Source organism: Camponotus floridanus, unplaced genomic scaffold, assembly GCF_003227725.1.
Source record: "Camponotus floridanus strain SB8 unplaced genomic scaffold, Cflo_v7.5 scaffold48, whole genome shotgun sequence".
Classification (NCBI taxonomy): Eukaryota; Metazoa; Arthropoda; class Insecta; order Hymenoptera; family Formicidae; genus Camponotus; species Camponotus floridanus.
In genome coordinates, this window is record NW_020229636.1 from 760,621 (window position 1) to 1,031,069 (window position 270,449).

At 30.7% G+C, this 270,449-nt stretch overlaps 18 protein-coding genes, 2 long non-coding RNA genes, 6 other non-coding genes and 1 pseudogene across 51 annotated transcripts; 17 read left to right on the forward strand and 10 right to left on the reverse strand.

The window, feature by feature from the left end:
- The first annotated feature begins 4,501 nt into the window (after nucleotides 1-4,501).
- Nucleotides 4,502-28,419, forward strand: LOC105257511 (multiple C2 and transmembrane domain-containing protein). Of its 12 annotated transcripts, none has more exons than XM_025412113.1 (15): nucleotides 4,522-4,612; nucleotides 4,861-4,924; nucleotides 9,616-9,860; nucleotides 13,253-13,660; nucleotides 16,070-16,351; nucleotides 16,706-16,848; nucleotides 17,264-17,455; nucleotides 22,297-22,445; nucleotides 22,770-23,175; nucleotides 23,654-23,796; nucleotides 23,957-24,316; nucleotides 24,509-24,638; nucleotides 25,733-25,906; nucleotides 26,760-27,085; nucleotides 27,814-28,419. In XM_025412113.1, exons 3-15 carry the CDS (start codon nucleotides 9,803-9,805, stop codon nucleotides 27,911-27,913), a joined length of 2,871 nt encoding a protein of 956 aa, XP_025267898.1. In that variant the 5' UTR covers nucleotides 4,522-4,612; nucleotides 4,861-4,924; nucleotides 9,616-9,802; the 3' UTR covers nucleotides 27,914-28,419. The 12 variants fall into 12 exon arrangements, with proteins under 12 accessions (XP_025267899.1, XP_011266485.1, XP_011266482.1 ...); XM_025412112.1 differs by having other exon boundaries at nucleotides 4,540-4,612; nucleotides 9,583-9,860; XM_025412114.1 differs by having other exon boundaries at nucleotides 4,502-4,924; nucleotides 25,778-25,906.
- An 18,751-nt stretch (nucleotides 28,420-47,170) lies between these two features.
- Nucleotides 47,171-67,940, forward strand: LOC105257512. The gene is given in 12 exon segments (XM_011268187.3): nucleotides 47,171-47,531; nucleotides 57,851-58,195; nucleotides 58,585-58,974; nucleotides 59,618-61,467; nucleotides 61,847-62,099; nucleotides 62,206-62,934; nucleotides 63,282-63,758; nucleotides 64,525-64,971; nucleotides 65,233-65,847; nucleotides 66,253-66,914; nucleotides 66,916-67,110; nucleotides 67,112-67,940. Coding segments are annotated over 12 exon segments (6,582 nt in total). The 5' UTR covers nucleotides 47,171-47,528; the 3' UTR covers nucleotides 67,728-67,940.
- Nucleotides 67,941-69,290: 1,350 nt separating this feature from the next.
- Nucleotides 69,291-88,662, forward strand: LOC105257513 (anoctamin-8). Of its 5 annotated transcripts, none has more exons than XM_025412139.1 (16): nucleotides 69,291-69,683; nucleotides 76,052-76,137; nucleotides 79,906-80,066; nucleotides 80,147-80,423; nucleotides 80,559-80,747; nucleotides 81,027-81,212; nucleotides 81,440-81,592; nucleotides 82,008-82,143; nucleotides 82,573-82,628; nucleotides 83,770-83,844; nucleotides 83,912-84,229; nucleotides 85,474-85,671; nucleotides 86,238-86,529; nucleotides 86,815-87,132; nucleotides 87,287-87,554; nucleotides 87,750-88,281. In XM_025412139.1, exons 1-16 carry the CDS (start codon nucleotides 69,455-69,457, stop codon nucleotides 88,279-88,281), a joined length of 3,474 nt encoding a protein of 1,157 aa, XP_025267924.1. In that variant the 5' UTR covers nucleotides 69,291-69,454. The 5 variants fall into 5 exon arrangements, with proteins under 5 accessions (XP_025267924.1, XP_025267928.1, XP_025267926.1 ...); XM_025412143.1 differs by having other exon boundaries at nucleotides 69,292-69,683; nucleotides 83,912-84,184; XM_025412141.1 differs by having other exon boundaries at nucleotides 69,455-69,683; nucleotides 86,836-87,132; nucleotides 87,750-88,662.
- Nucleotides 88,663-95,898: 7,236 nt separating this feature from the next.
- Nucleotides 95,899-97,242, forward strand: LOC105257514 (NADH-quinone oxidoreductase subunit B 2). Its single transcript, XM_011268192.3, has 3 exons — nucleotides 95,899-95,966; nucleotides 96,386-96,937; nucleotides 97,044-97,242. The coding sequence occupies exons 1-3, from the start codon at nucleotides 95,948-95,950 to the stop codon at nucleotides 97,139-97,141; spliced, it is 669 nt and encodes a 222-aa protein (XP_011266494.1). The 5' UTR covers nucleotides 95,899-95,947; the 3' UTR covers nucleotides 97,142-97,242.
- A 1,772-nt stretch (nucleotides 97,243-99,014) lies between these two features.
- Nucleotides 99,015-102,476, reverse strand: LOC105257515 (MAU2 chromatid cohesion factor homolog). The gene is made up of 8 exons (XM_011268193.3): nucleotides 102,252-102,476; nucleotides 101,809-101,988; nucleotides 101,443-101,721; nucleotides 101,107-101,353; nucleotides 100,775-101,022; nucleotides 100,376-100,581; nucleotides 99,983-100,185; nucleotides 99,015-99,887 (listed from the first exon to the last, which is right to left on the reverse strand). The coding sequence occupies exons 1-8, from the start codon at nucleotides 102,474-102,476 to the stop codon at nucleotides 99,691-99,693; spliced, it is 1,785 nt and encodes a 594-aa protein (XP_011266495.1). The 3' UTR covers nucleotides 99,015-99,690.
- A 652-nt stretch (nucleotides 102,477-103,128) lies between these two features.
- LOC105257516 (proline-rich nuclear receptor coactivator 2 B) lies at nucleotides 103,129-109,490 on the forward strand. Its single transcript, XM_011268196.3, has 2 exons — nucleotides 103,129-103,956; nucleotides 106,679-109,490. The coding sequence occupies exon 2, from the start codon at nucleotides 106,751-106,753 to the stop codon at nucleotides 107,204-107,206; it is 456 nt and encodes a 151-aa protein (XP_011266498.1). The 5' UTR covers nucleotides 103,129-103,956; nucleotides 106,679-106,750; the 3' UTR covers nucleotides 107,207-109,490.
- Nucleotides 109,491-120,814: 11,324 nt separating this feature from the next.
- On the reverse strand, nucleotides 120,815-124,469 carry LOC105257518 (WD repeat-containing protein 34). Its single transcript, XM_011268197.3, has 9 exons — nucleotides 124,251-124,469; nucleotides 124,056-124,140; nucleotides 123,525-123,740; nucleotides 123,218-123,452; nucleotides 122,924-123,125; nucleotides 122,640-122,839; nucleotides 122,434-122,576; nucleotides 121,623-121,825; nucleotides 120,815-120,995 (listed from the first exon to the last, which is right to left on the reverse strand). The coding sequence occupies exons 1-9, from the start codon at nucleotides 124,307-124,309 to the stop codon at nucleotides 120,926-120,928; spliced, it is 1,413 nt and encodes a 470-aa protein (XP_011266499.1). The 5' UTR covers nucleotides 124,310-124,469; the 3' UTR covers nucleotides 120,815-120,925.
- On the forward strand, nucleotides 120,924-122,800 carry LOC105257517. Of its 2 annotated transcripts, none has more exons than XR_003123310.1 (3): nucleotides 120,924-121,004; nucleotides 122,369-122,515; nucleotides 122,632-122,800. It is a non-coding gene; the product is annotated as an uncharacterized LOC105257517 (long non-coding RNA). The 2 variants fall into 2 exon arrangements; XR_889677.2 differs by lacking the exon at nucleotides 120,924-121,004 and adding an exon at nucleotides 121,775-121,849.
- Nucleotides 124,470-124,975: 506 nt separating the features above from the next.
- On the forward strand, nucleotides 124,976-135,137 carry LOC105257530 (aminopeptidase N). Its single transcript, XM_025412172.1, has 12 exons — nucleotides 124,976-125,081; nucleotides 126,324-126,807; nucleotides 126,925-127,389; nucleotides 127,576-127,753; nucleotides 128,471-128,621; nucleotides 128,787-128,868; nucleotides 129,926-130,284; nucleotides 130,790-131,067; nucleotides 132,235-132,410; nucleotides 132,584-132,910; nucleotides 132,994-133,063; nucleotides 134,931-135,137. Exons 2-12 carry the CDS (start codon nucleotides 126,344-126,346, stop codon nucleotides 135,054-135,056), a joined length of 2,676 nt encoding a protein of 891 aa, XP_025267957.1. The 5' UTR covers nucleotides 124,976-125,081; nucleotides 126,324-126,343; the 3' UTR covers nucleotides 135,057-135,137.
- Nucleotides 135,138-138,487: 3,350 nt separating this feature from the next.
- LOC105257519 (astakine-like) lies at nucleotides 138,488-140,201 on the reverse strand. The gene is made up of 3 exons (XM_011268198.3): nucleotides 140,140-140,201; nucleotides 139,112-139,252; nucleotides 138,488-138,875 (listed from the first exon to the last, which is right to left on the reverse strand). Exons 2-3 carry the CDS (start codon nucleotides 139,236-139,238, stop codon nucleotides 138,685-138,687), a joined length of 318 nt encoding a protein of 105 aa, XP_011266500.1. The 5' UTR covers nucleotides 139,239-139,252; nucleotides 140,140-140,201; the 3' UTR covers nucleotides 138,488-138,684.
- A 2,722-nt stretch (nucleotides 140,202-142,923) lies between these two features.
- On the forward strand, nucleotides 142,924-146,370 carry LOC105257520 (transmembrane protein 161B). The gene is made up of 11 exons (XM_025412157.1): nucleotides 142,924-143,195; nucleotides 143,358-143,461; nucleotides 143,554-143,809; nucleotides 143,960-144,039; nucleotides 144,172-144,387; nucleotides 144,672-144,788; nucleotides 144,861-145,001; nucleotides 145,070-145,244; nucleotides 145,406-145,502; nucleotides 145,641-145,804; nucleotides 146,022-146,370. Exons 1-11 carry the CDS (start codon nucleotides 143,193-143,195, stop codon nucleotides 146,139-146,141), a joined length of 1,473 nt encoding a protein of 490 aa, XP_025267942.1. The 5' UTR covers nucleotides 142,924-143,192; the 3' UTR covers nucleotides 146,142-146,370.
- Nucleotides 146,371-146,761: 391 nt separating this feature from the next.
- Nucleotides 146,762-148,711, forward strand: LOC105257521. The gene is made up of 4 exons (XM_011268200.3): nucleotides 146,762-146,995; nucleotides 147,444-147,705; nucleotides 147,857-148,122; nucleotides 148,394-148,711. The coding sequence occupies exons 1-4, from the start codon at nucleotides 146,990-146,992 to the stop codon at nucleotides 148,532-148,534; spliced, it is 675 nt and encodes a 224-aa protein (XP_011266502.1). The 5' UTR covers nucleotides 146,762-146,989; the 3' UTR covers nucleotides 148,535-148,711.
- A 225-nt stretch (nucleotides 148,712-148,936) lies between these two features.
- On the reverse strand, nucleotides 148,937-149,010 carry Trnat-agu. Its single transcript has one exon. It is a non-coding gene; the product is annotated as a tRNA-Thr (tRNA).
- Nucleotides 149,011-149,380: 370 nt separating this feature from the next.
- On the reverse strand, nucleotides 149,381-149,452 carry Trnad-guc. The gene has a single exon. It is a non-coding gene; the product is annotated as a tRNA-Asp (tRNA).
- Nucleotides 149,453-149,773: 321 nt separating this feature from the next.
- Nucleotides 149,774-149,855, reverse strand: Trnas-aga. The gene has a single exon. It is a non-coding gene; the product is annotated as a tRNA-Ser (tRNA).
- A 1,836-nt stretch (nucleotides 149,856-151,691) lies between these two features.
- On the forward strand, nucleotides 151,692-155,051 carry LOC112639137 (annotated as a pseudogene).
- Nucleotides 153,098-153,169, reverse strand: Trnaw-cca. The gene has a single exon. It is a non-coding gene; the product is annotated as a tRNA-Trp (tRNA).
- Nucleotides 154,821-154,902, reverse strand: Trnal-aag. The gene has a single exon. It is a non-coding gene; the product is annotated as a tRNA-Leu (tRNA).
- A 374-nt stretch (nucleotides 155,052-155,425) lies between the features above and the next one.
- Nucleotides 155,426-180,599, forward strand: LOC105257523 (muscle-specific protein 20-like). The gene is made up of 5 exons (XM_011268203.3): nucleotides 155,426-155,552; nucleotides 166,256-166,337; nucleotides 177,060-177,189; nucleotides 179,630-179,750; nucleotides 180,018-180,599. The coding sequence occupies exons 1-5, from the start codon at nucleotides 155,529-155,531 to the stop codon at nucleotides 180,207-180,209; spliced, it is 549 nt and encodes a 182-aa protein (XP_011266505.1). The 5' UTR covers nucleotides 155,426-155,528; the 3' UTR covers nucleotides 180,210-180,599.
- LOC105257522 (muscle-specific protein 20) lies at nucleotides 159,295-163,182 on the reverse strand. The gene is made up of 4 exons (XM_011268202.2): nucleotides 163,041-163,182; nucleotides 160,153-160,352; nucleotides 159,852-159,972; nucleotides 159,295-159,495 (listed from the first exon to the last, which is right to left on the reverse strand). Exons 1-4 carry the CDS (start codon nucleotides 163,044-163,046, stop codon nucleotides 159,316-159,318), a joined length of 507 nt encoding a protein of 168 aa, XP_011266504.1. The 5' UTR covers nucleotides 163,047-163,182; the 3' UTR covers nucleotides 159,295-159,315.
- Nucleotides 165,589-165,729, forward strand: LOC112639141. The gene has a single exon (XR_003123312.1). It is a non-coding gene; the product is annotated as a U4 spliceosomal RNA (small nuclear RNA).
- Nucleotides 180,600-185,049: 4,450 nt separating the features above from the next.
- On the forward strand, nucleotides 185,050-197,552 carry LOC105257525 (mitogen-activated protein kinase kinase kinase 15). 10 transcript variants are annotated; one of them, XM_025412124.1, is made up of 24 exons: nucleotides 185,050-185,373; nucleotides 185,448-185,695; nucleotides 185,788-186,008; nucleotides 186,318-186,512; nucleotides 188,594-188,766; nucleotides 188,997-189,165; nucleotides 189,255-189,554; nucleotides 189,640-189,893; nucleotides 190,076-190,235; nucleotides 190,477-190,830; nucleotides 190,917-191,178; nucleotides 191,252-191,389; nucleotides 191,488-191,654; nucleotides 191,753-191,848; nucleotides 191,950-192,089; nucleotides 192,165-192,320; nucleotides 192,837-192,932; nucleotides 193,974-194,086; nucleotides 194,338-194,504; nucleotides 194,578-194,842; nucleotides 195,333-195,657; nucleotides 196,704-196,851; nucleotides 196,956-197,032; nucleotides 197,137-197,552. In XM_025412124.1, exons 2-24 carry the CDS (start codon nucleotides 185,659-185,661, stop codon nucleotides 197,186-197,188), a joined length of 4,065 nt encoding a protein of 1,354 aa, XP_025267909.1. In that variant the 5' UTR covers nucleotides 185,050-185,373; nucleotides 185,448-185,658; the 3' UTR covers nucleotides 197,189-197,552. The 10 variants fall into 10 exon arrangements, with proteins under 10 accessions (XP_025267909.1, XP_025267910.1, XP_025267913.1 ...); XM_025412125.1 differs by having other exon boundaries at nucleotides 185,483-185,695; XM_025412128.1 differs by having other exon boundaries at nucleotides 185,550-185,695.
- Nucleotides 197,553-216,385: 18,833 nt separating this feature from the next.
- On the forward strand, nucleotides 216,386-219,383 carry LOC109610440 (dynein beta chain, ciliary-like). Its single transcript, XM_025412119.1, has 7 exons — nucleotides 216,386-216,623; nucleotides 216,872-217,104; nucleotides 217,192-217,457; nucleotides 217,615-218,021; nucleotides 218,401-218,828; nucleotides 218,902-219,147; nucleotides 219,360-219,383. Exons 1-7 carry the CDS (start codon nucleotides 216,386-216,388, stop codon nucleotides 219,381-219,383), a joined length of 1,842 nt encoding a protein of 613 aa, XP_025267904.1.
- Nucleotides 219,384-219,577: 194 nt separating this feature from the next.
- Nucleotides 219,578-236,527, forward strand: LOC105257532 (dynein beta chain, ciliary). The gene is made up of 29 exons (XM_020029448.2): nucleotides 219,578-219,627; nucleotides 219,755-220,298; nucleotides 220,448-220,765; nucleotides 221,235-221,589; nucleotides 221,784-222,055; nucleotides 222,275-222,655; nucleotides 223,018-223,166; nucleotides 224,194-224,439; nucleotides 224,650-225,178; nucleotides 225,261-225,825; nucleotides 225,930-228,323; nucleotides 228,470-228,831; nucleotides 229,041-229,517; nucleotides 229,687-229,951; nucleotides 230,062-230,411; nucleotides 230,521-230,783; nucleotides 230,890-231,186; nucleotides 231,333-231,502; nucleotides 231,568-231,871; nucleotides 231,931-232,400; nucleotides 232,834-233,388; nucleotides 233,457-233,757; nucleotides 234,003-234,284; nucleotides 234,400-234,701; nucleotides 234,890-235,017; nucleotides 235,096-235,310; nucleotides 235,392-235,748; nucleotides 235,834-235,982; nucleotides 236,123-236,527. The coding sequence occupies exons 1-29, from the start codon at nucleotides 219,592-219,594 to the stop codon at nucleotides 236,415-236,417; spliced, it is 11,331 nt and encodes a 3,776-aa protein (XP_019885007.2). The 5' UTR covers nucleotides 219,578-219,591; the 3' UTR covers nucleotides 236,418-236,527.
- A 16,263-nt stretch (nucleotides 236,528-252,790) lies between these two features.
- LOC105257526 (alpha-tectorin) lies at nucleotides 252,791-256,852 on the forward strand. Its single transcript, XM_025412121.1, has 7 exons — nucleotides 252,791-252,910; nucleotides 253,107-253,210; nucleotides 253,373-253,451; nucleotides 254,874-254,882; nucleotides 255,367-255,488; nucleotides 255,889-255,975; nucleotides 256,666-256,852. The coding sequence occupies exons 1-7, from the start codon at nucleotides 252,862-252,864 to the stop codon at nucleotides 256,687-256,689; spliced, it is 474 nt and encodes a 157-aa protein (XP_025267906.1). The 5' UTR covers nucleotides 252,791-252,861; the 3' UTR covers nucleotides 256,690-256,852.
- Nucleotides 256,853-259,107: 2,255 nt separating this feature from the next.
- LOC105257527 (chymotrypsin inhibitor-like) lies at nucleotides 259,108-260,599 on the forward strand. Its single transcript, XM_011268207.3, has 3 exons — nucleotides 259,108-259,278; nucleotides 260,135-260,232; nucleotides 260,487-260,599. Exons 1-3 carry the CDS (start codon nucleotides 259,230-259,232, stop codon nucleotides 260,565-260,567), a joined length of 228 nt encoding a protein of 75 aa, XP_011266509.1. The 5' UTR covers nucleotides 259,108-259,229; the 3' UTR covers nucleotides 260,568-260,599.
- A 360-nt stretch (nucleotides 260,600-260,959) lies between these two features.
- On the reverse strand, nucleotides 260,960-262,732 carry LOC105257528. Its single transcript, XR_889679.3, has 3 exons — nucleotides 262,615-262,732; nucleotides 262,171-262,283; nucleotides 260,960-261,377 (listed from the first exon to the last, which is right to left on the reverse strand). It is a non-coding gene; the product is annotated as an uncharacterized LOC105257528 (long non-coding RNA).
- Between the last annotated feature and the right edge of the window lie 7,717 nt (nucleotides 262,733-270,449).

A 270,449-nucleotide genomic window follows, 5' to 3' on the forward strand; every position in this document is an offset into this window, starting at 1 on the left:
TGTGCGAAGAGGTCGATGATGCGTTGATGACCTCTTTACAAATCATGTTCTCCTAATAACGCAAGCGTGAAAATTTTCGAAAATTCGTTTCTTATTATTTTATATTATCAGGAGAATATATTTTGCGAGGAGGTCGAACATGCGTTGATGACCTCTTTACAAATCATGTTCTCCTAATAACGCAAGCGCGAAAATTTTCGAAAATTCGTTTCTTATAATTTATATGATCAGGAGAATATATTGTGCGAAGAGGTCGATGATGCGTTGATGACCTCTTTACAAATCATGTTCTCCTAATAACGCAAGCGTGAAAATTTTCGAAAATTCGTTTCTTATTATTTGATATTATCAGGAGAATATATTTTGCGAGGAGGTCGATGATGCGTTGATGACCTCTTTACAAATCATGTTCTCCTAATAACGCAAGCGTGAAAATTTTCGAAAATTCGTTTCTTATTATTTTATATTATCAGGAGAATATATTTTGCGAGGAGGTCGAAGATGCGTTGATGACCTCTTTACAAATCATGTTCTCCTAATAACGTAAGCGTGAAAATTTTCGAAAATTCGTTTCTTATTATTTTATATTATCAGGAGAATATATTTTGCGAGGAGGTCGAAGATGCGTTGATGACCTCTTTACAAATCATGTTCTCCTAATAACGCATTTAAAAAAAAAAAAAAAAAAAATTTCGCGAACAATTAATGTTCGAAATAATTTACGCATTGTCATCCGCGTTTTGTGGGCTCTTAATGCTCTTTACTTAATTATCATGTTATATATAGAGATAAATATATAGAGCCGTATTATTTACCAATTTATTTTGAAAAATATTTATTTCATCTTTGAATATTACAGTATCTGTCGCGATTGAATAATTTATTTATTATCAATTTACACACATAAGTATTTAATTGTTATATAGCACTGGTGCTACCGGCATTTCGTGCACATAGCACGGAACAAAACCAGAAATTGTGCAATTATATATTACCCTCTGAGAACATTCATGGACATTGACTTTGTAGTTCATGTCCATGTTTTGAATGTCCATAGAGGGAGTATCACTTTTGGGGTCACTCCATAGCTTGGACATGAACCATAGCTCAGACACGAACCATGTATTATTATCGACTGTAATGGATTTAGTTGACGTCCACTTTGTCAGGGAGTGCATTAGGACAATATACCCGTTAAAGCGAGGTGGCCGCTCTCAGGTTTCTCTCTGGTCGTATCAGGTCGACCAATTCAATGGTCGTATCTAGAAATGTAGCAGTAGCATTCTCAATTTGAAAATTAAGAATTTTTAATATACATAGTATGCCTTAGAGAATTAATATTTTGTTAACATATAATCACGCACACAGTATAACACGAATTCGGCTAATTTATTAAAATTATTATTATTAAATATTAAATTGTCCTTCCTCAATACGACATTGTAGGCTTGTAAACATGGTTTTACAGATTACTCGTAATCAGTTAATTTTTATTGTGTTTATAGGAAATGCATATAAAAGAATCTTTGCCTATTACTTATTGTCAGAAAAGTGGAAGAGAATTGGATCTGTTCTTTTTAGCTGCACTGCTACACTAGTGCAATAAATTAGAAAGAGACAAACATACTTTCTTTCACTCTAACTAATTGCACTAGTGCAGCAGTGTAGCTAAAAAGAATAGGTCCATTCTTAAAGAAAATGGCAGAAAATAAAAGTACATCCTGTCGATAAATTTTCTAATGCCAATAATAGTGATATTTACATTATCGATCAAGTAGGATAATGTAGAAAATGTCGGATATAAATTTAAATAAATAATGAATTTTATAACAGAATTTATATAGAATATACAGAATTTTATATATAATAAATTATATTGTATATGTAAGGAAATGATATGTCAAATACTTGCTTTCGTGAATGATCGTATTCGTATTCAAATGTTACATTCTCATTTTCCACTCGATTAAATATATACTCCTAAAAAAAAATTTAAGCGAAAAAATTAATTCTTGAAACTATAAACTATAAACTATAAAACTATAAACTATAAACTATAAACTATAAACTATAAAAAAAATTTAAGCGAAAAAATTAATTCTTGAAACTATAAACTGTATCAGGAAAATGTAATTATATTGTATATAAAAGATATATAAGCTACAATTCTAAGAGAATTATGTTTTAAAAAATTTCTAGAATTCTCTAATACTTTAGCTCATCGCGAATATATAAGAGGCATATTTATACTGCTTCTTCATACATGCTTTGTGGCATAATTGCAAATCTTTTTAAGTAATTCATTTTAATATTTTATTCTATTTGTTGAATTTATATGCCTTTCGAAACTGCATCATTGATAATAGGTTAACAACTGTTATCCAGAACAACGGATGTTCACGTAAGCACAAGGTTGCAGTATTATTATACGTTGATAAGATATCAAAATATATGCTATCAAGGTGTGCGGTTTTATATAAGAAACTTATCAAAAAAAAATATTTTAAGGAATAATTAACGAATTTGGTTTAAAATTAAATTTGAAGTTTCTCTTAATTAAAATATTAAAGCAATTTAATACTTACATTATATATTAACAACATATGTAAATGCTATATAATATATTTTTTTAAACATCTAAAATAAGTACATTTAAATATTTATTTACATTGTATGTAAATGCTAAATTGTTCCGTTTCATGAAACAGTTAAGATCGGAAGAAAGAATATACATATAATTAAATTTAAAATTTAATAAATGATTAATAATACTTCTTGTATATTTTACGTCGTTAATTTATCTATTATAGTTTTTTTATAGAGAAATGTTGCAAAAAAATAATTAATTAATTAATTCGGTAAGGTCTAGAATTACTGGTGCGCAAAAGCAAATGAATGTAGGAGTTACACGTTATCCCTGTTATTAGACTTATCATCTACATACATATTTTATATATACATATATATATATACATATATATATATATATATATATATATATATACATATATGTGCCCTTTAAACTTGAGAATATTTTTCTTGGTGAAAAATAAAATTTTTATTCTTATTAAAAAAAACAACATGAAGGATAAATGTGCATGCAATTATGTATTAATTGAAAGTAGTACACTAACAAGTTTAAAAATCGGAAAACTTGAGAAAAATTAAAATTTCATAAAATAAATATTTTTGTTATAAAATTCTCGAGTATTTCGTTGTGATGTAATTTTATAATCTTATTTACAAATGTTATTGCAGAAGAGGAAGGAAATGGAATCTACCACAAAATCGGGTCGGTTTGTAATCTTGAAAATAGAGTCTCGCGAGTTTTTACGTTAGGCGTGGTTTTTACCAGCAATTATTTTAATGTATTCCTCATTAATTAAAATATGTCACCCATCCGTATCACGACATATATCAAGAACATCACGTATACTACTTTGAATAGGTTCCTAATAGTTATGTTTAGCTTCGTAATATTATTTGCAATGCTTTATATTTATAAACTATTTATAACACGACACACAATTTAATTTAGCCTGAGGTAAAATTAAAATTATATTACAACTGATGATTTTATCATAATATGACGTATAAAATCTGTATAAAAAGTATTAGAAAACAATTATTTTATCTTGATAATTGCGCTTTATCGCAGAAGAGATAATGTAAGATATTTTAGCTTGACAGATTCGGAATCGACTTTTTTTCAACAAGAACATCGAGAAAAATGGTTAAATAAAAAATTAGGAGTCAAAAATAGAAAGAAGCAAAACTTCAGGAACAACTCTGACAAGCTAAACTTTAGAAATGATATCTCCAAGAAAATTCACTTTGTTGAAATTAATATTATATAAATGTGAATCATTTTAGAAAGTATTGTATTATATCACATATTACTTTCTAAAATTGTTATTTTCAAAAAATAAAAAGGAACATTTATTAATATTAATATGATTATATAAAGATTATTTTAGATGGTATATTATACCATTCTATAATTGCTTCTTTTGAAATGAAAATTTTTCTTTACATAAAGCACAATTCAATTACTCTTCAAAACAATTTTAAATAACTACTGCATGAAAATTTTTCTTTACATAAAGCACAATTCAATTACTCTTCAAAACAATTTTAAATAACTTCTGCAGCAATAAAATTCTTGAGCCTTTTGAAACTTTACATTTACGTCAAAATATATCAAAAATTTGTGTAACTAAAATGAAGTTCTTCAGCAACTTTCCCTTCTCATAGGTTCTCCATTGTTTGTCACTTCAAATAAAAATCTCAATTTTCCGAAGTCACCGGGTTCTCTCCTCTTAACCGGCCCTGTCGCGGGTCGATAAAGCCTCTCACTCTCTCCTGCCTCCACATCGTGCACCCTCTCCGTGCCACGACCTCCTTCCTGACACTCCGAAATGAGAAAGAGGGAGTGAGCGAGAGAGAGAGTACGGCGGGGACGGACGAGTGACAGCCGAGCAGGACGGAAAATCTCGGAGTTCTGTCAGTGGCCTCTCGAACACGGAAGCGTCGAAAGTGGAGAACGTCTGCGAGAACGCTTCTCCTCGTCCTGACATCCCGAGGCACCGCCGCGTGCGCGAAGATCCGCACGGTAAATTGATCATTGTGAACGCGGATCGCGGATATTGATGTGCGCGAAAAAAGCGATGATGGTGAAAACGCATCCGGTCCCAGCCACACCAACGTTCCGCGACATCATACATACGCGTTTACATACAGACACCACGAAACGTCAAATCGAATATTCGATCGGTTTTCTTTGTTAAAATACGCTCCTTCTTGAACGAGGAAAACAGAGTTTCCGCTTCGCCAGCTTATGGGATGTTTCGCTCCTTCCAGCTTCCTTGAGAAACATCTGCGGAGATGATCGGCGTGTGATGAGATACATGACATGAGTCACGAAGTATCATCTTGGTCACATTTAATGAGAGCATGGCAATTTCTTTTCTGTTTGTCAATGTTAATTAATTTTTCATATCCTTGTTTAGTTCCTTATGTGTTTTCCAACATCCATTAAGTATCTTTCGACGATAATCCGTTGAACGCTTAAGGAAAATATGTTTAAGGCAGTTATGGAATGCTGTGGCGTGGTTCTCTTTAGTTCTCAAGTTTATGATGGTTTACAGCTGTTCTATAAAAGTGTCCTAAATTTCCCGCACAAAATGCGGGAATTTTCTTTCATCTACAGGAATTCTTTGATCAATTTGGAGCTGATTTTTCTTTAACCACTGATTCGAAATATTAATACTTTATGTGAGAAATTTCCATATAACAAAGAAAAAATCGGAATATTTCTAATTTTAGAATTATACAAGTGATTAAAGAGAGATAATTCTTTTCAAATAAAAAGTGCAAGTAGATAAAATAAAAATGAATCAATCCTTCGCTCAGATTTAAATAGATTTATTTTAATAAAGTTAATGAAAATTTAATCTCAACATTTAAAATTTGATTTTGAAATTTTATCTTATTCTTTATTTTTATTTATAAACTAAATGCGCATTATTTCTAAAAAGAAAATTGATTGATTTTTAAACAGTCTTGCATCTTTTTAAATGTAAATAAGATTATTGATTATCTGATACACTTGTTAAAAAATTTTGCTATGAATTAATTTATGAATTTATGGATAAAAGAGAGAGAAAATGTTTGAGAAAATGTTTTGATGGAGAAAATGTCATGTTGGAAAAAATATTTGAATTTTTCAATAGATTTTTCCATTTAGCCAATGATGTATGTATTCGTATATTTCTTCGATTTTTATTATAGTACATGTTTATAAATTCTTTGATTTACTACCAAAGCTTTTGTCTTAAAAAAAAAAATAAGAATGCGCTGCAAGAATCACGATGTAAACCTGCCGCAAAATATAAAATTGTAAAATATTATACTCGAATACTTATCATTAAAAATGTAGGTATATCATTTTTTCATGAGATTGACAGTAATTTTCTGACTAATTCAGTTTTAACTCAGACCACATTTTAAATGATATGAATGACTGTAATAATAATTATAAAATCAAATTAAATATATAGTAAAAATTTCTTTTTTTTTATCTTTAAAAGTTTTGATTGATCTTATTTTAAAGTTTCAACAAAATCAAATTTTATGATATAAAATAAAATTTTTAATTAAATTTATAAAATTTAATTTTTTTACATGAAATCATACATAAAATTATTATTAAATATATTTCAATATTAAGGCTGTGAAAACACATACCAGTGCTTAAAAAGATTAAAATAAAGAAAAGTGTAATGTAGTTAGTTATAACGTGGCAATCCATCTTCTTTCTTTAATTTTAAGGATTGATTCATCTTTTATAAAGAATGCTTCTGCTATTACATCTTCAATCATTATATAGCAATTAGAAAAATTTGACATTAAAAGATGATAGATGTTTAGTATTGTTAGACATTTGAGAAAGTTTTTTAATCAAGACACTAGCGATCCTAGCCAAAAATTTGTTTGCACGTTTCAACTTTTGTATTTGTTGACTTTAGGAAATTTATTAAATCCTTTATATAGCAACCGTTAGTTATACATTGAAGTAAATATATTCGCTTTCACAAAAACTAAATCTATCAAGAAGATTGTGCGCGAAGGACGCGTTTTGGCGTGTTGTAAGTGATAGCTTTAAAACGAGAATACATCTTATCGCCTGCATATAAAGATCATCGTGCATGTTTTGCAAATAATTATGCTATCGCTGAGATAATTTTTTCCAGTACTTACATAAAAGAAGATAAAATTAATTTAAAACTAAGATTAAAAGAAACTTATATAGAGAGTACAGTCAAAATTATGATACAACTGAGAAAGAGTTAATCTTTGTGCAAAAATACATTGAAACATAAATCGTAAAAAAATCTTCTTTGGGACTTTATTTTAAAGAAAATTGCTTTTTATTATTGGAAAAAATTAGTATCTTTCATTTTCTCTTATAAGAAAATTTTTCATAATTTTGTATGTGTGTGATACATTGTTTAAAGAACATATGCACACATACATAATGGATGATAAATTAATAAACTATTTCTGTTTTAAAAAAATTGTCTCATTTGAAAAGAATCTAAAGTTTATTTCAAATAATACCATATTTTTTGGAACATAAAATATTTAAGTATATTTTGATGATTTTATAACATGTACATAAGATAATCAATTTATTTAATTGTTTAAAATAATGCAAATATATTTTCTATTTATAATATATTTTCTATCGAAACACACCACATGTATTCTTGTTATCCAGCTTGGCTAAAATTATACGACCATCAGATGACACAAATGCAATTTATGCAAGCGGTTAAAACGACATTTTCAATCTCTTGAAATAAACACTAATATATAAGTTAGCTTTTTTAGTTATTTTTATTTTAGCACTACAATGAGTATTTTTCAGTCAAAAAGATAAATTCATAGATAAATGGATAATAGATAAATTTATGTATAGAAATCTTCAATTATTTATCAATCATTGTACATCATTACTCATGAGTAAAGAAACTAAAAGGATTTTATTTATCATATATAATAGTATTAAAAAAATCCATATAATAAAATTTTGTTTATTAAGACAATTTAGAAATATAAAAGAGATGAGAATTCTAGAAAAATTTATCTTTTAATTAAATTTTTACATATGCTTTATATGAAATTATTTTTTACTTTACACAATACCAAAAATTATTGCAAATTTCTACTTTACTTTACAAAAAATTTCTACTTTTACTTTACACCTTAAAATTAAAAAATTGTGTATCATATATATATATATATATATATATATATATATATATATATAATGTATTGGGATAACGTAACATGCAATTGCGCGTGGAAAAGCGTAGTTAGTAGTGCGTGTTAACGATCGATGCGATTAGACGGGTATACGATAGTATGGCGTGTTCTCTATCGATGATGGCCATTGCCGTATATATCTATGCGTATAGATCTATGCGTTTCAACCCTCTAACGCACTTTACGGTTTTAGTCCGTCATATTTGGGAAATCTCTGAAAATTCTCGCGTGATAAAAGTAAGGAAAAAAAAAATATATATCTTATTTAAGAAAAGATATATTTAGAAAGATATATTTAGAATCATATTTAGAATATCTCTTAAAATTACATATTATTAAATTTAAAAGTTTGTTTGCTAATTATTTTGCACTAAATAGATATGAATAGAAATTTTTTTAACAAAAATATCATAAACATTGACAGTTCCTAAACGATTTAAAAATAATTTTTGCAAATTAAATTTTAAGAGACTAGATACTCATGTTTTGCAATTAATTTTAAGTTAGTAAAATTTTAACTCTTGTGTGTGTGTGTGTGTGTGTGTGTGTGTGTGTGTGTGTGTGTGTGTGTGTGTGTGTGTATATGATGATTGTGCACAGATGTAATATTAAAAATTCGAAAATCGCGCGATAAATAAACATTCCGATATTTTTATTAAGAAAATATAGATGGTAAATTAAAAAAATGTATTGTTAAAATTACAATAGCGAATTGTAGAGCATTGTCTATTTATTATATTATATTATATTATATTTTTAAGATTTTATTTGTTAAATTTCCACATTATGTGTAGGATATGTCATAGATAATACCCTTCGAAATATTATTCCGCGTATTCAGTCAGCTAATAGGTTTCTTCAAAGTTTGATCTCAAACGCACTAATTAAATTGACTAACAAATATACTGGATATCACGTAAATACTGACTCAACTAATTGTCGTACATTCTGTTTAATTGTAATCGCAAAATATCACTGCAAGCTAAAGATAAACAAATAGCGGCTCGATTACAAATCTGAATTCAGAAAACAATAACATATTTGTTTAATAAATTAAATAATATTTGTTTATTTCAAAACAACAATTTGAAATCGACGTATTTAGAGCGATTATTGCATAAAATGTATAAAATGAAGGGGAATAAAAAATATTTATTTTTTCTCGTATAATTATTTTCTGTCAAAATTTTTGTAGTAAATAAAAAAATATTTTTCATACAGAATGTATAACAACTTGATTTTAATTTTAATGCTGGATCTAAAATTTCGCTATTCATTCATTGTGACATTTAATATAAAATTAGTAAAGAGATTATTTAAATTTAAAAAAAGTACAAAGATATATTTTATTAATTTTTTGATTTTCAAAATTTTTGTAAAAGCGAAATTTCACAAGAGAAGATTTTGCATTTTCCATTTATTTTTACATGTAGCATCATTTCCTCAGTTACACCATTAGTAACGTACAAGACATTTTGTACTTCGTCCAAAACTAATTTACCCGTCGTTTCAAATGGTTTTTACAATTTAAGTCACAATCTCCCAATACTCATTTGTTTTTATTCGTATTTATGTACACACATATCTTTCTTATATGCAACAATGTAACAGTAATTAACCGAAACTCTTAAGATTTATGTCTTAAAAAATGGAAAAGGAAAAGGAAGGATATAAAAAAGGAAAGATTCTAGAATCTTTAACTTTAACATTGTATTAAAACACATGTTATAAAACTGATTTATAATAATTTATAAGAGAAAAGAAAACACTGTGCTTATGGTGCTGCAGAAGTCATCGAGCATTACGTGGACACTGCGAGATCGGAATATGTGCTGGTTGGTCAATGTTGTTGAAATTTATTAATTCATCGACGAAATCATGCTATCGGAATGCGGCGGATTAGTGCACTTCAAGAAGAGACTAAAGCTTTGCAAGCAACGGTCTCGAGAACTAATTCGCGTTTTCGGAGGATAAGATGAGCAAAAGTGTGGAGTTACTCGCTGGATCGGAGGACAGTGAGGCAACATCTGCAGGTGAATAATGTTACAATATATATATATGTAAGTACATGTGTATCTTTAAGTACATGTGAATCTTTTTGTGTTTGTATATATGTGATTGAAAATTATTTCTATATAAATTTTCAATTTTAATAATTAATTATATATAATAATAATTCTTTTTATAAAAAAGAAATTTCTATAGATTCTATGTAAATAGAATAATATATATATAAGAATAGAATAAGAACTTAATAATAAAATATTATACAGTAGATTATATTCTATTATATTCTATTACATGATAGAATAATATAAGAACTTAACGAAATAAATTTTCTCCGCTAGCTTAATAATAATTAATTAGTGAGAAATATATATGCATTTATTCTGTGAAAACTTTTTCAAATAAAATTTGCTTTTCGTGCAACTAATTCTACATATAATATTCAAGCTCTAGAAAAGTCAAATAGAACTCACAGAGTGTTTAAGTTAGATAAAATCATGATGAAAAAGTTGGACTTTATTCACTTTTCTAACTGTATCTTCTCCTTTTTAAATAGTTTATTTTTCGATCTAAAATCTCTTATAGACTTCAAGAGGAATTGTAAATTTTGTAAAACTATGGTTAACATTCTTTCAATTAAACAAAACGTAGATTGAATTTCTGATTTATGTGTCTATATCTATCGACATCCGATGCAATATCCCAATTAGATGACTGAATACCCTGATTGATTTCCGTGATACATTAACGTGTTAAGATAATTTCCGATGAAAGAGAGACAAAATCCAATAAACGTCAAATGCATTTGCTCTTCGCATGTCCGGACATCATCCCCATATCCGGAATGTACGCGTTCACTGATTCCGTCACTTACTGCACACTTTTTTTGGTAAAGGAAAATCGACTTGAAATTCGTTTTGAGAATGTTTCATTAGAATTAAAAGCATGGATAGTTGGATTAAGTACTCGTTATATTAGATTTATTATAATTCCGTTTTTATTATTAAGCAAATTGTATTCACATTGATGCAATTTATTTCTTGTGAGATAATTAAAGATTCTAATTTTTTTAAAATATTTAATTGTTTTTAATACGAGAAATATATCTATCTCAATAGATAAATATTAAACCGATTGTAATAGTCCTATATTAATTGCACGACACGTTTTCTTAGAGTATGCTAACGGAAAGCATGCTAAGTCTTTCAAAGTCAGTATTACACTATGTTTAATAATACAGACGGATCAATATGCTTACATGATATGCGAGCACATACATATAATGTACTTCCCATGTCATTCTTCTAGTGACCTACGTGTATTGTTTTATATCCATTCACTATCCAAGTTCACCCTATTTTTCTGTTACATCGACTTTCAATTCGGGTATCAGATTAAATCGAAATAGATTTATTTTTGTTGTTTCCTTCCATTGTTTTTGATATGTTGCATAGATATTAGATGGAAATTATTAACAATATTATAATAGCATTATTGACTTTTCATTATATTATACATATAAGTTATATAATATATATAGTTAAAAGTATATATTGTTTATAAAAACAACAGTTTTTAATTCTTTTAAAATAAATGGTTAGTGGATAGTTAAATACAAAATAAAAATTAATTCTAAAATATAACTTATTAAAAACTTATTATTATATTATTCATCTATAATATAATAATGTTATGAAATATTAAAATGAAATATTAAAATTATTTTATGTTAACAAGAGATATCGAAAAATCAAATATTAAAATAATTTTAAAATTATCTAATAAAAATGTCATCTTTTTGTACACTTAATTAAAATATCTAATTATTAAAATAATTTAAAGATAACTGTATACGTAAAAAAGTTATAACAATAAATTTTATTATGAAAAATCTGTATAAAATTCCATCTAGTATTGTACCAATATCTGCAACAAATAATTTTATATTACATTTAATATTTCTCTCCTCAGCGAAAAATTATCTTCCGCTATTAGAAATGCTGTTTAAAATTTTTTTTAATACTGCTGATGTTTCACACTTTTAGCTACAAAATTGTCATTTATTTCGTTTATGACCTTGTAGTGTTTAATAACAGTTTACTTTTTAGAAATCCGTGTTTGTTCGTATTTCTTTTTGAAGATATAAATTTTCAAAAAATCTAGATTTAATAATATAAAAGGTAATCGTAGAAAAGAAAATTTTAGTTATTAATAGTGAATTATATTATATTATTAATATTTAGTTATTAATAATTATTATTAGTTAATTATTAGTTAATTTATTAGTTAATGTAGATTTAGATTATTAATTTTATATAAGAGAATAGAGGTCACAAATATATCTTTATTCTCTAAAGATCGATTTCAAACGATTTGAGAAAACTTTTTAATTAAATACAGGCAATTAAATGACTCAGGCGAATCAGACAAATGTAAATGAATTCATTGTTTACTTGTTTGTTATACAACTACACTTATACGTTTCATTTAAGCTTATTAAGAAGAGGTTTAAGTGAATTACCTATGCGCGTTAAATTAAATTACTACATTTGTCATCAAAATATACATATATAAAACTCCTTATTGTCTTTCCGAAATTAATCATGTGTGTTTTTTACTTTACTTATCTAAATGTTAAATAATTAATTGTTGAATTAAATTGTTACTAAAAAATTATATTATATTATGATTATTATAATAGGATATAAAAAATGCATTTTAGGATACACAAATATGATTTTCTATAATATACGAATTTTTTTTATAAAAGCATTTTCAAAGATATATATTGTTATATATTGTTATATATTGTTATATATTGTTATATATTGTTATATATTGTTATATATTGTTCAATTTTGAACATAATATATAAAAAGGATAGGGAAGGTAAAAAGAATACAAATTTGAGTTTTTTTCTTAGAAACTATTTTTTTCCTTTTTTTATATGCATTTTTATCTTTTAACAGCATTAGTCATAACTGTGTGTGATAAAATCTATATGAATAATAACATATTGCTTTAATATTAGTACTGTGTTAATATTGTCTTCTCCGCATGAATTTTTCATAATGTCCATAACGGCATTAATTATTCATGTAATATCCATAACGCATGCGTGCAAGATTAGTATATTGTTAATGGCAGTATTCATGCAACTGTTAAGAACGCGAGCTTAGACTGTTTCTTATTTATCAACAAATTTGTTGTATAAAGGTAATTTTAATATGGATCAAAAAGCGAAAGAAATTTATAAATGAAGAAAATTAGAGATACATCTCACATACTGTAGTAAAATGAAAAATTTTATTCTACATTTTTATGTCTACGGTAGCATAAAATATCCAGTGTCAATAAACTTTTCTATCTATTTGATAAAGCGAGTAACTCGATCGAGATTTTTCGTTTCGATTTGTAGGTAACACTTGCACTCAAGAGAGATCCAGACTGAACCTGAACGGAAGTCGACAACTCTCGAAAAGCGCCACGGAGCTCCGAGATAGCGAGATTGCGAATAGCTCGCCATCGAGGCGAGGTGATGGATCGGGTGAGTCTGGCGTCCACCATCGGCATCATCGGCACCACGGCACGATATCGGTGGCACAGCGCACCCACACTTTCTTCGCGACTTTGAAAAGTCGTTGGGCGCGCAGCAGGAGCAAGGAACGGAAAAAATCGAAGGATGCCAGCAGCGTGCAATCTCAAGATACGAGCCAGCTCAAGAATCCTGGCGTCGAGTCCGATTATGCCGCCGATTACTCTTCCGAGCATAGCAGAAGTTCCTCGGCCACTCAGAGTCCGGCGAGGCATTGCCTCAATCGTCCAGGTAAGCGATATTTTTTTGATCGATTAATTGACTTGTATAGAAATCTGTCTGCGATTTTATTTTAAATATAATTAAAAAAATATAATTTAAAATGAATAGCAATAACTGTTAAAAAATAGTGGGATGCTTATGTATGAGCGCTGATATATATAACCCAGCAAAGTTGCATCTATGTCTATATTTACATATTGCAAATCTATGACTAATTCATGATTTCACTGTCAGATAGAACGCAAGCTTTGAACTGATATACACTTTCATATCAGAATCATAATTAAATTAAGAAATTTAAAAAAATATATTACAAAAATATATTTAAATTTTATTAATAAAATTGTTCCTATTAAATTATAAATATTTTTAAAAAATCGGCAATTAAAATGAATTATTACAAATAAGAATATAATCCAGAATTAAGAAATATCTAGTATTTAAATTTTAAAAAGCTTAAAATGCATGTATAAACTTGTATTATATCATTAGTTACGACAGAAAATTTTTAGAATTTACGAGATATGTGATTTATATATATGAAGGAAAAGTTCGCGGTCGGCATGACATAACAATTGTATACGTGTAATGTTATGACACGCTCGCTATGCATTGAATATATAATGAATTGAATTACTGTTATGCAATGAAGCTCTAACAATAAGTGATGTCTTTACTTCCCGTTTCATCGCTTATAATAGTGCTTTTCAAACTGCATTTGATAAAATATCAGTACTTTAAGAATTCAAATGCTTTAACTAATGTCGCAAGAAGAACTAAATCTTTTTTATACATATATTTACACTTGAAGAAAAATAAATATTTACCTTGTTTTTAATTAATTATTATTAATTTATTTAAATTTTTTAAGCATTCTCAATATTTTAAAAAATTCCGAACATATTTCTAAATTTTTAATAAGAGAAATATGACTCATATTTACGCTGATCGATTCATTTATATTAGTTTGCAAATTACTATCTACGAATCTAGGTTCAAGTACATTTTTATGCAAATTCCTATTTATAATTTTCTTCAAGTGTTATATTGCATAATAAATGTCGAAGCGCACGTGTTTATAGTGCAAATGATTCTATTAAATGATTTCTATTAAAAAGTTAAAAAATTTAACCTTTGCAATTTTGTATATATATGTGTGTGTATATCTAGGTTAAATGGTTGCGATCTGAAGTACTGAAGAATTAATACTTCTTTATTTGAATAAGTGGCTATTCGAAAATGAGTTACTTTAAATTCTTCAGTGAGTTAATTTAAATTTATTGACAAATTACTTGATTTAATAAACTTTCTCACAAAATAGTTATGTTATGAAACTTAACTTTTTAGTGAAACAATAAAATAGGATGATAAATATAACATATGCTTTGGACATATCATTTATCATTGAAAATATATTCGTGAAATACTTAGTATAAATGATAATAATTTCACTTACATATATTTTTTTTGGCCAATAACAACTGTATTGTTGACAAACAAACAATAATTAAACAATTAATATTTTTCGAATAAAGTCTATCATTAATTATATAAGCTTAGCATTAATTATTACATTCGTGGAAATAAAACTATGCATTTTGCATTTAATTTTCAAAGTAATAAAAGTCAATATGTGCGGCACGTTTAGACTTCATTATATCAATTGATCCAAAATGTTTCAGCATGAATGCCTTGCTGGCGTGTCTTGCTATACTTAGACAGATTAATCTGAAGGACTTTATGTACTTGGTTTATAATACAAGCATCAGTACATAACGGTTTTTTGATGTTTAAAGCTTCGCCTACGACAGAGGCCATAGTATAATTATGTTTTTATTTAGTTACATCTTTATTTTTATTACATTTTTATTTACATCTTTTCCCTCAAATTATTTTATATATTTTCTCTCAAACTTTTTATATAATATGTTCAATTTTTTATTCATTCGGCATTAATACAATCTTTAAATTTGATATCTTGCGCTAATAATATAAATTGAAAATATTATGAATTCCAAGAATACAAAATTTATACAATAATAATGCTTACGCCAATACCTGAAGATTGCAAGTAATTAACTTTTTACTCAATCTTGTAATAATGTATAATCTTCATATATGTAATATCTTATATAATAATATGATTTGAAGATATTGTGAATTCTAAGAATATGAAATTCGTATAATAATGCTTACGTCAATGCTTTAAGATTAAAAATAATGCAAGTAATTAATTGACGTTAATTATAGTCAATGATTGAAATTCAAAAAATAATATTATATATTCTTTGAACTTTAAAATATTTCATAAAAATACACTTGCATGAAGTTTATGATTTTCAACCGGAATTTTTTACTTTTGGTTAATCAAATTTATGGCCAAATTGTGGGTATGACACGTGCATTTTATATGCACAGAATCTCCGTTGGCGCGTGGTGGCCGAGAAAAAATCATGACCATGCAAGAGGACAACATCGGAAAATGCGGCGAAGGATTTTCGAAAGGATCCGTAAGTTTCCAAAGTCAAAAAGAAGGACATACAAGCGAAGGGCCTCAGAGTTCTATCAGCCAGGATGGGGGCGAGTTTCTTCAGGACGAGGTGATGCGAAAGAGAGAACTAGCGTTGAGGCAACATGCCTTCTTTCAGCTTCGCTTGCACATAAGGAGAGGCGCAAATCTCGTTGCGATGGACAGAGGCGGTAAGAGAAAAGAAGAGATTTTTTTAACTATTTTTATTATTTTATCGAAGAAAAGATTCATAAAAATATATAGAATATACATATATTTGTATATGTATATGGATTTGTAACAGAATGTGCAAACAATTTCCACAATTATTTTATAAAATAAATAAATCATAAAAAATTGTAATAAAAAAAATTATCTTAAAGCTTGTAAAATCATTTAAAATCATTTGAAGATATTTTTACATGGATACATAAAATATAGCTCGAAATGTTCAAGCTATATTTATGGGAATATAAAGTATCCTTTATATCTATCGACATATCCATAAAATATTGCAATTTATAACTGTTAGTTTCTCGTTTTAGGGGCCAGCGATCCTTATGTAAAGGTAAAATGTTCAGGACGATTATTACATAAATCACGAACTGTTCATCGCGATTTAAATCCAATTTGGGATGAAAGCGTGACCTTGCCCATAGAAGATCCTTTTCAACCACTTACTATTAAGGTATATTTAATGAGTTTTCTATTACATCAATCCAAATTTCAAATATAGATAAAACATCAAAAAATTAATTATAAATATATCACTTTAAGAAAATTCCAATTTTTTATATAAAATTTTTTATCTCTAATTTAAATTAAAATGATTTAATTTATTTAATAAATATTGGGATTATATATAGAGTAAAATATATAAATATTTAAATTTAAATATTTAAATTGGAGTAAAATATATAAATATTTAAAATATATAATTTAAGATATAAAATATTATTGAAGGGTTATCTCTGATAAAAGTAAGTAAAAATATTATTAAAGAATTATCTCTAATAAAAATAAGTAAAAATATTTATTAAGAATTATCTCTAATAAAAGTATTGTAACGAGAAATTATCAAAAAACTTTCTATATATTGACAGGTTTTCGATTATGATTGGGGTCTGCAGGATGACTTTATGGGAGCTGCTCAATTGGATCTTACACAACTTGACCTTGGACATTCTCAGGATATAACATTAGAACTTAAAGATCCGGGCAGGCCGAAGCAACATTTAGGCGAAATCTATTTAACGGCTACATTATGGCCGAAAAATCAACAGGAAAAAGAACAGGTATCATATATTTATCTGCATTATTCATTTTCTTTCGGAAAAATTTTGATTTATTTAAAACTTTTTAATTTATTTATAATTTCACGAGAGAAATGATAGATTATTAAACATACATAATACCAACGAATATTCGAGAATAGAATGTGTATCGAAAATGTATCAACTACGGTTCTATGAAGGATAGAGCAGGGATAATAAACTAACAATAAGCGATCGCGACGTCGATGATTCTCGGTCGCGGTAAAGAGATAGATGTGTTGTGCGTATATTTATAGCGTATATATGAAGAATCTGGAAACTGGGTTGTGAGGGAAATATGCGCCCGTATTACGATATCGACTTGGCGGCTTGTCGTTGAAAGTGGAGTGCAAGGCCTGGCCCTTATCACGGGAGTTCCATTTATATGTTAACTATTATTAAATACTATTCCTCCATGTCGCGATAAATAATTAAATGAAAACTCGGATATTACATGACGCCGGACATTAAATGTGCTTTAGAAATTAATAATTAATTTGCGTAAGAGTTCAGTTCTATAGACATAATAATGCGACATTTAGTTCACACGCGTCGCACTTTGCTCATTTAAACTTTGCGCTACATTTACATTTAAACCTCTCATTTAATTTATGTGTTACTTCTTAGAATCTTAATATTTTAAAACATTTTTGATTTTATTATTAAATTCAATTGAATTTTATTATTAGAAATTTAATTTAATATATTATTATCGAAATATATAATGTGCTGAATAAAAAGTTTAAGAATTAAATTACAATTATAAAATTCGTTCTTGAAATTTGCCCAATATAAGATAATATAAGGTAATTAATGTTTCTGATTAATCTTCTTACTTATATATGTATACTTATATATGTATATAAGTAATATATATGTATATATGTATATAAGTAATTAATGTTTCTGTTATATATATATATATAACAGAAACATTAATTACATATATACATATATAAAATAATATAAAATATGGTATTTATGAAAAATACAATGAAAAAAACAATGGCATTAATATTTAATCTTTAAAATTCTTTCTAAGTTGACTTACGAAAACAAGAAAAATACAGATAATTATTTATATAATTAGATATATTACTTTATTTTTTTTAATTGAGCAAATTTAATATTATTCTGTTTGATGTTTCTTTTTCTCTCTGTAAATTAAAGAACGGCTATTCTAGAATATTGAGAGAAAATTAAATACAAATTTTACATTATGCTAAGTGATGTGTCTCAGTCTCTTTCTTTGTAAATTGAAAAACATTTACGGCAGAATACCGTGCTGTGCGGTTATAACATCAAGAATACTGTCTTAATGTTTACCGACGTAACATCAGTTTCTCGATGCAAATGGAGAGGGAAAGGAAGGCCAATTGGTCAACATGTTACGCCAGTTGTCGACGAAGCATACTTGATAGTCGGATGACTTTTGTCGATTCGACTTGCGAATGATAAGTGTATCGTCGCTTAATGCGACGCAGATAGGATGGGACGATTCGTAAATGAATTTGATTATACAGCAGTAACAGGTTTAGCGTTGCTCGTGATAAGAGACTTCCGTTGGCCACGTGATTGCAAACCGCCTATATTTCTCATTGTGACTCAGCCACGCTAATCGACAATATCGAATACCGTTATCATTGCTAAGTGACTAAAGCCTGATATTTACACTTTATGTGTTTCTCGTAAGTGAATAAAAGTGAGTCAACGCACGTAAGTGTCTCTTTGCGAACAGTTTCTTTCACACTCTTGTGTGTACCAGCTTCAGTTGACATCAGAGTGTCAAGTGAGCTTCAATGTGTCAAACAGCTCTTCAGATTGTTTCGAAAGTTTGCTATAACATGTTTATTTTATATCAAGTATTTGTTGCAAGAGATGTATAAAGATAAGTGATATGACACGTATAAAGAGTGTGTGATTATAATGTTAAAAAAATCATTAAGTTAGAAAAAAATTATATAATAATTATTTCTCAAGGTCACGTGTGCCTACTCATCGCGTTTAAATACTTTTTGTCTACTTCCGCGACATTATGCAATTCTGTTTTGCATGACTTTTTTATGCAAAAACGTATTTTAATGCATTTAAAAACCATGACAAGTTAAATCATGGTATTTTAATGGATGAAAGACGAAGAGCCGAGGAATGATATTGGATATCTGGTTCCATTATGACGTGAGTCCATTAGCAATGAAGGCTGCAAGTCAATCGGACGAAACATGATAATAATGGCTTTGGATTAAAGAATTTTGATGAAAATTAACGAAAATAACACGTTACACGTAGAATTTTTCTCTTGATGCAGAAAAAAAAACGTTTATGATTCGTTTTTTTTTAATTAAAAAATAAAAATTGAAAAACAGCATTACTTTTAAGAAAGTTTCTCACTCAGAAGGAATGCTACATTATTGAATTTGTTGAACTTGGACAGTATATTCGATCTAAAATCAATACACGCAAATTTGATATCGCGTCGAAAAGAATAGTGACAAATTGCGCAAAGTTAATCACGTGGAAGATCAAATCCGATTCAAGTTTTGCGACCGTCACATCCAAGATGAATATTACATCCGAAGATTCCTCATCTAAAGTGAATGCGAGCGGACCTAATATCATTCCCGAGATTAAAGTTACACCGAAAATTGATGTCATGTCCAAAATCACATGTGAAACAGATGCCGTGCCGGAGAAAAACTTTGACGATGACGTGTCTAAAGTCAACGCTGCATCTGAGATTCACGTAACATCCACTACGGATATTGCTTTTAATAAAATAGATGAGACTGTCGATAAATCATTCGATATTGAAAGACCTCCCAGAAGATTGCGCCGGAAACTTCCCATGGACCAACAACAATATCAACCTCTCGCAGAGTTAAATCCAATCATATCGAAACAAAAATTCGAGACAGAAGATACGGATAATACTAATACGGAAAGCGAAGCTGATGAAAATAAAAATGATGTCTTGGCATCAGATAATAATGTTTTCGAAAATATTCCACATGAAGAAAATTCAAGAGAATCGAGCTCTCTTACCGACGAGAAATCGAAAATCCAGGAAGCTTCTGCGGTAAAAGGATTAGTTCCTAAATCAATTTCCGAAACTAAGAAGACGGAATCGAATACTACTGAAAATGAAAAATCCAAGTTGGAACGAGCGTCTGCGATGATAGAAGTTTGGAAGACACGAGTGGTTGAAGCATCCATCGAAAAACGATCTGAAATTAAGAGAAAAAAGGCAAAGCTAAAAAGTTCCATGGAGCGGAAGATGGAATCGATAGAAAGGATATTGGAGGATCACGTGGAGCGGACTTTGGAAGAGAATGTGGAGAAACATTCATGGCTGCAACCGATCGAGACATGGATCGTCGATCGTTGCAAGCCTTCCTCCAGCTACACAGTAACGCATTGTCAACAAGATGTCAATGAAGACGTTGTGTCGGAACCCGTGTATGATTTCAAATTCACGTCAGCGACAACAGCGGATGAGGAACCGAAAATTGAGAGCGGACCGTTGGAGAATCGACGAGCAATGAGGATCGATGAATCGAAAATCGAGAGAAAAGTGATCGATCATTTCCGGAGACTGCGAAACCGGACTGGTTCTCCGAAATCAAGTCGATTCGAGTCCGTGAGTCCAACCGCGCAACTAAAAAAGCAGGAAGTTCCCTCGCATACGGAAAATGGAGAAGAAAATACTAATGTGTTAATCAATCCTGATATTTTGGAAGTAAAGGAAGTCAAACGACACGATCTTTTGGATAGACTAAAGGATAATGTTAAAGAGAAGATGGAAGATATTCATAGGGTATATACATATAAAAAACGAATATCTTTCTTTCTTATCAGTAAAATTTATGACATATTATAATGAAAAAATTATTTCTAATATATTTCATAAAAACGGGTTATAGAAATGTTTTCAGCTTAAAATTTAATATATACATCAATTAAATAATATTTTTCCGATATATCTTGATTTTAATGTATTAGAACATTACAAAATGCGTGCTATGCACGCGCTATTTAGTTCCTTTTACTATGTAATCCAAAAAAATATATGTATAATTATATACATAAATATATATAGTTTATTACATATATTATTATACACATGTTTATACACATTATTATACACATTATATTTTATACACATTATTATACATATATACATATTTATGTATATTTATACATACATATATAGGAGAAAGAGAAGGAGGAGGAGGAAAATGTATTCAAGTTTTACATATAATGCATATATGTATATACATATAATATATGTATATACATATATGCACATATATTATACTGTATATATCCTCCTTCTCTTCCTTCCATTTGTAAAAGTGTATAAGAAAAGTTATTGTTAAACATAAATAGTTAATTTTTTTAAATTAAAAAGTGGTCTCTCTTAAATAGCTTAATTAACTATTTAAAAAATAAACAAATAATTTAACTTCGTATATATTCTTATATTTAAAAGATTTTTAAATAAATTTCCTTCTTGAATATAACTTTCTAATAACAATATATAAATTATAATAGATACATGTGTTAAGCACAGGAATATAAGTAAAAGGTCAAATAATCGATTTTATATGGTATTATTTTTTATGCATTGTTTCTTTTATTATGCTTGTCCTTTGCTTGTCCTTATGCTTTTTAATAAAGAGAGACTTGAACAATTGCAGCATTTCATGTGCGCAATCGTTGATTATATTGTCTCCAATTTCCAATAATTATACATTATATTATATTGCAATATAAGTCTCACAGTAGTGCTAATAGTAGTAGTGAGAATTTATTTAACATTGCAGTATTTCCAGAAGACGAATCGATTGGCGGACGTAAATAGACGATTAAAATCACAAATATGGAGTTCGGTGGTTACAATTGTGCTCGTGGAAGCAAAGAATTTATTGCCGATGGACATAGATGGTTTATCGGATCCTTATGTGAAATTTCGGTATGTAAATTCGTTAATATGGGATTACGTAAATTAAATATTATTATTTATTTTTGTTAAAGAATATTGATATAAATTTAATTTTGCTTTAAAGAAAATAATTTGCTTTAAAGAGAACATACTACATAATGATTAAATGTAAATTCGTCCATTAACTTTGCTATTTTTACTGTAGATTAATGCAAAAATAAATTCTGTTCTCGCGATTTTACTGTAAAATTGACTTGACTAAAGTTTGCAAATATATTAGCAATTCAAACAGCAATAGTTTATACAACTGAAAGTTCGACTATAAAAACCAGAATTTCGCGTAATAATTTGCAGACTCGGCACGGAGAAGTACAAGTCGAAAGTCGTTAACAAGACATTAAATCCAGTTTGGTTGGAACAGTTTGATCTCCATCTGTATGAGGATCCGTATTTGGGACAAGAGTTGGAAGTGACAGTCTGGGATCGAGACAGAAGTCACCAAGACGATTTAATGGGTAGGACGATGATCGATCTGGCGGTTCTCGAACGAGAAACCACGCATCGATTATGGCGTGAACTCGAGGATGGCTCGGGCAATATTTTTTTACTTTTAACAATAAGTGGCACTACGGCCAGCGAGACCATCAGTGATCTGGCCGTGCACGAGGACACGCCGATGGAACGCGTTCAATTAATCCACCGCTATTCAATCTTAAACACTCTGCAGAGGATACGCGACGTAGGTCACCTGACAGTGAAGGTAATTAAAGACTATTAACATCTGTTAACATACCGATATATTCTAGAGTGCTAACTTTCTTAGAACGTCACCTAGGGATGCTAATTAATATACGGAGTTCTGAAATAAATTGTTAAAATCGTTTGGTCATATTAGTTCCTTGATTATATTGAAAAATACTTTTATTCGTGCAATTAAATTTATATTTTAAATTTATCTCTTATCGAATAATTTTTTGACAAGGTTATGCTTTTATTATTTAACATATTATAGTTAGAAGTAATTATTTTGATTTTAATAAAAATTATTTTAAAATTGTGTTGAGCTTTAAGGTTTCAAGTTATTTTTTTACAAATACTTTTGAACAATCTCTCAATCTTAATAAAATTTTTAAAGAATTGCTTTTTTTATAAGACTTTTATAAATCAAAATAAAATAAACGAATTTTTTGACAAATCTCATATTATGAGAATCTGCTTCTAATTCAGTTTTTTTACAGGTATATCGAGCGCAGGGTCTCGCAGCAGCCGATCTCGGCGGTAAGAGTGATCCATTTTGCGTTTTGGAGCTCGTGAATTCCAGATTACAAACGCAGACGGAATATAAAACTCTGGCACCAAATTGGCAGAAAATTTTCACTTTGTAAGTTAATTTAAATTTAATTTGAATGCTGTTAGCATTTTTTATTAGCATTTTTTAACATAAATTATCATATTATTAAATACGAAAATAGCAAAAGTTAGAATATGATCAGACAATCATTTTATTTGAATGTAATCGAAAACAATTTCTGTTACAATAGCAATGTAAAGGATATCAATTCCGTTCTGGAGGTGACAGTGTACGACGAGGATCGAGATCACAAAGTGGAGTTTCTTGGGAAAGTGGCGATACCATTACTAAAAATGCGTAACGGAGAGAAACGGTGGTACGCGTTGAAGGATAAGAAATTGAGGGGCCGCGCGAAGGGTAACTGCCCTCAGATTCTTTTGGAAATGACCATCGTGTGGAATATAATCAGAGCATGCGTCAGAACGCTTAATCCGAAGGAAAAAAAGTATATGGAGCCAGAAATGAAATTTAAGAGACAAGTCTTTCTGCGAAACGTTCTCAGACTCAAGGCTATTATCGTCATATTTATTGACATAGGGAAATATATACAGTGAGTGACCGATTTAGGTGATAATATAATAATATAAAATATATGAATTAATGTTTTATATATATTATTTAGAAAATTATAATTCTAAGATTTCATACTTTTTAACAAAAGTGTCTTGGATGGAATTAAAATAAATTTTCTAAATTTTTAAATTATTACCATTTACTATTTCTCATTTTTCTCTATGATTAGGAGCTGCTGGGAATGGGAAAATAAGATGAGGAGCGTTATTGCTCTAGTGATTTTTATTTTCGGATGTTACTACTTCGAACCATATATGATACCAGGTGTGGCATTATTGATTCTTCTAAAATATTACTTGGTACGTCATTTTTATTATTGATTTTATTCGAGTTTTAATCCCATGCTCTCGCAGGTACTATCTGTATTTCAAAAATTAATATAATTATTAATTCTTGACACTCTTTATACAAATAAAAGATATGATAAATAAATAAAAGATTATAAGGTCACTTTAAAATAGTGATATTAAATTGATTTTTGTATGATATATATATACAATATATTTTTGATGATTCCAGAATCCGCAAAGAAAAAACTGAAAATTTATTAATGCAAGGGATTAATACTTACAATTAATCTATAATGCCAGCATGACATTCTAAATCCATCCAATTTTTAATTTTTATGTTCAAGCGCTTTAAACTTTATACTTTATATTTTAACTAAATGTTTATTTTTGATTCTTTAGTCTTTATTCTTCGATCTTTATTGCCTCTTGCAGATCTATTGACCAAGTATGTACAAAATGTGATAAAAATCATTGATATTATTTCATCCAGTGAACAGAGCATGCATTTTTCTTAAATTTTTGCATTTATTCAATAATTTTATTTTAACATCTTAATATGTGAATGCCTCATATGTTTGCGATTAATTTTGCATAAAAATTCCTTTAATAGACTTTTATAACAAAAGAATAAATAATTGGGATTATATATAATGTTTAATTTTATCATATTCTGTACTCATTTAATTTGAATTTAAATAGCACAATGAGTATTTTAAAATAATTTCAGAAAAATATATCAGTTCCCTTCTTCTTCTACAAAACTATACAAAGTTAAAGATTGATAAATTTATAGAATTAAAAAAAATATTAAAAGCAACATTTTCTTGCAGTTGTGTCTTAAAAATAAAAATGATACAACATTTGATTTGAACGGAATAGTATATATAGAGAATTAATATAAAAAGATTTATAATAAACTATTATCTGAATCATTCGTCAATATCTTGCAAACAAAATCAAATATTTGACATTTTTTGTATTAATTCATATGTCCTGTAATTGTATTTTAAATTGTCTGAACCCATCCTGCATAAGTGCAAGTTATGTCCGCTTTGTTTCTTTATTGGCTATGTTGCATGTCGAATTTCTTTGCTACCTATCAGCTTAGCGGCGAAAGGAGCGGATTCAATCATTGGATTTGCGGACAGGTCGCTGTGGTGACGGGTGCACCTTTGATTTACGCAAGTTCGCAGTTTCAAGATCATTCTGAGATTGGTTCTGACGATTGTCCGGCAACGCCAGGGGACGACGACGATGACGAGGATGACAAGGATAAAGTAAGTCATTGTGTATTTTTAAAAAAATATGGCATTTAATTACGACACAAACAACAAAAAATTGTTTTTTCATGATAACAACATATTATGTTTTGTACGAATTTTTGTTCCATTAATATAACTGTACGTAAAGAGTGATGCAAATCATATTGTTACTTGTTGTACACTATTAGATCTATAAGATATTGTTAGGGGAATCTCATTATAGATAATAATGCGAAGATAATGATAAATATGGTAAATTCTCATTTGCGTACCGTATATCATGCTCTATTTAATAAACTTAACATTATGACCTTCGACCTACGCAAATTAATCAGGTAGATTGCTCTCCCTCGTGTTAGCAATAAGCTGAAGTATTAAGAATTATGCGCCTCCGTAAAGTATTTTATGTCTATCTCATTACGTTCTATGAATAGCAATAATGCCCGGATAAAAATTTTATCTCTTTAATATCTTATTTAAGTAATGTTTAATCATACAAATTTAACTATGTTTGTATAAATATCATGTATAAAATTCATACAGATACAGCTGTAATTTGTTTTATATTAAATATTTAGAAAATATACTCTTTTTCTGAAATATCTAGAAAATATCTACTTTTTCTGAAATATTTAACTTTATTAGACTTTATGTTCGGAAAAAATTTTATTTTCATTTACATCTTAATTTTGCTTGCATCGATCTTTTAATTTTCTAATCGCCTATTTATGGATTTTAATATATTGAATATACATTTCTAAATAACATTTACAGAATTAGAATATCTGAAAAATTAGTATATTTTCTGGATATGTTTAAGCAACATGAAGTTAAAACGTTTCACTCATTAAGATATACGATTTTTCAGGAAGAGAAAAAAAGTCTGAAAGAGCGTTTACAAGCAATTCAAGAGGTGACGCAAACAGTTCAAAACTCGATCGGCTACATAGCTAGTCTTTGCGAGAGAGTGAAAAATCTTTTCAACTTCACGATTCCCTATTTAAGTTACTTGGCGATTATTCTGGTGATCGCTGGAGCAGTTGTGCTCTATTTTATTCCTATCCGGTATCTGATCCTTGTCTGGGGAGTTAATAAATTTGCTAGAAAAATCTTCAGGCCTCACACCGTGCCCAACAACGAGCTCCTCGATCTTATATCTAGGGTGCCTGACGATGAAGAGCTGCTTAATTATAGGTAGGTAATTAACGATAACTTACATTGGCGCGCGTATCATCTCTCATAATTAATTGGATTCTTTCGCTTATAGATGTAAAACATCCGTCAAATCAATGTTTTGGGAAACTCAAGTATAATATGGTTTGATACTGTATCTTTGATTTTATGGCATTAAATATATATAATAAATTCAACTATTATTATATAATTTTACAATCTAATATTTCTGTATCTTTGAGAAGCAGAAAAAAATAAATTTAGAACAGAGAGAGAGTTAACAATTTTTATATTTATCTATATATTATTATAAACAAAAAATAATAGATCCTATATATCACAGAATATAAAGACAATTAGAACAGAAGCTACTAACATATATATGATTATTTAAAGATTAGTAAATTAATTTTAATCGTTTAAAAAGTTTGCTGAAAATTATATAACTTTTATATATTTGCATAGAAATTTGTATTGTCCAAATTATCTATGAAATTCTGTATTTTTCTCGAAAAAGCCTTTTCCGCTGCTCAAAGGAGGTGGGGAGAACGTATACATATACGTAAACTATATTAAATACTAATAAAAATTTGATTTTATTTAATAGCATACAGTGTGGATGTTTTCTTCATAAATTATCATATCAACGAGGCTCCATATCATCTTCACGATACAATTGATTTACGCTTTCGAGTCCGCGAAAGAGCATCGAGGTATGAAGGTATCTTTCAATGCATATCTTTTTACAGAGAACTGAAACCTGTGCCGACAGCAGATTGCGAGAAAGGCTCGGGCAGTCCTAGTTCAAATACGAGAAGAGAGCAAAGAAAGAGGCACAAAGCGGCGTAGCAGAATTACCCGCGGCCGGAAGTCGCGGGTCCAAGGTCGTCCAGTATCCTTAAAACGGTCCTGCTGCGCCGGAAATTGCGACAGCGAAAAGGATCAGCGGAAAATATGGATGTGATCGACATAGACTGAATACACTTTCGTTTTTTACTCCCCTTAAATTATAAAAATCTTACTAAAAGTCTACCGTCAGTCGTTGGCGAAGGTATCGCACGTGATATTGCTTCGGAAGGGGCAAAAAGATGTATAAATTATTGACAATGAAAAATCTTAATGCTGAAAGAAAATAACAAAGAATCGAGATGGATATTTGTTACGTGAATAATGAGAAAGAAATGTTTTTATCACGGAAGATAGAATATTATATACTGCGGTATAAAAACGATTGATCATATGATATATCTTAAAGTATATATATCATGTTAAATATAAGAAAGAATATAAAAAGACACAATATGAATAAAATGTTGCTTGAAATATATGTCGTGAAACTTATATAGAATATAAAATTATATAGAATTACAAAAAATAAGTAACATATAATATATTAATTATTATATTATTTGATAAAAAATGCCAATACTATTTTTTAAAATGTATTATATGATCATATTGTTTTTTTCTGTCCGCAGTCGATAGTAGCTATCTATGGTATTAAATTCATATATTATTATTTTTTTAAATGTACGATGCAAGTGGTCATTGACAATTTTCTTCCAACTAATTGAATAGATCAGAAGAAGTCAATTGAAAATAAAATTTATATGATTATAAAATTATAATTATTTAATTTTTTAGACATAAATCTACGATAATGAATGCTAGAAATTCATATTATATACTGGGTTTCTATGTATGAATGATATGTGTAAAAATATAATCAGTGCAGAAGTTTATACATATTTTAAGATCTAAATTTAAAAATTAAAGAAGGTTGATATTTGAAGATTTAAAAATTTAGAAGATTTAAAAATAATCCGTATGAGAGAATATAAACAAAAATGCAGAAATATAAATTTCGAAAACTGCATAAATAACAAATGATAAAAAGTAAGCAAACATTTCAAAAAAGAATAAAATTATTATTTTAAGATTTTGTAGAAATTTAGATTTTGTGAAAATACCTTATTAGAATATATCTCAGTTTGTTTAGATTTAATGAAATTTAGATTTAATTGAAATTGAGAAATAGTACTTTCTTTCTTCATCATGGTAATTTGATTTATGTAAGAAAAGTGTGTAATGAATTTTTTAAATAATCTTCCGAGAAATAGAAAAAGAAAAAGAGCCAGAGAAAGAGACAGTGACACAAGCAAGGCAATCTTGAAAGTATTATGTTTTTAAAAGGGGAATCACGTTTCGATCATATCAAGGAAAGCAAGAAACGTGTGTTCTAAGAAATTTATTAGTTAACAAATTGACAAATTAATGGAAATAGATATTTAAACAAAGTGCAACGACAGTTCACTTAGAAGAAAACATGTCGACCGTTTCGTCCATCGGTGTCATTAGTTAGCCATTAGATATCGTTACGAGGGATAAAGAGATATAAGAGCAAGTAAATATTTTTCAGAACATAATTCAAGTGTTAGTATTCCCATGAAAAAAATTACACATAACTGGGCTTCGTAAAAAAAATATTATATAATTGATTTTAAATTAAATTTGGATGTTCTGCTGCGTTTTTCTTAAAACTCTTACTCTTCCGAAATCTTCATATGAAATGTTCATCAAAGTTTTTAAAATTAAGGAATTAAGAATTTTATAATATTTATAATTAATAATTTGATGTAGAAAAATAGTTATTTGTTAATATTATTTGTATAAGAAGAACACGGCAAAACTTCATTAATTCAATATATTCGCGCATGCGATTACGCGAAATTATATACGCACGCTTATATAGATTGCGCGTGATGATTTTCTTCTAAAGCGTCTGACGTTATTTAAGTCTTCATTCCAACGCACAGTTTGTTGATTAAATGTTAGAGAGAGAGAAAGTGCGAAATTATTTTATATGGCATTTTTCTCGTATTGTTGCTATGCGAGAAAGCTTTTGCTTTTTCGATTGGAATTATTCAAAGCACGGCGAGTGTATTTTTTACAACGTTGTTTGCATTTGGATTTTCAGTTAGATAATATTAATACCGAAAGTACGTAACACACTTTCTATACAATAACTTTCTTAACGCGTAGGTAATAAGTTCGATGTACTGCTGGTGTTACCAATGACGACTTTATCATGTCTTTTTAATACGGTTATGTAATCATCCGTACCATGATATTTTCTGTCTAACACGTATTCATTTCTTTCTTATGTTAAAAAATTTCATGTTACGTTAAATGTCATATTATAATTGTATAAAAAATCTATAAGCTATACTGAATTTATAGAACCGCTTAAAAATGCTTTTATTATAATACATAATCTTCGAATAAATAACAATTAAAAACAATTAAAAACAAAAAACAAATTGATATCTAAATTTGAAAAGAAGAAAACAATTAAATTATATTTTTCAATTAATTTCAAGTAGAGTTTAATAAAATTTTTATTTGAAACTTAATTGCAAAAGATGTATAATATTGAAAGTTGAAATGTAATGAAAAATAATATCTCCGTCGATGTGTTCATTAAAGGAAAATTGTCTTCGTGATTAATTTGATTGACTATAATTAAAAGGATAATCGATGTGATTCCAAGACGCATATAATATGAGATACCTATACATATAACGCGTAAATCGTTAATAATGTGTTAAGTCATTAATTAATTAGAAAATATGCAGTAGGGTATTATTTTTTTTGCGAAAGAAGGAGAAAATATTATTACAACGACGATTAAAAAATGCAGGCACGTTATATAAAAATGCACTTGCTTGAGAAGGCGAATAGTATATATAAATATTTATTTCTAATTATGATTGTATCAATTCGTGGCCGATAGGAAGAATCGAAGGAAAAGAGAGGGTTTGAGAGAAAGAAATAATATCTCGCTGATCCATTTTTCGCTTTTCTAATTATATACTATAATCGTGATACACTGTGCATACGTCTTTTTGCAATCTTTTATCCTCAATTTACTCATTCTCATCCTATATGTATAAACGTTTCAATGATCCTTCCGGCACAATATTTTAAATAGTCTCTTCTAAAGCACTTACATATGCGAGGCGTATTTATCCAAACATATATAAAGACTTACATTCGCATAACATAACAGATTTCACGATTATTGAATTCTTTTATAGATAATTTTTACAGATTCTTGGATCAATTTGTAATGTTTTCTCTATTAACAAGAATTATTTATGTACATAATTAGAATACATAATTAGTCTTTGAATAATTAGTGGAAGAATCTCTAGTGGATAAAAGTTTAGCATGGAAACTATAAAAATTATAGAAAAAATTACATTTTCAACTTTCTTGAGTCAAATTTCGAGTAAATTTTGATTTAGAGTTTAGCTATAGATATATGTATATAAAATTAAAGCGTATGCAATTTTTCTGGATATTTTTGTTGAAAGAGAGATTTTCAAATGCTTCAAGAAGCTGCAGTTATACATTTAGTTATAGAACATGTACACACACACACACACATTTTTTCATATATAGTGCATTATTTTTTTGTTATTAAAGGCCTAAGAGGCGAGCTAAAATAAATCACATTATACACGCAGATGAATTGTAACAGAGCTTTACATCATCTAGTCAACGAATTTACTTATTGTTAGACATTCGTGATACTTGTGAAATCATTTTTCAATGCGTTTCTGGGACTTTCCAGTTCTCTCTGCATAATTTTTAATATCTGTTTTTAACGAACATATATGCCAAATATTTCAATGTAATATGACATCGAGTCAGTATTCTGCGCTTTTTCATGTTTCTTTATTTATAAAAAGTAATTCAAATATTTATCTGACAATAAGTTTAGTTATTTAGAAATTAAAATTTAATAATTTTTACCGTATTCTTTATTTTAAATAAAGAAGACGATATTATTTCAAGATAAAATCAAATTTGAATGCCGTTAAGTTGATAAATTACCTCTATCACAATCGAAATGCAATAATTTACAAAATATATTTCTCTATACTTATAGAGTGTAATGAAGGGACAATAGCTTGAGAGATTGAATAAGAAACTCAATATCAATTATAAAAAAGTTTTAATTATTCGCTTTCTTAAAAATTCAAGCTATAGCTTCTTAAGTCTTAGCTGTAACTTATATATATAATTTATTAAAGAAATTACAGGTTGTTTAAAAAAATAGTGTTTTATGTTTTAATTGTAAATATATCATTTTGCATATTTTATTTACATATCACAAATATAATATAATAATATATTTTCATACATTAATTTACAATAACTTTATTCAAATATACATTTTATCCAGATTATATACATATATTTATATAATTATTTCACACAATTTTTAAATATCTCATTGAATATTTTTATATTGGAAATTTAAATTTTACTTGCATTTGCAAGTAGCTGTGTTGTCTTTATTCAAATCTATAATTTATGCCAAAATTATAAAGCGATTCTGATTATCGAGACAAGTACCTGCTATTAAAACCAAGCATTAGTATTAACGAATAGAAATGTTGCGAATACATAATAGATATATCAAATTTTAAACTCCTTTTCTAACTACTCCTAGTCCTTTTCTACTTCCAGTTTTGTACTTCAATAAAATTGTGTCTTTCTTCCGCAATCGATACAATTTATACTTTTCTCCCCACTTTATTGTCTTCACTATTTTCGAAAATATCTCAACTTTATACGAACAACGTACATACATATATACACACACACACACACATACAATTTGTCTTAGATTAGTGATAGAGCTCCATTCTTGAAGGAATCAAAAGTTCAAAACTTTCATCTCTAATATAAATATAATCTGTACACTTTTATTGTTATACATTTAATTATACTATTAAATCTCGATGAGGTATATTGATTCTTAAATATTCAAAGAAAAAAAGATTTAAATGCAATTCTGAACTGCTAAATTTTCAACTGTCAATTCCAAATAAAGTCTAAATTGATGAGTTTATTTTTACAAATAGTCTTATATCCATAATTTAAGAAATATAAAAATTTATTATATGTACATATTACACAATAATACTGTGGAAATTTTTGTAATACTGCATAAAATAATAATTTCCATAGTTTTTGTGTAAAATATAATTTTTACAGTTTAAATGAATTTAAGACAATTTGAAAAAATAAATTTTTCAATTCTATTTCCCTCTACAAAAAAATGATTTTCTTATAGCTTCGGAAACTCTTGAGCGATACGCACTAATACGCATCTTTTAGTAGAACAGTCTATAGCGAATACGCCTGTAACACATATACACACGTGCGCACGTTTCGAATTTGCATGCTCCAGTTTCTTCGTGTGTTATTTGGATCTTCATTCGAATGTTTAGTCATTAAGGAAAAAGTGCGAGTATCGCAAATATTTATGAGGGCTGCGTGCGTTATTCTTGATTACATCGGCCGCTGATCTAGATCGCTTAGATCAGTTGAAACGCTCCGCACACATTTGTCTACTTCCTAATTGATAAGAGAAAAAAAGAGAGAAATTTAAGGAATTTAGATAGAGAACGCAAATGTGATTCAATCAATCGTTCGTCGACAAGAGTGAGAAAGGAGTTACGTATCGAAGTGAAAGGTTTGAGTTCATCGGAGAATCTTGATCGATGTACATGAGATTCGCACTACAGGAATTTAACGAAAAAATGCGGATGTCATCAATCGAGCTTCCTCCGGTGTTCTTGATTAACATTCTCGATATTCCGACGATAAGATGTACTTATGACAAAGCGTGATAAGAATCGTTATTATATTCATAATATATGAAAAGGGATGAAATATTGAAAAATAAACGAAGCTTTTAATATCCATCTATTGTTCTCTCATTTCCTGTTTCACATATTTTCTGTTTGCTTCTTCTCATACTTTGATCATTATTTTTTGGAGCCCTATAATACGAAAAAAACTGTGAGATGCTCTGTATATTTAAAAGAATAAATAGAAAAGCTTTTGGAAATTAAATTTTTTAAAATTTAAAGTAAAAAAATTAAAAAAGGATTAGAAATTTGCAAAACCTACCGGGTAAGATAATATAATCACAATGTATCCTGTAATTTTATGCCAATGTCGCTTGATTACAGCTTATGTAGATAATAAAAAAATCAGAAAGCAATTTAACTTTGCACACAACCATTGTTAATTTGCTTTGCGATAAAACGGTTAATTCCTTTTCTGTCTCGAACAAAGAAAATTCTTTCACACGCGAGTTGCGCGGGTGCGAATAATTCGAACTCGCGCTTTTCATCCCGGAATGTGTCTATTATAAACGTATCATGCGCGCATAAACTACGTCATATCCGTATTATGCACCTGCAACACTTGCGGATTTTTCGCAGTTAGTCGAGAAATTACACAAACGCTGGATTATCCTTGACGGCCGTTTACGCTTATTTTGCAATTTCCCTTTATATCCTTTTTGCGACCCCGATGTGTCAAACGCGGTTTACTTTCCATAGTCGACTTGAAGAAAGAAAAGCAAGAAAGGTACACGCGCGCCGCTATTAAAGAATGTCGTCGTCTCGAACGGTGAAAGTAAAACCCCGCCCATCTCGAAACGAAATTGAAAAGCTTTTATCAAGACGCATCAAACTGATGATCTTTTTGTACTTGATGATTCACCGGATACCACCATATGATATGAAAATAATTATATATCTAAAAGAAATATAAGGAGAAGTGTGTAAGAGTTTAAAAAAATATTTTTATAATAAAATGTGTTAAATATTTTCGACACGGTTCATCTTTAGCAAATGATGTATACTTACAGGATATGTTTTTCCCCGTGATTATTTAAGTTTTTATTTATTTACTTTTAAATATAAGAAATTTGAAACATTTTCGAAGTTTATTGAAATTTTTTCGCTAAGAATTGAATTTTCTTAATTAATTATCTGATTTCAAATTAAATTCCTCTTCTTACATTTTTCATATAAAATTATCTCTTTAATGTTTTAAAAAAGAAATATTTTTATCCTGCCAACGAATGAGAAGACTGATAATCATAAGAGACGTCCTAGACCTTGTACGAGGGTGAAAGTCGAGGTCATGTTTGACCGGTCGGATTTGGGTCCTCTCATCGAGAGAACATGGATGACCAAGCATCAGAAGATCAATAAACACGTCGCAACCACTTTCTCGCAAAACCGGCATCGTTTAAAGAATTTAAACGTTCATTGGCCCGACATACATAATCCAATGGGATATTTTTTCTCATGCATTTATCTCTTTTGATTTCACTTCAAATAAATAAATTTTTAAACCAAGTGAAACAACAAAAAAGATTCGATTATCATTTAGAAAACATTTTTCAATAATTTTAATTACCGAATTATGTGAGTTTAAAAACGAAGTCATATTCACAATTATGTGTGTAAATTAAATAATATAATTAATAATCGTCAAACCTGCACGTTAAAAGAAAATGATGATCACTCGTGGAAAGTTTCAAGAACTATTTAGTTTCAGAAAAAATGGAGATAGGTGATTACGGTAAAAAGGTCTGGTTTGTCTCGATACACATACTCGATCTGGATCTGTCGGTTAGAGTCATGGAAACTGGATGGACTGGGATAACCACTGCACACTAACTTTCCAGTGGAATGCCCACGTGAAAATTTAGTTGTTCGGGTCAATGGATCCGGTTTCTGATTATTCTCAATATAAAATATATATTTCAGTCTATACATTTCTTTCTCTTTCTCTCTTCAATTGAATGATAAACCTAAATTCTATTTAAGTATATTTGGTAATTATGCATAAAAGGGCCCCCCCTCTCCGATTTGATTCATTTTTAAATATGTTGTAGGACAGGTCTTCCTGAGTATATATAAGGGTCGGACTCAAACATTTTCCGAGATATGAGGTGAAAAAGAATAAAAATAATTGTTTTGTTTTACATAGTTTTATTTATCTTATAATTTTCTATGTAAGACAAGATATATTCTACATTATATTTTCATACAAAGCGAGGTACATTTTATATCACAGACACAGGTTGGATTAGGTTATATCTTCCGGAAGTGGAGCCCCCCGCAGGGGGGCGGAACATACTGTGTCCACGCATGTATTTTTCAAGATGAAGCAAAGTTCACAATTTTGCTTGAATTTGGGAAATACATGCATGAGTACAGTGTGTTCCGCCTCCCTACGGGGGGCTCCATTTCCGGAAAATATAATCTAACCCAACCCGTGTTCGTGGTATAAAATATACCTTGGTTCGTATGAAAATATATGTATATTATATTCAGAAAGTGTGTGTAAAATTTTTTGAATGTTACTTAAGACAGTGATCTTGACAATATATGTCAAGATTAAGACGATTAGATCTTAGTGTCTTTTACCAAACTATGTAAAAGAAAACATTTATTTTTATTCTTTTTCACCTTATATCTCGGAAAATGTTTGAGTCCAACTCTTATATATATATAAAATTACTCAGGAAGACCTGCCCTACAACATATTTAAAAATGAACCAAATCGGAGGAGGGATCCCTTTTATGCATAATTACCGTATATTTAAATTATTGATGCAAATATTGAAAAATGTAACATGCTAATTTTGAAAAGCTTCGAAATAGAAGCACGATTAACCTACATTTATTGTAATTTGCATAAATTATAAGGAAAGTTAAAAAGAATATAAAAAAGAGAATTAGTAATTATCAATAAAAAAACAATATAGTCTCATTATTTATTCTTTTTAATCTCTTTGAATATTTTTTTTTTAATTCTCTCTTTTATTACTAATCATTACTCGAGTATTAATTAAATCAAATGCGATAAAAAGTTAATATAAAATTTTAAACTCAAAATAATATAAAATAATTAATTAATTAACAATTGAGGTAAAACAATCTATTATTTTTAAAAAAAGAACAACAATTTATCTCATTTGATCTTAGAACTCTTTTTGAGTTTTACTATCGTGTAGGAATATCTCTCGTCTTATTGTTTGTTATAAATAGAAGCATAGTCTCTTAAAGTCAGGAAATTATGGAAAAAAATTGTAAAATGTTCCATGACATTGAAACGGAGATTCTGGACCGGTGCGGTCAGAAATCCAAATGTGAAAGTAAGATATTTCGCTACTCTCTCTTTACTTATTCATATTCATCGTCACGTATATGCATATTTTGTGTACACGCAAGCGGATTGTCTACATCAGCATAATATGATCGAATCTACAACGGACAGTCAAAAATTTCCCATTAAACAATTAGAAGACTTTCTTTTCTGACTGTGACCTAATAAATAAATACATTTGATAATTAAACACGTAAGAAAAAAGTTGTAAAAATAGAAAATCTTAGAATATAATTTCGCCATCGAAAATGTATTCTATTGTGTCATAACACAACAGTTCTTGTAATATTTGAGTGTCTTGTAACATTCGATGCTGATTTGCTGGATCTGAAAGTAGGAATCAATTATGTTCGATTGCTATATTAAATGATTGTCTCTGTTGAATGCGCCCAATGCCATAGAGCGCAATCTTGTGTCGAACGTACGTTGGATACGTACATTTTTCTGAAGAATATATTTTTTTATTAAAAAATATTGTTTTTTTGCATTATTTCTGGTAGATTATGTAGAACAAAAATAAAAAAACATTTATTTTATATAATTCGAACTAAGCTGTCAATTAAGTTTGATAAGAATTCGATCGGTTTTATTGAAATCTCTTGTACTTTCAATTGGCGTAGATAGATACACAGTGCGTTCTCGCTGTTACTGAGCGCGATTATTTGCTGCGCATGACTTGGCAAGATACTATCACTGTCTCTCGATTTTATTGCAAATTCTTTCAAATCGATTCAGCTGATTTAACCGACTTCCAATGCTTAAAATGTTGACGATCGCGAAGCGAAATAAATTGTGCTAGTCACATTGTGACTCAAGAGTTTTTCACAGGGAAGTAATAGTTACATTCTTATAGCTGCACTTCCTTTTTGATGATGCAATGCAAAGCAGCTTTTCTCTGTGTGCAGAAGTTGATGTTACGACCACGCAACATTTGCGCTATATAATCTCTGCGGTATTACATTTAATACTCGTGACCGACGAGAAACATCATATGTTGGCTGAAGCGAATCGACATTTCACGAAACGCTTGTTTTTCCATTTCCATAATACTTGAATAACATTATTCATGAACAATACAATACGCAATTCTATGAAAAATATAAAATAAAATATATAAAAAGTTATGTGTTTTCTCTATATAATTATTTGACAAATTTATATTCAAATAGAGTATCTATTAAACAGCAATTATTTTATTTTTTTATTGTGTTACATACTTGTGCATAATACTTGTTTTGTATGTGATTTATATTATGTAATATATTATATATTATATTTCTCTCTCTCTTTCTTTATATATATATATATATATATATATATATAATATATATATATATATATATATATATTTATATTTATTTGTATTATTTTGAATATATTATATATATTTTTACCGTTCTATTTTTTTATAGTATTTAAAATTTTTTAAAGCCGAATTACAGAAATTAATAAATTTATAAATATATCACATTGCATATTGCCAAAAAATTAAAACGTGATAAAAATTTACATGTCGAGGTAAAAGTATGCCCTGGTTTCGTTAAATGACCCTGATCACGCAGTTGTTACACATGGTAATTAATTTTTAAACTACAGTACTACGTAAATCAAGTAAAAAGTCTATATTATAATCATTACTTTAGATTGTAAGAAAATATGAATAACAAGAAGATTACTGAACTGAACTGACTTAGACAGGAGTTTTTAGTTTCTATCCATATTTCGAAGTTTTATATATAACTTAATTATAAGAGAGATAAAATTGCTGTGAATAGTTAAGAGAGACATAAACAAATATGGAATAGAAACTATGTAATTTTGTTTTTCAATAAAAAATGGATTAAAAACTATATTTTTAATGTTAGTCTTAAATGAATTGCCTGTCAGTAATCTTTTTTCATTAAAATATATAAAATATATATATATAATAAAATATATAATTTACTGAATATCTTACAAGAAGCAAGCACAAGGGAAAGTTCCAATTACAGATGAGATAAAATCGATACCATGACTTTGATTCGTGAGAAAATCCAAGGAAGGAAAAGGCGAATTCCCGATTGATTCTAAAGGTTATTCATGTAACAATGGAGATTCGTATATAATCGGTTCCGTATGTAATCGATTGCTGCTGCACCCTTTTCAATAAAAGTTAAGACGCTGATATATTAAATCAAATACAATCTCAATAGGCGTTGTCCGCGCATCTGAAAATAGGCGGCGAATGGCGAATTTAAACTCGACCTAGAAAAACATCTAATTTGTATACATTGCGACATGAGTTACACGGGTAAGAAATTATTATCATAAGCATATCTATCCTATGTGAATCGGGTACAACGTGGTATTGAAATTTTACCGGAAAGAAACATGAGAGTTTGTGAACCAAAAATAAAATAATAATAGAAATGTTATACATATATTTCGATAATTTTAATAAAGAACGAAATCTTTTATTGAAAATTTATCTAAAATATAATTTTTAAAAATCTATTATTTTTTAAAATAATATATTCCAAATATTATGGTTTCTATATATTATTATTTAAGAAAGAAATTGTCAGAGTGACTGAGAGGATTAAGGAAGATTAACAAGCTCCTCGATAATAGCATTATTGATATTCACTACACGTCAGTTACATGCGGTTACTCGTATTACTGTGACGTGTCTGAAAGTGATTTCATAATGCACAATAGCGAACTAAGTCGCACTTAGAATTCTATCTGCGGTCTACTGTGATTTGGTAATCCTTTAAAAACTTTTTATTTTTCCTCGTGAACATCCTTGCTGTCGCGCATCATTAACTAAACAGAAAACTGTCCTCCGCAAATTCAATCATCACAGAGTTAATTTCTTCGTTTGTTGAAAGAGAGGTTATTGTAGAAGAGAATACGGTATATACAGAAATTACTCCTTCGCGGCGCGATGCTCTCTGCTACCTGTTACAGACTATTACGATTCTAATTCACCTTACGTCGGGAAACGAAAATTGATGTGTAACGTGACTGTGTCAGCCAGTTATGCAAGATTTGCATTAAATCTGTTCCATATAACAAGAAGATTAAATCGTATTACACACTTGCTATCTTTGTAAGATTTCTATGAAATTTTCACACTATCAACGAAATCATATTTAATGTAATTAAGATACTCTAATTAATGAATGTTTATCGATCGTTCTGATTAATTAGTGTAAGTTTTAGAAGTTATATATAATTTTTATACAATTCTCTTTCAATGCAATATTCCATACAAGCATTAATTTAATAATGTTGTTATGATTTAATATGTTCGTATACTATCTATATTTTTTTGTTAGGTATAATAAAAGTATAATAAAGGTATAATAAAGAAAAATGATTCTGTACATGTGTAGATATGTATGATTCAAGCAGTTCTGACACATTGAAAATTATACTACCGAATATATGAAAAAAATAAAAAAATACTTAAAAGAGATAAAAAGCGTTAAAAAATAAATTTAAAGTATTTTTCTCTTTTGATGCAAAATCATTTATACAACTAATTTTAATGTAGTGAAAGAATATCCAGCATATCTATCAACATTCTCTAAATTATTTTAAAATTTTGCAACACAATTTACGAACAATAATCGAGTTCTATAAAGATTTTAAAAGCGTGATTCGTATTTTAGGCATTCGTCTAGAAAAAGCTCAGTTTAATCCTATTAAAAAATCTATAAATATCTGTTTATTTCTTAAATAATCCGTCGTGCTCCAGAAATCACACGGATGATAGTCACCATGCTTGAACAAGGTTCACCCTGACCTACTTCCGGTCAAGTTCATTGCTCATCCGCCATAAGAGTTCTTGCACTCACCGTCCTCACCACTGTCACATGCTCTTAAATGCTTCTTTCATGCAACTCTCTTTTTGTTTCATGTTTTTAATGCGTTATGAATACTTCATGAGAAAGACAATAATTATATAACAATGATATTCAAATTTTATTGAGAATATATCATAAATTATATAGGAAGTTAATATATGGAGAAAAGTATATTTTTGTTATATATAGTTTGTGTTATTAAATAAAATAAGAATTATATAATTCTATTAATTTCTACTAATTTTATTTCGCAAAAAGATTACAAAAAAATAAAGCTTAATTTTATATAAGAAAAAATGATTTTTCTATAGAACAAATATTTTTCTATAGAACATTTTTTTATAGTATCGAAGTTAATAAAACAAATACCAATAAAACATCGATTTTAGTTTATAACATCATGACGATAAATATATCGTCGATATATCAACGATATTGATATTTTTGTCTATTTCCAATTTCCGTATATTATTATTACATCTTGTAGAATTAATAAACGGCTACTATAATACAAAAATAGATTGGTTTCTAATTGAAATTTCAGACAGTCTGTCGATTCTTCATTTTGCAAATGATTAGATTGTTAAGTACAGTGTATAAAATGTGATTGCGTTTTGCCTAGCATCATGGAAAGAACCCAGTTGCTCGTTTAACAGAGAAACGAGTTCTTATAGAATAGTAGTATTACAACGTTGTTGCGCCGTGATTAATCAACTCACAATGCTGCGTCGTCAAAAACAAGCAAATCAATAAAGAGGAGGAGAAAAAGAGAGAAAAAGAGAGGAAAAGAGAGAGAATAAAAAAGAGAAGGAAAAGGGGAAGAATTGAAAGAAGAAATTACAATTAATATTACTCGACCTATATAGACTAATTGCACCGCTTTTGTCATCGTATTATATTTCTAGTTGCAGATTAAAGATTATTGGAAATCGATTATCAAATCGATTTGTAGCAACCGGAAAGACGTTCACTTCTTCGTCCCTGTAATCCTTTTGCAAGAAGCAAATGGAATCAAATCACTGCAAATTGAGCCGCCACAATATCCGTCGTTGCGACCACGAGACAAGGGGAAAGGACGTTTGCGACAGTGGAAAGACGGTGATACAGCGGCGGCGGATTATTAAGATAATTGCATAGGAGAAGCACGAGATGAGGGGGCTGGCCATGAGATAGGAATGCATTTTGCTTTACAGGCGGACCGCTTTCACCTGCGGCGACTCTGAAGGCACGAGACTACGGAATAAAACCTTATTGTTTCTGCTATCAATTAGCGTCGCTCGTGATGACAATCTCAATTTTTCTAGAACTCCCCGCACGTCCTCGGACTAATTTTTGCCAAATGAAACTTTGATCGAACTTTGTTCAAACAATCCTGCTCGAAGAAAAGTTGATTTATTATTATCAATTTATTATTATCAACGATTATATTTATAAGATATTTTTATAAGATTTTAGAACGATTTTTTCAAAAATGATTCTGGCTATTTATAAAATATTGTCAATTTTTTTTATCAAATAAACAGACAAGAGAAACTTTTTGTAAAAGTGTTTGTTCTTAGAAACATCAATTACCGTGAAAATTTTTACGATACAAACATACAATTTCTTTTAGTAATATATATATTTTATAGATTTACTCCCTGTGATATTTCACGAAGATTCTAACCACCCAGCATTTTACGAGGTGGTTAGAAGTTTCATAAAAGACTGTCTTTCGTAAAAAGCCTACGACAAATGCACACGCAGGAAATATTTTATAGATTTACTCTCTATATTTTATAGATTTACTCCCTGTGGTATTTCACGAAGATTCTAACCACCCAGCATTTTACGAGGTGGTTAGAAGCTTCATAAAAGACTGTCTTTCGTAAAAAGCCTACGACAAATGCACACGCAGGAAATTTCGCATAAGTTAGTACTTTTATAAATTGTTACAGTGAAAGGAAAGATGAAGGTCTACAGAAGTGCTTAAAATAGGTATATAGAATATCCACAAAAAGAATATTTTCTTCTTTTATATATTTACTTAAATAAATCTTATAAAGTGATGCGATATTTCTTGAGGTTGTTGTGTAAAACTGCGAGATTGAAATTTAATATATAAATATGTTTTTATTATTCGAGTTTTTACTGCTATCGAATTTTGCCATTATTGAAATTTTGCTTCTATTTCCAATTATTATTTTTCATGTTTATAGATTCTAAAGGATTTTGAAAGTTTCATCTATATAAAAATTTTGTATTATTGATTTCCTACTTTATATTTTTTTAATAAACAGTAAACGAGTAGTTTAAAAGTTAAAAGAAGGAGTTTTCTAAGGCAAAATTATAAATTAAATAGGATGATCTGATTATTTAAATTTAAAGTATCAAACTAGATGTTGGATTGAAATCGAAAATAGGGGAGAAAATGCCTAAAAATTTAAAAACAAAGGCACGAGCACTCTCGAATTTCGCGAATATGACTATTAGCGATGTTAATGCCTTTGTATGGTATTTCCAAAATTAAGACAAATCATTCATGATACAATAAAAATAGACATGCGACATAGGACTGCTGAATTCGAATGCGCTACTTTTTGCACGGTTCTCTAGAATTAATTAAGATGCGAAAGCACGAAAACATTAAAAATTATTTAGATACTTGGTGTTTCCTTCAGAATAAATCCACTAAGTTTTCTTAAACTTCTTTTATCAACGTCAAGCTGTAGAAAAATTTCATATCATGCAAACCAATGCAAAATAAATATGCTCTAAAAGAGCACCAATCGTTACCAATACAATGCAATTACAAAATAATTTCTTGACTAAAAGAAATTAGGAACTATATTATATTATCATGAATTTTGGAGTTAATTAATCATACAAGTTAATAATTGTTTATACAGGACATCGCATGTCAAAGAAAGACATAGAGCGGATCATACCATTACTTACCAGATCGAGTTCATCGCGTAAATACTACTATTACATGCAGAAATAGAAAAACACTAATCAATTTAAAAATTTTTAAATTATAGAATCGAACATATATGCATAAAATTGTTCACATCATTTTTTAAAGAATAAACTCATAAATCTATTTTTATATAAATTGTTTAAATATATTTTCATATGTATATGAAAATGTAATTAATCATGATTATTTATATAGATATCGTACATTCTTTTTCTATATTTATTAAAATTGATATCATTACATTAACTTAGTTATTATTTTAAAATTATTATAATAATATTTGTCATAATATTTGTTTGCGCTCAACTTCTTCTTCTCTCCCTTCCTCTCTCTCTTTTTCTTTTTTCTCCTTTTATTTGTTAATTAATTTTTGATTGTTAAATTTAGCCTCTTCACTAATTCTTTTCTAGTAATGACAAATATACAATAAAATTAATATATTGGTTAGACATATTTTACTTTCACAGCTTTTCCATTTCTCGCGGATATGAATACTTTCTACAGGGAGAAATTATATATTTTTCCAATTAGTACAAACTGCAGTTCGTGTTTCAAGGTTACTCACAACTATACTTATATAAATCGATTAACGATCTCTTAATGGAACAACGACACAATGTAAAGATCTTTAAGTGCTTTTGTTTGGTACATGTTTACGTAGCTCGATAGAACAAACTATGAATTTCTCTCACTTTCACCCTCGGAACCCTCTTGTTATTTATGTGTGTTTATTTTATGCAATTATAATACATTAATCGAGTGAATTTTAATCAGTAAGAAAAGCCGAACGTCCTTGTGAAATTAAATCAAGAAATGTGAAAGGTATTTGTATTATGCGCTCGAGTTTCAATAGTTAAGAAGAGATAAAAATAGAATTCAAAGTTTATTTAAAATAACATTTTTAATAAATTATCAAAATTTATAAAATATATTATACGTTTAATGTAAAAATCAGCTTGTTAGATCAGTAATTTATCGGCTACTGTATTTTTAATCATTCTATGCAGAACAACGTGAAACGTGTCCGGCATTAGGTGGGCCGTGCGAATGTTGAAGGCATGCAATCATCAGCGCCCCGTATATCCGGGCATTCTATTCAACAATTCACCTCGTCCTTCTATCTCTCCTGCTCGTCCCTATTTCACGCCACTTAAAAGGACATTAAAAGGATATGTTTCCAAAGAAACGCTATGTCTTTGCGTTTTCTTTTTTTTTATAAAATTATATGAAAGTACTTTTATGTTAATTCCAGATAAATTCCAAAGACTATACCAGAAATTTCATACAATGAAAAATTCTAAAACTATTTTTATTGCATAAGATATATTTAAATATATATTTCTAATATGCTGTGATTTTTTTTAAGTTATTGCGGTCTGAAATTTTATTTATTGAAATTTTATTTATTGAATTTATTGGAATTACTAAATTCAAATTTATAGATATAAGAGTTAAAGATTATTAGAATATTAAAATCTTTGAAGAAATCTCTGGAAAATTTTTAGATTTGTAAAATTCAAATTTTTAAAATTTGAATCTGCATTCTTAAAATTTAAAATTTTCTCATAAAACCCTCATCAATCTTTTGTATTCCTTTTTCTCTATGTTAATTCTAATAGTTGCACAAAGATGTAATTGAATTCTACAGATAATGTACAAGATAAAAGTATGATAGTAAAAAATTTTGTAAATTTAAAAAGAATTAATTTTTAATAAATAATAATTAATAAATATATTAAACAATGAAGACGCTAAAATTATTATTTCAATAATGTAACATAAAAGAGAACAAAGTTTAATCAATGTATCAAATTAGAAAATTTGAAGAGAGTCAGAATCTATTGCGTACAAAAGTTTGACAGAAACATGACATACAAGATATTTCTAAATCATTACTGTCAATCCGGAATAATGGTTAGGTGATGAATGAATGTGGCATGAATAATGCAACCGTTTTACATTACTTTCCCATTAACCAATTTCAGTTTTATTCGGGCGCCGGAAGACGGAGTAAGAAATCGATGTTCGCGGAGAATTACGAAAGTTACACGGAGTCGTGCTTATTTCCTCCGACCGAACTTCTATTTAAAAACGGCGAAATATTGGCTGCAATATCCTGAGAGCCATAGCGCGCGGATCAGAAGACCTACGATACGTTTTTAGATGCGGCCGATGCGTTTCTTAATCCCGACGTTCGCACGGCGCCCGATTTCCTTCCTGCGGGCGAGAGGATCGTAACAGCGCATATTTCCGTAAAACTCGACGAACTGACCGACTCACGATTCCAATCAGATGTTGCATAAGAACGAGTAACACGCGCACACCTCTCGCGTTCGCCTCTCACTTCTCTTGCTTGCCTTGTAAATTCTAGCTGAAGTAATACGGTTCTCTCATAGAGTCCAGATCTATTCTAAACTATTTATAATTCGCGATAGAATTTGAAATTCTATACATAACTCATATTTTATAAAATATAGGAAATATTTATAAAAATCAAAATTATAAAAAATTAAAAAACATATATTAAACAATATATAGCTTTCTCTATTGTCTAAAATGTATTTAATATATTTTGTACTATTTTTTAAATATTTATTCCCTTTATTGAAATATACTATGTGTTTTGAAAGTTTATATGTAATAAAAAAATAAATATGTAAAATACAAAGAAAAATTGATAAGATAATATTAAATCGATCAGTTTGATCGATCAGTCTAATACATTGCAGTGTCAGTAGTCATCATATGTTTGATGCAAAAAACATGCTTCAAGTTTCAAACACGACACACTGCAATCGGATCACCACGCAAAAAGAAATCAGAACATACATGATAAATGTCGCGGAACGCAATTATGCGCATGTATGTGTGAAAAATTATTGTTTCTAATAAAAAAGATGATGATTTTCTTAATATTTTTATATAAAACAAAGTGTTTTATTTATTAGAATTTTATATCTGTTTTATTTATTAGAATTTTATATCTTGAAGAAGAATTAATCAATAAAATCAAAGTAGCTTTAATAAATTGAACATGAATTCTTTCTAATCCAATTGTGATATGGAACAAAGATGATAATTATCTGAGGTGATTGAAACTTATCTTTTTTAGAGTGATACCTAATGTGCAACGATACCATGGGGCCAACCGAAAGAGAGGCTTTCTCCTGGATCACGGTTCGCCGGTGGTACCCACGAGTTCTCCGTCTGGAGGGGATATCTATATAGCCTGTCCATTCTGGGACAGCCCGTTCAAACTGCTCGTGTTCCTAAGACCGCACGTGTACTATCGCATCAACGAAAAAAAACACGCGTAAGTTGACGTTTTCGCTCCAAGCACGCGGAGAACAAACGGAGACGAATACGAAGTGACGAGAGAGAATCGGCTCCGATTAAGTTCGATAAGATCGGAATACGGTACGGGGAACATGTGCCAGTGGTGCGATGTGAGCAAGTGCAACGGACGCGATCAGTAAACAAAGAGGAAATCGTCTCGAGCTTGTATTGTTGAGAGGGAGAAGAAAGGGCGCGAGAGGAACGGGGAGTAGGTCGTGGGTGGTGCTGCGGTGACCCAGTGCGGAAGTACAGCACACTCTGCACGATGGTGAGTTCGTGGGTTTTGTTGGGGTTGCGGTAGACCGCGCGCGTGAAAGCCTGCGTTCAAAATCTTCGAGTCCTACATTCACGCGAATCGCAACTATTAGCATAGATAATTTATGCTTGATCCTAATCACGCACGCATTCTCGATATAGAGGGGAATAGTGAACGTAAAATATTTTTGAAAATATTACATTGGCATGCGTGCATTGATAGAGCATATTTTATTTTAATCAATAAATTTTATGTAAATATGTTAATAGATAATAATTCGATAGCATTATATTTAAGAGAAATGTCGATTTCAAAGAATTTCATGAAACAGTTTGCGGAAATTTTTCTAAAATATAAAACTGAATACAACATGTTTATATTTTTTTAGTTTAATGATAATTATTATTGTTTATTTCTCGCAGTAAAATAAATCGTTATATCAATATTTAAAAAAAGAATAAAAAAAGATAGGATTGTTAGTTCTGTATAAATTTGAATGGTTCGCATTCCCTCATAATTATCCCTTAATAAAATATGTATATTATAGAATAGAAAATAACATTTCTTATTGATGCCCTAATCTATCTATCTAATAAAACATGCAACTGTAAGAATCTAATATTATTACTATCCATTATAATAAATATATCTATTATACATTTATTTTATACAAGATACATATGATTCATATGATGATATGTATATACTTTGCATGAATTTCAATATTTAAAAAAGTGAAAAAAAAATAATATAAATGACTTTATTTTATAAATTTATATAATTGTGAATAAGTTTATTTAAAAATTATTTCATCACTTTTACTTAAAAAGAAGTTTATGCCATTTTTAAAGGAAATGTTTTAGAGAAAAGAATAATAAATAAAAATATAAATTAAATTATTTATATAAATGGTAGAATAATATAAAATGTTTCATATATTTTTCTGGATTTTTTCCAGACTCATGAATCGTATGATTCCAATTTTCCACATTTTCTGAAATAACAATGTGTAATTTATCTGTAATGTTTATGAATCCATGTAGAATCTCTTTCGAGATATTATACGTAAGTAATTAGAAACATTCAGCATATTTGGTGATTGCAATTCTTTATCTCGATGGTGAGATAATTGTAAAATAGACCAGTATGTCGATGCATCTCCAGCGTTACTACGCTTTCTAATTTGCGTTCTGTATGCTGATACTAAAATTTCACAGTACATAATTTACGACTATTAAACAACTTAAGAAATACTTCATCAAGTATTTAACAGTGCACGATAATGTTCGAGACCTGAAAAGATTTCTTTATATGCGTATCTAATAAATTATTTCTTTACAGATGATATTAATAAAACGCTCCACTTTGTTCAAAATTTATGCATATAAAAATATAAACACTGTTCCGCTTAATCAACTATAATTAGAGTACGTAGTACGCGTGTGTAATTTATGATTCTTTTTCTTGTAGTAATCATGATTGCAGCCTATATTCACGCTTTCACGCTTAAACGCAGAATTTATTTAAAGAGAATGGGAGAATACCGCGCAAAATGAAACGAGCAATCATGTACAATATGGCATAAAAATTACTTGAAAATAAAATTTTAATTAGCGCTTCAAAGCGAACGGTGATCCAATATAAAAGCGTTAAAGATCACCAAACATTACACGAAAAATGGAAAGAGAAAGTAGTGCGACTTCTTACATGAAATACCATTTTGCACGTATCGATAACGATCGACGCCTTTCCTTAGAAAAGCACGTTTCACGAGTATCAGGACCTCGTTCCAGCTCTTGCAAAGATAGTTAGGATAGATTGTATAACTTCGATTAACTATCGTCTATATAAAGGTGAAAAGTTTCAACGCATAAAGAGAGAAAAAGGGAGAGAGAGAAAAAAAGAGAAAAAAGAGAGAGAGAGAGAAAAAGCGAGAACGGGAGAAAAAAAAAAGAAAATTTCCAAGAGAAGTTCATAATTTAATTTATAAAGATTATTATATAGATAAAGATTATTATAGGATTCTAAATGTTCGATATATAATAACTTTTGTAATATTCTCATACTGAAAATATATTCTAATAGAAGATAATTATTTCTTCAAGTCTTCATAGCTTTATATTGAAAAAAATACGCTTGATAAAGCGGGTTCATGATTACTTTTTGTGCGAATAATCGATAAGAATATCTAATTACCGAGCATTAAGAAAAAAATAAAAATGTTCGCACATATTCTTTCATCATCGAGAGAAAAAAAAAAGGTGAGAAGAAAGAACAGCCGGAGACGCGATCGAGAGGATCGAGAGAGGAGGACGGTCGCCGACCTCCTGAATTGCGACATAAGGAGCGAAGAGCTGTTCACATACTGACCCGCATTTCGTGCCCCTCGGCGAACTGAGCCCACGACTTTTGCCTATTATTCGATTTTCCACTGTGAAGATGACTACACGGTTTCTTTCTCCCGACAGGAGTTTTGATATCCATATAAGGTATCCAAATAAAATTATAAATTTGTGTTCAATCTTCTCGATCACATGATTTAAAATTTGAACTGTAAATTCGCGATTCACTTGCATCTGTCGTGCAATATGAGATTTGCTCAATCAAGACAGATAATAGTATCTGTATATGATTGTATAAAAACATTCAAATTCTCTAGAAGATTCTCTTTGCATCTAATAATTAAATAATAATCACAAAATTTATTATTTGATTTGTATTTTTTAAATTAGCATGGAATTTCTTTTATCTATATTTATTTGCGGTTAATTTAAATGGCTTTGCCTATTTAAAGGATTTAGGATTTTGTATCAAATCCATTATGCGTGCATGACACCGTTTAATTTTCAAATTGCGTACGGATGTTTAATTAATAATGACACAAATGCATATGTCGGTTGTTAGGTTAATTAATTAAACAGATTTGATTTTGAGATTTCATTGTCGTATTAAATGTTTTAAAGCGAATATATCTATATAGAATATATCTATATGAGTTTTAGCTTAACAGTTTTAGAAATTGTGATTATTTTTTAATTCGCTAAATATAATATAATATAATAAATATATTAATATATTTATTATATATAAATATATATAATAAATATGTTCAATGTATTTTGCAGATAAGTATTTTTTACATCGTTCCGAGAAATTTTATTTCGTACTTTAAGTCGTGTCAGAGTAATAATTAATTTAATTATAATTCTAAGATGTATTAACAATGTTAAAGTTTTCTAAGCAATTAATGACACATTTTAAAAAATGCTCTAAGAAGAGGAAATACTTTCGCAACTTTCAAAATATTTTTGCAACTTTACAAGCTTTACTTAGACATTACTAATGTCTAAGTAAAACTTGTAAAGTTGCAAAAGTATTTTGAAAGTTTCACAAAACGAGTATGATGTTGGATAGAGAGAAAAGATTCTCCTACGCTGAAAGGTCAGCTGTAGGCGGAAGTCTTTGCTGACAAAAGTCTAAATTAAGTGGCACGTAACTGGGCGAAGAAAAGGAATTCCCGCCTCTGGTTTGTTAATACTTCCATCGCGTGCCGCTCTCGCGAGCTAAATGAAACTAGGAAAAATTTGCGATCTCTACTACTCTAATTGCATTTTGCCGCGATCAAGTTGCACGTCACGCTACGACACCCAGCGAGCAAGTCTCGTTTTTGGTCTCACAAAAAAAAGAAAAATCTTTTCCAGAAGAGTATTCATTGAGAAAAAAAATTTAATTTAATTCTTTATGTAATACATAATATTATATCAAATTATATATGAAAAAATATTTTTATTAACGAGGTATATTGTATATATAAGAAATGTTGACTCTATTTTTACAATAAATTAGATTTATAATTAATTATTTAAATTATAATCATATGCAAATGATTATATTTAATTTATTGCAAAAATAATCAACATGCACATATCAAACATGAAATCAGCATGCATATATAGAAGTGAATTTTTTCAAATGTACGTTTTTTAGACAATCTACGTATATATATCTACGTATATTATCTTAAATCTTCTGCAAACAAACATTGCAAAGATACAGAGAAAACTCATTTGCCGAAGCTAAAGTTGTTACGTCATAATACTTCCCTATGGCTTCTTTCATATGCTACATCAATCATCATCAGATTGTAAAAGCTCATCGCGGCGTGCGAACGATACTCACGCAATCGCGATTCACGTGCGATTAATTCCGCAATCGTCCTCCATGCGAATCTCACGATCGCATCCTGCTCAACGACCTCGCGATGTCATTATTTGAGCACGATACGAAGATCTTGAGAAGAACGACGCAATTTCTTCCAACTAATTAAGAGTCGGATTAATTCAGAATTTTAGATTTGTTCGAATGAAATAAAGAGATCTTTAAAAGAAATGCAGAATATTACTAAATAATCAAGTAAAAGATATTTGTCTTCTTTTAAACTGACAAATCCCACGATATACGACGTTATTCTTCCGTTGGGCGTAACTCGTATTGCCTTCATTTCCGGCAGGGTACTATTTATTTTCTTTTTACGGTAGGAAGTCACACCGAGTGAGCGATCTTCCGCGATAGTCAGACAACAACCGTTGCGAATGAGTCTCGGTGCAACGCTCTCGAGTGGGAGCCAAAAAAGCTTGAAGGCGAAAGTAAAGGTGGAGTATATCGCAAAAGAAAGTCGGCGACAATAAGTGGCACGCCGACAAGGCATTAGCCATTCGATCGGATCGAGTATGTGAAACCTGTCGATGATTCCCCGATGATAGGAACTAGTCAAGAGGATCAATTGCTACTTGAAAAATACATTCTTTTATTCGCGTTAAATAAAACGATAAATCTGTGTTCTTAGAGATATAAATGTGAAAAACTATTCTGTAAAATTTGTGATTGTGATTGTTCAACCGTAGAGAAAATGAGTCCATATACATATCCGGATGTCCAGGTATCGGTTTTCCCAAAGAAGACAATCGCCTTTGCATATTGCATCTGAGTCTTCATCAGATAAACTCGCTGTAGCTGATTACATGCAGAAAGAACAATAGGCTGTAGAAATTATAATAAGATTGAATAATGTCACGATTTGAGATGTATATTTTTAGAGAAAGAGAAAGAAGTACCGTGTCCGTAATAGATATACTTTTCTTAAATAGTTTAATAAGTTTGTATAAAATTTTTTTCTTCTTTAATTCTTTCTACATAAAAATTTAATTTTCATCCACGCTTTAATAAGTGCTCGCGATAAATTATTTAATATAAGAGAAATGAGAAAATACTACAAATTAAATTTCACTACAAAAATTTTTGTATTTTTTTAAATTGATTTATAAAAATTAATTTATTAAACTGTGCTATATACTTTTATTTTTAGGAATTATTTTAAATATCTCAAAGTTAAAAATTATATTGATTTTCTTTACATAATAATTAAACGTAGAACCTAATGCGCTCATATAGTATTTTCACAATGAGATACATATATTTTACGGTAAGTCACGATTGTGAGATACAATCGCGGAATACAATGCTATTTCTGAGTTCGCGTGTGAAGATTATCTAGAAGAAACACTCGATCGAAACTTATCGCTCGCTAGTATATTTCTTTTAGGCACCCTCTCAAAACCTAAGAAACGAAAGTTTGCGAGCAAGTAGAGAATAGTGTAAAAGTATAAGTAGAGCGTGAAATTCCGAAGGCCGCAAATATGGCATTTTTACGGTACATTCAATCCGATTACGCACACACGTTTAAATTACTATATGTCGCTGTCGAGGCTTCTAGAGAGAGGGGACTTCAGTAATACTTAAACAAAAACGCATTCGGATATGAATGAAAAGATTATCAGCCTTTGTAATCTTTTTTTCACAAATATCATTTAATCTAATAAGATTCGATTATTTTTTATTGTAATTATTTTCACTACAAAATTAAAAATTGATACAATATATCTCTTATTCTCGATCGCCTTTTCAAGTATATCACCGAGATTCATTAAAGTATATATTTTTTAAATTTTTTAATTGATATATTAAATTTCCCAAGTGACTATATCAACTGGACTTCTCGTATCAATCGATTACTTAATTTCTCGACGCAACATTAATTACTTTATATCAGGCAATATACTACTTTATATGAGGCAATCTTTTTATGTTACATATTTAAAAGAATTTTTTAAAATAAACATTTAAAAATGCGACAAAGAGTGAAGACTCATGATGTAGTAATGTAATTTGACTTATCGCGAAGCTCTCTCTCATTGTGTTAAAAGCAACGATTATGTTGGTCCAAAGTGACGATACCGAGACCGCACCTTTTTCCGAAGATACGGCTAGCTTCTCCTTACGCCTTGAGAGAAAGGTGTTCGACCTCCTTTTTAACGCCGTCCCCAGATCCGGCATGTAACAAACACAGACGACTGATAATTGCACACATTACCGGCGGAATTGGCTGGGCGATGTTAGCGAGTGAAGTTCAAAAGAGACCGGGGAATATCGCCTTATGCTTTACGCGCTTCTCTGTCGAGAGAAAGTCATTTCTTTCGACGATCATACGGCGATCAGATCGTTTCAGTCGCACCCGGGGCTGGGAGCGCGTGGGATATTGACTAGGATTGAAAACGGAATTGCGATATGTATATATCATAATGCTAGTATCATCACGACATACTTTCAATCGTATATATTTGGAAAAATGCTTTCAAGAAATTTCCACTTTTTCCAGATATGTATTTTTCAATCAACAATTTTATAGTCGAATAAATATCAAGTAATCAAGAATATATTCGTGCTCTCCCCCTCTCTCTCTCTTTCAATATAAAAAATAAAATATTGTACTAATAAAACTTGAAGGATGCACTTACTTATGATGGCAGCAAGCATCGATCGACAAACTTCAATGATTATACTCGATACATTTATATTTATTTTTTTAAAGCAAATTTTTCGTTGCTCTCGTCATCGAGAAATGCAATCGAACTATATATTTCTCTGTCGGAATTTCGTTGCTACGCGCAGTATGCGCGAAACGAACGTTCCTGGAACGGGATCGATTTCTTTTCTTTCTGACGAGGAACCCTGTCTACGCGAAGAGCATCATTATTTTACACTCGATGGATTCGTTTCTAAAACTACCGGTTGGAATGCGCCTGAAGAATCGCGAAGAAAGCAGAAAAATCGCGCGCTGTATCCGACACGCAACTTCCGTAATGAAAATTGCATTGCGCCTCGTATGCATCACGGCTCGTAATCAAAATCATGTTAGTGGCACGCAGAGCTGACGCTCGAAAATTGCCATGATTCAAACGTTTTGCAAATTTTTCAAATCGCTTTGCAGATGATATCATCGTTCTCGATGGCATCATTACATAAACATTAATTGCACCGATAATATCAAAATGAGATAGTATCGATTAAATGCTCTAGCTACTCGAAACATTTTTTCGAGATTGTCGATGATTGTATGTCATATTGAAATATGTATTAAAGTAAAATCGATACACATATAGATGCATCAAATATAGATTTCATTTATCGGATGGTTCCACATAGCATAGATAACATTACTGAATTATTGTACAATTATTTCTAAGTACGTTTTTCTGTTAAATATATATCTTTTTTTAATTTAAAATACGGTTTGCAAACAATTTCTTCGATTATACGATAGCAAATATACGTATTCACTTTTTATACTACTTCTATAATATCCTTAAAATACTTTTAAATCATGTTTACGTAATAAAAAACATTTTAATCTTAATGTAGATAGATTAATATGTTATGAGTTTAAATGATAGATTTTGATTTAATTGATAAATTTGTTCGTTTTTTCGTTATGCGTTTTGCTTTCTACATAACTGCTCGTGTAATTCATCAATTTTTATAAAAGCTTCGCTTCGTAACTTATGATCTCGTAAGATCCGGTAAAGAGTCTTCAAACCACTTATTAGAAATCGTATGCCATTTGATACGATTCACAGTTCGTTAGCTTGGTCATACTCCAGAAGTTTCACGATTCGCAGACAATAACGTTCAATAACGATATTAACTCCGAATATTGATAATTGCAAAGATAACGATAAGAATAATATCTGATAGAAATATTAATAGAATAATTCACCTTAGTATTAATTATTATCATTAATCGTATATTGATTATACCATAAAAGTTCAAGTGATATAAAAGAAAAAGTTGTTCGAATTTTTTTTTCTACATATCTACTTACATGTCGTGACACTCTCATTGATATGCTTGGGGATATAAGTTCAAGATATCGGACCATATGTACATTTTCCGCGTCCGTAACTAGAAGGCCGACTACATTCACTGGAGTATCATGTCACCACTGCCTGCAGACATTTCCTGAAAAATATATTATATGTAATATTAGAAACTAAATTGGAAAAATATAGTTATAATGTTTTACTGTTATATTCTAATTAATATTATAATATTATATTTTAATATCCTTTAAACCCTATTATATTTTAAAGTCACATATGATTGAAGTAAATTAATCTTTATCAGTTTTTCTAATAGAAATCTTCGAATTTATTTATTTTATTTTATTTATTATTTATTTTTTTGTTAATAAAAAACTTGAATTATCTATATCTAATAAATTATATGAAATTACTAACAACTTTCTTTAATATATCAACATTTACAAATCACATGATTATAAATAAAGGTGACAATCTTAGTGAAAGTTGTCTTTATAATTCGAAAGAGACATGCCAGTATGTTTAATGATTCATGTGCTCACAGCACTATTATTTTAATTGCGTACAATTTAATTTCATATTATTAATTTGTATCCACAAATCGATTAAAAACCAACGTGATGAAGCTATCATAAGTATATTATGGGATACGCTCGTCAATTTATTTCTTTGCCTAATGATATTTCTGACAAAAATAGAATAATAAAAAAAATATTAATGTAACGGTAGCAAAGTCGCGTGCGGTGAATTAAATAGAAGTGAAACGGAAAATTGTATCGAAAACAGATATCGAGACAATTGTAAACCGTTGCATATTGTTTCAATGTAACAATACGTGTCACTTGCATCTCTATTGAAGATGAATGATCGTACATGGGACAAGTCAATCGCGAATTGTATCGAAAACATCTCGAGTGAAATTTTCCTACATATATTCTAGAGAAATAAAAATATTTTATCAATTTCTTATAAACAAATATATACAGATATATAAGAATAATACTTAGTTTTTCTTTATTGTTATTTAACTATATACTAATATTTCAAACAGTATTTTAAATTACGCATGCCTATTATCATATATAAAATATTTACATAATATATATATATATATATATATATATATATATATAAATATTTTATATTTATTTTAATTAAATTTATATAATTTTCTAATTAAAAAAGATGTAATTCCGATAATGATTAGATTTTTTCCCAACAATTTAATTTATTAATTTGTATCAATTTTATTGTATAATCTAACTTTATGTGTGACATTAAAAGAAAAAATTAAATAAATTAAATTTATTTGTACTGACATTAAAATGAAATAAAAATAAATTACTCAATAATGATATCTACTGTTACATTATTGGACATAATGATATTTCAATATTCTTATCTTATCATTAAATATCTGTTCGTAAAAAAACGGATGATTTTTCGCAATGAGGAAATAATTTATTCAAAGATTTTTAAACGTCATAAGTTTACGAAATCTTTGATGAGTGTGGACAATAATTTCGAAAGTAATAGCATTGCTTTTTCATATCATGAAACCGCAGATTCCATTAAAAACTATAAAATCGAATCATCATTTCATTGGTTTATAATAAATACTTTACTTAGATTGCGGTTAGTTTCTTATTATTACTGTACAAGGCGCTACCACATTTTGTCTATTTTTCTTTAATGTATTAGTATCCTATTCTTTGATGCATAAAATAATACAATACTCATTCCAAAAGGATTCCTCTATTATCGTTCAAGCAGAACATCTAAAACATCTATTCAGCATCATAAAAATTTTTTAGTTTTTAAGAATTCGTTTTAAACGCTCGAATGTTCTAATATAATTTGCGACAGAATTTAATTTATAATTGTACATGCAATATACAATTTAGCTTGCATTTCAATTACATTTATATTACTCATAACACGAGTGATTATTTTTAAAATATAAATTACATTACACACAAACAAAATGATGTCGATGTTGACCTAGATCCATGAAAAGTCAATCAAAGCAATTTTACGCTGTCAATAGTGTATGTATCGTGCATAGAAATTAATTGCTTAACATTCACGATCAATTAATCGAACATTGATTTTAGATTATGCGGAGGTGTTTCGTATCGACCGCGATGTTCATCGTCCTAATATTGTTAGGCGAATTTGATGGAAGTGCGGCCGAGCGATGGTCACGACAAGTCTCCAATAGCGAATGGATCCCCTTGACTAATCCGAGGGCCGCTCAACTGTCACAGAGCAATGCAGGAAGCAACCTTTTATCAGCTGGCAGCACACATGTACCAAATCCGATTCAATCACTCGCGTTACCGCCTGCTCTTCAGCAGCAATACCAGGAACAATTGATTCAGCTGCAAAAGACACAGGAGAGTATTCAAAAGCTTCTATTGCTGCAACAGCAGCTCAGAGCTCAGCAGCAACTTCTTCAGGTAAAATATCTTACATTAGTTTCGATTATATCAACATCATAGGAAATAACGATATTATTTGATATTATTTACAACTAGTTTCTTTTTTCATGTAAATTGTTCATTTAGTCTATTTTTCTTTTCTAATGTATAAGAAAGAATTTGAGTTATATTTATACATATAATAAAAGATGTATTTAGCAAAAGCTTTTTATATGAGAAATAATTAAAAGATAATAAAGCTAGTAATAAAGGAAGCTAAAAATAAACGCTTATTAAGCGCTTTTTTAGAATTGTTATTTATTAAATTATTTATTAAATTTAATAACAGCTTAAAAATTTGTATAAAGGATATCAGTCGGTTTTCCTTTGCTTAATTTTTTAAATTAATTTTATTTTCGTTTATACAGTCCCAGACGTTTTTACCCGACGCCAAAGACGAAAAACAAGCGCTGCCACCGAGTTCTTTAGGCAATTTGCAAACAGCACCCGAGTCTGTATCGCCGGAAGTTTTAGTCCCGCCACATCCATCCTCGGAAGCGATTCTACCGGTATATCCCGCTCAAAGTTTCCTCCCTCGAAAACCGGGGCAAGTCCATCAGAATCTGAACGATAATCAGGAACTATCGAACTTGCCTGCCCAGGAGCAAATTATATTGCAACACAATGATGACACGCAAGAAGAACTTCATACTTACGTGACGAAACAGGGAAGTCAAAGACCCGACGGAAAACGTTTAAAAGAACGGCCGAATTCAGAATTGTCGCAATCTCCTTTGATCGAAAACGAGGAAGAAGAGGTTTGTAGAAAGATGAATTAAAGCGAATTAAATCCACAATTTGTTCTCTTTTCAAACGTGATTTAATTTCATTTCCAATTTCTATTTCTGCAATATTATCGTCGGATCAAAGATATGATATCAGAATTAGAGCATAGATGGAATATACAATATGTACATATTAACGGAATAAAACAGAACTAAATAAAGAGATAAATCAATCTGATTTTTTATTTAGAGAAAGATTGAATCTAGAATAGTAATTAATTTTAATAAATTCTGAAATTTAATAAAGAAGAAAATAAGTAGATAAAATCTTGACTTCGATTTAAATTGTATGTATTGTTATTCACACGCACCTTGATTTATATAATTGATATCATTTTAATATAATCATTGTGCAACGAAGTAAATATAACGTAATAAAAATTCATTTTAATTAAGATGTTTACGAGATATTATTATGTAATAATACATAATAATATTAATTAATAAATTATACAAAAAGACTAAACTTGTAATTCTTTAAATTCAATATTAATTATTCAATATTAATTATATATCATTATATTATTTTAATATTAAATTCAATAATTATAATTTTATAATCTATAAATCAAAGATTAAACATGTGCATTTTGACAGCGATTGTGATATTTCATAGGTCCAACTGGTGTACGTTCCGGCGGAAACTTTGGCGCAAACAGGCCAACTAAAAAGGGGCCGCGGGAGAAAGCAATATCCCGTTCGCCAACATTATCATCAACGAGAGAACCAAAGAAACGTCGAACAAACCTCGCTCTCTCCCAATCAAGAAATCTACGCGCGGCAGGTGTTGCAGCAGATTCAGAAAGAACAGGAAGAGAAGGCGCAATTCCTAAAGGAAGAACGCGTAAAAGAATTCACCAGATTAAACGAGGAGCAGAAAGCACTCGAGCGAAAGATGCGATTGCAACAGGAGGCTTTTCAGAGGGAACAAGAATTATTGCAGCAAAAGGAAGCCGAGAAAAAACGGAAGGAGCTGGAAAAATTGGAAGAAATAGCGAGGCAACGAGAATTGGAACGAATTCGCGAAGCAAGAGAAAAGCAGAGACAGGAGGAACTCGAACGACGACGACTTGCCGAACTTCGCGCTAAGGAAGAGAAACGCCGTGAGGAAGAAACCAGAGAGCGCGAAGAGAGACAAAAGCTGGAACAGCAGAAAATCTTGGAAGGTACCGGTTTCCAACAAAACCCTCAAGCTCTATTCCGAGAACAAGTGCATCGCCAGCATCTCACGGACAACACCAGGCTCAAGAAGATTCGTGGCAGACAACGTCAACGAGTCAATCAATACCAGGAACAATCGAACCGAGAAATCACGACCACCCCGTCGCCTAATCAACCACCTCTCTCTGTTTACATGGGCAATCTCAGCTCTAGGCTAGATTCCGTTAAAGTCACCGATGTCCTAAAGATCTTGAAAGATGCGAAAACCATCGCCGTTTTGGACAACGTCGGCCCCGGTGCTCCGCAGGTCTTCGTGGGTCCGTCAAACTTGGATCCTCCTTTCGGTTACGCCAAATTCGATCTTCCTTATCTGTCGTCGATTGATCACAACAGAGTAGAACGCAAGGTCGACAAACTACCTTTCTTTGTGGCCCCATTGAGCTTTGATCCGCCACCGGGTTATGCCAAAATCCCGTTCCCTGCACCGCATATCGGTTCCGTTGTGGTTAACACGCTATCGGAAACATCCCCGGAACCGAATGCACAAGTATATGAACAGAATTCTAGTCCGACATCGTTGATCGAACCGAGTTCTTATAACAATGCCGATCAAAGCGAATCCATCGTGAATCCATCCACTACCGTGTCTTACGAATCTTCAACCGCTCAAAACTTTTCCCCAGAATCCAGCAATGCAAAATACGAATCGCCGTCAGGTTCCAGATTTAGGTTCAGACAGTATTACGATAATAAGCCGACCTCCGTAGTCAGCACATCGTATTACGATGAACAATCGATCACGAAGACGAAACCGAAGCAGTCTTATTACGAACAAGAATCCAAATCGATTACTCAATCTCCCAAATTTGACACGACAGATAGCTATAGACAGGAGATATCTTATTCTAACACGCCAAATTTCCAGGACGAGACAATAAGTCCACACGATCCTTCTACGAAGAAACAAGACTTAACAGCTCATCAATTGGCGCTCCTCAATCAGGAACTTGCTCAGCAAATAGAGACGCAAAAGTATAACGCTGCCGAACAATATCGTTCTCAGGCTAATAATCTAGGTGAATCGTACGATACCAATGACGTCAGAGTACCAGTTGGCCCAACGCAATACAACTTACCAGCGGAATTACCGCCAATTTCTCCACATCTACCAGGATTAGTGAACTCTTTGTTGGATAAACAAGAGGAAAATCTTTCTGTTGCTTCGACGCCGCCACCAACGACGACTACATCAACAACGATAACAACTGCTCGTGTAAGCTCCACGACCTACAGACCTCGAGGAAGGTAAGTGTATATTCAGATGTGTATGATATGTCAAATATGTCATTAATTTTATTATAATTTGTAACTTTTGCATAATAATATTTTTAAATTTATTTCGTATGAAATATTTCTTCTCCTTTACTTAAATTATTCAAGTTTTGTTACATACATTTATCGTTTTTATACCTTATACTTAAGATGATGCATATCATAATATATTGGAGATAAAATTTTCTCATATAAAAATTCCACGTAAAACTCTTTTTTATACTATGTTAATATAAGTAGTAATATAAAACATCTAAAATGTCTGTACAGCAGCAATAATAATTTTTCAGTTTTATCATGAATTTCAACATGACATTAATGTGGAAATATATTACATCACAAATATTTGCAGGGGTAGAACCGTACCCACGAGATCCAAAACGACTCAAACACCTAGTAATAAAACCGATAGAACACGAAGACCGTCATACAACAGATCTAAATCCAGATTTTCAACTACTACGGAGGATTATCGTGAAACATCTTATGAGCCTACGAAGGGGAAAATACCGGAGACCACGCAGAAATATAACGCGATAGAACATAGGAGACCAACATCCAGACCGCAAAAATACAGAAATCGAGATAAAGCGAATTCTCAATTGGTATTGATTAATCTTTCATTTCTCTCTTTTACATTTTAAATTTTAGAAATGAGAAATTTAAAGAATATCCGTTAAAATCTAAACATTATCTTTTCGATTTATTCAGATTCAAACTCATCAAACGCTCAATTACGAGAATTATCCAACGCAAAGTGATTCGCAAAACAATGCATCTCCCGACGCGTATTCGCCGACAGGTGAATCTGTCTCTAATCACCAGCAAAAGGAAACTTCTTCGTCGGGAGTGAACGATTATACCCGTGAGAGTTATCCTTCAACCACTCCCGCGCAGACCGAGAATTATCAGCCATTGCGTGAGATACAGCACGGCGCGCCTTTAATGTCCGAAGATTACTCAAAGAGTCAAAATTATCCACAAAATCACCCTCAAGATGCGCGTTATCATCAGGATGCCACTTACGATCAGAACAACGCCTTCGAGCAACCGAAACTCGAACAAGCCCCGGTAAACGGTTTCAATTATCAAGTTGCAAACGAGAATTCACCAGACCAAACGAATATTCCCCAGAGACACAAAGAGTACTCGCGTTATCAGGAAAATGCCAACTACAATCTGGCCATCACGGAAAATCCGCGAGTCAGACCCGGCGAGGAACATCGATATTCTCCGATTTACGAGGTCAACGTAGCGCAAACTCAGCCGGATTATAACATCGGTGGACAGAATTCGTTCCGCAATATTGATGACGCCAAGATAGAGGACGGCGCGATAGAGGCTGATCCGAATGCATCACCGATTTTTGTTCCGCTTCAGCAGAGCAAGCAAGAAGACTACGAGCTGCAGATTCCCTCTACAGAGGCATCAATTATTGAAGTACATATGCTAAATTGATATTATCAATATTGAACGTTTTACGCGCGAATGTTTTAATTAAATGCATTTCTGAAAAGCATTTATTATATGTAAAAAATAAAATTTCATTGAAATTTTGTAAGCTGCAATAAATAATAATTAATTATTAAAATCTTACATTTAACAAAATTTTCAAAATTATCATTGACACAAAAAATAAAACGATACATAAAGATAATATTACTATATTTTATGTGCATTACTAAATAAAATAACATGCACAAATGTTCTTTTTTTCTATATAATATTTATAAAATAATATTTTCTCATGTAATATTTAAATATCATTTTAAATGTTTTCACTTCAGATCACTACAACCAGCACAACCACTCCAGCACCTGTAATAATACGTCAGCGAGTTCGAGGTCGATTGAGTGGTCGCACTCATCAAGATTCCACGATCCAAACGCGACCTCGAGGGTCTCAGGATGAGTATGTTCGTTTTAGTGTCGTGAATCACGATTCTCGCAGCTCGAGTCACAGGAATCGCGATGGATCAAGGACGAAGACACGCACGCGTCCGCAGAACCATGGATCGCAAGTGCAAACCGATAATAACGAATATATAAAAATACACGCCGGTCAGCAGCAGAAGTTGATCGCTACTACTACACCATCGACAACGACAACTACCACCACCACCACCACCACGACTGCCCGCCCTGAGGAGGAAGACATCGATTACGGATTTATAAGGCCGCCGAGTTTCCGTCCTGTACAACCGGTGCATCCGGTGGATACTAGATTCCAAGCACCCGTTACATATAGACCCGCTTTATCTGAAGTACGTTTCGCAAGACATAAAGAAAAAAAAACAGTTTTGAAAACAATTAATAATTAATTTTAATATCTAATCATTTTCAATTAAATCTCGAAGAACTGTCATTTCAAGCAAAACCTGTCCTAATCACGCAGAATATTTGCTTTGCTCATCAACAGTTTTTGAAAGAAAAACAATAGCTTTTTACAAAAAAATTACATAATAATATCATGACAAACTATCTCACGTGTTTCAGAAACTATTTTTTTTATCTTTATGATATAAATCATAATTTCGTAATTTCAAATGAATAAGAACTCGTTTTTTGTAATACACATTTCAATTAGTCGTGGTAAAATTCTTACTTTAAAGGCGAATGTAGTTAATTTTTTCAGATTTCTATTATAAATTATAATAATGTATGATGTGTGTATACACTCAATTAACAAAACACTTTTTTATGATTTTATCTATCATATTTTATTAAAATTTTATTGCATCTGTTAATTATCTGTTTATTTTTTTATTAAAAAATATATAAAGTTTTTTTTTTCTTTTTTAATATTTCTTTTTTAATATTACGTTTCTCTTTTATTTTGAAATGAAACTGTTGTGTAGATAACTCATCAATCTTTTTCTTAATCATCTAAAATTTTTCAATGTTTTCAATATTACATAAAAGTTACTCATCACTAAACATATTATGAGACTTTTGTGCGAGAGAAACACTCCATCAATTTTTCCTTCATCATACTATATCACACAGGAAGCATTAATAAATGCGTTGCAGATACAACACATAATATCCAACGATGAGGCAGCAGTGGAATCGAGTCCGACTCAAATTGTGAAGAATCGTCCGAAATACAATCAGATCCCGACTCGCCATCCGACCACGAAAATATTTACGACAACAACAGAAACTGTACCTGTTGCAACGGTGTTGCCGGATAACACCGTATATACGGTGAGACCAAAAACGAAACCGGACGAATTGAAGCAGACGAGAATACGAGGGAGAATCCGCCGACCGGGAAAAAAACGCACGATGACGAGCACCGAATCCGGTCTCGAGGCAAACAATGAACTGCCGCTAGACGAGAATTATCCTCGAATAACGTCACAACAATTACCAGTGACAAGACAACAACCTCTCTACGATGACAATTTCGACATGTCGCAATTCGTGCCAAATCAGAATCGACAGACGCAATTTTACGAGGAGAATAGCGAAAATGTACGTAAATTCTTTAATCGTAGCTCACTTAAAAAAAGAAATATCATTAATTGCATTCCGAAAAAAATGTATTAAATTTTTCTTTCATTCAAAATTTATGATGTCAAAATTTGCAACACTGTAATATTTAAAATTTTAAATGATAAAATTTTAAATTTTAAATGATTATTTTAAACTTATTCTTTAACATTTTTCTTCTAAAAAATGTAATTTACTTCTTCCTGAACTGCTCAAATGTAACGCACGCGTGTATGTTTCCAGTATCCTCCTCAAGAATTTATTCTAAATTTCGGCAATCTGCCGGAGCAGATGTCACAACGGGAGGAATATGATCAGACCCAACTGGCCAGTATTCCATCAAGCAAATATAGTCATTCAGATCGTGTGAGCGGGCAGTCTAGCGGTGACATTTATGGCTCCGAGAGTCAATGGTCCACGAAGCTATCGAAGACGTCGTTTCAGCCGAGTTTCACCTCGAATCGCATGACCGATGAATCAAAGAAGGAACGAGACAGGATTCGCGATAATCAAGAGAACAGAAACGCGCCTGAAATTATTACGGCCGGACCGGAAGTGCCATCGGGGGTAACGGTAGTCGTTTTCTCCGACTACCAAAAACCGTCGAACGAGACCGGTGGCACAGACGCAATGATGGATGATGCTCTTTTCGGAATGAAGACGAATGTGGAGGATCACATAGAGAAATTGAATGCCACAACGGCTGTAACGACGCTCGTACTTCAGGATCAAACCCGAAGCGATAAGGAAATGTCATTCGAAACACGAGGTTGGATGAGAGATAAGGAAGATAATTCCAAGGAACAAGCAGGTGATGACACAAAGAAAAAAATCACCGACCCTCTTATCGGTAGAAAGGTAAAATATTGTATCTAAAATACTAATTTTTTATGCACTTTATCACTAATAAAATAATATACTTTTACGTGACAAATACATTCTCAATCTATCTATAAGTTTAAAATAATTATATTTTCTCCGGTTTTATATAAATTATATAATAATTTAATATAAATAAAAAAGATTATAAAAATATTTTATATATTTTTATTTATATCTATAATATTTTATATTTTATATAAATGTAAAAAATTTTAATCTTCGATCAGTGATTGTTTCAGTTCTCAGATCACAAAATGTAAATTTTGAAATTTATTGTAATATAATTAAAATCACACATTATAATCTTTTACATGATATTCGTATATCATGTAAAAGAAATAATAAAAAAATAAGTTGAAAATATGTATATTCATCTTTCAGACTCGAAGAAGAAGAGTCCGCGTGAGGGTAAGACCCGTGAGTAATGATGATTTTGTCACTGCCGAATCTCAACACTTTAACTCCGCAGTAAACAACCTGATTCAAGATCAATACAAGTATAACCCGATCCGTGAATCAAAGTTCACCACCGTCCAACCAATAACTGTCATTGCAACCACCACAAATGCTACAGAGACAACGCAGAAATCTCTTCTGCAAGACTTCTTGGAAGAGATGCTGAAAAATGACGAGCTGTCCGAGGTTCCGACGCGCATTACATCAATTACATCAACCACGGAAATACCAGATTGGGCAATATTGACGACAACGACGATACCGTACGTCGCTTCCGATGATGGCGAAGTAACGACTTTGAAGGAAAATTATACACAGACTAGTGCAATACTAACATCTAATATTGAGGAAGAACATGTAACGATGACAAATAAAAGTTTAACCGAATGGAAAAACGATACTAAAGAAACGACATCGTTTGAACAAACTGTTCATTTGTCACAGGAAGAAACTGAAATGCAAAAAGAAGCAGAATCGAAATATTGGGATAAAGATTTTCAAGAAGATAAAAGCGAGCAAAATAATTTAGAGAATGTCGAAATATTCAATGAAAAATATAATCTGGCATCGAATTATCCTGATAAATCATTCAAAGGAAGTCGAGGATACCATAGCAGAAATGATTAATTTTTCAACTGCGGAAAAAGACATACAGAAATTGAGTGCCATCAGTAAAGGGAAGGAACATATAATGACGCTAAAAAAGCATGAAGAAAATATTGAAGAAAATGACGCATACCCGAAGAATCACAGAATTAAATGGACCGAAGTGAAATATCCGTCCCCTCGATAAATCGCAATCTACATTAAAGCTGCAGTTTACAACGCCTATTCCTGGTGTTGTCACACGAAACGAGGGTAATTCGAGCGTAAAAACGCTATCCGATTATGTAAAGGCCATCTTCGACAGCATGAAGAGTGCTGAGAATCAAGAGGAGGTAGAAGAAATCGCGAAAGTAGTCGAAACTAAAAATGAGACTCCTAAAAAAGGAGATCAAATAATCAGTACAACTGATTCTTCGCGAGATATTTTTACGCATGTCAATATCGCAGAGAACGCTACTAATTTCGAAGAAGCACAAAGTATGACAGAGACAACGACGAAAGGAAATACTACAATCTTTGAAACAACCACATTGATCCCAGACATGATCACGGACACAGTGGCATCATCTGAAGAAACCATAATAACAGAGCCTTCCACGACTACATCGCCCACAAAACCAATGACATCGATGGAAGCTACAGACACGGTGATTAGAGCGAATTCTACCCAGACGATGTTAGGCAAGGTCCTTAGAACCTCGACTACCACGAAGGTATCTCACATGACAGAGATTTGTTATAGAGGTCGATGCGTGATGACAAAGCCCAAGATGGATGACGTTATGGAAAGATGAGAAAAATTCGACATAATGCGATGTCAAAAACGCCAATTCGATTAATCATGAAGTCATCTTTAGCACTTTCCTGCTCGGTTATTAAAGCAGATAATAATGCATAAAGATAATTTTAGAAACGGTAATCTATCTCTTTTAAGTGTCTATTCGTTGTTGAAAAATGCAACAAAATAAATTAAATAATGTTTAAAAGAATTTAATATTTCAATATCAATATACACACGTTCAGAAATATATATGTTTATTCTTACATAAATATAAGATTTATAAAAAGTTTTTTTAAATCTCACGTAAAAAAACAAAAAATTATACAACAAAAATTAAAATTTAACCGAACAGAAAAGTGTTAATTGATGCATTTTTCATATTATTTTTTAAAATGTATTAATTGATATACATATATTGTGCTTATAAATCGGATTTTCAAAAGTTATATTTATCAGTTCGCAAAATTATAATTTTGTTTTCACATCCTTTTATATTTTATATTTTCTCTCGTGCAATATAGAAAATTATCATAATTTAATATAAAATTATTCCATTATTTTATAATTACACATTGAAATTGAAAAATGAATATATTGTCATCACAATACATTAATATTTTATTTAAAATGTCAGCCGTCAAATAAGATTCATCGCAATAACAAAACATGTGAATTGATTGTACAACTAAATTACCTTGTATGAAAACATGTAGAGAATGATCAATGTTCTTCAGCTTCATTTAAAAGAAGATATTTTATCGCTGGGAGATAAAACATCGTTCAAGATGTCGCGACAAATTATGTGTGTCGGGGTTAAAGGCGAAATACCAACGTGATATCAGCCGTGAAAAGGGACTTCCCCTTCTGGAAAGCAAATTCCACCTCGCTGGCGGCAAATCGATCGTCCGTCGCGACGTGTACTTATAAAAAGGACGCCGAATGTCCTTCCAGCGAGATCGAAGCGCGAAAGCTCGACTTGGATGAGTATATCGTATCGCTTTAAAAAAAATATAGAGAGTTAAGCCTATTTAATTTAATTACACATATACCGTCGTGTAATATACGTGTAAGTTAAGCGTGTAAGTATTTTAATAAAGATGTGAAAATGCAACAAATTGTTTACTCTTTTTCTTATTCTTCTCGCAGCGAAAAGTCTTTTAGTCCTTTTGAGACTGGACTCTCTTTTATTCGTTCGACAAAAGAATTTTTGCGAAGCTTTCGTAAATCGTTTCCAAATGAATAAAAATATCTCAAAATTTGTTTAGCGAGTGTAAAAATAGAAACTAGTTTTCTCAGATCTGCGCGCTATCGCGTATTCTAGTAACTTTTCCCTCACGTCCAAGTTAACTTTATCCCTTACGTCGACCAAAACCCACCCTTACGACGCCATCGATCGGCAAAGTACAACCTCACTCGTGCAGATGGTGCCACGTCACAGAGGGGTGGCATTTCGGCGCCGGAAGCGCAATAGGGGTCTCACCCGATACGTACGTCGTCATCGTACGAGTGGACGACTATGTTGGCATGAGCCACGTAGGCGACGAAGGGTGAGAAGTGGTGAGACGTAAGGAGGGTAATATATGGCGGGAGCGGGCTGCGAGGAGTAAAAGGCGAGGGTGCGAGAGCGCGGCAAAGAGAGAGAGGGTGGGTGAGAACGACGTGGGCGAGACGAGTCACAGTCCAGTTGAGGCGCAAGAGTCCTCCGGCCAAGGACTACGATCCCTGGCAGTCCGGGACATTATGCCAGGCGGCGAGGGGTCCTCGATCAATCTCCTCGACCACCATCATCATCATCGCGCGTCGACCGCTGCCACCACGTCCACGACGGACGAGTGCGCGAATGGCGATGATGTCAAAACCGGGACGAGCACCGGCGCGACCTTCACCAGCACGATGACGAGCGCCCTAGCGGGCGACGGTCTCCGGCGCAGAAAGGTCATACACGCGGCCCGAGAGACTCTCGACAAGGGTAAGTCAGGCCCCCTTCGTCGCGTACCCCCTTTCGCGGTACCATCGTGTTCCTTGCTTACGAAACCTCGCGCAACCGTTCCTGTCGTCGCGGGTACCAACCCCGAGTGCCCCGTTGATTCTCGACTGCACGAATATCGGGGGATCGATCCTCCTTCCCCAACATGATACTGCCTGCCACCCGATAAGGTGGAACGCTCTTCGATCCGTTCTTGACTTCGTTTAACGAAGTGATCGCGGAGAATCGAACCAACATGCGTTAATGCCGATTCACGAGCCGATTTAGCTATCTCTCTCGATCGTGTATACATTTTACGTTTCTAATATCAGTGTAAATTAGAACTTATAAAATGTTAATTTACTTTTATTATAAATTTTCGTGTATGTTTTAGTTATTATAAATTTTCGTGTATGTTTTAGTTATTATAAATTTTCGTGTATGTTTTAATTGTATTTATCTTGACTTTAATAATAATAATAATTAATTGCATATCTTGATTTCTTGCATGTGTTGATTTAATATTTAATTATTGTTGAATAGTACGTAATAATAGATTCGATGAATTTATGCGATTATTTTCGCGTTATTTAATTATTTACTTTATTATTGATATATTTATTAGTATAGATGATGTATCTACGGACATGTTGTGAGACTCATAAAAAATATATAAACTAAAGTTCAATGAATTTGCTTTGATAAAATGACGAAACGATCATATTCGATTTACAATGATGAATATCCTTGCAAAAAAAACATATTTTATGTCATCTTAATCTCTTTTTACGATCGATGTTTTCAGACCGCCATGTTGCAGCTACATTTTCGAAATGGTTGCTATTATGGCATTTATGTGGATATTGTGTTATTATTTATGTACATTATTAGAATTTTTTTTTAGATCGCCATGTCAAATGCAATTGTTTAGAATTTAATCTCTAGTTGATATTTTTTTTAGTAATATACGCTATTTACTGTGCAATTTAAATTTCCTATTAATCGTTTATCATATACACACACACATACATACATACATATATATATATATATATATATATATATATATATATAGTATATGTATATGTGTATGTGTGTGTGTGTGTGTGTGAATATTACATATGCATAATTGAAAATCAGTGTCGGATTTAAACTCGTGTTTTCTCTCTCTCTCTCTCTCTTTCATTCGAAATTATAACATAAATAAAACAGATTAAAATATTTGACAATGCAAAAATATAGTATAAATTTATGAAATTCATGTTCGCGCTCGCGAATATCATTTTTAACTATAATTAATATTAATGTAATATATTATTAATGAATTATAATGCCCTGAAAGTTCAAAAGCTAAAATAAAATAATAATAAATAAAGCTTTATCTTGTATAAAAAGTCTCGAAAATAACTGCAATCGGCGAAATACTGCAGTTTCATATTGCCGAGTGTCTTGTCGATTCTTCTGCGCTTTGCCAGTTTTAACATCGCCGTATCGCAGAAGTTACGTAAGAATACCTCGCACGTGGACGGAATATATTATCTATAGCCAAAATGGTTCAAGCAAACACTATTCCCTAAATAATTTCTTACGAAATAGTTCGTGTATAATTTTCTTTCCTTAATAATAGTGCTATTAAAAATTCAACGATTGGTAATTTAATTTCATGATAGCACGAATTATGAATCATAATTAGCTCCTAGCAAATATGGAATTTTAATGTTTATTGAAGTTTAGTGTTTCAAACACTTCTTATTAACTAGACGAATTTGATTAGTGCAAGATACACGCGAAGCTAACTTCAAATTTCGAACTTAACTCGATCGAAAACAACGTTAACCTGAATTCGTTTGATGCATAGTAGGGAGACAAAAATATTCTGTCTGATTATATACATTATATTCTACATTTTTTTTATTTCGAAAGTATTTAATTTCAACAAATGAATCTATGATATTAATCTATGATTTATATATCTCAGTTAGCAATTAATTTAAATTAATTACTAAAAGAAAATTTTGCATTAAACAAACTTTGGAATTACTGTCTTTTATAAACATTCAAAGAGAGCAGGTTTAATGATTGTGAAGATGAAAAGGCATGGAAGATCGCCATGCTCTCAGAAATTGCAGTTGTTAAAAGATATAAAGTGAAGAGAAACGCTTAACGTTTGTTAACATCGGTCTCACGATCAGTTGCGCTGCTCGAAAACGGTTACTCGACCTGCTTTTATGTCACATCACAATTGCGCATTGAACTAAATGATGCAGCACATTGTGCATTTCCTACGTTGTATGTTATTCACTGATTGTCAGCAATTCAAAGTAACATTTACATTGACTTTGAAAAGAGTAGAGGATAGTTATCATTGCCGCGATTTTATGTCGCAATTTCTATGCAAATTTTTGTAATTATTGCTGCTGTTTAATACTTTAAATATAATTCAATTTCTAAAATTGAACAAGACAAGCGCCGTTATTTTGTGATGCGTTATTATTTATCTAACTAAAATTGTTATCTAAGAAATTTGATTGTTTGTCAAAAATTTTACTGAGCTTTACATGTATAATACCGGATCTTATTTCTCTCCAATTGAATGCAGCTGTAATATTATAATTTTTTTTATCTCACTTCGGAAGTCTTGATAAAAATATAAACTTCCGACATTTTACGCGATTAAGTTAAACTATATTTGCAAGATATATAAAAAAGCAGATTTATATACTGTGTTAAAGTATATTAGCAACTCCTGCAGTAATTATATCATTATTAAAAAAATATTGCAAAAAAATGTTTCTACAATATTTCTGAACAAGAGTATAATATAATATACCGTAATATAATCGATTTTCGATTAGCAGTTCTGAGAGTTATAATATAAGCATGGTTGTAAAAATATACTTCCATACAGAATAATGTACAGTTTAATAGCGAAGAAGATAATCCTTTAAATCATGTATATCTTTATATATATATTGAATAAAATTTTAATTAACGCTATTATTATTTAGATAAAATCGCGTTATTTTAAAATCACATCAATATTTTATTACAGCAAAAGAAAACTAAATTGAGTTTATCATATTGTAATATTTTTGCATAAAATTTTATCAATATTATATTTTTCACTATAATATATTTTTTAGTGCAACTTGTTTTAACAAAGATTTTTCGCAAGAAAACTTGAAAAACTTTTATAACGATTGCACTTTAAACCATTCGCTGGATGTCATCGGACTGCAAATGTAGACAAAGTTCTCGTGCACTGACCTTATTTCGAGTATACCGAGTCGATGAAGCATTACTGTTGCGTGAAAAATTCTTGTATGCCTCACAGTATATAATTCTTTATATGCATCGTCGATTTCGAAGAACGCGCTGCGAGTCTATAATTGTATGCCTGCGCAAAAATATAAAAGATATTAAAAGTAATGTATATATCAATAAACGAGGAAAATATATTAATAGAAAAAAAAATTAAAAGAAAAATGGCATAAGAGCCAAAGGTTGAACGAAATCTCTAATTATTAATAGATTAAGAATGAAATTTTTTTTTCAAGAATAAAAGATATAAATAAAGTAGAAAATCAATTTATTTTCAAATTATAGAGGCGATAGCTTTCTATTAATATCTTGAGCGCAGATGCTTCGACCATTTCATGTAGTTCTATTCTAGCTAGCAGTAATCATGAGATACGTACCGATGTTTAATGATGATGTTAAATAATCTTCTACGGGAAACACGTGATTTTCTTGTTTGCGAAACAATTGTATCCCGTAATTTCCGTGTTTTCTAATGCATATAGATAGCATGAATCTCGCGTGAGAGAATATATCTGTATATATATAGCGGGCGGCTGTGACGTAAAAGGGATTCTCGCTCCCCCTTTTCATTCTCCCCTCCCTCAAAATGAGATGCGATGGTAGCATTTCAAGAATGGTTTTCGGAAGGGATTCGGAATGAAGACCTACTGAGGTAGCTTAACCACGGCGTATATTCTAAATGTACAGAGGTGCGAATTTCTGACCTGACGATGTTGGCGAATTATTAATTATTCAAATAGCTCCGCGGGAACGCGCGTGATGTACCAGAGTTTAGCATTCGACAGATTAATAAAATTAACAAAAACTTGTTAATCCTTTTTAGCATCAAACCTTTCTCATCATTAGTTTCTGCATACAATGTAATATGCATTGGGAATTGCGATATACTTAAAACATTTTTAAACAAATTAATTTTAAACATAATTAGAAGAATTATTTTTTTGCGTGTATTAATATTTCTATTGCGTGTTACGTATTTAATCTTTTTTTACGTATTTTATCTTTTTTCGTAATCTTAATTTATCAATTATACTGTTCTTTTCTTAATTATAATCATATAAAGAATATATAAGAGAGAAAGAAAAAAATTAAATATTTTATTATTAAAGAAATATAAAAAGAATAAAAAATATTATACAAGAAATTAAATTTGTTTTATACAAAGTGAGACTTTACTTTATTATACATGAAAATCGTAGCTGATACTAATGAAAATCATAATTTTTGTGTCTTTGAACTGACAAATAAAATGGAGAGTAATTTAGTTTATATTAGCAATCTTTTTGTTTCACAACTACTGTTGGAATTCTGCCATTATTTACGTTGTCTCTGTACACTGTTTGGGAAAACTCCAAAAGCCATAATTTTAGTAACCATCGTCAGAACTTATATTTACTGTTATAATATACAATGTTACTATTTTTGTTACAATGTCTCTATGCACAGAAAATTTAATAATTTGAAAAATAATGGTAAAATATCAGCCTTTCATAAATAATTTGCACGATATATAGAATGTTATAACAAAACATCAAAATGATTACATAAATATTTTAGTTGTTTCTATTACATATATACTTAGTAAATTTATTACGTTTCATGATAATGTATCCCAATGAGAATACAAAGTTTTGCAAATGACGAAGATGGACGACTACATGTTTACATCTAGATACTTTTGGGTTCGGAATAATTACATATCCTACTTTATCTTGTCGAGGGATTTTTAATCATTATAAGTATGTTTCGTACATGAGATTAATGATCGCATCCCTTTATACAACAGTATAATGTATCACTTGGTTTTCGTTACATATGTTTGGAGAAACCGATTCTTACAATATCGATCAATTGTAGCTGTAGTTTAATTGCTTCTCCATCCCTTTCTGGAAACTAGAAGCAATCAAACTATATATCTAAAGATCATTGACGTCAACAGAACCAACTTCAACTATCCTAATGAAGTGACATTCTTAGAGATAATTTCATGAACTACATTATCGTAAAAACGTATAAAACTGCAATATGTATACCAAAAATAACAATTTTGCAATTTTTATTTTATTAGATTTTTATTAATTAAAAAATATAGATACTTAAATCTCTCTCTCTTTCTCTCTCTCTCTCTCTCTCTCTCTCTCTGTCTGTCTTTTTCTTATCAATGTAAAAAAATTATTACCTATTCACTATTATATTAGTATTTCATAGTAACACATTAGAAAAGATAAGAAAAGAAAATAAAGAAAAAAATGTCATATAAACTTGTAATAAAAATATAAATTTAGCCGTAAATTTTTCATAATTGATATATACTTCAATTTTCATCACGATGTCCTCTTTTTAAAAATACGCGCATGTTCGTTTATCACTGTAACGATTTGTAAAATTTTTAATGTATTTTACCGAGAAACGTACTTATAGATAGTCTATTTCAGGAATCATCGTTTAATGTTGTAATATGCATTTTCTTGATAAGAAGGTCGCAGTTTGCGATAATTCAAAGAAAGTAATTTTTAAAATAAATATGCATCTAACAATAAATGCTAAATTAAGATTTATATCAATTAATATTATACATGTCATATTATATATAAATTAGAAAAGATAAATTTTAGACGCAGATTAAGAATTTAAATTAATATTATTAATATTTACAGTAGTATACGAAATATCCGGACATTCAGAATTCATAAGCATTTAAGTTCTTTCAAAATAACTATAAATCCACATCCGGATACTCCATAATTCTACATGAAAAAATACAATAATTTAAAATAAAACAATTTAATGTATTATATTTTCAGTGTTTAAAATTATTGTAAATATCTATTGGTAAAAAATACAAATACAGCAACTGATATGAGACATATCTTTTTTGTGTATCTATAGCACCAAACATTTAATTCAGGAAAAAGTGACCTTAAGATTTTCAATCTCCCTAATACAAGCAATATAATATCTATCCATTTAATGTTATATATATATATATATATATATATATATATATATATTTAATATATTTGAGTAGTTACATGTATTTTTCTTTATAGCATCCCGTCTTTTGAGACGAAAAATACCATGTACAGGCCACTTAATGACCCCCCGCCGCCTATGGATACAAAAGGTTCCTACTCAGGTACGTATTTATATATGTTATTTCAAATAAATTATATATATCGTGTATATATATATATATATATATATATATATATATACTTAATTCTTTTGTACATGCAATTATTTACGTAAATCAATATCATATTGAGTTTAAAGAAAATACTTAACTATGAGTTATACTTTACTCCGATCATCCCTTTTTGAATTTTATAAAACCTTTTTTATAAAATGCGAATGTTTTTTATGATAAAAAGTAATACTAGTTTTCTCGATTTGTAATACAATATCATGCGTATAATATTCTTTTTATACTCGATTGTTGCGTATAATATTCTTTTTACACTCGATTGTTACGTTGCACAGAGATAACGGTTTTATGTGCTTCTATTAATGACATATATTCAAAGATCTCTTTTTTCCCCATGTACGTGACTATCATCAATTGTAATATATAATGTGATATAATGATATCATTGTAAATAATTAATTCCAAAAGGAAAAATTTTAACATAAATAATAAGAATACAGGGATTTTCTATATATAAAAATAAATAAATAAATAAATTTATATTCTAAATTGATTCACACCGGATTTATATATTATATAAATAATTATTAAAGAATGTAAGTCTATTGAATAATATTGGCTTTACACACATTAAGCCATTAATGGATATCGAAGAAGTTCGCATGTATTGCGACTTTACTTCGAAGCTATATTGTTGATTTTGTGCTATTCTGTTTGTCTTTTACTATCCCGTCTTGAATTGCGCGATTCGATTCTTGTCGTGTTAGCACAATGTGAGGTGAATTTATCCTAAGTATGTTATTTGACGTAATATAAGATGTTCAACTGCGCATTAAATTATACGTTATTTACAGTAAAAAGTATAAATAGTATCTGAAATAATTACATAATTATTTATATAAAGATGAAAATATTTTAATACTTTAACACTTTAATACTTTAACAAATTCACAAGCTTAATATAAAATAATTTTTTAAAATAAAAGACTTGAATTTAAAAAATAAAATTTTAATTTTATAATAAATTTATTTGTGCATAATTTTCAATTAAGTAATTAACTATGTGCGTTTTTTAATGTTGTAGATTAAACGTTTCGAAATAATCCGAACTTTAAAAATTTTGAAACACAGCGCAAAACATTAACATCACTTTCGAATTTAAGAAGTGTATTCTGAAAAAGAATGTAGTATAAAACATAAACAAGATTATTTCTTCTTCAAATATTATAACGACAGACAAGAAACTAGCGATTAAGAGTCACCGCGGATGGTAGTACGTAAATTTTTCTTAAAGATTAATTATTCGCGAAAATTTAAACGTGCAGAAGGCATATGCATATATTTTACTTGATGCATTTACCAAGATATAGATTCTCATTTTTGAGAATTCTATAAGCCGCTCTTTACCCCCCTGAAGAGATGTAGACGAGAAAAATATCGGAAAAATATATATAATTTACGCACTACCATTCGCGGTGGCTCTTAATCGCTAATTTCTTGTGTGTCGTGTTATTAAATACATAAAGAGCCTCATTCTTTTTCAATTTTCAAATATTATATTTTATTATTTCAAAAATCATTTGATATTAGTTAATTTGTTATAATATCAAAAAACTTTTCTTGGAATTATATAATTATTTAGCGCACACAAAATTTAAGATCTATCATATTTTTTCTTGAAATAATCTTCTCAACAAATTATCAAAGTTCTTGGTACTCATTATAAGTCACATCCTATATATAAGTACTGTATCGTCTCTGCACGATTCCCTCTTATTGTCTTTTCAAGTAGGTCATCGCCGTATAACAATTGTAGTGCATTGAAGCCTCAATGATTATGATGTACAATATTTTATCGCATATCGCCAGGCATACCTACTTATTGCATGTGAAATATAATCATTTGCTTGGTTGCTGCTATTAAGTGCCGGTTTCATGTAACTTTGCTAATATTTTATTAAGCGATCCATTTTCCAAAAGCGTATCTCTTACATATCCAAACAAATGTTGTTGATCTATTACATATCGAAGATTCAGAAATTATATTTTATATTTTGCGACATATTTAAAATTTTTCTAGCTCTCATTACGATATGTTTTTGCTTTCACATAGAAAAAATACTGATTTTTTAAAATTTGATATTTATGCTAACCCTGAGGATTGTTTGATACCATATTTTTAATATCCGTATTATTAAATAATTATATTTTCTTATTATTAAATAATTATATTCCTGCAAAAATAATTAAAAATCTCTCTAAAATCATTTTCTTAATTTTAAAGGGAAAACTATGCAAATGTAATAGATATTATTACACGCAATGTTGACTAAAGAATTTGCATATTATGCATTATTCGCAAGCTAATAATTTTTGTAATGATATCCGTTTTTACCATTTGTAAAAATAAATATTTTTGCATATAAAATCACGAATATTATGCATGTTTACTTTTAAAATACATACTTTTATTATAACACATTTCTTATGAATATTATGTAATGTATCGCGAATTTTCTTTAAATAAAATGTGAGAAATTATTGTGCCATCAGATTGAATACATAAGATTGTCATATTTTATTAATTGTATTAGAAATAGAGATAACACGTTGTTGATAATACTGTTTAAATATTAAGATAACAATTTCTTGTGCAAAGGATTGATTCATTGTACATATATAACTATTTCTTTTTCAAAGTGATGTCAATTTTTTCAGCTAACAATAGTTTCTACACCTAATCTTTGCACTTGAATCAGCATAAATTGGCTAATGTCCAAATAGGTGCATAACGTTTGGTATTGCCAATTCACGTACGATACCCCGATAACACGGCTGACCTAGTAATGTACGTAACTACTTGGCCACGCTAAGCCTTCAAGCCGTTTGTTTTTTCAATCGTTTGAGATCATTAATATTTCACAAAATGACGTAAAAGATCATTGAACTATTCTTAAAAATACGATCTAATCGATCTATAATATATGATGAAATACAATACAAACTCTAATTTTTTTGTGATCCTATATAAATTTAAATTTAAATTTGTTTCTGTGTTCAATAAAATATTTACAACATCAATTCGTTGTTCAGTATATATACATCCAATATAAAGTCAAGTCAAAATTTGAAATTTATCGATTTAAAATTCATCATTTTGAAATTTGTAACTTTTGAAATTTTGAAGTACGTCTTTTTCAATCGTATTACATAACATTTATATGAAAAATTACGTTCAAATTTAATTTCAGGATTTCGAAGATAATAAAAGCGATTGCTATATAAGTTCAATATGGAGCTTCGGAATGAAAAATAAAACATTTAACAATATGAAAAATAAAACACTATAAAATAATTTAAATAAAAATTAAATAAAAATTTCAATACATATATTTTTAAGCAAATACACGCACACATACACATACACACATACATACATACATATATATATATATATATATGTATATATATATATATATATATATATATATATATATATATAATAGAAACAGATATTTTTATTTAGAATATAATATTTTAATTATGTAAAAAATTTTATTGATATGGAAAGATATAGAAATAAAATGTAATTTTTGAGAGAAAAAATATATATGCCTAGTAATAATTTATATAAAATTTCATATTTTTAAATCCTTTTTAATTTATATTCACTTTTTCAATACATGTTCCAAATCCAATTATATAGTTTTTCCCGCGCAAACTATGCACAAAGAAGCTTAATAATTCGACTTCTTCCAGGAATGCGACGTAGTCATGATGTTCCCTAATGGGGCGAATGACGAGACCTTGATGTGGTTTTTAGGACGGCTTCGGGCTGGAACCCCGGGGTTAATAGTTCACGTGCGACATCATGCTTCATCGGACAGTTACGGGTTTTACATTACTGCACCTTTCGGAATGTAAGTATTCGATTGTCAACTCGAACTTTAATGAAAACGAAACAGATTATACAAATAACTTTAACTCTATTGATTCGTAGTCTACTCAAGGCTGCCGAGGAAGTGCATCTACCGAAGGCTCTGCGACAGGAATTTGGTGGTGGATTCAAGGAGTTTGTCGGCTCTGAGGCTAATTGCTTCGAGGGCAGCGATGATGAGAGTCGATTCTTCACTACTCAAGAAAGACAGTCTCTAGTGCTGCACCTGCTTCATACTTTGAGAGCGGGCCCACACGATCTTCACAGTTTATCTGGTCTTAAAATGGTAGAGGGTCAAGCGATCGTTCCAAAATGCATTTCGTCCGGTATTATTTCTCAGGTGCGATATAATCAATCATCTGCCTCATCCGTGTTTTTTTGAATCTCTTTTTTATCAAAAAGCACACTGTCACTAAATTTTATCTCAAATTTTCTCTCAAAAATTACATTTTATTTTCTTTCTTTTTTTCATCAGGTCTTCCCTCTTCATGAATTACCCGCATTAGAAAAATTGCAACGGAATTGGGTTCGCGCGTTTCTTAGCCCACAGCCCTTGGATGATATTTGTAAATACTTCGGAGTGAAAATTACCATGTATTTTGCTTGGCTGGGCCACTATACCACCGCTTTAATCGTTCCAGCTGCAGTGGGTGTCATATACTGGGTATGTATGCGTTTCATATCGATGTAATCTAAATAAGATAAATAATAAAAATAAAAATATACATAGAGCAAGCTCATGTAAAAAATATTAATATTTAATGTAAAAATATTAATATTTTACATGAGCTTGCTCCATGTATATTTTTATCGATATTTAAGATGGGCAAAATTTAATAACAAACAAATTTAAAAGCAGATTATGATTCTCAATCAATAAGATATTTTGAGATTTAAAAATATAAGAAACTTATTATTAATATCATATCCCAATTTTTTTTAGGTCGGCATCATCGGCAGGAACCAAGCGGTAGAGGATGTGGCCTATGTTCTGTTTTCGGTGTTCAACGTGATATGGGCTACCGTATACTTGGAGACATGGAAAAGGAGAGGCGCGGAATTGGCGTACAGGTGGGGCACTTTGGATCAGAGGGACGATTTATTGGTCGAGCCTAGACCTCTGTTTACAGTAAGAATCTTTCGAACATTCTTAAGCACTCCAATATCGGCATGGTAACGCCGTAGTGTGCTAATTCATCTGTACCTGCACAGTGCTATGAGAATAGATATGCTTTTGCTACACTATTTATACCGAGAATATAGCAAATATCACAGAGGCATTTTAAAGAACAAAAATATATTTATAAAATTTGTTTGTAAAGTTTAATATTCACTTATGATTTTAATTCTGTTAAGGGCACTTTGGAGATTTCACCGGTTACAGGAAGACTGGAACCAACATATCCCAGATGGCGTAGAAATATGTTTCGGTATTTCGTGAGCGTGCCTATCATCGCAATATGTTTACTCTTCGTCTTCATCGTTATGATATTAAGTTTTCAGATACAGGTACAGAATTTTACGAAATTACATTGTAAATTACATTAAATATTTATCACTATTTAAAAAATATTTAATGATATATCTTAATGATAATATTATAATTTTAATCATTCTTAATAATCATAATAATATTTCATTAGTATATTAGTAAAATATTATTATGATTATTAAAATCATTCACAAAAATTCCGATTTAAATACAGAAATAAACATAAACAATTATTCTACTTAAAAATTAATAAATTTCTGAAAGATATAAAATAAATATGTAAAATTCAGCAAATAATTTATTTCATATAATTCACTCTGTATTCTTATGAGACACAAAAACTAAAAAAAATGTATGTAAAACTTGTAGTGATAAATCTTTGATTTATTCTTTAATTTAATCTTTGATTTATTCTTTTTGGCAAAATAACAGGATTGGTGGGACGCGCATCTTGAATCTGGAGGTTACGGATTTTGGCTTAGTTACGTGCCAAAGGTTTTGCTCGCAGTGGTCATTGCGCTAATGGATGAGGCGTACTTCAAAGTTGCGGTGTGGTTAAATGATTTGGGTAAGTATGCCAATAATAATCGACTCCTTACACTTCAACACATATCTTTCTCCATCTCTCTCTTTCTCTCTTCTATCTCTTTCTCTTTTGACATAATCGTATCTCCATGCGACTCAAAATACGAACAATCGCCATTTGCCGACTTCTCCGCATCGATTTGTGTATTTTACATACGGTACACTATGCACGTCTAGTTCAAGAGCATAGCATATACTTGCGATAATTTTTCCACAGCTTAGCTTCTTCTAGAAAATAATTGGGAGACTATGTAACAAAAACATTTATATTAAAGATTGTTGTTCTGTTTTTTTTTGTTTTAACTAAACTTATGAGATATAATATATAGATACAGTTTCATTTTCATTTAAATCTTGGAGAGCGTTTATGGTACGGTAGATAGTATTTGTAATTTTTGTGTGTTGGACGCAGAAAACTATCGACTAGACACCGAGTACGAGAATCATCTGATCTACAAAGTGGCACTGGTAATAAGACGAACTCTCCATTCTCAATGAATAGAATGTTAATGTTAGATGTTATATGTATGTTCTTCTCTAATTAAACGCAATGAATAACATTAGATTGATGTCAAAAAACTCTACGTTTTTCTTATTATAAAAATATAATTCATCAGTCCTTTATCAAATTAAAAATTTGTTGTAATCAATTATAATCGACAACATTATACAATATCATAGTGTGCCTGAGACGCTTGACTTAATAATTTAATTAATGTATATTAATATATATTTAATTAAATTAATGCATATTTAATTCTTAATTTATTTTATATATCTTACATATTTTATTATTATAATTTAATACCATCCTTTATTTGTATTTATCACTTCTTTTTGGTTGCATTATGATTACGTTGAATATGACTTATTAAATAATATGCGATATGTGGTAAATATAATTAATTAATAGTAAATATAATTAATTTTAATATGTGATATAATTAATTTTACTCTACTCTCATATTTCATTTTTTTAGTAAATGATAGAGATATCTTTATATATTTGAAATATATTAAAGAGGCGTAATAAACTTTACTCTTTATAAAATATAACTATAAAAAAAGCAATACTTATAATACAAAACAAATTAAAGTTCTATATCACTTATTCAGAAGAAAAGCTTAATGCAGAAATATTAATATAGATATAAATAAAAGTATAAATATAAATATTAATAGAGAAATTGTTGAAATATTTATGAATGGAAACAATTAGGTACGATAATTTTGCTAGTATAGTTTTATAATTTGATTTAACATTTATGCGACTCAGGCAAACGTGCATAGCGTGAATGAAAATGACTTTTGGATATTTCATTAATTTTAGAAATAATACTTTTAAAGTTATATATACTTATATATTTAGAGATGAACATATTAAAAAATACAATATAGATTTTAAGCTTTTTGTTTTAATGCCTGCTCTGGCTGTCTCTGTCGCTGCATGAACATTCTATTCGCAAAAGAACACTTTTTTGCTTAATTATTTTACGTCATAGATCATTCGTATAATTGCTTTTATGTAAATTTGTATACATATGATGTGTGTGTTAAAATATCATATTGCGATCTTCATATAATCTACAACGACTATCCTATATTTCAGTTTCAGTTTGTAAACTCCTTCCTGTCGCTGTTTTACATCGCCTTCTATCTTCAAGATCAAGAGAGACTTAAGGAGGTGATAATTCAATTATTTCTCTCGCGAAGCATTATAATCATATTGAGTATATGAACATCCGTTTCAGCAATTGGCGGCTCTACTCATAGCTCGTCAGGTGATCGGCAATCTAAAGGAATCCGCGGTACCGTATCTAATCGAGCAGCTGCGATTGGCGCGTCTAAGTTTTGAGTTATTCGGAGCCTTGAGTCCTAGCGAAGCGAGGCCGCCCCCGAGTCAAGAAGGCGAAGAGGTACAAGGTGGTAAGGACAACGAGGAGAAGGAAGATCGGCCCGATAGCGGCAAATCGAAGCAACCGCGAAATGTCAGCCAAGCAGAATTGGAGAGTTCCCTCTACAGAGTAGGGCATCCCACTAATTCTCTACTTAGTGACGTTACGTTGAAGGTTTGATCTAGATTTAGCCAATTTAGTTTTTTTTTCTTTTCTGTCGGAGCACTTTGCTACACATGTATATTGACCTTGAAGCACTCGCAAGCGAAACGGAAGGCCATCGATATACTCTTTTATTGAACTATCGATATTATGTTTAATGGGTACTTCAATCATCCTGTCAAGGTTTCTGCTCCTTAAGCAGGTTTCCGTTCTCGATGTTGCGAGTGACATGAACACTTCACATCATAGATTGAATTATCTCGCTCCTAAGATTTTTCCGTTTGTTCTTTCCGCTCAGATTTTGCACTCTGCGCACTCAATTGCATGGTGATAAAGCTGAACTGTATAATAGTAATGTCAAAGTCACGTTGCGTTTGTCGATTTTTCTTTTTTTGCAGAATTTTAATGATTTCTTTCCTGTTTTACATTCATTCCATCGACGACGCACAGGTATCGACTAGAAAGGTAATATCATATTCATCATTAAATCTCAATCTCTTCCGTCACGAACAATCGTCATTTTTGTCTCACATGTATATTGTACTATTTTATCTATTTTTTAAATACACGCTAATAATATAATAATATAACAACCAATATAAAAAATAAATATTACTAAATAATTTTGAATAAAATTTTAAATATGATGATCCTTTTAAAAGAAATTAGAAAGTTAATTTAATTTGGAATAATTAAATATATATATATATATAATGTATCTTTTATTAAATAATATCGTAGAAATCTTTGCAAACACGACAAGTTACGTGACCGAAGGATATAAGACACAAAATTCTCATGGCTTATCATACAGAGCCCGAGTTTATAATTTGTGTTTCGCTAAAGTTTTATTTTCTTTAATGTATGCATGATTTATTTATCAAAACACACACTAAATCACAATAAATTTCTAATGTTTCTAAAGACAATGACTGGATGTGTTTTTTTGTATTTATAGCAGGTATTTATAACTGACAAATTTTTTGTTAGTATTGTATTAATCTATACTTGATATTCTGTAATATCAAGTGTAAATTCTCTTTTATTACTTATTTCATACTGTCAAATATCGTCAAGCTAAGGCCTCTTTAAATAATCTGTAATTTGTAACAAAATTCAAAATAAAATTTTGCTTATAATTATATATATACATATATGTATATATAATTATAAGACATATTTAGAAAAAATATTTATTAAAATTATTATAAGATTGCTCTGTACAAATTTAATAAATAATTGCTTTTAATTTACAGTACGACGGGGCGTTTTCGGAGCACTTGGAAATGCTATCACAATTGGGATATGTCTGTCTCTTCTCTTCAGCTTTTCCATTAGCTGCGATGGCTGCTTTACTTGGAAATTTACTGGAATTACGCGGGGACGCGTTTAAATTATGTTTCGTACTTCAACGACCTTTCGGACGTAGAGTCTCGAATATCGGCACATGGCAAGTAAGTGAAGAACAATCTTCGAAAGTTTATATACGTTGACATATAAATTTAAAAGTGAATTCAACATGCAAAAATAATTTTAAAAAATTATAGTTATTTATTATTATCATACATCTGATCTCTCTCTCTCTCTCTCTCTCTCTCTCTCTCTCTCTCTCTCTCCCTCTCTCTCTCCCCCCTTTTGTTTATAAATTATATTAATTTTTTATTGTGTTAGTTGTGCTCACATTCGTCAAAAAATATTTAAAATAATTTTCTTATGTTTCATAAGGTTTTAAATTATATATATATATATATAATATTGTCAAATCTCTATTGAAAAATTATTATTGCCATTATTGAAACAAAGATAAAACTATAAACTATAACATAATAACTATAAACTATAATAAAATAACTACAATTCAGAAACAAAATTAAAGAAGATAAATTTCCATTATTATTTTTGTGCGCGTTAAATTCACCTGTATAAAGTTAATGCTTACATAACTTAAGTGTCAATTAAGTATAAATTATAAGCGAAATTAATTACAAATAATATAAGTTCAATTTTGTAATTTTGATAGAATGCCATGGAGGCGATGGGTCTGGTCGCCATTTTAGTGAATTGCGCCTTGATTGGATTAAGTGGACAAGTACAACGAATGTTCCCAGAGATGTCGGCAACGCAAACAATCTTATTAATCGTAGCATTAGAGCATATAATGTTCGCTATTCGATTTGTGATTATTTGCGCAATTCCCGACATACCTCATTGGGTCGCTACCGAGATGGCTAAAGTCGAATTTTTACGACGTGAGGCAGTTCGAAGATTATCCTCTACTCCGTCACCAGAACAACAACCAACAACAGTAATAGGTACATAATTCATCTTCATATAATGTTCATGTGATATATGTATATGCAGTGTCTAATACATCTAACTATAATTATTTTATATATATGTATAATTATTTTATGTGACTTTATGAAAATCATATCTTCGTATCCCATTTTTATTTCTCCCGATTTGACAACCATTTTTAACTACCAGCCTATCCAGTGCCAGTTTACGAATGATCCGCTCAGCAAGAAAGTGCTAATCGCTTTACCTGTCGCATTATATCCTCCCTCCTATCAGCTATTAATTTCGCTCGAACTCAGGGAGATTCGTGGTGAGTCCAGCAGACGGAGAGAGTGAAGAGCAGCACTTGCTTTCTGATCGCACCGGTTACGCGACCACGTCCAGTCAAGCGGATACCACGACCTTGGCTTCGACCACTCATACACCCAGTGGACCGACAACGCCTAGTGCCGCGTCAGTGCCGAGGATCGCGGAAACACCACCCACGGCTGAGACACCTGGTAGCGGCGGAAGCAGTAGCGAGACCAGTAGCCCATTCCTACTTGAAAGCAATTCCAGTAATGTCACTCGCGATATTCGCAATACGCCGAGATGTTCCATTCCAGGAGGCGAACGAGGTTTGATTTGAGCAATTAATTAATTTTATGCTTAAAAAATAAATAAATTCCTTAAATCCTTAATTTCTTAAGTTATTTTAATTAAAATCACACAGACCCCTTGTTAGAGTCTGTGTGATTAAATAATTCCGTATATTTACGAGAGATCTTTCAGTAGGGCGACGCTCGAGAGAGTGGTTGACCAACGAGCCAGAAGCATCAGGTGCAAGCGATTACAGCCATCATCTAACTATTGGACCGCACGGCGGTGTCGACTGGGTACGTCGATTAGGTTTGGAGGCTGGTGGCCGGAAGTCGAGCGATTCCGAAATTAGCGGTGCCGGTACAGTAAGCGGACGGGACGAGGAATTAACTTTGCATAGATCAACCGACTGCATTGTTTCCAAAGAGCTCGCTTCTTCCTCAGATAGCGATCTTCTCAGGTACAGAAAGGGGGAATTTCGATATCATAAGGCGATTTTTCTCTAAAAGATGACGTGAGGTGTTTCTTTATCACAAATTAATATTTTTTTTATTTTTCACAACATATAAAAATGTCCTAAAGTCTTATATCTTTTATATTTTTCACTGCTTTTACGTTTGAGCACTAACACGTCAATACATCTTCGTGCTTGAAGGTCGGCACCACCGTGGGCCGTTGCTCACAGGAACCAGAAATTCCGCTTTTCGCCAGAGAAGGAGAAAGAACGGGAGAAGATGGAGAAACAGCAACATCAGCAGCATCATTCGCGAGAAACGACACATGATCGCGAACGTGATCGTGATCGCGAACGTGATCGTGATCGCGATCGCGAGCGGCAATCCTATCTCGCCGAGAAGGAGAAGGATTCGAGTGGTCTATCGGACTCCAGTAAGACCATCTCGAGTCAGGAAGAGGAGAAACCAACAACGAAAGAGGATCGGGAAGCGAAAAAGACACGCGTCAAGCAAAGCCTGATGAAGCGGGCGCGCTCGGTAGCGATCTTTTCATTAAAGTTGAAGGAACGCCGCGCACGGGAGGCCGAGCTTAAGGCTAAGGAAGCGGAAAGGGAGGCTAGGTGGCAACAACCGCAATCCTGCGTCGGCGGCGAACTCTCGTGCATTCCCATAGAAAAGCTTATCTCCGTGGACGACATTGCGGCCATGGAAATACGTCGGATGAATCATTAGCCGCTTAATTTGTCTTTCTCACACATTTTCATTTTCTCGCTACGTAGAGAACTGTTCATGTGCCGGGACACGGAATGCCATTATCTACAGTTCAATGGCAAAATTTAGACGGGAGAAAAAATCGCGACAAATGAGAATATAATTTGGTGGTCGCGAAGCAAAAACGCGCGGAAAAAGAAAAGGCGCACAATTTATGAATCATCGCAGACATAAGATCTTAGACGTTTCATTTAGAGAAACTTCCGTTCTCTAGGCTCAGGGCATTGAACTGCGGCTCGCTTCGGTTCCGAAATGGAGCAGACAGATATGAGGTATTCTTAAAAAAGTTATGATAATGTTTCACAATGTGAAAAAAATAAAATTTGTGCTGCTTTAAAAAATGTTATGAATAAAAAGAAAAAAATATAATAAAAATAAAAATTTCACTAATTTGACAGATTTTGATAGAATTTAAATTAATTTTACTACAGATTAGTTTTTAAAAATGGAAAATTTTAGAATATATTGTTATTTCAATAAAACAATGAGGATATATAGCTTTTGTCAATTTTAAAAGGTTAATATTATTTTACAAAACGAAAAGAGATTATGTATGCATTGTTATTTTTTTCAATAAATAAATGAAAACATAAGTTTTGTTGATTTTAAAGACTTTTTAATCTAATTTTTCGAAGATAGATAATAATTTATCAAAAATAGATTACATTAACGACTTGGTTCACGATATACTTTATGTTTTAAATTCTCTTCGAGACGCAGTTCAGAACGTATCCATCGCAATAATTTTAATTTTGCACCGATTCGATGTCCTATTAAATAACGTATGCTCCTAGTTTAAAACGCAAGACGTCGTAGATGTCGTTAAGCTGTAAAAAAAGAGAAAAAAACGTTCCATTCGTGCCAGCAGTATTTTACGCCGAAATTGAATTATCCTCAACAGCTCCATAATAGAATCCGGATGACATAGTCGCACGCGATCTGATCATTGCGGAAAAAAAGAGAGAGAACCGAGATGCTCTCAACAACCGCGAGATTCTCTTAGAGAAACAGTCGAGAAGAGATTACAATATCCAGTTACTTGCTGAATAGCGAGCATCAGTGCGAAATTCAACGAAAATGGAGGAGGAGGAAACTTTGTTGTTGTTGCGGTATATATAAATATATATGATAAATATATAAATAAGTTGTTAATTAATCTATAAAAAATTCTAGGCATTAATGGGTTAACGAACCTTTTGCTGAATAGATCTCTACGAAGGCATATCATGTTATTGAGACCATCCATGTCACCACCGCCGCCTCTCACATTTCGTATCCTCAATAAGATCGTCCTTTCAAGACCGGACACGTGGATGCACTGCAGATTGCAGGACGAGTTCGCAACGCGCGATACTTATTGGCGATGAGATAGAGCGCAATGGCACACACGAAGCTGTCCTTCGTCCTGTTCGAAAAAGGAAAAAGACAAAGGGAATGATCTAGAGATCGTTTTTGTATATAGCGAAAATGTTACGCAGATTGTAAAATCGGTTTTCATGGCCTAGCCACTCGTCCCCGTCCGCGGCTGAACTTTAGCGCAGAATTGTTGAAAATATATCACACATGTACACACAGACACACATGTACAAGAATAAACGTACATACACATACATATACACAGATATACATATACATATGTCACATTTTATTACATTTACGAATATATTGTTAGCGTTAGATTAACCATTAGATCCATCCACATTGAGCACCGTTGAGCAAACCGATAATCGCATTGTATTTAGCGTATTCGGAAATTTGCGAGACACACGAGTGCATTAGATGCAAAATCGATAGATTAGCTGCTTTCGTAAAGACAGGTCGAAGTAAATTCAGCCGGAAGCATTTGTGTTTGTTAGATGTTTTGTATAAAACAGAGAAATTGAGCCAATAAAAAAACATTCTACAAAAAACATCGTGAGAATTTCTGCACAATTTCCTTCTCGCTGTCCGAAAAAATAATATATATAAAGAAGAAAAGTCTAATTGATTTAAATGTAATAGAAATAATAAAAATGCATCTTTCAAATGCTCGAGAATCGAAGACACTTTCAAATACATTAGGTATAAACTAGAAATTAAAATTTTTATATTTCTTAGTTTATCTCATTGAATGTAATTTTAAAATTAATATAATTTTTGAGCTGAAAGTATATTAATTCCGACGTTTTATTCGAATAACAATTACAATTAGATTTTTTTATGTAACAATAATTAAAAATTATCTGAATTAAATCGTGTTTAATATCATTATAAATGCAAAAATTTAATTAATCTATTTTAATTACTTTTAAAGATATCAAATAAAATATAAAAATTTTAATTTTTATTTATGAATATTTAAAATCGCAAATTATTATAAAAAACGAAAAAAGCTTCTCATGTCGTTCCAAAGTCTCTTACATGAGACTTTATTTGTCTCTATAGACATATATGACATATGCATATTTCGAATATACGAATATGTCATCTTATAGAAAATACATTTCATTCGTTTGAAAGCAATTTTATAAATGACATCAAATGACATAAGTCAAATAAAATTTAATTAAATATATAAATAAAATTTTTAATACCAAACTAATTAAGAATTATTTGATTTATGAATTTGATGTCATTTTAATCACAATAATCTCATTAATTCATTAAAATTATTTTTAAACCCGATAAAACAAAAAATAAAAGTTTCAGTTTTTATTTTATAAGATGTTTATGTTCTCATAAATTGCAAATGGATAAAAAAACGAGGAAACTGATTGTAAGGGACTTCTGATGATAAATCATCTTGTTTATTCTCTATTCATTCTCATTCTCGATTCTCGGGTCCGCTTATCTTTCCGAGCTATTTTTTTAACGCAACTGTTAACCACTTTTCTTTTATTCTCTCGATTATTATATTGTTGCTTCTAATTTATTAAAAAAATATTAATATAGCCAGCAAACACAGAATATTGCAGCAATATTACGGCAATATTACAACATTGCAGCAATGATTTTATCAAAATCCCTCTAATAATCAATATAATAATTAGAGTTTAATCAGATTTATATAATGTAAACAATTGCAATTAATAAAATTATTATTAATTTAGTCATTAATAAAATTATCGATCGTCTTTTGAATAGTAAAAAAAAAATATTTGCATTACTAGTGCAGACTATTAAAAACAATATATTCGATTTATTTAAATATTTAATAATATAAATAATTTGATATTGACAGCATTAACACATTTGGATTTAATATTATTAAACTTAATACGCATGTATTTTTAATTTTTGTAATATATATATAAAATATAACATGATAAAATATAAACATTAATAATTATGCAATTATTTTAATATTCCTGAAAATAATTTTGATAATTTAAATTTCATTTTTAAAACATGTTATAATTGTATTGTATTTTACAATTACAATATCAATATTAGATTATAATTAAAATACAATTATAAATAACTTTTACAATTTACAAGTTTATGCTATCAATATCAAATAAATATATACAATTTATCCAAATGTTTAATAACATAAATAATTTAATATTAACAGCATTAACATTTGGATTTAATATTATTTAACTTAATGCACATATATTTTTAATATATTTTTAAAATAAAATATAATATGTTAAGATATTCCTTATACATTAATAATTATGCAATTTCTTTAATATTCTTGAAAATTTTGATAATTTAAATTTCATTTTTAAAGCATTTTTATTTTTATTTTTAACATGTTATATTTATTTTTACAAGCATTTTTATTTTTATTTTTAACATGTTATATTTATTTTGCAACATTTTTAAAAATAAATTCAATTTAATTTTTTTACCTAATTTTAATTTATCTCTAGGAATATTAAAAAAATTAAAAGAAATAATGATTTTAACAACCCTACTTCTTGAGTCCTAACAACCCTACTTCTTGATTAACTAAAATTATTCTAGATTTGGAGAGCCTATCACTAATCATATATATTTTAATCAATGCCCTAATCGCGTGCGAGCTTTTCTTCAGGCCAGTTGATCCTATCTTTCGTCGATCTTTCTGGCCACTACTTTCTCACTCGATCTCTAATCAGAGATTGAAAAAGGAGATAAATATTCCTTCTTTTGCTAACTAATTACCGGCAAATAAGCGTAAATATTTCACGCTCATCGTAACGATCGTTTGTTTTCACGATCGTTCATTAAATATTGAATATAACTTTATTTTAAGTGAAATAAAGCCAAACTACTACAAATTTTTACAAATTTCTATAAATTATATTTTATAACAAAATATAAAATTAATATGTGTATTTATCATATTGCAAATTATTTAATTAATTAATCATTTGGCTTTATATTAAGTTAAAGTAAAGTTTAAAAATAATATCTACAAACAAATTCTACGATGGATGAGCTATGAGCAATTAGAAGATAAGTGCGTATTATAAAAATAAATTAGCATCAAAAATTAATAAAATTGCTAATTGTTAATGCGTGTCCTTTATTTAATAAATTAGACAAAATCTTTACAAAAAAATCTTTTCTTGCTTTCTTCTTTTTTTAATAAATATTTCAATATATTTTCATAGATGTAAAGCATAAATTCGAAAGAACTTATAAAATTTATTTAATTTAACTTAATTAATTTAATTTAATTTAACTAAAATTTAATTTAATTATTTTATTTAATTTATTTAATTTAATCCATCCTAGATCATCCATTTTAAGGCAACGAATTTATCTACAATCTACAGTCTACACTCTACATTTACATCTACATCTGCAATCTCTACAAATCCGTTACCTTAAAGTTAAATAAAAGCTTTTTTCACTCACCGGCACTGATGCGCAACAGCGAAGTTGTTATCGAAGCTAGTTGTCTGTAACATACAAATATAAAATTCATTTATAATAATATTCACAAAATGCAATTAATATTTTTAAAAAATTTTATCACGCGAAATTTTATATCCGATGTATAAAATAATAAGCAAATAAACACGTATGGAAAAATTTTATAAATTTTTGAAACTGTTTTTCAAATAGAAAATTTTATATGACTTTTATAAAAATCTTTCTCTTTAATTCCTTTAAATTATAAGAACGAATTATTATGCGTACGATTTATAACAATTAATATACAAATAATAAATATTATATATTCACCATCAGGTTGCTTCGCCGATGCAAGATGCCTCTCCCAGGCCTCCTCCTCCTCTCATGTTGTTGGCGCGCGATACTTTGACGACACTCCCGCACTCGCGAGCGATATTTTTATATCGCTATTTTCGTTATTTTACGCGCGATACTGAACGGCACTCTCGCACTATTTCGATGCGATTAAAAATTTTATATTTGATCGCGCGATGTATATACTTAATATGTATATACCTTTAACGGCACTCCCTAATATTTATATACTTAACGCGACGCGTTGACGAAGCGCTTGCCGTCCGCGACACGTTGACGGCACCGACGACGCGAAAGGGTACTTGGCTTCCCATTCAGGCACCTTAAGATTTATCATAAATTGGAAAATTTAAAATAAACCTCAAGGCACCGTCCAGGTACTAAGCCCTCCCACCGCGACAAGGTGTACCCCATGGGAGGGTTATATTATTTTATATATAATATAATATATAATTAATTTTGTAATATACTATATAAATTTTAATTCGCAAATATAAACGATAAATAAAAATATAAAAGATAAGAGATAATCTATTATATAAAGAAATGTTCAAAATAATTGTTAGAGAAAGAATTTGATAATATATGGAACGTCTCACATCACTACCTCACTGTTCGAAGGCCACTGAGGGAATGATCGTAGGTCAGAAACATTATCGCGGTACTGTTTATATCGCCAAGATTGACTATGTAGAGAGAGAATTTGATAATATATTGAAACATTACTACTTTATTGTTCAAGGTAACTGTGCGAATGATCGTAAGTCATAAAATGTCGTTGAAATATTCTATGAATGATTGTCGATTAAGAAAATTTAAAGCATTGGTCGAAATTTATTCAATTTTAATAAGTATCACTAGAGAAATTATTATAATAAGCATCAATAATCGAAAGATCATAATCAAATTAATTTCTTTATCCCCTTTTTTGTTCTCTTTTTCAATTTTTATTCGCAGTAATTAATGATTGCGATTCGATAAAGATATATCGTTGCGATACATTTTCATGATCTTTATTATAAGTTAATTTATTTTTAATATGTTCGGTATCGAAATATTTTACGTACTTTAATATATATATAATAAGCAATATAGCTATTTTGAAAATAATACACATATAAATAATAATAATAAATAAATAATTTTTATAAATTACTCATTAATAATAATAATAATAAATAATTTTTAGAAATTACTCACCGCATATCTCTCTGACTGCTTCAGGCTCTTTCACTGCTCTCTGAGTGTCCGATACTTTTCCAGATGTCCTTCTTTTTTCTTCTTCATCCTTTGCTGTTTCCTCATAGCATTTCATATTCACTCGCGAACAAACAATTAATTATATTTAGTCATATACTATAGAAACGATCGCGAGACTTTTGCACGGCACTCCCGATCGCGGAATAATTACGAGAAACGCACATTAATATATTGTATAAGGGATAAAGAAGTACGATTCGTTCTACAATAGTCGTAGCGAATTATATTTCAATACTAATCGCGATCGCGTTTAGGAAAACAATTCAATAATACGAAGCGTTTTGTATCACTACTTTGCCGTTGAAATGTCGTGTGAATAATACAAGGTCGCCTATTTATAATTTATAATTTTTGCCTCTTTTATTTCAATTTTTATTTGGAATAATGAAGGATCGCGTTTCGATGGACGTATCATCGCCATATAGTTTCATGTTATTTATTAAGAGTTAATTAATTGTTAATTGTAATAGTCGTAGTGTATTATATTAATCGCGATCGCACTGTTAGAAAAAGAATTCAATAATACGAAGTGTTCCGTATCACTACTTTACTACTGGAATGTCGCCGTGCGAATGATACAAGGTCTTCTCGCCTATGAAAACAATACAGCGCTACGTCATCAAGGCCGAACGTCGTGTTATTGACCTCGCTGCCGAAATATTTTACGCGTACTATGACGTACATATACAAAAATTGAATTTATATACAAGTATATTTTTAAAGTCACACACACATGTACACACAGATTAATTATTTATTAAACGATTAATATCATATATAACGTCACATGCCTTTCCATTACGATAATTATTCGATTTTGCCATTCGATCGTTTTACTGCGCGTTCTCAGACGAATTATATATATTTAAATCATCACATAATTATATGATAAAGCATCGGACGAAATATTCTTAATTATAAATATTTAAAAAATCTCTCTTCAGAGAGAGAGAGAGAGAGCGCGCATACAAAACTTATTTATATTAAAAATTTATTTAATATAAAGTATAAAGTATAAAGCATTTTGCATTACACACTTGTGTTATCGACATTTCGTAGCATGGAACACAACCCGAAATTATGCCCATTATGTGTTACCTACTGAAAACATAGATTTTGGCGTTGTAGTTCGACGTCTCTCCTTCTTCTTTCTGTAGCGAATGTTTCTGACGTGAGGTCGAAAATGTTTCGTTCTGTTACACGTGAGTCTTATTTTTATTATAAATTATATTAACAATTATTAAATATCTTTATATTCTATTCTAACGCCTATTAAGTAGTAGTATGTGTATTTTTAATCATATATTAAACATAATGGCACATTGACTTTGATGATGAACGATTGACAATTTTGGCCTAAATGTTAATTCTCAATCACTTTTCGCCTTAATACCATGTTATTGCATAAGATTACATCCTGATATATGTCAAAACTTAATGCGTATTTGTTTATTTGCGTAGTATGATTCCTTTCATCAAAATATTTTCATTATATTTCATAAATATAGCTAACTCATATTTATTATATTTATTATTATATTTATTATACTTATTTATTGTATTTATTATACTCTTATTTATTATGTAAACATATAATGAGCACTAATTTCTTTTTATACAGATAATGTCCCAAAGGGACTGGTGTCTTTAGTGGGTAACAATGTAACGTCATCAAGATATGCTGCTGCTATTACAAAGATTCAGAGTAAAGATATGGCTACAGAGTCATCTGTACAAAAGGCAAAACCTCCATTGCCAGAGAAAGCTAAAGTCGAGCCTTATAGTCCGTTTCGACCCAATAATATGGCAGAATATGCCTTAGCTAGAGTGGACGACCTGTTAAATTGGGGCCGCAAGGGATCAATATGGCCAATGACTTTTGGTTTAGCCTGCTGTGCTGTAGAAATGATGCATATTGCAGCACCTAGATATGACATGGACAGGTTTGGTGTTGTATTCCGTGCTTCTCCTCGACAGTCAGATGTTATTATAGTCGCTGGCACCCTGACGAATAAAATGGCACCTGCCTTGAGAAAAATCTATGATCAAATGCCTGAACCACGATGGGTTATTTCTATGGGAAGTTGCGCGAATGGAGGCGGATATTATCATTATAGTTATTCTGTGGTTAGAGGTTGTGATAGAATTATACCTGTGGACATTTACGTACCTGGTAAACTTATACCCATTTACTTAGTTGTATTAATCAGTTACTATCTATTTTCTTTATTTATTATTTATTTTGTCTACTATATTAAAACTTCAAAAAAATATTGCAGGTTGTCCCCCAACAGCTGAAGCATTGTTATATGGTATCTTACAGTTACAGAAAAAGATAAAGCGTATGCAAAGTATACAAATTTGGTACAGGAATTAATGTATATTTGTGGCATCTATAGTTGTGTGTATAATAAATGTATAAATAATTTAAAAATTGTAAGATAATTGATATATATAATTAATAGAAAAATTATAGATTGTCCAAAAATGTGGTTGATAAAATAAATCACATTTTAATAAAAATATTTCTTATTTTACCAATTCTTCTTTGGAGGACATGTAAATAAAAAGAGGATACATCTAATAATAAATCAAATATATCACAATTTGCTAAATATAAGAGAAACTATATCAAATTGAAGAAAATATATGTTTTTTTCGGCGTTTCAACTAAAATTTTATAAATTTATATAAAATTTGTAAAGAAATATTAAAGATTTTAGAAATTTTTGATTAATATATCTGATATATATTTTTTGTAAGTAATATAAAATGGATATAATATAAAATTAATTATATCCATTTCATTGTACATAATTATATAACGAGCAATCAAAGCGATTTTGATCATTTTAAATATTATATGATGAAAAAGAGACACAACTGTACATATATTAAACCTGTATGCAATGATTAAATTTTATTGTCAAAAAAAGATTTCTATATCATTTTATATCTTTTATTTTTTCTAAAAGAAAGCAATGTTATAACATCAGGGACTCTAATTATATGAATGATCTGAACAGTAGCACTTATACACATTATTAATATAATACTTATTATATAAAAAAAACAAACTACAAAACATGAGATTTGTACTGTCTTTATGTTCCGACAACAGTGAAATATTTAATAAACAAATCTGTATTTTATTACATTCTTTTTTTCATTATTTGCATACGTACTTTTTTACTTTTAAAAATATGTACAAAATAGTTCTGAGTAATTTAAACAAAACAAAGAATTTTAAGCAAAAATTCTTTGCAGTTTAAATTACATTTTTCTAAGGCCTCTTTTTTTTATTTACTGTAACTAGTACTAATAACAATTATATTTTTATTATGTATTCATACAATATATATATAATTTTAATAAAAATACATATATACTGAAATATCCTAGATATATAATAGGTAAAAAATTGCTTTATCAATTAATTTGCAAATTTTTGTACCTATCATCCTTTATCATACCATTTAATGAACATGCTGTCATTCTGTTGTTGTGTCCACAGCCAAATTATTAATGTTTACTTTGGTCATTAAAAAAAGAAAATGTATGATAAAAAAAAAGTAAAATCATTGTAATAATTAATTCAGATAATTTATCAAACCTAAAAAAGTTAATTCAGTTTCATCCTCCTTGTGTGTATGTGTATATAATATATATAAAAGTATTATAATCCAATATATACAAAATTAATATAAATTTTGATACTTGTTCCTCATCGCCTTTACTCAATTTGACAATTTACAAGTTGTTTGTTTCTTCTAAAAGATTTCCTCATTTTTGCGACAATAACATTATATAAATTAAAAAAGAATAAACTATATATATACATGTGTGTGTGTGTCTATATAATATATATATATATCATCATACAAATCATATATATATATATATATCATCATACAAATCATATATATATATATATATATATATATATATATATATATACACAATTTTTTAAATTTATATGAATTATGATTGTAAAAAATGATGAAGTCTTGCTAGAAGAAACACAATCAACTTTTAAATTGTATATATATATATATATATATATATATATATATATATTATATATATATATACGAAAACGAGCAATCAAAGCGAATATATATATATATATAATAAAATATATTAAATTTTTAAACTGAATATATATATATATATATATATATATATATATATATTTCTTCAGTTTAAAAACTTAATATATTAATTTTTATTTACTATAATTCTAATATTAAACACATTAGATTGACATTGTGTAGAGAAAATTTTGCAAGACCATATTAAAGTCTGAAATATGGAATTGATGAAGCTTTTAAACAAAAATAAACGTTTTTATTCTATATTTTTGTGTGATTTATACTTTTTATATGTGCAGTACAAATCTTATTTAAACACATTATGCGGCAGAATAAGCCATATAATTTTAAAAACACATCTGATTTGTATGATGATTCATCACTTGTATTCCTCTTATAAAGAATATAATTCCATTAAAAAAAATGTGTAAAAATTAAATTATACAAACTTGTGTAAACAAAACATACCAATGATCTAAATATAATAATCAGTCCCTGCTATATAATTTTGATGACTCAAATACTATTATAAACATTATCACACAAGCTCCCAAGCTATAACTTACTAGTTGTCACATGTTCTTGCAAAAATCATATTTAAAAAAATGGATATTACATCAAATATCCAATATTTTTTCATTTCTTCATCATTCACAATTAAATCCAATTTTCTCGAAAATATTACCAATTATAATTATCTTAATATCTGGTACTGAATGATGCTGAAACGAATTTCACACTTTACAACCCAATAAATAATACAAATATATACGACTTCAGCAGATAATCTGAACAGTTTAAGTAAATAGACACACTTAAATATCTTTTAATGTTATTAGAGAATTGCTTGAGACGTAGATGGTGGTGGATTGATTGGTAACGCAGGCACTGAACCATCTGTCCAATGAATAAGTGAATGCTCACTCATTTGAGTACTCTGAAAATGGTCTTTCAAAAGGGTTTGGGAAAATGTACAATGCATTTGATACGCTTCATTTTCACGAGTAGGATCACCGCAAATTCTATACAAATCTGTAATATCAATTATATATGTATAACTGTATATATGTATATATATATCAAGAAATATTAAATTATGTTTCAATACGCAAAACATACAAATGTACCTTTAAGAATGGCAGTAGCCCACAATTGTACATGTACATCAGGTATTTTAGATGCTAACTGCATTGCAGGTGTGACCATGTTCATTGATTCTCTACTATTTCCCAATGAAAGAAATATATGTCCCAAAAGCACAAGACTACACGAAGTGAGTCTATTCAAGTCTTCCGAATTTGCCATTTTTAATGTTTCTCTAAGATATCGTCTAAAAATCACATTTACATTGATATATATTTATACTGATATTTATATTGATGTATGGAATTGTTTTACATATTGAGAATCGGATCTTTACTTTGCAAGAAATTAAATTTTTAAATATATCTAAATTTTAAATATATCTCAATTTTAAATATATATAAGATGCATGAAAATAAATTTAGAAAAAATCTTACTTTGCTTCATTATATCTAGCACCAAAGAAAGCTTGAAGTCCTTGTACATAATAGGCAGCTGCCCTCAAAGAATGAGAATTTGATGGTAGAGATTCTGGATTTATCCTTTCTAATAATGCTCCTAATTCGGCGTCTCTTTTTGTTCTGAGATATACTATTGCTAAATTTAAATTCGCGAATGTCCAGAGTTCCCTCTCTTGTGATGTCTAAAATGAGAATAAAATGATCTTACATCTATCCCATTAAATACAGATATGAATACTTTATCAACCTAGCTTAAAATTGTCAAATTTGTGATAGCAAAAAAATATAGTGTCAGTTTTGAATAGAATAACAATTTAAATCATTAAAATTTATATAACTAATTACAGATAGAGGCTAGTCATATAATTTTCTTACTCTAAGTGCAGCATTAAATTGAGCCTCTGCAGCTTCCATACAATTCATAGACATTGCATATAAACCTAATAATGCATGTAATTGTGGTCTATGGCTTTGAAGTAATCTAGGCTGTCGCCTGCAAAGCTGACAAGCCTGAGAAATTTCTGCGAGAGCCACGCTCTTATTTCCCATTACAAGCCGGCACATAACTATATGTTCCAAAAGCATTAATTGAAACACAGACAAGATAGGCTTATTATCACCATCTGTAAGATAATAAGAATTTTTAATTTTTTGAGTCAAATTTTTTAATTTGATACAAGGGAACAAAAGATGCAACGCATATTTACTTTTTAATTTTTCAATTTGAATAAGGGCTTTATCGGTATATTTCTGTGCTTTATCCATATATCCAGCTTGCATAGAATGCATGACAGTTACTAAATAAACCAAGACATATAGATGATCTTTTGGCATCCATATAAACATATCTCCTATATTGGAACCTGTAACTACATCATCAGTTGGCCAACTAGGAGACATTATAGTCTGTATGCTCTGTTGCAATTGTTTCAAACAAGGTTTCACACTTTTCACCTAATTTGAAAACATAAATATATCATTACAAATTAGCGTATTGCATAATATATTTACTACATAAATCATGCTCACATATATATTCTTACCTGACCTGCCATGAGATAGTGACATACTTGGAGAACTAAAAAGTAAACTTTCAGATATTCCTTTTGATACGGACTACCTTGCCAATTTTCCACATGATGTCCCGCTGAATTTAAAAGAGGATTAACCTCTGTGAATTTTTTGTCTATTAAGAGAAGCATACACCGAGACAGAAGAAAGAGAACTCTGGTGTAACTGGCATTGCTTATATGAGAATAATCCACGCCCACTGCAAGCAGACTGCTCGCTGCGACAAAGTCCTTCTCCGAAGCATGAATTTGCTATGTATCATAAATTATCATGTTTCAAAAACACTGCTTTTATATATATTACTTCCAAAAATACAAAATAATCTTTATAAAATTTACCGCAAGTTGAAAGATAAGCCTGCAATGCCAATAAACATTGTGTTGAGACAATTCTATCGCTTTCCTTAATATTGGTTTACTTAGATTTGGCTGTTGTTGTTGTTCGTACAGTTCCGCAACTACACTGGCTGCTTCAAACTTTACATCATCGAATGTATTTATGTTCTGACTCAGTCGCCACTAATAACAACAAACGCAAATCATTAGTCAAGCTCAGATAACAGTTCTAATCAACGCTCATTAATATACAATCGAGCTAATATTCCAAGTCGCTTATATTTATTTATTATTTATATATTTATGTTGTCGAGGAGAGGTTAGAACGAGAGGGAGACAGTTTGCGGGAAACAATTTGAATCGCGAGAGAGGAACAGGAAAGGACAGAGTTAACACCGATGTCTCGACGCGCGAAACAACGCGAGCAAAATGAAATAACGACTAACCGCTTGATCTAAGTGAGATCGCGCCAAATCGATGTTTTTCGTGTGCGTGAGCAGGATGTTGCCGAGCTGAAGGTGAGTGCGCGCCTCGACGCGTGGCGGTGGCTTGAAGTGGAAAACCGCCTGCAGACACTGGATGCACGATTTGACATTTGGCGGTTTTGACGTGCGAAAATTCTCGGCCAAACCAAGCAACGAGAGATACCAAGCGTCTTGAGAAGACGCCATTTTGACATTTCACAGACGGAACCTACTGTAGAAACTCTACAAGCCTGTCTAGCTCTGATCATGCGCACAATATTATATTTTCGCTCGTAATAACATTGCGTATGTATGTATATACGCACCTATCTTCATTTTATAAACACGATACAAGGAATATTTCTCGGTATTATTGTATATGCCATGAATCTATCTACGCGTGTCTCCCATCGATCGCTATAAACGGCATCGATATTAAATAATTTCACAGTACATCGCGTCAGTGAAGAGAAAACATCGATGACGTTTTGTCTCGTTGGATTCAAAATCGTAAAAAAAAACCGTCGATCAACATGAGATCATCATCCGTATGTATGATACTGAATTCACGTAAAAACGCACACATACGCAACTGTATATCATCGATAAAGGCCATCGCACACAAAATTCCATGAGGACATAAGCATAATAAAATCGACCAATCCCAATCGAGTATCGGGTCTCTCTGTAACTTCTCCGTAGCCTAATGCTCGATTGGGATTGGTCGATCCCGTTTATGCGTCTTACGGAATTTTTGTGTGTGCGACGACCTTAAATACGGAACCGTCGAGTCCGTTCATGAAGAGAGACTGACATGCGCAGATCGGCTGGCCGGTAGTGGGGACTCGTGTTTCCGTCTCGAACAAGGGAGATCTATAAAAGCGCAGGCAGCAGAAGGCGAGAGGTAGTGTTAGAGGAGTGTCGTGGAGAGAGGTGTAGATAAATAACGGGAGCACGAGTTTGGTTTTTCCTCGGTTGACTGTTATTGTGCGTGCGATTTTGGAGAGAAGCTTGAACGAGATCGAGGGTGCACGAAGAGAAACGGAAGAGAGTAAACGGGACGAGCACGATCGAGAACATACGGAGAACCCGAAACGTAACAAGCTCGAGTGCACGTCCACGTCGTAACGTAACGAGATAGGACTTCGCTTAGCGAGGTCCATCTCCGGGAGACGATCAGCTCGACGCGGTCGGCGCGTGTATCGCACCCTGGGACCTGGCGCTCGCCAGAGATCCGTGCCTACGGCGAGGTCCCCGAAGCCCAAACAACTCGCGTCCGCCATCTTGCGATAGAGAGAAGTGTCGGCGAGCGAGGGGAACGCGCGTTCTCCGCGTCGGAGAATAGGCCGCGCGAGAGCAACGGGAAGGAGGCAGAAGGAAAGAGACGCTAAGGTGGCGAACGGTCGCCGGATGTGGTCGAATTTGCGAGGAACGCGCACTGGGAGGACCGCGAGAGAAGAGGAACTCGAAGCGAGGTAGCATTGCGCTAACAGGTATTCGGAGTGCCCCGCCGCATATTATTCCTTCGTATCGTCATCACCATCGTCGTCGTCGTCGTCGTCGTCCTCGTCTCCATCATTGCTCTACTCTGGGGACTGTGATTATTGCGCAGTTGGAAAAATTGCCGAGCACTGACGCCGAGGAACGTGGGATATCGCCTCCGAGAGGCAACCCGCGAAAATTACCGGTAAGAGAAACGCACTGCGTCTTCTTTTTATTTATTTATTTATTTTTTCGCTCGAGATGCGTTAGTTTCCTGGAAATGTGTGTCGATAGGCATCCAGGAAATGGATACCTCGGGAGAGGAGAGGGGCCGAGTCGTATTAAAGCGTATAAGTGAGATAAAGAACAAAGAATATATATGTATGTATGTATATATATATATATATATATATATATATATATATATATATATATATATATATATATATATATATATATATGCAAGAACTTACTCAGCCTTGATAAACGTAAACAATGTTTTATTAATACGAATTTAAATTTAGGAATATCTATTTGTGTTCGCGTTTGTTTTAATTACAATAAATTAAAGATTTTGGCTGCTATTGTGAGAGAATATCGTTTCATTAATAATATTGTACTTTATTTTCCTTAATTTTTAATGAACTCGAAAATTAAATTTCATAATCCAATGATTTTTATAGATTTAATTATTTATGCCAATATTTTACATAACATTGAGGTTTATGGAAAATAAAACACAAGCCTAAATAGATACTCATATGTAAAATATTGTTTATCCAAATTCTTGCACATATTCTTCTTTATATTTTATTTTCGCATCTATTATGGTTTGGCATCATTTCTTGGACGCTTGCCCATTTAGTGTGTTTGTAATTCTATTTTATGATAGTTAATAATATATAATAGTTAACAATAAAATTAATGAATATAAAATTGACTTAATTAAATGTCTAATTTGTAGATCATTAAAACGGAAAGTGTCTCAAGAGTTTTTTAAGCGCAATAGAATTTCGAGAAAAATAGTTAAAAACAAATATAAATATTCGAAATTATTATTGCGCACATGACAAATTGTTAGATAGCAATTTTAATTAATATTTTATTATGATTTACAATAGGATTATAATAAAAATGTTATATATATATTTATCTTTGCAGCTTATAACTAAACACTGCGTGTTTATTTTTCGCCGCGATAAAAGGTGGTAGGCAATAATGTTTAGCTGGAAAAAAATGCATAGCTTATCGAGGATCAGATACAGAGAGTGCGCAGTTATCATTGTTATGTAAACACGTAAATCGTTAGCGTACAAATATTTTTACGTTGAAAATATATTCTATATGAGGAATGTCGGAATATGAACGAAGCTGAATAATATAATAGATTATTTCGTTTTACGCGCAAATAATCCAATCGGGTTGTATAAAATATGTAATCAATGACATTTGCGAATGTCTTAAATTTCTATAATAAATTTCAATAAATAATATAAAATCTACTTTCTATACATAAATCTACGTTTTTAATACGTTTCTATTCTATTTCTTTGAACATAAATTCATTTTTAATTTATATTTACATAATGAATCTGAATGCATTGTATAAATCATAAAATTTGAACGGTATTCTACTTTCTCTTTCTTTTTTCTATAGTAAAATATTTTTTAGCATCTAAATTTTTATATAATTCATCATAGTTTGCTTTACAATATAATCTTCTTTGTGCATTTGTGCATGTATTAAAAGTATACTTGTACAATGTTTAAGAATGTTTTCTTTTCGAAAAAAGAAAGTATTTTCTCTTTTTCTGAATAGAATGGCTCTGTGGTATATTGTTATCTTTATAACAGAATGTTTCCGCTTGAAAAAATATGAAAAATCTCATATTTCTTTTTCTCATTCGAAAAAAGACTAAAGTGTTCTTTTCATTCATTTTTTCTTTTTCTTTAATTTTCGAAAAGTAATTTCTTTTTTTATTGAATAAGGAAATTTCTTTTATACCTGGACAATTTTTTATTGAGACTCGGGGGCTCTTTTTTTTTTTTAGTAGTTTTATTCTTATACAAGGTGTTTCAGACCATCCGTACCACCCATTTAAAAACTAGAGAAGTGGTTATTTCAAAAAAGTAAAACCATTTTCATTATAAATCGGGTGTGCTCTATCGAATGGTGATATTTTCAATTTCTGGTTTTGGCTGGAAATAGGCGATTCAGACCAGAAGTGTATTTTTTTTAATGAAACCCCCTATTTTTCATTGCATATTTTTGTAGCTTACCTCGAGAGCTTTCCAAAACACTATAATAAATTATTTTTCCATGAAGTACTTTTCGAGTTATAAGGCTTGAAATCTTTTCTTAATTTTACATAAATCATAAAATATCTTGTAAAATATTCATTTTTCGATTATCTTATCTTAATACTTTTATGCACAAAATAATGAAAGGAATTAATTGATGTAAAAAAAATACATACATAACGTTGTTTCTAAGAAAAAATATGTAATTTACAATTAATAATTCCATATTTTTTCTTAAAAACAACTGTATGTTTTCTTTACACCAATTGATTCCTCTCATTATTTTGTGCATAAAAGTATTAAGATAAGATAATTGAAAAATAAATATTTTACAATGAATATGAAATGCCCTGTATATAAATAGTCAAGAGAGGAAGGGGGGAGTAATCTGACGAAAAGCCAATTAATTATATAATTTTATAAAATATATTATAAATATATATCCTTAGATATATATTTATAAAATATATTTTAAATATTTATATTCGTAATATCTTAACAAAATATTGAAAATGCAGTATGCATTCTTTATATATTATCCTATTATAAATGTAGCAAAAATATCGTCGTAAAAAAAATATAAAAAAATGCTCGTATGTTTCGATAAGCTGTTTTTCCTGTTGTAGACCGACGAATCTGGTCGGTCTCGTGAGTGACGAGGATACGAAGACGGGGAGAGAAAGACAAACATCCGAGCCATGACGAATTCCGCGCCCAAGTTAGACAACGCCAAGGTGGACCGACAGGCCTCGCCGAAGGTCGGGTATCAATCCCAGCACAATCATCACCATCAGCACCATCGTTCCAACAGTAAGTCATCGCCGTTCCTCTACAAGAACGGCCGCCACGCCGCCAGAAACACCAAAGACGGCCGGCAGAGCTGCAGCCCGTATAGTTCGTCATCGAAAAGTCCGAGGAATTCGCCGCAACAACAGCAGCAACGCTATGAGCAGCGCAGTCCAAGCAGCAGCCCGACCAACAACAGCTTCTACGCGGGTGCCAAGTTCTCGGAAACGCCATCGCCCGCGAGCGTACCCAAACCGCCGAGCCGTTGGACGAGCACGGTAACTGGACTGATGGACAGCTGTCACCAATCGAACAGCACGAACGAATACACGAGGCAACTGCGTATAATGCTAAACGTCCAGGCCTGATACCCAAAAACCAACAACACGTCCACCACCATCGTTCGAGAAAGGAAGCGGCCGTCAGCAGCTCCTAGAGAATCAGGTACGATAGGGAATTATCATCGATAAAGTCATCGGCCAAGAAGAGTAATTATAGCGGGAATAATTATAATAACGATGATTACGATGGTTGATAATGGTGACACCGTGTGCAGGCCGTACACACGGGTTTTCGATTTTATCTCGCGAGTGGATATCGTAATCCGTTCTTTACGCTAAGATATACATCCAGCATACAGACTTTAACCGTAGACTATATACACGGCCGATTACGCGGTGCATCGGTACGTTCCGATGTCGCGATCGATGTGTGTGCGCGCGCGCGCGCACGAGAGAGATACATGCATTATATATGTATATTGCGTTCTCTGGAACTCTCATCACGCGCCATTATACGCTGTGACAAAAATGTAAGTAATATACTGTGTATTTTAGATTATCGTATACCGCTAAACTTTCAACAAAAACACAAGGAGAGCCCTACGTACGTACATACATATATTATATATACATCATCGGAACACACAAAAAGAGAAAGTACATCCTGTCTGACGAACTGTACGACAAGCGCGGACGAGCGAAGTTGCGCTTCGCGATTCTGTCACGAGATGTGCTTCAATATCGACGCGTTGATAAACAAGGAAAAAATATCTGATAACTTTTTGCGACAACTCTTTTCAAAGCATCTTTGAAAGCCTGCGTTTCGCATTGCTCTTAAGACACCAGGTATTTCCGTGCGCGTTTTTATCTCGTCAAACTCCAATAGTCCTAGTAATACAATATTGGAGACGTCGCGGCGCGTACAATTTGCTGCTCCGTAGCACGGAAATGCTGGACAAATAATTATTCGTTTAACAACCGCCCGACTAATGATCGTTATCAGTATACTTCTTTACTAACAATTTCTTTATCACTTTGATTACAAATGAATTTCAAGTAGCCCTTTTTAGTTTCAGTTTATTTTTCTTTTTTGTTTTTTTTTGTTGGGGATATTTTTATTTTCTTGCTATTCTGCTATATTGTTCTACGTGAAATAAGTATAAGATATAAGTTTTGAGTTTCATAGTACACGTTAACAGAGTGTGAGTTAAATCAACGACATAGACAGAAGGGATTGGTATAACAGAAGAAATCTGAATGATAGATAAAGACTCATGAATGATTATGAATGAATGCTTCGATTGTATGAATGTGTTTTGGATATAATATAATAATCATTACGACATCGTGCATCAATTTCCAAATTTTGATCACATTTTTCGTACTCGATTCTCGGCATATTTCAATAAAATCATTAATAAATTGCACATAAATTTAAAGTTTATTTTTATCATAGTAAAGAAGAGTGATGGAAACTGAATTTCCATAGAAATGAACAGAGAAAGCGAGATAAGAAATATTGTCAGATTCAATCGTTATATAAACAAAACTTCTTATTCGTAATCAATTTATAACATCTGTTATAAATCGTTCTTAATGTAATACTATTAATGTGATTGTCGTGATCGTTCTATTGCGTTTGAAAAATTTCAATATTAACAAATACTATTTAGATATGAAGGATATAAAAGAAGAGATTTTTAAGGAGAAAGAGAATATTAGTGTCGTCATTATCTAATAACTTTGGTTAACTAACGTTTGATAAAATGATTGTCTGTCTTAAGTCGTAATCATAACTATAACAGAGAAATAGGACTTGATAACAACAGTTAAGAAATAATATTGTGTCCCTATCAACGAGATGGAAATTCACAAATAGATAAAAGCAGGAATGAGGTTTAACGATAACAACAGTTAAGAAATGGATGAATAGCAACAGTTAAGAAGTAGATAAGTTAAGGACTTGATAACAACAATTAAGAAATAATACTATGTTCCTATCAACGAGATGGAAATTCACAAATAGATAAAAGCAGAAGTAAGGTTTAACAATAACCAACATTGACTCAACCCGTCCTTAAAACGTTCTTTGTGCAAGTTTACGGAAAGTTCTATTATGCTAACAGGTTTAGGACGAGTAGGACGATGCACTAAAGCTTTTCGTTGTTCTTAATATTTTATGGGCGCAATTGTCATATCAAACTCGCATCATTTCTATCTATATTAGACAAGTAAATGGATAATACAGTAATGGATAATACAGTAACGATAATAATAATATAAGAATAAATAATTAACAATGATAGTAGTAAGATAAGGCCTTAACGATACAATAGCGTGGAGAATACGATCGAGAGTTAAGTTTTTAAAAAAATTCGTGTTATCTTTTTTTTTTTTCTCCGTAATAAGCAAAATTATTTCAAGCCATAGACTGAGTAGAATTATTTGACGTAGTATTTTAATTAATATTATTCTTTTTTCTTTTCTTTTTTTAAGTTTTCTGATAATTTGCAATAATTTTCTTGCAACAATACATTTATTTTTCTTCTTACGTTAACTTTTTTTTTCGATAAGCAATTAATCTTAGATAAGATAAGTTTATGGAATGGTTGTAAATGTCAAATACGAAATAGCCTCATAAATGAGGAAGAGGAAGATTAATAGAAAGCTAAAGAAATAATATCAAAATATATGCAATTTCGATTTTTCGATTGCTCGTTCTATATATATATTTATAGTTTTGTAAAAAGAAATTTTTTCAAAACCGACGATATCCATAGCAGTTAATCGTCCGTTGAGCTAACGATCGATTTGACTTATGACGTCGGAAATTATTGAAAGGAAGTATATTTCTTTATACAGATAGACAACGGATGCTTGTCAAGTGTAGACTCGATTGTGCGTGAGATTTTTTTTTCGGTATTTGCGTCGTGCTCAATGGCTCGAGAGAGAAAATCGATATCCCGGGATACGCGCGAGGAGAAAGTTTGGAACTTGTTTCCTTTTGCCTTCAGATTTCGATTTATGTGCGCGAAGAATTGTCAGTTCAGAGATTATTTTTATACCTTTAGACGTTTGAAATTTGTTTATCACCAATAATAAATCCAAATATGTATTTCTACATGAGAATTATTTGAAAAAAAATGAAATTATTATGTCGAAATTTAATTACGTGATTTAATTACGAGGAACTAAAAAAATAGCATAATGAAAATGCAAGCGTTTTGGATTATATATTTATATAAATTTTTTGTCTTCTTTCTTATTTTATTTTTCCGCGAATTTTTTCAATAACATTTAGAATAATGCTGAATAATATCTTGGGGCCTCCCTTAAATTTATGCTTTGCTTTTCAACGAAATAAATTGCATCCGGTCAATCTACATCGTAGATGAGTTCCATTAGTCACGATTAATATCGATAAATCTGTGCCGTTTTTTGAAGATATTTAATTTATTGTTTTTTTATGTTAATTTTTACTTTTCGTGAATTTATACATTTCGCGAAGAATAGTAATACCTCTTAGAAGAGCCGGTGAATTAATTTAGCCCGATCGTTTCTGTAAATGTCAAAAAAACCGAAACTGCGTCTCGAAACACATCGTGATATTCAATGGCCCGTAAGAATCTTTGGATGATATGCTTCAAGGCCGATGAATTGTTAAGATCTCAGAAGGCATCTTCGCGGTAGATTCATTAAGCGCGCGAGAAAGAAACGAATTAAACACTGCCGTCCGATGAAAGAGAGAGGAAACGAGGACAAATTAAACGGAGAAACATACGTATTTATTATTATAAAGACGCGCATGCCAATCAGTCTCACGATTCCGAAATAATAATATGTAAATATCAGCTGTGTAAGCGGAAATATTGTAATTTCGATTGTATAAATTATCCTCTGTAAAATTGATGTACATATGCACGCGCGAATCGTCCGGTCGCGATCGATAGTAACACTTTTTGTCTTATTTCTTATCGAGAACGCGAGAATCACAAGTTGAACATTCTTGTGAAAGTACATGTAATCGAGATTTCCAAAAGTCTGTGTGGTTGGCGCCAGGCTCGATTTTACGGCGCAAACGTACAACCGGAAAAAAAATACGCGATAATGAACAAGTTGAATGGAATTGGAAAGAGAAAGAAGCAGAATATAATAGAAAAATCTTCGTTTAACGAGAAGAGTTGATGAGAAATTAGCTGTGATGATGACTCAATAGATACTATTAATTTTTAATTGATAATACTAATCGATACAATACATATGTATTATGTATGTATGTATGTATATGTATGTATATATATATATATATATATATATATATATATATATATATATGCCGCGCATCTATGTATGTATGTATACATATGTATGATATGTATATTGTGTGCACACATGCGTGTGTACGCGCGCGTGTGTGTATGTGTGTGTGTGTGTGTGTGATAGATATAGAAACAAAATATGAAGTAATATTTAAGTATGTTAAGAATGAGAATAATGATGTTAATAGTTGGATAAAAACATAGTGATAAATAAGTGAGCAAGGAGAAAGGGAGAGAGAGAAATAAAAGCATCTTCTCTCTGTCTCTTTCTCTCGCTCTCTTCTATAAGAGAGGGCATAACATCTCTCCGTATTCTTCACGCTTTAATGTTAATTAAACGTAAATTTTTTTGACAGTTCGATAGTACTATCAATACGGACGCGCTCGGAAGCTCGAGAGTGCTTTGGGTGCGATCGAGAGAAAAGAACAAAAAAAAAAAAGAAAGGAGGGACACAATGATCCGAGCGTATCTAGCTCGTGGCTTTAAAACGCGATTCAATTGTCGTGACTATAAGATACACACACAAATGTAGCTGATAAACGTAGTTTATAATTGCAACGTGCCGACTTGCGGTTGGGTCGTCCCGAAAAACGTGATGAAAAGCGATTTTCAAATGAACAATCGTCACCGCTGCGGCAATCCATGACTAAGAAAGCGTGCATCTTGGGAGATACTTCTAGTTTTCACGTGTATCTAGTACACTTGATTCAACTTGTTAAGAAACGTCAAAAGTCCGAATAAAATCACAATTTTTTTTTCATTCGAGAGAAAATGTGCAACCGCGGGACGACCCATTTATCGGTCAACATACAATTGTGATATTGTAATGTACAAAATCGCAATATAGGCTTGGGCTTAGGCGTGTGAAAGGGTCGGTGAATGCGAGGACCGTTTTTAAGATCGTCTTTATGACCACGATAAGTTTACGGACGTTTTGCGTTGCACTTCGCGTTCGAGACGCAGTAATCGATAAGGCTGATCGTATGTCGGGATATTCTATATTGATGCTTTCAATAATTCCTCAAGATTTTTCTAATGATTGATATTGCTGCTCGCTTTCACAAAATGAACTTTTGAGCGAAAGAATTGTGCTAAGTCATTTCGCTGAAGCGGTATAAATTCCTCGATGAATTTGCAATTTTTTTCGTGACAATGTCAATGATAAAATAAGCATCATTTTATTTACAAAGTCAGATTAGATTCCGCCACAAATAACTTAGACTCGAGTTGCATTTAAGTGTTTCAACTTTTAGATTCTCAGTAGTTATGTTTTTCGGTGAACACAAAATACATAATTAATCTCAATTAGTAACAGATTTAAGAATTTCACTTTCGAGAATAGAAGAAAGTTTCGATTGCTTGTATATATCTCGCCTATTCACTTTTATATATCTAAATTATCAATATATCTAGTTATGTTAGGTACACATTTTGCTCTTCGTTTCTATTGGCATATAATTTCAAAAAATAGATGATATTTCAAAGAAATATTTCGTTCGTGCTTTCTCGATCGTAGTAGTAGTAGTAGTAATAGTAGTAATAGAGGTACAAGAAGAGAAGGAAGAAATGCTATTAAAATTTCACGATGCTTTTTACAGATTTTTCCAAAACTTTCTTACAAATACTTCTTAGAAAAGTATGCAATATAAATATAAAGAAAATCACTTTAGAACTTTCACGAAGAATTCTTTGATATAAAGTTGATTGTTTTTAAATTTTAGATTAGATTCCTTCGTGATCTTTCTACGGGACTTGTTTCTTTCTTGAACAGAAATAAAAAGTATGATATAGAAGAACTAGTTCTCGATGAATGTTCGTGAATGGATTAGAAATGCGCATATTTTTTAGTAAATAATAACGTTTTCGCATAAGAAAGAGTATTAGTTTTTTTTAATGCATCTTTTATCTATTCTTATTTAGTGGAATATGGTACGCTTTTTAAGGGAAATTTTGTAGACGAATAATTGATATAGTTTTTCATTTTTTTCACGTAATATAACAGTTAGGCGGTTCCTTTTTTTTATTCATTTCTCATTATTGATAAAAATATAAAAATGTTTTTACACACGAAAGATAAAATGAATGGATTATTCAAACAGCATGCAAACTTTTGTTGATTAACATACTGATACGAAATCTTTTGTTATTATCGAAAATTTTCAGTATGTAAAAATTAACGAAAGAAAGTTGAAAATTAACGAAAGAAACTTTGCGAGTTTTCATCGTCGTAGAGAGCAACGCAGGCTACTTAAATACATAAGCGAAGATATTGAAGCTCATCGAGAAAAAAGCCAACGTGTTCGAACAGATTGCCGAGCTTTCTCACTATTGCCCCTTGAATTTTTCGCTTTTCGTTCAATCGACAAAGAGGAAAATTCCGGGAAGCGTTCTGCGAGAAAAATTTGAAACTTTTTAGTGTCCAAACTCGCATATACGCTCTCGTCTTATTATACCGAGCACTAATCATAACAGGGACACAAACACACAGCCACACGAAACACTATGTCGATTAATTACATAAGCCTTAAATTTAGGATTAAGTTTACAGAGCGAAACGAAGGAGGAGAAAAAAATGAGAGAGGAAAAGAAAGAGAGCGAGAGAAGTATAATTGTTGTACCGAAGCACTTTATGATCCAATGTTACAAATTATTCAAAATCAGTTTTAGAACCGCGACAAGCGGCGCATCATTTTTTTTTTCTTCACGATATCATTTAATTTACTCTTCGACGAAAGAGATACGATACATTCCTTCGATTTTTTCTTCTCTCTTGTATCATTTGCGTTTGACGCTTTTTATCGTGCCTCTTTTCGTATCGCTCACCGTCTTGTCCGATATTAAATTCTCCTTTTTTTTTAATTAAATTTTAAGCTTTATTGTTAAAAATTCTCGAGGCACGAACTTCGATCTCAATTGTTTCATTTCGCCAAATATGATTTATTGGGATCGCATAAGCGCGTGTAGCATAATGCATCTGTATATTTACACTCCGGAAAAGCATCGCACATGCAGAAGAGAAAATTGGACATACGCCAATATGGGTCATTGATTATCGAGCAACATTTCCAATGTATAATACTGATTCTTTTAATTCAGACAAAGCTGCAGGCTGCGTTAGGGAGACAAATAGATCATGCGTTAAAGATGTATCATTGTCCTCCTCTACGCACCTTCGTAAACGTGCGATGCGTTTCCGGTGGAAAGCCACAGTGCTTACACGCACTTATACGTCTAACCCGGTGACGTTTGATTTAAAAGACATTTCGAGGCGCTAGGTAGTTCGTTTACAAGCGTGTGATCGGACGTTTGTCGACGACGGCGGGAGGGAGAAGTTCTTCGCCGCTTTGCAAAGCGCGTTTCGCGCACATCCTCCTCGACGGAGGATCGACGACAATATTTTTTATCCTTCCTTCTGCCGCCGTGTGCGCGGCTACGCGACGCGACGATGCGAGATACGTCGGATAATTTATGCGTATACAAGAGGATGCGATTCTTGGGGAGATATGTCTCGCGAGAGACAAGTTCGTATTTCTCAGAATACGGAAAATGCACGAAGCGTCTGTCTCGTCTCTCGTATCGTGGCGATCGTGTCGCCGACAACGAAGAAAAGATTGTTCGCCGAAAGTGCGGCGAAGAAATGCATTGACTATTTGAGCGAATCGAGAGACCATGTACCTTGATATATATACAATATATATAAATATAGTTTAGCGTATTTCCAGATGACGAACGTGTATGTGTGAAGGGTATGTGAGTAAATACGATAGAATGAGTGCGTGCCAAAATCAGAGAGAGAAAGAATGAAAAAGAGGATTGAGAGTAAAAAGAAAAAATACAAAGTATATATAGAAATATATATCTACAGAGAGAGAGAAAGAGAGAGAGAGAGAAAAGAGAGAAAGAGTATATATGTATGCATGTGAGCAAAAGAGCTTCCTTCTCCAAGAAGGACACATTTTTCCTATTGACTCATCGTCGAATTTTTTAATAAGATATTGATACTAATGATTTAATAAAAGAGAGAAATAAAGGATAATATGCCCTCCTCAGATATGTATACTATGAAAAGTACATTATCAAGTAAACATTAAATGCATTTTTTCCATACCATTACATTTATGCTCGGTATATTAACCTTTATTCTCTTGACAAATATTCAGCTTTGTAGAGAAGCTGGTAACGCAATGGTGAATATTATTAGAAAAATTATTCGAAGAAGGATCACTGGAAAAAATGTGTCGTTTTAGATTAAAATTGTTTTCGCGCGCGCGTGGCGCAAATTTATATTGTAAGACGTTTGATCGTCGTTACAAACGACATATACGAAACATGTATTCTCTTCGGCGCGCGTGTGAAAGCAACTTTCCCATTCGATAAATAAGCATCTATGTAAGGTTCTATTTTTCCTTTTAATTTCTCGACGCACGAAGGGAGGGGGAATATCTGCGTAAAATCTGATTGTTGCTAAAGAGATTTCGCCGCGCGATTGATGGCGTTGCAAATTATTAATGAACAGAAGATTCATTTCGAATTCTTCAAATTTCGATAAAAATATTTCATAAGAATTTAAGCCGATAACGAATCTGTGCTGTCTTATTTTTAAGAAGACAATACCGTCATGTTATGAACATATGGGCAAAGATTATGTTCTTTGTTCTTCTTTTTGTCTTCTTGTCAAACAACCCCTTAGATAAACATGCTCTGGCAAGTTTTTTTAAAGCTATCGTCGATTTATTTTATCGAATGCGCGAGAATAAAATGAATATTATATATATAATACAATATTCTCTTAAAATTTATATTTTTATTTAAATTACTTGAACATTTTTACATTTATTTTAAAAATTTATATATATTTATATATAATATATTTATATTTATATATTTGAATATTAGTGTTAAATTCGCATATATTTTCAGTATTAATCTTATAAAAATAAAAAAATTCGAAAGTATTTAGTGCGAAATATACGTTTATTTGTAATCTAATGTAAATATATTTTTTTAAATTTAAATTTGATGACGCCATCGAAAGTTTTATAAAATTTTTGGAAGACAAAGAGATAATTCTTTACGCGCGCATATTCCTCCTTCATTCGAGCACAGTACCTTATTTCTTCGCGTCTGTCTTCTACACATTTGTTCGTAAGTTTACACTTTATACTTGAGCATCGCTGAATTATTTTCCGAAACTCTGGTCTGCTTTAATGGAACAATGATAGAAATACATATTATCGCGAGAAATAGAGAAAGAAAATGTGTGCTTTGATATTACGCGAGTTGTTTCTCTTAAAAGCGAATGTGAGCGCAATCTCGAAAAACTATAAATATAAATGTGAGACGCGGGAGCAAATTGACTTGTGCAATTTTTAAGGGAATTAAGCACTTTTGAAAGAAACACTTCGCGCATAATATGCAGTACATACATGTTGTATTTGCAAAAATATAAAAACCGATGGTATGATCCAACAGTGTAAGCATGTGCAATCTTAAAGAATAGTAATGTACGAATGATGTTATATGATTATTACAATCATATAATGATTTGAATGTTGCAAGAAACATTTGCATGAATAATGACATTATTTTTTTTGTCGATACAAGATGTATGTCTATATAAGATTGCGAGGAAATAACGGTGTCGACTCCGTTGTTTGAAAAGAGAATGTGAGAAAGAGAGAGAAAGAGAAAGAAAGGAGAAGATAAAGAACTGCGAATCTATTAGAGGAAGTTAATAATAGTTAATAAGAATATCGAGTCGCGATCTCTGTGATGATGATAACAACGTTGACGATGACAATGATAACGACGATGATTTTCCCCCCTTCGTGTTTCTCTGACAATTTCTGTCGTGGGCATGATGAGATGCAATTAACCCTCGAGGTTTCTAGAGTACATAAGATATAGAATCGTAATCTACTATGTAGTAATGTAAAAGAAAAAAACAAAAAGCTAATACTTTTAAGGTTTGACTGGAGCGTAATAGACATCATGTATTATATCGCAATTAAAGATTAAGCTATTTACACACGAGGAGGGATCATCGATCGACGATGATTGAGAAGATAGTAATATAGACGATGATACACATTTAAACAGATGTAAATAAGCGAAATAAAAACGCGAATGAGAGGGTGGATACCCTTGGAAACAGACAGAGAGGGAGATAATTATTTTGCTACGCGAGAAGAAAGGAAGACTTCCGGAAGCTGTGCAAGTGTAGTTTCCAATGGTTCCCGGTTCAAGGTTCAAGTATCATTGCGACCGATTGCAGAGATCGCTCTTAATCTTGCGCAAAATCTGCAAATACGCCAAGATAGAAGAAAAAAAGGAAATGCAAGAGATAGAAGAGGACGAAAAAGACAGGAAATGGAAAGAGGCAACGTGACGAAGGAAGAAAGGAAGAATGGAAAACTCGTCGTTACGCGCAAAGATGAGATCTATCGATCATCAGTCCATCTAATAACGATCCGATATTCGAGGTTTTGCATCCCCGACAATCCGTACCGGACAATTCTTGCGAGAAAGTTACTTCCGCGATACGCCTTCGCGAGGACAATACCGAGAGCTGCAAGAATCGTGGTTTTCAACAAAGAGCGAAAAATTATCTTCGATTTAAAAGTATTCCAGCCATTTATCTAGAACGAATAATTCACAGCCAAGAAACAAAACTTTACCTGTTATCAAGACAGGATGATTCAAGGGAGAAGAGGGGATGTTGAAGTTCGTGGCGATCGTCGTGATTGCGCGAGAGGCGAGGAAGGTCATGTGGATAATCAGCTGACGGTTACCTTTCGACGCGCATCCCATTGTTTTCGCCGCGAAACAACTATCTCGTGCTTGCGCGTTCGACGAGGAGAATGAGGAATTAGCAAGAGAGAGAGAGAGAGAGAGAGAGAGAAAGAAAAAAATAGAGTAAAAGGTTGAGATACTAATTTCGCTGTTGCGTTTTATCGAGTAGCTGTGCATCAGGAATCGTCATAACTTTCTTTGTCTTTATTCTTGACACATATAAGAAAAGATCGGATGGAGATTAAAAGAAGTAGAAGGTCGAGATGATCAAAGACAATCGAAGATGAAGATTGTGACGTTTGCAAGAGAACAATATGTAAGCACAATAAAGTTGGTGGCTTTCCGGAAGTTATTCGCTTAACACGCTCGGCAAGAGAGAAAGAGGAAGTCTTGCTTGTGAGCGTAACTGTTTATATCATATTTTGCTTTGCACGTTTATAATGCCAGTGCGTTTCTCGAGGAAGAAACAAAATGAGAAGTAGCAGAGATTCGACATAGAAGGAGTGACGCAGTGAAATGGAGAAGAAAGTGGAAAAAAGCAGGAGAAAGAGTAAGAAAAGGCAAGTTTTTCGGGTGTGAATGATTATCAAGATATGGAGCAAAGAACGGGGCAGCAAGTATATATGAAAAAAAGCTCTCCGTTCATTAGCAAAGCGATATCTTGAGTCTGAATGAATGAATTGAAGCGAATGTCAAGATTTCCAAGGAGAAAAATGGACCAGAAAATGTCTTTTTAAATACAAAAGGCACCAAAAAAAAATTATAAATGTGAAGGTGAAATCAGAGAGAGAAAGAGTGGGAGAGATTGCGCGTATGAATGCGCGAAAGATGCGGGGAACAAAAGGAAGAGATACGAAAGGGCTCTTTTGACGGAGAGAAGAAGCGGAAAAAATTGAGAGCCAAAGAGCAGTCGAGAAATTGGCGTGCAATAATATCCGGCAAATTGATTCCGGTCGATGATAACCAGAGAAACAAATGTGTTTCGATTCCTCGATCACGCAAAGAAACCCAAACGAAATCTTTATGCAACAGTCGAATAGGCGGAGTAAATTGTAGTGAGTTTTACTAGAACATTCCGTTCCCCGAGAATATATGATGACTTCCAAAGTATATTTCAGCACAGCATGATTATACATCTACTTATATGGGGACGGAGTTCATATATTTCGAAATGTTTATGTGAATCATGTGTAACACACATATTCATATCATTGTTAAACAAAAAGAGAAAAATGAGCGGGACAGAGAAAAGAAGCGCAAGTCAGGAAGATATCGAATGACGAAGATAGGAGAAACAGAGGAGAAGAGGAGACGAGTTGCGGACTCGTCTGACGAGTTTCGCGTAAAAAGGTGCTGTCGCTTTTAGAAGACATAATAAAAGAACCTTTGAAATTTGTACGCGTCGAAGAGAATGGAGCCAACATCTTTCAGTGAGAAGCGAAGAAGAAAATTATCAAGATGGAAAAAATTTTCAATTATCCCTTATTCATTCCTTATTGTTTCCTTCCTTAAAAAAAAAAAGAAAATTATTTTACATCAACAAAAGAAAATCGAGAAAAATCTTAATATGCAACTTTTGGCCATCTTCAAGATATTTCACGAGAGAATCACTTTTATATTTTTGTTTGCCTATCATTTCCCTTGCATTCCATTTTAAGCCGGATTCTCCCGCATAATCCTTTCATTTTTTAGGGTCCCCTTCCGGGGACCCGCAAATGCATCACAACATTGCTGCATTCTCGATTGAAGCAATAAACATACGCACAAATGTGCGATTAAGGCTCGGTTGCACCAACGTTATTTTAGCTTTAAGCGAGACTTAAATATATGCCTATCTTTATCTTTCTTTTTAAATAAATAAAGACAGACATATATTTAAGTTTCGCTTAAAACTAAAATAATGTTGGTGCAACTGGGCCTAAAACAAACTGTCCTTATCAGGACAAACTTCACAAAACTGTCCTTTTAAGGGCAAGGAACATGCAATATATAGAACTGTCCTTTTTAGGGCAAAATCTCATCGTACCTGAAATATAATATTTAATAAAAATATTTTTCCCTTATATATAATTTCCTATTAAATTATTTTTTTTCAGATCGCAGTTATATAATCGTATACATAGAGGTAATAGATTTATTTATATAATATTACATTTTAGTATATTTGTATGATACTATATTTTTCTCTATCAATTTTACAATTTTGCATTTTTTTAATAATCAAGTAGTTCAAATGTGAAGATAGATTATTAAAGTAATTTATATTCATTTCTCAATAAGATTACAAAGTGTATTTGTCAAAGATTATAAAGTGTATTTATTATTAAATTGTTTTAATAACTTATGTGAAATGAATGTGTGTGTCATATATATGTGTAATAATATTTCTCAATTTTTATCTTTGTTTCAGGAATGATCCTTGAATTTGGTGAATATTTTCAATCTAAAATAACGATGTCCTTGATCTGAGATAAACATTTCCAAGAATTATTATGCGTGTATCGTTTTATCTATCGAGGAATAAGAAACGCTAGTGAGGCATAAGCGTTATAAAGAGATAAAAAGTCAATGTTACAAATAGTTTATTTTTGCATTAAAACATGAGTATATATACATGTGCAATATAGAATATATGAAGTAGTGTCAGTCCATTCAGCAAATATTGCAAATAATCGGCATCGAACAAAGTTATGTTCAAAACAAGTGACGTGGAAATTTCCATATTTCAATGTTTGCATGAACATCTCCAACAGCCAAAATATCTCTAAAATAAGTAAAATATTAATTTTTATATTAATTTGTATGATGTATAATTTTTTATCAATATTTTTTAATCTCTCTCATTGGAACTATGAATATACTTGCGTTATATTATTATACAATTACATTTGATATGATAAATCAGAAAAAAAAACATTTTTTATATACAAATATGTACAAAAATAACAGTATAATTATTAACAATTTGTGCATTAAAATGTGAAAATCAATACATACATATTCCAACATAACCAAATAAAATAAAATATTCAAATTTTATTCTAGACCTTTTGGTATATTTTTAATTTATATATATAACTTTTGTACTGCCAATTTTTATAAATTTCAGCTAATCATGATCGATAATATATTTTTAATAAAGAACTAACAAAACATTTCTTTTTATAAAGGATATATATATATATATATATATATATATATATATATATATATATATATATAGTTTTTTAATATAAAAAAATCTAAAAAATATATATATTTTTAAAAAGAAAATTTTTATAAAGAAAAGATATATAAACAAGGTATAAATATTATCATATCTAAAATTAGAAAGAAAGAGAAAAAAGTTTTCGAACGATGAATCATCCGAATTTAATTATCTTGCGCGTACCTCTTAGAATTGACGCATAAGCTGCTGATGCATTGTTTACCAGTAATTTCGAATTTCGCACACGTCATGGGTTTAGCATCCGTGACGTTGTAAAATTTTATATACGCATCCGCTCCGTATGCCGCAAATATGTCTTGATTGCCAATCATCCATGTTAATCCCACAACTGTATTGTCCGCAGAAATGGTGTGCTGACTGACGTGCTACAAGTGCCGAAATTACAAAATGTATCAAATTAAAAAATTGAAATTAATATTAATAGATCTTAATTATATCCGTAAAAATGTATCATTCGTTAATTTTATATTTTTCTCGTATTTATTGTCAAAATATTTTAAAAACTTTTATCTTTGACCTTGAATGATAAATGAATCATTAAATGATTGAACATGTCACGTTTTGCAAACAATTGCACATCCTTACATGAATATTGCATCTACTAATATGTATAGTATATTTGTGTAAAAAAAAGTACATTCATATCACTATTCAAATACTTTTGTGTAAATGTATGTAATATTGGTGGAAAATGATTCATATTTTCAGTAAGAAATTTGGTAGATGTTTTTTTTTTTTTACTTTTTATGTAGAGAGTTATATGAACCGAATTTTTTAATATATACAATACATGACTCATTATTTTAAGCTGAAGTGTTTCCATTATTATCAAATTATTGATTAAAATTTGAAGTATAAATCTCCTTTAAAAAAATGCATGCATAAAGTATTATTCCTTATTTCTATAGGCCCAAGTCGTGATTATTGCTGCGGTGGGATTAAAAAAAAAACTGAAACATGAAGGAGGATTTACCTCGTCAAGATTATATATACGGATTTCTTTATCTGTAGTACTGCTGACAAATAAATTATGTAGCGGCGAGCACTTGATACAGGTAATGCCACCTAGGCATCTTTCATATTCATCGATTACGGGATCTATGAGTGTGGTATCTCCTAAAAGTAATAAAAATATATTTTATTTATAATAAAAATATTTTGTATTTAATAGATACAAACCTTCGATGGAAGTTACACTATCCAAACTACATTTATAGATTCCACCGCATAGCGTTCCAACGATAAATATACTGGGATGCGCTGGAGAAAAATCGAAACTCGTGATACACAATCCTGCTTCTGCAGCGCGCTCGCGAGTACCTCCGGCGCTGCGTGGCCTAGCACTTTCCACTGGATTACGTTCTTTGACTATCTTGAATCTAAAATACAATATACATTTATATAAAAAACTTTGTATCTAATTATATCGCGAAAAAAGAACGACAATAAGCAGTTAATAATACCGTTTATATAATTGGACGGTTGTAAAGTTGGCTGTCAATTTATGAATTAGTATATATCCATCTATACTCGAACTTAATAATAGAGCCACATCGTTCACTGATCTCGGTTTCCAATATACTTGAGATACATAATCACCATGTGTACATACATGTGTAGGTGTAATAGAATCATCATTTCTGAGATTCCAAACCAATACATCCCCTTAAGGAAAAAGATAAAAATTGTGTAAAAATTTATTAAATATAACATTTAAACTTTTGCTTAATTGTTTTCAATTCATTTGAAAAACTTACAATTAAACAATCCAGCTGCGAGAATAGAGGGCTCTGTTGGGTGATAACTTAATGTTAAAATACACCCATTTGTTTCTAATGTTTTGATAGGTGCATCAGTGAAATTATCCTCTATTGTCAAATTATATAATTGAATTGTGGAAAGATGATCACACCATGCTTCATGATAGATATGGCTAAGGCCTACTGCTAATGTACCGCCAACAGTGCTCCATGATAGGTCACTTATTTTGAGCTTGATAAATAAAATACTTTGCATTAAACAATGTATATCTATAATTATTCAATTTTATTAAAAAGGATATACCTGAGTATCTGATTCCTTCAACGCATTTATTTTTTTCAATATTTCTACATTAGCAGAGGAAGCTTCCGCAACATTAGGATTATAATCGTCAAAAGCATTGCTACCATAAGCTTCGTCAAGGACTTCGAGGACTCCTGGCGTAACTTTTTTTAAAAATTTTGCCAATTTGTCATAATCTACTTGTATATCTGTTTTTTGTTCCTTTATTGTTTGAATCTAAAAATGAAAAATAATGTTACATAAATAATTTCACAAAATGCAATAAAATAATATTTATCATGACAAAATTAATTATTTAAAATGAAGAATATTGAAATAATAATAAAAGTTATAATTTAAAAGTTTGATATATAAAATTAAATATATATATATTAGAAATGTCAAGAAACTTTTATAATATTTAACAATATTTTGTTCATGATCTTCATTCACAACATTTGATATCTATAAAGTTTTTTGTATTAAATACAAATAAATTAAATCAAACTCTGAAATTCATTCAAGTGTAGCATTTTTCATAATAAGGGATACCCCAATGCTCCTTGTATCTGTAGTTTGCGTATCATCAGCAGTATAAACTATTTCTGTGGTTTGAACATTTGCGGATGATTCCAATCTGGAAAACAATATATACGATGTGTTCTAATTATCAATTTAAATAAAAAAAGTGTTAAAATAATTTAAGTATATTATACAATTTAATAATACAATTGTAAAATAACATACTTTATTGTGGACAATTCCGAATTGAAACTCACAACGTCAAAGGATTTGGTACTAAACATTTTTCAATAGAATAAATCTTCTAACATTTGTCTTTTATTTTAAAAATTAAATGTATTTTTCACAATATATAAAAAACAAAGATACTTCAGATTACACTTTGCAATTGACTTAACCAGACTTTAACTATTTCAGACGCTGTGCACGAAACTATACAGTATATTTAAACAGATCAGCTGATCAGCTGAATACTGATTATAGATTTCTACAGCTGAATGATAGAGTTAGTCTCGCCATCTATGTATGAAAAATAATAACTATAAGGTACATGAAATTCTATTCTAAAAATGATATTTTTCTTTAGTAGATAACGTAGATTATGAAAAGTCCCGCAAATAATATATTTTTATGTGGCAAATATAATAAAATGTTTTGTTGATGTTTAAAAAAATTTAACTTTTTAAGTATTTATTAATTTTATCATATATATATATATATATATATATATATATATATATATATATATATATATCTTTACTTCTCTCGACCGATGAAAATAAAATATTCATTTGTTATGTATAATTAAGGATATTTACATGACACATATGTATGTACAGTGAGTATGAGACGCGGCTCTCTCACACGCACCAATCAGAAAATCACACATATATGCTGCGCAAAGCGTTTCGCGTTTTCGTTTCGGCATTAATGTATATACATTTATTACAGATAACCGACAGCTCCGTCAGTTTATATATGTATATAGTCTTTTGAAGCAGTAAGATCGCTAATGAATCTATTGGATTTAAACTTATATCTGGTTCAACAAGTACGGTAAGACTTTAAATCTACATAAACTACTGATATATCTCCTTTATTTTGAATGTACGCATACAAAAATGTTAAATAACGGGCACCTATTTTGTTTCTTAAAAGCGACATTTCTCTTTAATTTTCAAGAGACATATTTTTATATTGCAATTATTATTTTTATCTTCTGTAAATAATGTAGTTAAAATAAGAAAATAGAGGTATATTATAATAATTGGTATAATAGTTGGTAACACATATATATTTTATATAGAAAATATATAAAATCTAAGCCAAGTATTTGTAATTATTATATTATTATATGTATGTTTAATTCTACACCATAGCTGTAAAATTATTTCAAAAATATTTAATATTATCTATATTTTGTTTTCAAAATTTTTTTTATAATAAATGCCTAGAATTAATATTCTTCCTCAACATTACGTAAACAGAATATCTTAAATTATATATATAATGCGAATAAGGAACGAGCAAGAGATTGTGTTGATTAATATTTCGTTCGAAAAAATGCATATACTATAAGATGCAGATACTAATATCGTTACTTTTAGCTTTATTTTTACACATTTGGACCGAATTATTACATCAGTTAAGTTATAAATAAATTTGGTAGATGTTTATTATGTTTTGTTCGTTTTTAATACATCTCTCACTTAAGGTCAGGAGGAACATGTAAACTTTGAAAATAGCATAATGGTAAATCTACAAATAAAATCTTTGTTGAGAACATATTCCCTTATTTCTTATACATTTTAATGTTTCTATAAATTTATGTAAGGAAGAGAATAAAATTTTTAAAACTTGTTATATATATATATATATATATATATATATATATATATATAAAATTCCACAATATGAAATACACAGAAATATGTAATTACATTAGAAGAAATCTTAAACGTGGAATTGAATTTGAGATAAATAAATAGAAATTATATTTACTTTGATATATTTTCTTTGTTTGTTTTTTTCCGGAATCTAAATGTTCTATATTTCCATATTCATTTCCAAAAAAATATCTAATATAACGTTTCAATAAGTTTTTAAAGTTATTTTTATTAATGATTTATTTTTCATTTATCAAAAAACTTTTTTTTATTGAAAAACTATATTGTTTTAATCTTTCTTTAGATTAATCATATTTCTTGATGAAAATTAGTAAGTTCTCTTTTCACACAAAAATCGATTAAATTTACTCTTTCTAAATACCTTGTTTTTAATAAAGAAACATTTTTATAGATATCCAAGTGAAATTTAATATGACATTCTTAAAACTATTATTAAGTAGTAATCTGATATGCATTGCCGCAAAGGCAATAGCAATTCCTATTGATAAAATATCAGAAAGAACACGAAGCCATGCATTAATCGATCAATTATCAAATTATGTACTGCCGATACATTATAATGTGAAGTTAGAATTGAACGACGAATACCTCATTGGCGAATATGTAATTACTATTTATATTACTCATGTAACACAACAAATAAATTTCCATATGGATCTAATGAATACAAACAAGAATATGAGATTGATATTATATAACAATGAAGGGAATTATAAAATATCAACAAAGGATATTTTTAAAGATATTGTAATGCTCAAATTCAAGAATGTCTTGTTAATTGGAATGTATTATCTAAAGATAAATATTAAAATTCCAATTAGTATCGTAAGAAACTCTGTCGGATCTTCGTATATAAACAACGATGGAAATAAAGAGTAAATAGAAAAATTTACTGAAATATGAAAAACAAATTATATATTCATTAATTCTATGCTCACAATTTTACGTTTAAAATTAACCATTATTTAAAATATATCCTTAAAATTTTACAGGTGGTTAATCACAATAGGTGTTCATACAAGAAAACAGCAAATATTTCCATTTTGGAACAAGCCAGAATTAAAAACTACTTTTAATATTTCCATAATGCATCATAGAAAATACACAATTTTGTCGAATATACCAAAACAAAAATCTGAATTGATATTTAATGATACGAGAATATATTACGAGAATATTTTGATTTCTATGGATAATATAGCATTTGTAGTGTCGGAATTTCAGCATATCAACTTGACTGATGCTATTAGCATGTGGTGCAAGTCGCAAATGATACCACATGTAAATTTTGCGCTACGTGTTATTAAAAATGTTACTATGTATTTGGAAAATTATTGGCAAAATTCGGAGGGATTTTTTAAGTGGATCCTTGTTTCATCTGAAAAAAAAGTAGATCATGTCATAATTCCGAATTTACAAGATGAAGACAAACAGATTTTGGGATTCGTCTTTCACAGGTAATATAAGAAATATATATATATATATATATATATATATATATATATATATATATTCTCTTTAATAAGTTAATGTATTTAAAAAATTATATTATAAATAAAAAATTATATTATTTTCCGAAATTTTTCATACATTTATATAGAGTACATATTAATAAGAAAAATAATACATATAATGACTTTTAGAGAAGCAGACATCATGTACAATGAAGAAATAGATTCGTCCGAACGCAAAATGATAATTGCACCCTTAATAGCACGTAAGATAATACAAAAATATATTGGCAACCTGCTAGATCCATATAGGTTTCAATGGTTGAACGAAGGCTTTATTATATTTCAACAAGTATATATTATTGATGAGGTAATCGAATCTCTTAATTCTATTTAAATATGCAATCAAAATAATTAATAATACAACATAGTGTTGCATCCTCGCCATCATCCGGTATTGAGCTCGATGTCAATTGACGGGCCGATCGATGATATCGATCGGCCGCTTAGACAAAAGAACATCGCGATGGAAATTTAAAATAAGAAATAATAACAATTGAGATTGAGACTGGAATTTAGACTGTTTGTGCGCGTTGATTAATGTATTGTGTATTCTTGTATATCGTTTTAGTGTTGTGCATAAAGTTATTCTTGTTCTTAAGAAAGTGTCCATTTATTACATGTGCGCGAGTATAAGAGAATTACGGGTACGAAAAATTAATTTTCGATGAATCTGACGCACTATTATATGTATCCCCTCTTATTTGATACAAAATTCAAATTTATGTTATTCGTATTGTGTTACACATACACAGACTTTTAATCCTTAATTGTTAAAATTATTAAGAAAACGTTTTTTACTTACAAACGTATGATAAAATCTTATAAAAATATTTTCTATGTAATTATAACGACATTTAATTTTTTTTAAATATGACACACATTAAATATAGAAACATAGTTTGCTATAGTTTCAAACTTTATAATAAAATAATACAATCATATTGAGCAAGAATTGATTATGAATGTTTATATATGTGTCAACAGCTTTTTTTCTCAATTAATTTTTACTCGAATTAATTTTTAGATTGTGTCAGATTTCCGAATGATGGATTTGTTTATAGTTCAATTTCAACATGAATTACTCGATCTCAATACTTACATCGATATAAACCCTGTTATAAAATGTGATAATTATCCTGAAAATTATATATACAGTTTTCTTTCCCATATCAAAAGTACGTATATTATAATTTGCAAATATCAATATCACATAAGTATCAGAAAAATTAATTATATATAAATTTATTTTCGCAGTTTATTTGTTATTATTTTATTATAATATTTTATTATAATATTTTTAAATATATTATAAATCATTTTCCTTATTTGTATCATTATAGGTTCCATCATATGGCGCATGTTAGAACGAATATTGTCGCCTAATATATTTTCAAAAGGTATCAACATATATTTGAACATTCAGTGAGTATAATATATTGTAATATAATAATATACATCGTAGCAAAAGAGAAAATCGAAGTATATGATAAGTTTGACAATATGTTTTCTTTCCTTTATTGCTTAAAAGACATACATATTTGAAGAGTCTCAGATTTATGCTGTTATTTGTATTTATAAATATTTTTCGAGTGAATTTCAACTTGAGGTTTTCTTAAGAAATAAGATAAAGTGTGATCATTTCTAAATTACAAACTATATTAATCTTTTGCACTGGAGCCATCTCATGGGTTACCTACCAGCAATTATTAACAAAGTCTTTGGGTGCCTTCCGTTTCACGCATCGAGCGCATAGTTCGCAATCAGTGTGATGCGCGCATTAATATTGTTCCGTTTCTATTATAATACGTAAATCTAATCTTGGAAACGGAATGATTTTTGATGCGTTTAATGTGTTCCGCTTCTCAATTTGCTATCAGAGATTGTGTGAGCAAATACTGCTGGTTTCTATCAGCAATCTAACATCAAATTGCATCGCGTAGATCCTATTCGATTTCTGCTGCCAATCTGCTATAATAATTCTGTGCTAATCCTGCTTGGTTTCTGTTAGTGTCCTTCTGTTTGCTATCAAATTATCTCAGCAGATTTTTTAACATTTCTGTAAACATTATGCTGTCTGATATAACCGATTTTTGCATACAATTTGTGGTCTTTCTGCTGACAATAGTTAATAGCAGGCATTTGCAAAATCTGTTAAAATAGATTTGGCTGACTGGTATATATTAAGTTATAAGAATTATTATATATATGTATTAAAATTTTAAAAATTATAAAATGATATAATTTTGATATGTTATGATACGTTATAAAAATTATATATATATATATATATATATATATATATATATATTAAAATTATAAAATATATATTAAAATTTAAAAATTTCTATATATCTCTTTGTGAACTTTACATTATATAACATTAAAATACGTAAATAAGTTATGTAAATTGTGATTTTCCTTTTTGCTGATCAAATGTACATAGTACTCAACATTATTGTCATAATATTAAATCTTATAGATATACTGAGATGGGAAGAACTTCCGATAGTTTATGGATTTCTATCCAAAATGTCATAGATGAATTAGATGCCGAGTATCAGTTTAATGTAAGAAGCGCGGTAGATTCGTGGTCCATGCAGAGTTTTTCCGTATTGAAAGTGATGCGAAATTATTTAAGCAATGTTACAACTATATCGATACAATTTCGCAACAAGTTGGATGAAAAACAATATTACATACCTGTGACTTATACTACGGAATCGAAGCCTAATTTTACCATAACTTGGTCAAATATTCAATGGTTAACATCTTCCAATCCAAAAATTGAAATCCCTCTTAGAGAAGATCAATGGATAATTTTAAATTTACAACAAGCTGGTAAAAATTGAATGATAAACTTATATTTTTATTATCTATTTATGTTATGTGTATAATTTCAACATTATGATTGAATGAATTAAAATTAATTTAAACAAAATTTTTTGCAAATTATAGTTTACAAAATTATTAAAATTTGAGACTTTAATCAAAAATAATAAAAATAATAAAGAAACATATCAAATCTAATATATATGAATATATATGAATATGTATACATATATATATATATATATATATATATATACATATATGTATATACATATATATGTATGTATATACTTCAGCAATTGTAATATAGTTGAAATTTTTATTTCTTATTTCTTATATGCGTTTTTATACTTTTAAACAACAAAGATGAAAAATACACAAATCTGTAAAAATACAATAATATGTTATTTTTGAGATATTTTTAACATTTCGTAATATGTATTTAATTAATTAAATGTTTAATAAACAAAGCAATTAAATGTTTAATAAACAAAAGCAATTCGTTTTATAACAGGATACTATCGCGTCAATTATGACAACGAAAATTGGTTAAAAATTGCGCGATACTTAAATTCTGAAGAATATAGTAATATACATGTTCTCAATCGGGCGCAAATCATCGATGACGCATTCTATTTTGCGATAAAAAAAAGTATTAAATTCTCCTTATTTTGGGAACTCGCTATATATTTGCAAAAAGAAAAAGATTATATAGCATGGTATCCTATGATCAAAGCTTTGGAATTTATGTCGAATGCTTTCGCATTCTCAAAATTTTACTCTCAATTCCAGGTAAATATAATAATAAATTTTATGAAGAAATTTTCTAGTAAGCTAATGCAATATATAATACATACATATCATAATTTCATATATCATACATCATAAAATAATTCCTTAAAAATTAAATTCACTTTAAAAATTATAGTTAATTATAGATAATGGAAAAAATGAACTTAATTATATAGTTTCTTCTTCGTCAAAGCTCAAAAATTTAATTTTAAAAGATATTTATATAACTTTAAATTTAATAATTACATTTTATAGATTTTGGACGTTTGGTATTCTTATTTTTCAATAAAACTAATTATAGATTTCATATTATACATGATATAATTTATATTTAATTTTAAAATTATGGAACACAATAACAATTATTTTCATCATACTAATTTTCTTCCGATATAAAATATTTACGGTGATATTAAAATCTTTATAAAATATTTTGTAAAAATTGACTTGTACTTTTAATTTTGTTACATTGTATACAGCAGATTAATAATTAAGTCATTTGTAAACGTCTTTTATAAATAATGAAAATTTACAAATTTGCAATTTTTAATATTTGTGTGATAGGCATGATTTAAATTAAAATAATGGAAAAAAGAAGATTATATATCAAATTTATCGATTAACACATCAATGAGATACGTATATAGAGCGATATACATATTAATAATGCATGTATTTGGATGATATAAAATATGTATACAATTATTCAAATAAATGATCGGTAAATTTGAAAATCGTTGACGTGTACTTTTAATTTTATTACATTGTATACAGCAGATTAATAATTAAGCCATTTGTAAACATCTGTTTTATTAATAATGAAAATTTACAAATTTGCAATTTTTAATATTTGTGTGATAGACATTATTTAAATTAAAATAATGGAAAAAAGAAGATTATATATCAAATTTATCGATTAACACATCAATGAGATACGTATATAGAGCGATATACATATTAATAATGCATGTATTTGGATGATATAAAATATGTATACAATTATTCAAATAAATGATCGGTAAATTTGAAAATCGTAGTAATTTATGCTATAAAATTTCATATACATATTGAAACAAAATTGTCTAGTAAAAATACACTTGTATGCATTAACCATTCTTGTAAATATAAAAGAATTAAATAAAAAATGCTATCTTTATCAAATTTTAGAAAATAAAAGAGCCACTTAATGCAATAAACTTGTTCGATGAAGATACCAATGATGATCATGTTAATTGTTTAAAACTAGAACTCGCAAAATGGAAATGTATCATAAATGATACGTCGTGCACAACATGGGCCAATCATCAATTACAATGGCATTTGAAAAATCCCGAAGAAAACAAGTAATTATTTTATAATACTTGATTCTTTATTGAGATATATTTTATATTGTGAATATATGTTTGAGAAATTAATTATCATGTTTACGTTCATTATTTATGTAACACTAAAACAATTAGTACAATTTCATTGAAAGATTCTTACTTCTCTTCTGGACTCTTACTGTCTTCTATAGACTTTTGCCTGGATGGAAGAGGTGGACATATTGTAATGGTTTGAAAACGGCAAATCGTGATACATGGGATGAAGCCTTTAAAATTGTAGATGAAACTGATCACATAATTTTAGAATGTCTTGCTTACATTGAAAATAATTCTGAAATCATAATTGATTATTTAGAGAGAATAACAGCTTTATACATTTCTTCTAATTTAACTCATCATCAATCCATTTCAATAAAGCAACCTGAAACTTTAGCTAATATTATTTTTTTGACTCTTGCCAGAAATACTAAGCATATGCTTGAAGACGTATTAAATATTTTGAAAAAAATTATATATAGGTAAAAATTGTTTTACAAAAATATATAGATATGAAAATTTATTGTTCGCATTAATTAGGAATGTACCGTTTTATTTTTTATAGACGTATCAATCAGGTTGCGGCAATAACTGTTATAATTAACAATGTGTATTCTGAAGAACAGTTGAACAAGGTACTTTTAATTAATTAAAGTTATATATTTATTTGTTAAATTTATAATTATGCGCACACATTACGGACGATTTCAATGATCTTGATATATGTTGTCCTGAGTAAGTATCAAAAGGTTTTAAATGTCGTTCATTGTTTATTAAAAAGTTATAAACATAAAAAAAGTTCTACAAATTTTATATTTATAATTTTCGGACACCTTGTATGTTTTACAAAATGAATCCACCAGATTTATATATTTATATGTAGTAAAAATGTATGAATCTGGTGGATTCATTTTGTAAAACGTACACGATGTTCGAAAATTATAAATATAAAATTTATAATAGTATAAATTTATAATTAGTACATATGAAACGCGTCGGCGGGGAGGGGTCTGTTCTTCCCCTACGCGCTGCATCCTAAAAATACTTCTATTTTGTACAATACAAAAACACGATGCAATTTGAGAGTTATATAAGGAATTTCAAAACCCAATTTTAATTGTAAATAAAAAATAGGTTTTGGTTAGATTATATCTTCCAGAAGTGGTGTCATCCCGCAGGGACGGAGGGGGGATGGAACTTACTGCGTTTATGCACGTACTTTGTAAGACGAAGCGAAGTGTGTTCTACATTTAATCATAGCCTTCGCTTCGTCTTGCAAAGTACATGTATGGACACAGTGATTTCCAACCCCCTCCCACTACGATTTCACTCTACTTCGGGAAGCTATAACCTAACCCAAACCTATTTTATATTTACAATTAAAATTTGATTCGGGTTATGTTGAATATTCTTCTTTGAACGTACATGTCGTAAAATTATGTTCTATTCATTAAACTTTTTCGTTAATAACTTTTTATTTGAGCAATGAGCGATTTTTAAAATCTTTTGATACTCAGAATAGTGATCTTACAACGTCAGTGTCATTGAAATCGGTGAAGTCATCTATAATATACACTGAAATTTTTGTTAGAGAATTTATTTTTTATTATACATGTGTATATACGTGTTTCAAGATTGATACAAACTTTTATGATAGAGATTAAATGTGAGCATCTTTAAATAATAAACTTATGTTCATAATTTCAATGCGATCCAAAAATAATTCTTTCGTACAATCTAGAACCTTGATAGAGATGCTAGATCTTTGATGAAATCATTGACAGAATCAAAAACATTGTCCAACGTTGTCGTTCATGTAACAACACATTAATTCATTTTCAGCAACTGTTGTATTATTTTTTAAAATAAAACAAAACAATTAAAATATAATTATGATAAAAGACACCTCTCATGCACTTTCTCTGTCGCTTAATCAATAAGGATAGGAGAAAAAGCTTCGCGAGCTAGTCCATAGCTCTAGTATACATCTACAACACAGTAGTGTTAAGTAGGTTGTCTTCGTCAAAGTTCTAGACTGAAAATATTATTTATTTGTTATCGTATTGAAACTGAATGGATTTGCAAACATAAGTTTATTGTCAAAAAATATTCAATTTTAGCTCCTATATCTAACATAGAAGCTGATAACAGAGATCATAAAACACTTTATGTATATATACATATATATATATATATATATATATATATAATTATATATAATTATATATTATTATATTATATATTATATATATATGTATAATTGTATATTATTATATTATATATATATATATATATATATATATATGTATATTTATATGTAATTTATTTATATATAAATATATATGTATATATAATCTTTCCCGAGTATAAAAGTATTATTCTATAAAGAATATATATTTTATTTTATGTATAATTTTGTTAATAATGAGGTTCTGATTACATAATAATACTACAATTACGAAATTATTTATAGATGACAACTATTAAAATAACTTTTTTTAGATAAAAAAATTCATTATAAAAGAGATTGAAGCACCAGTTTTTTCCAATTTTGAACGCAAGATAAAAACACGCTGGTCACAGATTAAAAAGCAGACAAAATATCTTCAATCTGTATTCCTCGATTAAAAATATAAAAATCTATAATGCGTCCAACTGTTTCAAAATCAAAAACAGCACAAATGTTTGAGACAAGATATATAAATTGACATACGTAATTAATCAATTAATAATTACTTTTATATAATTGTCAATAATTTTTTTAATTGTTTTTAATTAACTTTGTGAGTAATTTTATATTGTAATTATTACATTATTTAATTTAATTTAATATTGTAAGTAATTTTTACATTATACATTGGCTTTCTTTGTAATGCAGATTTAATATTTATAGATATAGTTAATTAAATTTACGTAATACTTATTATATATGCAAGTACATATGTATACACTTATAATACTAATTAATTACTTTTAAATAGACAACTTTTTACTTACACATATATTAAAATTCAACTTTATGTATGTAATTTATATCAAGCGTATTAATTAAATATATCAAGTATGTATTAAACTTAAAATATAGACGAAATATGGACAAAATATAGACGAAATATAAAACTTAATATTTTTATGTATGTCATTATTAATATTTACTATATTAATTTTTTTAATTTAATTCAAGAATAAGAAGTAGACAAATTATGCTTTGCAATTTTCCGATTTTCCGATCTTTAAATCTATAAATTTTAATCTTCAATTAAAATGAATCAAATAAAAACATTTACAACGAATATTCTTTATATCTCTGAAATAAGGAAATTAACAAGAAATGAAGAAGTAAATATTAAGGTTTCTTTAATTTTTTTTATTTGTCTAGAAACACTGCCAAACAAGTACAACGTCAATACATTTTAACAGATCTGTTTTTTGCTTATAAAATTAAAATAAAAAATGACATAAAATAAAAAAAAGGGGTTTATAAAATTCTCAAAAATGAGAATCTATGTCTTGGTAAATGCACCAAGTAAAATATAAATATAATATAAATATAAGTATACCATATGTATATGCCTTGTGCATGTTTAAATTTTCCCGAACAATTAATCTTTAAGAAAAAAATTATTAAAAATGTCAGACTCACGAATATAAAATTAAATATATAAATTAGTACAAATAGCAATATGAGTCTAGTGTCGATATTGTTACACCATTATTTATTATATAAAGAAACAATCATATAAAAACATACATTTTCAATTAATTTTAACTTTTTCTACATTCAGTTCATGTTATTTATTTCAATTTATGCTGTTACTTGACTTAATGTTTTAACTTCTTGACTTTTCAATTTATTCTATTTATTTATCATAAGTTATTTATTTAAGTCATTAGCATAAGTTGATCATAAGTTATTTATTTAAGTCATTATATCAATTTAATTTGTTGTTCGGTTTGATATAACTTATTGAAAGATTCGGACTGATTAAATTGCAGACATCGTCAAAATGACAATGAGATACCGCATCATTCAGCTGCAACGTATTTTTAGTTCTGTACACTTAACTCCAATTACTGTATTATTATTATTTACAATTACTGCATTATTATTATTTATTCCGTTTATATTTGCGCTGAAGATGACCTAAAAATAGGGTCGAAACGTTCACAATCCACTCATATGTATATGTATTTATTAAATGAATGTTTTTATATGATTGTTTCTTTATATAATAAATAACGGTGTAATAATATCGACAGTAGACTCATATTGCCATTTGTACCAATTTATATATTTAATTTTAAGAAAAAAATTTATATACTACCATCCGTGATGGCTCATAATCGCTAGTTCTTGAGTGATGTTAATACATAAAGAGCCTAATTCTTTATCAATTTATAAAATAGAATTAATTTTTTCACATACATTAAAAGCAATTAATTTTTATTCCATACTCCAAATAAGGATTATCTTGTTTTTATAATTTATCAGTGTAATCTCTATAATAAAGAAATATATATAATCAGATGGTTTTGTAATCCGCAATTGAACATCTTGAATTAGAGAAATGGTATTAGACATTGCCGCAAAAAAACATAACGAAGAATGTGTCATTTTTGAGATTGATGAATATATTAATGTATAAGACAAGGATTTCAACTATAACATTAAAATTTTGAATGTCGTTCATTTTTCGAACCTGCAAAAAATATTAATGTACAATCTCAACTTGTTTCTCATGATTTTATGTATGAATGATCTTGGATCCATAATCCATGATAGAATCCAATAAATTAAAATGCTCGGAAACTTTATTCGACGATACCATACACATATCTCCTATTACGATATTTTGTTTTTGTTACTTTTGATATTTGTCAGTTCTCATGATATATTCTTCGTTTTTTAATACAAGATAATAGTAAACTCATTCGTAATATTAATATAATTTTTGTTACTTTTCTCTTATATAGTCAATAAATGATCGTAACACTAGTACAAATTTATTGATGTTTACGAAGGCTATTTTGAAAATTCATAATACATATTTCGGATTCAATACTGAGCAGAAAAATAACAGCAATAAATATACATACTATTACGCCCGCGGCGAGGACTTCGACATATATCTAAGGCGCGCGGTAAGGAAATCGGCCGCTCACGCAATCAACGGGATCCGGACAATGGCAAGGCCGTAACGACTCGGGCGCGCACGTAACAATACATATGCAATTCCAAATACAGTCAAACCTGGTTAAATGAGATGGCAAGGGACAGCTCATTTGATCCCACTTTAAAGAGGTATTTCACTTACCCAATTTCTCAATTATCCAGGTTTGATACGCGTATATCTCACTTATAGAGGTAATTATTAAATAAAAATACGTACATAAATTAAGTATTCAAATAAACTTTATTATGTAAATAAGCATTATGTCATTACACATGTAAAAAAATATACAATGTAATGCATTGTAAAAAAATTTGATTTAAAAAGTATCTGTCATTTTCGATAACGCCATACACAACGTTGCAACGTAAAAACGATAATAATCTTAGTTAGAGAGGTTTTCTATGGGGTTGTCTCAGTTATAGAAGTAATAATTGCTATGAATTGCTAAATATCAGTCTCAATTAAAGAGATTGGGCATTCCTACTTACGGAGATTTTTTTACGCAAAAATGTTGGGATCTCAGAAATAGTCTCAGTAATAGAGGTTTCCCTCTTATCTAGGTCCCATTTAACCAGGTTTAATTGTATATTCTAGATATGTTAAAGTCAAGTAAGTTTTTTATCTCTATTGAATAATATTGTTATTTCATGAAAAATTTTTACATTAATATTATGTCCAAAAAGTTATATTATTTTAGTACATTATGAAAATAGTATTTTCTTTTTCTCTATTCTTAACAATCACATTTTTGTCAAACATTTTTTGCTATAAATATAATATTTTTTTAAATATATATCTTGTGTACAGAAAATATTATTTATATATAATAAATAAATATTAATCATATACAATCTTATTTTAAATTATTAGTCATAATTACACTTGTGTTTAAGAATTAATTTAATCTTATATCTGAATGTTATCTGAATGCTATTGTTATTTAATCTTATATCTGAATGTTATATATCATCAGGTCAAGTGATTAAAAAATGTGAAACTGTTTCGCCACAATGTATTTCTTTCTGAGCAATTCATTTATTGCAATATTTTTGATTATACTTCAATTGATAAAACATTACATATTAATTACAAATACCGCGCTCGCAGAATAATCCGTTTGCGCAAGGACATAAAATGAAATTAGCATTTCTAATTTCTAATTGCAAATTATTCGGGTAAGTAAGATTAGCCGTAATAGTATCAGCATTTACTCGACATTGTTCGCCCTTCTGTTGAAACGGCATACAGGTTGGTATCGCGTACCTCGTAGGCCCTAAAAATACATCAGTAACATTGAATACAATACTATCAAGATCTTGAAGATGTCAATCCTTAAGTATACACACACACATATATATGTATGTATATATATAAGACTTATGAATTTTCAATTATTATAATCTTTTTGGTTAGCTAGTTTATATTGATAGAATGTAGTATAGATTAGCATAAAAAATATTTACAAATGTGAAAAGTTTCTTTTGGTATGGGAAAAAAAGAGACACAAACCTAATAAACAGCAAAGATTTGATGAACATTCCAAATCGGTTTTACAATTTTTAAAAGAATTGAAAGGAAAAGCCGGAACTATCCCTGCTAAGGTGATGAGTAAAAGTACATTTGACATCAGCGACATAATTGCTTGATAAGCTGTAAAAAATGGAAAGTTATAATGAAATAGTCCTTCAAAATAAATTTAGAAAGGAAATACAAGAGAAAGAGAAATGTTTATCAATCATTGTATTATCTATTGCAATATACTATCAATATTTAATAATAAATATAATAGTAAAATATAAAATGTAATAATTTAAATAAGCATTTATAATAAAAATAATAAAATTTCATTGCATTTTTATGTTTTTATATAATGATTACTGCCGTTCCAGAAATAAATATCCGAAAATGTAATGCGCATACAACGCTTAGGTCGAACTTATATCTATTGTATTAATCTGATTTAGATGTTACTCATAGTACGCGTGATCATGAAATTCTACATGTACTTTTCTGTACAGCATTGTCATTTCTGATTAATGACACAGTTATTTACCATTCAATAAACAGATAAAGTATAATACTATATTACAAATAGAAACTTTCTGTTTGCTAATACAAGTAGTTTGTTTTGCAATCAATAATTTTTATGAAATAAAGAAAACTTAAAAATAACTTGAAAACGTTATTTATAAATAAGTTAGATAATAATTTTTATATAAAGATCTCTTTATTAAATTTTGTTATTCACGTATTAAATACACACATATTAGTATTCACATATTAAATGCGAAATTATTATATTACCAAATTAAATTAAATTAAAAGAGATCAGAGAGATTTTTAAAAAATTGGTGACGGTATTAGATAAAAATTCTTTCATAAAATTTTTTCCCACATTTTTATAAAAATCGGTTGTGATTTTTCACTATACGTATTCATGAATTTTCGATTGCACTGTTTGTATTATCGTAAAACAGGAATATTGTCCACCAGTCCTCTCAGATATGAAAATGAATACGAACATATTATATACGAACCTGCTGTTATTTCACGGTCTACACTTGTCGCGCACTGCACGGTATATGATCTCACGAACTGATGAACGCATTGTTTTATACTTCTAGCTCCGCATTCAAATTATTAAGGATGCATTATCGCTGAGACATTAAGTTGATCGCAGTGACTAACTTAAAATTTTTGAAATTTTATTGTTATCGGCGATATACCTTGATAAAATAATATTTATTTTCTAGATAGTTTGTTGTGAAAAAAGAGAGCAAATAACACAAGAAATTAAGCAAATGTGTAAAAAGATGGTAAGCAATAAAATTAGTCATTCTTAAGAAGATAGGTAAGGATCTTTAAAAGTTTTTTACATTATTGTGACGTTTTTTCCTGTTTTTTATCCTCTCTCTCTCTCTCTCTCTCTCTTTCTCTCTGCGATTTTTCTAATAAATTATTATTAATAAAACTGCAATAATTATAATATTTTTGCGTTATATGGAAAAATATATAAAAATATATTAAAAAGAGAAAATTATGCATCCTGTCCACATCTACCGGCACTAATTTAAAGAATGTTTACATTTCAAATTAAAAGTTTGCTTGACAAATTATTGGAAATAAATTAAACAACGTATATTCGCTTTATTTATAACAATTTTTAGAAATTGCTAATATAAAAATAATATCACTATATATATATATATATATATATATATATATATATATATATATGTGGGTGAGTGTGAGATTATATATTTTTTTAATTAAGATAAATTATTTGTCGTTAATTTTTATAAAGCTAAACGCTAAAACGCTAAACGCTAAAAGCTAAAACGTGTATGAGAAACAATTACCAGAAATGAATATATTTTTATACTGATTACAAATATAAATGTATTAACAACTCTTTATTAATTTATGTCATGGCTACAAATGATGACATATTTCTAGAAGGTAAATGATTATTCGATCATCGATTGAGATAATATTTTTTTTCAACAACTGCGTCATTATTAATATAGACATATTTAACAATAGAGTAGTAATTGGACAATTCAAACCTGTTTAAAAACATGCACATACACACACACACACACACACACACACACACACACACACACACACACATACACATTGGAAGATTATACGTTGACTATTACGTAATCAAGGATTCGGAATTTCCTACATGCAAATAAGTTCATTAATGCATAGAAAATGTGTTTCTGGGAAATTACGATCTACTGTGTAAGTAATTTTTGCAACATAAATTAACCAACATTTTATTGTTCAAAATTATTTGTAATTATAATTTGCCCAGTTAGCCAAGTCTATTCTAACAGATTTTACCAAGTATCTGCTACAAATTGTCAGCAGAAGAATTGCAGATTATATGTAAAATCTGTTACATCAGACAACAATGACAAAATGTTTAGCAAAAATGTTACAAAATCTACCGACACAATTTGATATCAGATTGTCGACAAGAATCGAGCAGAATCTGTGCATACAACCTGATAGTGGATTAACGGCAAAAGTGGAATAGAGTTTGCATTATCTGATGCGGCAAATTTACAGCAGAATTTGCATATATTTGATTCGATACTTCTTTCCTCTGCTATACGATCTATTTTCTCGCAATCTAATTTCTGTCAGAAATAAAGTCGCGATTATTAATGCAATAAAAAACATAGTAACTATTTTTATTATTTCAATTTCTGACATCTGATACAATACATATAAGATTCAGAATATTAAACTGATTGAAATCAACAGAATAAATAGAAAATTATTTATTTATTAAAATTTATTAAATATTTGAAGCATTTAATAATAAATACCGCATAAATTGCAAATTGAAGCATAAACAAGAATTAAATAATAAATACCCAAAAATAGGATTGAAACGTTCGCTATTCCTTCGTTTAATTTTATTTTTATTTGTTTTATGCTTTTTTTGTATAATAAATGAATAAATGTGTTATAACATCAACACTCGACTCGTATTGCTATTGAAACTAATTTGTTAATTTTATATTTCGAATCTTATACCTTTATTATTTGTAAATAAATTATATATCTCAAGTTTTATAAATTAAATTTAATTATTTTCATCATTTATTTTACTATCAATTTAATTAAATTGAACTAAATAATATTAGAAGAAAATTGTAAATCAAACCGATAACTTATCAATAGCACTTATTTAGCAATCCGCAAGCAAATGTTAACTGGGTATATATTATTAATTATATTATCGCCATTTGTTTATCATATATAACGTGTTCATATAATATATTCCCAAAGTGTACTATTATTTATTTTTATTAATTAGACATAAAGATATTTCATAATTTTCTTTCTTTTTCTAGACCTGAAAAAAAGTCCATTTTGATTATATACAATAAATCTTTTTCCTCGGACCTGAAAGTTATCAATTGACTAAATATAAACTACGCAATGCATTATTACTATTATTGTTTGTATCTGCATGTATAACAATAAATTGTACAAGACCAAATGCTAAAAAAAATACATCATATTATAAAATATTTATCCCTTGCGTAATTACGTAACAGAATTGTGACAGAATTATTACTATATATTATAAATTAATAAATTATAATTAATAATAAATTGACATGTTTGCATGCATTCAAAAAAATAAAAAAATTTACTCGATTTATATCATGTGCGATCAACACATGGTAATATCCTTTAGTCTTCCTTTAGTATTCTTCTAGATATTCTAGATGACACTATATGTTCTGTTTTTCACGCTGCGCAGGTACAGAATTACAGAACGACAATAACTGGAAATAATCTCATGTCGTATGCGAGACAATTTGATGCATGCGTTCGGTATTATGTGGTCGCCAGGCTATAACTATTTATAAAACTAGCTCGCGAACGAAGTATGCCCTTTAAGATGGTAGAACAAACATTACTCGCGACTAATCGGATATATTTCTTCGTTGTATCATTTAGAATCTGTTAAAATTTTTTTTTAAATATTGTTTCTCCAATGAACCAGTCTCGTTGGTGAGAATTTGGCGACAACTATCCAACAACAAATATCCAATTAAATATGGTAATCTTAACAGATCTAGAATAATCTATCTACAAAAATATGTTCATGTGAAAATATTGTATATTTGTATATATTTCTTAATATGCTCCTTGTCATGTTTGATTTTTTTCCTCCATATATAATAGCAGTGCTACATATGATATATTTGCATATTTCTTTCAGGCTCTTTTAGGAGCGCAATTGGCTATCACTCTTGTAATGGTCAGTGTCATACAAAAGTTAAGTCCACACTTTTCTTTCGCAAGATGGATTTTATGTTCTACTGGGTATGCATATGTGGATACTTACAAAAAGCAATATTACAAATATGATAGTAAAATGATAAAGTGATTTGTCATTTTTTTTTTCATTTGCACAGATTGATACGATATCTGTATCCGACAGATCAACAACTTAGAGCATTGGCTGGTGTACCAAAGGAGAAACCAAAGAGAGGAAAACACAGTGAAAATGGCAAAGTGGGAGATGTTTTTCATGTTCCTAGAAATCTGGACATTCAGCTTGAAAGTGCAAAAGTGACTATGCTTGATGTTGTGCACTTAAAATATTATGCGGAATATCAGTGGCTATTGGATTTCTCTGTATATACTACTATTGTTTATGTGTTGACAGAGGTTAGCATACTCTACAATTATTACTTATTTAATATATAGATAGCTATGTATAAATATCTTTCTCTATATAATTAGTTAATGTTATATTTATAACTCATATGATGTATATTTTGTAATATTATCTAAATTCTTTCTTTTATTGTTTAACAGGCATACAATTATTTGTATCCTCTCAAAGATGAGATTAATCTCAGTGTATTGTGGTGTTTGGTAGTTCTGGGTTTTGCATTGTATCCTTCAAATTAAAATTTCTATTAGATCTCAAATGTTTCATGTTTTTTGGAAGAAAGATAAAAAATTATATTACAAGAGAGAGAGGAAGAAAATATATACAGCTTTGTTTTCCTTACATAATTTTATAGTAAAGTGCTACTTTCCCTTTGGGTACAATATTTCAAGGGAGAAGAAAGTGTAGGTGAAAGATCTACATGTATTGTTACTGGATTTGCGTATCTTCTCATTGCTATGATGGTGCTTATAGTTGATGAAAATAAGTTGGAAATTGGCTTGGAAAAGGCATATACAAGTTTTAATCATAGCGCTTCTCAGTTTTTAGATACTCAAGGACTTTCTTCCACGTGAGTTGATCACATAATTCATCATTATTCTAATTATTCTTAAATCTGTTGCATGCTTTATTAGCTACTTATAAATAGGATATTTTAGTAACCGACTTTTATTTTTCATATAATTAAATATCTATTTTTTAGATAATTAAAAGCTTAATACAATATAAAATAATACATAGCTTAATATAATTTTCTATTTATTAACTTATTTAATAAGAATAAATTGTTTGATTTTTTAAATATAATGTTATATAATAAATATTATATTTAATAAAATATTTATATTTAAATAGGGGGCCAGCTTCAAAAATAGTTTTAAAGTTCTTCCTTGCTATATGGTGTGGTCTGTTAGGATCGTTATTCACTTTCCCAGGATTAAGAGTATCGAAGATGCATTGGGATATATTGAGGTTACACAATAACTTTATTAACTTAATAAATATTAAATGCTGATTATTTATTATATATAAAAATAATTGCAGGTATTATAAAGACAACAAATTATTATTATTGATAGCAAATATCAGCTATGTTTCACCATTGCTACTTGTGAGCCTATGGATTACACCTATTAGCAGAGATTATTTAACTGTTCGAATATTTAGTGGTATGACTAGTCCATTGTAAGTCAACATATATTGTAAGCAAATTAAATAAATATGAAAAAAATAATTAAAAATTTTTATTATAGAATGACAGCTACAAGCTTTGATAGCATGAGATTGATTATTATTATCATTGCTGTTTTATTAAAGATTGTACTCATGCCAATATATTTGCAATCTTACTTAAATCTCGCCATTCAAAGATTAGAAGTTCAGAAAAAAGAGGCTGGTAGAATAACTAATGTTGATTTACAGAAAAAGGTGCGTCATAGTAATTTTATAATAATCATATAATAAAAATAATAATTATATTAACTTAAAATTTTATAATATTATATAATAAAAATAATAATTATATTAACTTAAAAAAGATTTTTCTCTCTTATAAATATTTAATGAAGAATCTTTATTTTATACTACAGATTGCAGCTGTATATTATTATCTATGTGTAGTTGCACTACAATTTGTAATTCCCATAATTATGTGTCTATTTTTTACATTTTTGTACAAAACACTCGGTAAGAAAAAATATTTTTTATAAAATATATAATTTACAATGCTTATTACATCTATATTTAATATCTCTGTATTTATTTATAATTACATCTGTTATCTATAATTATATCTATTTATAATTACATTTCTTGTTAAATCAGGTGGTTTTACTTGGGAAGGTATCTTAAAAGGGACATTAGAGGAAGAATGTCCAGCAGATGAATTACCAAAGTCAGTCTCATCTACAATTAACAATGATAATACTGATAAGACTATTGTACAAACTGCTGAAGAATTTCAACTTGCACTAGGTTCACTGAAACAGGTGATGTGTCACAATATATTTATGAGAAAAATATTAATGAGATAATATGGTTTTTAAAAACACAAATAAAATCTATCGTATTTTATAATGTAAAATCTAATATTTTATAATATAAAATATTAGATATAAAAATCTAATATTTTATAATATAAAATATTTTATAATGTAAAATCTATCGTATTTTATAATGTAAAAAAATATATTCTTTTTATTACAGATCTTTACCATAGATGTTTATAGAGGTATCTTAGGATTGGCAACATGGTGGAGTTGTTTTGCATTATTTGCAACTAGTGCTATGGGCATGTTTTATCAATCATATTTCTCCAACATATGAAGATATGTCTCTATTAAGAGAAGAGCAAGCATCGCACAAATGTCCATTAATTTACAAATCAGTCATTTATTAGAATCATAGCATTGGCCATTAAGATACATATTTTCAGACTACCTATTTTAACATATGCCTATTGTCAAATAATTAGAATGACAGTTATGACATATAATGTAAGATTTTGTAATACATATGGCAATAAATATAACACTGCAGTTGTATTATAAGTGAAGATCATCTTTAAATTTCGGTCGTATTGAAAATATTATTAGTTTACGTTATTCATAGATAAAAGTAATAATGATATTCATGTAATATTATTCATGAATGTTTTTTATAATACAAACAATTAAAGAAATAAAACCGTTAACAGCGAAATACTTACATTTCACAATCGTCTACTCGATTGCAATTAATACTCATCGTACGACTACGTAGTTGTCGCATTAGGCATTCCGAAAGTAGCTTTCTCTCTTATCAGTGATCTTAATCTTAATAAAAATAATTTTTGAACTTAACATTCCTCTTTCCGCTTATAATATAAAAATGATATTCTGTTAATCAAAGTTTTTGTCATTTTATGATTTTTATCTGTCATGTTGTAAGAAAAACTATTATTTATTATCTGATTATGATTCGCGAATTGTTTAATATAGATATCCTGGAGAAAGTGTCCGCTACAATGATATCGATCGGATGCTACTCACGTATTATGCCAATTGCTTCCGTGGTATATAGCTCCCCACAGAATTTCTTGGCGTCGTAATACCATCGTGATTTTCACCGACGATAATACTGTGCTTCTATTATTCGAATATCACATTGGCAAATAATTTGTGTAATTTTCCATAATGTTGGTGAGTAAGAAACAGTAGATTAGAACAGCTAATGTAGAAAATACTTAAGAATATTGATTCGCAACGTGAATTAAATATATTTAAATATTAACTCTGTATTCCATAATTTTTATAACAGACTTTAATAATTTTATAGTCAGTTTTTAATCATTTATAAAATGTTGCTGCTTTTTATCAATTGAATTAATAAAAATAACTAATATATTAAAGTATAATATATATATGTGCAATTTAATTTAATTAAATTGACATTTTCTTAATAATAATTGGTAAGAAAGTCGATGCTTTCTCTCTTTTACACAAGTTACTCTTTCAAGATTTTATAATTGGCCATTACATTCAACATTAAAGAATAATTAAATATCGTATTTATATTCCTATGTCGCAATTATCTCGGTTGAGTTTACATTATTTGATTGATTGATTTACTTTAAATTGTAACTTGCAGAAATACGCTATTGTCGTCAGTGCATTGTGTTACCTCGTCATAGCTGAGCCACCAATTCAAGATGTAAAGCCAAACGTAATAGGAAGTTCCGAACAACATACCTCTTTCAGTTTTATCCGACCGGGATTAACGCAAACATCGTTCGCATTCAACGGACCAAGCTCCCATCAATCTTTCGCATCTAGCATCGGCAATCCTCAGCTGGCGCAAAAAGTTTTGCCAAGTTTAGCACATATCCTTGCCTACAGAAATCCTGGCTTAGGTTCGTGTTTAAGAAATGCTATATTCAATTTTTTTTATTAAAACAACAATATAATTGTATACATGTATAATTTTTACACATTAAATTAAAGATAGAAAAAATTAATTTTTGAATAAATTTGCGACGAGTTGACAGAAATTTTTAATTATAGGATATTATCCACTTGGTTCTATCGCAAATGGAGCGATTCCGCAACAACCGACTTTTGCAGCATCCGCACCATTAGCTTATCAGGCCGTTGCAGATCCCGCTACTGTATTAGCGTATCCGCAACAATTACAACAACCTCAAGCATATTTGCATGCATATCAACCGAATACTGTTTACCAGTCGCAATTAGCGCAATTGCTTGCTCTTAGACAGGCGCAGCTCGCGCAAACTCAACAAGGTCAATTACAAACGGTTCAGCCAGAGCAGGTAAATTTTATATTAGAAAAAAATGAAAACGTATGGAAATTAAAATAAATTCGCATAATTTTAATAATATCGCATTAACTTTTTTCCGTCTATTTAAATTACTAATAAAATTGTTTATTTGTTGCTATTAAACTATTTTGAAAATAATGATAATAATTAATCATTATAATAATAAATTATATTAATAAATATAATAATAATTATATTAATTATAATTATGTATATGTAAGATATGTTAAGTATGACTTTTGTTAATAGTAACTGTACATAGGTGCCTGAACAGATTCAGTTACAACAGCGACAAGAGCAGCAACCGGAACGGCAGCAAAATTTGTTAGGACTCGCTTATTCGTCTGCCCCATCAGTGGCACATGTAAAGGTTTCTGGGAATGGATACAAGTTCAATTTCTAATGCTTCTAATGATATATTTATTGCCACATATTGTATATAATATTCTTGCTATAACAGAAATAATTCTTATATTTATATAATTTCTAAAACATATATAATGCAAAACATATAATCGCACTATTATATTTATTCCAAATAGATATTATAAATAAGAAAACTGATACTTTGCATACTTAATTGTACAGCGATCAAGAATGATATTTAATAATCAATCATTCATTGTAACTATTTCATGGAAATAAAATTGATCAATCTAAAATATGTCGACTTCTTTCTTCATTGTTAACAAGATTCTCAAGTTATAGTCGCGATATGAAATATCTTATAATATATTATCGATTGAAGTGTTCTACAAAAAAAATATATCATTGTTAATTCAAAATGACAAAAATTAACCCCAGAAGGCCCCGGGGGGATTCGAACCCCCGATCTCCTGTTTACTAGACAGGCGCTTTAACCAACTAAGCCACGGCGCCTTTGAATTTTCCTTGAAAATATTAATTTCTTCAGCAGTTGCTCCATATTTAAATTTAATTATGTCAGCTGTCTTTTTATGTTATGTCAAAATCATATTATTAATATGATAAATAATGTAGCTATGAATTAGATTAATTGGATTATTTATGATTAATAATGAGAACATAAGTATAAGGATCATAAAAGATCTTCAAAACGTAAATGGGATTGCAATTATGAAATAATTGTGTTATCAAAGCACATTAAAAATGGCACACAATGCGAATACAACAATACAGTACAAAGCTTAATTTAAACAATAAAATATTTTAGATACAAAATATTAATAAATGAGTAAAGAAATAAGTAACAAAAAATCAAAAAAAAATTCTCCCCGACGGGGAATCGAACCCCGGTCTCCCGCGTGACAGGCGGGGATACTAACCACTATACTATCGAGGAATTTTTAATTCCGTATTAAAAATTTGTAATATATATTTAATTATACTAAATATTTATAATATATAAATATATATTTTAAGGTTTTACATAAATATGCAAAATATTTAAAACTAAATTATAATTACATTTTAATTATGTTATATATTATGATTTTATATATAATTGCATATCATAAAACTGTGTCATAATCCCATGTTCACGAATAAACACAATAAGGGTGAAAACAAAATAACTGTGTTATTTTCTGCCTTTTCTTATATATATAATATTTAAAAAAAATATATATATATATATTTTGACAAAAAAAATTACCACACTTTCCGCAGTCGGTAGGACTCGAACCTACGCTCCCAGAGGGAATCTGATTTCTAGTCAGACGCCTTAACCACTCGGCCACGACTGCTACGTGCACATATTCGTACAAACTAAAGAACCTGCGTACGGATAAACTAATTTTCACATAAATTTTATACTTATAACATGATAATTAATAAACGTGATACGTAAAATATTCTGATACATTAAAGCTTTCAAAGTTTTAAAAAATAGAGAGAACTTTATACATTCGGTATTTTTTTAGCCCTTTGTTCAGGGCAATTTTTATATAAAAGATAATAATCATCAATTTATTTATTGCTCCTCGTTAAATTATTTTAATAATTTGTTATGCACGAGGAAGTGATCTTTATGCGTGAAAAAACTACCTCAGACGGACGCGTTTAGATTAGGCGCGGGTACGAGGGATAGGATATATACGGACGATATGCGTCGCGCACATACACGTTAATCGATTAACCTATTCTTCGCGAAGGTCCCGTATAGCGCAGAAGCGTGGTGAACCCACCGGCGGGCCCGATTGCCGTCGATTGTCACCCCAGTCTGCCCGGCTTGGCTCGGTGACGAGCACGTGGTGCGTGCTCACATCCCGCATGCGAGCACCACGGTATCCGAGCAGCACGTGGCGACAGGAGCCAATACGAGACGGCCCGCTCTCCCTACGTTGAACAGAGTTTCGCGCGGGTTGTCTCGCCGAGCCCCTCCTATTACCAGGAGAGCACGCCGCGCGAGGAGGCTGATCCTCCAGGGCGACCCAGTCGATTGCGATGTTCCGTCATACCTTGACTTTCGCCCGTGAGGAATTTTTTCAACAGGAACGCATGCGGCCGCCCGTAATTTCGTGACGCCACCGATAGAAGCGCTAGTGTCAACAAGCTGCCGGCCGATGTGTGCACGCACGATTATGTATAGGGTGTATCGCGAAGTTACACGAGGACGTGATTCCGCGCACGATGTGTTAGAAGAGCGCGTGTAAGCGCGAAATAATTTGTTACGGCTAACATCGAGACGATTTACGACATGTGACTACGCAACTGTCAAAAAGAAACATCTCTGTTTTTAATATTTATGACAATATGAATATATTATGACAATATGAATATAATAAATTTTTTATAGATAATATATAATTGTTTAAATTTCGACATAAACCGTGAAAGTGTGTAATAGAAGCAAGAGATATGCAACAAGGTTCTTTTTTTCTATAACAAGAGAAAAAGAACTAAAGGGAATTATTAAACCTTAAAATTTAAAAACTTAAGATTTCAACGAACTCTTATTAAATCTAATAATTAATACTTTAATTTATTTTATTCGCGACTCATAGAATTGCACAGATTCATCATCTGCCGCTTCGTTCGCGATTCACGGACATCGTCGCTTGCTCTAACGCCGCGAGTCACCCTGTATATATACATACATACACATCGCCCCTTTTGCAGCTGGCGATCCCCACTTCGGCGCGCAATGGCTTTAATTTTAGGGGAAAACGTAATAACGTTCGATCCACATTTGGGATAACTATCTCGTCCCTGTGGGAGGCGTGATGACACACATACGATATCTATAATAACGATTTAACGCAGCTCCCAAGAAACCGTGGAAGCCAGCGAAGCCAGACGTCGCCGGCGTCGAGGGGGGAGAATCGCCTCGTATTATTAATGCCGATTTTGGGGAAAAACGGTGTCACTGTCCCGCGAAGACGGTCCGTCCTGGCGGCATTCAGGGCGGCTACGATGCAGCCGTGGAACGCGACGTCGCGCGGGAATCTCCGGGACGGGCGGTCGCAGAGGCCGGCGCGAACCGCGTCGTCCGGGCCACGGGCCCGCTAGCCCTGCCGAAATTTCCGTCCACTCCGGAGTCAATGAACCAATAAGCAGTGGAAAGAGATCGCCGTGGACCAATGGGATATGGCTGAGTCGTGGCCGCGCTTAGGGCCCGCGCGGCTCTTCCTCAAAATTGTGTCTTTCCGATCCACGGCGAACAGGAGGAGACGGGAGGTGCGAGCGCGAACGTGGCCGTCGTGTTCGTCGCCACCGGGCGCCTTCTGCGAGCTCCTGCGTTCCTGCTCGTCGCTCGGTTAAATTGTTGATTATGTCCATTCTGCCCGTTGACTGCAGATTACCGTGCGTGCCACGTGTAAATTAGCGTGTGGAGAACAAGCGGGGGAGGAACACGATGCGCCGAGCCAGACGCCTGCTCTTGCCTCAAGCTTGTCTCTCCAATGATTTCGTTATCAAGAGCATTCGAGGGGAGTCGCTTGTACGACGTGGCGCATGTCTGACAATCATTATGATATATATTTATGATATATAATTATATTGCGTAATAGATTGCTATGTCGAATGAGTAGAGATATTATCTAAAATTAATCTTTTCTAATTACCTTGGACATCCGTCGATTGGAGCATTGAAATTAGAAGTACATGGATAGTTGTATCATTTACTATTCCATAAATATGCTAATAAAGAAGTCTTCACCTTCCACTTATTGATTATTTACGTATCTTGATGCAACTATAATTTCAATCTTTAATCTCGAAGAATAATCTCTGCAACATATGTAACAAAATATAATATCGCGCATTCGACAAAGTATGTAAAAGATCCTTACTTTAATTATCAATTGATATCGTGTTATTATCGCCCGCGATATCCACATGCAATCCTGTTGAGCGAAAAGCATTTCGGACGAAAGTAGGTACCATAGGTAATACAAGAACGTCCACAGCTGATCGTGAGAGTTCTTCGCTTCGCGTGCTACCCTGGCACGAGGAGGGGCTAAATGAGACAACCCGCGCGAATGACGCTCAACTGTACGAGAGAGGAGAAAGGACGCCGTTCCTGCTGCCCTGATAATGTACGGCCTATGTGCGGGATGTGAGCACGCACCGCGTTTCATTGCGGTCAAGGAACGGCCGTAAATGTGCCGCGACGACACTTTTCCGTCTCATGCGTGCACAAAAAAAAAAATACCACTTCATCCCTTCAAAACACGTGTTTCCACATGCTTCGGTCTACTTTTTTTCCCCGCCCACGCGACAGATTGCGATAAATTCGTGGTCGCAGCTGTAACAAGAGTAATGTTTCTTATGAAAATTTACGTAACTGTGAATTCATTTTACGATGACGGATGAAAATTATTTCGCTTTGCCCAAGACTTTATTTAAGAGCTATAAAAATTCGCATCCTTCGTGAGCGCGATATTAGCTTATTAAAAAAAAAAAAAATAATGAAATACATGTAGAACGTGAGATGTATCATCTCTCGCTTCTGTATTTCGTCTCGACAAAAGTTTTACCGATCTTTTGACCCCGACGTGATTTGAACACGCAACCTTCTGATCTGGAGTCAGACGCGCTACCGTTGCGCCACGGAGTCTAGTTATATCGGCATCTTTAAATCGATAACTAGTCTTTCCGTCTGATAGACTATCCGATTTTTCATAGCATCTGATAACGAGTTTTGTTTAAAATAATTATACGTTATAAAAAACTTTAAATAAAATTTAAAAAAATTATATAATAATATATAAGAATAAAAAACCTGTTTTCTCTTGTTTTCTCGTTTATAAAAAATAGTAATTAATACAGCATCTATATAAAGTTTATAAGTGTAATAATAAATTTAATAAATTGTCATATATCAATAATAATAATTTATATAATTTTTTTAAATATACATATAGTGAGAAATATTTTTTCAAATGTATCACACGTTATAAATGTGTATATATATATATATATATATATATATATATATATGTATGTATGTATAAATAATTATAAGAAATATGTGTTATTTTATACTCTTGGCATTTTTAATTGACTCATTATTTTAAACAATACTTTACACGAGATGCAATCTAAAGTATATGTAATAATTATATGTGCTGTATTAATTATAATAATGAGTAGGGTATAATATGTAATATGCAGTAATAATAATTTATATACGCGCCTGTAAAATACTGTGACGTGAAATGTTTCCTGATATTCATTTACGATTGTATTAATTGATCGTTGGTTTCTCTCGAGTTGTAGAGAACGTGTCAATTGGGCGTGGTCCGTGGTAGCATCTTTTGAATGAAATCCGTATCAGGATACCACGTGGCTTCGGAGCCTTCACTTCCGTTCTCCTTTTTTTTCGATACCATGATTATTATTACATCGGCCGTTCTCCCCTTCGCCGTTTCATAAACGTTTAATATTGATTCCCGATACAGGCAGGAATGGCGAGCCCCCGACGACAACAACGTCAACAGGATCCCATCTGCTCGCAAGAGCATTGAAACTCCGCGAACAAGCTTCCGTAAGGAACATACGTTCCTTCGCTCCGTATCTCGTAGATTGGAATCTACACCTTGTTCTCTTCTCAAAGACGATTCTCGCTGCAGATAATATTCTTGTGCATCGATGATAAAATAAAAAAGAAATTCTAATATACTAATAAAAGATAAAACAAAATTAATATCTTTTTAATCGGAATATTTACGTATTTATATCAAGCCTTTGGAGCATTTTTATTTTAATCAAAAACGTATCGCGCTATTTAAAGGTTAATCTTTCGCTTAAGTAGTGCATATTTTCTACCGTAAATCTTGCACTCTCAGATTGTCGCATGTCGCAATAGGATTTCACACAAAGAGATAGATAAGTAAGAGCTACAATCAACTTATAATTTTGATTAATATTTATACGCAAAATTTACGCATCAGTAATTATTTTTCAACAGTACTCTTATCGACTAAATTTGTTACACGTTGAAAGAGTAGCCGATCGCTTCCATAGATGTCGCACGTGTAGAACTCTTAGGATTCGGGAGACATCCTCGGCGGCTACCTTCTTGCGTTACATGTACTCCTAATAGGTGTGAACCACGGCGCCGCGTGCCGACGCAACCCATTGGACCTTCGAAGGAGACGCTACCACTGCGTTTCGTTAATCGTACCCCACGCGGTCGTCGCGCAGCTCGAGTGCGAAGCCGCGAGCGTGGGGTGCGTAGTTCGCACACGCGCAATAAAAAAAAAAAGTGGCAGCGGTGGGATTCGAACCCACGCCTCCGAAGAGACTGGTGCCTTAAACCAGCGCCTTAGACCGCTCGGCCACGCTACCGTTGTCAACTGGTCGACTCATTATTCGACTACTTTTAACAAAATTCTCCGAAAACTGGAGCATGCTTAATATTTACTCTTATTTGTCATGTTGGAACAAAATTTAAACTGGCAAATGCAACGAAATTTTACATTTTAGGGAAATATAGCACGCAGTTTCTGAGAGAGAAATATAATTTTTTTCTTTATATATTTTTGTAGGGAAAACGTATAATTACTTGCATAATGTATATAGCCTGTGCGAGTTTGAAACGTCATGCTGGACTTCTGAAATGGATGAAAAGGAGATGAAAAGTGTGATAATTATTTATAAAAAAGTGCGAAAACATATTTTGAATCAGATCTCAATCGCTAATTGGTCATCGTCGCATTTGCGTCAGCCAGCATGTGTCGCCCTGTAGACACGCGATAGATTGCGTTCCAGTCTGAAGTAAGTGGTGAGTAAGTTTCCACATATATAGAGGCGCCCCCACATTCACCAACATGGATGCGCGTCTGTCACGTATATATACGCAGCACGAGCGCGATGGAGAACACTCTTTTTGTGCTTCAGCTCGAGTCGAGCTTGAGAAAAGCTGAGGGACGCAAAATTTCGGAGAAGAAACGCACGAGTTACGCAAATCCGCCATGCCTGGACGCCCACTTTGGCAGGTACGTGACGCGTTATTTTTTAAAATCGAAACAAAATGTATACGAAATACAATATCATATCTCTTTTTTTAATCATATTTATCATCACGTTTTAATTAAATTGTTCGCATAATCAAGCATTTACTCATTGCATTTTATTATACATATATCGGGGATGTATATTTTATCTCGTATTTTCTATTATCGTATTTTCTAATAATTGAAACGTTATCTCTTTCTCTCTTTCTCTCTCGTGATTAGTCAAGTTCATTATCATTGGTTAGTTGGCTATATATTATACTAATATTATTTATCCTATGTGTAGTTCATATATTCTAGAATTGCTCTTTAAATTAATCTTTTATAGAGATCGAAATGCTTTATAAAACATTAATTAAATTATATATTATAAAAGTATATAATATTGAACAATTTCATGATCCGTTATTATATTTTTAATTTTCTTACTTGGATGTGATTTTTCATTTATATTAATGATGCTCATATATCTCTTTCCTTTATAATGAAGATAATATTCTATACATAATAACAATATAAATATGTGTAAAGATGGAGGAGTATTAAGAAATTTAAAAATATTTTCTTTTCCATAAATTAATAAATTAAAAAAGAAAAAAAAAGACTAAAATTCTATAATATTATTATTTGCAATATATGTATGTACATATATAATATTATAATATATCAATATACATATGTAATATTATAATATATCAATATACATTTTCGTAACTTCTTAAAATATAAATTATAAAAAAAGTTGCATGTAAAGTTAAAACTCACTTATAAGCAGTACAATTAATACGACGAATTATGTTTTATTTAAATGCAATTGAAGCGTTATAAAATTGTGGATAATAAATAAGAATTTTCCATATATTGCGCTTATATATTTTTAACAGTTCTAGCATTTAAAATAATGGCTTTTCTATTTATATACTCTGACTCAGTACGTCAATCTGCGAAATTTTTGTAAATCCGTACATTAAAGCGCGTCTAATTCGGGAAACATTTTTAACACCATGAATCATCATCCAAAATTTATCGTTATTCATGTTTCTCTTACCAAAAATAAGCAAATAATCCTCAAGCAATATCACATACTGTCATAAAATAGAGAAATGTGCAAATAATCGTCTTTTAGTATTAAATTTCAGAATAGTAAATCTTTATGTAGCATTTTATGTATCATCTTATGAATCTATAAAGTGTAATAGTGAATAACGCGATAAAAACATGATAATACTTATGAAAACTTATTCAAATGAAATACGTTATTTAATAATTGTTAATAAAATACTCTGAGACACAAAAATTATTTTTCGCAAAAATCGATTCTGTTACGGAAAAATCGATTCTGTTAAATTGATATGGAACCATGACCAAAATCTAATGGCTGCTGTATATGTCGGTGATCCAGAAATAAACCGAAAGGCACTCGGATCTGCCAAGGAAAGCAAAGTTATATGAATTAAACTTTACTAGAAACATATGGGAACGCGCGTGCACGAGCGTTACCTTTCGCTAAAAATCCAGAAAAGTGTGTCACGATGACGCGATTGCAGTGCCTAATTTATTTACAAACAGTGAATATTTTTATATCTGCGTGGGTGCAAAAAGATAAACAAGACAGTACGAAAGTAGACCATAGCAACGCGTAAGAAAATTTTTTACTCTCATTTAAATTATATTTAATATATGTTTAATTAAGTGTTTAATTGTATGTATAAAAATTACAATTAATTTTTAATAATTAATATTCATATATTATCCTATCAAAACATATATAAGACAAAAAGACAAATTAAATTTTGTTCGAAGAGCAATAAATTATAAACTTTATATTAGTCATTGCAATTCACCTCAACAATATGCTGATTCAAAAAGATTTATTATCCAAAGATTAACTTCATTAAAATGGATTACTAGCATATGAGTGAAATGGTCATCGTGAATATTGCGTGAAATTGGCTTAGTCCCAAATTGCAATGTCGGTATTTCTTGCATTGCTTCCTTGTTTTAATTGCTTATATTACTTCCTCGTTTTAATTGCTTTACATGTTAGTTAATCTATATTTCAAAAATTTATTTATATATTTATATAGTATATAATTTAATACACATCTTAGAGTTATAATAAATTTTATTATAGTATACATATAAACACAATTATAATGTATCCATATACATATACATATAATATATATGACAGACGACTATGTATAACTTATGAAAAGAAACATTATTGTTTTTTGAAAAATTATATATATAATTTATTTATTTAGATGGAAATTGATATGTCTTTAATATTACGTTTGTATATTGCAAATAATAACAAAAGAAACTTTTATTTAATTTATCAATTTGTAAAAATAAGATGTTGATACAATCGAATTAAATTATATAATTTATGAAATTGTTTATTGAAAACATTACATGAGGTTAACGCTGGTATTATAAATCTTAACTGTTTTTATAAATATTTTAAATTTATAACTCTCTATTAAAGATTTTTTATGAAAAATAGTGTAATGTATAGAATTGCATGTGTATATATGTATGTATGTGTGTGTGTGTGTACGTATGTATTTATGTATGTATGTATGCATGTATGTATGTATATATGTATGTATGTATGTATATATGTATGTATGTATGTATGTATGTATGTATGTATGTATGTATGTATATATGTATGTATGTATGTATGTATGTATGTATGTATATATGTATGTATGTGTGTGTATGTACGTATGTATTTATGTATGTATGTATGCATGTATGTATGTATATATGTATGTATGTATGTATGTATGTATGTATGTATGTATGTATGTTTGTATGTATATATGTATGTAAGCATGTATGTATGTTGTGTATGTGTGTATGCATGTATGTGTGTATATGTATGTATGTACATATGTATGTATGTACGTATTTTTATATGTGTATGGTAAATTAATGTAGTATATAACAAGATATAATTATATACTTTTATATATATAATTATATGCATTTAATATATTTAACATTTTATTTAAAATCAAGCAATTTATTTTATCATTATTTGAAATATATGAATCCTCAACCGCGAATACATTTTTATTCATGTATTTAGTGTGTAATTGTAAAATTGTAAAATTTGTTTATGTAAGTGTATACATGTAAATTTGAGAGTAAAATATGATTTTATAAAGCGCTTTTTTACATGTCATTAATGTGCGACGGAAAAAACTTATATTTACATTTATATGCAAACTACAGCCATTATAAATTCATATAAAAATATATTCTTGCAGGACTAAAAAGTTAATATGTTTCTATTATCGATATTTGAAAAAAGATAAAGCATTAGCTGTTAAATATCAATAAATGTTGATTAAAAAATAATGATTAAAATTATTAAATATTTCAGAGATGCATATATATGACGATGTAAAAAGCAATTTACTTATAACATAGAGATAATCAATATAAAAATTTAGTCTTATTTATACCAATATTAATTATGATAATAAAAGGTATATAAATATTATTTATTATCAAATTTAAAAATTTAATGAAAGTAATAGAAAAAAATTTTAAAAATATGTCAAAAGCTTAATATTATCTTCACATTTTTCCGCGTGATTAAAAAATGCGATTTATTTTAAAGTTTTTTGTATCAAATTCGTGTTTTATAGCCTAACCAATTATTATATCATTTAATGCATTATGTGCATTTTTTATTTTGACATATGTATAATTCGCTTCCATAAAAAATTTACATATGTCGAGTATTTCCAAAGCCACCGTGGCCAGCTTGACTAGCACCCTTATTGTAACCCATTTGAAGATTCAATTGACCTTCGCTAGCACGAAGCTGATCCTCAGTGAAGGTTCTCTTGTTCTCTTCTGCCATCTTCGGTCCTAAACTTGGTCCATTCCAATCATGTTTCTGAGTCTGTTTTATTGATGAAAATTAATCAATTAAATTTCATAAAAAAATAATGAGAGTTGTAAATAGACTATACGAAAAATATAACTGTTGTGTGTCATTTTACATTCAATTGTGTGTTATTTCTATAAAATAAGGGAGATTTTTTGCAAGCTTTACTTTTTATATTTTGTAGATTTAAAGTACAAAAAATAGAAAGAGTCGAATATTTTCTACAAAAATAAAAATATAAATACGAAAGTTTATTTTCACCGCACATATGTTTTCATATTTTTATCATAAAAAAAAGATATGTTGGAAATAATAAATTAATTCTTAATTACTATATTTACTTGTGAATAATTAATTAATTGAATACTTACAAGTCTACCCAGTGCATATAGACAGAGAGTGACTTGAGGGATGTTACGTCTTTCAAAGAGATCCGCAGTTTGAAAAATTTCTTCTTGCGGTACACCGTAATTTTTAATCGCCGCCTGGAATCTGTGAGGCAACGAATACGCATTATAAAACAATTTATTAATACAATTATTATGTAAAATTAAAATAAATTATTAAATTATTATTCAAACAAATTATTATGTAGAGATAAAAGATTAGATATATTATATAGAAAGAAAGAAATGAAAGAAACACGCATTAGAATAATTTGATGTCTCTCACCTTTGAATATTTTCCATAAGTTGAAAATTAGTGCCTTTAGATTGAATCTTCTTAACCGATCCGGGTGCAAGTTTATTAATTAGGTTGCAAAGAATCACACCATCTCTCAAAATATCTTCGTAGTTTCCAGAAGGGAGTTTCTCACCCAATACAGCTTCGATCCAAAAAAGAACTTCAGCTTCCTGTTCTTTGTTGCGAGCCTGAAATATAGATAAAATATAATTATATACAAATATAAATTAGTTTTTAAAAAGATACTAATATACAATTATTTTATTATTTTTTATTTTATTACGAGAATTTAGCTCTAAAGTGCATTTTTACACAAAACGTCGATCGTATGCATATTTTTCTGGATAACTTAAAAATGGATATATCAAAAATAGATCGCGGCGGTGTAGGATTACTCGCACGTAAAGTCCAACATCGAAAATAAAATACGACGTCTGAAATCTTGGCTTTTACGAAAACCATCAAATAACGATTGAGTTATCAGATACTTGTTTTGCTTGCATTTATGTACATTATATATTGTATCTTGATTCATACGTTAAATGGATTGTCTTTCGAAGTGTAAGAAAGTCTTAAAAAAAAATGTAATTTATTTATGAATTATATAAATCTTTAATGAATTATATAAATCTCTAATGTAAATCTCTAATGATAGTTTTAACTATATATTATTTTTAAATATTTTAAGCAAATAAATATATAAATCTTATACATGAGAAATTCTCGAGAAATAAATAATGAGCATCTTAATGGCTTTTATGCTCTTAGAATTTCTTAACATTTATATGATTCGATTTATGACTCAAACAGCTGACTAACGCAAGTGAATCTGGCACTATTCAGTCAAAGCAATAAATCAATATTTATAGCAAAGTTAAATTACAATCTTTTGAAGCCACGATTTAAGACTGCGCGATAAATATCGTAGTCATCGTATAATAGCGATTTCTTTCACAAACTTTCCGACTTTCGCTCAACCATGTGATATTTTGGGAAGAATGATGTTATTCAGATATATAATGGACTTGTGCAATTTGTAATAACATCGTGATCGCGGTTTCGAAAGCACATATATAACAATTTCGATAAACTTAGCCAACATGTATAACATCGGTTTGAATGATGAAAGTAACTCTAATTGACTCTAATTGAGTGCAGAATGTCTACGATATGTTACATGACTGTGAATAAATGCGCGTTTACCGTGATTATTTTGGATATTACAATTTTAAAGCAATAATATATTATATTTATTAATAATAATGGCAAGTATATATTATCATTAGAATATAAAGCTAGATTAAAATATATAAAAAAGTGATAATAAAGATTAAACAGACGTTGAATAACAAAGATGTATTTTTTTAAATAAATTGCATCAACAAATTATAATATAATATAAGGCGCGATTCAAGATGTCTTAAAAATGACGAAAGTGAAAAGTGAATTCTCATTTCATGATATTAGCCATATAATTAATAAATATATTCGAATTCACTGCATTACGAATTATATGAAATCTTTTTACTTCTTATCTACATGTTAGACATGGTCGGGGCAATGTGTTTCTCGTCGCATCTATTCCGGATGATATTTTAAGCTCCATTTTCAAAGGGAGCAGCTTCCGTTCCGACGAATGCGGTCTCACCGCTTCCGAGGATGTTTTGCGAACGTGACGCGCAATGTCGTAGTAAATCACTAAATTTAAAGTTAAATTGGATGGGTCCGTATGATTCGCAACACCGTGAATTGGCTGGCGACAGATCAAGCCGCACACCTGTGCTGAAGACGCATTACGACGTATCGTTCGCATGAATTGGACATTATAATTGAGCATACATCTCCCACGCATATAGGACAAAATTTTAAATTACGTTGATGTTAAATTAATTATGTAAATATATATATATATGTGTGTGTGTGTGTGTAGTTTATATAAGTAATATAACAAAAAAAAATCAATTTTTATAACTATTTTGATTAACGTTGTCATTGCTTATTTACTTCAAATCAAATACATAATATGACAAATTAACACAGATGTATTAATTTAGATAATACGTATAACTATAACTTATATTAATACAATAACTTGAATATTAATGTAATATTTTTGAAAAATAATTTATTATTTTAGAGCAATAATATAAGTTGGATAAAATGCAAATATATCGTAATCCCCTTTTAATTAAATAATTATTAAATTCCTGTGCATTAAACTATACTTGAGAAATCACATCTAAATTTATTAAAACTGAGCTCTCATCGTTAAGTGTTATCCATTGATATTTTCTAAATCTGTTTTATTTCTTGGGATAACGTTTAAAAGTCTGCATTGCATAATGTTATTTATGTTCGGATATAAATACATCAGATGCGAAGGAAAGAGAGAGAGGGAAAAAGATATATCAAAAGAGAGTACTGACGTAAAACGATGTATCATGCAGAATGATGAATTAGATCATAACTATAAATATGTTAAGAATATATCCATATGTTAAAAATTTCGGGATTTAATAGTAATTGTAGATGGTAATATCGCTACACATAACTGAGCAATAAAAATTATATTTATAATTTTTAATTGTATTTATAATTTACATTGATTGCATATATTTCTATCTAATACATATACTTTAAATTATTTTTTCATCTCCTTTTATAAATAACATTAATTGTTACATGAATTATTTTTTTCATAAATAAAAATTATGTTTACATTTTATTAAAGCATATGGTTTAATTGTATGTGTATACATGTTTGCATAAAAAAACATACATGTATATTTTTCATTAGAAATATTAAACTGGAATCAAATCACGATTAATTATTAAAACAGGAATAAAAAAATAGCTGTTTCCGAAAAAGAACATACCGGCATTTTGTTGCTATGTCGTTTCCTCGACAGCGATGATAGCTTTCCTGAATAGTGTGACTTTGAAACTTTGAGTAGAAACTAAATCGGACGCTGCGCGTCGCGACGCTATATGGCGTCATCCCCTCCGTGTATCCTTCCTGCCGATATTCAAGCAACGAGTGCTTTTGGCCCGTTGCCTAGTTTTTGGATGGGTATTCCCACACCCCCGCTCGTAACCAAATCTTGACACCGCGGCCCTATTTACAAGACACGTTGTGATCTTAAATTAAATTACAATTCACACATTCAAACAAACGATTGCGAGAGAATCATCTGATATTGTCAATACAATATTTGACACTATATTTTATACATGGAATATGAAAGAGAGAGAGAGAGAGTAAAGCAAAATAATAATATAAACAATAATTTTCTGGTAAGAAAATATAAAATAAATATAAAAAATAACGATTAATGATTGAAAACTTCTTAAATAATTTTATTTATATGTTCTATATAATATTACACGAAAATATCATATGTGAAATTTATTGCAAATATTAATGAACGTTTTAATAAAAAGGATTTTAAAAAATAATTTTTTTTAACAAAATTATTTTGATCTTAAATGTCAGTCACAGAAAGTTTCCTTACTGACACACAGCTGCGTGGCATCTGATGTCTATTTTTAGCATCTGTATACATTATGCGTGTTTTATAAAAATTTTTTTAATGTTTAAATTTGGATTTATTAAGAACTCGCAATTTAATTTACAAACAATTTGAACCGCAAATATATTTTAGTTCAATGACCCACTTCTCCATGAAGTTCTTAACCGACACTTAATTTAGATCATTAGCTGTGAGTTCATTTTCGTGTTAAAAAATTTCATTTTCAAAAATATTTATTATTGTCATTATATACAATATACTCTGACTACATATATTACAACCTAAACACGAAAGTTTAAATATTAGTTAATTAGCTAGCAGAATATATTTAATTATAATTCTTATTGAATCGTGAATCTAAATAAGAAAAATAGAAAATAAATAAATAAAAAAATCAGTGCAACACAATAAATAAATATAACTTATTGTTAGAGTTATATTTTACGAAACATATACGAAATATTATGAAACTTTTGGTATCATGCATTATAATCCTGCATTACAACTGTGCATGCAGAAAATGACAAATCGGTGAAAAAATTAAAACAAGTGGGTGTATTTCGCACAAAAGTACAGTTCAACTTGCGTGGACATTCGCCAGATGAAAACGCCGATACGTAAACGTCGTAATTTTTGGATTCTGGCCACTTCGAAGGGTGAGACCACCGCCGAGTTTAGATTTTATCAATCATCGCCATTTCCAAGTTTATTCTAACACAACGAATCTGCGTAGATGTCTGGAACGATTTTGTGATGCGTTCATTTGAATTACGCAAGAAAACATGGTTTCGTTAGTAAATGTGGTACATCATCGATAATCTCTTTAGAAAATACCACGATTTCATAAAACATTTTGTAATATATCTTTTTAAAAATCTTCAACATTTTGTAATATATCTTTTTAAAAATCATCAACATTGACATAAAAAAATATCCGATATAATAGACTGAAAAAAATTGATATGCGAAAAAAAATTATATATCTCTGACATCTTATATATCTTTGACATTCATGAAATAAGATGTGAATTATATTGTGAATTATTATTATTCAATTCGATAATAATTATTATCAATTTATAATCATTAAAATAATTGAGCATATTACATTAGGTTTATTTTTCACTTAATCAATATTAAAATATGTTTATGTTATTTATTTAAGTTTATATTAACTCGGATGTGCAATTGATTTGCACCGAAACTGCCATTGTTATGTATAAATTATAAATGTGTAATTAAATTATTATTTACGTCATTGAATTATTATTTAAATCATTGATTTATCTAACTTTTAATTCATACTATTTACATTTACATACTATTACATACATTTACATACTATTATATTTCAATTTGTTACAAATGTAAGTTAATGCTAATATAATTTTATTAGCATTATCAATTTTAAAATTGCTTTTTATTATTTAATTTCGACATAGTTATAAAATATCAATCACTGTATTTGTTAAAATTATATCATAGAAATACGTGAGAGATATTCAAGAAAAAAATAATCTTTTTCTCTTTCTGTCCCTTTCTCTCTCTCTCTCTCTCTCGAACGCTGACACTATATCGGACATGTGCTTCCTCGAGCGCGCACTTTCTGCCGTCATGCTCTCCTGTTCAGATATATTTTCTTGCAAATATCCAGCTAGTCTATCATTTAAATTATGCGTTAATAATGGCAATTCTTATTCATTTTGTGGTGGCGCATCGGAGTTGATCAGAGTCACATGTTTCCGATGTGCGCCATGTAACTCCTGTCTCTCCCTTCGCCTCAGCTGCTTTTAGTTTGTGAAACGGACGCTATGTGGAGCTAATATAGAAGACTTTCTCGATGTTAAAATCCTTTCTAGCCACTATGAATACTGGTCCGGCTGAGCATATCGTCATCTTTGCGCAGAGGCGATATCGTAACCAATGAGGTTCTACCGAGGTGCGATTATTGCTAGTTGAAAACTTTTACCAATACCCCGCCATGACGATGTGAAATACCATCGGCTACGGCAATTTTTGAAAGTTTCTGCGGAAACTGATAATATTTATACCAAGCATAAAATTAATCAACGAGTGAAATTTTTTTTCTTTTATTCTCTTTTCATTCATACCGTGCATTACACACACACAAACATTTTATTAGACTTATTCTTTTCGCAAGAAGTAATTATACATGCACGTGAATACGAATTTTTCATTATCTTCTAATTAATTATTTATTGTTAGAAAAAGATTAAATTTATCTCAATTATTAAATTTATCATGTGTAAAAGAAGAGAATTGACACTCTGTATTTTTTCAGAAATTATTTTTATCTTTAAAGTGTTTACGAAAGATAAAATTAGACTTCATGACTAAAATTAAATGTCTATATGAGAAAAATATAAAATAAATAATATCCATCATTCTGTCTTTGTGCCAAGCGTCACTGAGCTGTTATTTTTTTTAAGTTGTTTAGAAAAGTGCAGTTGGGTAGCATATGTCATCTTTATAACTGGAGACTGAAATTTTTTAACGTAACATTTTCTACAGAGATTTATGGTTTCTTCTTTTAAACGCAGGTTGCTGGCAAGCGTGAAGCAAATCAAGAAGCAGAAGCTCAACAATGGATCGAGACCGTAATTGGCGAAAGATTTCCATCAGGTAAGATTCCATAACAAATTAATTTAAATAAAAATTTATTTGAATTCCATACAATCAATAATTTCCACAATTGTTTTAACTTTGTTATAAAATTTTTATAACATACGTTAAATGCACGTTATTTGGATGTCAAATGATATTATTTTTTTATGTTCAATGATTATTTATAACATAACAATAATAAAATATGAAAAACATTGCACCTAAATAATTTAAAATTATTTAATATGGGATTAATATATAAAGAACCAATTTATTTTCCATTAATTAAAGAAAATTAAAATGACAATATTAAACTATATATTGCAAACTTTATAAAATACCATGTCACGTCTTAGCCAAAAATATCTTTTAGCTCTTTTTTAAAAGTTCTAAACGTAATAAAAAGTAAAAGAATATTAAAAAAATATCTATTTCTATGTCAGAATGAAATTATGTTCGTATCATATTCTCTATCGATTGGAAGAAATCTTGTTTGGATATGAAACTCTGATATGTAAGGGAAGCTGAAAATCTACAAGTTTAATAATGCTTGTATTTTAATTCATTTGAGAAATAATTATCTAATATATATACGTTGTTCTATTTCACTAAACATATAATTTACAAATTTCTTATATAATAAATAGATATAACTTTTTGAAGATGTTACACTTAATTAATTAATTATAATCTTAAATTTATCTGCTATTTTTAATTCATAATAACATTATATTATAATTATATTTTCATATAAGAATGAATGATTGACGAATCAGGAGTATATTTAATTCTTTAGAATATCTAAAAATGAATAGCTCTTTTTAATTGCTTCTTTTAATATGAATATTTTTCAAAATATCTTATATTTAAAAATAATCAATATAAATATTTAGTCTCTTTCAATAGCTTTAATAGCTATACACTTAATGATGCTACAAACATATATGAGCTCCTGTTCCGCGGAGGTGATACGAGTCTGAAAGCGTTCCGATGTTTTCATCCCTATTGGGGTGACGTTGAACCAAAGGGGTGGAAAAGCGCGTGCTGTTATCTAACTAGAATCGCATAATTGCCGGATACAAATGTCAGGTCGCGTGACGTCGCAAAGGTTAAGCTTCGTCGAGGTCAGTTCTCCCATACAGAATACACATTGTATGATACATACAAGATCCTAATAACAAATATAATAATAAATCAAATTTATTTTAAACATTTATAATTTGCAAGTATCATATATTAAATTTATATCTCACTATTATAAATTAAATTGTCGAAGCTACTTACAAAAATACATCTTTCGTATAAATACAAATATGGGAGTATAATTTACATGCATAGATACATGACATTTTAAATATAAATAATTACTTAAATATATGTATATGTAATTATTTATACATATAATTTTAACTCAGTTTTTATTCTTGTAAGATTTATCGATAAATGTACAAGCGTTAACGATGAGCTTCTAGCGGAAAAATTATATTCCGAATAAAACTTGAGGTAAACAAGAATTTACGAAATGATGTCAAGGGATTTTTAAGGGATCACTGAACTCTGTCCCTGAACTACTAGGGGTAGTTTTGCCTCCTGTCGTATTATATTCCCCTGGCAAAACGCGCGCTTTGTTACGTCATTGCGAGCCACCCTATCGAACCTGCCTCAGCAAACAACCCCCGATTCGACATACATCCCTGATGTGACAAACACGCCAGGCGTCGACGCAATCGACGTTGCTTCGCGTACGTTTGCGCGACACTTTTTTTTACTCGTTTCACATTTCTGTTATAAATATTCCAAATATAAATCATGGAGATCGAAGAAATATCATAAAATCTCATTTAATAATATTATATTATTCTTAAGTGCCTAAATATTATGTGTAATCAATTTAATTGCCAATTTGTAAATAATGAAATGCTATTTTTAAAATGTATAATTAATAAAATAAAAATATATCATGAATTTATCATTTAGCTTTTAAAAAAACATAATTTTAATATTGATTTAAATAAATAAATGATCTATTTATTTATTGAAAAAAAACAAATAATCAACTTAAGATGAGATAGTTGAATATATGTTATAAAAATATATTATATGATTTATTATTTTAATATATCAATTTTGTTACCACCAATGGTAACATTTTGTCCGTTAAGATTAAATATTATTATTCAAATAATAGCAAATAAAAATATTATACAATTATAAAAATTACACTTCTAAATATCTGATACGAATAAACCGAAAGATCGACTTATTAACGATTAATAAATTTTTAATGTTTCAAGTTCGGTAGTTCTTGCTGATTCGCGAGAGCTCGTCAGATATATGTTTGATCACCAAAAATCTGAACCTTTTTTTCGCATTTGCTAAGAGATCTATGAGAGAAGGAACTCGTGACATATTCAATAACACTGATTATGGCAAGTATTTAGATTTAACGACCCTCCATCCATGACTGTCATCCTGGTTGTGTCGAGGACGCGATGGAGGTGGCCAAACGACGAAACCACCCCCACTCGAGCACATGATTAATCCCCACTAGAAACCTTCGATACCTACAACAATCTAAGTGGGGGTCTCCTCGACATGCAAGAAAGCTCTCTTGAGCGAGTGGCAGCCTGGTCCCCATGAACCTTGAGCGTAAACAGACAGAATCGAATATGTTTATATAGAAAGCTAATTGAAATCTCGATAATATCTACAATAGAGAAAATTGTGTAATACAATTGATCTGATGAAAGCTTTAATAAGTTCAAATAAATTTCTTATAGGGAATAATGCAATTTTTTGTATGCGTTTATTTATTTTTTTAATATTCTTAAAAAATGTATTTTGCTATTTCACTTTTTCTCTGCTGCTTTGCTAATTTGAGAACAAATCCAGTATTCATCTTTCGGTTTCCCTGCTTACGTAACGAATCTAAGGGTGATCTAAGGGAGATTATAATACATGTCGCATAGAGCATGTTCAAGCTCTATGCGAGGATGCGAGCCGGATAGTCGAAGCTTTTGATGTTATTGACTCGTTTAAAATTGAACTTAAACGGTCGAGGTTCAATTACGTTCTTCTCGTCGCGTCCTGACCTGACCTATCCTAGACACTGTAATCCTGATGCTCGCACAACGCAAATTTGATGGGAATTTCGAGGTATCCTGCGGGACTTCCAAATACAGATGGTAGCCTGCTCCCGGAAGCTCGCGAGGCATGCTTGGCACGACCCTTGTTTGACAGGTCTCAATAATGAAATATTGCATTAGTGTTTTCATGTCGTCGATAGTCGAATACGATTGATTGGACACGTATTTCAGGGGAAATTAAATTATACTTTAAATTAAAAAACTTAGATTGATACTACGCTTATTTCAGATTTACAAAAATATTTAATAATTGAAATTTTAGAGAATTATCAAGAGAGAGGAGAGAGAGAGAGAGAGAGAGAGTGTGTGTGTGTGTGTGTGTGTGTGTAAAATAATTTATGAAGTTCTTGTTATTTAGATTGTTATAGTCCATGTATGTATGTAATATAATTCTAATATTATATTTTTATTATGCAGTAAAGATGCATTTTTTAAATATAATTTATATATTATACAAATAATTTATTAAGTTTATGTTGAAATTATTTGGAGAAAAAATATGGACATTCATTAATTAAATTTATATCACAAGAAACGATCAGAAGCAATACACGTGTTTTCCTGCGTTCAAAGTTTGTAAATGTACAAGAATTTCATATATTGGAAAATTCAATCTAATTTTAATTAATATTAGACATTTTCATACAATACAATCAATTTACTAATCATTGCATGAATTAATATTTTTTTATAGAAAAATGAATATTTCAGAAAAATGGTTGTGTCAATCAAAGTTTATTGATAAACAAATATTTAAGACACACAAAGACATCTTTATTTTTATTGATTAGAACTGACCAAGTCGACGATGCGTATTGATTTACCGTCATCTGTTCATCATGTTACGTCGTAAGGACGCTGGCATACCAGGGCCACATACAGCACTCCGGATGATCGTGCTTCTAGTGCTGCTAGTTACATGTCACCTCCGCACTTCTTTCACCTATTATCCCTGCTTTCACATACTTTCGCGTACAATAATTATTGTTTGTTGCGGGTACTTTGATCAAGCAGCGTTCATAATAAGCGACTGCAATTTCGATAAGCAATTTTGTTTATACTTCTTTTGGATATAAAATTTCATATTTTATATTAACATCTTTTATAACTTTGTTAATTAAACGTTAATGATTTTGCTGGGCATTTATTTTTCGTACCAAAAAATTATACGATATAATTTATAATATCTGTTGATTACATATATGTATAACTAAACCATATTACATTCAAAATGAATTATAATTAAATAAAATAAAATACATATTCTTTGTATTTTAAATATAATTTATATATTGTTATTTTTATTATTTTGATAAACTATTATCTATTAAAATAAATCATATTGCATTGTTGCATAATGCTCCAGCTCAATGCAATCATCTTTGAATAATCCCAGAGTGATTTACATCAATATGTGAATGCTGCTTAAAGCTTTGAAAATGTGCTTTCGAAACAGAAGAAACGTCAGTCATCTGTCCGTCACGGCGGCGTAAGTCGCTTGGGTGCACCAGGGCATCAGCAGACGTTTGAGGGATTTATAGGGTGTCCCGCCGACACATCAACGGATCGATTCGTTAAATTACGACCCTACAGTTGCGTTCCCCTCATTCGCCCTGTTTATTATCCCGTCTCTTGAATCGGATACACTCATTGTGTATTATCGAGCACGTTCTGTCGATACCTCGATAGGTCTCGTCATATGACACAACGTGACGTCACGAAAGCTCGCACCTACTAGGAAAGCAACGTCGGGCAGTAGATGAATTTATGGAGACGGCTACATTGTGTTCCATCCCGCGCGGAGGATCCTGGTAAGCTTCTCTCACGCTCGTCGTGAGGACTCGTTCGCGACACGATCCGCCGATGTATAAGAAGAATTTCTTCGATACGAAAGAATCATTCGATGCGCGACAACGGACGGCTGATCACTCGAGGATGGGGCGCGAGTGTCAGTTGTCCGTCAAAAGATCGTCAATGACGTCATTCCGAGACGAGCCTACCAGGATTACAGCCCCGAGCTAGATTTACGAGCGTCGTACAATCAACAGGTGTTTGTCGCGATCAACTGGTGGTTATCGCGATCAACAGGTGGCTATCAATAATGTAAGCTCACGCGCGCGCATCTGCTATTAAATGATTATACTATTAAAATATGTGTCTAATGAAAGCATGTATTACAGTATTATATTGTTCAACATACGTAGTTTGTATTAATATTATGATGATTAAACATTAAAGGTTATGATAGATATTAATGCAGTTCGATAAAAATGCAAATAATCGAAGTATCTTGTTCGTTCATTTATTTCTAGTCACACACTTCTACTTATTTTTTAATCGCTAAAAAGTAATTTCTTTTTAATTCCTAATTAAAGTATATCTTTTGAGATAGCAAATCTTTAATTTAATTTTAATATTCTTTTAATATTTCTTTAGAGCATACGCTTTCTTATTATTATATGTTTTAATTTTCTGAAGGATATATGCATGTAATGCATATATTTAAAAAGACAGATTATATAAAAATATTGTACATCATATTTAAAATTTTACATAAAATATGCATTTAAAATTTTACATAAAATATGCATTTAAATAAATTAAATAAAGAATATATTGAAGGAAAGAATATATTGAAGGATAAAAATAAAAATTCTGATAAGGATTTGCTTGAGGATTTAGATTAGTATTAGAAATGAGAGGAATACAGCGGGAATCTTGGATTCTGCGTACCACGGCGTTGCATTCCCGCGAGACCTGTTGCCATGTCGACGATCGTAAATTCAAGCGCAGGATGTTGTCCTGATGAAAACCGTGCTTGTGACGTCTTTATGACATGAGTCTGACATTTAATCGATATGACGACGACGCAAGCGCGTTCGTTGTGTCTTTTTCTGCCTGGGATATACCTGGGATAATTCGTTAATCGCATTAGCATAGTCGCTAACAATACAATAAATATTGCGAAATGCGCAAAAATTAAATATGATATTAATATAATTCAAATATAATATGTCATCATGAGAAAAAGATATAAGATTATTATTATATATATCATGTATAATTTCAATGCCACAAATATTAATTTTCTCTTTCTTTTTTGTTTGTTGATAATTTAACACGATAAAAAAATAAATAGTAATTAGAATTGACGCACGTACGCGATTTTAAAGTATTAGGCAATTTTATTAATTGCTGTATTAATATTAATTTTGATATCCACAAGACACGTAAAAATCATAGATATATTTCACTAATAATGAACATAAATTAATGTAATAATACATAATCATACAGATCAACTACTGATGATAATGTTGATCATCGATATTTAGATGTATAAATATTACGCGTCTTTCATAAACATAGTACAGGAGGAACGTTCGTTATCGTTCGTTCATTTGCATAATGTTCCTAATCTCTTTCGCGTTCTCATTGGCACGGTTTCGAGATGACAATTCAACATCGGTAACACAAGAATATCGGCAACCGCGAACGATAACGAGACGTATCAAAGACGAGCCATCGATTTCACGTCAAATTCTCCAAACATGACGACCATGACGTGTCAACGTAACAGGATAGTATCACCCGCGGGAATAGTTTCGATCCGTCGATACATATTGTTGCGTTCGGGGATTTTTTCCCGAAGACGGCAGGAAGACGCACGGCATCTGAAAAAGACCAGGCCAGCATCACGCGTGACCGTTCGCCAACGGATGAAAGAAACGGTCCAAGACGAGCTCGGAGCCGGCGACGTCCGCGTAAAGGCGCGCTATTGATTTTCTGTCATCTTCTCGGGTTTACGACATCTCACCGCGTTTCGACACTACCAGGAACCTATCAGCATGTCACGCTTGTTTATCCCGGATAGCCAGGCCCGACGTGCACGCGGCGCGTATTTGTTTATCGAAGAGAGCACCGGGCGGATGCTGCCTGGATATCGCGCAAAAGCGGTGGCGTCGTACAGCGTGAAATTTATATCATCTATAGAGGGATGAGGAGGGGGGGGGGACGTTCAATCTGTAGAAACATTGCGTCTTCTTCTTGCATACATTTATCATGTTTAAAAATTATTTAAATTTAATATATATTTATTTTTCAGATTCTAATTCTTAAGAATTATTATTTCTAATGGGGACAAAATTATATACTTAATATAAAATATTTTTAAGAATAAAAAATATATCTCTCTTCTATATGTTTATTATTCTAAAAATATAAAGCAGGAAGAGGAAATTTAATATTAATTAAAATTATTTGCATTTTTGTCAAATACATATTTATAAATATAACTTGTACATTAATTTTTTGATAAGAATGTTTTAATTACTTTTAGAATTCTGTTTTAAAATTGCTATTCCGTTTTTTATTATAATATTTAGAAAAGACATGGTGTTACATGCTCTCCATGCATAATGATAAAATTATCTAGAGACAAAAATGTAAACAATTTCGCAGAAAAATATAGTTTTATTAGACACATGACGCATTTTTAAAGAAATACGTCTAAAAATTGTATAGCATTTTATTTGTTTGATAATCAAGTCAAATATTTTTTTTAATTGTATCGCGTTATTTCTTCAAATATTATTATTTGCTTTATGCATGGTCAATGAAATTGAAAGTTTTCAAGAATAAAATTCTTGAAAAATGCGAAAGGAACTCGACGTCTGTGGAAACGAACTGTATGAGAAGCTTAGGGGGGGGAGGAAAAGAAGGAAGCAGAAATGCATCGAGCGAAAGCGAACGTAGCAAAAGCGCGTAATACATTCCTGATACCAGGCGAACTATTCGCGTTACAAAACGAGCAACAAGTCTCTCATTTCTGATCAATTTTCTCTTAATTATTTCAAGGAGAAGCGAGCTTTAATTAAATCGAAGAAATTATAATTTAAAAAATATACATATCTGTGTCTGTATACCTGACATAAATATTTCTCTAAATTAAAATTTTATCCGGAACAAGTTGAAATTTAACAGTAATAATGTGAGTTACTACACATTTGTTTAAAGAAAAAATTAATTGGTCAATCGGGATTGCAGTGGACCATCCAGAACCAATCGCCTGTCGATGGCTTGTCAATCGAGAATTCAAGCGTACGACCAGCCGCTTACTAGGCGAACAGATTTCGGGGTAGGCGTTTAACGCGATCCCCACCAATTCAAAACCACGTGACCGTCGTCCTTGCAGGATCAGGCTAGTAGTATTTTAGACAATTGGCACGTGTGTCCTTTTCCCCGAAAATCCTTCGTCTTAATATTACCGGGTTTGCGGAATGATTTGATACAGTTTTCGATCTTTAAAGTTCACTTATTGCACACATGTATATGCGATATAATTTTTAATTTTTTATACCGTTAATTGTATTTGTAAAAAAATGTCATTGTCAAAAAATTATATACTATCATATTACAATAAAATTAGCGTATTAATCAATCAAAGAGTTCTTGCAAAACTGCAACACTTCGAATATGATAAATGATAAGGTGAAATATGTAAAAAAAATATATGTATATCGAAGCGAAAACACGAGTGAAAAAAAAGATGTCCATATTCTCGTGCAAATTTATACACCACGAGCTTCATTATATTCGATGCATATTTTTGATATTAAAATAACCGCATTTAATTTTCTCATTACTTGCAATTTTGCATGCGTAGAGTTAATGAGATTTTTATTCCAGTCTTTGTAGGTTCAAATTATTTCTGTTCTGCGAAGCAGAACAGAATATTCAATAATGTTGAATATTATACATTTTTAATATTATTACAATTATAAAAGAATCGTCCGAGAATTACAAGTTATTCGCTAAATTATGTCCCACCATAGTTTATCATCTAAATAATTGCGGCAAATGCAATACGATACTTCGACAGAGCAATTAAATTACCGTTTTTCACATAAGATGAGAGAACCGGAGTCCAAATAAGGTCTCGAGCGATCCCGCATTCATATAAGTCTCCGCCTAAGATATGCAAGTAGCTCCGCTAATTTAGCATCCAACTTAATTATACCGCGCTATCGGAGAATCGGACAATGAGATGCATCAGCGGATTAAAGTGCTATCCGTGTAGGGCGGTTATCGAGGAACACCCAGTGTGGGAGTTAAGCCAACTGTTGCTTCGGTGTCGGGACGCCGTGCGTCGATACAATTTGCGATGGCGGCGGCGCGAGCAGCGTCGCGCGCCGATAGATTGGATACATCGATACACCCCGGTTGTATCGCTGACGTGGCGGCGGAGGGGGAGGGGGGGAGGGGGGGGAGCGATAAAAAAAAACGCAACGACGGTGCCGAGTGCGGGCGAAACGCACAGCTCTTGCGATGGTCTGCGTCCCTAGGATCCCGAGACGCGTCGTGTCTTTCGAATGGCGACGGGCGCGCGTCGCGACGAAAGGCACCGGCCGCCGCCGCCGTCGCCGCCGACGGGGAAGACGCCGCCGGCGGCGACGGCGGCGACGGCGGCGACTAACAACGGGCGGCGGTGGCGGCGTCGCCGCCGCCGATCAAAGCGAGCAAAAAGAGCGCCGGCGCTCGCAAGACGCGACCGGCCTTTCCTGATTCTTCGTTCGACGTGACAAAAAATGCCATGCCCCCTTGGCTCGCCTCTTGGCATAATGGGGCGCCATGAGCGAGCGCTGGTTGCACGCTGTTAGCCTCGCGGTTATTATTTCGCGGCGGATCTGTCCCCGCGAGTGAGAGGGAGAGAGGAGAGAGAGGGATAGCGGTGCGAGACTGGCGAGGGAAAGGGGGAGGAGGAGCGATAGTGGGAGAGAGGTAGGGATGGATGAACGCGCGGAGTATCGAGCGAAAAAATGGCCGATAGGTCGGGGAAGTGGCGGGGCGGGAGTTCGACATCGATAATTGCCGCTTCCCGCGGTCCGCGAAAACCAAAGGTTCCGCTCGGCTATCGCGCAAGCCCCGGCCTCCCCTGAAACCGCGCGAATTTCGGCACCGGGCGCGGGAAGGGATGACGTCGTTTCTGCGATCCTGGTGCCGCAGTGATCGTCAACATTCTTTTCGCTATCGGGCCGCTCTCCCTTTCTCTCGGAGCTTTCTCTATTCAAACGCGACGGAATGTCGCGATAATCTCTTTAATCAAGTGAATTAAATAGAGTTAGATCTTTCTTGATATCTTATCTGATGTCCTTTGAAGTTTTACGAAAGATATATGCACGCTGTATTGCACATTTAATCTATAATCGAGATTTTTTGATCGACACGAGATTACACATTAATCATTATGTTATCAATTATATAAAAATTGTGTGTAAATATCAAATTTAAAACAATCATATTGCGTATCATTTCAATTTATATCTCACATCAAGTAGCCCAAGATGCCATACAATATATACATCCAATCCAATATGAAATAATATTTTAAAGAATAATTTTCATTTTTATCTAAATATCATAACTTTAATATAATGTTTTTATATTAATATATTTTTGTATTAAAATTATATATAAGATTATATTTTAAATAATAAAATCTAATAAATATATATAATAATCTATATATATAAAATATATATATATAATCTAATAAATATATAGTATTAATTATATAATTTACGCACATTTACAGAATTGAATTACGAGGATGCTTTGAGAGATGGTGTCATCTTCTGCAAGCTCATGAACAAATTGCAGCCTGGCCTGATCTCCAAGATCAATACGTCCGGTGGCGATTATAAGATGATGGACAACCTCAATCAGTAAGTATACGGTTCTAAAAAATATATACATTCAAATAAAAATACGAGAAATTATTTAAACAATATATATAAATCATCCTTCTTTCTCTCTCTCATAGTACAATAATAAAATAAAATAATATTTTCGATTAAACGCTCCGTTAATAATTCAACGCAAGACACAGGTGATTCATATATTCACGCCCGAGGTATCTTCTCCAACTATCTCACCAGGCTCAGTCTCGGCGATGCGCTTCCTACGATCTCATGCTGCCCTAATCCGCCGTCGACTTTACGCAATCGACAGTGTTTTGCGTCAATTTCTCGATTACGGAGTATCGACAACGCCGATCAACGACCGTCGTCGCAGTCGAGAGATTGTTGACCCTCTCGACTCTCCCGAGTTTCGAGAGTCACGCGATATCCGCGGCCGCATGAAACCGCGCGAAACGTCCAGCGACAACGAGCCTGCTCCTGGCCCGTCGTGTTCGCCTGGTAATCGAGAACCAACAAAGTCTGAGGTCGGGACCATCGACTATACATTGGAGCGCGATGAAAGTGAAAGCGGAGTAGATATATGTAGACACGCAGGATAGGTACTAAAGGCGTACAAGAAAAGAACGGAAATTCGCAAATGTTTGGACGAATCGATGTACCTACTGCACCCTTCCTCGAATAATCTCTTTTCCATTGTATACGTGAGATTAATACAATAGTAGATCAATCGAATAACGTTCAATTTGGACGGAAAATTTCATTTAAGATGCACTCGAGGCGATCTCTTTCTTACAGCGTTTAATCTACATAATTTGCTTCCTACGCAATTATATACAATGTGAATTTCTAAATTTACTTCTTGTCTTAGAATTTGTGCATTTATTTTCTCTTACGTTTTCTCGGGAAAATTCTTTATACTTTCGCATATAAATAATCATCTGGTATATTTATGTCAGTTGCAATCCGAAAATAGGATATATATGTATATATATAACCGAGTTGAACGCCTGTAGCACACTGCTACAATCCTGATGAAATATTTGCCTGCGAGGAGGTGATTTTAGGACAGCGCAAAGAAACATCCCTGCAGAGACGAAAACTGCCCTCTCCCTTCGTTACCCGGATAATGTTAGAGCTATTCTTCTAGATCTATTCTAGAGCATTTCTTCTAGAGCAAGTCTTCTAGAGCCGTCGTCTCGAGGAACCATACGCATCTCGTGCATTTTTCACGAACCTATGTTTCTTCTTTCCTTCTCGGCCTTTGATCTCTCGCGAGACACGGAGTTTCTCATCCTCGCGCTGCCGTCCCGCCGATTTCCCTGCATCGTCGCCGTCGGCATCGTTGCACGTGCGCATGTCGCGGCTTCTTCAGCATTTGGCGCGTTTTGAATGTTTAAGAGCGCTTCCCCGAGGTAGTGGGGCGAACGATGCGCAGCGCGGCCACTCCGCGTTACTCCCTTTCTACGCGAGCAGCATAATTCCGGCGAAGGTGATGTATCCGCCACATGTCGCGTCTTCGCGACCGCGTAAGATCACGTTTGTTACATGTGTCTATGTGGGAGAAGGCGCGAGAAGGAGTCTGCACGCGCGCCGACCCGAGCTCCTTCATGCGCCTCTGATAGACGGACCGCTCATGAGCACTGACCTGCCTCACGTTTTCCGCTCGGTGAACGTAACGCGCGTCCAAACGCACGCTTGATCGATAGCATTGATACAATGTTCGATGACGTTAACAATTTCATTTTTCGTTTCTATAAAGTTTCTTGAAATATTAATATAAATTTAAGTAATAAAATACATTAAAAAGGCGTGTATTCTCTGAATTTTCACTTTTTCGCGCTGCTTTGATGACGTAAAATTAAAGTGCCTCCTTTGGAACGAGACTTTTCGTTTGATACATGCGATTGATCAATCTACGAGATGTTACGTTACGTATCGTGCGATGATTGATGACGAAAATTGTCTTTAATGTGAAAACGGAGGATGAGATTCTACTGTCCTGTTAAGCGGACACACGCAACACGTCATTTCTACGACACAGATAACGATAAGGCATCGCAACTCCTCGCATTTCCAGATTACAATATATGTACCGCACAAACGTTACTTGCTTCACCACTGTTAATTGCTTCACCAATCGGTGATAATTAGCGACTGAATAATAGAAGCGCGTCACTAGCTCAAAGCAATGCCCAGGCGAACAGCCATATAAAGGAGTTAAATGTGCTGCTCTTTTGTGTCTCCCCCGCCTTTGTTTTCCCTTCGACTTGTCGACGTTTCTCGATGATGTGTCTTACAAACCCTCCTCATTACGTATCAATTCTGATTGTCTATTTTTCTGGAATATATTTCGCGTTAATTTTGAATATGCGAGCTTTTTTTCTATTTATCTTTTATTTGGTGAATACATTGATGAGTTTATCTGATTGTACGTACTGATAAGAACTTTTTGATGAATTTTCAGATTCCAAAAAGCCTGTGTAAAATATGGCGTACCTGATGTTGATCTTTTCCAAGCTGTTGATCTGATGGAACGTAAAAATATCGCTCAAGTAACGAACACTATCTTCGCTATTGGACGCACGGTAATTAATTAATGATATTTTATTATTTTCTTAAAATACGATGGTTAATTTGATGTCTTTATTAAATTTGTAAAATTTCTTGAAGCAAAAATCTTTGGTGCAGGTTTAGCAGTAGAACCATAATGATAAATATTCAAGATTTGCAATTAATCTGGAAACAAATAATGTGATATAAATTAAGTGCATATTTTACATGACAGTCACATCTCTTAATCTCAATTAGATAAGCTATTAAAAGGAAAATATGTACCTCTAAATTATTTACAGACATACAAGCATCCTGAATGGCGCGGTCCTTGGTTGGGTCCGAAACCAGCAGAAGAAAATAAAAGGTCCTTCACAGAAGAGCAACTAAGAGCTGGCGAGGGACTTATTGGCTTGCAAGCTGGTACTAATAAGGGAGCTACTCAAGCAGGACAAAATTTCGGAGCTACAAGAAAAATACTTCTTGGAAAGTAATTGAATTTTTGCTAGAAATATTGCTAGAAATATTTTGTTCAACAAAAGATAATCTTTTAAATATAAACATATCACAATGTAAAATTAACTCATTAGAGATGATTTGTTTAATCGTAATATTAATTAACACTTTTGCAAAAGAACACACTATGTTTTACAATTCTTTCTTTGTCATGAAATACATAAATACATGTATGTATACACACATACACACATACATTCGCCCACACATATATACATTTCGCTACATAAAACATAAGTGATATTAATATATACGTATCAGACACATTAATTATTCTGTAGTTAATTGTTCTTTATTATCTCTTTTTCGTGTATTTAACAAAGTGTAATCAGTAATATAATAACACTTATGTTTCGACAATGAAAAAACTAAATCTATTTTATTACCATAGAACATGACAACTTGCATATCATATTATTTAAACTTTCTTTGAAGCTCTAATGTCATAAAAGAAAATTGAAATAATTTATTTTAAATTAATATAATTTGATTGTATATTTTCTTAAATTTTTATATCTTCAACATTCAATATTTTACTAATCAAAATTCTGTCAGTCCAGTCTAAAATTAACTGAAAAAAAGATTTTCTCACTTATTAACATGAAACATAATTTTCTTTATTCGTTGAAAATTCAAAATTTATTTTTTATATCTCATCTCGTTAAGAAAAATCATTTGACAGATCTTGATGAGAAATATTATCATATTTATAATATACAGAAATATTTTGTATAATCAAACCTGCATAATTAAATCCGCATTATCATAGTGTCTTAAGCAGATTTTAAAAGGCATAGACTATTCGTAGCGGGAAATTCCTAGAGCGACAATCTTGTCGCTCTTGCTAGTTTCCTGGCAACTTGGTCGGCATCCGACAATCGTCTCCTATCGAGTTCTGTGTCGGTGCATGAAGCGTGACAGGCTGCTAGACACGTATACACAGCTCTCTGCACGCGTGTCGTGACATCGCAGACGCTCGAAGATCACTCGTCGTATGCACATACGCATCGACGTACATATGTACGCAGGTAGTGGAGCGCGTATGCGATGGCATGAGCCTCGTACGTGACAGGGACGACGAGTGGGCGTGACGTGTACGTACACGCGTTACACGCATTCCTTGACCGGTTTCTACACCGCAAGGCTCCCCGAGGATCAGGCGAACATCCTAAGATGGAACGTGTTCCGTCGACTCGAAATCATGCTCCGTTTTTCTCGTGCATCGTGTCGTCATTGTTGTTTTATGCTCTGCAAAACGGACAATAGATGATAATTATAATTGGATTTATTGTTATTCGGGAGCAAGTCTCGTCGAAGCAAAAATTTACATCTAAAATAATATAATACATATATAAGTAAATATTTAATTACAAGCGAATATTTTGTTAAGAGTGATAATATAATAATTAATATTATTAATATTATTAAGAGAAAACTTTGATTATATAATTAATTATATAATCGTTATATAATATCAAAAAATTTTGATTTTCATTGGGCTTTCCTACGTGTCATATTATAATAATTTGTGATCTTTGAATTACTCTTGTAGATGATTATTTTTTAAAAGAAATAACAATTATAATTAAATAACAATATCATAATGATTAGAATCAAATGAAATTTAACATTCATCGCGTGATTATTTATCTAAAATAAGCGATAGAGCTCTAAATACATGTACATATATACATATACATGATTTTTTATATAGAAACATAGAGAGACATCTTCATAACATTGATATGTGATCGATTAAAAATAAAGTGTAAAAAAAACATAAGGAAAAACTAAATTAAGCATCAATATATCCTATATCTCTTTTAACGTGTTTTAGGATTGATATTTTTTGTGATAGTATATAATTATGTTTTATCGCACGTCGGCCCATATCAGACACACGGTGTTCCTCCACGTGCGCGCAATGACGTGTGGTCTGGCGTTGATCGTGGAGCAGGCCAGTTCTCGGGGACCCCCTGGTACAGGACAGCAGCATCCCAAGGAGCCCGCTCGCGTCCGGACGAGCGGTCCAGACGCACTCGCGATTCACCTCCCGTTGTCTCATGTGCTCCTCTTGAAAGGGGAGCGCTGCGGAGTGGCCGCTCCGCGCATCACTGCGCCCCACTATTCTTCCACGCACTCGCAAACCGCGTACGTACGAATACGCGGCGCGCGCCGGAGGCTGACTCGATCGTGGTCAGCTTATTTCCTTCCCACATTGCATAATTGTAGATTCGAATATTTTCTAGATTCGATCTCATGACTGCTTTCTATAAATACGAGCGTTACTTATCTTATGTATAGAGTCGATTATTATATAATGTTGCATCTTGGAGTCAAGTTGGTTGTCAAGTCTTGATTTTTTTATTTGTCTTAATCACAATACGAACGTTCCATCATACATACTCATCTTTATTTCCTGTCATTTTGATTTTGATGAACTATCTCGTATTCTTCTACTTCGAGAGAAGGATTTATATATTATATGCCTGTGGATAATAAATTATAATTAAATAAAAATAATGATTCATCATATTAATGAGAGATATAAAGAATGAGAAAATAACTTTCGTTCATTTGAAAGGGAAATTATAAAAGAAATCTCCTAACGATAAGTAGAACCATAAATTTTAGAGGCTTATCATCTGTGACAATTATTTTAAAAAAAATCGATATTTGTTTTGCGATTAAGCAAGTGAAAAAAATATCTCTATTTTAGTTACCTTAACGCAGATTTATTGCAGAATAATTTGAATTCACGTTGCATACGTATACGCAAGAGAGGCAGTTGGAATGGATTATGTGCATCTCTATACATATAAGAGACATGAGACTCTTTCATGTTCCTGACAACCTATTCGCGTGGAGTTCATTGGTACGTTTCCACGGTGCTCCGTGCTGTAGCACCCGATTCGACCGAATGCGAATGACCCACAGACTTGTTACCCTCCTTTCTCTAGCCACGGTGTATGACTGTCTGAGTGTTCATAATCTCCCAGTAAAGGGTCGACTCTAGTCGATCGACAAAAGTATCTCGCTATCTACCGGTCGGACAATCCTCGACGAAGATTCTCTCGCAGAACTCGACGCAACGTGAGAGGCATTTTTCTCGCAGCTATCTTCGAAGGAATATTGTTTTACGTCAGAATGCATTTCTCTTCGTTGCTTTTGTTATATTCCTGAAACAGAAAATTCAATTGTTAATTACAAGATAATTAATTACAAGCCGCATTCGCGGCTTTTATAATCTTTTCGACCAACGTCTTTTGATCAACTCCTTTTTTACTTCTGTTGTTATTAAAAATAATTAGAAACCATGAAAAAAATAATGCATCTCTGGTTTAAAAACTAAGATGCATTTATCGAAAGGTCAATAAAAGTTAACATGTAATATATGATACGACGTGTATATATGATGGTATGTTAAAAGATTCGATGTAATTGAGCCAAATGAATTAATAATAATGTCACTTGAGAAATGCATACTGAATATTCTACGAATCTCTTTCCCCATTGTACCTATAAATATATATGTCACGGAGTTTTAACCTATACAATTGCGTTAATAAAGATTGATAAAAAAGGAAACAATACGAGGAATTTAGTATGATGGTTTATATATATATATATATATATATATATATATATATATATATCATCAATCTGAGAACCACAAATATTCATTCAAAATTATGTTTAAATATATAATAGTAATACAAGTCGATCGCAAAATATGCAAGTTTAAAATTGATCGAATCGAATTTTTATATATTTAATACATGTATTTAAAAATCATCTTTCTAACATATTTTACATCTTTTAAACTCAGCTTTTGTATTTTGCTATATTGAAATATATCAAGAATATTCAATTAATTAAAATTTATATTTTTAATGTAATATTTATATTTTTTAACATTATATTAACATTATATTTATATATAACATTATATTTAACATTATATTTAACATGTTATAATGATTTATCTTTATTTACTTAGAATTTATTCGCAGCTAAATATTTTTAATTAATCTCTTTTTTATATTATATATGCTACTGTCAAATATCAAGGATATTTCAATAAAAAAGGATGCAGAAAAATTCTAATTACTATTATTTTGACGTCTCATATAATTACAAAAGACGATTAATAAAGTTAAAAATTTCCATTTGTAACCTCCATTTATAATTTCCATTTATAAATTTTAAAAGATACGACAGCCTTAGCAACTTATTATCGTTTTTCGAAGCTAAAGATTGCAAATGTTTTGTATAGAAGCCATTACTTTTGAAATAAATATACTATATGTGTGGGAACAATATAATGATAATTTGACTCATATTTTATAGAAATTTAACCTAGCATATGTTCTCGTAAAATGGAATAACAAGACATGCTACTATTTAAAGAAAAAAACTTTGTTGAAATAAATTTCTTACAAAATAACAAACATATACATATACAAAATAACGATAAAATTCTTACTAAAGAAAGATCGTATCCGCAATTGAATCGAAATATTCATAAGTGTTTTCTAGTGTTTTCGCTCTAGGCACATCTTGTGTAACATGATTTTGTAATATTCTCGCCAAGGTGAAACGACTTACGCGTCAATTTGCGCCGTATGCTTTACTCACTCATATGCTTATTCAAATGATTTACGCTCGATTCGAAAACGCGTAGTAAATTTGCGGTCGAAGTTTCGATACGGAAGAGAGAAAGAGAGAGAGGGTTCGCGCTCTATCTTGAGACCATCTATTTTTATACCGGCCGAGCGAGACTCTGATCTCGCTGCCATCTGTGAAGCGGTAGCTTTACAAGCGAATCTCGCACTTGTGCATGACCTCGACTCGAGATTTGTGTGTTCTAGAAGGAACGGATGGATGGTGATTTCTATAATGTGCACGCGACAATTGCTATTTTTTTTTGCACGATATATCGCGCTAATTAATTTCGTTTCCGGTCGATTTCAGTGCCAATTTTTCAGTGTCTCGTTTCGTGATCCACTGACAAATTTGTCTCGATTGTGATGTGTGCTCTCAATGTATCCTGGGATGTTATTGCTCTTGTATATTTTGATTATGTGTTTTGCAGTTTTATCTTTATTTTGTAAACGGTGATCTCTTCCAGGAGTGATGGTTGTACGTTTAATTTCAACGAGGAAAACTAGTATCGTAAAAACGAGAAATTATATATGTTTACTTTTATATTCTAGCAGATGATAATCTACTGTAGTTTTGTCTAATATAGATAATGTACTGTAGTGGTGGTATGTCAGTTGATGGTGATATCCATTTGACACTTTGTTTATCGATAGATATACACATCAAGTTTAATCATTCAATTTTTTGGGGATATACCATAAAGTAAGAACTCAAAAATATAATAGCACAGTACAAATATCTAGTGGTAGAGCCTCGAGCAATATGCTTTCTACTTGTGGCGATATAATTGATATGACTGGTAATTATAAACTTTATCTATTATGTATGTTGCTGCTTGAATATAACAGCTATGTAAATATTCTTAATATATAAGAAGACAATCCTGTACAGTTGCCTTGCAATCAGGCATCATGGAAGGCATTTCCAGTACCGATAGTGTTGGAACGCAAAGTGACATATCAGGACATACAACTGTACCAGGAAGGCCTAGAATGGATGTGGCCTGTGTCTTGGATTTGCAACAACCGGAACATCTTGCTCAACGAAAGAAAGCATTGGACGAAGTTAGACAAGCCTGTAATTTAGTCAATGCTAATATACATCATATTCAGGTATATTTTTAATACAATTAAACTATTAAAATAATGACAAAACAAATATCTTTTTCATTGAATTTAAAATGTGATAAAAGCAAAAAAGGAACTTGCAATTTGTGTCAAATTTTTATAATAAATTTCCTAAATTCAGGCTAATTTCAAAATAGGATTCTTATGTATCGAAAGTCAATATTAAATACACTATCAATTCATGTTGTTTAAAAATGAATAAATAAAAAATATATTACATATAGAAATTTGTTTTGTAATAAAATTTGTTTTGTATCTTTTTATCTCTTATAATTTTGTATATATTCTTTTTAGTTTGAAAAGCTTGATTTTGGTGAAACTAATGTATTGGACACATTTTATAATGCTGATGTAGCAGTTGTTGATTTAAGTATTCAATTGCAACAGTCTGCATTATTTTATCATCTCGGTGTTAGAGAAAGTTTTGGAATGAAGGAAAATATATTGCTATATAATGATGTAGATACAGAGGCTACGATTAGACTTAAGGTATGTATATATTCTCCATTTGTATGTTTTTAAAAAATACAAAATCTTGCATTTAATTCTAAATGCTAGGCATAATATAGTGGTAATATATCAATGACCTTGTCTATTTATTACACAGACTTAGAATGCATTTTGTAACAATGATCTCAATTAAAGCTCTCGTAAATAGATTGGTCAAGATACAAGTGACTGTATTATTGTAACAAGCAGTTATTTCTCAAACATTTGACATTGAGAAATTAAGAAAAATCTATTTCTCTCTTTTGTTTTCATACAAGAATTATTTTTTATATTTTTATATATAATGTAAAAAGAATTATTATATAAATTTTTATTGTAAAATTACATACATTTTTATATGAGTCTTTATAAAAATATATTCAATTTAATCAATTATTGTAATAATATATATTGGCTGTTCCAATAATTTACAAAAATTGGACAAATATTAATTTTCATCATCTTGTATATTTTGCTTACTTATTATTATTATTTTGAGCAAATTAATTTTTTATATTTATATATATTTAAAAAATTTTCTTAAATATTGATTATTAATTAATAACTTAATTACTTCTTTATTGGATTACTATCTTATCATCTTTCTGTGGATTTGTTATCATTTAAATCTTTGAAATAATTTTAATATTCTTGTCATTGGCAATAAATGGAATAATTGGAATATGTTACGCACGAGATAATATTCAATGTCGAACTATTATGAACTAAACGTAATCAGTATCATCAGATGAAACGATATCCGTGTCAGACAAGCACCCAATATGTAATTTCGCTCGATATGGAGTAGAAAAACATGAGCTCATGATCTTAATATAGCAGTTACTGTTGGTGCTGGCCGATCGCGCAATTGTTCGCGATCGCTCGATACGACTTGTCACTGATACGTGTGCGTTAGATTACTATATTGTATTCATATTAATTTCGTTTACAATTATTATATCGAACAATTTATTTTAATTTAATAAATCAGAATAAGAAGAAGAAAATGACATTTGAATATGTGTTAAAAGTTAGTGTAAAATATACAGCAAATAATTATTAAATAAAGGTTGCAAATAGTGTACTATGGAAATTCAATTATTAAGATTAGTTATATTGATAATAATATTTAGTGATGCGACGAGTCGAGTACTAGACTCGATAAACTCGATTCTTAAAAGTATTCGATTAACTCGAGAATCAATCGCAATCAACTCGAGTCTGAAATTATGCAAAATTATTACATTAAATTATGAATCGAGTACCGAGTATCAAATGTGTACCAAGTAACCAGCTATAAAACGGCGACTACAATGAGATTCTAAGGCGTAAGACTTAAGAGATTGACCAATCACAATCAAGTATGAAGAGAATACTCGACTGTGATTGTTCAATTTCTTAAGGCTTAAATTACCTATTGTAGATTGGGATTTATCTTATATTATTATATGCTCTAAGAGAGATTTTAATTTCGTTCAAGAAAATCAAAGTGTTTTTTTCTCATTTCTTGTACTTAAAAATTATTTAATTGAAATTGATAGCTTTATAACATGGAATAACTAACTTATACTTTTATTTCTGTTTGTTACTTTTATGTTTTTTTGTTGCATGATAAAAAACCATGCACTTATTATTATTAGTAGTCGACTAAAATTATAAAATATTTTAAAAGTTTTAGCGAAACAAATATTAAAATTGAAGCTCTCTACTTTTAGTTCTGCTACTGAAATAGACATTTAATGGTTCTGTACTCGAATACTAAGATTTTCAATTTAATCGAGCTTATCAAATCAATATTTTGCATCTAGTACTCAAAATAACTCGACTTGAGTCAAGACTCGATTCTTTTCTAAAATGAGTACAAGTTACTCGATTCTCAAAATAAGAGACTCGTCGCATCATTAACAAAGAAAAATACAAGTGATTAATTATGATATTTTTAATCAGTGTTCTTTGACTTACTTAATAAGAAGGAAGATAAAGTTTTTACAAATAATTTATATTTTAACTATGTTTAACTATTTTAACTATGTTTAATATATATATATATATATATATATAATGTTATAAAATATTTTCAGTTATCCTGTGGCAGCTACACATTTGTTTCATATCGTGTTGTGGAATCGTGTGGCTCATGTGTAGCTACTATTCCAGCAACCAGCAGAATTACAGGTGAAGAAACAATAGATCCCAAACAGCATCTTTCTCTGAAACTCAAGAAATTGTTTCAAGATGTAGAAATACAATCCAAGTAAGCAAATGTGAAAATCTTTTATATTACTTTTGAATATAAATAAAAATCTAAATAAAATGTAAATAATATAATGAAAATCTAATAAATATAAATAATATAAATAAAATATAAATAAAAATCTTTGATTATAATATAAACTTTTTACTTAATATTAATAAATATTTGTCAAAAAAATTAAACATTGTTTATAGTATTAATGAGAAATATTTTTATTAAAAATATTTCAGAGCACATATGAAAGAGAAATTTCTAGCAGATCTGCGCAAGGCACGCGAGACATATTCTGGAGAAGAACTCTCTAGAGCTTTGAATAACATGCGTAAACGTTTAGATGATCCAAATGTTTTGTCGGGAGAAGTTGTTTTAAATGTACTCATTTCATTTCGAGAAATACAGGTAAAATATCAACAAAAGTATATTAAGTCCTTTTTAATAAGAATTTTTTATGATTATATATATTGTTAAAAATTGACATTTACATTTAGGATTATGATGCAATGGTACAATTGGTTGATGATTTAAGAACTATACCAACTCACAAAAATTATATAAACACTCCAGCTATAAGATATTTATATGCGTTTGCTTTAAATCGACGAAATAAAGAGGGTGATCGAGAAAGAGCTCTAAAAGTCATCGAAAAAGCATTAGAGAAGAAGGAAAATCATGTTCCAGATATGCTGTGTTTATGTGGAAGAATATATAAAGACAAATTTGTAGAGAGCCGACATACAGATCAGGAGAGTTTGAAAAATGCGATTCACTGGTATAGAAAAGGCTTTGAGGTATAATATATGTATATAAAAGCTATTTCAATCATTGTGAATTTCTATCAATGCATGTACATAATTATTATTGTTATATATTCAGGTTCAACCTAATGAATATGCTGGTATAAATCTTGCTACTTTATTGGTCATAGCTGGAAATGAATTTTCTAAGAGTGAAGAGTTACAACACATAGGAATGGTACTAAATAACTTAATTGGAAAGAAAGGCAGTTTACCAAGTTTAAAGGATTATTGGGACGTAGCAACATTTTTTGAAATTAGTGTATTGGCAGAAGATTATTCAAAAGCAAAACAAGCAGCCGAATGTATGTTTAAATTGAAGCCACCAAATTGGTAAGTACAATAAAATTATGTGTACAGTAAAAAAAACAACATATTTATAATTAAAAAAGAGTATATACAATATTTTGAAAAATTTATTTTAATATTAATTAAATTTATTTTAATATATTATTGAATTTATATTTCGATTATTATATATTAATTTTATATAATAATTCTATTTTAATTTTTAGGTATCTAAAATCGACAATAGGCAATATATCACTGATAAACAGATTTCGTAAAAAAAATGAGGAAGCTGAAATTGCACCAGAGGAACACATATTTAGTTTTTGGATGGAATACTTTGTTGAAGCTACAAAGGCGGAAGTTGGCGATAGTATACGGTTTCCAGTAAGTTTATAAATGGAATCGTCTTACTGAGATACATCTACTTCCCAATTTGGGAGACTATGGCTTATAATTATGTATTACCAATCCAGCTTACTTCTGGATATTTTGGGTTAAAGTAAGAATAATACAAAATTGCTTTTAGAGCAGATTTATGGATTTATGGATGTATACTTAAAAAGAACATTCACTTTTTATTTTAATTATTTCTCTAAATATAAAAAAGCATAATGTTTCTTATTAGATTGTAGTATTGGAACCAACAAAAATTTTAATGCCGAGTTACGTGAATGTAAATCTTGGCGCAGAGGAGAAGTCTATACAAATATGGAATTTGTGTCCAGATAATATGAGAAATAATTGTAAGCAAGTTCATGATTGGTTATTTACCGCAAATATGATACGTAGTGTAAGTTTATATAAAAGAGATGAGAGATGCCTTTTTTTATACGTTCATCAAAATTCGGATGATTTTCAAATGTATTTGCCATCGGTACAGTATAGACAAAGATTTTATGATCTGATCTTAGAAATGACTAGAGATCAGGAAGGCATGGTTACAGATTTGGATACTTACATGACTGATGATTGCATGAAGGTTTTTATAATTATTATTTAATTATTATTTTTATCATATATTTTATATAATTTTTAAAATTTAATAAAATGTTTATATATTTATAGTTCGAATATGAATTGGATGATCAAAACAAGCGTATAATTCTTGGCAAAGGTACATATGGCGTGGTGTATGCAGCACGCGATTTGAATACACAAGTCAGGATTGCAGTAAAAGAAATTCGCGAACGAAATTTGGGCGATGTACAGCCTCTTCATGAAGAGATTAAATTACATAGCCAATTAAGACACAGAAATATCGTTCAGTATTTAGGATCAGTAAGTGAGGATGGATATTTCAAAATTTTCATGGAACAAGTTCCTGGAGGTAAGAAAGAATTAAAATGTAACACTTGTATAAATGACATCTGTAAATATATCGATCATTCTTACAATTTTAGGAAGTTTATCAGCTTTGTTAAGATTAAAATGGGGTCCTTTGAAAGAAAATGAATCAACCATCTCATATTACACTAAACAAATGTTGGAGGGTCTTAAATATCTCCATGATCAAAAAATAGTTCATAGAGATATAAAAGGTATATAATTTATAATTTTACATTTGTTTACTAATGTATAATATTCTTTTTTTATTTATCTATACATATATTTACACAAATAAAATTGTACTATATAGGCGATAATGTATTGGTAAATACATATAGCGGAGTAGTAAAAATATCTGATTTCGGCATGTCGAAACGTTTGGCTGGCTTATGCCCAAGTACAGAAACATTTACCGGAACATTACAGTACATGGCACCAGAAGTTATTGACAAGGGTCAACGTGGATATGGCGCGCCTGTAAGTTTGTTTTGTTAAATATTTTGTTTTGAGACTTCAGGATAAAAAAGTGTACTTCTTTGTCACCAAAATAATAATCATTCAAATTTTTTTTCTAGGCGGATATTTGGTCTTTAGGTTGCACAATAGTTGAAATGGCAACTGGAAAGCCTCCATTTATCGAACTAGGTTCTCCACAAGCAGCTGTTTTTAAAGTAAATTTATAATATTAAATATACAAAATTTATTTTGAATATTATTAATCTAACAAATATATGTTCTTTTTTTCTAATAAATTTATGTTCTTTTTTTATAGGTAGGATATTACAAAATACATCCAGAGATACCATCAGAATTGTCTGAGAGAGCGAAAAGTTTCATATTGCGTTGTTTCGAGCCAAATCCTGATATAAGAGCAACTGCTGCAGAACTGTTGGAGGATCCATTTCTTAACGAGTATTAAAGCATTATTATACAGTACTATATAGAGAGCTTTATAAATAATTAAAACCATGTATTTATTTTTAACAGGAAAAAGAAGACCAGCAGATTAGCTGCACCTCCAGATTTCAGTAGAAGTATATCAGTTCCCGCAGACAGATTGGAACGTTTAGGGAAATGTGATAAAACGAATAATAATCATATTGTCACTACTACACCTATGCAGACATCTCAATCAGATGATAGGTATTGTAAAAAATTTTTATTTTTATCACAATGTGCCGTTTTGTGTTAATATTCTTGCAATATCTCGTGGCGTTTCTGCCTTTGTTTTATTATATACTTTTATTCAATTTACTTCATCTATTTTAAGTTTTGATGCCAATCTCATTTTTCATGTCGCTGAATATTTGTCAAATTAATTAGCAGACAATGAATATAAAATGTTTCGATTGTTTTCATATCACAATATTAGCAAAGTACAACTCAAATTCAAATTAATGTTTTTAATAATTAATGTTTTTAATTAATTTTTTAATGTAATGTTATAAATTATATATTTTTAATGTAATGTTATAAATTATATATTTTCCCTAAAATTATTTTTTTGAGCATTAACTATTAATCATATCTTCTGTACTAAAAATGTATTACTCAAATTGCAATATTCTAAAAAATACAATATAAGAGTATGAAAAGTATAACCTTCTCTTACAACCAAAACGCACATTGCGAATTGTAATTGTAAAATATTAAATTTAGTGGAGGGTTAACAAAGTCAAGCCCGTTGAGAGAACGCAGTCCGGCTCACCTATTATCTCCTATCAGCATGCCTACTGCAACCCTCTCTTTTAACAGGTACGGTTCTAACTTTGTAAATTTGTATGCAAGGAAAGTATAATTAAAAATATAATTTATCTATTGGTATCACATTATTATTTGTAGAAATGTAGAAAGGTAAAATATATGAAACAATTTATATACATAATCATTTAGGATTAATATTGCATATGTAAAAATTTAATTGCATTGTCTCTTTAAATTATTTTTTATGTAAAAATATTAGATATCAAAATATTATGCCACTGAGTGTTTAGATGTTGCATAATGTTTCAATATATAATCTAGTGATGCTTTATATAAATCATATCCATTTCAAGATTCCTTTATGTTTTACGCAAACAATGGTATGTTGTCAATTATATATTTATGCAATTCTCAATTAACTATTTAAAAAAAGGAACAAACTCGTGTTTACAAATATTAAAAATATATTAATACTCATATCATCATTAATTACATATTACATATACTAATGTATAATTGCTTTTGCTAAGTATAAAATTTATCATATATAATATAAATGGTTAACATATAAATGCAATATATTAAAACAATTTAGATTATTAAAGTAGTCTTCTAACATTGCCTTATGCTATAATAATCAATTTTGATTTAATCTTTTCTAGATAATTTATACTTAAAATATAAGTAGGCTATTTGAATTAATTGTTTGATGTGTATATACAGCTATATACATATAAATATAAAGAAAATATGTGTGTGTGTATTATAATAAAATTACACACAAAACTATTTGTGCTTTATACATTATGCAATAACTAAATTAGTTTTTATTAATTATATAAATAATTAGATAAAATATTATTGATATCACCTTATATAAAATTATTTAGATAATAAAATGGCTTCTTTCGCAATTGTATTAAACATGCAGAATGCTAATATAATGTTTTGATACAATCAAATTAAATTACATAGAATCTTGTAATAATTTGCAATGTATAAATATTGCATCAAAAATATTGTAAAGAAAGTGTAGCATGTTTCTATTATATAACACATAACATTAATTTCTTGCTCTTTATATCTTTGTAGTACAATAGGAAATACTCCATCAATAGAAACTAGTGAAAGTGATACAGTAGGTACCTCAATAACACGAAGAAGTTCATCTGGTGGACTGTTATCACCAGAAGTTGAATTGGGAGGTAAATATATACAGCAATAGAGAAAGATACTTCACAAGAAAATACACTGACTGGAAATTATTTATAAAGAAATTTATTTAAAATTACAAAATGCTATCACATTATTATAATTATGAACAGATAGACTTAATTAAATTATGAACCATTCATGTTTCTCTTTCTTTCTCTCTTTCTCTATTTCTGTGTCCCTAACATTATTCTATATTATGGTTATGCTATTTATTTATATTTATCAACAATTGGAATAATAGGACAACCAGGACAAAAATCTGGAGAGGAACAGGAAGGATTTTATTTATTAAAAAAAGATAGTCAAAGACGTATGACATTAACGAGAGTTCTCAATCAAGATGAAGCAAAAATTTGTGAAGTTTGGATGAGAGGTATACATCAAGAAGGACAAACAGTGTTGCAGATGGTATTTATTCAGCTGTAATATTATATTGCATTACAAATAATATATATATCAGCATACTAATTATTTATTTTAGAGTCATCTGGTATTGCTTATGCGTAGTTTGAGGGATTATATCGCAGAGCAAAATCAAGAAGTGATAGTAACTGCTATTCGAACATTGAAGGAGGAATTGGATTTTGATTCAACTGCTATTAATCACCTACATTTAGCTATTTACTTATTTCAAACGGCAGTAAACGAAGTTCTAAGAATGCACAGTATAAAGCCACATTGGATGTTTGCCTTAGATAACTTAGTGAGAAATGCTGTTCAAGCTGCTATCACTGTATTATCTCCTGGTAAATATCTTTATTTCTTACTGAAACAGAAAAGAGAGTAGATTCGTTATATGCATTTGATACATTTTGATATATAAATCAATAAGATCAATATCAGGATATATAAATCAATAAGAATTAAATCTTGGATATCAGAAAAGAACGTTTTGTTTGTTTAACTGCCACATCCTCATATTTGTATATTATATGGTACATAAATCAGATGTGTGCTATTCATATGTATCTCAAGTGTAATATATCAAGTGTACATGTACAGATTGTATGTTATCATATCAACTCTAAAAATATCTCAGAGAAAAATTATCACTAATAATAAAAGATCTTTTGTAAAAATCGGCTTCAGTAAGAAGATTACTACACTTCATTATAGTTGACACATCTGGTTTAGGCAAATACTTCATGGAAAATTAATAGATTAGATATATTCGAATCGAAAAATACTTAAAAAGTACTACCATATAACATGTTTTTTGTTACAAATTGTGTCTAGAATTAGGAGCTAATTTACTTGGACAAGAACGAGTACAACCTGGCGGTCAAGGACCTGAAGAAGGATCAACATCTGGAGTGTCAACAGTAAATTCTGTAAAATCCCAAAAAACTGCTGATTCCATTGATAATAAATATTGGAAAGAATATAGAGATCAGATGGGAGCGCTAAAAATGGAAAATATGAAGCTGCTTCAGGAATTGATAGAAAGCCAGAAAACATATCAGACGTTATTACAGCAAGCTCTTGAAGAACAGAGAGCCCAAATTAATACATTGACACATTTGTGTGAAAATATTAATAGAAGAACAAGGCAAGAATCTGGGTATGAAACAAATTATTATTTTATTTATTATTGTAATGCATAAAATATATATTAATATTATATGTAATTTTTGTTGTAAAAGTATAAAAGTATATTTTTAATATATATACAGAGTGTCTCAAAAGTCCCGGACCGGTCGAATATTTCATAAACTATGCACTTTAGAAAGAAATGTTTCAGACAAAAGTTGTATGGTTTGAAGGGGGCCATCAGATAATGGCAATGATTTGACCTTGGAGAATCATTTGAAGGTGACGTAAAGGTCACCTTCAATTTCTTAAATGGAACTCCTTATTTTTTATTACATATTCGTGTAGCTTATCTCGAGAGCTTTCCAAAACACTATAATAAAGTATTCCTTCATTGAGTACTTTTCGAGTTATGAGGCTTGAAATAATTTCTTAATTTTGCATAAATCATAAAATATCTAGTAAAATATTCATTTTTCGATTATCTTACCTTAATACTTTTATGTACAAAATAATGAAGGGAATCAATTGGTGTAAAGAAAACACATAGTTGTTTTAAAAAAAAATATGCAATTGTTAATTGCAAATTACATATTTGTTTCTTAAAAACAACTGTTTTTTCTTTACACCAATTGATTCCTCTCATTATTTTGTACATAAAATTATTAAAAGGTTAGATAATCGAAAAATGAATATTTTACAAGATATTTTACAGTTTATGTAAAAATTAAGAAATGATTTCAAGCCTCATAACTCGAAAAGTACTTAATGAAAAAATACTTTATTATAGAAATACCTTATTATGTTTTGGAAAGCTCTCGAGATAAGCTACACGAATATGTAATAAAAAATAAGGAATTCCATTTAAGAAATTGACGGTGATCTTCACGTGACTTTCAAATGACTCTCCCATGTCAAATCATTGCCACTATCTGATGGTCCCCTTCAAGTCATACAACTTTTGTCTGAAACATTTCTTTCTAAAGTGCATAGTTTATGAAATATTCTACCGGTCCGGGACTTTTGGGACCCTCTGTATATGTGTGTGTATATATATGTATGTATGATCTCCTGCAGTTATAATTCTTCCATCTCGCCAAATATGTCTCAGCAATCAACATCTTTGACAATTACCGATACACAGAATAATACTGCTTTGCATCCAAATATGGCTCTTGTCGATTGGTTAAGAGATCTTCAGGTGGATGACACATCAATAGATAAGGTAAGTAGTTTGTCGATATCTGAAAGAGAAGGAATAGAACAAAAATTAGTTACATATTCTTTATCTTATATATATTTACGAACACGATTTTTTAATGTTTTTAGTTCCTATATGAGGAATATACACTGGAGGATATTTTATATCATGTTACACGAGATGATCTTCGCAGGCTAAATTTAAGGTAAGAAATGAACCTTTCTATATAATTTTATATAATATTTAATAGCTTTATATACATGAGATAAATATTTTATAATTATTATTAAATATCTTATACAATTCTAGGGGAGGAATTGAACTCAGGATATGGCAAGCCATACAGAAATATAAATCATGAAAAATATTGGAAATTAAATTGTAAAGATTAATGAATTATATTTATTTTTTCCCCATTGTTAGTGAGAGAATATCATTAGTAGCTGAAGTTTCAAGCAGGGTAAAAAATATTTGTTTCACGCGCGCAACAAAATTGTTTAGTTTATCATAAGATAAAAACATAATGTTATAAATCAATCATATATATGCTATACTATTATGCTGGACATAAGTCGAATTTTTATAGAAAGAGAGTTTCTTCTATGATATTATAATATTACCTATATATATTTTGTAGTTCCTACAAAAATTAGAGATTAATATTACTCTTTATGGAGCAAATATGAAATCACATAAAATGAAGTGCATAATGATTTATGTTAACAGAACGTATTATGTTTGAATCTGTTTTATTACAAATTTTAATACTTTATCAAAATTTCATGATATCAGAATATGATGAAAAATCAATATTTTTATATATAAAATGTATTCCATACATTACACAATTATAAAAAAATTTTGTTTTTTTTTAATATTTTAAATTTAATATTTAAAGTACATATGTATTTAATATTTAAAAATCAAATCAACTTTAGAAAAATTATTTTTATTCTAAATATTTAAAAAGAAATAATAGTAACAAAAGTTATACAAAAGTTATGAATGTGGAAATCTCTCTCTTTCTTATTGATAATATATCTGAAATATTTTTTCTATTCTCAAGTAAAACAATGTTTTCTATGCAACAAAAGTTAATATACAGATCCTCTCAATAATCGATAATACAACTAATCTAACTAATCACAAGATATAAATATATATTTACTGAAAGCAGCTTACTGCCAATCTAAAATCTTGATTAGAAATGATTCATATTTTCACAAAAGAGTAATAATTTTATACAATATTTGTTTATTAATATTAAGATAATAGTTATATATAGTCAGTTATATATATATATATTTAAAATATTCTCATTTAAACATTTTTATAAATGAGGATGCAATTATTTGCAGTGCCTTATGAAATTTCTAGTACAAGGAAAAATATTTACTACATATATTACATACATATATGTAATGTATTCACATGTAATGCCATTCACATGATAATGTGAAATTACATCTTATGTTCTCAAAGAACATATTTATACTTGCGCAGAACATATACTAAATCTTCCCAGTATCCAAACATTAATTGAATGTTTTCATATCGATAGTTTTCATGTAAATAAAATGCTTTTTTCATAGTTTGTAAGAGCTTATGTTGATTCGTATTTTGTCGAATAAATTCAATTAGATGTAGTCTTCCTTTAAGATTTTTTTTGTAGATATGAACATTTTTATATGATAGAAAATTTCAATCTTTATTGTAAGCAATATTGTAAAGGAAGAAGTGCGTTTGTGTTTCTTGTGATGCATGTATATTATATATATATATATATATATATATATATATATATATATATATATATATATTTGTACAGTTAGTTTCTTTAATGTGTAATAGTCAAATGGAATTTAACGAGTATATATATTATATCTGATATTTTAATAAACTCTCAAAGAGATTGTTTTCTCAAAAACCCGGTGCCTGTTTTAAAGATATATTGCTTCTAATGGATAAGCTGGATTCCATCTGACTATACACATATAATGTTGCAATATGAGCTAATGACTGATGAAATTAATAAAATACTTTTACGTAATATTAATACATTAAGAACTAAAAAGCAATAATTACGTATTGGTACTTGCCTTCAAGTATTTTGCTTAAAATAGTTTTGCGTTTTATTATATTAGCCTGTCACAACATTAAGAAAATAAAATTCAAAACAAGTACCAAGAGAGAGAATAATTATTGTTAACTATTATTATTTTTACTTACAAATAGAATTAATTATTATTGTTGCTCGCGTATGCGATTGTGTGTAATAATGAATAAATATTTATATTATTTAATATATATTTCTTTATAAAATTTCCCCTTATTAGAATTAAAAATATATTGATTTTAAAGTGTGTGTAAAATTGTCTTATTACAAATTGTTCAAAAATAAGTCCATATATTATTTTATAGAAATATTTATTCATTAAAAATATTCTTTTATCAATCTGATAATATTAAACGATCTAATAACGATCTTTTTTTTCGGACGACGAATTTTGTGAATTCGTCACCCCTAATTGAAATTGGAGGGCAACGGGGCGAAAAGACTTTTTCGAGGGGAAAGGCAATAGGGGATGAGTACGTGATCGGCTCCGAGCGTGATATTCTTTTCCGTAGGTAACTACCTCATAGAAACTGTGTCATTGATATGGATGAGGCGTTCTCTTCGTTTCTGGTCGTGATGCTCCGTTTAAAAGATAAGTCAAATAGATTCGCAACTCGTCGCTTTTCATTCAGCTCGTCTGCTAAGCTTCCTTTGTTACGTCGATCGATATCTCAGAAAGTCAATCTAGCGAAAGATGCGGTTATCTCTACTTTTAATCTATCACGCTAAAATGAAAAAATAATACTTTGTTAATTCTATAATTAATATATTGTGTAATATTCTCTCTCTCACTCTAATTAAATAAATACATTAAATAATTATCTATTAAAAATAATTGATTTATAAAAGTATTTGTATATGTTTGTATGCGCAAAATATATTTATTACACAGTTAATAAGCCATAATTACATAGTAATAAAATATGTAAAACGTAAAGTGCGATAGAGAATTTCATGAACACCATTTTATAGCGAGCGAATAAACTGCTATTTAAATCACTTTGGGAGAAGAATATGAGCAGAGAGTTACTCGTTTTATGTTTAAGAAGAGGAAAGCGTCGACCAGCTGCAATGGATATTGCGAAAGTTTTCAATCTGTTAGCATTCTACGAGCATTAAAGCGCTAGGCAAAGCCCCGGTCGTTCGATACAAAAAGTTTTTATCAACATTTATATAGAGGCATATACACACATGGAGAGGCGAATACACACACGCACATTGGCGTTAAAAATGCCTCCTTTGTTGCGTTGCATTTGCGTGCAAGCAATCTACACACACGGTCACGGCCGCATATGAAATATTCAGAGTGACTCAAACCGACGACCGCTCTCTGGTTTGCCTCCTTTGTGCTGTTCATGGGGTGCATCTGCATGCAGATCGATCCTGCATCTAGAAACCGGCTTATCCGCTTACGCATAGAGATAATGTACGCACACGCCCCCGTTCGTTCGGTATTCTAAAAAGCGAACGATCCTTTGCGACTCCTTGTCATGCAAAATTCAAAATATTGCAAGAGTGACGACGAGCGAGTCCGCATTTACGCGCTTTCGTGCCAAACGTCTATCTGTAAAGAACAAACCTTGATTTATCAAGATTTGCTAATTTCTATAAATTTTATAAATTATATAAAAATTTATATAATTTATATAAATGTTAAAAATTATATAAAATATTATATAATTTATATAAATTTTTATATAATTTCTTATACAATTATACGATAAGTCCATTAAATTCTCTTGCGCAATCTTAATAAATAAATTTAATTGTAAGGATAAATTTTCTTGTCTGATCATTTACATATTCTACTGATCATTCTTTTTTTTTAATATCCAAAATTTCCGATGAGAATATCCGATTCAAAATTATATTTTTTTTGAATGAATGTTTTAGAAAAACTAAAATAAATATTTTAAAAATATAATTGATGTGAATCATAAAACTAAAATGTCATATGGCCGTATCTTGGCAGTATGTTATAGAATGATTCTTGATAATTTATATAAGTATGCAAATACACAAATATGTATCATAAATTGCAATCGTGTCTGAAAGAATCGATTTCGTTCCGCTTCTTGCGCTCATCCGGCATAATTCATCCGGAGGCCATCGACGGGATAATTAAATGACCTTGCGAAAGAATCCGATGAAATACGATTATGTAAATGTTATCAAAGTACTTTTGGAGAGGGGAGGTTGTTGTTTGCAATCAATTCTTGAGGATAATGTGTCCATTTTCTCTTAATATTTAAATTTAAGATCTTTCATAATCTCTTTATTATTCAATTGCGCAAATATGTGTGTATGTGTTGCGTGAGCGTTTATCAACTGTATCATAAATTACTAATCTTACTAATCCAATGTATTACGTATATAGTTATAGGAAAGATAGGAATACGAAAGACCAGTTTTATTTTTCTTTTATCAGGCTACGGAAAGAGACGCGCGTTTTATCGCCGAATATTTTTCCATGTTATCTATCAAGTTCCAGCAGCTGCTAGTTGTTATTACAGCCGCTTCTAACGTTCCCCCATCGTCATTAGGAATTCCATAACAGAAAGCTGCTTGAAAAGGGCATCACATATTGATGATTGACCCTATCTGTTATTGAAAAGAATATACTGTACATATTACATAAATACATCATTTCATTAGAAGGATAAGGCAAAAAATGAGAATATATATTTTTAATACAAACAAATATATACTTTAATTTATTATAATATTTCTTTTCTGTTAAAGAAAAGAAAGATTTATTTTAAGAAGAAGAACATCATATTTTTTTGCTAAATTGTTAAATTTTCTGTATCTTGTAACGCTTGAAACAGCTTAAGGAAAAGTTTTTTCATTGTAACGGGATAATCGGATGGTTGAATATCCATGGGGATGGCGCATACCAGCGCACTCGTTTTCGGGGGTGGCGCAAAACGTACAATGTTTCACGGTTAAATGGTTCGATTGTGCTTTCGGGAAAGGGGCTGCAATGTTCGCCTCGGTGAATTATTAAATCCTCCCCGCTGATTTATATTTTCTTACTTTCCTGTCTTCCTGTTCAGCCTTATGGAGCAGAGATTTGTAGGAGAGATTTGATTGCGAGACCGTCTGATTTGATTACCCGCTCCGCGGAGTATAACTCGGAGTATATCTCTCATTGCAAAATGATGTAACTTTATCTCTAAAATAGAATATTTAAAGTCGAGTGATAAATCTTACAGTTCTTGGCTGCGTGCATTTTTTTCAAAACATACAAATAATATATAGATATTATTTTATAAGCGCGATAATAGGAATTTAAATTCATATGTTATAAAATACGTATTGCTGTATAATCTCTCTTGATTAAATTTATTGAATAAGTAACATATAGAGATAAAGGAGAGAAAATTAAGTAATTCTGTATCGCCGATAAAATGGTCTAAATGTTTGTCCGATCTGAAGCGACCCTAAAATATTCTTGGCAAAGAAAGGGTTGTTCTCTCCGATGGAGTTGCAAATCTCAGTGCTCGGCATTATTTCCTTTCTCTTTCGATCATTTGTTTCTTGTTTTCAATCTTCTTCTAACTTTTTCCTTCTGTCTCTATCGCTTTTCAATCTTTTCTGACCTCCTTTTCTGCCTCATTCTTTCTTTATCTTTTAATTAACTAACTGTGTCTATATAGTAACTAAAGAGGATCTGCACGAAGGTTTTCACGAGCGGTCCAATAATCCATTTCCCGGTGAAAAGATAAATAAGATTATCGACTCACGTTTTAGCAATGTTGCTAAAAGATTGCGCCTGCAAAATCCTTTTAAGTTTCGAGTTCACTGAGCAATTGCTCGACTAGTTGATGGATCTTGAAGATAAAATATATTTCAAATTTTTAAGTTTTCATGTACTAATATTTTTTTTTTATTCTCATTGATATAAATTGTAAAGATAATAAATTGTAATATTTTTACGTGAAAGAGAAAAACAATTATTTATCTATGATGGTAGTTAATAACTTAAATAATTATTTATCTATGATGGTAGTTAATAACTTTAAAAATATAATTTCTGCTTCAACTTGTAAAATAAAATTTAAAAAAATATATCTTTACACTTTCTCTCTTTGAATTTTTAAAGAACGTATTCTCCTACGTAATACTATATATAGTCCCATCTTTTTTTTTTACGTATTTTAAGACTCGAAGAACGAACAAGTTACGACACTGCCTGCCGCTGCCTTATATAAACTCCAAACTTTAAATCTCGTTTCCTCGAAACAATACTTTTTCGTGAAACTGTGACCAAGATAAATCATCAACGAAGAAGGTTACAGTTTAAACAAAACACTATAGACAAAAACACCATTTTCTATTGCGCAAATCGCAAATATTAATATGAGGATAAATCAGAGAAATATATATAATAAATAAAAGAAGACTCATTTACTGATAACTTTGATTTTCATAATCAAGTCTTTCTAACAGATTAATATTTCGTTTTTAATAACTATAATATTATTTAATATATTTTTACATTTTTCTGTGTAATTTATTTTATATGTAAAATCATATATATATATATATATATATATATATATATATTATGGAAGATAAATTCTCTTTATATCTTTTATATTCCTTAAAAGCCAAATATGCCAAATATTACGTGATTATGATAAAACCTTTTTTACAAAAAATGTTTATTATAATAAACTCAGAATTTTATTATTTAAGACTGTTTTAAAATGCGTAAATTACTCCTTTCAGAATTTATGCCAGAAGCTTTTAACGTGACGAGACGGCGAGTCAAAAACTTATGAACGTTCCTGAAGGATTAATGCCGGGAACAATGAAGACTGACTCTCTGTCTCCCCACTTTCATAAAGTGACACCTCGTCCGTCCGAACTAATTACTTTCGGCTTAAAATCCTTAATTTGTTGCTGAAAGACCGTTGTCAGGAAAAGCCGTCCCTTCTCGATGAAGTCTTTCTTTGTCCGGTGCGCGGCGTAAATGCTGCTCGAGACGATAATTGGTTCTGCGCGTATCCATTAAGAACCGTAAGAAAAAAGCATATATAAGATCTCCGAGATCTCTCGACAATCAGAATAGATAAGATAGAGGCTTATTATCCTATGTTTAGCCTGAGCATGGACGTGCTCAGAATAGACTGGAGGTCAAGTTTACTGGAAATAAAAGAAATAATTATGCAAAGTGATATTTACTACTAATCTTAAGATGTAATGTCATAACATTAATCATAATGTGTGTGTGTGTGTGTGTTTCCTGTAGCTCAATGAAACGACTGTGAATCTTATCTTATTAAGATAAGACCCGGTTGTATCAACGTTATTTTAACTTTAAGCGAGACTTAAATATATGTCTATCTTTATCTTTCTTTCTAAATGAATAAAGACAGACATATATTTAAGTTTTGCATAAAGCTAAAATAATGTTGGTGCATCCGGGCCTAAGAGAATATTTTATTTTATTCGAGGAATTAATTAATCTATGATTATAACCGACGAATGGAGAAGTTATGTAATATGAAAATCAACTTCAAAATCAGTTTTCAACTACAGGAAACATTATGATTAATATTCCGACATTACATTAAAACTATTAAAAGCTATTATATTGCATAACTATTATATACATATAAACGTAGAAATATGACGCATCAGACTGACATAAATCTTAATAAAATTCTCCGGTATCTCCGACAGTCTAGAAATTAGCTTCACGCCCGACATGTTGACTTCAGGCACGTTCTGCGAAGAAGAAACCTTGGCCTGATATTGAATTGTTTCTGCACCCTTTCCCGGCTCTCGCAACACTCATTTCTGAGGGCTACGAGGCAACAGATGTACCTGATACATATTCATATCCGCTTTCTGTGACTACGTGTTATGACTACTCGTTATTATTATTATTGTACAGACGTGCACAATTTGCCTGTAACCGTTTTAATGAAAAGGAAGTGCGCCAATCTTTTGGTTCACGCCATCTTCAATTTCGGAAAAATTGCTTTACCGCGAATTTTATTTTCTTCATCATATTACAATTTTTAATACGATCGTAGGTCGTATACAATCATAAAATCTCGTATCATAGAGATGCACGATAAAATCATGACGGAAGGTCTCTCCCTCTCTTTTTCTCTTGCTCAGCATTATCCTGATGATAAATTTTTATTTTTATAGCTATTGCAATTTTCGTGGCTCCGTTATCCCATTGTGGATATAACTGCACGATAGAAGAGGACATATGTTCCTTTTCAGGAAAAGAAAGATAGCTGAAATATATGATGAACAAATAATATGATGTTTAATAATAATGTCTTTGAGCTAAAAGTTATTTTCGTAAATTATTTATTTAAATATTTAATGCATTCTTCCTAGATTCTCTCAAATATAACAAAAACTTTAAATTTTAAATCCTATATTAAATATTAATTCCTTATTCCTATTTATTCCTATATTAAATATTTAATATTATATATTACCTATAATATTATATATTACCTTTAATATTTAATAGAGGAATATTAAATATTAAATATTAAATATTAATTTTTTAGATATTAATATGCATTAAAATTTAATTTTCTCCGAGAGGTTTTAATCTTGTCCTTTAATTTTATACTGAAAGAACATTTTGCAATTGTTAAATGACAAAATCCTAAATAAAATTCGTAGTGAAATAAAATGCGAAATTGCAAACACGTTGAGGAAATAATGGCAATTGTGGAGACACGACATTAAAATTGATAAAGATTATATGAAGGAACTAGTGGAAAGTGTCTCGCTTATATATCTCTTACTCACCCTCTTATTTTATCCCTAAATCTAAACTTTCCTAACAAGAGATGTCAGATTACGCAAATTACATTTTAATTAAAGGCAATACATTATTGTGCATTTTACATCGAGGACAAAATCGAAGACACTTAACACGCTAAATTTCCGATGATTCCTCAAAATCAACGTTTGCATGGGATTATTTTGTGAGAAACAATAGAACGTTGGGTCAGTGTATTATGGAATATCTATTACTTCGCACTTGAGCTTTCGGCGAGTACGATGCTTAAGATGAGTTATTGCCGTGGCTCTTTATTAAAGACTAATACGAGAGCGGCTGGGCCCGGGTGACTTCGTATCCCGAGAATCCCTTAATCTGCGCGATCTATTATCCCATGCTGGGGGTGCACCGGGGTGAGAATTAGCCCTCTCTCCTTCCCTCGTACGAACGCGGTCGTAGTTGAATTATTGTCGGGCATATCTGGAATCGTAGTGGGCCAACGTCGTAAAGCCGGGCTACCCAAATGTTTCGCTGATAATGCGATTCCATGGCGAAATTACTCGGCGTAAGAGCGAGATCAACGTCGCCTGCCATTGGAGATTCGTGAGCGGGTGGGAAGAAGCGGCTCCCTGATTTTGCGAGGAGAGAATGTCAAGATCGGAGAAGAAAAAAAGAAAAAAAAAACGAGGAGACGGTGAATGGCAAAGGAAGACGGGAAAGGGACGGGAAAGGAAGAAAGGAAACGAGGAAATCTTTGCGTTATCTCAAGCGTGTCACGCGGTGCCGCGTGAAAAAATTTTTCTTCTCTCTTTCTTCCTTTTTCTTTTTACTCCAACTCTCTTTCTCTCTCTTCTTCGTAGAGCAACTACTTCTCGCGTTAGCTATGAATTATGCATGAGAGAAGATGTAAAATTTTATGACATATATATGTATGACCGCGCTTGGTGATTTAAGACGTCACGCAGAAATCCACGAATTTATTATATGCTTTTTAATTAGACACTGCCAAATCTGACGGATGAGATCCGGAATATTCTTAGCAACCCTCTTCGCACAACGAGAAAAGCCTCTTATCGTTGAGGAAGAAGCTATGAAAAAAATAATAACGTATATATATGATAAAATGGGTGTGCAATATTTTTTCAAAAAAATTTCAAAAATATAAATCCTAATAAAACAAAATTATTTTGTGAAAAATAAAATGACAAGAATATATTTCTGTGTACATATAACAATACTATCTCACCATTTTTTTCAAAATAGTATAAGTTTTACAAAAAAATAATTATCTATTAATTGATAGATTTAAAAAGAGAGAAAAGAGAGAACTGAAAAGTTTGATTGCACTATAGATTCATGCAAGTGTGTTAAAAGTATTAGCAAGTGGCGCTGCGATGGTCGCGATGGCCTCCACACCCTGATTAGTTCGTACAACCTTGGCAAGTGCAAAACAACGTGTTAAAGTGAATGAGAAAGTAAAAGTGAGAGGGAGTAAACCGGGAAATGACCGAGACTATGGGGTATTTATGAACGTGGTAAGTGGTCAACGAGTACCTTTCCGCACGTTGATGAATGGTCCCTGCTGCCACCGCCACCGCCGTGTTTTATGGAAGGTAAGCACCGACAAGAAAGATGATAGGGATACTGTTATTTAGATCAAAAGAAAAGAAACTGCTGATTGACTTTTCCTATATTTTTCTACAATCTATCTATTATTTCATGATGATTTATTTAGTTTGTTATTTTATATATTTTGTGATTATAATTGTAAAAAAAGGTAGAGATAAACACTTATACACTGCTTACATGATTAATGTCTTCTTTGAAAATATCAAAGAAACAAAATTAATCGTGTATACAATAATTTTATATATTTTATTGTTCTTGTAAAATATTTTGTATTGAAATTAATTTATCACAACAATCTGTATGATACACTCGCATAACTAGATATATTTCACGAAAGGGAAAACTTAAAAGAATATTAAATAAAATAGCACTTATCGATGAATAAGAAAATTCGAGAAAGCACAATAAAAAGTATTAATGTATAATATGTGGCCAAACAAGGAGTCGCTGTTTCGAACAAACGCAATCTTTACGTCGTCATGGTGCAGCCGTTGCTAAGAAGTGTTTATAATACGTGAGCCATGTCTATATATGTGTGAGTTTTAGGAGAAAGAGAGAGAGAGAGAGAGACAGACAGACAGAGAAATACAATTTATAAAAAAATATCTCTTTTTTTTAAATAAACCTAAAATTTAGCTAAAACTATATAAACAAATATTTCTAATGGAATTAAAAGAAGTTAACAAGATAGAAATAGTCACATTTAGTATAGACATATTTGTTATAAAATCTGATAAATTTTTATAAATGATAATAGTGAGATCTAGAAGTAATACTGAAAGTTAATTATGTATATTAAAATATATCAATTAAGATATATCAATTAAAATATATCAATTAAAATATCATGTAATAAATAAATATTTTCATATAACATATAAAATGAGATTTATTTTTATTTTATTATCTTATTCTATAAATGATTTCATAATTTTATTGCTCATTCTCAATCATCTATTGCCGTGTTATTTTGTATTATTTGCATTTCTTGCATTACATGTTATTTGCATTTCTTTTACGTATTATCAACATTTTTTTGATATACAAATTATATCTGAAGGTCAAAAAAGCAACAAATTTTAATAAGTAATTCATTTTTTCAATAAAAATCAACAGAAATACTTAAAATCAATAAATATTTCGTACAGTATCACTATACTATTTCTATATTAGTTCTATCGATATTTCTTTAGATAATTTCCTTTCCTTCTCATTCATGATATATATATATATATATATATATATATATATATATACACATTTATATACATATTATACAATATATATATTGTATAATATGTATATAAATGTATGTATGTATTAATTATAAGCATAAAAAAATATATTCTTATGATCATCCATTCGATCTAAGTATATAAACATTTTTTTTCTTCCTTTTTGCATTCTTTTCATTGAGACATGATGAGAATTCACAATGATAAGAAAAACAACAAGATAAAATGTCGCTTGATGGAGCAGTAGATATTGAATAAAGATATAAGTCTAGAAAAAAGTAGAAGAAGAACAGATGCGCCAGACATCGTGATGAAACTCCAATGGAAGTTGTAAGATTTCGTCGTGGTAGAAACATTTAGTGACAGAAAATCTATTCGAAATAGAATTTAGAAGCTTAAAGCCATACAAAATGTAAGCTGAAAAAAGATCAAAAAGACGTGATTTAAATGCATAATTATTTCTTTTTGATAAAAAAAGTTATGCGTTAATCAATTATCTACTTTGCAAATAATCGATGTGAAAATCATTCTACTATCAAAAGTGGAAAATTATATGCCTACAGGAACAACCAACTATATAAACGGGAAGAAGAAGATAATGCGAGAGAAGGTATGATAACTGCGGAGAGACACAAGCTATGTCAGCATAATCGGAGATATATTTCGGTAGCTCTGCGATTTTTGCCACAAACGGCGGTATTGGCGCGTTTTAAGAAGAATAGCAACGAAAAAGTCCGTCTTCGAATAATATCCGAATATTGAGGCACTGTGCGAGGACTGTCACGGTCGTAAAGCAGGACTGATATGAATGCGGATAGCTCAATTTTACACGCTTACGCACACCCGAAGCAAGGCTGTTCCTCTTTTCCCCTCTCTTGCGCCCTTCCTCTTTCCATCGTCTATCATGCATCATTTTCATTGATCGCATCTATCAACTCCCTTTGTGGCGCAAAAGGGTGCGAAACTATTCTCTAGAAATAGATAACAGATATCGCATCTATTTCTAAACTTAATAATTGAATTTTGTATAAGTATATTTTTACAAGCAAGAAATTTAGAAATTATAATATTATTTGATAATTATAGTTTAATAATTATTTGACATTATTTTAATATATATTTAATATGCACAACAATAATTTCATATATATATAATTAAATGGTGTAATAATTATAATTATTATATCAAATAAATGCATTTATCGTATAAGACTGAAAATCTATTAATTTTTTTAAATATCTTAATATCAAGTATATTTTAAAATAAACATAGCAATGTATTTTATTTTTAGGAATGTATCTTTGAAATCTCTATAAAAAAAGAGTGCATAAGAATGTCCGATTCCGAGGGTAGCATAGTGAGTCTACACGGCTCGGAAAAATCAGCAATGCATGATGAAATCATTGAGACAGTGCCGAATCACAATGAAGACAAACTTGAAGAATTTCAGGACCAACTTCAATCAATGATAGTCTCCCATAGTGCTTCTGAAGAGGAGGAGCAGCTGGAGGAGGAAGATAATGCGAACGAAAAGAAGATCGTAGGTAGGCTATCGTATTCATTGATTCTCAACATTATCAAAATACACTCGCTCTGTGTTTCTTATGAATAAAAATAAATTTCTGAATAAAAAAATAAAATTGTATACATCAACATAAGAAATATTATAAGAAAGCGTGGATAAAACCTTTGGTTCGTTTCTAAACGTTCGTCTGCTACAGCGTTCGATGCTGAAAAGTATAAAGAGAAAGTTGCAGCGTGGAACTCAGGTAACCTATTGAGAGATTCTAGAGAGTGGGCGAAAATGGAAAGCTTGCTGCAGCTTAACTTGGAGAATTTTCCAGACGCTCGCCAAGGGCATTATCAGGGAAAGTGGCTGAACAGTGATAGGTGGCGAGGGGAAAATTTCTCTGGCCTCGGGGATTAAGTTCCATCGCTTGAATCGTCTCACTCTTTTCCTCCTCTTTTTTACTCCCCCGCCATCCCCTGGGCTTTATTTTTATTCCATTCTCATGACGAGCGTTCGCGAGAACACAGATGCTGACTGAAAGTTTGGCGCTGCCTCTCAGTTTCGAGCAGATTAGTTATTTTTCTCGTAATTTCGTGTGTTTCATTTTATTCCCGACACACTGCGATGTGACAGCCTTTGTTTAACGGAACTTCCCTCTCGTGCGAGAGAAAAGTCTATTATGCGTGCAAGCGAGGTTTAAAAAGAGGAAAGCGACAGGGTCAATTCGGTTTTATTCGAGCACATGCCTGTGTAAATTCGACAATTATTTTAATTGCTACCAACTAAAGAGAGATTTATGCAAATGCGTAATCCAATATCTAAAACCGCGAAATCGGCAAGCTGTTACCGATTCCACGACTGTGTCATGACGTTATCTCGGTTTTATACAAAGAGTCCTAAATGTCTCGGTAAATTTCGGCAGAACCGAAACCCATACACGACGGAGAGAAACCGTCTGCGTCCCAAATTAAACTCATAAAACGCCCGCAACATCCGCGGCCGCTTAAAGGTAGATCCACAAGGGTAGATTAAGATCCAGCCATCTGCGTACAAGAAGAAAGGATAATGCCAGGCAATTGGTATATTAAAACTAACTCTCCTGAGAGATATTCTAATCTCTTATCGCCTTAAAATGATTACAATATTTCTTATTAAAAAAAGAGACAAAAGATTTATATTCAGTCTCATAAAAAATAAAGTGGTCTTAATCGTGCTTTTGCTGTGACAGATTCGAGAGATTCTTTGCGAGAAAATTTCCGATAGGACATTATGCGAAATAATAATGATATTTTTACTCTTGCACATTACATTCGCGTATAAGTAATATGTTTAAGTTTATTATGAACGTACCTGCAACCTCGGGCTGCAGAACATTTTGCAATGCTACATCCTTCCAGGTACGCAGAGACACGCCATCTCGGAAGAGGAAGGGAAGGAGATGGAAATTATAGTACAGAACCATGATTAAAATAATAAATTTTGGAGATACGAGTAGAAATGCTTTTAGACCAAATTAGTATTGCATCAAGGACGACCGCATATGTCGGGCTGCAAAGGACGATATCTTGAATTATATATAAATATCAGACTGAGCGTAATGTCCCGGCGTATGTCGTTCGAGTAAGGAGATTTTCGAAAGAAGGAGGTGAGATTTTACTAGGGTGACGTTCGTTAGGTTCGTCTCTGGGCAACGTTCCAATTCGATCTCACGGTCCGTTTCATTCTCGTGAACTGCAGACATATACATATTAGACAGACAAAGAATTATACATCAGAAATTTTTCGATATTCTAGAAAATTTTTTTAGCGCAGTAGAATATTTATCGATAATTCAATCATTTTCTTGTTATTTCAAACCTTATCTTTAATTTTTTGAAAAGGAAAAAGCAACAAATTAATTTTGCAAACACAAACGGTTAATGTAAGTCTGCTAAATTCTGCAATATATCCATTAAAATTAATTATAACAAATAAAAATAAAAATTATCAATCATCACAGGAACCAAATAAATTAAATAATTAAATAAAAGATTTGCATCTATCTTTTTTATATATATTAAATGTATTAAATGTAAAAAATGAATAAATATTCATATTATTTTCTTAAAAGAATTAAGTTTTAATAATAAATAAAAACATGCAAATGTTATTTAGCAAAATCAAATCTTTGATTAAATCATTTAATAAAGTATCGTAGATAATAAATATTATTAATAATTAAATAAGATTTAAGAAATTCATTCTCATTAATTAAAACTTCATTAAATACATAGATTTACATAGTTATGTATTGGAATTATGTTATTTTATTTCTGCTCCCGGTATATTTTTAATTTCCCACATAGTGTATCCAGAATGTAATTATATGTGATAAGAACACGTATTATTGCGCGTTATTACGCTCTAAAAGGCAAATGTAAATGTACGACAAAATGAGAAACGGGAAAAATGTCTCGCGTGTATATGCGACATCATATTGCAGTGCAAATAACATTCAGTTCTTTATGCATCTTATGTGCTGACGTATGTCCCCTCCCAGTGGATCAAATCTCTATGTAGCTTCTCGTTGAAGAATAAATGTATTTTCCAAGGCTTTCACGTGTTCTCCAGCTCTTCCGTCTGAGAGAATTGGCACGTAGAGCGCAGTATGCGATTTCGGATTATCATAATGTCGGCTGTCAAGCTTGTATATGCTTTTTCGCGAATTTGATCTTTTCCATCTTTTTTCTCTTCTGTCACCAGGACGCGCTTTAAGCTCCATTGAAAAGTTTCAGGCAACGGATTTTCCAGATGTTCTGCGTTACATCTTTTTATTAAGAGATCCCCCTTCGCGCTACATGTAATTGGCATTCGATTAGGGTCGAGTCCATAGACTTAGACTTTTGTTTGCCTTTGACTTATATATATATAATTGTTTCTCAGATTACAACAAAAGTGATGTGGAGTTTGTCACATGTCATTTTATTTCGAATTTATAAGCTATATATTACAACGAAATATTAAGTGTATTTATGGCTATAATATCTGCAGTCAAAACAAATAACGGTTAAACGAGAGTAAAACATTAGTATTTACGGAAATATATTTATCTGATATACTTCGAACATTTATATTTCCACGAAATAATAGATGTTGGTAGTTTATAAGCGACAGGAAATATTGATAGTCAAACGATTTCTCAAGAGGGATGATTCTGTATAGAACGTTAAGTTCATATTTTTTTGATATTTCTCACCTTTGTCAAGACAGTACGCAGGCGATATTATCAAGACTCCATTTTTTGCGTACGCATTTCGCATGAGGAAAATTGGAAAACGTTCGCTAACAGGAGTCGAGAAATATTCCTTTCTTTCGCGCGACATCCTGGGAGAGAAAGCTGTGGAAGTTTCAAAAGCGACAGTCGTATCGCTGCATCCGCGCGATGTGAAAAATGACATCAAGTTCAAAAGCTCCCTAAATAAGAAATCATTCCCGGAGGCACGCGATCGCATTATTCACTCGTCCGAAAACTCTAAAGTGAAATACCCGCGTCGGAGACCCGCGAGATTCTCGATCATCAATTTTAACGTCATGGCAGACAAAAAACGCGAAACACCCCGGCAGCGACGAGAAGAAGGAGGAGCAGGAGGAGACGTGGGAGACGATGCGATCTTGTCGGATGATCTGTTTCGCGAGGACGCGCGATAATCCGCGGCGGTCGCCGGTTTGTTAGAACGACGGAAATCGCGGGGGAATGACGAATGGCTGGGGGAAGACAAATTTTCTCATAGGGTAGATAACGTCGAGAGTCATTTTTTTCTGTGCACAAATTGTTTTGCGTCGAGAAAAGATTTCAGATGGCGGGGTCTATGTTGGCGAGAAGAGGAAGACGTTTTTAAGATAAATGAATCTTAAAAAGACAATTAGATCATTCTGGAATAAAGATGTGACATTGCGTCAATTCAGATTTTTCGAAATTTATCACTTGCATCCCTTTATACGTGTCCAAACCTCTCGAATCGTAAATGATGACTTTACGATGAAAAGAATATATGAGAAAGCTTTCGAACGTTGTTACAACGCATTTACTCCGGATGCTGGTTCGTGCCGCTCCAATTTCCGCAACCACCTAGCGAGGACGAATTTTTTTCGCACACCCCGGTGACGGGGTGGAAAGTACGGGCGCGCGGAGGATAAAAAGGTGAAAAGGAGGCGGAGTAATTTGATATGGTGGGCCAGAGTACAGAGGCACTCGCCCTTTTTTTCCTAATTTGAAGAAGGGCGAGTATCCGCGAAATGAAAAGCGCCGGGGCCCTTTGTAGATACGTGCGTACGCGCCCTACGCAAGCTCGCGCGTGTGCGTGCACGTGCGTGTGCCAGGATTAAAGCGATGAAAGAGAAACTCTTTATCCTCACAGCGTGAGCAGCATGCTCGATCGGGCACCAGAGATATTTTTAATACGCTCATTTAAACGTTATAGCGACATTAGACATCTAACAAAAATTATATATGCAATGGACAATTTGCGCTTCTTTTATCATGAAAATTTATCTAATATTTATAAGATTTATATAAATATATTTATATAAGTCTTATATGATTAATAAAAGTATTGCTCTTTTAGTAAAGTTTTTTGAAAAAAGCACATTAAATTAAATGTAAATAATTTAATTATCATACACTATAATAGAAAATTTTCTTTATGTGTTTCATAAACACAGAAATATCAACTTTGATAAACGAAGAAATTGAAATTTTTCTACTGTGTGCATAATTTTTAAATTGTTTGTTTGAGTTTTACTTCAAAGTTCAAATGTTTATCTCATGATCTATATTTTTTATTTCCATATTAATAAACTTTTATATTAAAAATAAAAAACCTCTAACATATCCAAATAAAAGATTTAAATCTAGATTTTATAATAAGTCCAAGAAAATATAAGATCACAAATTAATTATAATAATATCATTAAAAAAATGATAAAATGCAGAATAAAACGAGAATTGTTTTCTTATGTAATTTTTATGACCGATCGATGAAGATATTTCTGGTTATCCCTTCTTTTGTATGCGAAAATGGTGCACGGTACAGAGTGACATTTCGAACGATAGTACTTTGAGTTAAGTAGAACTTTTGCGTGACGTGACATATTATTTATGATATTGATTAAGCAAAAATTGTGTTCGCGTTTTTGTGGTAAGAAAATAAGGTTACTTCGAAAAAAAAACTTTGTAAAATACGTCATTTTGTTTCTTATTCTTTTTATCAATCCTCTGCAATCTCCTTGTAAAATTTCTTAGGAAAATAACGCGAATTATATGTATTTTTACAATATAGAATACAATATACACAATCAATCTGTATTTTACTATTGTAGTTTAAACATAATTTTGTCTTACAAAAATATAAAAATCTTGAGAACAATATCCGTATATAAAAGAATAAGAAACTTGAAGAATTCCTCGATAAATATGAAAAATCGCATTAAAAAATAAAATTATTATCCACATAAAACCTTATTAAACCGCGTGAACGAAACAATACATGCTGTGTGAATTTTGCGACGACCATCGTGTTACGATATGCTAATATTTGCATTGTGAAACTTACGAGAGGGCGAAAATCCTCGTTGTTGAAAGATTGCAAGTGGAAGAAACCGAGGTAGCATATCACGCTAGCAAGCGAAAGACTCGATTGCGCGAGCCTAAAGAAACTTCCGAAGAATGAGATCGTACCTGCCACTGCGCGAAGGATAGATATCGCGTGCGATGTCAGTCGCTTTCAGCATATTCCGTGCGTCCCATGACAATAGGGGGCCAACAAACGAGCAAGCTTCGACTCAGGAGACACGATCGTCCAATACCAAGCTGTTTTTCGCTGGTTCAGTCCGTACCTGGTTTCCTGACCCGCTTGCACGACAACTATTTAACGAACATAATACTGCGGTGTCAGCAGAATTTCGCATTTATCGTCTCTCTTCGTAAAAAGCTTACGAAGAGCATCGCTTTCTAAATTCTTGATATGGAGTTGGTCGATCATTCGTCTTTCAAGTTCTGATATCGCGCGATTCAAAATTTAAATAACTTAGTTAGTTGCCTTTATTATAATTATTAATATATTTAATGATTGAATAATTGATAAATGTAATTGGATATAGATAAAGATATATAACATATATATAAAATGTATAAAAAATATATTCTAATATATAACATACTTTTTTCTAAATAAGTATTACTTTTATTATTTACTAAAAAAGAAATTGCAAGATTTATATCTTGATTTGTCGAAAAGAAAATACATTTCGTGATATTGTAGAAATGACTACTCCGGATGCACCACCGGATTTTCGACTCGAATATATCGGAAGTTTTGTGCAAAAAAGTCTGAAATTAAAACCAGAAAAATGGGGAAGATTATTACTGACGGAAGAGTATCGAAATGTGGTGCTAGACTTTTTGGACAAGCCATTACCAATCGCTCTTTTTGTCGTTCTAACATCGAACGCACAATTAGTGGCATCGTCTAATTTTCCCATACCGTACCAGAGAACAAAAGGTGAGTTACTTTTCACCATTATTGTAATTTTTTTGTAATAAATCGTAGAAATATCAATATATTTTAATGATAAATAAGAATTTGATTTCGTAGAAGCTTTTTGTATAAGAACTACTGTTTAATAATATTTTTATTATATATTACTGCAAATAAAACAATGTTGTAATTATTTAGTATTGAGTAAATCGTTGCGATAATATTTACTTTTAAATAAAGAATACATAGAAAAATTTACATTATCAATGCAGGAGTTTATGCCGTTAAGGTAAAGCAAGCACCGCTACCAAAAGACAAAGAGGGATGTTCGACCATGTTAATCGTCGGAGATCTATCGCATCGGATTGTCGATCAATTGGCTACGTTAGTCGATAATATATTCGCTCCTCTTCTTACTAAGCCTGAAAATCATAAGGACTTGCCGGAAATAGCAATTCAAGACATATGTAAGCATGTACACGCTCTTCGTGGTACGTTATATCAGGTAATAAAGCAATTGATTAAATTTTTTGCGCTGATAAAACGTTTAATGAGACATATATATAATGATATTTATTACGCTCAAATGCAGGTGAAAGGTCAAGTAAACGGAAGAACGGTGTTACCTATGCCAGCGGGTCTCGAAAAGGTGACAGAGGTCGAAAGATTGGTTTCCGCAGAAGGTCCACAGGCAGTTGATCTGTATCTGAAAAGTGCTATAGAGGGTGTCGTGATAAAGTGGGCTTATTTAGTAAATGACGTGGTCACTCATGAATCTGGCGTCGCGTTCGAAAATGGCCAAAATCCAACGCCCAATATCGAGCTGGAATATTGGTCTACTAGATTGGCAAATTTGAGGTATTTAAATTATATAATTAATGTAATATAATATAATATAAAAAATATATATATATATATTTTTTTTAATAAGACATCTTTAAATAAGGCATTTTCTTTCTTTTTACTGAATGCGTTCTGTAAGAATACCTATCTATGTTCACATATATTTTTATAGATATATTTACGATCAATTGCAAGAGGACCGGGTGAAAAAGATGGCGACGATTCTCGAAAAAACCGACAGCGCATACTTTCCCTGCTTCCGTACATTGTTCGATAATGTTGTTTCTTCATTAGCCGAGGCAAAAGAGATATCGTTGTATTTGATGCCTTTAGCGAAGTGTTTCAAGTCTGTAGAGGAGATTGATTTCGCCGAGGCTAAACCGCTGATGGCAACATTAATACATTCGCTCGGATTAGCATGGGCGAAATGCAAAAGTTATCAGAGTTCTAGCAAGCTCATCATCATGCTTCGGCAGATATGTAATCTATTAATACAAGAAGCACGTCGATTTCTCGATCCAACATCAATATTTCAAAGCGACGTGGACGAAGCTCTTCAACGCGTTAAAATATCAAGAGGCAAAATATCAATATTAATTTCAATCTACTAAGAAATTATTATTGGCAATATAATTATGTTTACTATTAATAATTACTCATTAATTGTGTCATTTTATGATTGTACTGAATAATTTATCCTTTCGCGCTATAGACTTGCAAATTGGTCGCAATTAATCATCAATTTAATTTATTAATGATAGATGAAAGAGTTTAATACAATGGCTTTTGTTATGATATTATTGATTAAATATAATAAAATTTTAATATTATGTATATACATATACATATCGCGCAAAAGAGACGACAAAAAATATATCGCATCTTCTAATTTATTTTTCATTTCTAATTTTACTTGAAACTCAAAAAATCAATTTACATGTAAATCTTTTTCAATTAGGAGTCTTGGAAGAATTCAAAAGACAATTCGAATTGAGAAAGAATATGCCTGGCTTGAAACTGGAAGCACCACCTTGGACATTTAATTCGACCGCCGTCTTCACTCGTCTTGATGCTTTTTTGAAACGGCTGGCGGATATCGAATGGCTCTTCGATACCGTCCTTGAATTTTCCAAGTTAGAGAAGATTGAAATAGGCGGCATTCTCGGACGGTCCTTGAGCGCGAGAATCATAAGTGTATTTAAAGAATTCCAACAACTTTTCGTTTCCTTCACTGTGAGAGCCAGCGACGTTCTTGAGCCAGACGACGAGTCCTTCGTCGTCGATTGTACGAAATTCGCAGAGTCCATCTCGGATCTTGACAGCAAGTTGGCGTCGATTTTATGTCAAGCTTTCGACGATTGTGGCAATCTCGAAAGCGTTTTCAAGGTGTAATTTATTCCTTCTCTTAGTTTGTATTTCGTAAATCAAGATGCAATAAATGCTTACTTTTATCTTTCAGTTGATAAATATCGCTGGATCGGTTCTGGAGCGTCCTGTCATACGAAAGCAATTCACTAATCGATATGCTAGGATCCTCGAGCTTTTGAACATGGAACTCTCGGTGGTGGAAGTATTGTTTAATCGCGGCACCAGAGGTGCTCTGATTGATCTGCCACCTTTAGCCGCTTCTTTAACGTTCACAAGCATGTTGAAACAGCGTATCGATTTACCTATACAATCGTTTAAAGCCATGTCACATCCGTACGTATTAAAATGCATCCAATTTTTTTCTTGAGATTTTATTTTCTTTTTGTTCTATTTGACAAATTGTTTTGTCAACGATTTTATATGAAGAAAATTATCTAAATCTTTATTGAAGAAAAAATAACATATATCTCCGTGATAATTTCTTGACAAACATGATAAATATCACATTATAAATATGATAAACATATTTATTCCATTATGTGTTAATAGCATCATGCATGGCGACGAAGGTAAGAATATAATAGCACGTTACGAAAGACTGATAAAAATATTTGCTGATAAGGAAAACGATCTCTTCATTGAATGGGCACAAACAGTACCGCAAAATGTTGATATTGGCCTTAATCGTCATCTGCTTTATAGAGAAAGCCATAATATTTTATTGTTAAATTTTGACCCCGATCTCCTCGCCGTATTAAAAGAAGTAAACTACTTGAAACAGATGTCACGTTCTGATATTCCCTTAGAAGCAATTAAGGTATAATATAATCTGAAATACGTACTTTACCTTTAACACATTTTTTAACACATTTTTATATTAAAAGAATGTTCAGTTACGGAATTTTGCTAGACATTAAATTATTCATTTTATATTATAATGTCAGGTATCTGAAAGTGCAGAGACATTTAGGAAATTTCGCACGATGCTAAGTAGCACAGTCGATTCATACAACAACATACGTAAAACAACCAAACCTGTAGAATTTGACTTAATTAAATTGGAAGTGGCGCATATCGATTCCTTGATATTCCGTGGAGAAAACGAATTATGCTGGAGATCAGACGGGCTTCTGGAATATATAACAGAATTGGGCGATTTTGTGGAAGGACTGTGGAAACGCATGAAGACCGCCCAATCGAACGTAGAGAAGATCAAAAACATTTTGGAACCTTGGACGAAGACGCCCCTCATAGAACGAAAGGATAATCGTAAGGATACGCTGCTTGCTCTGGAAGATCGTTCGGAAAAAGTATCGAAACGTTACGCGGAGATCGCAAAAGCATCCGAGCAAATACATTCGATATTGAAGGAAAATGAATTGCTTTTTCAAATTAGTGAGATCGGACAGGAAGTTTGGCAAGAGTATGTGAAATATATTGACGACATAGTGATCGAGTCTCTTCGAAAAGCAGTTGGATGCTCTTTAGGTTAATGTCTTAGAATTAAGAAAAAATTATATTCAATGGCATGAAAAATTTAATTAAAATTTCTTACTTAACTATTAATCTTTAATTTATGCAATATGTACAATTATAAAAAAATAATAAAGCTTTGGACATCTTTTTATCATGTTTAGGCTACTTGGCAGAAAGTATGGATCCAATCGGACAATGCGAACCATTGCTTGAAGCAAAATTGGAGCTCAGGGAACCAGATCTATATTATATGCCATCATTGGAACCCGAAGATCCAGATGGACTTGATCAGTTGATTCTTGGCGTGTTAAATGATATTACCGGTATGGCAGGCTTGATATCTCGATTGAAAAGTGATTCTGTAGGATACGCTGAAGAACTGGCGTGTGATGATGATATTAAGGGAATGAGAGATGAAATACTAACAAGTGTAGCTACTGCTGTAGAAGAAGCTACTGATTTCTGTAGTAATTTCGAAGGTATGTGATTCTCATAAATAATAATATTATAATAGGCTAAATATATTTATATATACACACATGATAATTTTTAGTCATTAAGTGATATCTTAATACAAATTACATATTTAGAATAATCTATTATATTTATAATAATCTAATTTATGCATAAGTTAAATATAAACTCAAGAATTAATACTCAATTTAAAAAAAATAAGTGCAAAATAAAAGTATTTTTTAAAACTTAATTAGAATTTTTAAAATTTAATTATATTTTTAAAAATTTTCTAATACATATTTAAAAAGCGTATTAATATACACATAAAATATATCATTATAAATAATTAAATTGCTATTATTAGTTAAATAATTAATTTGCTATTATTATGATTATATAGTAATAGTAAATGGATAAAGAGAAAGCTCTTTAGATATTTAAATACTCTATTATATTAACAATGTTTCACATATCTAACAATGTTTCGATTAGGCTACGCTTATCTATGGCTAGATGATAGGGGTGTTGTGATGCAACAATTCCTCGAATACAGCCGACAATTGTCAGCAGAGGAAATGGACATGGTGGCAGCTCAGGACCCTAAAGGTCCGACGAAGTCACCACCGAAAATGGAGCAATTCCGCGAACAAATCGACCTTTACGAGGGGCTCTATCTCGAGATCGAGGAAATGGATCTGTCCAAAGTATTTTGCGGCTGGTTCAGAGTAGATCTAAAACCCTTCAGACAGTCAGTACTGAACACGGTGTGCAAGTGGTCGAGTATGTTCAAAAAACATTTGGTCGATCGTGTAACAAGCAGTCTCTCAGATTTGGGAATATTTATAAGGTATATTTATATAAAATATTTAATATAAATTTTTTTTATCATGTGATAGTAAAATTTCGAATAAAATATCATTTTTAACATATATATAGTTCCTCTAAATTTTATATTATTCTATTTCTTATATAAAGACTGTGTATGCATAATGGCTTTTTAATAAATATTTTACCTTTATAAATATATTTTATAATTTCTAGACGAGCGGACGAGGGATTGTTACAACAAGTGCAACCGGGTGACTATGCTGCTCTGGTTAGTGTAATGGGCTATCTATTACAAGTAAAAGAACGTCAGCCAACTACGGACGAGATGTTCCATCCGTTAGAGGAGACCATTGAGTTGCTCAAGTTCTACGATCAAGATATACCCGAAGAAGTAAACGTATTACTACAAGAGTTGCCACAGCAATGGGCAAACACGAAAAAACTTGCTCTTATGGTGAAGCAGCAAGTTGCGCCATTACAGGCAGGTTTGTAGAATAATATTTATATGATAATTAAGTTGATGTTTCTGTCAATTTATCATTTTATCTATTTTTAATTATAAATATAATAAAAAAATTAATATATGTTATTAATATATAATGTTAAATATTAAATATATATTTGAATATCTTTTGGAAATTATATAGTAATGTATTCTATAATATTTTTAATTAAATATGGTAATAATATATCAAATATATCAGGTGAAGTATCAAGAATTCGTGGTCGAATCTCCGCATTTGATATTACAATAAATCAGTATCGAGAAGCATTTCGACGATACACATTTTTCAAGTATGACTGCAAAAATCCGTACGAACTATTAGATGAGGCGCATAAAGAGATTCTCATGTTGGAACGTCAAATGAAGGATATACAAGAATCTGCCTCGTTGTTCGAAGTAATGGTACCCGAATTTAAACAGCTGAGGCAGTGCAGGAGAGAGCTGAAAATGCTTAAGCAGCTCTGGGATTATGTAAATATAGTGCAGAGTAGTATCGAGGGTTGGAAGACGACACCCTGGAGGAAAATTGACGTGGAGAATATGGACATCGAGTGCAAGAAGTTTGCGAAGGAGATACGTGGTTAGTAGCTAAGAAATTGTCTACGGTCCCAAAGGATTTTATCGAATAGCACAGTTTTATGTACTGAATATATATTTCTATAAATTATTGTCATTTTCTTCTTGCGTTATTTTCCTTATTATCATGCAACTTCATTTATGCACAAAATATAAATATATTTTATATACTTTGTGTTAATTTTAATTAAATTTTTTTTTTATCCTTTGTTAAATATATTTTACATACTTATTTATGTAAAATAAATTATATATTACTATTAATAAATATTATGTAAAATCTCTTTCGTATGATTTTTTTTCTGGAAAGATATAATATCGAAATAATTTGATTTATTTAATCATCGGTTACATTTCGTCTAGCAGCGCTGGATAAAGAAATGAGGCCATGGGATACGTATATATCGTTAGAGGCGACGGTAAAGAACATGCTTACATCATTGCGCGCCGTGGGAGAATTGCAAAATCCAGCTATTCGAGAAAGACATTGGCGACAGCTGATGAATAGTACTAAGGTATCGCTGGAAATCGCAGAGCGGATGTATCATCCATTTTCTTACGATACAAACTCATGCAAATTAGGGGACATATTTAATGTCATTAGTTAAAAAATACGAATTTATCTAGTTCTTTCTTAATTTTTCATACTTCAATGGTTCGATTGTTACTTGATGTTCGCTTTAAATGAAACTCCCCTTTCTACGAAATTGTATATAAAAATCCCATGATGCTAATCAAATGTGTAAATCACGTCAGTATTAGATTTAGTTGCACCGCTGTATATACGCTATCGATGTTACAGAAATTGGGCAACATGACTCCAGAAATGACCGTAAGTCTGCTGTATATATGCGTACATTTAAAAATTTTCTATATTTGTAGCATATTTTATTAATCGAAGTAAAATTCTAAATTTTAATAGAGATAAATTAAAGCACGAAATTGATTTTTCAATATACGCTTTTCTTCTCTTATAAAAGCGCACTGGTTTCATATTTTTTAATTTTTCATGAATGCGCACTATTATATATTGCATTTTTTTGCATCCAATTTATATATTATAAAATATCTTAGATATAAGCATGACTGAAATAATAGTATGCAACACTGGCTGATAAATTTTTAATTCACAAGACTTATATTCATAAACTTATTTAGCGCTAAACGTATCTGTTTAATGCTAATTTTCTAAACGTTATATTTCAAATTTCATATTTAATGATAGAATGAGGCTAAGAATAATCACACACATTCAGTTACACACTAATAATCCACCTATTTATAGTTTGTCATTATTGTTTCATTATATAAGTTCTTATAGTTATATAAATTCTTATAGTTTCTCATTATTCATTCATTGTATAAATCATTGTATAATTTTTTTAATAAATTTGCTACAAATACAAGATATCACATATGTATTTCATATTATTTAGCAACTTCCTATGCCATTCTAGATTTATTGTATGAGCTAAAGAAAAGGATACGATCAATATAGTCTTGCTTTTTGTATCTATATCGTCAGATGATTTTTTTATATAGGTTCGTTTCGTAATGGACGAATCAACAACTTTAGCTGATCTACTCGAATTGAATCTCCATGAATGCGAAGATGAAGTTAAAAATATCGTTGACAAAGCTGTTAAGGAAATGTCTATGGAGAAATACATGAAAGAACTAAATGTTACATGGTCGAAAATGGAATTCGAGCGAGAAGTTCATGCTCGGACAGGAGCTACTTTAATCAGAGCTAGCGAAGAATTGATCGAAACTCTAGAAGAAAATCAGGTTAATTAAATAATGAAAAATATTCATATTCTCGCTCAAAATATCATAAAAAATAAAAAATAAAGAACCAATTACTAATTATTTAATTTTTTTTAATACTTAACTTTAAATCTATTATTTTTTAAACATATCTTATTAAAATAATTTTGCTGAAACATATAAAAATATTATTTTTCTGATATTTAAAGGTCATTTTTCTTTGAATCGCAGGTACAATTACAAAATCTAATTACCTCGAAATTTATCGCGCATTTTCTGGAAGAGGTGTCATCATGGCAGAAGAAATTGAGCATTGCTGATCAAGTGACGACTGTATGGTTCGAAGTTCAACGCACCTGGATGCATCTTGAGAGCATTTTCATGTCGTCCGAAGATATCCGAAAGCAGTTGCCAGTGGATGCTGCACGATTCGATCGCATCGACACGGAATTTAAAGAGATGACGGAGGAGATGGCGAAAACGCCGAATGTCGTCGAGGCGACGAATAAGGACGGACTTGTATCCGCTCTAGACGTTTTGCAAAAAGAACTCGTATTATGTGAAAAAGCTTTAGCGGAATATCTAGAAACGAAACGTCTCGCTTTCCCGCGATTCTACTTCGTCTCTTCTAGCGATTTGCTAGATATACTCTCGAACGGAAATCAACCGGAAATAGTGGCGAAACACTTGACAAAATTATTCGATTCTATGGCGCGTCTGAATTTTGATGATAAAAATACTTCATTAAAACGTGTTTTAGGTAAACGATTAAATTATATGTATTATTATTATATTACTATTATTAAATAATATACAACATTAAACTTTTTTTCAAATTTGAGGCATGTTTGCTAAGGACGGCGAATACGTAGAATTCGCAAACTGCGAGATGATTTGCGAAGGACCCGTGGAAGCCTGGTTGAATCGTCTTCAGAGCGCTATGCGCGTATCAATTCGGCATTATTTCAGCGAAGCGGTAGTGGCGTACGAGGAGAAACCACGTGAGCAATGGCTATTTGATTATCCTGCTCAAGTATCTCTCTGCGGGACGCAAATCTGGTGGACCACCGAAGTAAATATAGCGTTCGCGCGTTTCGAGGAAGGATACGATAATTCTATCAAGGACTATCTGAAGAAACAGATCTCGCAGCTAAGTATTCTAATCACGCTGCTGATAGGTGAACTGACCAAGCAGGAGAGACAGAAGGTCATGACGATCTGTACGATCGATGTGCACTCAAGGGACGTCGTGACGAAATTGGTGCAATCGAAGGTCGAAAGTTCGCAGGCTTTTCAATGGCAAAGTCAGCTGCGGCATAGATGGGACGAGAAGAAAAAAGATTGCTTCGCAAATATTTGCGACGCGCAATTCAAATATTCTCACGAATATCTGGGTAATACTCCCAGGTTAGAATTTATCTTAGTGTTTCTTTTAATTTATTAGTTAGTGTTTCTTTTAATTTATTCGTTTATATGGAATAATAAATAATATTGCCTATATTTATGTGCAGATTGGTCATAACGCCATTAACAGATAGATGCTACATAACTTTGACGCAATCTCTGCATCTCGTTATGGGCGGTGGTCCGGCTGGACCAGCTGGGACTGGAAAAACCGAGACCACAAAAGATTTAGGCCGAGCTCTCGGCATAATGGTCTACGTGTTTAATTGTTCCGAGCAGATGGATTACAAGTCTTGCGGTAACATATACAAGGGATTAGCGCAAACTGGTGCATGGGGTTGTTTCGATGAATTTAACAGAATCACCGTCGAAGTGCTCTCGGTGGTCGCCGTGCAAGTGAAGTCGATACAGGATGCCATCAGAGACAAGAAGGAAACATTCAATTTCATGGGCGAGACGATAGCTCTCGAGCCAACCGTCGGCATATTTATCACTATGAATCCTGGTTATGCCGGCCGTACAGAATTGCCAGAGAACTTGAAAGCACTTTTTCGTCCCTGCGCCATGGTGGTGCCCGATTTTGAACTGATATGCGAAATTATGCTGGTAGCAGAGGGATTTCAAGATGCTAGAGTACTCGCAAGAAAATTCATCACTTTATACACGTTGTGTAAAGAACTGTTATCTAAGCAAGATCATTATGACTGGGGATTGAGAGCAATAAAATCAGTCTTGGTAGTCGCTGGTAGTTTGAAGAGGGGCGATCCCGGCAGACCGGAAGAAGAAGTATTAATGAGAGCTTTGAGAGACTTCAACATTCCTAAAGTAGTATCGGATGATCTACCAGTCTTCATGGGATTGATAGCTGATTTATTTCCAGCATTGGACGTTCCCAGAAAAAGAGATGTTGAATTCGAAAAGATGGTTAAACAAGCGGCTGCCGATTTGAGTCTGCAACCAGAAGATGGTTTCATCCTCAAAGTCGTACAACTCGAGGAGTTGTTAGAAGTAAGACATTCCGTCTTTATCGTAGGCATAGCTGGTTCCGGAAAAACTCAAGTGTGGAAGACATTATTCAAAACTTATCATAATATGAAGAGAAGGCCGATCTATAATGATCTCAATCCAAAGGCGGTGACAAATGACGAGCTCTTCGGCATCATTAATCCAGCAACGCGAGAATGGAAAGATGGCCTCTTCTCGGTTATCATGCGAGAACAGGCTAATCTGGGCGGCGAGAATCCGAAATGGATCCTCCTGGATGGCGACATCGATCCGATGTGGATTGAATCTCTGAATACTGTTATGGATGACAATAAAGTTTTGACATTAGCCAGCAACGAACGAATCGCGCTAACGCCGGCCATGAGATTACTCTTCGAAATCTCGAACTTGAGAACTGCTACACCTGCCACGGTCTCGCGAGCCGGGATTTTGTACATAAATCCGCAGGATTTAGGATGGAATCCGTACGTAACGAGCTGGGTCGAGAAGCGGCCGTTGCCGAATGAAAAATCGAATCTGGTCATGCTCTTCGACAAATATATTCCTACTTGTCTCGAGACTTTGAGAACTAGATTTAAAAAAGTAACACCCATAGCCGATATGGCGCACGTCGAGATGTTGTGTCATCTGCTTCATTGTCTTCTGAAACCGGAGCTGACGAGCGGCGATTTCTACAAAGATCACTATGAACTTTATTTCGTGTTCGCCGCTGTTTGGGCCTTCGGCTCCTCCATGTTTCAAGATCAAACTATGGATTATCGAGTGGAGTTTACTAAGTGGTGGGTCAACGAATTCAAACAGGTGAAATTTCCATCGCAAGGTACGGTATTTGATTATTACATCGACAACGAGACGAAGAGTTTCGTTCCCTGGACGAACCGTCTTCCAAAGTTCGAGCTGGATATGGAGACACCTTTACAAGCTGTTTTGGTTTACACGTCAGAATCTATTAGAATAAGATATTTTCTAGATCTGTTGATGCCGGAAAAGCATCCTATAATGTTGGTCGGTACGGCTGGTTGTGGCAAGACCGTCCTAATTGCCGAGAAGCTTTTACAGCTTTCTGAAAATTACGCGGTCGCCAACGTACCGTTTAATTTCTATACCTCGTCCGAAATGCTACAAAAAATTATGGAGAAATCATTGGAGAAGAAAGCAGGCAGAAATTATGGTCCACCGGGAAATAAAACTCTAGTATACTTCATCGATGACATGAATATGCCGGAAGTGGATCCGTATGGCACCGTCCAGCCTCACACATTAATTAGACAGCACTTAGATTACGGTCATTGGTACGATCGTACGAAATTAACTTTGAAGGACATCCACAATTGTCAATATGTCAGCTGCATGAATCCGACTGCTGGATCGTTTACGATTAATCCAAGATTGCAAAGACACTTTGCTGTATTTGCCGTTAGTTTTCCGAACATAGACTCTTTAACAACTATATATTCCTCCATTCTGTCGCAACATCTTGCAAATGTAGAGCATAGGTAATAAATAAATGAAAATATAAATAACAAATATTAAAATTCTTTACATATTAATATCTGCAATATAATAAAAGTTTACCGAATAATCTTTAAAAAAGAATTATTTTCTACATATAATATTAATTAATGATAATAATATTATTTAGGTTTCCTCTAAGTGTCACCGAATTATGTCCAAATATCGTACAAGCCAGCATCCAACTGCATCACCGCTGTAGTCAGATGTTTCTGCCAACAGCGGTAAAGTTTCATTATATCTTCAATCTTCGCGAACTTTCCAATTGTTTTCAAGGTTTACTATTCAGTGGCAATGAATGCTTGCAATCTGCGGTGGATTTAATTCGACTCTGGATGCACGAGACTCAACGTGTCTATGGAGACAAGCTAACAGATGAAAAAGATATCGAAAGTTTTTTGAAACTACAATTAGATATTCTGAAAAAAAATGTAGAGGAGGTGGACGAAGGCTCAATTCTGGAAAAACCCAACATTTATTGCCATTTTGCAGGTAAATCACCATACTTGTTAATTTTTTTGTTAACATGTTTTGAAAAATAATATCTGACTTTAATTTTTCGATAAGATATGTAAGAATAAATATTTACATTGTATTATTAAATAAAAGTTATATAAAAATATGTGACTTAATAAAATATAAAATTATATAAAAATATATAATTTTTCGGATATTAATAAAAAAAATTATACGATATTTAGGTGGTGTCGGAGAGCCAAAATACATGGCTGTTAAAGATTGGATGACTTTACATCGGTTATTGTCTGAAGCAATGGTCAGTTATAACGATTTAGTGGCGGCTATGAATCTGGTACTTTTCGAGGATGCCATGATGCACGTATGTCGCGTAAATAGAATTCTAGAATCACCCAGAGGCAGTGCACTTTTAGTTGGTGTGGGTGGTTCCGGCAAACAGAGTCTTTCACGATTAGCAGCTTTTATAAGCTCATTGGAGGTTTTCCAAATTCAACTGAAGAAGGGCTACGGTGTAACAGATTTGAAGATGGAACTCGCTGTCCTATACTCGAAAGCAGGCTTGAAGAATATCGGTATTATGTTCTTAGTGACAGACGCACAAGTACCGAACGAACAATTCTTAGTACTTATCAACGACATGCTCGCATCGGGAGAAGTTCCCGATTTATTTGCCGAAGACGAGGTGGAGAATATAATTGCAGGTTTGTTGCGAAAACAATCTTGACAAGTTAGGCTAACTTAATTAAAATATAAAATATCATCTAACAATATATTCTTATAAAAATATTTCTAATAAATATATGGCGAGTACAAATATTAGTGGATCATATTAAAATCTAAATATATTTTATATTAAAATAATTGACACAGGAGTTCGTAACGAAGTGAAAGGCGCAGGTATATTGGACACGCGTGAAAATTGTTGGAAATTCTTCATCGATCGCGTTCGCCGACAGCTCAGAATAGTATTATGCTTTTCTCCGGTCGGTTCTACATTACGAGTTAGATCCAGAAAATTTCCGGCAATCATAAATTGTACGATGATCAATTGGTTTCATGAATGGCCTCAAGAGGCATTAATGTCTGTATCGAAAAGATTTCTACAGGAATTAGAAGAGCTGCCAGAAACTTATAGGTAAATATTTAATTATTACAAAGAAAAACAATATAACAAAAACAAAATATATATATTAAGAATTATAAACATAAACAAAATATATATATTAAGAAAAGCATCTTTGACAGAGAATCAGCTGCCAAGTTTATGGCTCATGCACACACTAGCGTAAATATAGCCAGTCGTCATTATTTGAGTAGCGAACGTCGTTACAATTACACGACTCCAAAATCTTTTCTGGAACAAATAAGTTTATATACCAGATTGTTAAAAACAAAAACCTCTGAGTTACGGGCTAGGGTGGCTAGATTGGAAAATGGCTTGGATAAATTGAGATCAACGGCAGTACAAGTGGATAAGTTGAAAAAGAAGTTGGCCGTACAAGAGGTAGAATTGCAGCAAAAGAACGAGGCTGCGGATGCTTTAATTGCTATAGTTGGTGTCGAGACGGAGAAAGTCCAAAAAGAAAAAGCGATAGGTTCAATATTATTAATATTACGATAAAATATACGATTCTTTGCATACATATATTATATATTTGACAAAATAAATTAGATTTGATTCAAAAAAGAGTATATTTTATTTAGCGGATGAGGAAGAATCTAAAGTGGCCATAATAGCCGATGAAGTTTTGAAGAAGCAAAAAGACTGCGAAGCAGATTTAACGAAGGCCGAACCTGCTTTGCTGGCTGCGCAAGAAGCTCTGAATACCTTGAACAAGGCAAATTTAACGGAATTAAAATCATTCGGTTCGCCTCCTGGCGCTGTAACGAACGTCACTGCTGCAGTCATGGTCCTTTTGGCACCAGCTGGCAAAGTACCTAAGGATCGAAGTTGGAAAGCTGCCAAGGTATTATTAAATCGACTGGAATGATTCGAGAAAATTTCTCTCTCGTCTTGCTTCCTTAAAATGATAAATACTAAGGTTATTTTATTTTTCATTTTTTTCCATAAAGATCGTAATGGCAAAAGTAGATACTTTTCTGGATGCCTTGATTAATTATGACAAAGAAAATATACATCCTGAAGTGATTAAAGCAATACAACCATATCTCAAGGATTCTGAATTCGAGCCTGAGTTTGTAAGATCTAAGTCAGCTGCCGCAGCGGGTTTATGCGCCTGGGTGATCAATATTATTAAATTTTACGAAGTCTTTTGCGATGTAGAACCAAAACGAAAGGCGCTCGCACATGCGAATGCAGAATTAGCTGCGGCTCAAGATAAACTTAGTGGTATCAAGCGAAAAGTAGTTGTAAGTGAACGATAACGAAAAACGTTTTTCTAATATTTATTTCAAAAAGTTATAACAAATTTTGCAAAAATGTATCTGTATTATATTTGCATGAAATTTTCCAAATTTTCCACATCTGTAATAATCTGAATAATCGATCTTCTCAGTCCTTGGAAGAACAGCTGGCGAAATTAACGGCGGACTTCGAGCAAGCAACATCCGAGAAATTAAAATGTCAACAGGAAGCCGATGCCACTAATTCAACAATCGCATTAGCGAATAGATTAGTCGGTGGTCTGGCATCTGAAAACGTTCGTTGGGCTGATTCTGTAGCCAGGTAAGATTTTAGAGCGTATATCACATCTCATTATGTCATATTAATGATTAATTAAATATTTTTAGTTTTATGCAACAAGCGTCGACGTTACCTGGCGATGTATTGTTGGTGACGGCTTTCATATCCTACGTCGGTTGCTTTACAAAACAATTCCGACAGGATTTATTGAACAAGCAATGGTTACCTTTCATACGTAGTGTTGAACCGACGATCCCAATTACCGAAGGCCTGGATCCTCTCTCATTGCTAACGGACGACACGCAAATTGCCAAATGGAATAACGAGGGTTTGCCGAATGATCGAATGTCGACAGAGAATGCTACAATATTGACAAACTCCGATCGTTGGCCCTTAATGATAGATCCGCAGGTACATGCATAAAAAAATTATCTAAAGATAAGTGCAATTTAATAAAAAAATTTGTACAGCTTCAGGGAATAAAATGGATTAAAGAAAAATACGGAGATGAGCTGAAAGTGATTAGATTAGGTCAACGTGGTTATTTGGACGTGATCGAATTATCCTTAGCGAACGGATCTACAGTCTTGTTGGAGAACATCGGAGAGACCGTAGATCCTGTTCTGGATCCTCTACTTGGCCGAAATTTAATCAAGAAGGGTCGAGCCATTAAGATTGGCGATAAAGAGGTGGAATACAATTCCATGTTCAGATTGCTGCTGCACACGAAGTTAGCTAATCCCCATTATAAACCGGAAATGCAGGCGCAAACCACGCTAATTAATTTTACGGTAACGAGGGATGGCTTGGAGGATCAATTACTTGCGGAAGTGGTTAAGGCAGAGAGACCAGATCTGGAGGAGCTGAAGGCAGAGCTTACTAGGCAACAGAATGATTTTAAGATTACTCTTAATAGTCTCGAAGACTCGCTTCTATCAAGGTATGAACAATACAAAAATTTATTTACAAACTATTTAAAATGTACTTATATAAGATTTATATATAAAAGATATGATAAATTATATTTACAAAATTTTTACACTATATATCCTATTTGCCATGTAAAAAAATATTTTCCAAAAATAGTTATAATATGTAAATGTGACACAGTAATATTTTAAATACTATTAAATCTAATAATAATACATTTTACTTTATCTAATTTGTAATTATTTGTAGATAATATTTGATCTAGTGGAGAAGAAAAAGAGAGCACTTTTAATACTTAAAAAAAACAAATATATATATATGATATATAATTACGATATTAATTGTTATATATATATATATATATATATATATATATATATATAATATATATTATATGCATAATAATTAGTTTAATTTTAATTATTTATGTTATCATTGTTTAGATTATCGTCAGCTGGCAGCAATGTTCTCGAAGATACATCTCTTGTAGAAAATTTAGAAACAACAAAGCGTACTGCCGCAGAGATCGAATCCAAGGTTACAGAGGCTCGAGGAACCAGTCGACAAATCGATGCAGCTCGAGAATTATATCGACCCGCGGCAGCAAGGGCCTCATTGTTATATTTTATTCTGAATGATCTGAATACCATTAATCCTATCTATCAATTTTCGTTGAAAGCCTTCAGCGTCGTCTTCCAGAAAGCAATTTTGAAGGCCGATCCCGCGCCTGATGTTACGGGAAGAGTGCAGAATCTAATTGAATGCATTACATATTCAGTCTTCATGTACACTAGCAGGGGACTTTTCGAGTGTGACAAACTAATCTTTGCCTCGCAAATGGCATTCCAAATTTTATTGGCGAGAAACGAAGTTACACCTAGCGAGTTGGACTTTCTCCTAAGATTTCCTATAACACCACACGTCACTTCGCCGGTCGATTTTCTCACCAATACTAGCTGGGGTGGCATAAGAAGCCTCGCTACGAGGGAAGAGTTTCGGTACGTAGGATGAGAAACTGTTATCCCATTGTCGAGCTTTACTTTCTCACTGTCTTGCTCGTTTGAAGGAATCTGGATCGGGACATCGAAAGTTCTGCCAAACGTTGGAAAAAGTTCGTGGAGTGTGAATGCCCGGAGCGTGAAAAGTTTCCTCAAGAGTGGAAAAATAAAACGGCTATACAACGTCTATGCATGCTGAGGGCTCTGAGACCAGACAGGATGACGTATGCCATTGCTGCGTTTATCGAGGAAAAGCTCGGTCCGAGATACATTGAGGCGAGAACTGTAGAATTTGCAAAATCCTTTGAGGAAACTAGTCCGAGTACTCCCATTTTTTTTATTCTATCGCCCGGAGTTAATCCGTTAAAGGTGACCATAAATATTTTTTTCTTATCGCTATTTTACGAATAATATTTTTTATGTAAAACAGTACCTTCAATAATTTTGTATGTATGTATATATGTGATATATATTGAAGTTTTTAAGTTTTTAAAAATACAATTTAAATGTTACAATATAGCAAGATTAATACAACAAATATTATATTAAAATACATTTTATAAAATATTAAAAGCAAAGATACATATATAATGAGACATAAAATGGAATATTAGGATGTTGAAGACTTAGGTCGACGCCTTGGCTTTACATCGGATAATCAAAACTTCCATAACGTATCCCTTGGTCAAGGACAAGAAACTGTGGCCGAGCAAGCTATGGATATAGCAGCTAAAAATGGTCACTGGGTGGTGCTACAAAATATACATTTAGTCAAGAAATGGCTTCCGCTATTAGAAAAAAAATTGGAAGTAGCCGCGGAAGGATCTCATTCCGATTACAGAATGTTTATGAGCGCAGAACCGGCTAGTACGCCAGCCGGCCATATAATACCTCAAGTGAGAAAATGTTTTGCAATGTTAAATTATGCATAATTTAAACAAACATATAAATTTTAATAGTTTATTCGTAATATATATTTTATTCTAATAGATATGTTTTTAATAATTTTAGGGTATTCTGGAATCGTCAATTAAGATTACAAATGAGCCACCTACTGGTATGCAAGCTAATTTGCATAAAGCTCTAGACAATTTTACTCAAGAAACTTTAGAAATGTGCTCCAAAGAAGCTGAGTTCAAAGCGATTTTATTTTCTTTGTGCTATTTCCACGCTGTCGTCGCGGAGCGTCGTAAATTCGGACCTCAGGGTTGGAATAAAATATATCCCTTCAATGTAGGAGATCTGAACATCAGTGTCAGTGTTCTGTACAATTATTTGGAAGCAAGTCAAAAAGTGCCTTGGGAAGATTTAAGGTGATTATATTAAATATAAGATGATTATATTATATTTAATAATTACATTAATGTGAAAATAAAGAATAAATGCAAAAAAATCGTGCAAAATTAATTAAATATCACTCGCAATTAAAAGTATAATTGAATTAAAAATAAAGTCAAAATATAAAAAAACATTTAGTAATATACTACATCTTCTCAAAAAGGTATCTCTTTGGAGAAATTATGTATGGTGGCCATATAACAGATGACTGGGACAGACGACTTTGCGTATCCTATCTTGAAGAATTAATGCAGCCTGATTTGATCGATGGAGAACTGCAATTGGCGCCGGGTAATGCACGAATTCGTTTCGAAATTAAATAAGAATTCGATGTTTTCTGTGAATATCATTGTTTTCTTGTATTTCAAGGTTTTTCCGCACCTCCTAATACAGATTTAGTTGGTTATCATACATACATCGACGAAGCTATACCGCCGGAATCTCCATATTTATATGGGTTACATCCGAATGCGGAAATTGGTTTTCTGACAATGACGGCTGAGAATTTATTCAAAACAGTCTTTGAAATGCAACCCCGGGACACTGGCAGCTCGGGAGGGCAAGCCGTTACCAGAGAGGAGAAGGTTATCGTATTAAAATACAATAAAATAAATAAATTAGAAATATGATAAAATAAATGACTTTCTTGTTATTTTATTTTGCAGGTGAAACAGGTATTAGACGAGATAATAGAAAAATTACCCGAGGAATTCAACATGACGGAAATAATGGGAAAGGTAGAGGAACGAACACCTTACGTGATCGTTGCATTTCAAGAATGCGAGAGGATGAATTTCTTGACGACGGAGATTAAACGATCACTGCGCGAGCTGGATTTGGGTCTTAAGGGCGAACTTACCATAACATCAGACATGGAAGATTTGGAGAACGCGCTGTTCTTCGATCAAGTTCCTCCAGTTTGGGCCAGCAGGGCTTATCCGTCTTTATCGGGCCTAACTGCCTGGTTCGTCGACCTGCTACTGAGAATCAGAGAGCTGGAGACGTGGTCTACGGATTTCGTTGTGTGTATATAAAGATAGAGAAAGACGATAATCCACGTTCCTAGAATAACACTAACACGTGAAAAATATATTAATATTTTTCTAGTTACCCGCATCCGTGTGGCTTGCCGGCTTTTTTAATCCTCAATCGTTACTCACCGCCATCATGCAATCGACGGCGAGAAGGCACGAGTTACCACTCGATAAAATGTGCCTCCAGTGCGACGTGACCAAAAAGAACAAGGAGGAGTTCACGTGAGTAGGAAAGATAATTAGACGGAAGTTGAAGTTTCGCGATACGCGTGCTCGTGAGGGCAGAATAGTTATCAGTCGTTAACTTAATTCGTTGTACATCGTGCTGAGGAGTGACTTCCTTCCCGATTCGTTCGTGCTAGGTCGGCTCCGAGGGACGGCGCCTACGTTCACGGAATATTTATGGAAGGCGCACGATGGGACGTCCAAACGGGAATCATCGTCGACTCCAGGCATAAAGAATTATATCCAGCGATTCCCGTGATTAATGTACGCGCGATCACGCAGGATAAACAGGATTTGAGGAACATGTACGAGTGTCCGGTATATAAGACACGTATGCGAGGTCCGACATATGTATGGACGTTCAATTTGAAAACCAAAGACAAACCGGCTAAGTGGACGTTAGCCGGTGTTGCTCTCTTGTTGCAAACCTAAAAAGAATAATCGTTGTTAGTTTAACTAATAGAATTGCTTGAATAATAAACACAGACAAGTTGACAGCGTAGTTGTACCTGATCGTAAATAAGATATGTTGTTAACTATTTCTTTGTAGAATATTTTTGCACTTGATTTTTGCTATACAAATATCATGGTATTTTTATCTTTTCTCTATTATATAATTTTTCAAATAATTGATCATAAAATTATTAACTAAAATTAACATATAATTGCATTTATTTATCTTTATCAATTCTCGATTATATTAATTTTGAAAAGAAATAGTTAATATTTGCAATGAAATTATATTCTATAAATCCAACAATATAAAAAGTATAAAAGAAAATATATGAAGTTGGTTATTAAGTCAATGTAAATTTGATTAGATTTGTATAGTACTTAAACACTTTAGAATTAAATGAAACCAGGCTCTAAATTGGAAGAATAATCTATGTATTCCCATTTCAACAGAATAAAAAGAATATCTCTATTAAAACTAGTATTACATATTTTATATACAAATTAATCGTTTAGATATCGTTTAGATTATCACTTTGATACATAAAATTAATATAAATTTGTTCCTTACAATTTCAAAATGATACATTTTGCGCGAAACAGATCCGCAATTATGGCACATAAAGAAGAGAACGATTCGACAGCAAATCTCAAAGGGTCGATCGAAGGTGGGATTCGAGGTCGACTAATCGACCGAGAGTTAATAAAACGTAGGAGGAGAAACGATGCGAGGTCTCCAAGGAGTATATCCGGCCCGTTTCACGAACCGGCGCTCAGTTTTCCGTAACAGAGAAAAAGGAGAAATTATCCGTCATTCGTCGAAATGGGAGTCCTCCCTGAAGACGACGGAGATCAATACCCGTATTCCGGAGTAAACAAAAGCCGATGCCTATCTCGCTACAAAGTGTCGGCCAATTTAATTTAGTGCCGATTCCCGAGACACGAAGAGAAAAAAAAGATACGAGACACATCCGCGTAGAGAACACAAAGGTTTTTGTATCATCGTTCGATCACGCGTATCAAAATTATATTGCGTTAGAGAATAAATTAAATTTTCGCTTCAATTCGCGTCTTTGAAGTAGAATAGTTCTCATAGAATGGAAAGTTTATTAAATATATCAAGAGAGAATATTTGAAATCACTTAGCTTTTTTGTTCTCAAGATTTTTTACAAACTTGTAAAGTAAAGCAATTAAAATTTACACGATAAGGTAAAAGATTTCTGTTAAAATAATTAAATCGTAAATAAGTTAAAAAAATATTCACACGGTTTTTGAATTTTTTATATATCTGTATTTCATTAAATCATATCTCTCAGTGAGAAAAAATTGTGCAATGTCCAGATTCAATTTCACGCACATCTTAATAAATTGAAATAGAAGGAATATAAGGAAAATTCGATTCTAAAATTGATTTATACATCGACTCAAACAATTTTTTTTTTTCATTTCACCTCGGCAATATTATTGTTATTTGCGTTTTGGTCATCCTAATGATTTGGACACACACAGCGACAAAAACTAATAGTACGATCTGTACAAAGTCAACTCATGAATCCCATCGGACGGAAAGGGGGAAAAAAAATTATCGTCCCTTTGACGGCTCCTAGTGATTGGCTCTTGGACACCCTCTCCGTGATACGTGGCGGATCGATCGGCATTCGTGCACCGGCTTCAATCACGGTTTTCATTAAGCCGCACTGGACGGTTGTGAAGGGTAAGAGCGGCTCGAATAGCTGATGTTTCGCGTGTCAGGCGGAACGAGTCGAAGCTTCTGGCTTCAGGACTTGTGTTTTTGATACGAACTTCGAAAGAAACTTCGATATCTAATTGGACATCAGCTACTCGTTAGACGATGTCTTGAAAATTACTTCGTTACTTAAGAGAGAGCAAAATAGAAAGAGAGGAATGAGATCTTCTGAAATCTTATCGAAATTTATTTCAGAATATATGAGAAACGATAAATATTTAGATTAGAATAGCCAATCAAATCATCTTGACTAATTACCGAAAAATTTTAACCATCGTTTATTATTTATTGTAAAATTGTAAAGAAAAAAAGTTTTACAAATTACATATAATTTTTGATTATTATTTAATAGAATATATTTTTATTAGATTCATGTATATAGTTAATAGAATGGATAAAGAGAAAAGAGCCCTGTTCCCTGTACTTATTCTCTCGAAAAATCTTAATTTAATCTAACTCTTTTCTGAGAGACAAAAGAGAAGGCACTTTTCATTCACGCGATTAAATTATCAAGAAATATAAATGCATTATACAAATGTTCTGAATATCAAAACGAACAATTTATTTAATAAAAGAGTACAAAATTAGTTCTTCATTTTTTCTAATTAATATTTAAATCATTTATATAAATAAAATTATGCAGCAATTAGTTTTTTCAGTACAATAATAAATTAGCAATAATTTAAAATTATTTCTTTGCTAAATAAATATTCGATATAATTATTAGTTAGCGCTATATAAAAACAATTAGTATTTAGTATTTATCAATTTAGCAATTTGTCTTTTTTTCCTCTTTCTCCTCCTTCTTTTCCTCCTTTTTTGATAGTTACTGATCTGGATAATGATATATTACTTAACAAGCAAGTTAATTAGTATTAGTCATCAACTTTTAATATTGTTATAATAAATGTATTATGTTAGATAGTTCATTAATATATTAATAAATTTAATAAATAGATTGTTAAATGATTGTAAAATAAAAGACAAACAAGATTAATAAATGCTATAAATGTTATAAATGCACTCAAATGAATATTCAAATGAATTTTTAGCGCACTGAAATTATTAGTAAAAAATATCTTGAACAGCATAACGAATCCGATAAGAACTAGTTAACGGAGATCCTTGACGTAAGAGGTTTCGAAAAGAATCAAATTCCACATTGACGAAGATTCTACACCAACAGGCAGTCTTTCCTTTCAAAGATCCCGACTTTCAATCTATTCGTAACCAGTTTCATTCAATAAAATCTCCATCATCATTAATGAGCGTGTTTAATGTTAGGATTATGTACAATGGCACATTAACGGCGCGTCTGCAATTGCGAGAACATTAATGAAAGTTCATTAGTGTGATAAATCGTTGTCAATATGACGTGTCCCTTTTATTTTTATGAAACGATCATATTGATAGTCAAATTGATTGGAAATAAAAAAATCAATAATTTTCCATCCGGTATATTCTGTAACAAAAACTATGATAAGTAAATTTTATATTGTGTCATTCTGTGATTTTATAGATTTGTATCATTGAAAAATTTAAAACAAAATATTGGAAAAAGCTAATTGCACAATTTTTGTAATGCTAAGCATTTTTTCTCTCTTTACTTATATAAAAATAATTACAAATTTAAAAAAAAAATAAATAGATAAATAAATAAATTTCAATTAAATTTTATATGACATTTGTTTATATAAAACATTTTAATCAAAGACTTAAATTTGTATAAATAACAAGTTTATTTAAGATATATAACATCAAAAAATGTTTGCATATAATTGGTATAAACTTATTTTATTATTCGTTATTATTGTGAATTATTATAATAAGTAACAAAAATATAAAATTAAAAAATAATGGTTTCGTCTTTCCTTTTCATTATAATATAATAAGAAATACATACGCAAAGAGAGTATATAATAACTTTGTATATTACATTATACGAGCGTGAGTATTTGTTTGAAAGTTTGCCTACTTTGTTTATTCAATACAAAAATTTCACAATAGTATTGTTTAGGATCACACCGTCCTGTGCACGAAGGGGAGTTAATGGTTCCTTTGTTTCGTCCGGGCGACTTCCATTTTTCATCGGCATGAGTGCGGCTGGGACCGTCATTCTTCTTTAATCGGGTTAATCATTTTTGAAGGACCGACCACAGGTGCGTCATACTCCTTGTGACCGTGATATTAAAGAACGTCAGGCATTCGTAGACCGCGTTTCCCGGCTAGAATTAAATTTCTCAGACGAGGGAAAGCCAGGTTAGACAGTCGCTCCGCTCGCAGAGGAATAATGAAACGCCACGAAAGCTGTCGCGCAATTTGTTTTGCATAAGGATGACATTTTTCACTTCGTAGAAAAATGGCCTGATGTTTAGCTCCTAAATGTCCCTCGGAGATTTGTATTATACGTCTTAATTCTAAGACAAATGATATGTTCCAAATACATTTCTGCATTATCGCACGTTTCTCTTTTAAGCCTCATCTTCCTCGAGTAAGAATAGACTCCGGAAAAATGCACGAAAGTTGATTGTATATAAAAAATAATTTAAAAGAAAATTGTATCTTGTTCGTGTCAAAACCGTAATGAAAATGCTTGCCGCACAAAGGTAAATAAATTATATTTTATTATGATATATAGTCTAAAAATATTTTCATTTATCCCATTTTAAATGGCATTATTTGAAGCAATTATCATCTAAAATAAGTCCCGATAAAAATTCTTCACATACGATCAGAGGTACACTCGACACGTTGAAACAGCCACACGTGTCAGATATAATTCTTCGTTTCAGCTTCTATAAATCTTCTCGTTAACGTTTTTTGCCAACAGGACGTATACACGGAATGTATCTCATTCAAGGACGCGCAATATCGCACACGTTCCTCTTTCAAGCATCATCTTTTTCAAGTAAAAATAGACTGCGGAAAAATTCACAAAAGTTGATTATGTATAAAAAGAAGGATTATATAATCTCGTTCATGTAGGAAATATTGATCTAGCTACATGATATGGCAACGTGCCTGTATATCAAGGATATTAATTAAACATTTGCGAAGGGCAGGTTTGAACAGTAGATAGGTAGGTGGATCGTGGATGGCCGACATACCTAACTGGAGAGACCTTTGAGCACCGACTTCGGCTCGGGAGATCTGTAAACCAATTAGTAACGCCTCGTCGATACGAAGGGCTAAGTCGTGCTAACCGGATCGTTCGGTTAAACTGCTTACTTGATTACAACGTTAGTTAGTGTCACTGTAGTCGCCCGTCGACGTGATACCCCTAAATTCCGATCACGTAGAGAACCGCCAATTTTTGGCGCTTGGGAACGTTTCGGCTGTCACGCAATGTCGCAAACGCAATTTTATCGAACAAAATTCATTCTCATATCTGCAGTAAATTTATACGTCGTTGCAATATTTTCGCTTGAGTAGGTATAATTCGTTAATTCGCGCTATAATCAAACTCTAAAAAATTGTTCTTCACTTCTATAAAGTTTTAATATTATTTAGATTATATAGAGTTCGTTAAGCGAATTATTTCGAATTAAAGATAATTAAATAAAAATTGTTTTATCCCGCGAATTGTGAAATATTTTTATATTCGTGTAGAAATATTATTTCTATAATAAATAGTAATACGAAACGGGAAAAAGCGAGGCACGAAAAAAATTCACTTATATATACACGATTATATATTCTCGATTGTAAATATCCTTTTATTAAGTCGTATAGAATGCATCATAGAATGTGGCATAATAGTAAGAATATAAGGGAGGACTTATAAACTCTGGAATTGTAAACTCCTCGCTATATTGCGAACGTATCCCGACTAGGGTCACTCGATATACGCAGAGAGTTCCGAGCGTACGTGCGTTCACGCGTCCCTCGGGAGATTACAACAAAAACGCGGGGGAAGATGGTACACAGAGGGGCGACTACCAAATTCGAGCTATGTGTATCCGCGCCAGATACTTTTTTCACCCTATGCACGAATGCCCACAGGGCGTTATCACTGCCTTATTAAATTCAAAAATTACTTTTTTTTTAAATAGTATATATGTGCGTTCATATAGCATCATTATAATAGCTGATATTTATATGCCCTATTGTTATATCTGACTGCAATTGTACATTTTTAAGATGCAAAATTTTCTATATGTCAATATAGAATTTCTAAAAATAAAAATTTGATAGAATATTTTTTCTGACTCTCATGATATAAACGCGAGTATATGAACCAGTTACGTGTTATATGAATTTACTCAAGATACTTTTTCCCTTCCCACTGAAATACACTCGGGACGCAGTAAGTTATTCGAGCCTTATCAAACAGAATGGTTGGTTCGATTGTATACTTTGCCTTTCTTCGTCATTCTCTCTTTCTCTTTTGTATTTAAGAGGGTTTGAAGTATTGTCTTAATTAAAGCCAGTAGCTTAATTATGCTGACGATGTTATTTGATCTAGTATAGCATGATACGTATTGTTTACACTGTATTCGTATTTTTCTGACAATAGAAAATTCGCCTATATATTTTAGTATTTAATTATTTTATATCTTTACATGTATTCGAATGAATTTTCAACACCGCTTTTTTCTGTTTTTGATTTAATAAACAACATTTTAATTTTAGGATACTTCTACAGTCGCTATTTTTGTTTCGTATTGTAACTGATGTTTTCTACTTTTAGTTGTGTGTCCACACAAGTAGAAATTCAAATACTCGATGTGTTTATTGATGCTCTCTGTGTATCTTTCTCTCTCGAAACTCCATTAATGCTGACATCGGAAATTTTGAATCGCTTCCTTTCTAAGTACGCAAATACGCTTGCGGTTTTAAAAGTTTTAATCACATTTCGATATGGATTCTATTATTTTCCTCGTATGTATTTTTGAGTCTAGACTAATGATATAACTTCTTTTCTTGCAGAGTTCTTTAAAAGTGTTTGAGAAGATTTCGCTTTTTTAAGGAATTGTATTGAAACTTTATTTTTCTTAGGATACTTTGCAATTACCAAAATAGAAGCCACTTTAGAGAAGAATGACAGTTATTTCAATATGTATCAGAGATATTGTACATGCCAGTAAATTTATGCTAAATTTATGCCGACACGTATGCGAAAAGAGACACGTACAATACACAGTTATTGTCTGTGGATAAATTATCTGCGAATTTATCGAATAATTTGCAATTCAAAACTGTCACGTATTTGGAATATATTGTATCTTATTTTCAATGCAGTAGCATGAAATATTCTCGATGTTATGTAAAGTATATATGTTACGAAGGTAGCGGGCAACAGTGAGTCATAGCGTATTTTTTGCGGTTTGCTGCGTACAATTGTGCTAATAGTCCGTGTGATAATGAATTCGATAATTGCAGTCTCGTCGTGAAAACTCGTGGAGTCTCGACTTTTATGCGCTACTCGGCGATATAGCAATCGCAGAGGAAATATTGTGTTAATATTTGCGCTTCAACGGCTCTGAATCCACAGCCCGAGGGATCCTTGAAGGCAGAGCGCTTATCGTTAATGCGATTAAGTCGATGCGTGATTCATTCCGCGCCAAAGTCTAATAATATCGTGAGGAAAGACACGTGTTATCGGTTCTGATATAAAACTAACCGGCCGATCCATCTTCCGAACGACGTTTGAATTTCTCTTACGATCGTTTCCCTTCTCTTCTTTTTTCACAAAGAATTGCCAGCATGTTATGAGCATACTAAAGCGTCTAAACTTACAATTAGATATATAATTATAATTAGCTCTCCCAGTGAATCATTTCGAATGATGTAAATCGTGTAGCACATATTCCAAAAATTCATTAAATTTTATCCAATTTATTCTCGACATTATATTGGAGGCAACATACATATTTTCTAATAAAAAATTCAGATCTCTTCTGCTGTGTTATTTAAAAAAATGTTTCTATTAAAATAAATTTCTTTTATGATAGTGTTGACTTTCATATAATGTTCATTTATATAGTGTACATTGTAGGTATTTTTTGTTAGTAATATATAATCTTTCAGTTCAGTTTTTAATCATAATAACTAAATTACAATTACAACTATAATAAAAGTCACTTAAATAACAATTTAACAATGTCACTTAAATAACAATTCAAATGACGTTTTATCAAAACCCATACCTTGTACATATAAAACGATACAAACGAGTGTCGTTGCATGTTTGTATGTGCGCAAGAGGGTTGCAACACTGCCCATGCAATAGGCTGCATCCGACGTGTGTGGGAGGAGATACTTTCGGTCGCGCGCTTTTTAATCCTCGATGTTTCGCGATCCGACCTGTCCCTGAAATACGCGGATTTATGCGAGCGGCTGTATATACGAGTGTGCGATGGACGCTTTTAAATTCCGTCGATCGCCCATTGAAAACCGGATCGGACGCCGTTAACCCTACGGCCCGCTCGCTATTCTCGAGTGTTATCGCGTCCCACCGGAAAACAAGGACGCGCGATCCCGGGATTATTCGACAGTCTAAACCGACATGGAGACAATAATGTCGGGATTACATCAAGCTTGACGAGAGCTTCTCTTAGCGTCATTCGTGCTGAAATGCGCGGCTTTAAAGCACGTCCAGTGCAGACCAGACTTTGACGATTTTCGTTTCATTTTTATATGTGTGCTATTGGAAATAATATCTCATTGTTTTATCTTCTTCCCAGTTTTGATTCAGGCTACTTATCATTTTATTTTCTTTATTACTCACTTAAATGTCACTGCACAAATGTACGTATTTCACAAATTACATACAATCGTCTGTTGGTTAAAACAATGCGACATTCAAAATGTGTTCACCCTTTTCGAGATAAAGTCCCGAAGATGTACGAGGCCAGGGTGAATTATTCGTCGCGTGTGTAGCACTATACATCGCGTGTCTCATGGCGATAATGTAGGCGCAGTGTAAATGTCGTGTACAGCCATTTTCAAGACCATGATCTCGCCGAGAGAGACAGAAGATTTATTAAATAACATCATAAAAAAGAGATTATCTCCAAAACTTGTATCAAACTGCACGACTGTCTAATATTATATATAATTTATTATATTTAATATTATATTATAATTGAATCATATTATAAATTATATTATACATATATTACATGAATTATATTATAATTATATTATACATTATATTATATTATAATTGAATTATATTATAAATATAATGTTATTATAATTTCATACAAATATTCGCGGCTCAAATACATGATAAAATATATGGTGATAAAATTTAATATTTTATATCCCCAAATATATGAACATTTGTAATGCAAAAATAAATATATCACGGATAATGATCATTTATCACTATCTAATCTGTTATTCACTCTTAATTTATTCTTGTAGTTAAAAATGAAACAGGTTCTTTTTTATTAAAAAGAAAAAATATATATACCTATAAATATATATAACTATCTTGTCTTGCTTTCGTGATCAAAAATAAATATTCTTCTATGGCTTCCCAAATAATAACCGTATGTCTATTCAGAATGCTTGAAGAACTCAACTTTTCCAATCGATTTGCCGATACAGGGACGCTCATTTAAGAAAGAAGTTCGTAACAGAGCAAAGAAAAAAGAAAGAACGCGATAACGAGCCACTTGTAAGAATGAAAATTTCTCTTTTTTTCGATCAATTTCTGCACTCGCCTAATCTTGCGAAACTTTTTGTGCCACATAAACTGTAAATAGTCATCTTAATCTAATTTAATCTCTATATATCGTTTTTATCAAATGTAATTTTTATTATAACGTAATTTGAAATTTGTGTCCAAACAAAATATGTAACAATTTTAATGCTTCGTAATTCACAGCTGCAATCATTCAATTGTCAAAATAGGACTGGATGCATGATTAATAATATCTGCAGTTTCATAATTTGTTGAAATTTACGTAACCCCTTGTTAGTCAATTACAAACTGTACAAATACGACACGCAAAAATTTTTCTATAATATAATTTTGTCATATCGAAAAAATCTCTTTGTAAAGAAAGCTACTAGAATATTTGAATAATCTTCAATAGCCTGTTCCGAAAAACTATAACCTTGATTTTTTGAACATATTACATTTATTTATATTTTTCGAATCGAGATTATATTTTTGACATAAAAATTCTACATTTCATGATTAAAAAATTTCCTGAGATATTAATCTTTTTATTCTCGTAGTATATTGTAGCGTGTACTTTTGTGATATTGATACAATCAAATAGAAATAATAATAACACGTAATATATAACATGTATTTTAAGCAGCATTTCAAATTCAACCCTCGTTTCCTTGCAGCAGCAACCTCCGGCAGGGCAGCGGGAGTTTCACATGCTTTGTGGAGGGTTGATCCGGCGGCCATGTTTGGTTACAGAAAATTTCACAATCCCCCTTCCCCTTCGTGGTGGGCCATTCGATAGCAGCTTGCACAACACGTAAACTAACAAAGGGCTATAAGCTCATAATGTTGCATGAAGGTACACCTCTTTAGAATTTCTAAAAATATATGTGTGCCATTTCAGACGCTCAACTAAATTATATATTAATTATATTAATGTAAACTATATTATTTTTATATGCTTAAAAAGAAGATGAAAGCAAAAGTATTTTGCAAAAATTCAATTTCCATGTTTATTCAGACTTTAAAAATTGAAGATATAATGGAAATGTTTGCGTTCTGTGAACAGCCTTTGTATGCGCGGGTCGTGAATTTCGAGAAGATCTCGTGGACGGATGGACGTTCGATCGAGAGGGGTGCCATGGCGACCATGTCGGTTCCCAATTAAACAAATGCTGGCAGGAGCTCGAGCAACCCCTCAGGCACCGGCGTCCATCTCTTCTTGCTCTCTTGATATACGTCAACGAATTTGCCTCTCTCTCTTTCTCTTTCTCTCTCTCCCTCCCGCCCTCCCTTCCTCTCCCTCCCTCTCTCTCTCTCTTTCTTGTTCTCTTGACACGAGAGGGTTTCAATCGTCGCACGTGTCGTATGGCATACGAAATTCGAACTGGATTCACCACGTGAATCTAGTTTCATTTTCGCGAGCTACACTTACATGCAAAAGTTATAATAGGTCATCATTTATCATAAAATCATTAAAAAATGCATGAACATTTTTAAAAGTGACATACAGTTTTCAATTTCTTTTAAACACTTGCAACCAAAAAAGCGTTCATAAAAGAATTGATCGATTATATTATATTACTAGGAGATATGCATTTCTGTCAGCAAATTAATAATTGAATTCAATATGTAAACATATAAAAAATCAGCATATAAAATTTAAAAATACAATGAAAACTCATATCTTAGAATAAATATTGTTATATAAGTTTACTCCAAAACTTAATAAAGATATCATTCGATGTATTTTAAAAATCGTATTTTAAATATTTTTTCTTGTTTTTAATAATATTAGATGCAAGATTAGTGATGCTAGATGCATATTATGTTTTGATTTTGTGATTCAATGTACCTTGACATTTTCCGTATGCATCGTTCGCCTGCGGCGTTAAGCAACAGAACGGATGAATCGGGCGTGAGTGACGATTTCGTAATCGTGCGCTGTCCAACACATTTTAATTATAAACTGTACAGTTAAATACGACAGCGAAGTTATATAAAAAGACGAGTCAAAAATTACCTAAGCGATATTCAATTCCCACACGCATTAGCGTGAGAGAAGAGACGAGACATTTTGAGAATATTATCCTCTTTTGACTTCTCTGTGGATTACATTACAAAACCAAATATTGGACCACTTCTTGAAAACCAGTAGCCAAACTGTTTGACTTACGCGATTGTGCGTTCGAACATCGAGCCGGTTATTTCGTTTGGCGCACTGAGTTGTCAGTAACCGGACAACGACTATGGAAGCTTTACTAATCCGAAAAGCGGCTTAGAGCAAACGCGAAGCCGGTCCTCACGAAAGACGAGATTTCCGATTTCCTTCGTGTGTATTCTGAGAGTCGAGCATTATTATCTTGTTAGCGAATAATATTCCGGAAGAACGGTTTCATGCAAATCTGTACTTGATGTGCCAAAAGAGATGCATGGAAAATTCACGCCTGTCGGAATTATTATTATGATAGTATCTTATAAAAGTTTTATCGCTGCAATAGTGTATACTGAAAAAAATGATCAATTTTTCACTTTGTGAAGTTGGTTCCCATTTTTAACAACGAGGATTAGTTTGTCCGTCTTTCAACAATACACACAAAATCCAGTTAAAATTTATTTATTTAGTCAAAACATATTATATAATATATATTTAATATATGTTTAAAAATGCATAGCAATAGATAATATATTATATACGTATAATATTAATAAATGTTTCGTGTAATCGAATAAGATAAATAGTTTATAATTTGTAAGAAAAATTGGAATATACAATTTATTATCCAATTAGTAGCTTAATTAATTTTTCGTTGTTTCATAGCTGTTGAATATCGATTTTTTTTTTCTTAGGACACTCATTTATGGAAATACATTCATTGTTATCATTTCGTGCCTTCTTTACAATAACAAGCATCATTACATCGCTGAAAGAAGATTAATTTAAATAACATATCTGAACATAGATAAAAATATTTACGGGAAATATTAACAAGCAATCGTATAAAATCCTATTAAAAATTAATCTTTTAATGCCTCTAATAAGCATTTATATTATAAAATAAATTTTGATATAAAATACATATTCGGTTAATCTATTTTAAAATATAAGGATTACATGAATTTTCCAAAAGATTGCTATATTTGTGAACTTACAATGTTTATTATAGGACAAGCTTGACCCAAGTTATTACAAGTTGTTTGACATGCCGATCCGCATTTGTATTCCTCATTTAGGCCACTACAGTTAAGTGCAAACGTATCTAAAAGCGATAATGATAATGTTGCATGCGCGATAATATATTTGTCAGTACAAATAAAATATACACACACATTAACTGTTTAATAAGAATTTATACACATCACAAATACGAATGTTTGGACAAACATTAATTTATCTACAATTCTTCTTAAATGAGTATAATGCTTAATAAATCGCTTAAAAAACAGTGCTGAATAAATATAAATGTTCTTTTTACAAAATATTACTAGTTAGAAATTTTATTCGTATAATAAAAAAATTAAATATATTTACCTGCAAAAAATATCGTCAATGAAAGTAGTAGTACAATTATTATGCGAGACATTATTTTAATTTTCGATGCACTATTCGCTCAGTCTACCTTATTGACTGTTTCGAATATCTTATATATTGTGTTCCGACTATTCACTAATTATTCACTATCAAAATAAATATTCACTATCTTATAATTATTCACTACTTCAGTATTGAAAATATAGTGTATGTCACACATATAAAGTTACAGTGAATATCGAAACACAACCATATAAAAAAATTCTTCTGAATTTTGTATAGGAAAGTACAGTATAATTAAATGATCACAAATTTGCAGAAAATCTACATCTGCAATCGTAATCCACGTGTAAATGTATTTTATACAAATGTGTATGTTTTCTTGCTTGAAACAGCAAAAACATTGTTTAAAGATAATTTCGCACTTATTACAATACAAACAGCAGTAATAACAATGCACTGAAAAAATTTTTCCTCTTTAAAGTCGATTCGTTCAATTATCTTTATGGCGTACGTGACCTCTATGCCGTATGCGATCGGGGAAATCCAAAATAAATATGTACATTGTATGTCTTGACAACCCGTGATTCCCCGCGTTCTTTAATGATATATACATTGAGGAAAACATTTTTTTAAATCAAATAAATTTGTTTTCTTGAAACTTTTGCTTCAAATACAAGGAATTGTTTATTTCATTTAAGCAAAAGTATTTAATTTTAATTAAATATGCATGTTATATTAAGTACATTATTTTCATTTATATTTTTTTTTATATTTAAATACTATTTTTGTAAAATATATATTATAATTTATTATAAATTAAATATATTACTTTTTAAAATTAAAAAATTTAAAATTTTTGGGAATAAAAAATGCATTTTAATAAATATTTCGTAAAATTAAAATAAAAATATTTAATTAAAAATTATATTCTTTTAAACATATATATATTTTTTTAAACATATGTAAATAAATACTTAATGTTTTGAAAGTAAATACGTGATTAGTACTCACCGAATAAATAGCTTTCTTGAATTAACTAAAATTTTTTTATTTCAAAATAATTTTTTCCTCAGTGTAGACCTTCTGTTTGTTGTGCATTGGATGGTATTACGCAACCATCATTTTTATTGCATTTCTATTTTTACTAGCTGAAGAAATAGTACGAATTATCTACTACTTTATCTACGACTTATCTACGACTAGCAAAATTTTGTATTGTATCATATTGTCGTAATATTTTTTAACATAATATTATATATGTATATATACATATATATATATATATATATATATATAATTTAGATTTAGATTTCAAATAATGACAATAATTATTTCAATTACTTATTTTAATTATTAATTACATTACAATTAATAAAATAATGAACAATAATTAATAATAGTATTTAATTTATATTTAAAAAACGTGAATTTTATAGTAAAAAAGAATTATTTTATCCACGTTTTTGATGTAATTAAAAAAGTGTGTTATAATACACATTCTGTTTGCATAAAATGAAATATGTTCTTTACATATATTGAATAATAACAAAAGAAAAGCTGAGTAAATATTTAATCCAATAAAAGTGGAAGAGCCGAAAAGATATTTCCGAATCGTGTTTAATCATAAATATATATAAATTATTATATATAGTTACTATATATAATATATAGTATAATGTATAGTATATATATAAATTATTATATATTATATATTTATATATAATATATATAAATTATTATATATAGTTACTATATTATATATAGTATATTATATATAGGAAATTTTGTATGAGTAGAAGATATCTTAAATATATTCTGTAATTTGTGTAAATATCTCATTTGCTTGTACATATCTCGCGTGCAGTCAGCAAAAACAGGGTCAATAGCGCAAAGCCACTATAATTATCTCAACGAGCGTTTACGCAATGCTTGTTTTGATACAAAGTTTGGTGATAGCGACGATAGAGCAAGAGAGAAGTACAAAATACTTTGATCAGAAAGTGAAAGAGAGGCTGCAGAGAACGAACAGAAAATCTAAAAAACTTCCAATCGAATTTTCCGTCGAAATTGGATGACGATGCATCATGTAATGCTGAATAGGACAGCCAAGACAATGAGAATAGAGCGATATTACGATTACACGCCAAGTAATTAAGGTATCGGTCTTTCATTGTAGAAAAACAGTTTGTTCGTGCCTTTAAATTCTTATCTCGGACAAAATCGAGAAAATAGTTAGTAATTAGCCGAAAATATTTAATAATTTTGCCTCTCTGACTAAAAAATAAAATCCATAAATTTTTTCGCAATTTGCGCAAACATCTCACAGCGATTTCACACCACATAGAATCCGTTATTTTTACAAGTAACAATATTAGTAATTTGCTAAATCAAAAAATATTTACATCAAAGATGTTTTTTAAATGAAACTTTTCTATGAATTCGTCATCGAAATTATTTTAGTCGCTTCAATTTAAGAAAATGCATCAACTAAAAGCAAGTTGCGTAAATGATAATTCAATTCCCGATCATAATAAATTCAATTCGAATCGCTAGATATTCGATTCTCGGCGCTCTTTACGTGAAATAAAAAAAACCTATGTACCAGGAGAACGAGGGGAAGCAGAAGGGTCAATCTGATTCACTTGGGCTATCTCGCCGATGGCGAAATGGCATTTAGGGTAAAAGCGTATTCGGGAAGCGACCGGATTGACCGTCGAGCTTACGCTGACAAAGTAGACGCAACGTATACGTTTTGAAGGCCTAGGATTTCCCAATTGATTGAACAAGAATTGTTCTTCCTCTCATTCTTACGTGAATTACACTAATTATTGAACATAAATAATGCTCAGCGATTTAATTAATTATTAGATCATTATTTCAAAAATTGCAACAATAGAATTTGCGTGAAATCTTATAAGCATCTCTGATCTTTAATAGCCGATACGAAATTAATTAGCAGGAAAATGAAGATTATGCAATGGCAATATAGATACAGATGGAGGGTAATAAATTCAAAAAATAATTAATTACATACAAATGAGACATGCATCAAGCTGATGCAGAAAATATGTTATCAACAAAATATATATCAGCATCTTTGCATAATGAATATGTAAGCATTATCTTTGTATAATAATGATTTTTTTGACATTCAAATACATGTATGAGTTTCATTTGCAACGTGTTTATAACACTTGCGAAAAAACGTAACAATATTTGTTATCATCGATAAGTTATATTATCATTCAGTTATTTAGAATATATTCTGTTAATCTTCGATTACATCATCACATAATCATCAGTAAACACGTATTTTATTATTTTATTTATATACATGCCTGAATGCACGAACGCGTTTTGATGACTAATAAATATAATAGGCAATAATTTCTGCTGACGCAATTCACAGAAAATTTCTTAACAAAGTGGACGATGTATATAAAAGCCTTTCCTACGAAGCTCACAGTTAGTATCAATCGCAACTTCGTAGAATAAAGTATCGAAAACGTTATGTTTCGTATTAGTTTTATATTGCTCGTAGTGGTCGGAGTGCTTCTCAGTAAGTTTTCGCGTAAAATGTAAACAATTACAATGTTTATTTAATCTGTGATTAATTTAATCCAAAAATTTTTACAAATAATAGATTATAATATATCCTCTCTCTCTCTCTCTCTCTTTCTCTCTCTCTCTCGTTTTAATTTTAATTTTCTATAATATGTGAACCTGTAATGATTTATATAACATACCATGTACAGGTATAGCTGCTGCTCAGCGACAATGTCCAGAAAATCAAGAATGGACGTCTTGCGGATCAGCATGTCCGCGATCGTGTAATTCAAATCCCGAAATATGCACTTTGGTATTTACTAATTTATTTCATCTTATTAAATCTGATCACAAATCTTCTTTCTCTTTTTTCTATTACAGACATAAAATATTGTGGGATTAAATATAAAATTTTATAATTTAAATATTATATTATATTAAAAAGATTTATATTTTATACATGATTGTTTTGCAGCAATGCATTATAGGATGCCAATGCAAATCAGGATTCGTGCTCAATGCTAAAGGAAATTGTGTGTCTCCCGAACAATGTTAAAAATTCATCGATACTTGATATATTAATGCGTTGATTAATATTCGTCTTTATTACAATATTGATGCAGACCAAATTGTTGTTTCAATACTTCGAGAAATGTGTAAAAGTAATTAAAAATAAAAAAATTGTGAAAATTACATAGATCCTGATGTGTTTTTTTTTTTAATTTTTAATAAGAACATTCTTTATAGTTGATTTTTTCACATTAGTTACAAAATTTCAAATGCTTATTAAATTTAATACTTAATATTTCTTTTACTTCTTTTAATTGTCTAAATAATGACAATATTTTAACAATGTTCTTATTTTTTAATTTGTTTTAGACTTCAGTAAAACAATGCAAAAAACTTTCTCTTTTTTAGAACTTTCTTGTTAATTTTTATGATTATATATTAAGGAAATTGATTATATATTAAGATATATGTTACTATTTATTTTACATTGACCTTATATACTCATCTTGAAATTTAAATTAGATTATATTAAAATTGTAAAGGGCAATATTATCTTTTAAATATATTTGGTATTACTTATATCGTGATTAATGTTTGCGAAAAAATTGATTATTTGAGCTGACGAATTCTAAGTTCTATTTAGTACTTTTTAAGTTGGCTTTTTAAATTGTATTTATATTTAAATCGTATTAATTTGAGAAAAAGACAGAAAAGAAAGAGAAAAGGAGAACATATCTGTTCTTTTTAAAGAATGCTTATTTCATTAACAATAAAATGTATAAACAATATAACGGAATATGTTCTGGAAAGATATATAACTCATCTAATGTTAGAGTATAATTAAATAATTATGATAAAATATAAAGGCACTAAAATATAAAAGCACTTTTACACTAACTAATTAATTTTAATTATGTTAAAAGCTAATAATTCATCTTAAATATTGTTCTTCAAGATACTTTTTAATATCGGATTTTATATATAAAAACTTTCAAATATATTTTGAAGAAATATAAAAATTTCAAAATAAAAATTGATTTTATATTGCATTTTATTAATTTTTTATGGGAAATATAAAGTACACAATATGAAAAATATTCTTCCCACTGTTTATCTGGCAAGAAAATCTCAACGTAATATACAAATGATTAATATCGAGTAATCAAAATATTCGAATATATACTAAGTGTCTTATATATAAAATAAAATTGTAGCGTGACAGTTGGGAGAAACAGATTGTAATAATGAAAATTCTTTTTAAGTTCCTCTTTCTTATTGTAAAACTCGAGTTATCTTTTCGTTTAAGTATTCTTTTACTGTGAAACAAACAATAAAAGAATAATAAGTAGTGCGAAAAAGGATACATATAAAAGCTGGACTTTATCTGATATATAGTAAATTCGTAATATTCATGAAATATTGAAACATGTCTCGTCCTATTTTTTGGCTTCTCGTCATTGTTGCAGTACTGTCAAGTAAGTCGAAATGTGCTTTATTATACATACAGATATATAATTTTTTAAATAATATTTACAATATTTAATCGTTCACAATAATTATTCAAATGTAAAAGATTATAACTTTAGTTAATAACTTTTGCTTAGAAACTATGATATGTATCATTTACTATCCAAATGCAGTTTCTATTTTGTTTCTTTATATTATTTATTCTATCTTTAGCAATAAGAAAATTACTTGTAGTAATTAAAATTACAATTAATTTTATTTACTATAATATTAATCTTTATATTTCATAAATAAATAATAAATAACGCAATTATTTTATGTAATAAAAGATGTATAATAACGTGTAAGATTATTAATAACGTAAGTTAGTAACTAGTAGTTATAAAAGTAATATTAATAATAATGTAAATTAGCAATAATTGTCATTAACAAAATTAGTAATAATTGTTATTACTAATTTGATATTTATGAATTATTATAATCAATTATTAGCTGTTTGGGGCCAAAGTTCGACGCCAAAGAAAAAGTGCGGAAAAAATGAAGAATGGACTGAATGTGGTTCGGTGTGTCCCCCAAAATGTTTCCCTCCAAAAAAACCGCAAGCTTGTCCTGCTGTAAGTTTTTAAATAGTTTATGGGTCTATTCTGTAAAAATGCTCTATAATGCTGTATCTCTATAAGCTATGTAGCACTGTAGAGTAAAAAAGAAAGAGCGAAGAGCGAAAAAAAGAAAGAGCTAAAGAGCTACAGAGTTACAGAGTTTACAGAGCGAAAATTTTCTTACTGAATACACTTAATTATATTTTATTATCTAATAAATAAATACAGATTATATATATATATATATATATATATATATATATATATATATACATTAATAGACTTGTATCGGAGATTGCATTTATAATATCATACAAAAAAATGTGAAAACTAAAATCGTTGAACGATACTTCTCATAGAGTACTGCACTAAAATATTATATATTTTATGAATTTTTTTATATTTGCATTTTCAGATGTGCTTTAAAGGTTGTCAATGTAAATCTGGGTTTTTAAGAAATAGCCATAATAAATGTGTCCATCCATGCGAATGCGACTGCAAAGTAAGAAAATTGCACTAATTTATTTTTAAATCTCATTTTTAATACAATTAATAAAAAATAAGTTATATATATATATATATATATATTATATAATTATATATATATATATATGTATATATATATATATATATATATATATATATATATAATTATAAAGGTGCATTTAAATCTAATGTATTTAGATCGAATTTTGTCAATACATTTCTATTTCTTGGACATAAAAACTTTGTAAAAATATTGCTTCAAGTAATTTGCAAATTTTATATATGTATTTTTCCATTTTTGAAAGATATTTGTAAAAATATTGACATATATGTATAATACGAAAATTTTTATATATTTGATTAAAAATATATTATTTGTGTAAAATATATTATATGTGTGTGTGTATATACACGATTAGAAATGCACAATGAAATAAAGATCCCGTTGAGATTTTCACTAAGAAAAATTAATTAATAAATTAATTTTTCTCGTATATTTTAAAAATAAACTTATTATATGTAATTTGGATGTTTTTAAATATATTATTATAAATATTTCTCTCTCTTTCTATCTACCAATATATTTTTCTATATTTTTAAATATACGGGATTCTCCCCATTAAAAAAATTAAACGACAGAAATATTTCTCTCCTATCAATAAATAAGAAGAAAAATTATACGAAAGAAAATATATATTTTTTCTAGCCTCATTGCATTTCTAAGAACTGAACAGAGACTCATACGTCAATACAATGCTGTTTAAATAACAAACACTCAATTTCACGAAACGAGTAATATATTAGCTAATATTGACTGTGAAGAGAGATATCGCATATAGATACATTGCGTGTTAGTCATATTGACATATTCTAACTTAAGAAAAAGAAAGGTATAAGATATTAAGTTACTTACAATTAGAGTAATTCTATTATGATAGAAATTAATATAAATTAATATAAGTTTGATTATGAGTGTATAGAAAAAAAAGGAAAACGAAAAATGAATATATTATGTTAATATATGTATAAATTTAATGTCTCTCCAGTACAATAAAATAGAAAAATAGCTATACAAATGCGAAATGTAACATTATTTGTACAAGTATATTTATACATTCACATGTGTAAAAAATATGGTTACATATTTGATTCGTACAAATCGATAGAAATACAGGATAAATTCTTTAAAAACTCCTAAAAGAATAACATATTATTTTTAATATAATATATTCTATACACATATTATGCGCATTTTAGATTAATGAAATAATGAATTTTTCTTTATTTCTCTTTTAAAGACAGGAAACCCAAAATCGTTATGATCTCATTTCACGACGTGAAATTAGTCAATGTAAATCGCGCGTATTATCTTATTTCGTTAACTGCTATTACAAATTAAAATAAGAATACACATTATAATATTGTAATAAGAACGCATATTGATACAAATTAAATTGTAGAATTATATATTTATAATAAAAATTTATTAAATAGAACACACACACATAAAATGATAATACTTCTTTAAATAGAACACACACACACACACATAAAATGATAATACTTCTTTTCGTGGCTACGTGAGAATCATTGTTTACGAGCACATCTGCAGTGATTAATTTAATAATACTTTACTACTATCGATACTCTTATTATAGATTAATCGGGTTTTATAAATAATCAGTTATTTAACTTAGATTGGAAGTAGATTGGAAGTGATGTATGTAGAAGAATATATATGTAGAATTTGCTTGATCGTTTTTTTTATTGTTAATTTCGGAAATTTCATATAAAATAATTTGAATGATTTCACATAAAATAATCTAAGAGAAACTTTTTTCAACGTATCTTTATATTACAATCTAAAAAAGTGTAAAAAAATATTATTAAAACGTATATATAAAATAGCATATTTAAATTATATAAATTAGCAATTTTATAAAATACATTTCACTTAGTCTTATCATGTAAATATAATGTAATATATAATAATGTAAATGTAATGTAATATAATGATATAAATTTGATGTAATGAAAATATAATGATGTATTATTTATATTTCTTGAAGAATATCAAAAGGCTTAACTAGTTGTCTTTGCAAGTAAAATTACGTATTTTTTGAAAATACCTAATAAAAACAAATACTGAATTCAAATCAAAAGGGTCATTCTAATATAGCTGACCTTATTAACGGGAATGTATCACTTAAGTTTTACTCAAACTCTCTTCTCAAACGAGATAAGCAATCATATAATTTACATATATTATTTTAGTTAAAGTATCTCAAGGATTTAAATATTTTGGTAGAAAAAAGAGGGAACACATAATTAATTTCAGATTTTCTCTATGAATCATAGAAACGAGAAAAAAATTTGTAATCAATAGGAAATACAATCAGTAATTCATAACATCAATAAAATATAATAATTATAATTATTATATAACATATAAATTCTTTTTATAAATAATAATTAATGTTTTTTCTATTTGTACATATATTTATGATAATACGCTGCACATACATCACTTGATGTTTTTTTTTTTTAAGATTTATAAGATATCAATACTTGATGTTTTTTAAGATCTATAAGATATCAATCTCTGTTATCAATATTAGTAATTAAATTTAGAGAGACTTCTAGAACTTCAAGATATACAGATTATTTCTCTATCATGTCGGATTTATGATTATATCATATATTATATGTGTGCACGTGTATGTGTGTATAAAGTGTAAAAGTGTATAAAAATTTCAATATTTAAATTTATTAAAAATTAGTTAATATCTATAAAACTAAAATCTAACTAGATTTCAAACATTACAAATAGAGTAAAATGTTTAAACAAATATAAATATAAATACATACAAATATAAATATTTTAACAAAGATTGCAGCTGCTCTAACAATCATGAAAATTTGAAATATCGAAATTATAACAAAACGATTTCATTAATTCAAAAATTCTGTTTATAAGTTGGAATTAGGTTACCTATAAGATTTTCTACCGATTAGAAAATATCAATTAAAATTCATGTCACACATTTCGATATAGCGGTTCCAACATCCAAATAAGTTATTATCTGAGATGAGCCTAAAGAACAAAAAGGAAGTAGTTACGCCGAAAAAGTGCCTATCTGGAGAAAGACATAGTGGGCGAAGGCCGCACACTCGATATTCTATATAAGCTCAGTAAAACGGACGCCTATCATCAGTTCAGTTCGAGTTGCTCAAGAGCAAGTGAATATCGAAAAGCAGAGAGATATAAACATGGCCCGCGCTGTAATTCTGCTCTTCCTCATCGTAATTACTACCATTAGTAAGTATTCAAATCAATAATCTATCAAATTATAAATATCTAATAGTAATATAAATATCAAATTATTAAATATTAAACTGGAAATTTCATTTACATATATTCTATTTACTAATATTATTGTAAGATATTATAAATAACAATTATGAAATATGTAGTAAAATTGGCAAATAGGAGTCAAATCGTAGTAATTGGAGCACAGCAAAGAAGCGAAAAAATATTCTTTTTTTTTCTTTACTTATATTGATATGTTCAAAATATTCGCTTTTTTTTAAATATATACGTCAAATATGATTAATATGATTTATATATTATTATTCGATATTCTTTCTCTAACATTAATATTAAAATCACGCTAAACATGACATCAAAAAATGTCCAAAACGTTCGCATCTAATGTATATATTTTAAAGAAAGCAAAAAATTTTTTAAAATACATCAGTAAAAAAAGAAAAAAAGAAGAAAATGTTTTCTTTTCTTTCCTACGCAACTATTTTTACTTATATCCATTTTACTATTTTATAATTGTTATTATTTTGAGAACTAATTTTTTATTTTAATTTTATAAATAATTAATAGAATTATGTATCCATATCTCATATCATATCATGATATCATATCATATCACATCATATCATATGATATATCGTATCATATCACAAAAATAATAAATTTTCAAATTCCACTGAAAATATAATTTTCAGACAATTATAAAGATTGATCATATAGGATATTTTTGTAGAATAGCAAAATAAAAAAAAATAATTAAATTTTATATCGCGTAAAATGACAATATTTTACATGCAAAATTTCAATAAATAAAAATAGAAATAATTAATTTTTAATTATGTTTTTCTAGGTGCTTTGCCTCATTGTAGTGAAAATGAAGTATTCAATAGTTGCGGTTCAAGGTGCCCAAGCACTTGCGAAAATCCAATTCCCCGTGCTTGTACATTGGTCAGTACTGCATCCCTTAATAGAATACTTTAAATAAATTTTTAAAAAATGCATTTTTTGGGAAATAGAATTTGTAGAAATTTAATTACATAAATAAAATTCTAAAATAATTCTCTATAAATAAAGTCTCCCTCTCTCTCTCTCTCTCTTTCTCTTTTTCTTTCTCTCTCTTTCTATATATATATATATATATATATATATATATATATATATATATATATTTTCTTTATTAATGTTTCTCATTTTATTTTCAGGAATGTGTTGCCGGATGTGAGTGCATAGAAGGATACGTGAGAAATGCGGGAAAAAGCTGCATATCTCTCCAAAGCTGTTAATCATTCAACAATCAAATAAATTTTCAAATATCGATATACCGATAAAATAATGCGAAATGATTAAAATTTTTTTATTGATTGTTATATAAGTGTATTTTTAGTATAATTAAAGTTTTTTTAACTTAAACAATTTTATTATATTATGTAGTTACTTAGGAAGTGCTGTTTGTTAAATCTTAAAACTGCTTCATCTGCTTTTAATAAAAAATATGTAAATACATATCAGAATACTTTTATTAGCTATTTTAATTATTTTGATTGAGAATGTTAACAAACATTCATAAATTTTCCTAAAAGTATTTATTTAATTTATAGACATTCAAGAAAATATATCTAAACATGAAATATATTAAACCTAAATTATTTAAATATAAAACCTAAAAACATCTAGGTCATCAAGTACATGAATAGATAGCACATCGATTACAATTATAAATGACAATTAAGTTTAATCTATCGGCAATCACTTCTTTTTATGTTTCACGTTATATCGATATTGCATCGTATATATGATGGAGTTCAACATCATTAAGAACTATATATAATCTATTTTCTTATCAAAATATAATATCAAAATATAATATCAAAATATCTTTAATCTGCGCAAAGTACGTGCACTTGATGCATTATAATATACAGAAACTTTTATATATTTTATATATGTACCTATTATTATAAAATAAAATAAAATAATTAAAATAATCATTCTTCGTTCAATACAACTTTGTAACTTTAAAAACACTTAACGCAAAGATTAGTAGTTACATTTCTTTTGTATCCTTCCGAGCACTGGCAACCAGAATTGCAAATCTAAAATTAAGATAAGAAGCTAAATTAATTTTTAATTTAATGAAAATCAATTATCGACTTAAACTAGTGAGGATATATGTATAAATAAAAAATAACAATTATATATATAATAAATTATCCAGAAAATCCAAAATAAAATAATAATACATGAATAGCTCTTATGTGTACATATGCTCACAGTAGGAAATCATTTTTTTCATGAAAGTAATTGTTCAATAAAAGTTGAATATAGCGCAGGTTTTGTATAATAATTAGAATTATTCGGAAGAATGTGCTTGCCAAATTGTTATACGAAATATAGCATTGTAGTATCTGTATGTCGATTGCGAGATGATTTATATAATTTCATGTATGTTATGATATAATATTCTTTAACACGTAATATTAATGTCGCACTGAAGAGAGATCAAAAGATAATCTGAAACATTCGTGTTTAATGTATTGTGACAATTATTTTAAAATATACCAATAATAAAAAAAGAAAAAGGTGTTGTTTCTTCTTTATTGCACTCCAATTGCCCACAATTATTTGGCTCTAATTTGTCAACTTTTCATTATTTTTACGAAAAAATATGTAATGCTCGTTTCAAATTTATGATTCAGCTTGCTCTCCATATATTCTACACTTTTATTTAAACAAGTATTTCCTAACATCTACTATGTATTTACGAATTATATTCAAGTATATTAATTTATTTCGGACACCTCCTAAATATAAACCAATATAATGAAACAATAATAATCCAATTATTGTAATAGTATAATTATCATAATAACTATTGTATTTACGTACCGGAGGACAGAGTGGCTGAAAAACTTGACCACATTTAGGTTCGCAAAATGGTAGCACTGCACATATACGCCATTCTTCATTAGGACCGCAGGATTTACGTTTTTGAAAACCATCTAAAGTGTATATTATAAAATCATGCATGAAAAAACATGATTGATTTAACATCAATTTATTTTAGAACCTGTATAATGTCTTAAAATTGTATTTTTATCTTTCTACTTTGTACAAAATAAAATGTTTCAAAACATTCTAGAAAAAAGAACAAAAAATGTGAATACTGCAAGATTATTCATAATAAATAATAAATTTATTATTCATAATAAATTCATACTTTATATATTAGATTTATATATTAGATTTAAAAGAAAAGATATAAAAAGATATAAAATTTTTATGAATCAATATCATAATAAAATAATTAGAAAAAAACAGATATAGACTTACAAATACAGACTGCAACGAAAAGGAGAGACAAAACAATTAGCCGTGCCATTGTCGTAGATTTTTTTATATTATTCGTTATTAATATGCAACTTGTGATACTAAACACTTCAAGTTCAAGCTTTTAATGCTGCGGTGTATATGGTGGGGTAATTTAAATAGCAACTTTAATCTAAAATTAATTACCTAACATTAATTATCTAAAGTTATTTTCCATGAGCTATTAATATGATTATTATTTGTTTTTATTGGTGATCGTATCTAATACGTAATAATCGCAAGTGAGTCATGTGTGAATTTACATACATTTACTTTATATACACACATATGGTACGCTAATGCACACATTTTTTATTTTAATCTTATATTTATATATATCTTCAAAACAAGTAGTATATAAATAATACTTTCAAAACAATGTAATCATTTTGATACTCTTAGTATAAACGAATTATTTTTATTTAATGCTACAAAAAATATCTGTGTAAAAATCCCATATAATAATATGGAGGTAATATACATCTATCACTGGATAATTTCAAGTAATGTTAATTTAAAAATGTATATATCTTGTGTATAGTATAGTATAATTTTAATAGCATATGCAAGTATATATTATATATTTATAATCACATTCATTGAGATTTCTTAATGTAATGTAATCCTAAAATTGAGTTCATCACATAATCTTGATATTTTTGTTAATAAAGAATGTGATTAATATTTTAGACTCGTAATCTCATCATATAATTTTTTCACTCTCGATTGTCAGCTTAAAACACAAAACCTCATCTTAAATTAATTTATCATCAATGGTATTAATGATAAGTTATTATACAAATACAATCACAAATAAAAGCAAAACTTGTGAATTATATCAATGCTTTCGTTATAATAAATAATATATAATCTTCATTGAAAGCTTTATCTTTGTTATCTTCAATAATTTAATCTCAGATAGAATTGGAAAAATTTTACAGCAGTACATATCAATAAATAGTTAGGAAATAACTGTTCGATGATATGTCTCTTTAAAATCTATAATTATCACTTATCAACAGAGAAGTATTAATTCCCGATAATGTTAGTTAAATTAATTAACGTTAATGAACATCTAATGTAATATTAATTATATTCTAATAAACATGAGCGCTATCTCTAGTAAAACAAATATTCAACGTATAATGGTGTGATAACTAATTCATTCCTTTGGGGCAGATATTTGACGGCAGATATTTGACGTTCGGCAAATACCGTGGATGACACGCATGACTGTCCCCATCGCCAATGTCTCAAACCATAGTCGAGGACCCTCCGAGAGAAATAGAGAGAGATCTGAATTGTCAGTTTTAGAGAAAGGCGGGAGTACGATCGAGTAGAAAGAGAAAAGGAAATTCGAGACATATTCAGCTACCGCGTTTCCGGTCGACTGCCTCAATATGCTGGACCGATAAAGTAGAATGTCATATGGATAGAGACAATACGATATTTGAAGCGAATGGCGAAGGGAAAAACGTTTGGCGTAACAAGTCTGTTGACGAAGCCCAGCCATTCGCAAACAAGATTTCAATTCAAAAGATTCTGCTATAAGAGGAAAATGATTTCTAAATCATTTGACTTGCATGTAAATTCGACGATTATTACCGTCACTGCGTAGTTATTATAAATATTTAAAAGAAGCGAGCATAATTGCATTTTTGTGTACATAATTGTGTTTTAAAATATAATTAGTATAAATAGTTATTTACGTAATAAAAAAAACTTGCAGTGAATTATGAATCTTCTATTAGCATACGTAAAAATGCCTTTAATTTGACTAAAATGTCTTATTTTATGGAATTTTTTAATAAATTCTTTTAATTATAATACATAAAATATATATGTATGTATGTAAAAAACTAAATAAATGAAATAATTTAGCTATATTATCTTATACCTTATATAAAAATAATCACAAAAGTAAACATAATCACATAAGTAAAATTGCAAGCTTAAATAAAATTTTAATCTCCGTCGACATGTAACATGGGAGAATGATTTAAAGAAAAGAAGACGCGTCTTTTCTGAAATGAGAAGCCTAGGGGACTTGATTTATCGCACTCGATCGCCCCATTTCTCCATGAAGATTTAATCTACTCCGAGCACTGCAACCCAATCGAAATTTCTCTCTCTTTCTCTCTCTTTCTCTCTTTCTCTCTCTTTTTCTCTATCGTGAATCAGAATTTACGTAAATCGAAAAGTTTCATAATGGAACTCACAAATCTCCGTGATTCGATCGTGTATCTTATGTCTAGACAATCGTCTGAAAAGATGACTATTTCGACACACTAACAATAAGTTCACAACAATAAATGATTTTTAGAATGATTTTTAAAATTCAGAATAGCATTATATTTTACAATTCAGTCATTTAGAAAAAGATAATGATTGAAAACAGAATATCTGATAGATGGAAAATTTTAATTGACAGAGATTGTAACGTAAGTTATATATTACGTAAGTTATATATAACCAATTATATCCACAAATTATATTGACTAGACATTAGAAAAAGATAATAAATTAAATAAATTATTTGTTTAAAAATCATTGAAATATCATTCTTAATTGACAGATAAAGTGTGTATGTGCGTGTATATGTATTTAATTATAATTTATATACATATATTGTAATTAAAAATAGTAAAGTCATGAAATTTTTAATATTTAACATTAAATAGAAATACATATTTATCGACACATAATTTTGACTTATATCTATAATTTATACATATGTTAAATCTTTATTAATTTTTGAAAAACTATAAAATGAAAAGCAATTATTCTTTTAAAAATGCGCAATGTCACGAAATATACAGCATAAATCTCATTTATGTTTCTTCTTAATTTAATTATTACACTCGCTTGTCGTAATTGTGTGCACTTGTATTTGATTGAAAAACATCACGAAAAAATTAACGCCTTAACAGAGCCGACCCAACAAGCATCAATGTAAAGTGACAAACCAATAGACAGGGTACTAATTGTATAATGCCATTAGCGTATTTTTAAACGTTGAACTTGACAAATCATTAATAAAAATGTTAATAAGTTATTTACTAATAAAACAAACTGATAAAATTTAATCAAATAAAGTCACATAAGATAAAAATTAAGATAAAAAACTTATCTGTTAAACAAATTTTCTAAATCTATTTATATTTTCAGATCTTGAAGACATAATATTTATTTGGATAAGTAAAATAATAAATAATAAATATTCATCCTTTAATTTAAATTGCAAATAAATAAAAAATTAAAAAACTTGCGAGTTAATGTAAAATTTATTATTTAATTAGAATTCTAAAAATTACCTTATTTTTGCTTTTATTATATTATCATATATATTATTCCTGTTCTAATAATTTGCTGCATCTCGTAAAATTTGTTTTGTAATACTATTCAAAAATGATACAGCTAAAAATAAGCGCAAAATTCAGCGTAAAGTGGCAAATTGTTGAGTGGATATCGTCGACAACATTTTATTGACACCGCATATTGGCATTAAATTTCGTAATGAAATTGGATCGTGACTTCAATCATGGGTATATTCACGCCCAGAAATTTATATCTCAATTAAAATGCGGCTCGTTCGCATCATATATGTATAAATCAACTATGACCATTCGCTCTTTTCTCATATTCCCCATTGTGAATCTCGTTTTTCATTGCATGATCTCGCATGAATACCGATTTATGAAAAAAAGGCACAGTTAGTAAATAATGCATTAGTGATCCATGTACCAAGAATATCTTCTTTGTATAGCTTATCATTTAAAACGCTTTATCGGTGCACTTGATTATTAACAAGAAATATCAGTTAAGTGCTTTCGAGAAGTAACTATCAATATCGCTATCATTTAATTATCAAGAGAGAAAATATCAATATTATGCAAAAAGCATAAAAACAAGAATATTTTTATTTCAATTAAATAATTAATTGCTAACACGATAACACGATAAACCATGATAAAATAATATTAACTGATATTTTATGTACAAAATGAATGTCATTTGCAATATCCATTAATTTCTGTCTATGAAAGAAGAAATTTCTACTAATTTATATTTTATTGATTCACGTATAAATAATTTTTAATCTTTTTTTATTTTATTGTACGTGATTAATTATCTTACTGTTGGATTTTCTAAATTTATTTGTTTATTTCTCTCTGTTTTATATTCATAGGCTTTTTTCAAAAAAAAGTAAGAACTCAATCCAAAGAGTTGGCGAAAGGTTTGAAAAATATCAAAAGAGAGCAAGATTGAAAAATTTGGGAACCTCTAATCGAAATGATCATCGATACGTCGTGTCGTCGGAAACTTGCGGAATCGGACACAACAATTTAGTCTTTCGTGCGAAACAATTTACTAGCGGTCCCGAAACGCCTCCAACGCCGACGGATTCCTCTCCATTACGGAGATTGCGGTCGTTCTTCCTCCGAAGAGAGGAAGTTCCTCCCGACAGACCCGAACGAGGTCTACGGCCGAAGTATCGGCGCCATGAACGAACGTGCCTTTTCGCAAGCATATCGGCACGTATAACAGCCAGTAAAGCGCTCTTTATGAGCATCCATTGGAAATTAATCGAGTCCGATAGCCGAATGCTCGACGAAAGCTCGGGAAAGAGAAACGCGGGGGCGAGGAGGGGGTAGACGAGGTCCCGAGATAGCGAGATATCCGCTGGTATATTCCACGTGCGGATCGTAAAAGGGGTGACCCACCTGCTTTGTGCGATAGCTCGCCAATAAAATTTTGGGGGCGCCTGTTTACGGTTGCCACGGAAACACGCGAGCACGGCCGTGCGTCGCGTGAAGGATTCCTCTCACGGCGCACCGCGTCGCGTCCACGACAATAATCCGCGCAGCGAGCGATGGATATGATGGATGTCAAGAGCGAAGCGAGGAGCATGTCCGTAAAATACACGATAGCCGTTTACAACGGCGTAAAGTATCGAATTCGATATGAAACGAGACGGACGGATTAGAATAACGGTGCTCTCGATCGACGCGAACGTTCGCTTCATCGAGAGATCGAAGGATATAAATCGGGGATTAGTTTTTATTCGGGGTTGCCCGTGTGATTAAACCTCGCGACATTGACGTTTCGTTAAAACCCGATCGTACGCAGTTTACGAGCTCAATTTCGTATGCACATATCTCTGAGAACGTCTGCGTGACTCTCCAGTTGCCACGGAAACACGGTCGTGTTACTCCTCCGCGGTTACCTACGACGATACGGAGGGGTTGGCAGTTTAACCGACATGTATTCGCGTATTTGTCGGCATCTCTGATACAGAATTTGCCAAATAATTGACAATTAATTAATAACAGACGTATATATCGTGTGTACACGATCTGGGATCCTTAATTAATTTCTTTTGTCAATCAATTCTTTTTACTTTGTGTCAAAATCATAATATTTGCATAATAATGATACATACAATAATATTTTAAGTCTCTCTCATATTTTTGTTTTTATAGATATAGATATTTTATAGATTCTTCAAATCTGATCACCAATTTGTAAAGTCAGCTTCTTCCTAACAAGAACATAAAATCGAGAATATTATAATTCTATGAAGTGGTGAAATAAACAAGCGATTTTAGGAAGCTAGTACGATGGGACAACGACATGCAGCGAGAAAAAACAGAAGGAAAAAAATGAGAAGGTTTATCGTAGCAAATCAGCGTACGAACGATGGTTATAAACGGCTACGGAGCGTGAAAAATCTTGGCTCCGAAGCCAATGTTCTTTCTCCTTGAGCTAGTTGTAGCTTAGATGGCCGCTTTCGGACGTTGCACCGATCCAACGGCATTAAACACGCCGTGTCAGCGATATAACGTCCTACAGGTAAATGTCATCTTATGCCTCGCACGTGTTTAACGTTCCTCATAAGTTTTCGACATGTCTCTATGTCGCTGTTATAACGCGCGTAAATTCTACCCGCGTAAATTATATCGCGTAAATTTCAGTTTAATAACAACATCACGAATAGAGATCATAAATTAAAAATAAAATTTTAAATCATGTGGTACATATAATATATGTGTATATATTGTATGAAATAAAATAATTTTTAGAATATATATGATATGTGTGTATAAAATATTTTATATTTCATTTAATTTTCCTCATATTTAAATAAATTTTAAATATTTTAAATATTTATATGATAAAATATTTTATAATAATTGAAATTTTTATATAAATTTATATAAAATATATTTTAACAAAGTAAAAAAATTTTAAATTTATAATTATAAATATATAATTATTTTCGGATTCAAATGACAGATTTTTACTAATGTAAAATGAATCTCTTGAGAAAAATATAAATAACTAATTAATTACAAACAACAAACTAATAACAAATTGAATAAATTATAAAATTTCTTACCTTGCAGTTGTTTTCGTAACCTGTGAGGCTTCTCCTTCTTCTCTCTCTTTAGGTTATTGCTCCTTTGTAGTACTTACACAACACTCGCGAAAATATAATTAATTATGATCGCGCACTAATAAGCAGAATATCATAATCGCATGGCACATTCCTGTATTAATAGTACATGACGCGCACCTCATTATCTTGAGACGAAAGAATAACACGAAAATTATAATCAAAAATGCAAAATTGCGCGTCATTCAACGTGACAGCGATATTTTTATTGTAAACGAATAATATGAACTTTTGCTTTAGGACGATTATTATCTCGTATTGTAACATATAAATGCAAGTAAATATATTAGTTAAAATTATAAATAAATTTAAGCAAAATATCTGAAAATACATTGTTGTTTTTCCAATTACTCGTACAATAGATTTTATAATTTTTAATAAATTAATTTCTAATAAATCATATAAATACGTTTTTATAAATCGCTGATAAATAAACTCTGAATTTTTCTGCGCAATTTTATTACGATTATTAAAGAAGATATACAAATCAAACACATAATTAAGTCTATCATACTGCTCGATTCAGAATTAATCCATTCTGCACTGTATGTGAATTTTCATTAATAACTGAGACAGTTTGATATCATGCGAATAGAGTAAACGGCTAGTTAATACGCGATAATTGCAGAAATTAACTGACCGTACAGGTTGATGATCGCTAATTGTATTAATTATAGGGAACAAGCATTTGGCATCTCACAGTACTTATCGCGATCGCATTCCAAAGGATAATACGATGATACGCAGAGCGATTCACGATACGTCTTTCTCGCACGAACCTTATCGGATAATAACGAATAATAAACCAGCTACGTATGTATGTACGATCTTACGCCGAGTATCTGCTACATTTGTTTACGTGGAATATTTCGTGGTGGGATAATACATATTCACAAAACTCTCGTCGCTCGTTTCTTTGTATAACGCTATATTGTTTACATCGCTTTGTTGTCATTCGCGCGGCGAACTTGAGCAGATCATTCGTCGTATATCCGTCGTCGCGACAAGACTATAATACTAGAATATGCGAAACACGATTATTTTGACAATTATTATAATTAGCGATTATCAACTCGTATGATAAATTAATTCTCGCAATTATTGCGTATTAACTATTCAATAATTCGATCCCCATAGTACCATAATGTATGATATTAAAGTAAAGTTGTAAAGATTATTTTCTCATTTTATTAAACACAAAATTATACGGATATAGAATGGGTCGATTCCGAATCGAGTGGCACATTCGACACATTTAATCAATAACCACAATGTATTTAATCACGCGCTTTAATTGTCAGTCAATCGCGTAGTAAACATTTGATGTTTGTTTATCGATAAT

What these genes read in the sequence shown, in the direction of transcription:
- LOC105257511 (XM_025412115.1), top strand. Translation starts at nt 20,034, where the DNA reads ATGAATATTACATCCGAAGATTCCTCATCTAAAGTGAATGCGAGCGGA. An exon ending in AGATGGAAGATATTCATAGG is followed by an intron (nt 21,288 to 22,296) that starts GTATATACATAT and finishes TTAACATTGCAG; the next exon opens with TATTTCCAGAAGACGAATCG. An exon ending in TGGCAGAAAATTTTCACTTT is followed by an intron (nt 23,797 to 23,956) that starts GTAAGTTAATTT and finishes CTGTTACAATAG; the next exon opens with CAATGTAAAGGATATCAATT.
- LOC105257513 (XM_025412139.1), top strand. Translation starts at nt 69,455, where the DNA reads ATGCCAGGCGGCGAGGGGTCCTCGATCAATCTCCTCGACCACCATCAT. An exon ending in TATTAAGTTTTCAGATACAG is followed by an intron (nt 81,593 to 82,007) that starts GTACAGAATTTT and finishes GCAAAATAACAG; the next exon opens with GATTGGTGGGACGCGCATCT. An exon ending in GGTGTGGTTAAATGATTTGG is followed by an intron (nt 82,144 to 82,572) that starts GTAAGTATGCCA and finishes TGTTGGACGCAG; the next exon opens with AAAACTATCGACTAGACACC.
- LOC105257514 (XM_011268192.3), top strand. An exon ending in TGTGGACATTTACGTACCTG is followed by an intron (nt 96,938 to 97,043) that starts GTAAACTTATAC and finishes AAAATATTGCAG; the next exon opens with GTTGTCCCCCAACAGCTGAA.
- LOC105257515 (XM_011268193.3), bottom strand. Translation starts at nt 102,476, where the DNA reads ATGGCGTCTTCTCAAGACGCTTGGTATCTCTCGTTGCTTGGTTTGGCC. An exon ending in ACTATCTCATGGCAGGTCAG is followed by an intron (nt 101,354 to 101,442) that starts GTAAGAATATAT and finishes TTTTCAAATTAG; the next exon opens with GTGAAAAGTGTGAAACCTTG. An exon ending in GGCTACTGCCATTCTTAAAG is followed by an intron (nt 99,888 to 99,982) that starts GTACATTTGTAT and finishes TTGATATTACAG; the next exon opens with ATTTGTATAGAATTTGCGGT.
- LOC105257516 (XM_011268196.3), top strand. Translation starts at nt 106,751, where the DNA reads ATGACGAATTCCGCGCCCAAGTTAGACAACGCCAAGGTGGACCGACAG.
- LOC105257518 (XM_011268197.3), bottom strand. Translation starts at nt 124,309, where the DNA reads ATGTTTAGTACCAAATCCTTTGACGTTGTGAGTTTCAATTCGGAATTG. An exon ending in CGCAGCTGGATTGTTTAATT is followed by an intron (nt 123,126 to 123,217) that starts GTAAGTTTTTCA and finishes TTTTTCCTTAAG; the next exon opens with GGGATGTATTGGTTTGGAAT. An exon ending in TAGTGTAACTTCCATCGAAG is followed by an intron (nt 122,577 to 122,639) that starts GTTTGTATCTAT and finishes TATTACTTTTAG; the next exon opens with GAGATACCACACTCATAGAT.
- LOC105257530 (XM_025412172.1), top strand. Translation starts at nt 126,344, where the DNA reads ATGACATTCTTAAAACTATTATTAAGTAGTAATCTGATATGCATTGCC. An exon ending in TTGGGATTCGTCTTTCACAG is followed by an intron (nt 127,390 to 127,575) that starts GTAATATAAGAA and finishes AATGACTTTTAG; the next exon opens with AGAAGCAGACATCATGTACA. An exon ending in AACATATATTTGAACATTCA is followed by an intron (nt 128,869 to 129,925) that starts GTGAGTATAATA and finishes TAAATCTTATAG; the next exon opens with ATATACTGAGATGGGAAGAA.
- LOC105257519 (XM_011268198.3), bottom strand. Translation starts at nt 139,238, where the DNA reads ATGTCGCTGATGTCAAATGTACTTTTACTCATCACCTTAGCAGGGATA. An exon ending in AAATCTTTGCTGTTTATTAG is followed by an intron (nt 138,876 to 139,111) that starts GTTTGTGTCTCT and finishes ATGTATTTTTAG; the next exon opens with GGCCTACGAGGTACGCGATA.
- LOC105257520 (XM_025412157.1), top strand. An exon ending in ATGCATTGGGATATATTGAG is followed by an intron (nt 144,789 to 144,860) that starts GTTACACAATAA and finishes AAATAATTGCAG; the next exon opens with GTATTATAAAGACAACAAAT. An exon ending in AGTGGTATGACTAGTCCATT is followed by an intron (nt 145,002 to 145,069) that starts GTAAGTCAACAT and finishes TTTTTATTATAG; the next exon opens with AATGACAGCTACAAGCTTTG.
- LOC105257521 (XM_011268200.3), top strand. An exon ending in CTACAGAAATCCTGGCTTAG is followed by an intron (nt 147,706 to 147,856) that starts GTTCGTGTTTAA and finishes TTTTAATTATAG; the next exon opens with GATATTATCCACTTGGTTCT. An exon ending in AAACGGTTCAGCCAGAGCAG is followed by an intron (nt 148,123 to 148,393) that starts GTAAATTTTATA and finishes AACTGTACATAG; the next exon opens with GTGCCTGAACAGATTCAGTT.
- LOC105257523 (XM_011268203.3), top strand. Translation starts at nt 155,529, where the DNA reads ATGCCTGGACGCCCACTTTGGCAG. An exon ending in CTGGACGCCCACTTTGGCAG is followed by an intron (nt 155,553 to 166,255) that starts GTACGTGACGCG and finishes TTTTAAACGCAG; the next exon opens with GTTGCTGGCAAGCGTGAAGC. An exon ending in TGGCGAAAGATTTCCATCAG is followed by an intron (nt 166,338 to 177,059) that starts GTAAGATTCCAT and finishes GCACATTTACAG; the next exon opens with AATTGAATTACGAGGATGCT.
- LOC105257522 (XM_011268202.2), bottom strand. An exon ending in CTTATGGAAAATATTCAAAG is followed by an intron (nt 159,973 to 160,152) that starts GTGAGAGACATC and finishes GTTGCCTCACAG; the next exon opens with ATTCCAGGCGGCGATTAAAA. An exon ending in TATATGCACTGGGTAGACTT is followed by an intron (nt 159,496 to 159,851) that starts GTAAGTATTCAA and finishes TCAATAAAACAG; the next exon opens with ACTCAGAAACATGATTGGAA.
- LOC105257525 (XM_025412124.1), top strand. Translation starts at nt 185,659, where the DNA reads ATGCTTTCTACTTGTGGCGATATAATTGATATGACTG. An exon ending in GATGTAGAAATACAATCCAA is followed by an intron (nt 188,767 to 188,996) that starts GTAAGCAAATGT and finishes AAAATATTTCAG; the next exon opens with AGCACATATGAAAGAGAAAT. An exon ending in AAATTGAAGCCACCAAATTG is followed by an intron (nt 189,894 to 190,075) that starts GTAAGTACAATA and finishes TTTAATTTTTAG; the next exon opens with GTATCTAAAATCGACAATAG.
- LOC109610440 (XM_025412119.1), top strand. Translation starts at nt 216,386, where the DNA reads ATGACTACTCCGGATGCACCACCGGATTTTCGACTCGAATATATCGGA. An exon ending in ACTAGATTGGCAAATTTGAG is followed by an intron (nt 217,458 to 217,614) that starts GTATTTAAATTA and finishes ATATTTTTATAG; the next exon opens with ATATATTTACGATCAATTGC. An exon ending in ATCTCGAAAGCGTTTTCAAG is followed by an intron (nt 218,829 to 218,901) that starts GTGTAATTTATT and finishes TTTATCTTTCAG; the next exon opens with TTGATAAATATCGCTGGATC.
- LOC105257532 (XM_020029448.2), top strand. Translation starts at nt 219,592, where the DNA reads ATGTCACGTTCTGATATTCCCTTAGAAGCAATTAAG. An exon ending in GTGCCTTGGGAAGATTTAAG is followed by an intron (nt 234,702 to 234,889) that starts GTGATTATATTA and finishes CTTCTCAAAAAG; the next exon opens with GTATCTCTTTGGAGAAATTA. An exon ending in AGAACTGCAATTGGCGCCGG is followed by an intron (nt 235,018 to 235,095) that starts GTAATGCACGAA and finishes TTGTATTTCAAG; the next exon opens with GTTTTTCCGCACCTCCTAAT.
- LOC105257526 (XM_025412121.1), top strand. Translation starts at nt 252,862, where the DNA reads ATGTTTCGTATTAGTTTTATATTGCTCGTAGTGGTCGGAGTGCTTCTC. An exon ending in AGTGGTCGGAGTGCTTCTCA is followed by an intron (nt 252,911 to 253,106) that starts GTAAGTTTTCGC and finishes TACCATGTACAG; the next exon opens with GTATAGCTGCTGCTCAGCGA. An exon ending in CATGCGAATGCGACTGCAAA is followed by an intron (nt 255,976 to 256,665) that starts GTAAGAAAATTG and finishes TATTTTTTCTAG; the next exon opens with CCTCATTGCATTTCTAAGAA.
- LOC105257527 (XM_011268207.3), top strand. Translation starts at nt 259,230, where the DNA reads ATGGCCCGCGCTGTAATTCTGCTCTTCCTCATCGTAATTACTACCATT. An exon ending in CATCGTAATTACTACCATTA is followed by an intron (nt 259,279 to 260,134) that starts GTAAGTATTCAA and finishes ATGTTTTTCTAG; the next exon opens with GTGCTTTGCCTCATTGTAGT. An exon ending in TTCCCCGTGCTTGTACATTG is followed by an intron (nt 260,233 to 260,486) that starts GTCAGTACTGCA and finishes TTTTATTTTCAG; the next exon opens with GAATGTGTTGCCGGATGTGA.